The sequence below is a fragment of the Danio rerio genome, chromosome 18 (assembly GCF_052040795.2).
Source record: "Danio rerio strain M-AB ecotype USA chromosome 18, GRCz13ab, whole genome shotgun sequence".
NCBI classification, from domain to species: domain Eukaryota; kingdom Metazoa; phylum Chordata; class Actinopteri; order Cypriniformes; family Danionidae; genus Danio; species Danio rerio.
In genome coordinates this window covers 23295372-23583729 of record NC_141038.1, presented here as the reverse complement: position 1 = coordinate 23583729, position 288358 = coordinate 23295372, and the positions used below count along the sequence as shown (strand labels likewise).

Genomic DNA, 288358 nt, shown 5'->3' with positions numbered 1-288358 from the left:
ATATGTAAAAATGCTTCACAAAGCAATAAGATTTTAGGGGGCATTATAGTTGCGCAGTGGGTAGCATGACCGCCTCACAGCAACAAGGTCAGTGGTTAGAGCCTCGAATGGGTCAGTTAGCATTTCTGTTTGGAGTTTGCATGTTCTACCCGTGTTTGTGTGGACTTCCCCGGGGGCTCTGGTTTCCCCCACAAGACATGCACTATAGGTGAATTGGGTAAGCTAAATTGTTCGTAGTTTATGTGTGAATGAGTGTGTGTGGATGTTTCCCCTGTGATGTGTTGCAGCCAGAAGGTCATCGACTGCATAAAACATATGATGGATAAGTTGGCGGTTCATTCCGCTGTGGCAACCCCAGATTAATAAAGAGACTAAGCGGAAAATGAATGAATGAATAAGATTGTAAATGTTCTCAAACTAGCATGTTGAACAAATTAAATCCTACTGATATTAGACACACTGTCTCTTGATTGAGGCCAATATCACATCAGCACCTACTGAAACACTCAGCAGCCACTTCTCTGCTGGCGAGAGACACAGACTCCACAGTCAGCATGATATATGACTCTGCTAATAACCTACCAATGTCCTGTGTAGAGTCGCAGTCAATAAGCTATCCAGCCTTGCCATAACACCACATTATTAGGTGTTAACGCTGGGTAAATAAGCTACCCTATACTAGCATAACACCATGGCCGGAGGTGGAATCAGCGAGTCAATAAGCCATTCTGTTCTACAATAATATACTTCACCAAAGCAACCGGAGAGGAAATAATGAATCTCATATTGGGTTGAGAAGAATTCAGGTTTTGTTGAACACTCATGGTACCTCAGTGTTGTTTTCTCTATAAGAAATGAATGAGGTATTGATGCCGTACAGTATTTAGTCGCACACTCCTAAAGGGTCGTACTTTTATTTTAATCAAAGCATGAAGAATAACTTTGACACATGTATATTAGCCATTGAATGATTTTCCTGTGTTAGTAAGTGTGAACACAAGGAATTATTTGCTGCCTGCAGTTAACTTAATGACCACAGGTGTCGCTAAAAACAATGATTTCTTATATTCATAAAACCCTTTTTGTGCATTCACACAGGGCTTCAGCGTCAACGCTTGCCCGAGGTTGTGTCTGAAGTTGGGGCTGATACGATCATCATAGCAGCATCAGCCAATGAAATTAGTCATCGGCTACTGTGTGAGCTGGTGTATTTGCATAAAGCAATCTGATTGGCTGACACTTCTGTTGGTGATTGAAAAGTTGAGATATCCTCAACTTATGCAGCAAACACTGCCGCTGAAGTAGCACCGATGGACCCACAATTCAGTTCGGCAATGCTTGACATCACCCATTTAAAGTGAATAAGAAGCATTGACGTTGACACCCTGTGTGAATGTGGCGTTTCTGTCTAAAAGCGTTTGTCTAAAACACTTTGTGCTCATGCTCCTGTAGCGTTTGTTGTTTCGAGGAGACCATCAAACGTTTCCTCAGAGGATGACATACTGACAAACCACTGCAGCAGCTCTGATACAAGTTTTATTTACGGAGAAAATTAAAAAGCAGTGCAGCGTTTGGGTGCTCTGTTTGTCTGCGGTAAATATAACTGAATTGTATATATTCCATAATAAGTATGAAGGTGTGTGGTTAGTTCTAGTCGCATAAATCGCACATGACTCGCAGTATTCTGAAAAGTTGAGATGTTTTCATCCATAGATATATACACTAGATATTGCGTACAGACCCTGAGCATGCGTCAATTGCGCGCCATGTTTGTACAGTGCTCCCAGGACAAAAGTCGTTTAACCACACTAGTCAAGACTAAAGCTAATCTGAAGATGCTGGACTCTTGCACTGTTTATGGCTGTAGTAACGAGTAAAAAAAGAAAGCCAAGCATAAAAGCCAAACATTTTAAAGGTAACATTTAATTTTTTTTATGTTTTTGTATGTTACGAATTAATGTGCTAAACAAGTCATGTTATTGATCATAATACACTAATACAAGTCACTTACTGCACTGACCATAAGGCAAAGGAGCACCAACTCGCACTAAATTCTAGATTTATGCTAGTTTTGTTGAAGAAAATCAGCAAACAATGTAAATGAAATATGAAAACCAGATGCTGCTGTGCCAGAAACTTGTATTAGTGTCGGTTAAGTGAAGTAATAGCTAGTTTAGTAAGTAACTTATAAGGTCTGATAACATAACAGTGCCCGCACCTCAATGTACATACTGTCCACGGGCTGTAACACAGGCTCTTTTGCAGTGCACAAATGCATACAAAATGCTTAAATTAATATTTCATTGATGTAAATACACATCCCTTTAATGACAAGAAAGCTGATGTGGATTAAATATGATGATCACAGCAGCAATCTTTCTCCCCTTAACCATATTTAAAGTTAATAACACTTATAACTCAGAATTGGATCTAAATATGTCATTGGGAAAATATGAGTTTCCCAATATAAAATGCAACTTCACACATGCCAATTGTGTCCAATTTTCAACTAGGAAACTCATGCTTACTATAATACAAATGGTACACGAAGGCAGCATAAATGCTCTTTTAAACTTGATTCTGACTGGCTGCCAATGTTTAAATCATTCATCAGCGGGAAAATGATCCCGCGATATCATTCTCCATCCCATTATTGTCATAGTATTGTACTCTAGTTGACACGCATTGTTGTGTTGTGGATGCTGTTATTTTCAGTTAAAATGATTTTTTAAGGCGTTGTAGTTATTATCATCATTGGTGTGAAAGGGTCTTTAATCAGCATCATTTAGGAATCTCATTGTAGGAAAACATTGCCAAGAACATACCTTATAACTACAGCTGTAAGCAGATTAATCAGTTCCAAAATAAAATTTTAAATAATATTTGTGATAATATATATATATATATTATTTATTTATTTTTTTAAACCTTTAAAAAATTAATTTAAAACCTTTACCAGCCAAGCTAAAATAAATAAGAGATTCTTCAGAGGAAAAATAATAAAAATAATAATAAATATTGAGAATTTCAGCAAGACAATGATCCAAAACAAAGACAAGGAAACTCTCTAATGCTTTCAGAGAAAGAAAATCAAGTTTTGCCCAGCCAAACACCTGACTTAAATCCAAAAGAAAAAATTAAAGTTAAGATTTAAGAGACGAGACGCATAGAACCATCAAGATTTAAAAACTTCATTCTTCCATATGAGAGGCGTCTTTAAGCTGCCATTACCAAATAGCCTTTTATATAAAGTGTTAAATGTGTTTCAGTAGTTCAGAACTTTATTTTTGTGTCATTCCATTGTTATTATACATTTACTCATTTTTCAGATTTATTTATTTATTTATTTTTTACATTTTTGTTTTTTACATGTTTGAGTTTTTATCAAAATCTGGTTCAATTCCATGTCAACAGCTCCTTTAGAATTATTATTCCAAGGAAAAAAACATGACGTGTTCCATACTTATTGCTGTACATGTAGATAGTTTAGTAAAAGTATCAGTTTTGTAAATGTTTCTGTTTTCTTTGTTTTTATACATACATAACAAGTACACACAGTACATATACATATATTATATAAATACAAACATTTATTTGAGATCTGATTAATCACTTGACTTCACTGCAATATGCTTAGTATACCTGTGTGAACTTGACCATGGAGAGTGAGACATGAAGTGTATTTAGACAATAAGTAAGTGTCTCGTCCACATCACCAGATGTCCCTGTGTGGAGAAAGGCGCAGTTCTTCCCCATTGCTCTGTCTGAGGAAGTCTCTAAAGTCTCTCTGTATCTTTGTAATCCAGAGAGCAATGTTCACAAAGCTCCGCTCAGTCTGTGCCTGCAGGCCTCAGACACCTGGCAGGAGTTCTGATGTTTTTATTGTATTTTTCAGGTGAGCCGGTGCTTGTGAAGAACTTGCGCTGGAGTCTGCTGTTTGGGCTCTGGTTTATGTTTGCCTTGCTATGGTTTGGACGTGAGGTTTATTTTAAATAAGACCTAATACATATTCTATTTTTTTATTTTGAAGCATTCTATAAAAGAGAAACGTCTCTGTCTGTTTGGTTCTAAACTGTGTGCGTGGTTATACTAGGAAATATTAGCTGCTTTCCTCCTCAGACTAGCAATGACTCAATAATGCTGTTATTTTTATCTGATTGATAGCTGAAAATCCATCACAATCTGAACCCAGCTAAAAGTATGCATAGAGTATAAAAGAGATGTGAAACTGCAGTTGATAATGAGCGAGGTTATGTTGTGTTTCTGTTACTTTTAGGATACAATATAGCTTGAGATGGTAACTAAAGGGAAGAAGTCTTTTTTCAGTATTGATATAATGACATCATAACTTTAGACCATGAAAACAGCAGACGGCCACAAATTAAAAATGTATGATATACGATGGCAAAGTAACAGATGGTTGTTCATAAGGGGTTTATTTCCTATTTGCATCTATTGATTCCAATTGTATTTGTGTCATAAACACATGCATATAGATGTTCAAATACATGCATACTAATAGGTCAAATTAGAAAATGGATTTTCCAAAAAATAAAAAATTAAACAATTCATGACCTTGTAGATACATTATATATATATATATATATATATATATATATATATATATATATATATATATATATATATATATATATATATATATATATATATATAAATAAATACACATAAATGTTTTTTTGTTTTTTTTACCATGAGCTACAGTATGCAAACTGTATACATATTCTGTGTCCTGTGGTTATTTCAAATGAAAGTAAGGAAGCAATGAAGGAAGGAAGGAAAGGGTAAGGATGGAACGGAAAAAAAAAATGAAGAAAAAGGAAAAGAAGAAAAAAATTAAAAGAAAGGGTGAGGAAGGATGGAAAAAGAAAGGAAGGAAGGAAAAGAAAAGAAGGAATGAAAATTAATTACAGGAAAGGAAAATAAGGAAGAGGATATAAAAAGGAATGAGGAAATGATGGGAAGGAAAAGGAAAGAAGTAAAAAGGGAAGAAAGAAAAGAAAAAAGGAAGGAAAGGGGAAATGGGAGGAATGAAGGAAAAATGGAAAGGAAAGGAAATAAACAAAGGAAGGAATAAAAGAATGGAAGGGAAAGAATGAAAAGGAAATAAAAGAAAACAAATTAAAGAAAAGAAGGTAGAGAAAGGGCAAGGAAAGATGGAAAAGGAAAGGAAGGAAAATGAATTGAAGGAAAGGAAAAGGAAGGAAAGATTATAAAAAAAGAATGAAGAAAGAGAAGGGGAGAAAAAAGGAAATGTAAATTAGGGGAAGGAAGGAAAAGGAAAAAATGAAAAGGGAAGGGAGAAAGGAAAGAGGCAGATAAAGAAGATGGAAAGATGGGAAAGGGGAGGAATGAAGAAATAAAAGGAAAGGAAGTAAATGGAATTAAAGAAAGAAAGGAATGGAAGGAAGAGAAAGCAATTAAATGAAAGGAAAAGGAAGGAAGAGGATTTAAAGGAAGGAATAAAGGAAGAAAATGGGAGAAATAAAGGAAAAGGGAATGATGGGGAAGGAAGAAAGGAAAGGGGGAAATAAAAAAGGAAGGAAGGAAAGAAGGGAAATGGGAGGAATGAGGGAAATAAATGGAAAGGAAGGAAATGGAAATAAAGAAAGGAATGGAAGGAAGGGAAAGGAATTGAATGAAAGGAAAAGGAAGAAAGATCATATAAAGAAAGGAATAAAGGAAGAGAAGGGGAGAATTAAAGAAAAAGAAAATGATGGGGAAGGAAGGAAAATGGAAGGAAGAAAAGAACAAAGGAAGAAAGAAAGGAATTGAAGGAAAGGAAAATGAAGGAAGAGGATATAAAGAAAGGAATGAAGGAAGAGAAGGGGAGAAAGAAAGGAAAAGTAAATGATGTTGAAGGAAGGAAGGTAGAAAAGAAAAGGTGGAGGAAGAAAGGAAAGAAATGTAAAGGAAGGAAAAGGAAAGTAAGGAAAAATAAATAAAAGAAAGGTGAAAGGAAGCAAAAGGAAAAGAAAGAAATGAACTTAGTGTGGATTTTGTTTATTTAAAGACGTAGTATAAATAGGCTAGATTATTGGACGTAAACAAACAATATGTAATACTTTCATTCTGTATTAAATTCTATATTTAACTTTTTTTTATAAAACTTTTATATAGAATGATATATTCATATATGCAAATTACACAACCGTTCATAACGCTGACCCCAGCTCACAAGATGAGAACAAACAGACTCGCACAAAGCCAACACCAGTTGTCTAGAATATAAATCACTCCTATTTATTTGTCACATTTGTGACCATTTTCCATTTAGTGAGGGGCCTTGGACATCTCGTCACTGTGACTGCGTGTGTGTACATGTATATACATGTGTGTGTGGGAGAGCACTTGCTGAAGAGATGCTGTCTCTTAATCATCCTGGAGAGCGCAATGCATTAGCTTCTGATCTCCAAGCAATACATCACGTCATTTCACTAATTAGTAATGTTTACAAGATATAAAAGGCCTGAACCCACTGCACACACCCACACACAAATGATCAGTTTAGCTCTACTACTTAACATCGCGAGCGTGGTCTGGAGGCCAGGCGACATCCGCCTCCACGTGTCAACCAGGAGGACCTGCTGCAGCCCCTCGGGCCTGCCCTTTATCCCCGTCTCTGACCCTTCTGTCTGGCAGGATCCCTCTCCGCCTCCGCAGGTTCCCCCGTCTGCCCCGAGCAGCTTTAATAACAGAGACTGTCCTGATCACAGCAGGGGGCCAGACTCCAGACTAATGCAGTCAGACAGGAGGGTGTGTGTGTGAGAGAGTGTGTGTTGCATACTATATAGGCTATATTCAGTCTTCATAAACACACTCACACACATGCAGCGGACAATACTGTCTGCATTTACACATTTAATATCCTGAGGTCAGTCAAGCGCAGGTTATGGGTTGTGGAACTCTAAACATGTTTACAATATGTTTATTATTTATAATATTCCACACACGCCTCAGTTTACAATGTAAACCAACAACCCGGCAATGCAACTAAACAGTGTTTGCAAGACTTTATTAATAAATCAGTTTGTTTACTTCTAGTGATGTCAAATGCAATCATGTATGTATCTAACTTCAGTTTTGTTTACGACATTGTCATGTTAAACACATAATTAAAAACTGAGTCTTGCAACATATCTGTGGCTCATATATTATCCACTTAAAATGTGTCATTTTGATTGTAACTCTTCTACACATTTTTTAAAAATAATTCTTTAGGTGATGAAAGCATGTGAACTTGGGTTTTATTTCCTCTCTTTCCTCTTCCAAATTGTTTGCTCAGTCTGGCTGTGCTTAAATCTACACTGAAGTCGTGTTTCTACCACACGTCCCATATGTGCAACTCATTAAAGGGCCATGAAACCCCTCTCTTTCAGTTACCTTAGAATTTTTTCAAAAACGCTTCATAATGGATAGGCATGGATAGGCGATGTGTCTGAATGGTAACAAACTTAACTGATAAAAGACAAAGTGCCATTCTAAAATTCTCGTACAGCTCTCACAAGAAAAATGCTTGCTGCAAGCCAACAGGTTTGCTGTATCAGCCCTGACAGCATCGCGGGGAAAAACAAGCAAAAAACCATGTGGATCATGGAAACAAACACATACCACACTTCATGATCGGCTAAATACTGCGTGCCGTGTGTGGATGTGGTCTCACAGCTTGGCAGGTCTGCCTTGCCTTCGGAAAGCATGTGCTGTCATGAATAATTAAGAAGCAGGGTCTTCTCATAGGATAAGAACACTCCGCTATGAATAATAACGAGAAACTGACGCGTCATCACTGGACAGCAGATGAGCAATATGTCAAAGATTTTGATCCCGCCCCAAAAATTATTTTAAACCTGGAAGATGAAATTATCTGACAAAAGCTCAAAAGGATCCAGTTCTTCCCACAATTAAAGCTGACAGGCTAAATTTGTCTTAATTGATGCTCAGCACACACAAATATGTTAAAATTAAAAAAAAAAAAAAAAAAAAAGTATTCAAGGGTTTCTTGAACCTTTAATTAAACGAAAAGCTTGGTGAAATCGGACAATGGGGCAAAAATGTAGTTGTGTCGATTGGGTTATGCTTACACCATTTATCTTAAAATTTATTCATTTTATATTTAATATTTAAATACTTATATTTATATACTTAAATACTTATATTATATACTTATATTTAATAATCGCATTTACGTGACCAGGTGCATTGTCAGCTTAGTAAGCACAGCCGGGTTAGGAACGTGCATTATTTTTGTCTTCTGCATATGAGCACAGGGGTCAGAGTTCAGCACCATCCACATGTGGGACCCTGAGGCCTGATGGTAATTAATTTGATGTGAGCTGGTAATCTACTGTTTGAGGCTCTTAAGACAAACTGCGCCTGCAGTCAAACTGACTAATTAATATAATCCCCTATCATGTGATCTTGGTGTAGTGGTGCATGCTGGGCTGCTTCTTTCAGATGGGACAGATGGTTTGAAGTTGTCAAAATGTTTTTAATAATGTTTACTTCATACATGTATTTTGAGGTGATTTCTTTTCTTAGGAATTAGATTATGTTATTTTTGTTTAGCAAATGATAGGTCATTATTTTATGTGTTTTATTTATTGACAATTTATTATAAAAATAGTTTAGTTCCATTTCTATTTTGTGTCAGTTTTCCTAGAATGTTTAAAGGTCCCTTGAAGTGCTTTGAAGTGTGCATTTTTTTCATTTAATGTTTGATGTAATCTCAATCAAAACATGAATAGAGGGTGGGACGCAGTGTAGCTTCCCCTTTTTTAATAATAAACAGCCGATAGCATTTTGAGAGTGGTTGAGCTCAAGCGCAATAAATGTGAAGCATCTTGAAGGGATCGTGGCATGTCAGATACTAGAGAGGATTTGATAAGAAACTGAAGTATGAGGTGACGTGAGTAAAACTGTAGATCCATTTAGGGATATAACGATTAACCGATTTCACTATTAACTGTGCTTTAACTCGTTAGGGTTAATTAATCATAAAGGCTTCTCAACGCCGCTTTTTTACACGGAACAAAACTGCTGCAACTAAACAAAGTCATGCTAACTGTGTTTAACTAGTTTAAAGTGCCGAGCTTGTACACCAAGGCTAATACCCACAACCACTGGATTAACTATGGCTATTAACTATATGACTAAGGGCGTTCACATATCGTGTCTGTGCACGTACAAGTTTGTTGTTTCCAATAGAAGCGTACAGTTTGCGTGTGCATATTGGGAGCGATGCGCACCCGGCACGACACGGTCATGTTTTCTAGGCGCACTCAGTTGAAAAAGAATGCCTTGAGCGCACCGCGAGTCATGTGACAAGTAATGGACTGATCAGTTTCATACTTTGTATGAAATATAGACATTTCTACTCAAACAAGAGAAAAAAGATACAAAATGATTGTGAAAATGACGATTTTGTAATATAGTTGATCAAAGGTGCCTTTCAGACAGCCTTTGACTACATTTATTCTCTTTAAAAAGGAAATACATGTATGTAGCTAAAATTGATATTTGACATAGATTTTTTTATTTGTTTATATTTATTTATTTTCATTTATTTATTCATTGTTCTGTCGTTTATTTTCAATGTAAAGTTATTACTTATGTTTAAATGCCAAAACTTTTTTTCTTATTAATATTCTTTCTTATTATAACTTTTTTTTTTTATTTAAGTCAAAGATAGAAATGGACTATTGTTTTTTATTACTTGTTCTGTGTATTATTTGGTTACTGAGCAGCAATAAATAACACTGTAAAATATAAGGAGATTTCATGTGATTTTCTACACTATTAATGTTTTGAAATGAACAAAAGCATAATAATAGTGAAACCGTGATTATTCCTCAGACTATAATCGTACAACTAAAATCTATAATCCTTCCATCCCTAGATCCATTTAGGTGACAAACTACAATCTTTATGTTTATATCTTCTAATCATGAATTTGGTCACCGTTTTCTTAAAGATTTCCTTAAAAACTAACAATACTGATACTAGCATCTAAAAAAAAGTTTGTTTCATGGGACCTTTAAGTAGAAAGTTTTAACGAGGACAAAATATTAATTTCCCTGGATATTGTTCTTGCATAATTAAAATTGAACAGAAACATACTGTACAGACATGCTGCTAAGCACTTCAGGCTCGACCATTACACCACCTCCATAGCAACCACATAACAATGCCCTGGCAACCACTCTAAAATCCCTAAAATCTTCAGAAAAATCCAAAATACGCCATGTCCATTATAAGGCTGTAGGACTAAATGTGCTCACAGCAGAAATCATGCACACAGTTTAATGTAAGTCAGCAGTCTGTTGATGACTTCCTGCCATTTCAACTCCCAGCAGGCTGTGCTCTCATAATCACAAAAAAAAGGACCTCTGCGTGAAGACCCACGCTTAAAAACCCCTGCTGCAGGTTAAAAATAACCAAAAACCCTCTCCCTGCTGACGCATGTTACCCTCCCACTAGACTCCAGTTCTCTGTTTTCTCTGTTACCTGCTCATAGGCTAAAACCAGCCTCACTTTTTCATTTTCTGCTCAGACGGATCAGCTGTGATTGTTTGGATCTTCTGAATAGTGAATGTAATGTGTTTTGAGAGGGGCTTTGATTAATCTGCTGTTTAATCTGATGCTGTTTCATGACCCTTGACCTATTGCAAGATTTATCACAATCCTTGTTTGTTCATCCATCAGCTCTTTTTGTTTTTTGCATAATATAAAGAGTCAGGAATCAATTTCGTATTGAATTCTTCGAGAGAGCACGGAAAATAATAAATCTAAAATTGATTTATGGGGATCGATGTAATAAATGAGGTCACAGTGATGTGAGACTGGTAGGGCAGATGGTGAATCTCATGGCGAGGCACTTTGTGTATCATTTTTAGTAGCAGGGAACGCTGTTATATGCTAGTGATAAAGCTGCACTGCGGTTTGTACAGTAGATCATTCTAAATTTAGTGAGCAAATGGAAGGTTTTTGTGGAGCTGCGAGAAGGGGAGTCTTTTTCTTTATGAAGGCAGCTGACATGAGGAATTGGATGGAAGGAGATGAAAGCAGAGTGTCACAGTTTTGTTGAGCTGAATCTTTAGCAGGTCTTAAATAAATATTGACTGAGGAGAAAAATGAGGTGTGTTAATAATCAGTTTCGGTAGGGCACTTTTTTATATAATATATATCATTCTCTATTTTTAGAGCTGAAATATAATAATAATAATAATAATAATAATAATAATAATAATAATAATAATAATAATAGGGTTCTACTAATTACCATTTATTTTGATTAATCTATTGATTAATTATTTTATTGATTAATTATCTAATTTATTGATTAATTATCTAATTTATTGATTATTTGACTAATCCATATAACTAATTTTATACCAAATATCAATAATTTGGCTTAAGATCATTTTATTTAACTTGTAACTTTTGCATAGTGTACCATTAAATAGAGTCAATTAAAGAAGCCTTTTACAAAATGAACAAGTAAAACTGCAAAAAATTAATGATTAAAATGTCTTAACAAAAAATAATAATAATAATGCAAGCAAACCTAATAAAATAAACAAATAAAAGAGAAAGCATGTTCTTAATCTGAATGGCAGTACTATACATCACAAGTCATTTATGCCACTAACCATGCAATAAAATGACGTTAAAATGAGCAGAAGTACATTAATTATTTAATTGAAGTAGGCTAAATCAAGCCTGCACAATAACAAAATAAGGCACAGATTAAACTGTTACAATGATTCTCAATAGGGTCTATGCAGAGCTAGTGTTTCTTCCCATACTGATAAACTTCCAGTGAACGGTTATTGTGACTTTTCCATTTTATATGGTTCCTTTTACAGCATTGATGTTGTAAGGCAATTAACATATAATCAGTTAAACAGACTTCAGCATTAATTTAGTTGCACAAGCAAAAAACGAGATGAAAAGCCGTTTACACACAGGATTAGCAGGCTAGCGCAAAAGCTCTATTGAAAATACTGAAGTAAAATAAATGTTCATATTCTAAAGACATGGCGGGGGAAAGTGTAATTTAATGCAGTGCTTCTTGTTCAATCTAAGACCCACTTTATATCCGATATCACTCAGCCCATGGAAGTTGCTGATATTTAAAGAACACAGATCTTAAACGCTCCCATTTGGCACAGGTCACCAGAAACGCTTGACCTATGACAAATTAAGAGTCCTTCCGCATATACCCTATTACAATTATTGCACTCCAGATCTTTGAATATTTAGCCTATTTCTCTTATTTATCCTGATTGAGATAAGCAGCTCTTTAGATGAGAGCTGCTTATTTTTCTTGTTTTCGTTAATGCAGAATAGCTCAGCAAACAGAAACACAAGCACAACAGTAATCTGGTAAAGTTTGCGTTGCTTTGGCTTTTTCGGGGATAATTATTGTATTCTCCCGCCTGCAACAGAGAAATACAGAGAATCGTCTCTAGACTGATGCCATTTCATGCTGTTTAGCCTTATAATCTCTTAAAATATAAAAATGTGAGCAAAATCAGCTGTTTTGTCATCAATTTAGACATTACGCTAGAGAATGAATGGTGGAAGAAAGTAGTTCCTCATACAAAAGGATTTTGAGACTCAACGTGTTTGATTTTCTTTTTTATAAACATGATTATGCAGTCAAACTGTTGTATAAACGCAATATCACAATATACCTGCAATATACAGCCACATCGCACTGCTACGAGTGTGATATTGCTCATATATATACTTATATACTGTATTAGTTCTCTCATTTTGGTCAGTGGAATCCAGGGAGCTCCCAAAACACAGCTCAAGTTACTTCCATGTTTCTTCCATATATTTGTTTTTAAATGTCAGTGGTTTTGTAGACAGCAAATGTAACTAATTACAATTTAACCAGCACATCATGATATAGAACCAATTTCTCCATCTCTCTTTCTCTCCTCAGATGTAGACGACACTGTGCCGTTCCCGACCGGCTCTCTTCAGAGAAGAAAAAAGGGCCTAGGTGGTCTGCGTCAAGCACAGCCGAAGAGCAGACCACCACTCATCGGCCTTCCTCAAGATTTCCGACAAATCTCCTCTATCATAGATGTGGACATCCTACCCGAGACGCATCTGCGTGTCCGTCTGCACAAGCACGGCACCCACAAACCGCTTGGATTCTACATTCGTGATGGCGTCAGCGTCCGTGTCACTTCTCACGGTGTAGAGAAATTCCCCGGCATCTTTATCTCTCGCCTAGTGAAAGGCGGTTTAGCCGACACCACTGGGTTGCTAGGAGTAAACGACGAGATTCTTGAAGTGAATGGCATTGATGTGTCAGGAAAATCACTGGACCAGGTCACTGATATGATGGTGGCCAACAGCCACAACCTCATTGTTACGGTAAAACCTGCAATTTACCGCAGCTTAGACGACACATACCGTACATTTAAAACATCAGCTGGAAACAGTTCTGCTGGCTCAAGAGGCTCCGCCCTCTCACATGACTCCGCCCACAGCCCCGCCTCTCAGAACACCAGTCAATACAGCAACAGTAACAGTGTGGCAGAAGGTGACAGTGATGATGATACTGACCTGATCATTGAGAACGACAACCTGTCCACGTACGCGCAAAACCGGCTGACTAATGGCAACGGCAGCCATGGAAATGCCCAGTCGTCAGGCGCATTTGCACACAGGCCCCTCCCACAAAGTGTTTCCTTGCCCAGTAGCAGCTCTTTGAGCTCCCTGACCACACCCACACACAACGGCAGCCCGACCAAGACAAGCAGTAGCCAAGAAAGCATGAGGGAAGACGGCAATTTTATCACGTTGTAGGCTTCACACTACATTTGGAGCTTTTTATGCACATTTATGAGGAAACGAATGAAGGTTTATGTTACTTTTTCAGCCATTACTATCATGAACAACAACCTATTCAACAATCTTCCCCGTGAATGAGGACCCTCAGCCGGATCACACGGGTTGCACAATCTAACCAGTGTGTGAGGACACTGCGGTTGTCACTGTATGGAAGTGCCTCTCCTTTCGCCTTAGTTGTTTTATTGGGACAAAATCGATCATATTCATCTCTATAGACTTCAGAAGTGTGTTCACTACTTTATTGGGATGCCTGACGTTAAACTCAGAGTATGTGATGAAGTACAGATGAATGATTTGCTTCTGTGGAAATGATGCGTGTCTTTTTGTGGGCTCATCCCAGTTTTTATGATGCCTCTTGCATTGATGATAATGATAATGATGGTGGAAGATGATAACGAGGAGGAGGAGGTGGAGAAAATATAAGAGTGTTAAACTGGATCATGCTCACCTCATTCTGATGCTGATCATAGTTTCTGTTATGCAATGTCCACCAAAATGCTGATTCTGAAGTGGTGTTCATTCCCTTATAGAAAACCCACATGAGCTAAAATCATGTTATAATCACACATGGAACACATATTAAACTAAAGTTCACAAAACACAAATTCAAGTGGAAAATGTGTTTAAATATGAAGCTCATGTGGTTTTTCTGTAAGATTTACTTTCATCTCTAAACTAATTAGTGTTTATTATATTATTAACATTTAAAAACTTTAATACTCCCAGGTACTCTTAGGTTTGACGTACGTTATCAATGTTAAGAAAGGCTTTTAATTTATTGCTATTTTCATACATAGAAACGAAAGCCTCTTTGGGTTGCTCCTATGTCTAATGTTATTAGTTCTTCCTCAAATACTTCAAGATGTACTTGTTCCAAACCCATGTATCATTTTTTCTATGGAACACAAAAGAAGATTTTTGAAGAATCTTGGGTATCAAAACCAGTTTGTTTACCACTGAATTCCAATGTAAGGACTTAACAAAAACACTAAGACCTTTCTTAAGATATCATCTTTTATGTTTCACAGATCAGCTTTGCAACAACTTTGATTATTAACATTCGGATGAATTTTTAAAAACTATTTATTGACGGATTATAAAAAAATCTTCCATTTTGAAGGACGTCCGCCCATTTTCTGACTTTGTTTTTAGCTTTTCTCCCCTCCAGAAACATTTAAATCCATACACTTAACTGGCAAGAGTGCGGCGTGAATTCAGAAAGACTCGACCTCTCATTGACACAGCCGGTCCGTTCTCCTGTGTGCTCTGTTTTTTTGTAAGCAGAAAAAAACGAAATTCCTTTTATGTTTGGAAAGGCCCGAATTCTGCACATTGGGACCTTTTTCACACAGACCAATCCTGATGGCCAAAGCTGTGAGGCTTTCTTAGCCACGTTGAGAGTGTGTTCGGTCATATTTTTGAAGTGTAATCTTACAGAAACGGCACTGAGGTGGACATTGTCAGACTCTGGGCCAAATATTGGTTTCTTTAATGTTCAACAGGCTCGGGCGGCATTTTTCAGGCAATGAGTTCCCAGATGAATGCTTGAGAAATACCTGCCTCGGGACGTCCAGCACTTCAAAGGCTGTATATCAAACCATAAGGCGTTAATGGAGGGTAAAAAATGCATAAAACATCCTAGTGACACTTTTTACCAGCTAAAATAATGATAATAGGGATATATATTTGGGGATGCTCCTATATTTTTTTCAGCCATTCTGAATGTTTTAAAGGACATATTTGAGTTTTTTTTTTTTTCGTGCCAGTGAAAATAATCACAAATTCTGTGTTTCTGTCATATCTGATGGCTGTGATTCATGAAGCTAAAGCCTCATCTGCTGAGCATTATCTAGTTCTACTCAATCAGCAAAACAAATGAGGTGTTATTTCGCCGCAAAACCGACATTTATCAAGGTAGCCTTGAGTGTGAAAGAGAATTTAGTTTATTTGATCTGGACTAGACGTAACATCTGCGCATCTGACACTCAGTGTGACTCATTGCCTCAGGTTGAGAGCAACTGAAACTAAAGGGTGATTTGAAACTGATAGCAGGAGACATCTGAAGAAGCGTGAACTGTCTTTTTGTTTTGTTATATTATACTTAATTTAATATATTTTATTGGCGTTCTTGGGTTAGAGAGAGTAAAAGCTGATGTGCTGATTTTAAGAGAAAGTGAATGGCATATGAGTTTCATACGGACACAAATCGGAGCACGATTAATACCACATGAGCATTATTTTTTGTGTGTATGTTAGTGTATATGTATAAATAGAAATATGAAATGATGGACACTTTTGTACACTAAGAGCCCTTTTTATAAAAAAGAGCATTTTATATATGTGTAAAATATGGAAAGTATTTTTCTTATTCTTGTACTTTTGTATGTATATTAGAATTCTGGAGAGGAGGTTTCTATTTCTTTTGAGTATCGCAAACAAAGCTAAAATCTTTAGATGCTCGTGTTTTTATTATAATCAGATGGGTCAAGGTGTACAATACTGTGAATGTTACAAGCTGATTATAAAATGTTCTATCAAGATAATAAAAGTATTTAATAAATAATCATTTTTGGTCATTTTTTTCTCTTCACAAAATAATTGTCAAATCTATATTTTGCATTTTGCTGTATTGGAGTTTGTTGAATGTTTAAACGTAGTTCATATAATTACTCAAAAGGATTTATGATGCATAGAACTAAGGGAACTGTGTTTGGATATAATGTCAGAGAAAATTAGGCTAGCATGTCATAACAATGAAAATAATTGTGTTAGAAGTGTGTGAAACTATGATATAAACATGCCAGCAATACACCTAAACCTAAATCATGGTAGAAAGATGCTAGCAAGGAGTTAAACATGTTAGCAATGTGCAATATCATGATAGGAACATGTTAATAGCCAATTAAAACACAAGGAATCTAAAAAAAAATAATAATAATTTCCTTTTTTAAATATTTAATTTTCACAGTATGTCTGATAATAGTTTTTCTTCTGGAAAAAAATCTTATTTGTTTCATTTCGGCTAGAATAAAGGCAGTTTTTATTTTTTTTAAAGCCATTTTAAGGTCAATATTATTAGCTCCTTTAAGCTATATTTTTTTCCAATAGTATACAGAACAAATCATCATTATACAATAACTTGCCTAATTACCCTAACCTGCCGAGTAAACCTAATTACCCTAGTTAAGCCTTTAATTGTCACTTTGAGCTGTATTGAAGTGTCTTGAAAATATATCTAGTGAAATATTTTTTACTGTCATCATGGCAAAGATCAGTTATTAGAAATGAGTTATTAAAATTATTATGTTTAGAAATGTGTTGAAAAAATTTCTCAGTTAAACAGAAATTGGGGGGGGGGGAAAATAAATAAACGGGTCTAAAAATTCTGATTTCAACTGTATTTTTGGAGGGAATCTCCTAATTCACCACTAGTGTGCAGCATCCACCTGGATGACACGACGGCAGCCATATTGTGCCAGACTGCACACCACACACCAGCTGATTGGTGGAAAGAAGACGGAGTGATGAAGCCAATTAAGATATGTGGATGATTAGGAGGCCATGATGGACAGAGGCCAGTGGGTAAATTTGGGCTAGGATGCCAGGGTTAAACACCTACTCGTTTTCAACAGACATGCTGGGATTTTTACTGACCACTGAAAGTCAGGACCTCAGTTTAATGTCTCATCGGAAACTCACTGACTCACTGAGCAGTACAGAGTCCCCTTCACTATACTGGAGCATTAGGACTCACACAGACCACAGCTTGAGTGTCCCCTGCTGGTTTTACTACCAACTCTTCTGGCAGCAACATAGCTTTCCCATGTGATCTCCTATCCAGGTACTGAATAGGTGCAGCCCTGCTTAGCTTCAGTGAGCGACCATGTGAGAGTTACAAAGAGCTAGCTGCAACTGATAGATCTATTCTTATTGATACTACCAGTAATAGATCACATTAACAATAAGCTAGCAATGTTTTTAAACATGCTACAGTAAATCATGTTAACATATGTTAGCAGTGTTAAAATACTAGCAACATGCTACCGAAGTGATAATCTGTTTGCAGTGTGATAAAGATACGGCTAGATGTTACCTATATCATAAACCGCTGTCAGTGTTAAAATGTATGCTATAAACGTGTTACATGTGATCAACTGCTACCGTTGTGTTAGAAACATTGCATGTGCTATGCTAGATGCATTTACCAGAGCGATAAATTGCTATTAGTGTATTGAATCATAGAACCATGTTGACTGTGATATAAGCGGTAGAAATGTGTTAAATTATGCTATAAACATGTTCATTGAGATAAAGACAATTTAACATTTTAAACTTTCTCAGGCAAACATCAAAGTTTGTTTACAAACTTTACAACCAGTCATACTATTATTAAGGTATTCAAAATGTTCTCAAATGTAGTTTCTATATTTAGCCCTGCACCTAAAATGATACATAGTGATACTTAGAACTGAGCGCACTGTGGTTCATGTTCCTCATAATTCCAGAGAAATGAGAGACAACCTGGTTATTTCCATTTTGAGCGAATTTATTTGCTGGAAGCACTTCAACTACAGTTCAAAGAAACTGTGCATAATTGCATTACAAATGAAGGACACATTAGATTTGCAATGCCTTATCTCAGGTTACATCACTGTCAGGAAATCAATGTGTTGAAAGTGCCTGATCTAGAGTAGTGCTTATCTACTTTTGTGATTCCCAATGCTCTAATCAATATTAGAAGACCCTCCTGCAAAAAAAATAAAATAAAAATAAAAAAACTCTGATTTGTGTCTCTTGTACTTAAATTTTGCTTTGGAAATGGAGACTAGGACTTTCAGTTTCGTTAAAATAATCACAATCACAAGATTTAACACATCCGTTTGGGCCTTTTTAAAGGAAAGCAAACAAAATGGAGGTGTAACAGCTGTTCTCACGGCTCCACAAATGATCCCATATGCAACAACTGCATTATTTCTTCATAATTAGCTCAGCAAGCCTACTTTAAAGTGGCGCCTAAATAAATATCACCCTAGAGTATATCAAATCAATAGTCAACACAAATGTTTGGGATCACTGGCAGAGTCGAATTATTATTTTTTGCAAAGTTTTTAAAATGCTATAATGAAATATGATCTGTGTATATTTGACATGTTGGATAATTTTTTTCCATTTAAATTATTATTACTATATTTACTCACCCTCAAGTGATTCCAAACCTGTTGAATTGTATTTATTTCTTGGACACAAAAAAAAAAGATATTTTGAAGAAAGCTGAAAATCTGTAACCATTGACTTTCATAAACAAATTCTATGGAAGTTAATAGCTACAGGTTCCCAGCTTCCTTAAAAATATCCCCTTTTATGTTCAACAGAAGAAAGTAAAACAGGTTTAAAACAAGTGTGAATTATGACAGAAATGGCATTTTGGTGTGAACTATCCCTTTTAGAGACGTCGTGAGGCCCTCTGGTGGACGCCGCCATCATTTGGGAACAAGTGTGAATAAAGAACGTTTGAAACTGAGGCCCTCTGCTGTCTATATCTGGGAAAGAACGATTCAAATGTGTTTATAGTAACCAAATGGCTCTCACCTGTATGATTTTTACCTGCATAATTTACATTGCAGATCATTTGTAAACTGATACAGCATGATAAAACAAACGAAGAAAGCCGCGCCAATTAAAGTGCTGAATGATGGTGATGATCCAGAAAACGAATCCTTTCAGGTGTGAAATTAATGATTTTACTCGTGCATTCAGCTGAATTTTTATAGTTCACTCATATTTAAGACTAGGTCTCATCTACGCCCTACATGAAAGTACAAAAATATTGTATTAAAACCATGTTAAAACGCAAATTCACGTCAGTATTACCTGTAAAGGGCGTCAAAGAGCAAGTTCCCGCCGACAATGACGTCAAAACCCTGAAAAAAAACCCTGGATTATATTAACGTCCGCTATAATAATATAACTCAACAATACTTTAATCATATTATTATCATCAATTTCAAATAAATATAAATTAAGATTTTTTTTCCCAATATACTATTTTAGATATTAATATTTTTCGTATGAATTTTTTTACATTTATTTTATTTGTCAAAGTTTCTCGCTTTTCTCTATGTAATTGTATATTTGTATAATATTGAATTATTGTGTATATCTGCTAATTTATTATAATAAAGAGATTAACAGGCATGACTAGACTTGAAAAGGATTGAAAACTTAAATTCATATAGATTAACCTGAACGCATGTCTCTCTTCCCCAACTTCCTCCTGCACAGAGAATAAATAACCAGAGACCATCTCTAACATCCCTACTCAGACTCATTATTCTTCCTCAACCTCAGACAGAGACTGGTAACAGCAGCACAACAATCAGAATGCATTTTTACAATACACATAAAATTCAAATGCATTCTTATACTCTATCTATAGGCAGAGCATTAAAATACACTTGTACAGCTATACAAGTTTAAGCTATATAGCTAAGTGTAATCACTGCCTATAGACTAAATAGTTTTATATACTTTATAAACTGTATTATATCCCCTTACCCACACTGTAAAAAAAGCATAAAGATAACGGATGTTAAGTTACAGAAATTGACCATAAAATAACGGACATTAAATTACAGAAATTTCTTTAAATTTAAATTTTTGTAATTCAACCTCTGTTATTTTACAGTAAATTTCTGTAATAAAAGCCATTATTTTAAGTTTTTTTCAGCACCCCAGCTGCAGAAAATAAATAATATAATAATATATAGATTATTTATTTTTTTTACAGTGCAACCTCACAGTAAAATGAACACCATGTAGGCAATTCCATGCAAACACACACTCACACTTAAAGAGCACCTATTTTACCCCTTTTCATGATTTAAGATGAGTATTTTGTGTCTTTAGAATGTGTCTGTAAAGTTTCAGCTTATCAGATTATTTATTATACCTTTAGGATGTAGGAATTTTCATCTTTGAACACAATGTAGCCTACGCGCACAATTGTTGCCTGTGCCTTCAATGCTAGTTCTGCCTGCCCACCGTTCCCACGTGCCTGTCAGAGTGTGCCTTAGGGTGCTTTCACATCTGTAGTTCGCTTCATTTGGTCCGAACCAAGGGTAATAAATGATACATTGTTGCATCTTCTGCCGTCTTTGGGTCGTTTTCACACCACACTGCTGGCTTTGGTCCGAACCAGTTGAAACGAACCAAAATGTAGTCATCTGAGAAAATCCACATCTCTCATTGGCCAGATGTTGTTGAACATATTTGCTTAACTGCTTATTGATTGGTCAGAGTACAGGTGCGGGAAAATGCCAGTGAACTCCCGCAGGTAAACAAAACATTTTACTCTGGAGGGACGACTGCGCTGGCTGATTGTATCCCTGCTTTAGACAAACTATACATTATGAAAATGAAGCGCGGCTGTGGCTGGAAAACAATGTTTAATGCATCGCTCGTCACTTCAGAAGGAGACGTGAATTAATTTAGCTAAACTGCGACATGGTCATCTTGCGGAAATATTACCAACGATCCATCAGGTAATGTTTTCCCCTCTCTCTGTTGGTAAAGCGCTGTCAACAAATATTTTTCCTCCATATCCCATAATGCACAGCGCATCGGCCTACGGCAGCTGAACAAGTCCGAAACGCGCAGTACTTTTTGCGGTTGGACCTGTTTTAGTACGGATCATATTCTCACCACAAACAAACCGCTCCAGGGTTCGTTTGAAAGCGTACCGAGACCTGCTTACTAGGTCCGCTTTTGGTGCGCACTCGAGTACGATTGCTGCATTCTCACCTGCCCAAACGAACCGCACCAAAAGGGGAAACGAACTCTAGTGCGATTCAATCGAACTAAATAAGGCAGCTGTGAAAGCACCCTTAGTCTTCAACTCGGCTGCATCAGATAAACAGTGCAGTGACAGACATGAAGGAAGCTGATCTCACGTAATGATTGTGAGAAAAACTAGAGTAAGAACTGTCCAAATGATTATCTGATGTATTTGTTGTGGAGTTAATTCAAGCCTTTCTGCAACGATGAGTCACACACAATGTCGTTACAAAACACACAGTGCACGCGTTTAACTTTGCACTGTTTTTTTGCACGGCAAATGTGACAGGATACACGTTAATATTCCCTGCTGTATGGATATCTGTTATGTTAATCTACAAAATAAACCTGATTTAAAGTAAACCAGGATTAAAGTGTCTTCTTTAAAGCTGAAAAGTAAAGCTGAAGTAAATCGCTGTAATTCATTACAAACATGCACTGTTATAAAAATGTTTGAAACTCATTCTTGATCACATTTGATGATGATTGATGATCAGAAAGCTGAACAGATCTTTAAGCCCCAGTTGCTTTGTGCACATCCTGTCTTGTTGATATGATTATACGCATTACTACGGAGAAATGTTAATACACGGCTGTCAGTTGATTCGGTGGATGGTGGATGATTACGTTATGTTGCGTTGATTTGGATTCTATTTTAACGCCAGGCTATATATATATATATATATATATATATATATATATATATATATATAAAAGATTTATTGTCTTTATATCACTCCAACATGACAGTGACACTATACCTACGAACAGTTCTTTCCAAACAGTTTACAAATGATAATTTTTATCAAAGGTGCCCTTTAATGCAAAGAAAAACTAAATAAGTATATATTTTTTAATCAGATAAAATAAACTTGTTGAACATAATCTGCTTCTTTCAACATCAGATCTCGGACTGTTGTATATCTAAATTTATGTTAATCTAACAATCATTCATTTCAACACACACACACACACACACAAAAAAAAACACACAAGACGCCATTTGCTCATGGATGTGTATTTTAATAAAAATAATTCTGTCAAAATTAAATGAGTACAATATTTCTTTATCATGTTTCCAGTACATAGGTATGTCTCTTTTTTATTTTTATGTATTTTTTTTAAATCGTTTTTCTTTTTTATGTTGTTTTAAAGGTTTTTAAAGGTTCATGCTAAGTAGAGGGTAACTCATTTCACAATTGCTAAAAGAAAACTCAAATAAAATTAAACTCATAATAGAAGTAAATTGTGCACAGCTTGCTGTACTCCACATTCCATCCGTCCTGCTCCGTTGTTGTCGATTTGTTTTGTTTTTTAAAGCAGGAACATCATCACATGACTAATAAGTTCTTGACAATGATTTTGGCGACTTCCTTCCCTCCCCTATTTGTACGTAAGTCCCTACTCAAGCCAAAATGGAGTCCTATGATGAATTCTTTTAAAATGACAATATTCATTTTATGTGGTTAGATTATGATGAGTTCCAAAACATATCTGGCATTAAAAAGCCGCCTCGCGATAAAAGATCTACAACGTATACAGTTCAGTAGAAATACGAGCGCTTCTCTATAAACTGCCATTTTGTAACTCAAACATAAGTAAAATGTTACACAAGATGTCCCCATGCAACAATATACCACCATTAAACAACCAAATCGACCCATTTAGTAGAATAAAATGGTGGATCAGGGTGTGTAAAACTTGCCCCGCAGAATCAGACACATTAACACTGCTAAAAAACAAATGACGGGGCTCCAAATAGTTAGCATCTCTATTCATTAAGTAACTCGAAATTTGGAAAGGCCACTTCTTTTTTCTAAGTTCTCAAGGAGCATGTGCAACTTTCCAGACTTCCGACTTAAACGATCAGCAGGTCAACCAAAATGGTTCCCGCTCTACACATACCTTCAGTTAATACGCCTGACATGATACAACAAGCTAGACAGCACTGTGTCCTAAGAGTAAATGAGGTATAGCTGAACAAAAAGCAGGTGTAAATATGGGAATGTAACAATCTCATGATGGCCAGCAGCTAAAACAAGTTGGGAAATCAAATCGGCTAAGCTACATTCAACACCACGGCGGCCTGCTGGCTTAGTGAAATGCTGGGTTGACGTGGGAATCGCTTGATAAATCTTCCTTCATGAATGATAATAGGAAATTAAAAGTTAAGTGCCTGAGCCTGATAACATCACACTCACAAAAATGACAAGAAATGGACATTTGGGAGGGGAAAAAAACTAAACAAAAAAACAATTGCACTAATAATAATGAGGTTGAGGTGAAGTTATGGAGCAACAAAGATGATTGCAGATCAAGTTCTAGTAGTTGCTAAATAAATACATCATTTGTTTGCAAGTTTTCTGTTCATTTGTAGGAACGCTGGGTCAGTCAATTGTCTTGCGTGCTGCAAGTTCATACTCTGTCCCTCCATTTCTGAACAGGAGAGGTAGACAGATACAGTAATGCATCTAAGTGTGCATTAAGTGAAGTACAGTGCATCCAATGGTAACAAAACTCTAACAAACAGTACTTAACAGCCAATGAAACGACCAATAACAAAAGTTGAAACAGTGTCAGTTTGGAGTTATTCATCTAACAGGAGAACTATCAACACAGTGACACTATTCACATGGGTGTGAAACGTACTAGTTAGTTCATCTCCAAGCTCTTCTCAGTAATCAAACTGCTGACCTTCAATTTTCTGTCAAAAATGTTGTGTTTTTATTTGGTAGAGCCACAAAAGTCTGAAAACCGATTTAAATTGAGTTTGCCTAACTTAAAAAAAACATGATGGCTGTCACTCTACTCACAAAGATGATAAAATAAATCTGTTTAGGGTGAAGGTTGAAAATAGAATTGATATACATTGGACCCGAAGGCAAGTCTGCGTCATCAGTGTGATTGTGTTTAATGAAATTCGTGCTGGTGCCTGAGATACTAAAGTAGCTTAAAAAGGCGAGACGCTAAGAGCCATGCAATTTCTCACCTTCTCTCGCACAATTAACATCGTTAGGTCACAACAAACTCACATATGCGCAACATCCATCAAACTCCAAAAGGGGCAGCTAAGGTTGACCGAAAAACTCATTTGTTTATACGTAGAAAAGGACCTGCTTTAAAATCCACAGTATGGTTTGGTGAAGCGACACCTGTTTCCGCTAATTTCCCGCTCCGACGACTTGTCTAAATACCTGAGCTCTGACTAAGTGCTTTGCTCGAATTTTTCAGTAGGAACTTACCATTATGCGTATAGTTGATATGGTAATCTCGAAATACTATGCAGTCAATTCACCCATGAAAAAAAAAATAGGTTGGGAAGTTGATTTGTTTCAAGATGAGCACAACAAACGGACAAAATATAAACTGAAATAAAAATGACTAGATAAAACAGAATAATTAATTATCTTTAAATAGTGTCACACAATTTGTATTTGATAATACTAAATTAAAAAGAAGCCTCTCTTCTCGTGTTTTCTATTCGTTCTGCTCGGCTGCTTCTGGCAAGCGGCACACCAATTCAAACGCGTGTTCTCGTCATGGCAATCAGCTGGAAAGTCCTCTTAGCTGTCCTGAACGTTGCCTGAAGGAAAAACAGAAATGGGTTATTTTTAATATGGACAGAAAAATAAGGGATATGTGATGTTAATCTGAAATTTAAAGACTTGACTAGATTAATTAGGTTAACTAGGCAGGTTAGGGTAATTAAGCAGGTTGTTGTATAGGATGGTTTGTTCTGTAGACTAAATATATAGCTTAAAGAGGCTAATAATTTAATGACCATAAAATGGTTAAAAATGTAAAAAATAAAACGTATATAGTTTTAATAAAAAAAAAAAAAACTTTAATTAAGCCAAATTAAAACAAATAAGACTTTTTCCAGAAAAAAACAAATATATATATATATATATCAGACATACTGGTCCTTGCTCTGTTAAACATAATTTGGGAAATATTTAAAAAAGGAAAAAAAAAAATAAATAAATAAAAATAATATATATATATATATATATATATATATATATATATATGAAAATGTGAATATATTCAAAGAAAATTGTTGTTAATGTACAATGGTTTAAATACATAACCTCTCTAAGCTTTAATATCAAGAGAAGACAACTGATTACAAGCTAATCAAAACATGTAAATTTTGAAAAATGCACTCATGAAATTGGCGAACTTACAAATAAACAAACATATATATATATATATATATATATATATATATATATATATATATATATATATATATATATATATATATATTTATATATAAAGGATGGTGCATCCTATTTCGGTATTGAATTTACTGTCATGTTAAATACATCAAAAGCCTACTGTATGCAAGTGTTTAGATTACTGTTGTAAATACCTGCAACAATGTCGTAAACAATAATCTGTGAAAATAAATGTCAGAAAATAAAGGATGATATTTAGGTTTTAAATGCCCAACAAGACGCTTTGGAATCTAAATATTAGTTGCACTGAATGACATTTGTGTTGGTGTTTTATGAATATCATAGTAAAAATGAAAAGTACCAGGGCTCTTTTTCCTGCTATTGTCAATGGAAGTGCAGCATTTTTAAATGGCAGCAGTGTGGCAACTTGCTGAGCTTGCGTTTTACTTGAAGCCCTCAGCGATCTGTGTTTTTAAAAGCTCCGACAGCTGAAGAAGCGCTCTCAGCTGAGCATTTTTAGAAAAGCACTGGCATTTTTAGCTGTGCAAAAACACTTCCATAGACATGCACCCTTATAGTCATTATTTTTCTGTCAACTATACAGGACGCAATATAAAAAAAAATGAAAAATAAACTTTTGTTGTTTTGATGACTCTTCGCATCTTTAACCCATATACAACCATGGTCAGAATTATTGGCATTCACACAAACGTGGTGTGGGTTATGACAACCACTGTCTGAGATTACCTGCACTGTTTTGGTGCACTGTCCCCTAGTGGTTCAGAGATTTAAAAAACTAAGTCTTTTTTTTCTGCTCATAACTTCTCAATCTTTTGTCCAAAACTCATAAAACTGGTCTCTTTACATCCGGCAGAGCATACAGAGTCAATAGATGTCTGACTTTCCTTGGTCACAGTATCACAGTTGTAAAAGTGCTGACATAGTTGAGTCTTGATGTCAGAAAGCCTTAAAAAAGAAAAATCCTCTGCTCTCATCAAAAAACAAGGTGAACTTGGTGCAAACAGTAATAATGCACTTGGTTAAAAATACCATTGTAGAGACATTTTTCTGCCAGAGGGCATGGACAAATTGTTTAGACACATGGTGTCATGGATTGCTTCTAAAACCAACAGATAATAAAAATAATAATGTACTGAAAATGTAAGGCTGTACTGACTGAAGATCTGATCCTGAGTAAAGATGCTAGCAGAGGCACTAATCCAAAACAAACATGAAAATGGTTTGGACAAAAGTAAGTTCAGCTATAGCCGTCCTAGTCCCCTGATATGAACTCCACGGAAAATGTGTGAGTGAACTGAAGAGGAAAGCCCACCAATATGGAGCAGAGAGTTGAGGGATCTGGAAAGACTTTGTATGCAAGAACGGCCTCAGATCTCTTTCCAGGTTTTCTCCAATGTTCTCAGAAATTATAGGAGAAGACTTAAAGTTTTTATTTTGGAGGATGGAGGTTGCAAGAAGTATTGAAGAAAAGAAAGCTAATAGATGTGGCCAATGTGTTCTGTAGGAAAAACCTTCAAAATGAAAATCATGAAATTGTTTTCAATTTACTTATATTAATGAAAGGTTTGTTTTTTTCAGTGAGAATAGTTTTAACTAAATATCAAAGTGACAAAAAAAGTTAACTTGATAACATGAATGTTTTATAGAATAGGTAACACTTAAGTAAAGGATCCCATTTGTTACAATATTTTGTAACACTTTATAATACCTACACACTATGAATCATCAATTAAGCATTAGCAAGTAGTTAATTCATTATGTTAAGTATTAACAGATATAAATGCTCTATTCTTGCCTTATAAGCATATTTAAATGTTTAAAACATTAAAAAACTTGTTAATTACAAAATTTAGTACTGCATTATTTACAAACCATTTGTTTTTAAGAGTAGTTGGTGGCTTTTAGAATCATCCAGAATGAGTTAGTAAATCATTAATACACATTTAAAAAAATTATTATATTTTATTAACTTTTTCACGAACAACGATTAATAAACGTTTATATTTTTTAATTATTAAGGCATATAGTAATTACTATGGTTACCATGTATGTTAATAAATGCTTTATTAACTCAACTTCATGCAGTTTAGTGACTTAATCTAAAGTAAGGCCTATCTATGCTTTTTTTCCCCAAATAAATGACAATTAAAGGCTCAGAATGCAATCTTATTTAAAAAATAAAATTACTTTAAACTTTAAACACTGCCGAATGACGGGAGTGTCAAATAACAATTAGAAATACAACTAAAAAAAGTTGTATAAAACAATATAATAATTTAACAATATATTATGAAAGATTATGAAACAGTACAGTATTTTTATTTTAGTTAAGATTGCAAAGCTTTATTTTTCATTTGATGCCGTTTCAGTTGTGTGTCTTCAAATGAATAGAAATGAATAAAGTTGTTTATTTTCTTTGTTTTTCCTGTTTAGAATATAACTGAGCTTTTAAGTGTCATTTATAAGGCATTTATAAAGCATAAATTGCCCTCAATTTAAATTAAGACACAGAACTGGAAAAAAGTTAATGAAGCATACTTACAAATTAACTATTAGTATATGCCTGAGTATCAATATATAAATGTTAATTTGAATAGTTTATAAATCATTTACTCACACATTCTGAATAATCTTAATGTCACCGACTCGGTCCCAGTCATTCCCCTCGCTGACCAGCAGAGGTCACCATCTCCGGACTTCTACCCATTACGTCATCCATCTCACTCTGATCCCAGCACACCTGTTCTCCATCTCACTAATGACCCACGTACCATATATAAGCAGCTCACACACACACTTCATTGCGAAGTCTTGTTTAGCCCCGGCCAGCATTTCTGAGCGTTCTATCCTGCCTGATCTCCCGTTTACCACTTCAGCCCGTTTCTCGACTCTGCTCTGTCTTCTGCCTGCCCTTGACCAAAGCCTGCTTACACGGACTCTGATTCTCGCTGCCTGCCCCTGACTAAAGCCTGTAACACGGACTCTGAATTACGCTGCCTGCCCTTGACACAAGCCTGGTAATCACTCTGCCTCTGTTATCTGCTAATCATCGTTGAGTTGTATGTTGTATGTTCGCACAGCCGTGCGAGGTGTTGATGTTTAAGTGTGACTTAATAAATACTGCAAAATGGATCCCTCCGTGTCAGTCTCCCCGTTACAGAAGACTTCGCCCAACACGGATCCCGCAGCCATCCAGGTTTTGTCTCACGAAGTCACAACACAAGCTCAGGTATTGTCAACACACCAACAACAACTAACACATCTAACTCAGTTAACAGACGAACTGGTGAAATCCCTACAAAACCTGCAAGCTGCTGCCACTGCGCAACCCACCGCCAACTACTCTCCAAGTCCACTTGTTGTTGCACAACCCCCGATGACTTCCGGAGTTCGATTGGCTTTTCCTGACAAGTTCTCAGGTAACCCAGCAAAATGTAAAGGCTTCCTACTGCAATGTAAACTGTTTATCGCCCAACAGCCCCATCTGTTTAAGGACGAGAATGGGAAAATTGCTTTTGTGTGCTCCCTGCTCACTGGGAAGGCGCTAGACTGGGCTACTGCAATTTGGCCAGACAGTACCCCGATATTTCCCTCGTTTAATGACTTTCTCAAACGTTTCTGCACTGTGTTCGATAGGGATGTAACGGTATCAGAATTTCACGGTACGGTAATACCTCGGTATGAATGTCACGGTACGGTATTTATTGAATCATTTACAGGAAAAAAAAAAACTTTTGAAAATACTCCAAAAAAGTGCCAAAAGTGTCAATGACATACAAATTAGTCATCTATCTGTAAGCTTTGAAACAGGAACTTCAATTTTAATAACAAAAAATTATTAAACCATGTAAAAAAATAAAGTTTCAATTTAGTATTGTTGAAAACTCATCACATTCAACATTTAATCACTCACTTAGATAGAGATGGGTTTTAAGGAAAATTATCATATAATTATAATCTGGTAAAAGCTGGTATCTCTGGGTATTTACAATGTCCCCTGCAACAGAAAAAACCCCTCTCATTTGGGACTGAGGTTTCTGGGACAAGAGAGATATGACTTGGTCCATGTTGACAGCAGTGGGATAACGTTGTGCATTGTCTTTCCCCCACTTGAGAAGACAAACCATGAGTGAGATAGAGATCTCTTTGCGGTACAAGTCAATGTCTGCATCAATATGAACAGTGTGCTGTGTTTCTGCAGTCCCCATGACTGTTATTAGTCGTATTCCCCAACTTGCAGGCACGTGCACACATAGGGCTCAACCTGTGCACTGCACATGCCCTTTTTAGTCTTGGATAGAAAATGCCCTTCCAAAACGATCAAAAGTGCCCCCGCGACGCGACACAACCTCCGTCCAGTCCAGCCCTTCAGTAGGCGCGCGATAACACCTCTCTTGAGTATGCGCGCTCAACCCCCCCTCGGCGCTTTTTCAATACGCGCGCCACAACACAGCTGATCAGAACGCGCGCGGCGACAACACCCGCTTTAGGTTCGATCATTTCCATCTTTTTTTCATCTCCGCTACTAGCAGCACACTCCATTTCCGCATTACTGGATCTGTAGCGACAACAGACCGCAAAGGATTATGGCCACGCCGGGGCTGATGGGAAATGAAGTTTCAGCTACCTCCCGTTTGCTTCATTCGCCTGAGCAAATTTTCTCAGAAGACCTATAGTTTTACCGAGTCATGCGACTTCGGTAATATCGAAAAAATTTAATATTGCGGTATGACGGTATTTACAATACCGTTACATCCCTAGTGTTCGATCATCCGGAGGGTGGTCGTAACGCTGGCGAGGAGCTATTGTGCATCCAACAGGGAGATCGCTCCGCAGCTGAGTTCGCCCTGCAGTTCCGCACTTTGGCAGCGCAAACTGGCTGGGCTGATGATCCGCTTGCCACGCTCTACAGAAAGGCTCTAAGACCAGAATTGCAGCGAGAGATGGCATGTCGTGACGAGGGAAAAACACTGGATCAACTAATCGAACTTTCCATAAGGTTAGACACTCTCCTCCGCACTCGCAATCCGCTATGCTCAATTGCTTCCAGTCCTGTATCCCCTGAAACCTCCGCTGAACCCATGCAATTGGGTAGAACCCGCCTGAACCCAGAAGAGCGAGAACGACGGAGAAGAAATCACCTGTGCATTTACTGCGGACTTCCAGGTCATACGAAGGTTTTATGTCCCAACAAGCCTCTCCCTAAAACCCTCTCGGTGAGTGCAACCACTATGTTCACTACCACTAATAATGTTGTGAATCTGCCTGTCACTTTGAGAAGCAATGGAGATGAGATTGAGACTATGGCCATGATCGATTCAGGAGCCGCTGGTAACTTTATTGATTACACGTTTGCCACCACTCACTCCATTCCTTTAACCTCCTGTGATTCCTCCATAGCCATCACTGCTGTAGACGGGCGCCCTTTGGGAGAAGGACGTATAAAATTCCAGACCCTGCCAATCTTACTTCAAACAGGCTCTCTCCATGAAGAGGAAATCTCCCTTCTTGCCATCAACTCCCCTAAACACTCTGTAATTCTTGGGTTACCATGGCTACAACAGCATGACCCTCAAGTCTCTTGGAGAACTGGTGAGATCACAAAATGGAGCAATCAATGCTTTACCCAATGTCTGCATTCTGTTTCCCCTGTCCAGATCAACACAATTAACAAGATCGAAGACTCCGAACTCCGTCATGTTCCTGATGCTTATCATGATTTAATTGAGGCATTTAATAAACAGAAGGCTACCAAGCTCCCTCCACATCGTGAAAATGACTGTGCCATCGAGCTGCTACCCGGCACCACGCCCCCTCGTGGTCGCATTTTCCCTCTCTCACAACCTGAAACTGAAGCTATGAAGAGTTACATTTCTGAGGAGCTAGAGAAGGGCTTTATTCGACCATCTACTTCACCCACTTCAGCAGGGTTTTTCTTCGTCAAGAAGAAGGATGGCAGCTTGCGCCCATGCATTGATTACCGAGGCTTAAATGAGATCACAGTTAAATACCGCTACCCACTGCCATTGGTTCCAGCCGCCCTTGAGCAACTCCGATCCGCCCAGTATTTCACTAAGTTGGACCTCCGTAGTGCATATAACCTCATCCGCATACGACAGGGAGACGAGTGGAAAACCGGGTTCTCTACAATCGACGGCCACTACGAATACCTCGTTAAGCCCTTCGGCCTAGCAAACAGTCCTTCCGTGTTCCAGGCATTTGTAAATGAGGTATTTAGAGACATGCTCAACAAGTGGGTCATAGTGTATATTGACGACATCCTGGTCTACTCCAATTCGCTATCTGAGCATATCCAGCACGTCCGGGCAGTGCTCAAACGCCTCATTCAAAACCAGCTGTATGCAAAGAGCTCCAAGTGCGAATTCCACCAGACCTGCATCTCATTCCTTGGTTACATCATCAGTCCAGAAGGCGTGGCCATGGACCAGCAAAAGGTCGACTCCGTGACACAATGGCCACAACCCGAGACCATCAGACAACTACAACGATTTCTGGGCTTTGCTAACTTCTACAGGCGCTTCATAAGAAACTTCATTTCAGTCGCTGCTCCACTGACCGCCATGGTAAAAGCCAACAATGCTCGCCTTAAATGGAACCCAGACGCTGTCCGAGCATTTACTCAGCTAAAAATTCGCTTCTCCAGTGCACCCATTCTGCGTCATCCTGATCCCGAGCAACCCTTTGTAGTCGAAATTGACGCGTCCAACACTGGAATTGGAGCCATCCTGTCCCAAAGATCCCTAGTTACTAAGAAGCTCCATCCCTGTGCCTTCTATTCTCGCAAGCTCAACTCCGCTGAACGGAACTACAATGTGGGAAACCGAGAACTCCTCGCCATGAAAGCCGCGCTAGAAGAATGGAGACACTGGCTTGAGGGCGCAAAACATCCTTTCATCGTCATCACCGATCATAAAAACCTAGAATATATCCGTTCCTGTAAACGTCTGAACCCTAGACAGGCAAGATGGGCGCTGTTTTTCACCCGATTTGACTTCCAAGTCACCTATATCCCTGGCTCAAAAAACATCAAAGCAGATGCTCTGTCCCGCCTCTCAGACGATGAGACCTCTGAATACCATGATGAACCCATAATCAAAGATCCTCTTATTGTCGCTCCTATCCAGTGGGATATAGAACAGGAGATCCTTCAAGCCGCCGAAACCAATCCATCTCCACAGCCCTGTCCAGAGAATAAAATCTTCGTTCCCCCATCACTGCGAGAAAGGCTCATCTCCGAGGTACATGACCACCCCAGTTCCGGTCACCCAGGCAGCACAGCCACCGTACAACTGATTCAATCCCGCTATTGGTGGTCATCCATACACCAAGATGTCATTAACTTCATCAATAAATGCTCACCCTGTCAGATGTCCAAACACTCCCGTCACCGTCCAGCTGGATTACTCCAACCCCTGGAGGTGCCACATCGTCCCTGGTCACACATCGCAATAGACTTCATTACCGATTTACCCATATCTCATGGCAAAACCACCATCCTCACAGTAGTGGATCGATTCTCAAAATCCTGCCACCTTATCCCCATCTCTAAACTGCCTACAGCCATGGAGACGGCCGAATTACTCTGCGAGTGTGTGTTCCGGTACTACGGTCTCCCCGAAGACATCGTGTCGGATCGAGGTCCCCAGTTTACATCCCGACTCTGGTCAGCATTCTTTAAAAATCTCCAAATTAATGTTAGCCTAACATCCGGCTATCATCCCCAATCCAACGGGCAGACAGAGCGCTTGAACCAGGAAATCGGCAGATTTCTCCGCACGTACTGCCATTCGAACCAGAATGAATGGGCCAAATTTCTGATGTGGGCAGAATATACTCAGAACTCCCTCAGAAAAGCATCTACTGGATTAACCCCATTTCAATGCGTGCTGGGCTTCCAACCTCCTCTCTTTCCCTGGTCCGGCGAGACCTCTGAACTCCCTGCGGTGGATACCTGGTTTAAAACCTGCGAAGAGGTCTGGAACGCAGCTCACACTCACCTCTCTCACGCCGTACGGCGTTTCAAGGAACAAGCCGATCGACACCGACGTCCTGGTCCCATGTATTCCCCAGGACAATGGGTATGGCTTTCCACCCGCGACCTACGCCTCAAGCTGCCCTGCAAGAAGCTCAGTCCCAGGTACGTGGGTCCTTTCCAGATTGAAAGACAAATATCTCCTGTTTCGTTCAGACTGACACTCCCTAATCATTTTCGTATTTCCCCCACTTTCCATGTCTCTCTGCTCAAGCCTGCTGCTGGTCCAGCCGAGACGGATAGGGAGGTGGCAGCTGGTGAACAGGGTCCCCCGCCCCTCATGATCGATGGTGAGGAGGCCTACCAGATCCACGAGATCCTGAGATCCAGACGCCGGGGTGGACAACTCCAATATCTCGTTGATTGGGAGGGGTACGGCCCGGAGGAGAGATCGTGGATTAACTGCAAGGACATCCTCGACACCACACTACTGGAAGAGTTCCACTCACAACATCCGGAGATGCCGGCCCCTCGCCCCCGTGGAAGACCCCGGCGTCGAGAATTGCCTCACTTCAGGAGCCGTTCGTTGGGGGGGGGGCTCTGTCACCGACTCGGTCCCAGTCATTCCCCTCGCTGACCAGCAGAGGTCACCATCTCCGGACTTCTAACCATTACGTCATCCATCTCACTCTGATCCCAGCACACCTGTTCTCCATCTCACTAATGACCCACGTACCATATATAAGCAGCTCACACACACACTTCATTGCGAAGTCTTGTTTAGCCCCGGCCAGCATTTCTGAGCGTTCTATCCTGCCTGATCTCCCGTTTACCACTTCAGCCCGTTTCTCGACTCTGCTCTGTCTTCTGCCTGCCCTTGACCAAAGCCTGCTTACACGGACTCTGATTCTCGCTGCCTGCCCCTGACTAAAGCCTGTAACACGGACTCTGAATTACGCTGCCTGCCCTTGACACAAGCCTGGTAATCACTCTGCCTCTGTTATCTGCTAATCATCGTTGAGTTGTATGTTGTATGTTCGCACAGCCGTGCGAGGTGTTGATGTTTAAGTGTGACTTAATAAATACTGCAAAATGGATCCCTCCGTGTCAGTCTCCCCGTTACACTTAAAATAGCACCCACTATTCTTTAATAACTAGTTTGTAAATGATGCAATACTTAAGTTATAAAAAATAATCTTTAACAAAGCATGAAAATACAACCATTGAGCACATTTTAAATGTGCTTAAAAGTCAAGAATAGAGCATTTGTATCTGTAATTATAAACTGTTTAATAACGTTTATTAATGTAGAGTTAACGCTTATCAGATAATGAATGAACTATTTGCTAATGCTTAATAAATAATCCTTAGTGTGTAGATATAAAGTGTTACCCTCTTGGTTTTAATAATGCACTCGTAAATGATGAAGTAAACATTCACTTAGATTAACTAGGATATATTTTGGAGATATTTTATTTGTAATAATTTGAAAAAAATCAGATTTAAAAAAAAATCTGAATTCTAAGATGTAAAGTAAGAACTTGAAATCATTTTGAGGTAGATGCAGATTTGTAGATGTAAGCTAAGAATTTAAAGAACAAATTACAAGAAATGAGCATTGGAAAAATTTAATTGTGAGAAAAACATTTTGTTTCTTGCAAGTTCTTCTAATTTGTTTGTTGACTTATTTAACCCTTACTGTAAAGGGTTGCATATAATAAAATAAAATAAATAAATAAATAAATAAATAAAATAAAAAATAATATCATATAATATAATATAATATAATATAATATAATATAATATAATAATATTTTATAAAACACTTTTGATGATGTATTTTCTTTCATAATGTTTTTTTATATTATATCATAATACAAATTACAAGAAATGAGCATTGGAAAAATTTAATTGTGAGAAAAACATTTTGTTTCTTGCAAGTTCTTCTAATTTGTTTGTTGACTTATTTAACCCTTACTGTAAAGGGTTGCATATAATAAAATAAAATAAATAAATAAATAAATAAAATAAAAAATAATATAATATAATATAATATAATATAATATAATAATATTTTATAAAACACTTTTGATGATGTATTTTCTTTCATAATGTTTTTTTATATTATATCATAATACAAATAGTATGAATTGGATTAAAACAGAATAATACCTGCAGCCAAGTAATGATAATATTGAAAATAACAACAATAGAATTAATTTCTCTAATCACCTCTAGTGTTCTCACCTGTACTGGTGCTAGTGCAAAAAGTTGTCGACTCTGGCGAAGGAGCAAGACCCAGAGCGAACCCTGGCCATCAGCTGCACGCACTCAGTGGCCTGACCCAGAGCCAGCATAAGAGGCGGCTGTTTAGGCAGATTCTGAGATTCTGAATGAGGGAACACATCACACTTATGAATTCATTACAACTATTAAATATGTATGAATGACCGTAACAACCTGTGGCCACATTACCAGGCCCTTACAGGCTCATTTATCTGCGGCCACATTTAAATTGTGAAGCCTATTAAAGCGATCATGTTCACAGAGCTTATTTCTTACCCAGAATAGCACTGTTGAGAGCAGAGCAGATCGCCTCTCTTTGCATGGGGTCCAACTGCTGGCCCACGGGGCAGTTCCAGGGGTCTGAATATGCCAGCAGACTGAATGCATCCTAAAACACAAACATAGATAATGGCAAGTGGGTACAAAAGATGCAAGAGTGCTGCTACCAACTGGGCTACTCAGTATTTGCACTTTGAGTGTGTATTTGCATCAAACATGAGGCTGAGAAGCTGAACAGATTAATTTACAAGTCTCAAAACAAAAGACCATTTTACTGATATTTAATATAAAATACGACAATCAAACTTAATTGCACAATATCAGCATAACACAACTAAATGAGTTCATTTGTGACTAGAAATAGATCTGTGCAAAGAATTTAACGTATTTGGGTGCCAAAACTGTGCCTTATAGAAATAGAAATGCATCAAAGGTTTAACTGCATGTTAAAATCACACATAAAACACACACTAAAATGTGTGGTTTTGTAATGTGCAAAAACAAAAGACATGAACATTTTGCATTTACATGAAAACTAAACACCAGAACAGGTATTCATTTTGTTTTGCCTGGCATTTTATAAAGCAACCACACATTCAGCTAAAAATGCTAGTTTGAGGGATAATTCACCCCAAAATTTCGGGGCTGAACATGCTTTTCCTTTATGAGAATGTGAGGTATGCCACAAAAAAATAGTACGCTGCGCTTTTTATGTCACCACTAGGCAACCACTGAATCAGCTGCATATTGTGCACGAGCGCTGCTGTTGATATACAATAGTTAGAATTGTAATATTTTATAATATTAAGATACAGTATCTGTACAATACACCTATTTACAATGACAAAGGGGCAGGGGGTTGTTGAATAACTACTAAGAGATTTCAGCTGCTGTCTGGGCTTTCACTGCCTTTCTACACCTCCCTTTCTTCATGTGTTCAATACTTTTTTTCTGTGTCATTTTATTTTATTACACATGATTTCATTTGTAAATTAATTAGATTATATTTTTTGCATTTATAGATTTCTTTGGTTGCTACCAACATCTGGTGAAAAGTCAGCAGCATCTTTAGAAATATGTTTTCTGGAAAAAATGGTGACGTGTTCAATACTTATTTTCCCGGCTGTAACTAAGCAACATAATGGTCTGGTAATGTGGAAGTAGTATTTCCCCAATTTTGCATACTCTTCTGTTGCACACTTAAAAGTATGTATTTTTCTTAAAGCAATCATGCAAATTGGGATGCAGCATTAGTCTCTCCATTTTTGAAAGTTTCTATAGTCATCTTGACAACACAAACACTGCTGTCACCTCAACTGAAACCCCGCATCTGCTTTCATTTGATTGGAACGCGACTGACATATCGTGCTTTTTCTGTTTAGAGTCGACTTGTAGACACAATGGCAAAAATGTGAAGTGCAACAGGAGGTTAAAACGCGAGGTGCGCAGGGTGCATAAACAACGCTGAAAACACCCATTGCCATTAGAAAACCATTTTAAAAAGGCACTTCTTATCGCAGAGATTGTGTTTGGTGTAATGAAGGCCTTACTCATACTACACTTGTTCCAAGCCTGGACTTGAGATATACCAAAGCTTCTAAATCTTTCAAATTAGAAACAAATGTTCAGATGCAAAAAACTCTAAATGCCATGAATTTGTTCTCTTGTCTTAATTTAGTAATTTCACATTTATGGCAAAGAATTGGTTATTTTTTATTGCTTTTAACATAAAAAAAAACTGAATATAAACATAAGGGGCTAAGAAAAATGCTATTTTTTACAAGAAAATTACAGATACCACATAGAGATTTTAGCATTTAAAGTCTTCGAATGTACACCACAGGCAAAAACGTCTGTGTCAAGCCCTGTCATCATTTCAAGCCTCCAGCTATTCATCTCTTTCTCAAGCTTATCCTCCTTTTCCCCTTCTATTCCTCCTACCTGCAGCATCTTCTTGTGAGTGGCATTCTTGCCATACTGGCGGCAGAGCTGTTCGCTGAGGGTCTGAAGCTCTCTGCCGAACTGGATCATTCTCTCCGTGGCCGCCTGGTTTCCTCCACACAGCTGTCTGGAGCTGCAGGTGTCATCTAGAGGAGCAGAGATGGCACAATCACACCTCAAAAACAGGCAAGTTTACAATAATAAGGCCCCGTTTACACTAATCTGTTTTAGATTTAAAATGGCATTTTAGAATGAAAATGATCCTTAACCACACTGTTGTTTCACCTAGCATTTTTGAAAAGTTCTCAGTCCACACTACACAGCTGAAAACACACATCACGTGACCATAAACACACTCTGTCATGCGCTGCAGTGTATGCGGACAACTGAGTCCCAGGCAGTCAGGTAAGAGCAGTGCAAGTCAGACAGTTCGATCATTCGTCGCTAGATTTCATCACACTATAGCTGTTAAACGAGATATTCAATACCTCTCGTCTCTTAACGACTCTTTTGAATCGATTACTTGTTCTCAGGTAACATATTTTAGCTGAGCGCAAAGATAAGTTAATATATTAATTTATGTAACCAAGTACACTGATTTTGCACATCTGACTGCTTGCCTTTATTTCCTATAATATATAAACTTATTGTATGTTATACTTTTATAATTTCTATTACTGATTATTAAAACTGATTTTTAGCATAGGAGGCAGTCATGTTATAGGCTCAGTTTTGGTATAAATATGCATTCAGTGAAGATGACAGTCATATAAATATCTAACTACACAACACCTCAACATTTTTGGTGTCTGTTAAGCTGTTTATATCAAAATGAAAATAGGCAATTCCTTATATCATGTTTTCATTTTATTGTTAAGATAGTGAATCAACGTAGTCATAGTGATGCGAACGTTTTTAAAGTAGCCCACACTGTTCTCTTTAAAGATTTATGCACTTAATATTGAGGAAAAGGTCCCAATCAGAAAGGTGAATGTCTGCAGCCCTGTCTCCTTTTCTAGATGTCTCTGTATTATGAGTGACGAAAATAGTGCTGACTATACTGTGAAAACTGGGTTCTTTGATGAACAACTGTTTTATTATATACAGGAAATCACTGACCCCATACTTTTCATTGATATTATATTATATTATATTATATTATATTATATTATATTATATTATATTATATTATATTATATTATATTATATAAGTTTTTTATCAAATAAAATGTAAAAAGAAATCTAATAAAAGAAAAAAAGTCTAAAATGAAAATGAAAAAGAAAATAAATCACTGGGTGCTTTTAAAAACTACACACTCTACCTAGACTTACAAAAGTTTCCAGTCTCTGTCTCCTTGCAACCTTGGATAAAAACATTTACTGGCTGAATAATAGAGGAGCTCAATTAAGTGTCTCTCAAGGGAGAAGGACAGAGAATCAGACGAAGAGCAAGTCACAGCTCAATCAAGAATGAACAGGGGCTAAAAACAATAAAAATAATAAAGTTAGTTAAATATGTCCTGTACCGGCTACTCCATTGCCGACACTGTTGTCATCCGCCTGCAGGATTTCCTGGTGTTTGTATGTGCCGTTCATAATGCGAGTTGAGCTTTCTGTCACACCATTGCTGTAATGTTCTGCCTCAATCTCCATCTCACTATCACTGTCAATGCACAAAACAAACACAAGTCAAGACAAGATTCCGAATTTATATTTTGGCATCCAAATCCATATTCAGTTTTTCTGTCTCAAAGTCAAAACCACAACCACCAACACAAATCAGTAGAAGCACAGATCTAGTCTCCTGGTTGCTGGGGGCCATTATATAACATGTGCCTAAAGGTAAGGCAAAGGTGCCAAACTCAAATGAAGTTGGGGGATGGGTCTGTGAAAATATTGGAATTTGTTTAGTTAATTCTTAATGACATTAACCATTTTTTTGGTTTATTCCTGGCCTCTTCCACCTTGCGGTGTAGAGGCTGATCAAAGTTTTCGCCACCTTTTCCTGTCTGTGGCCACTGTTCTGGCGCAGTTTGGGTCTACTTCTCTTTTTTGGAATGCTGGGGTAAGCGAGTCCATCCAATTCATTCAAGGCCTACCTCTTGGACGATTTCCTTGGGTTCTTGCCTCTAGCGTCTGCTTTGGAACCCTGTGGTTTTCATCCTGACAACATGACCAAACCACCTCATCTTATGCCTGTCAATTATTTCAATCAGTGCTTCGACTTGTAGGTTTGTCCTAATGGTCTGGTTCCTTACCTGGTCTCTACGAGTTTTGGCAGAGACTTGTCTAAGGTACCGCATCTTCATCGCCTGCAATCTGTTGTTCCTGCAGCTAGTAAGTGGCCAAGACTCACACCCGTAGGAAAGAGTAGGCACATAGGTGGAGTTATAAACAGCTAGCTTTGTTCTGGTGGAGATTTCTCATTCCCAGAAAGGCTCTGTTTAAAGCGTGATATAGTCTGCCAGATGCGGCAACCCTCACTTTGAGATCCTTATGAAGTCTCTCATTCTCACTTAACACTGTTTCAATGTATCTGAATTCTTCTAGGGCTGTGCAATTAATCCAAATTCAGTTTGGATTTTGATTTTGGCATCTAACAATTAAGAAAAAACATTCATTCATAAAGAGTTTGTGTTGTTGTGGGTGTGCGCTCAGAGACGAGCAGAGCACACACATCTAACGTCATCTTTAATGTCAAATACATGCAAATTTGTGTCAAAACGTGGTGTGATTACTCATATTAACCCTCATTTATGTAATAAACAAACAAGTTGAGAATTAAAAGACATGTGAAAGTAAAACAGTAGATCAATAGAGCGTAGTCCTCTTAAAGTGACAGCACGCAATATTCCTGCTGCTGACTGTTTTTATCATTAATCAAACAACAAAATAACAAACTCACTCACTGCTCATGACTGAAGGACTTACGTAGCTTTAATTAAAGTTTTTTTTTTACATTAAAGAACGATGCATAAAGAACAGCTTGTTTCATTTTTTTTCCTATTGTATTTATTTCCCTTACTTGCGTCAGAATTATAAGCGGCCCTTTACATTTTCCCCTAATTTCTGTCTAACAGAAAGAAGATTATTTTCAACACATTTCTAAACATAATAGTTTTAATAACTCATTTCTAATAACTGATTTCTTTTATCTTTGCTATGATGACAGTAAATAATATTTTACTACATATTTTTCAAGATACAAGCATTGAACGTAAAATGCATCTCAAAGGCCTAACTAGGTTAATTAGGCAAGTCATTGTATAACAGTAGTTTCTTCTGCAGATAATCAAAAAATGCTTAAGGGGGTTAATAATATTGATCTTAAAATAGTTTTACAAATAGTTATCCCTGCTTTTCTTCTAGCCAAAATAAAACAATTAAGACTTTCTCCAGAAGAAAAAATATAATAGGAAATACTGCGAAAACCTTCCTCTGTTAAACATCATTTGGGAAATATGTATTTATTTAAAAAAAATTCACAGGAGGGGAAATAATTTTGACTTCAACTGTATATCGTTTTGAATAATTGGGATTACAATTACGACCAAAATAATCGTGATTATGATTTTTCCCATAATCAAGCATTATTAAAGCAGACATTATGTTGTATACTTGTAGCTCCTCAAAATTTTCCATCCTAGAATTCCATCTTAAATTGTATTTAACTTTCTAACCAATGTTTTTTAATTATTATTTTATATCAGTTTGTATAACCCCCTGGGGTGAATTAGTTTTTATAGAAAATCATTATTCTTTTAGGACTTGCTCAAGAATGTGCAAATCCCGGACGAGCCCCCACATTTTTGTTAAGGCCCAGTCTAGTGGCAACATGGAGAAAAATAAACTATGAAAATCACATTAGAAAAATGCATAGTGTTCTTTTCTTTACTGTCAATGACAAACACAACGAAAAAAAAAAACATCCACACACAGACCTTGTCTCCTGGTTGCTGGTGGCACTGTGAGGCTGGGACTTGGTTGAGTCGGTGGAGTTGGACTCAGAGTAGTTGACGGAGGAGGGAGAGGAGGATGGAGAGGAGGATGCAGAGCTTATGCCTGTGTATTTGTTGTGGCTCTTATTTTTGTTTGGAGGAGTGACCCCGTTACTGCATGTGGGACTGTCTGCGCCTGAGTCACGAGAAGAGATACACACATTGGAAAGTATCATAAGGAAAAGTGTGAATGAAAGTACATTCATTTTAATCAATATAAATCACCCAAAGTGCAGCACAGGTGGAACAAACGACAGGATGAATTATCTGTTTTGCATCTTTTATAAATGTTACTCATGATCAGATCCACACAGAATCTACACCCACAGAATTATGAATCATCTATGAAACATCTGTTCTTTACTATGTTCTACACAAATATCTAGGATCTTTTGAGTAACGCTTTTAGCTGTTGATTTAAAAGGTTAGCAAGTTAAAAAGTGTGAATCTCATGAAGACATTATTGAAGCGTGATAGAAGGAAATTCGAAAACTGTTTGTGGAAATAGAATGAAATTAATGAGCCTAAGAAGCCTATTTTTAGGAACAATACAAGTATTTGCATTTTTACTATATTGTCTAATAAATGTAATGCATCTCATTCACGTTATTTAATGGGATAAAGTATTAATAAATAATTATTAAATTATATATGCAATTATGTACAGTATTTCTTGAACTGATATCAAACTTAATAAAACGTCTAAAGTGTATAAGGTATGTAAGGTTTAATATAATATTTTAATAATAATAATGACTAAAACTGATTTATCATTAATTGTTTGTAATTGCATACAATTCATTTTAAATTTGCTCTATTTGTTATATATATATATATATATTTATCTATAAATCTATTTGTTATTCGGTAATGATAAGGGCAATTTGTTTTGGCCCTCTAAATACTGCAACCAAGACTTCAAAAATAAATTTAGTTCAGTCGGCCGCTATAGTTATGAAGTGGTGTGCGTCTGTTCAATACAGCACAAGCTGCAGTTAAAGGCTGCGCAGAGAGTGAGTCACTGGACATGTTTGGATATGCTTGCAGAAAATGCCGTATGATACCATTAATAGGGATGCAATGATTAGCAGATTTCACTATTAACCCTCCTTTTGTTCATTAATGGTTTGCCAATACGCACACACATTAGATTAACTATAGCAGCAAGCCATTGACATAGGGCCTATGGCGTCTTTTCCGCACACAAGTACATTATTTCCAATGGAGACATGCACATATTGGGAGTAGTGCGCACATGGCTCGCAAGCGGACCAACGCACTCGCGCCCCGCAGGCAAGAAATTATCACAGTAGAAAATATTTCATGCTTGAGAGAGTTGAGCGTGGCTTTTTGAGCAATGTAAACAAAAGATATGCTAGACGAATTATTACAAATTAATAAAATGATAATGTATGTATAAACGCAGAAAATAACAACAGTTCATTTAAATTCTTAGCTAATATATAGCTTAAATTAACATTAGACAAATACGACAAATTAGACAAATTTTTTTATTTATTCTTATTTTTATTTATTTATTCATTGTTCTATCATTTATTTTCACTGTAAAATTATCACTCATGTTTAAATCAAAAACTTTTTCATTTACTTTAAGTCCAAAGAGAGAATTGGACTATTGTTTATTTTGTATTAATATTGTTTGTTTTTTGTTAATATTTTGTGCTGTACTTGGTTACTGAGCAGCAATAAACTCTCCGGCCGGCTTTTCATGAACTGGCCCCCATGACAAACTGATTGAATAGCCCTGTCTTAGACTATCTTACATCACAAAACAGTTTAACATAGGACTGCTGTTTAGAGGTATTCATGCTGATTATCTGTCATGTTTAAGGGCTCAAAATAGCCCAATACCGTACAACGTACACACCTACTTTAAAGTAAAACTGAAAGATTGTTATTGTGTCTGCATTACCTGTGCTGTGCAAATGAGGATTGGTGGCTCCATGTCGGGGGCTCATGCTTGGGGAGCCGGGATAGCTGTCCTGTGATTTAGGAGAGCGGACACTAAAGCAGCGTACCTCACTATCTGTACCATTCACCATCTCCACAAACTGCCGACACCTGAAGGTGAAGAGCAACAGAAATCACTGTTACAAGATCTGGCAAGCGCACACACTTCAGACCACCCTATCAATTCAAATGCCTGTCAACCAGGTTTCTGTTCTCCATTATGTCTACTGACTGACAGTGTCAGCTCAGCAATCCATTAAACTTCCTTCTTGTCATTCAACTGTTATCCATCACAGAGAGAGAAAGGAGTGAGCTCTGACTGCTTCCTTCCCACAATTCCAAGTGAGCCTGACCTCTTATGGCATCCAATAGTGCAGTTAAATAATAAATGTACAAGCACCTCCATGTAAAGTGCACATTTGTAGTTTGTTAGCTATTTTTTTTAATCAGCATGTATGTTGGTATGTATGGAAGTCCATTCCTGCCACTGAATAAAAAAAGAAGCTTATTGTGACTTAAAGGTGCTGCATGTAAATTTTTTACTCTTCTAAAGCATACAAATAGCAGAATATGTTTGTGGATATTTAAAAAAACATTCTAAGTGAAAATTCTTGTTTATCTGAAAAACAATGCTGAAGTCAGACATTCTGCTTTGAAAATGTGAGTTACGTGCCCGGAACGCCTGTCCTTGTTTTGGTTCTTTAAAACCCACCCAATGCCACTTTAGCCTATTCTATTTCAGCACACCAGGCTCTCAAAGCACGCGCCCGTGACCAAAATGTGACCTCTGGTAGACAGTAGCAGACTCCGAAATGAGATGCAGATTTAGAGCTTCACATGAGGTGGTAATTAATTAGCAAACAATATAAGTATTAAAAACTTAAACATTAGGTGAGCAGGTTACATTGTAACCCCATGTCCCAACAAGAAGAGTGACAAGATTTGCAGTGATTTGCAATTTGGCTTTCTGCACCAGACGAAACAAATCCAGCCATTCAGAAGCACAGAATAGGGCACTTACTGCAGTCCAACAAAAGATTTACAATCTAATTACTACATATTAAACCTCTTTAACATTATTAGAAGTTATATACAGCATGTGCTGTATGATTGATATTTGTTAACTTGGCTTGAGCTAAGTCATTGCTTTAAAGTTTAATTTCAAACGGTTTATTTTATTTTCAAAACCTGAGGTAAACTCTCTGCTGCTGCTCTCAGTAATATGACAATAAGTGTCATGTAAAATGACATTCAAACTCACATTTTTAGCATTTAACACTGAATAAAGCACATGAGGTGTACCTGAGGTGAACATTGTCATTTATCCTGTCGTTCACCTGTAAGAAACAAAGGCTGTTTCTAATATATAAGTTTCAGGTGTTGGTTAGGACAAAAACTCCTTTTAGTATATATTATTTAGTAAAATATTCCTTCTATCACGTGTTGTTGCATGTAGTTAAGAAAAAAAGAGGTTAAAATCAGCTATAAATCAGCCATTAAGCTAGATATTCAGTTACACTCACATCAATTTGGCAACCTGGGCTTGTATCAGAGGAGGAGCAAAGTGAAAATTAGTTTTGATCCAGGAGTGCAATACCTAGTACAAGCACTGAGTGTCAAACTTACATACTGCACCTTTAAGTGATAATTCTGAGTTATAAAGTCACAATTCTGAGATTAAAAGAACTCTGACTTTGTTTCGCAATTCTGAGTTATAAAGTCGCAATTTTGTGATATAAAGTCAGAATTGCGAGTTATAATATATATTGTGAGTTTCCTGTTATGGCGACTGACCAATTGACTCAAAATTCACACTTTTTTATGAGAATTTAGATTTTTATCTCAGAATCTTTACTTAAAATGTCAAAATAACTTCTTTTTTTTTAATCAGTGGCAGGTTAAGGCTTTCATACGTATGAGCACATTTACATGCTCTCCAATACTCTGACAACTCACAAAAATCAGCTTATTGAAAAAAAAAAAAAAAAAAAAACTGTCCCAGTTTACATGCAAACCAAAAAAAGAATCTTTGAAAGAGCTTATTAATAGTTTTGTTTCCCTGTGGTGATATCAAAATGTAATCATTTGCATATCTGGCTCTAAATATTTAAATAATTTTTTCCTCCTCACTATACATTTAAACTCAAGTGTTAACTTTTATGAACGTCTTTCCTCTGTTGAACACAAAACAAGATATTCTGAAGAATGCTGGTAGAAGAATGTTATTGTATAAGCTGATTGTCATGAAGAAGAAGATGAGTATTGGAACAATGTAAAACTTACAGCTCATATTTCCTGTTATCAGCATATTTTTATACTGCATGTTATTCAGCCGTTTGACTGAACCAGTTCTAATCAGACTGCACTGAAAATGCAGATTTATAAAGAGACAGCATCTATACATCACAAGAGTTTGTGTTATATTTTCTTAATATTTTGTTGGTTTTTAAACCCTCAGATTACAGATTTACAGATCAAAGTATACAAAGTAAACAAATGGAAAGATTATTTATTCAGATTTCAGATTATGTATAAATCTCAATTAAAAAAATATGACACTTATAACTTGTTTTGTGGTCATATTTTTAAAGGTAGTTCAACTGAATATTTGTTCAATTTTTTTACAGATGTTCAGTATACTGTATTGTTATAAACTGCAATTTTTCTAAAGCACAGGTGTCTGGGTCTCTAGTCCCAAGGAACACACAACGCAGAGCGCCTCATGTATACTCTTGAATAACACTGTATAACTAATAGGACATATCTGTGAGACCCAGAGTCCTAATCGAATTATCCATTTGTACTTAATACTAATACTTTTGACATTTGTCTCCACCTCCTGAGTGTGTATTGAACACGCGTGGAATTATATTTTAACTGTTCAAGTTCAACTGGATATTTTTTTCCATTTTTTACAGATGTATACTGTATTGTTCTAAACGGCAATTCTTCTAAAGCACAGTTCCTGGAGGGCCGCAGCTCTGCAAAGTTGAATTCCAACCCTAATTAAACAGACCTGATGGAACTAATTGAGTGCTTTAGGCTAGTTTGACACCCACAGATAGCTGTGTTTAAGCAGGGCTGGAACTAAACTCTGCAGGGTTATATAGCTAATATAAAATTGTTTTTTTCTGTTATTTGTAGTAATACATTTATTTTTTTTATCACATTGAACCATTCTTCAAATGTCTCAAAAAAAAAAAATTATATTCTGTCATTTCTTTCAGCAAAACCTTTGCTTGGTTTGTGTCAAGTCACTGGGTATCAGATATGATGTGGGACTACTGTGCAGCGTATCCTGTGAAACAATTATGTTAAAGCACTTAAGTCAGCCGTTAGTACACTTTCCTTTTAGATATCACACATGTGCACTTTAACAAGCTGACTAAACACAGGTCTTTATATTTAGATGGAATTGTGGTATACAAGCGAAAATTTAGCAGTTTGGGCAGAGGAGAAACGGTTGTGTTCAACTGAGCTTGTTTTCTCTCAAGTTTTTATTCCTTTACTTTCGAAAATTGGTGAAGTTTGTTCCTTGCCACTGTCACCACTGGCTTGTTTGATTTGGGACTTGTAGAGCTGCGCATCGATGGATTTGCTCTCCAGTGTTTGGACTTCCAGCAGTGAAATTAAACCACACTGAACTGAACTAAACTGAACTTCAACTCTGAAAACTGGACTCAAAACTGTTTCATTTTACTAGAACTTCTATGTTAAGCTTCTGTGTATATTGTAAGAGCACTATAGAAATAAACATGAATTGAATTGGTTTATAGAAAATTGGTTCAAACACACGCGGTTTATATTCGGGAATTAGAAAACTGGTTTCACTGTCAGTTTAATAATCATAATGTAAACCCACTCTCTTTAATGGTCTGATCTACATTTCAATGCAAATTCCAAAAGCAGATGATGATTATAATTGATACATATTTAAGCATTTGAATACTTACTTTGTGCTTGTATCTATTGCAAATTACTCAATACAAGCAATAATTCATATTGCTTGACAAGCTTGTTTAAAAACAATTATTCTGAGCATTTAAGAGTCAGTAAGATTTTTAAAATCCCTTAAAATATGCTGATCCAGATTCCAAAATAAAGCTGAATTAATACTGCAAAATATACTTAAATTTAGAACGGATGTAATTAATGTAGGAAAATTTGATGTAATTAATTCCTATGATAATTTATTCCTCTGACATGTATAATATTCCTATTCCTATGCAAAGTTGAATTATCATTAGGTATTACTCTTCATTATCTCACAATCCAGCTGCTTATGATTTTTTTTTTTGAGTATTGCGTGTACTCAGGAACAAATTATATATAATGATATGTATTTTTATTGTCACATTATAAATGTCTTTACAGTGACTCTAATGCTCTAGCTTACACATGTGGCAGCTGAATGCAAAACCAACCACTTTCATGTCCACTTACTCTCATTGATTCATTCATTCATTCATTCATTTTCTTGTCGGCTTAGTCCCTCAATAACTTAAAAAATCCAAGTAGATTTCCATTTCTATTTCTTCAATGTCATCCATTACTTGCAGAGCCACTGTTTTTGTAGGTGGGGTTTCTTACAGTATGCCATTTAAGATATATTGTTCTCCTTAAGACCTCTTATGAATATACATTTTCAGAAGTGTGGAAGACAGTGGAAAAAAAACATATTACTCGCACGACTAAAAAACCAACAAAAGCTCAGCTCATTTTCAACCTTATGCAACAGCATGACTAATCACATCAGAAGCCGCTCAGACTAAAGCAACCATGACCCTATTTTATTTTATTTATTTTATTTTACGTTTTTGCTGTGAGGACGCACAAGAATAAGTGCCTAATTCCTCAGAATGACCACATTTTAGAATCCTTCATTCTGAGGAATTGGCAAACTCCTGTAATGTATGTATTGTGTATAATACAATGTATTGTGGTCCCAGTTAAATTCATGCTACTCACATTCATACTGTATAGATTGTACTTTTCCTATATATATATATATATATATATATATATATATATATATATATATATATATATATATATATATATATATATATATATATATATATATGGTAAACAAATTTCCATCACTTTTTGTTTTTCCAAAACTTTTCCAGACCTGGAAAATGCCTTGTCAAAATTCCATGACTGCATGAACCATATTTGAACCCTCTAGTGCAGTGGTTCCCAAAGTGAGAGTTGCTTGCCAATTTCCAAAAATCTAATTCCTTTTATTAAATTATTAGAATGACCTTATTTTATCTATAACATGCTGATGAACAAAATAGTAGTTAATAGTAACACTGTTAACATGTTAATAATAAGCATAAAAAAACAACAAGCAAATAAAAAGTCATCAGACTTATATATTTTTTTGCAAAAAATATATAAGTATATATATTTATATAAAATATATAGGGGGGGGGGGGGTTACGTTATATTAAAGACACAGCAATAGTGTCAGAAGCAGCACACTGATTTCAAGGAATCAGGTTAAACTTTCTGGCATCAGGTTAAACCTTTACAGCACTTACATAGATTAAAACTAAATACAGGCCACAACTGAACATGGAGGATGGTCTTTGAGTGGCGTTGTCCAATACTAAATGATGAATAGACTTGGGCCTTTTGGTATATGTGCACCATTGTGTGCAAGGTTTATATACTTATAAACACCTCAGATTATATTACGAGTCACTGGCATTGTTATTTCGGGGGTCACAGGCTGAAAAGTTTGGGAACCCCTGCTCTGCTGAGTCCAATAGGAACTAATTGTTGACCTTAAGCAATTCCTCTTAATCCATTCCACACAAAGCAGCACACACTACCAGACATACTCACTTCAACATGAAGAGTAAATTGGGGTTGTGTTCTAGGAGTCCCGGGTATAACTGCTGTGTTGCGTCAATGGCTTCTCCAACACGGCCTGCCAACACCAGCTTCTGTATTCCTGCAAGCGCAAAGAAGTGTGTTTTGCTTCTGGTTTGTTTAAACGATCACATCATGCATTTTTTATCACTCAAATGCTCTCCCAGCGGTCTACTTACAATGTTAGTAAAGTGTTTGGAGCATTCATAATTTAGTTTTATTACCATTTTCCTTTTTTTCCGGCCCCCTTTAAACAGGTGTTTTATTACTGATGTGCCTTTAAGACTTGAACGTCAATGCTCCATTTATCTATAATAGCCTCTTTGTAAAGCCTGAATCACATTCTGAGAGGTTCACCAATAATGTACAATGAAATATGTGTCTCAAGTGTCCCTTTTTTGGGTATATTACTATTTGTATTATGTAATTTAAACTGATCAAAGAACTTTCAAAGTTTCAAAGATATTATCTTTTTTTTAAAAAAAAGAACAGATTCTGAACTGCCATCAGTAATTCCAGGCCTAATTCATGTCAAATCTACACAGGTTTGTAATGAATTAGGGCTGCAGGATATTAGAAAAAAACTGACATTGCAATGTTTTCATTTAGTGCGATTTATATTGCAAGATAAATGCAATTTCACCAGACGACTTAAACAGCTTGTAAAGAACTTTAGATCGATTTCAATATGTAAAATATAATTAAATATGATAAAAATTAAAATCTAATAAAAAAAAAACGACAAGCAAAGTTAAATTCAACAGATACAAATAAACAAAGATTCAAGATTTTCTGGGGAGCCAAACAGTATTTACCAACAAAAAATAAACAACCACCATATAATAATAATAGTAATAATGTCTGGTCAACTAGAATCCCAACTACATTGCAGATCCATGCGATGTGACTACTGCGGACTCGCACGTTGCATTATAGATGATGAAACGATGTATAATGCAGCCCACACCATAATACATTTTTTTTTTATTGGTTGCTCATGAAAAACATCCACTTTGACGCACCATTCAAACTAAGTAGTAGCAACTAATGCCCGGAAGTGGTTATTGGTTAATGTTTTAATGATAAACCAATATTAACTGTAAAAACCGACCAACATCATTTACTCTATGAAAAAAAAAAGTTTGTTTAAACTGCTTATTTTAATTTAGCGGAAATAACACAATTATTGAGTATTTTTTTTAGCAGCTTAATTGTTTTATGTTCAATCCACTTAAATTTGTAAAAACTAATAAGTTAACTTAATTCCTTCATGTTGTTCCAACAAAAATTGGTTGTGTGGAACCAAGCATATTTTCCACAGTGTATAGAAACACGGAGGAAGCTTCTTAACAGATACACTATAAAATGAAGGTCCTTCATCCATTTGTTTTGAACTCTAGGATCTTTCAGTAGAATATGCAGAGTGGTAGGTGCTTAACTCAAAAAACATCAACACGGTTTGGAGAACTGTATACACTATCTTGTTCAGATATTTAATATCAACTATTAAAATGGTCATAAACTGCTTTTTTATTACATTGTGCTAAACTTTAATGTCCACTTATAACGCTATTAAGATTTATGCATCAAAAATATACCATTAAAAACGCGCCCACTGGTACTAAAAGTTAGTTTATTGAAGCATTTTCAATGCTTTGCTTTCACATAATGTTAAGGACAGTTGTGTTCCCACTGAAGTAAACTTTTAAAGCTGATTTTAGACTAACAAGGCTGAAATTAACAAGATACCTTTATAGAACAAATAAGCTCTTATTTGTCGAAAGATCAAAAGGGAATTTTGATTTCACAGTTTGTAAGCCTTTAAATCCAACAGTGCAGTAGAGGGTTCTGAAAGCTACATCATGTGTTTTGAACTCTTAAAAGAAATCCAGGGAGAATTTAATTTGATAATTTAACAACATCATTGTACTTCTATAGATTCTGCTTTTCTATCTGTGTAAATGTATACTTAAAATTTGATGGCTTATACTTGGGTCAAATACAAGGCGTCCTATTTTGGTGTCTACATCAAATTAAATTGACAAAAGTGAGTTTATAATCTTAGAAAGCAGATTAAATGCTATCAAAGTGTCTGCTTTAATGTTTTGAGTAACTTTTGTGAAAAATAAAATACCAAAATATAAAAAAATAATAATGTTCCAGCATCATTCAAAGTGACAGATATTTATGTAAAAACCAAACTATATACTTACTCTAATCTGCACACATCAAAAAATGAATAGGAATACATGATTATGCTAAATTTGATTATTTTTAAATTATTAAAATGTCATCCTGACAAATTGGTTAAAACCTACACCCAGCACAATAAGGCGCAGAAGTGTTTGTGTGCTATTTTCAGACCAGTACATCGGTAATATTTTAAGAAGTTTAAATAGCAAATCATTTGCACCACTTTGTTGACTAATGGGCGTGCTGGTCTAGAAAGTAGGTGTGTTAAGGCGCATTGCTGGCATGTTGCTATTTTGAAGAACTGAAATAGATTGCACCATTGATTAAACTAAAAGCTAGTCTAAAGTCCAGCGCAAAGTGTGTTAGTTATGCGTCTATGGATGTACAGCAATACACAAGTATCTTTACATATGAAAAAAATTAAAGGATTAAAATGTTACAAAATTTTTTCTTTTTCTACATAAATATGAAAACCACTCCCTCCATGCCTTATCTCTGGGGAGGATTTTTCTGTTTATTCATGACAATTTGAATTTGTATAATGTCATTATTATTATTATTATTAGCAGTATCATTTATTATATGCATATTTATATTTTTTTTAACAAAAATAAGTTAGGATTTGTCCACCTGTTGGGTTTTGGAGACATCTGCATCAGCATATGGGGCATACGAATAGGATGTATGTTTGGATATAAACACTTCGCTATTGTTGTTCAAGAATTCCTTTGCTGGAAATTAGAACTGAATTTAGAAATAGTTTTGAAACAAATCTTTGCACTTAAACAAAATTAAATAAGTAGACTCATGTATGTCTTCAGTTGAGAATGTACAACAGTTTCCTTACTCCACAAAATTAAAGGAGTAAAGAGTAAAAGTAGAAAAAAATAAAGACACGCCCCTAATGCTTTTGTGCCATGTGCTTTAGACTTTGCCCCTAGATCATTAAAACAGAGACCCTAGAGTCCTGAAGACATTTTAATAACGTCAAAAATATTAATTATTAAAAATAATGAATTATCATTTTGTGGTTGGACTGTGCTCCTTAAAAAGAGTCTTTCAATTGGTTATCAAATGATTCTTATTCTTAATAATACCCGAGAAGAATTTATTTTTATTAATCAACACTTGTTTTGCTGAACAACATGTTAGAGAAATTCTTCTGTTAATTATGAAATTAAAATGTAGGAATGTCATTACGTTTGGCTCTAAAACAAATGATACATTTTATAGTATGGGTCAAAACAGAATAATGTTTTCTGTCTTTGAAATAAACAAAACCGCTTTCAACATGATTTATGAAACTGTGGCCAGTGCTAGAAAACCGGTTATAATTGAAACAATTCTAAAACACTACAGTGATCATAAAATATTCATTATTTTCATTACATCTTAAATTAAAGGGGCTTTGCTGTTTATTTTAAATGAGAAATGTATAAATTATTCATTCCCCATTTTCCTTAGCTCAATCAGCAAAATTGTAACTTCCTCTTAAAAGTTATATTTTTCTACAAAAACCACAAACATCTGATTAAGGTATTAGCATGCGAATACACAAATTCATATATTCAAATCACATATATTCAAATTTAAATTAGACTCAAAACTAAACTAGTTCATAAGCACTCACTCTGTCTGTTTTTTATTGAGGTTTGGTCCTCTTGGATCATGGTCTCTGTGGCTCTGGCAAACGCCATTGCTGTGGCACAATAGCCATGATGCACCAGGTAGCTGGACACCATACTGCAGATATAAACATAGAAACGTCAACATGCTGAATAGAATCATTATGCATCAAAGATTATCCACACAACAGGGTTCACCAGCAGCAGAATAATTAGCATGCATTACAAAGCGCCAATGTTTCCCGTCATCAATATTTTGATCATTGGTTGACTGGCTGCTCACTTCTGCAGAACCGCCTGCCAGTCTCCCAGCCTTTCTCCGATGGGAAAGCGGGCGATCATGCTGTGGATCTTGGCCCTCCATTCGCTCATGTAGTCCTCAATGTCGAACACAAAAGGCTGCTGGCCAAAATTAGCATCTACGATCTCCCCTGGAGTCTGCAGGCCTACTGTGGGGTACAGGTTAGGCTGAAATAAGACACAGAAGAAGAGAAAGACAAAAAGAGAAAGCGCTTTAGAAGGTCTCAACGGGTATTTCTCAGTCACACCTTAAAGGGATACAACTCCTGGCAAAAAGTATGGAATCACCACTCATGGAAGATGTTCATTCAAATGTTTCATTGTGTAGAAAAACAAAACTATTTTCATTCAGTGATCCAACCTTCTCGCTGTCTGAAACATTTCAAAGAAAAAAAGAACACTGTAGTCAGTTACAACTGTTTGTACAGATAAACGGAGGACAAAATAAAGAAACACACAAATTTGAGGAAAATGATATGGAATCACCAAATAAAAACACTACTGGTACTTTGTTGCACCACCTCTGGCTTTAAATTTGAACAGTTTGAAATATCTAAGACATGGATTAAAAGTATTTTTCATCAATCTGTCTCCAACTTTGTCTTATTGCAGTTGCCAGATGAGCTTTGCAGGTTGGAGCCTTGTCTCGGACTACGTTCTTTAATTTTCACCACAGATTTTCAATTGGATTGAGGTCTGGACTAGTTGCAGGCCATTCCATTGACGTTAAATGTCTTTTTGGTAGGAACGTTTTCACAGATTTTGCCCTATGGCACGATGAATTATCATCCTAAAAATTGTTATCGTCACCAAACATCCTTTCAATTGATGGATTAAGAAAAAATTGTCCAAAAACTCAATATAAACCTGTGCATTTATAAAGGATGTAATGACTGTCAAATTTACTTTATTTACTCATCCTTAAGTGGCTCCAAAAAATTTATGAGTTTATTGAACACAAAAGAAGATATTTGAGAAAAGCTGAAAACAACGACTTCTATAGTAGGAAAACTAATTCTATAGAAGTCAATGATTATAGGTTTCCAGCTTTCTTCAGACTATATTCTTTTGTGTTTAACAGAAGATAGAAACTCATAAATGTTTAAAACAACTAAAATGATGACAGAATTTTCATCTTTGGGTGGACTATATCTTTAACACTAGAAATGCCACAAGGTTAATTTACCCGTAACTGCTTTTCGAAAGTATTTAAGTTTATTAAAAAATATTAAAGTCTCCCAATCATTGAATTTGACTAAAATTGAGTTTGTTGTTAAAACGCATAGCATGTAAGATTTTATAATCAAAATATCTAGAAGGCGTGTTATATATTTTGCTGACTTGTGTACTCAGATTATCCCAAATATTCTGAAAAATGTTCAAATACAGAGAAATGAACCATTTTAACTAGAGATAACATTGTGTCGGCATGCTAATGATATTATCCACAATCAATTTCATGTTTTGATTTTTATAAGACATGGAAACACCAAAGATGTTTTGATAGGTTGTGTGTTTTATTAGAATGCACAAAGAAGCATCATAAAAGAACCATAAAATATGTTTGGTATGATAAAACAGCACTGCTTCTTCCACGTGATCACAACCCAAAAAACTGAAAGAAGTCGACTGTTGCATGATTAAAGCTCCAATTTTTCATGCCACATCACACGTCTCCAGTGGTGTAAAGTAAGAAACTACAAACACTCAAATTGAGTAGTTTTTCACAGGAATGGTAATTTACTAAGTAGTTTTTAAGAATGTATACTTTTACTTTACATTGAGTAAATTTTTAGTGCTGTATTGGTACTTTTACTCCACTATTTTCCTTCAACCTGCAGTCACTATTGTTTTTCTTGTCTCTGGGGATTGGCTAAAGTAGAATAATCAGCCCTGTGATTCTTGTCCCATCAAACGCACATAGAAAGTAGGGCTGGGCAATATGGGCAAAAAATCAAATCTCTGTATTTTTAAGAGGAATGACGTTATATGATAAAAATATGATAAAATTCTGAAAAAAACACAGAATATATATCTGAATATATAAAACTGATTAATTTTATCTTTGCCATGATGATAGTAAATAATATTTGATTAGATATTTTTCTTAAAGTATTTGATTAGATATGTTTCTTAAAGTGACATTTAAAGGCTTAACTAGGCAGGTTTGGTTAATTGGGCAAGTTATTGTATAACGATGGTTTGTTCTGTAGACAATTGGAAAAAAACTGCTTAAAGGGGCTAGTAATGGGCAAAAAAATCATATCCTGGTATTTTTAGGAGGAATGGTTACTTGAGACTTAAAGCCTTTAATAAAACTTTATTAAACATTTTTTGAGCAAAATATAATTCAAACACAGAGGTTTCCCTCCTAAACAGCTGACAAATAAACAGAAATCTTTGATGAATAAAATACAGTACAGTTTTTTTTTCCTGCTTAACACTTTACACAGCATTACTGTGCTGTTGTGCAAATAACAAAGTAAATAGAACCATAGAAAGCATGGAACACACTTAAATAGTAACACAACAAAAAGTATTTTAGGATAGAAAAGAACCACATTAAATGTAAATATGAAACAAACAGTATTTCACGTCACAATTACAGTGTTGTTGTAAATAATCCTGTATAGCACAGTTGTGTGATTTATAAACAACAACTAAATCAGCTGTATGTTTTTTTAGTTACACATTTACATGTATGTATTGTGCACAATTATTAAACAGTGCACATATCCAAGATATCTAAAAACAAGTCTTTCACTCCATGTAAAAAATCCTACACTTTTTCATTTGTTTTGACTTAACTTGTTTTACTAAATATTAAATAAGGAGATGAAATTGAATAGACTATAGGTATGAGAAGTAACGAAATTGTTCCAGAGTGCTGTGATGAAATGCTGGTTAAGCATATAAATGCAAACAGTCATTATAACAGAGCAGAAGGCAGAGCTAAAAGTGTTATAATATAAATGTAAAGAAGATTCCATTATGTAATAAATACTGAACTTATAATCAGTGAATATGTGGTGGTTTTTACTTTCGAAATGCAGTATAAATTCATCACATTTTGCCGTTTTTAATTCTTTTGAACACATTCTGGTGCTGCTTGTCAATTTGACAAGGCTTCTATGTTCGTTCTTGTTGTCAATTGCGGAAGAAATGATCAATAAAAGGATTCTGATAACCCGCTGTGACAGCTGCAGATGCTGTGTGACACCAGCACTGCATGTTCCTCAATGTCGTGCCAGTGACGGGTCATTCTTAAACGATTTGTTTATTTTGAACAAATCTTTTGTATGACTCATGTAGTGAATCGTTCACTTGTGCATGCGCACATTTGTGCAAGTGGAGCTCGCATGCTACCTTGGAACGGTCTGTTTCACGCAGAACGCGGATGTGTGGCCTCAAACCTCATCGGTATGAACGATATTGGATAATACTGAATCGCGTTGGGGAACCATATCGATATATCCCAAAACTCGATATACGGCCCAGCCCTTGAAAGTAAATTGCAAAACAATCGCAAGACATTAGCACTTCATAAATGTAACAAACCATTTGGAAGCATTAAAAGTGTGCAAGAAGATGTTTAAAATCTTTACACACAATGATCTAGAGATGTTATAGACTGCATGTCCCTGATGACAAGATGGATGTTTACTGTATGAGGACTGAAATCAACAAATGCCCTTAGACAATTACTAATGCACAACAGAATGTTAAGTTTACACACATCCACAAATTATATGCAACAGCTTTTTGAGACTTTTTGTGAAAGGTCTACTTTTTTAGTCATACTTTGAGTAATATTTAAAACAGATACTTTTACTCTACTTGCACAACATTTTTGGCCAAGTAATGGTACTTTTACTTGAGTATGATTTTTTCAGTACTCCTTCCACCACTGCTCATCCAGCCTGATCTTATGAAAAAAACGCAAGTATTTTACGTTTTGCTAATTAGTGGCTAATTCATACGAATTCGTACGAGTTCAGTCGTACGAAATTGTACGATTTTAAAAAGGAGGCGTGGCACCTAACACCACCCCTAAACCCAACCGTCATTGAGGGAAGAGCAAATCATACTAAATTGTACGAATTAGATCACACGAATTAGCCACTAAATCAAAAAGTTACGAATTGTCGTGAGATTCTGTTGGCTTATCTCTGACAATAACTGCTTCAGCACTCTCATTTAACTTCAATAGCATTTAGCATTACTCGTCTTCATAATACCATGATAATAAGTTTTAAATATTTTAGCTCAATGAAGATTTCTGCAGGAGTCCCGTAGGATGTAGTGAAGACTACAACTCCCATGATTTCACACTCAGTCACAGCCTCATCAAACTACGCATTTGTTGTAAATGTGCATCCTCTAATGGGACAAATCACATATTGTGCCTTTAAAAAATCCTTCTATAAAACCAGGGGTATTTAATATGGTGTATTGTTGACCTATTATGTTTGCACCACTTAAGTTTAAGAGTTCTATGCTAAGTCTTCTCCTACTAAAATAAAAGTAATCATTTTGCCACAATGGACAGAAGATCATTTATAGATGCTTAAAAAGGAATTAAATACACTACATCCCTTTAAACCCTGAGTGTTGTGTCCTGGATCAGCTCAGCATCATAGATAAAGACTATAAATAACAATTTCATGCCTCTAGACAATACATTGTGGATATAATACAGTAACATAATACCTTTTGTAGCCATTTTAGTTTTCGGTAAGAAAAAACTTCTTATATAGTGTTAAAAAGCGGCAAAATTGGTGATTTTCTATCTTCTGTTGAGAACAAGCAAAGATATTTATTAAATATTGACGACGGGTAGCCATTGATATCCATATTAGGAAAAGTAAATAATATGGTTACCAGATTCCAGCTTTCTTCAAAATGTCTTACTTTGTGGTGAACAGAAGAAAGAAACTTAAGCAGGTTTGTGAAAAAGTGAAAGATGTATAAATTAAGACAGATTTTCAAATGTGGACAAAGTATTCCTTTTAAGTGCATGGCCTCAGCTAAATCTCTATGCATATCTCATGACTAGCACTCACCATGCTGTCAATCTACTGTTACAGGTATACATTTAGCAGAGGCAGAGTGACTTACAAATGAGGACTGCTACATTACTAGCAATTTATGCTAGGGGGAAAGTAACAAGAGAAGTGCTGTGACACGAAGATTGGAAGTTGGGCAGAGAAATACAAGCTAGCACACAGATATACAGTTGAGTTTAGAATTATTAGTCCCCCTGTTTATTTTTTCCCCCAATTTCTGTTTCTGTTTTATTTTTTCAACACATTTGACTGATTTCTTAACATAATAGTTTTATTAACTTGTTTCGAATAACTAATTTAATTTATCTTTGCCATAATGACAGTAAATAATATTTGACTAGATATTTTTCAAGATACTTCTTTACAGCTTAAAGTGACATTTAAAGACTTAACTAGGTTTATTAGGCTAACTAGGCAAGATAGGGTAATTAGGTAAGTCAATGTATAACGATGGTACAGCTCAAACGGGCTAATAATTTTGACCTTAACAAGACTTAAATAAAAACTGCTATTATTCTAGTCGAAAAAAATAAAACAAATAAGACTTTCTTTTTCCAGAAGATAAAATGTTATCAAAAACACTGTGAAAAATTCCTTGCTTTGTTAAACATCATTTGGGAAAAATTTAAAAAAGAAAAAAAAATTTAAACGGGGGCTAATAATTCTGACTTCAACTGTATTTGTGACAGAGGTCTTGGTGTGGAAAATAAAAACACAAAGCAACATCCAAAAACATGCCATCTAAAATATATACATATGTTTTCAAAAATTGTGTATATTGTACTTACTGGCAGATCTGTAAAAGCCACACCTGAAAAAAAACATAAAACAAAACAGAACTGTTCAGTATCGTAGCTTAATGGACTACATTTTTCAAAAACTATAATCTGAGCTACTGAAATAAATTTCTAATGATTTACGCATTCATAAGATGCCTAAATAATCTTGAATCAAGTATCAATACCTAAACTATGTCCGTTCTTGGTGTAAAAGCATGTGTTGTTGATGAGGTTGACGCAGCAGCCAATAACGTCGCCCGTAGTGAAGGTTGGGCCATATGGTTGGCCAGTCCCTGAGGAGCAAAAGGAGTGTCCGTCGTCACCATGGTAACCATAGGAGTGCTTGTCCCAACCTGAGAAGAGAGAAATGCCACAATTAAAACTGATTTTTAATTTCCCGGATCAGGCCCATTTCCCGGATCGTTTAAGAAGTGTGAGTGCGCTGAATCGGGCTCAGGCACGGTTCACTTGGCCGGCCCTGGACCGGTTGGAAGAGGTGGGCTTGAGCGCGGTTCACTTGGGCTGTACGTTTGTAGTGTGAGTGCAAAACGCGCCAAAGCCTGAAACTGAAAGCGAGACGTGACTTTAAGGGACTGTTTCATATGGATTTATTAATCATTCTTACTGTTCAGTGAACGCAAACTGCCGTAGTTTATTAAATATGCAAACCCCTCACTGCACCACAGCTGCGCGGCTTCAGCAGACCTCCTCATTCCTGCAGCACGAGGGCTTTATGATTGTTTATGAGCGCAAAAAGTGGCGGATCTGTTCGGCGAAATATCTGACTGCATGTCACCACATCCCTAAGGACTGTTTGGCGAAATATTTGACTGCATGTCGCTGCATATCAAACGACTAAAACGATATAACTAGAGAAATCTCCACTGTGCTGAGTGAGAGCGCTTCTCACTGAACAGCGCAGCATCGATGACGTAAGCGTGCCCAGGCCCGATTTTGGTGTGAGTGTGGGCCGTCGGGGGAGACGGGAGGGGGGACAAGCGTGCTTTGGCCCGGTTCGAGGCAATTGTACCTAGTGTGAATACGGCCTAAAAACCACTACAACAATGGTACATATTTAGATTTTTTAAAGAAACAGTGGGAAGATGACTTAGGAAATAGAGTTCCAGATGCAGTCTGGTAATCAACAACAAAGCAAATTCACTCAATGTTTATCTGCGTCAAATACAGCGTACTACAATTTAAGAAAATTCATAGGCTGCACTTTTCTAAAAGCAAATTGTCAAAAATATTCTCAGAAATTGTTCCAACATGTTCTAGGTGCATTTCTGTGTAGAGTTTGCATGTTTTCCACGTGGGTTTCCTCCAGGTGCTCTGGTTTCGCCCACAAGTCCAAAGACATTTAGTAAAGGTGAATTGGATAAGCCAAATTGTCCATAGTGTATGAGTGTGTATGGGTTTTCCAGTAATGGGTTGCGGCTGGAAGGGCATCCGGTGCGTAGAACATATGCGGGATAAGTTGGCGGTTCATTCCACTGTGGCACCCCGGATTAATAAAGGGACTAAGCCGAAAAAAAAATTAATGAATGAATGAATGACTTGTCTACTACATCAATGTTATATATTTTGTTCATGCGTGTAGTTACATTGCCCCAAATGATACTGTTAAAATTCTAACAATGGCATCAAATCTCATATGCTGTTTTTAATACCATAAACCCAACTTAACTCATCAGTTGCTGTGGGTTTCCTTTGCAGGAAAAAAATCATAATACTAAAAATATTTGTATTCAGAAATATATGGGTAATTCAAATAACAATTAACACAACCATTTAAAAGACAGAGAAAATGCTTATGTGTTATTATGTATTATTAGACCAAGTATGGCCAAACTTATTCAAATGAAGGGCCAAAATCCAAGCTTGATTGAGAACTGTGGGCCGAAAGTAAATATAGCAAACTGTAGGAAGTTGACATGGGTAGTTTCCTAATTTATTTCCTAATTTCTATAAATAAAAAGTCAAATTTAATTTAACAAAATTTACTACTGCATTTAATTATTTTTTAAAATGAATATTATTTTAATGAACTTACTATACAACATTTAATTGAAATCTTAAATTTCAATTAGTTTTTTTTCTTGTTTTTGTAGCTCAATAATAAAACAAACAAAGCAAAGGTTGCATTAAAAGAGAAATCAGAATCTTTGTTAAAGGCATTCCCCAATCCTTTACAATAATTTGGCCACTGGCAGGCCAAATCAAAGAATAAAAAAGGGCCAACTTTGGCCCGCGGGCCCTAGTTTGGGCATATCTGTATTAGACATTACACATGAGAGGTATTGCTGTTTTGTTGATTTTGATCGATTCTTTTCATTTATTAATAACAACACCTTGCTTTTACTTTCTACCTTCTGCCTACATCAGAGACATCTTTGTTATTGTTGTGAACAAGCGACCTCTAGCAGTGACTGTTATTGTGTTATTGACATCCTAAAAGGTGATGACAATGACAGTGTTTATTGCTTTTATTGGAAGCTGGATGCATGAAATCTGTCAATAATGGTGTTGCACTATTCTTCAGTGTAAGGAGGACACAGATTTCGCCTGCTAATAAGGAGTCTTGTTTTTGCCTCTGTCAGAGGATGAGTGGAAGCCAATCTTAAGCCTGCAGCGTTTGATATGCCATCTGGTGTACAGCATCATGAAATGCTGCTTCTTACATAAATTATGAGCAACATTGATATAATGCTGTAAAAGATATGGTGGACCTTCACTGGTTGAGCAGCAGATCAGTATTGGTGCTTTTGGATTGTTTTTGGTCTACTTAGTTTGTCCACAAGTTGTGAACACCGAAATCGAGGAGATGAGACAACAACAAACTAGGCATGGGCCGGTACAAGATTCTGACGCAATGATAACAGTCACAGTTTCTTTTTAAATGTCTGGGTAAAAAACAAAAACTTTTTCCCCTTTGAACGCAATATAAATCATTTTGAGATATGAATATAATATTTTGGAACAGAAACATGTCAAGTTAAATAATTCAAATGAATCACTGCCTTCTTCATTAGTTTCAAAAACACAGATTTCTTTACTATCTAAAATGCCAACTTTGGATACCTTTTTTGCTGGGGATATTGTTGTCCTAAAAAAAGAAACAAAAAATCTTACACATACCTTAGTAAAGGTATAGCAGAAAATATTGGAGGTTTTTACCTTGAAAACCATTATCGTCCCATGCCTACAACAAACTACTGAAGCCAACAACACTCCAGACACACATGCTGATGATGACTGCATTTGAGAGGAAACCTCAAGAAGCTCCCAACTCGGAAGTTACTCAAGAGATTATTAATATGCAAGTCACAGGCAAAGTTTATTGGACAAAATGATCTCTAGTGAGATTACAACAATTATCATTTTCCTATACTTGTTTTCTAAGTTTACCCCAGCTTATTATATTTCCTATGTGTGCAGGACTCTTATTTTGAAAAGAGGCATTAGATCTGGAATAAGTCAATGCAACAGAATCTCATCTGCTTACAGCTCGTCAGAATGCAAAATTCAAGAAAACAGACTAAATGTTTATTAAACACCTCCTTGAAGATGCATAATGTCTGTTTAACTATTAAACTTTTGTCAGTTTAATGTATATATTGTGAAACTTTCCATATATATTTGTAATAAGCTAACAGACAAATGTACACAGTTTAACAGAGTGTTTAACAGAAGTTATGCATTGTATCAAATCACTTAACTCTTAGGGCCATTCACACAGCATTTGAACTTTCCCAACACGCTGCTTTTTCAATTTAAAATTGTGCTAGACGGATGTGTTTGGTCGTTACACCTGTTGTTTTGAAGCGCTGCATTCTTTAGACACCGTGTCAAGTTAAAAGATTTTGGTCACACTTTACAATAAGGTTCATTAAGTAATGTTAATTAATTCATTTACTAACATGAACAAACAATAAACAATACATTTACTGCTGTATTCGTTCATGTTAGTTAACGTTAATGAAAATTATGAAAATACAGTTGTTCATTGTTAGTTCAAGTTAACTCATGGTGCATTAACTAATGTTAACAAGCATGGACTTGGATGTTAATGATGCATTAGTAAACGTTCAAATATGATTAATAAATGCTGTACATGTGTTGTTCATGATTAGTTCATGTTAGTAAATGCATTAACTAATGAACCTAATTGTAAAGTGTTACCAAGATCTTTAACTTTCACACACAGCACAGCTCATCACTGTCAGGTCGAACATTAGTGGACCAATTAGAAGAGCTTGGAGGTGGAGTAACAGTTGCAAGCTTCTGGTTATAGTACAAAGTTGGCATGACAACTGTTTTATTTACTGTTATATCATGGCAGATGAGGAGCTCTTTGTTGCTTTGTCCAGAATACCCTGAGCTATATGATGTATCTTCGTGTGCTTATCATAACATATTGTTTTCCTATTGTTTCTAATGGATCCTTTATTGTCGTTATTACATAAAGTTTATAATATCGCAACACGGGGACCTTGCGCTGCGTTTTTTTTGAAAACCTATTCCTGAGCACCACATCAAGTGTTTTTAGAAGCAAAGACACATTAAGTGTGAATGAGTGCTTACTGTGATTTTACTAGGGTGAAAGGACAGCAATAGACCCCATAAAACTCATGAAAACATGTTGACACAGATGTTGGTATTAATTTTGCCATTGTTTTCATACACGTTAAACCCACAGAACACAGACATTTCTTTTGGCTCTTTTGTCGAATTATAATTTAGCTTGTATTTCACCCTCAACACATAACTCAGGTCAAAAAAACTCACTCTTAAAATTAAATCTTTTCATCTTTCATGAAAACATCTTTTCCACTTCAGTTTTTTTTTTAACAACTGAAGTATGATTATTTTGCACATGTGTACTTTACAGTGAAACATGAGTCCATTTATCATAGAATCATGAGCTGTGGGAGCTAGAGCCTCTCTGATCTCTGAGCTAGATCTCTGAGAGCATGAAAGAGTAGCTCATTAATATTCACAACCCTTCCAAATAAGGTCAAAACAGAGCTTTCCATGTTAGGGGTATATCATAGGGTTCTAAATGGGCTTATGAAATCATTTCTAAAGATTTTTTTGTACTTATAAAAGACACATACCTTTTATGTAGACATCATAGAACAATTTGCACTTATAGACAACAAGGACATTGTCACTGAAATTTGGAGAGAAAAACCACTAGACATTTATGATACATGTATCGAATGCCTGTATTTGTGCAAAACTTTTGTATAATTTAAAATCTTATACACTCCACTGCATGAAGAAACAAAGTCTACATATGACATTGTGTCTCAGTTGTCCACCTGATGACAGTCTTATTGGTCAGAATTTGTCCTTCTGGCTGTTTTGAAACTAGTATTGCATTTATGTCAGGTACAGTTAGAGTTTTTCATATAGTGCTTTAAAGGTTACATTCACCCTAAATGTGACAAGCCTGCAAGCCTACTGTGGGATCTAGAGCCATTTAGACATCTCTGAAAGCATAAAAGCAGAGCTCATTATTATTCACAACCCTTCCAAATAAGGTCAAAACAGATCTTTTTATTTTAGGGGTATATCATAAGGTTCAAAATGGGTGTATGTAATTATTTCTAAGTTTTTTTTTTGGTACTTCTCTAAGCCACATACCTTCTATGCAGACATCAAAGAACAATTTGCAATTTTAGACAACAAGGACATTATCACTGAAATTTGGAGAGTAAAACCACTAGACAATTAAGGTGCATATATCGAGCATTTGTATTTGTGCATGCTAAAAATGGAGTATAATTTAAAACCTTTTACACTCATGCATGAAGAAACAAAGTCTATATATGACATTGTGTCTCAGTTTTTCTCCTGTTGACAGTCTTATTGGTCAGAATTTGTCCTTCTGACTGTTTTGAAACTAGTACTGCATTTGTCAGGTACATTTTTTTATAGTCCTTTAAAGGTTACATTCACCCTAAAGCTCAGCTGGACAAGCCTGAGCACATTTTACAAGACCATTTGAACAATTGAGTAAGCCTTGCATTGCCTCAAACCACCAAAAGGAGTCGTCCGTCTGCATCTCTGGCTCGTCCAATCTGACTCAAAAAGTAGTATGTTAGAACTGGCAGACCATCATGATTAATGCAGGATAAAAATGGTATTACGCAAGCAATTATATTTATAGTCACTATTTGAAATGGAGTAAACAAGTGCATTCTGTGAATGACAGACTGGACAGACGCGAAAAAAAAAAAAAAAACAAATGGAAAAATGAAAGCGAGTAAATCGGTGGCTGATGGGGGCTTGTTGTGCGGTATTAGATTAATCTGCAGAGCAGTGCGGGCAGGGATATTACTGCTAAAGCAGAGCTCAGTGTTCTCTTCATGCTAATGAAATGGGCAGAGCTCCAGTGTGGGATAAGAGACACAGAGGTCAGCGGGGCGCATAAAACCATTACACTCCAACTGCACACATACCAAAATAAGCAAACATACACAGTGACAATGCACTATTTATTTTCACACGATGAATTATATGAGGGATTTGATTAAGCAATAAAGCAAATGTCTTAAGAAGTTAACCTCAATTCTATTTTTTTAATAAACAGCTATATAGAATATTGTTTTTAACACAACACATTTAATCACAATCTAAAATTTCATTAAAAGTGTTCCTGTGGAATACATTTATTATAGATTCAAGTTTGATATATGGGACATTCTACCAGAAACATACATTTTCACTTATAAAACATGTGACAGGGCCTGACCTTCTCAAAAAAAAAAAAAAAAAAAGTGTCATACAAAAACAAGCATACAATTCAATAATAAAATACATCTTTGATCACTGTCAGCTTCTCCTCCATCAAATGATGTCATCCTCGGAGTCAGGACTGACAGAAACATGGGGACAATTGAAAAATAGTATTTATTTTATAGAATTTATTCATAATTTTATGTTTTTAAATCAACTGACGTGAATGATAACAAGTTAAACTTGCTATTTCCCAAGTTTTTTATTTTTTTTTAGCATAAAACAATTATAGCAGAATTAGGACAACGACAATGACAGGGTTTGGACATTTGTAAAGTGTTTTTAATTTAAAAAAAATGAACCAAATAAAAGACATACTCCTTTACAGAACAACTCACGGAAATTAACCACAGTCCATTTTAGTATTTTAAATACTTTTTATTCACTGTATTTATGTTTTTTTTTTTTCAGGGACAGATAGTGTACTTTTCTGGTAGAATGTAACATATTTAATATTATTTATTTATGCATTATACAGCCTTCTCAATAAACACGTAATCGGAATAACAAATGTTTTCATTAGTTGGGACTAAATATCAGGGTTATTGCACCAAATTTATATTTCTTATCTCTTCTGAGGTTAAGTTTTCGCATTGACTAAAAATATCATCTTTGTAACTGTATTCGAAACTTTTAATTTAGGAAGAAATGCCGTCCATAGCTTACAAAATATAACAAATGCTCTATTTTATTTTATTTTAGTGACTTTAAAAAAATAATTATTTTGTTTTATTTATGCACTGCAAAAATTATTTTCTTTCTTGGATGGATTGTCTTGTTTCAAGTCTAAATATCTAAAAATCCTTAAGTCAAGAAGCATTTTCTAGACAAGAAAGAAATATTGCCTTGTTTTAAGAAATAATATCCCAAAATAATTGACTTTTTCCTTAAAACAAGCAAAATAATCTTGTGTTTCCTTTTTGACATGCTATTTTTTGCTTATCTCAATGGCACATTATTTAGCTTGTTTAAAGGAAAAACTCACTTAATTTTGACATTATTTCTTAAAACAAGACAATATGTTTTGCTTCTTTAGAAAATGCTTCATGATTTAAGAATTTTTAGATATTTGAACCAGAAACAAGCCAAAAGTCTAAATAAGAAAATCTATTTTTGCAGTGTGTTTACTAAAATTTTATTCTTGCAGTAAAATCTAAAGCTAAATCATAAAGCTTTTTATTAAATAAGCAATTATCAAATTTAAAAAAAAAAAAAGCATAGAACATCAGACCTTAAAGAAGCATTAACTTGCCAACATAAACTGTGGAATAACCCAAACTGAATATATTTAATAACAGCTAACCCAGAGAAAGAATTTCATGCTACTTGCATCAAACAAACTAGAAAATACATTGTCCACCCTACATGCGCTGATCTACATTTCCACTATATTCCAAAGCGCTCTGAGACAAAGAGCGGTTTAAGCGGAGAGCACAGGGGTCAATGAACACACACTAGTTTTAGTCAGCACGCACATGCCGAATTGGCTAGTTGGCTCCAAAGCATTTCAAAGGCCTCAGGCACAGTGGAGAAGCTAACAAGCAATTGACAAAGTCACTTCATTGGTCAGAAAGGTCACAGGACAGTGACATGAACCCAACTTTACCCAGATCATTACATGCAGTGGGGGAAATAAGTATTGAACACGTCACGCTTTTTTCCCCCTGGTAATATTTTTAAAGGAGCTGTTGAAGTGGAATTAGAGCTGGGCTATATGGCAAAAAAAAATGATCAGGATATTTTTTTCATATCGGTCTATGTCAATAATTATCACGATAAATGTAAAATCTTTATATCTATCAATTTTACTATCAACGCCAATCCCTTTGTGCATCTGATTTATCACAGTTTGTGAGATGTTTCTGCTGTCTGACAATATAAATAAAATAATAAACAAAAGAACAATCTTAATTCAGCATTTACTGTTCAAGTTTTCAACAACCAAAGACATTACAAGCTATTGGATATTATTGTTCAACATCAGAAAAAAAAACAAGTTCTGAACAAGCAAAATGTTAGTTAACGGTGACAGAATTTTCAGTGATTGTGAACTATGGTGAATTTAGGTTGAGATATTCTTTAATATAGCCTATTTTAGTTAGGTACGCTAACGATTACTTGATCTATTGATTGTCGATAGCGCTTTAATCGATAGACTTTATCAATGACTGATGAAGCATGGCAATTTAAATGTTTAGTTTGCACTGAGAGACGCGTCTACACATTACATCATTAAGTGTTGCAGTTTACCTTATGGAATCACCTTCTTGACATTGCATACTGCGGGACGCATAAAAATCTGTTATGCGCAGATCTCCGTTATATTCGCAGGTGTTTTAACCAATTTTATCTGACAGACTGGCACGAATATGGGCCTATGCAGACTCTTATTTTATCAATCGCGCATCATGGCGAGATATGCGGGGAGACTCTCCATTCACACAACAAACTTCTAAGCTCTATCATCCTTCAGACCGAGTTTATTCTTCCGAGGTAATCTAACAATACAATAATTGCTGCGAATAGCCTGTAAAGACTGTCCAGCTCATGCTGCTCAAATCGTGCTTCATCGATTAGTTAAAATGAAACCGTGAAAATAGTTTGATGGATTGTTTTGGCACGAAAGCATATAGCGGGCTTGTGTTAAAGCACTTCACCTCAGATGATATTCGTTCCTCTTGTTTATGCTGTAGATAACTAACCAACAAAATATACATCAAAATTAGGTTACATTTTATACAAAATGAAATTTGTTGCAAAAAGATACATTTTCAAAGAAATGTATATATTTTAGTTTGTGCCGGTCTTAAACAACAGCTGGTGGATGATTCTTCGCTCCGTGGAAAATAAGGATTTAATTAATGATCCACTGCTGTTGTAATCGTCTGTCATATCTTTGCTGCATTTTTAATATGCCATTATATTAAAGATTATGTCTTGAGCATCTGATTTCTCCGCAGTGATTATGTTTATTAAATATATAAAGGCTGGCAATTTACTTTAAATATCTTAATATTAAAAAGGAAACATAAGCTTGACAACAAAAGATCCTATTAATGTTGTTACAAATACCCTTAAATAATGCAGCCTGTAGTTTACAGCAAGCATCAAGTGTTCATTGGGATGTGTTTGAGACTGTGTTGTCCGTCATATCTTTCATCTGTCTTTTCAGGGGGTTTTTCTCATAAGGCACGGCTTTCGAAAATAATGACATGTGAGTCTGCTGGGTAGTTGCGGTAGTTTACCAACACTTGTTTATAATTTCGTTGCATCATCATAAGGGTGGCATTGTTTTAAATGATGAAACAGGTTTGTGGTGTTGCCTGCTTTTGATGGCACGAGTCATCTGCGCAGTTTGCAGTGCATGTTGCTCTGTTTTGTGTCGGATTGCAAAAAGTAGCTCAAGACTACTGAAGTCTAGTGACGTTTCTTGTCAACAATGTCTGTGACTCTGACCTTTTTTTACCTTATTTTTTTCTTACTCCTTTAAGTGCAACAAACACTGTATGGCTGCGTGCGGCATCCGGAAGGGCAGGCTTCAAAATATTATCGAGCAATTATTGAACTGTCATTATCGCTTTATCGAAATATAATTTGTGATAATCATCGATATCGAATTTTCGCCCAGCCCTAAGTGAAATTGAAACAGATTTTGCTAAAAATGCAAATAATACAAACAAAAAAACAAAACAAAAAAAATCTGAAAAAAGAGTTGTGTGTAAAAACAATGAAATGACACAAGGAGAAAGTCCTAAACTACTGAAATGTACTTAATACTTTATAAAAGGCTTTTTTTCAGTGATGGCAGCTTAAAGACGCCTTTCATATGGAGAATGAAATCACATTCTTTGCACAGGTTTGATTTTTTTCAAAGATTTCAACAGAGTGTCAAAATCTTAATGGTTCTGTGGGACTCGTCTATCAAATCTGATTTTTAATTTCTATTCTATATTGGATTCAAGTCAGGTAATTGGCTGGGCCATTCTACAGGTTGATTTTCTTTCTCTGAAAGCATTTGAGCGTTTTCTGGGCTGTGTTTTGGATCATTGTCTTGCTGAAATGTCCACCCTGGTTTCATCTTCATCATCCTGCTAATGCAGATGTTGGACTGAAGCAGCTAGTGTTAATTTCCAATGACGAAGGGCAGAGGGTTGCTGAATAACTCTCCCTTACTTCATTATTTCAATACTGTTTTTCTGTGTCACTTAATTTCATTACACATTACTTATTTTGTAAACGAATTAGTTTTGTTTTCTTTCAAACATCTGAGGAAATTTTTAAATCAACAGCACCTTTAGAAATACGTATTTAATGATTTAAGATCATGTGACAATGAAGACAAATAAATCTTGAAATATTATAAAATGGAAAAATATTTGCAATATTATTTCACAGTATTTCAGTTCTTTCTGTATTTTGGTTCATATCAAAGTGCTGTTGAATGATATTTCTATAGGAAAAGCATCTAACTAAGTAAACACTGATTTATAGGTCAATCAAAGAGAGAATTCATTGAGTCGGATGTGCTTCATGTCCATAAATTAATTTCGATACTTTAATTAGTGTCTGCTTAGACATCATATCTTCATTAGCATCAGCTTAACTAAGGCTAAAACTAATTCAAACAATCAGCTCAATTCAGTGCTTAAATGACTAGAAAGATTTGATTCAATTTTAAATAGCCTCTTACTACTAAATGACCTTTACTTTAATCAGCTTGATGATCATACAAGTGGCCAAAATAAAAGGACAACTGAATTAAAATTGTGTATATAAGCATGTTCCACATAATACAAGTCAGACTTTTCAGTCACATTTTCTTTTTAACATATTTCGTTATAGCGCAAGCACATTTAATTTAATATATATGGTTATTTTGCCGATTTTCATTCCGGTCAGTCATTTAAATGAACTGGTCCAATTGACGTCCTCGAGCGTGTGAATGGATGCTCTGTGAGAGTGAAAAGATTTTCTCTGATTAATTTTAGCTTTTAGCTATGAATAATTTGTAGGCTTTGTGATCTTAGAAAATTCTGGATGCCAGGTAAAATCCATTGAGGGAAACCGTTAATGAGATCTAGGTCTCCTCTCCTTCCTCTCCTTCCCTTTGAGGACTCAGGAGAAAGAAAAAAAAAACACATCACAAAGTTATTTCCTGAGATTGAGGTGCACTGAAAGAAAAACCCTGAGATATCTCTGCATTTGCAAGGTCATTCTCACAGCTAGTGTTTTTCAGGACATGTTGAGGCATGTTCCTTGTCTGAATTACAGTCCGAGTGTGATGGAAAGATATTAAAAAGTGTAAGAAGCGGGAAAAAAAAGAAAATAAATGGTCTTAGGCTACAAAATCTACAGCCAAAGTGAATCACAAAGTTGGCTTTTCATGAAGGGATTCATCAGTGTGTAATCAAAAAGTAATAACTTCTCCTTTAATCTTCAAAGCTCTTCCCCCTAAAAAAAAAACTTTACATATTGGCTTCACAAATCCCTCCCATCCAATCAAAAGCCTCCATTCTGGTATGTAACAAATGACCACTTTTCACAACACAGATAAAATCAAGTTCCTCCCTACTTTTTACTTCTCCAACAACATGAAGATACTTCTAATAAGGGAATTTAATTTGTTTTGGTGGGGTACAGAAATGCTTTGACCTATCTGTTCATCTACAACTTACACTTCACCATAAGTTATGCTGACCACTCAATAACTTCTTTTAACTTGGTATTAGCATGTGTTATCAGTTACTCACCCACAAAAATATAATTAATTATAATATAATAGTAACTAAATTAAGTATTTTGCGATTACAGTGGTCCCTCGTAATTCACAGTGGTTTAAAAACAACTTGCAATATGCAAAATCTGCAAAGTAGTCAGCTTTACTTTTTACAAATATTATAGATGTTTTAAGGCTGTAAAACCCCCACTTTACACTTTTCTCAGACGGCATTAACATTTTTTCACATTTTTTCTCTCGTCGTAGAAAACTAAGTCTAGTATTATAGAATAAAACCAAAGATCAAAACCAGTTAATCTTTATTTATTTATTCCTTAATGGTGCCCTACAGCCGAGTAACTTCTACCTTCCTTTAGCATGTAGCTTCTCTACCAGAAGTTCAACTTTCTGTGCAATAGTTAGCATCTTCCTCTGCCTTTTGGGTGCTACCACAGGTGCCTTTGACGGTGCAGAATGTTTCGTCGACATTGTGGGGAGAAAACGGCAATTTCGTCAACATTGTGGGAAGGCTGCAAAAAGTGAACCGCGCTATAGCAAGGGACCACAGTTCCTTTAAATAAATTATTTTGTGCAAGAGATTAGGTGACTGAAGTAAACTGAAGTGTTCCTCTATGCGACTTTGCATAAAATAAAGTGATAAACAGCATACACTTTTCTTTCCTTACAGTAGAAACCAGTTAAAGAAGACTTGCTATTAACACTTATATTTATTTTAAATGTTTTGTTTTTGTGTCTATGAAATGTTTAAATGTGAAAACTGTATAAGGCACTGTACTAATTTGTTACAAAGGAAGTTATATGTAAGGCATAATCAATTTTAAATGCACAACAGGGATGTAAAGAACTACCCGACGCAAAGCATAGCTGCCTCCATGAAGTGATTACAGTGTTAATGATTATATTGATTATTATTTGTGCTCATTAGCCAAGCTATTGATAAGTTAAAACTTGTTTTGCCCTTTGCATCACATCACTATAGTCAGAGGCAGACAGAGAGGAAGCATGCATGATAGAGATTGTGTGTGTTCGTATAAATGACACAGGTATATCTAATGGCTCATAGTAACATGTGTTAGCTACCTAATAATCATTCATTTTCTTTTCGGCTTAGTCCCTTTATTAAGGGGTCGCCACAGCGAAAAGAACCACCAAATTATCCAGCATATGTTTTTTATGCAGCGGATACCCTTTCAGCTGCAACCCATAACTGGGAAACATCCATACACACTCATTCACACTCATACACCACAGACAATTTTTAGCTTACCCAATTCACCTGTAACGCATGTCTTTGGACTTGTGGGGGGTAAACCGGAGCACCCGGAGAAAACTCAAACCAACACTGGGAGAAAATGCAAACTCCACACAGAAATACCAACTGACCCAGCTTAGGCTCGAACCAGCGACCTTCTTGCTGTGAGGCAATCGTGCTACCCACTGCGCTACCGTGCAGTCGCTACCTAATATTTTTTAACATATAAGTGAGTTGGTTGATCCCCATCAGCTGCTGGTGCAGCACACGCCAGTATCCTCAAGATTACACCAAAGAAATGAAGGCTCTGGCAACTCACTGAGTATCTATGATTACTAATAATGTTTAAAGGAAGTGCATTTATTTTAATTGTAATCAAAACTGACTGGACTACCTGTGTAGTAAGGCTGCACAATATATAATTTCACCATCGATATCACAATGTGTGTCTGCAATAATCACATCGCAGGATCTGCAATCTTGAGTTGATAAACAATTGAGAATACATGAGATTTATGGAGTCATTGCAAAGTATAACCACAACAGAGTGAAACTCTAGCATTTGTATGCATTTTAAAGGCATTTCATGAAAGTTTGAAGCATTCAGGCACAAGAAAGTACAACATCTGTAACTTTAATGGAGAACAATTTTACTGAATTATTAATACAATAAAGAATATGGATTGTATACAGTTGTTTTACATTTCATTTTTCAATTTCTGTAACTGAATACTGTTTGACTCTCCGTAAACCATAAAGCACTGTAAATTTAGCATTTTTTTTTTTTACTTTGCTCTGTTGTAATCATACTTGCTTGCAATTTGAATATAATTTTTATACATGATTCACACAAGGCTTGGGGCGGTAATACAGTAATATGGTATACTGCGGCATCTAAAAATAGCAATAGTATCAGTTTCAACACAGTTATACCATCATAAAAACAATGCACTTATATAGCAGACAAGGATCAAATATTAAATATAGTTTATTTAATGGCTACAAATGCTTATGCATGGTTGTCATCACAGGACAGCATGGTGGAGAAAGAGAGAGATGGGGATATATGGCGAGTTGCGCACCAAATTACCTGGTTGAGAAAGAACAACTTCTGCAGTTTGGTAGTATTTCGGGTTTCGACTAAACAAAAAGGGAGAGGCGGTAAATACGGACAAGGCCATCTGCAAATTGCGCAACCAAAAGGTGAATGCAAGAGATGGAAATACCTCGAACCTAAGGTCGCATTTATGATATTTAGTCTCTGAATGGTTTAGGCACAAGCCAGTTTGGTGAGGCTATCTCAGCCTTTCGCCATAGTTTTTAAACTATGCACAGCAATACCTTATACTGTGTAGTTTATTTTATGTACACCTTGCAACCAATCAGAACCAAGAATTTCAACATACAGTAGAATAAAAGTGTTTGTGAGGAGTATTTTATAAAGATTTAGAGAAATCTTACTTGCATTGTCTTGATATTTGATTTCACTACTTTAAAATGTACTCCATATATTTAAGTGTAGAAATATTTCCCCACTACTGTCAAAACCATTTTTGAGTAATCAGCGGCTAAATACACATGTTTTCAGTCATTCGTTTGTGATCATATCAATAAAAATACATCCAAACATGCATAAAGAGGAACTTTAGCCCAAAGTATACTTATATGGCATCCACTATAGTCCATGTACTGTTCATGACACAAATGTTGTCATCAAGAGAGTCCACAGATATCCATACACATATAGCCTATTTTTCTGTGTGCAAAGAAAGTGTGCAAACAACAGTGCAGGTCTAAGTTGAATGCTAAAACAGAACAAGCCTACTAGATGGTTCTATGCATGTGTTGAACTCACTCACCCGTGCTCATCTACGGCTTGAGTATACTGTTACCGGAAAAAAGACTTAAAACCTAGCCTTCAGTGAACATAGAAGCACAAACGCACACTAACTCACCAGGCAGTCTGTTCATGTTGACCCCCTGGGCTGACAGTCCAATTCCCATGTACCTGCAAACACCAATGGTAGAGGACAAATGTTCACTTTACTAAAAAATAACAACACTGCAAAACTTTGAAAACACACTTGAACTATACATTATGCTGCTGATAGAGCCACCATGTAACTAAATTCAGCTAAAGATCATTTTTAATAGTTAAGTTTGAACATAAAATGTGTTAATTGTTAACTCTGCATACATAAAAATTATACAATTATAAAATGATTAAACATAACATGAAGTGTGCATTTATGTATTGGAAAGATTCTTATATACATAACAACATGAGGTGAGGACAATGAAATTTCAGGGACATTTTAAGTATAAAGCGATACACCGAAGTTTTGGGAAAATTTGCTGTACTTTTTGTCTGAAAGAGAAAAACACCCCCAAATGTGTTGCAGCAGTGTTCAGCACACTAGTTTACCTTTCTCTAGCCATAGTCATTGTGCGATATGAAGTGACTTCCACACATGACGCAGAAAAAGTGATGTACAGTGCTATAAAAAAAACATTCATTTCAATGGCTTGTGCTGTGCAAGAGCAGTTTGTTGCCTCTCAGACAACTGATTGACTGATTTATACTTCTGCATCAAGCGCACGCGTATGGTCCGGCGCAGCCTTCGCATAGCCCTTGCAGAAGCTGACGTCGACATGCCCATCTAAAAAAAATGTAACTACTCATCACAACGACGCACAGCGCAAGCTCTGCGATTGGTCGACTAGGTAGCTGTGACCAGTGCTGGCGGGACTGAGAGTTGAGCGAACCCATTGGAGCGACTGTTTTCATGTGTTGAGTCCCGTAAAGGAGCTCTAGATGGAAACTGTTGTTTTGTGTTTACCTTATGATCAATATTGTTACACAACAGCCAATTCCCGCCTCTGAATGAGCGAGTTTTAGCTACTTGTATGTTAAGGTAGCGTTCAGAATAAAACTAAACACCCATGAAGAAACTTGACACAGAGGAACATAAAAACCTACAGCCTGCTAGTGTTTTGAAAGTGTTATTGCAGAGCAACACAAAGAGAATGTAGAAGTATATATGATGCCATGGGTCACACCGATCACTCGATGCAGAAGTATAAATCAGCCTTAAAGTGCAAGAGCAGCAGAATTTTGAATTAAAGCTTAAAATAGCTTAATATTCCACATTATGTACATCTATTTATTTATATTTGTATGAACTGCATATACACCAGAAAAGCAAAGTTTGCTCAAAGAACACACTGTCAGCACATTTGAATTTTCTATGTAGTATACTTGCTCTTGCTGCTTGCAATAGCGCTACTGTTGTGACAACGCTAGTATAATGACACCTCTCAACTTGATCTAATTTTACTGTCAATAAAAAGTGGGTCTTTTATTTTGTTGTGTTTTTTAATCAGTATCATTTTAGTTACAGTTTAAGTTTGAATTAAATTAAAAAAGTCCTACAAAATTACTTTATTACTTTTTTTTGTTTGTTTTAATTTTCAGCAAAGTATATTCAGAATTTACATCTCTATATTTCATCTCTAGCTACAAGGTCAATAGTGCTGAGAGGTTTAAACCAAAAGCAAGAGAATCAAGCAGTTTTTCTGCTGATCAGTGTGAGAAAATTCACATGACCAACATGAACACAAATTGGAAATTTATATGATCAACGTTTTTGAAACTTCTGATCATGGGATAACCCATATTTTGCACTAAATTTCGCATTAAAATCAGAGCAGTGGTAAATGTGATTGCTCATTTTTATTTTATTTTATTTTTATTCAACATAACTGACATTGTAAAGGTGTACATACAACTGACGGGGAAAAATGCAGAGATCCTTTTCGATTTATCTTTACAGATGAAAGTATCAATAGATTACCAGTGCTCTGGGTCACTCTGGGTACTGTGAACAGCAAAAGGATCACATAAAGTTAGCTTTTAGACTTCTTTAATCAAATTTGTGGAAATACATGGCCTGTTAACGATTGGCTACTAGACCTAAAAAAAATTTCAAACTAAAGAGCTTTCTGTCAGTCAGTGCAGCATAGGTGTGACCCACGGAAATGCAGCAAATAACAGTTTACTGCACAATTTGAAATGAAATTGATGGTGACTGAATTGACTAAAAAAGTTTTTGTCTGAGAGAGAGTTTTCCAGAGTATTGGACTACAGTGACTAAAGGATGACTCAACACTTTTTAACAGTTTTAGGCACAACCTGTAAGTTGCAGTTAGATGACCCAGCAGAACATGAGTGATCCAGTCAGATATATTTAGTAATCGTATTGCGAAGTGGTTACAGGACAGGGTGGGGACAATTTGTAATTTATTTTTTGACAATAATATCCTTAAACCAAAGGCATTTAATACTTGGCAACAACTGACTCATGCATGACACAGGGAAAAAAGTTTCAGTGCAATTATTATTCAGAGACTGTGAAAATGCCTTTTGAATATCTCTTAGCCTTTGTCAGTTCGATTTAATGACAGCTGTGCTCAAGCTGCGTAAACTTCACATTTGTGAGAAATGCTATGATGTTTTCTCCATCGTGATTTGAGAATTATCTAAAAACATCTTGTATCATTCATTTTCATCCACTTTTCCGGGGCTAGGTTGCAGGGGCAGCAGTCTTCGGAGAGAACCACAGTTTTCACTCTCCCCAGACACTTCCTTCCACTCCTCCGGCGGGATCGCAAGGTGTTCCCATGCCAGCAGAGAGACATAGTCCCTCCAGCATGTCCTGGGTCTTCCCCAAGGCCTCCCCCCAGTGGGGCATCCCTGGAACAACTCCCTAGGTAGGCGTCTAGGAGGCATCTGAAACAGATGCCTGAGCCACCTCAGCTGGGTTCTCTCGATGTGGAGGAGCATCAGCTCTACTCCAAGCTCCTCCTGGGTGACATCTATAAGGGTACATCTATAAGCCCAGGAAATAAGACCTCTATAAGCGTAAGGCTTATAAATCTATAAAGGTACGCCCTTCCACCTTGCGAAGGAAACTCATTTTGACCACTTGTATCTGAGATCTTGTCCTTTCAGTCATGACCCAAAGATCATGACCATTAGTGAGAGTTGGAACATAGATTGACCGGTAAATTGAGAGCTTTGCCTTTCGGCTCAGCTGCTTCTTTATCAAAAAGGTCCGGTACTTCAACCGCATTACTGCTGCCGCTGCAGCGATCCTTCTGTCAATCTCACGTTCCATCAATCCCTCGCTCGTGAACAAAACCCAAGATACTTGAACTCCCCCACCTGGGATAAGGGCTTTCCTTTTTTTACCTATAGATAAATCAAGGCCTCGGACTTGAAGGTGCTGATTCTCCAAATTACAATATCAATTTCTCAAATTTAGAACATCATATTGAAATAGTGCGTAAAATTATCTTTATTTATGCTTCCTTTGAAATGTCTTTGTTTTAAAGTTCCAAGATTATGCATTTTCTCAAATTATAGACAGATCTCAGAAAAAGACTGTATACAAATGCCTCAAACAGAAGCTGATTGCACTTACCCATCCCTTCCTTTGCTTACGATCTTCACCTCAAAGTAGTAGATGCCACAAGCGGCAGGGATGGGATGGGTGGCCCGAACAGACGCTGCATCCTTGTGGTTTTTTCCGTGGCCTAAAACAAGACGGAAACATTGAGGAAAATGAGTCACTGACCAAAAAACACACCCTCTGGTATAGACGACTGTCCACATAAATAACAACAAGGTTCAGAGAAGTATTTAAGGGCACAGGCTTTTCAACTAGGAACAGGTCATGATGGTTGACAACAACAGGCTCCATCTAGCTGTTGTTGATTTTTTGTTTTTAAAAACAGCCCACAAGAAGCACGTCCAACAGGGGTCAAGTGCACCCAAAACCAACCACACGGGCTTCCTTCCAGTTCTCATTCACATAGTTGTTCAGACAATAACAAGCATGAGACTCTGTGCTAAGTACTACTGGTCCTGTTAGGCCAGAGGTTTAAATTTGTACTTGCCTTGCCAATATTTTTTACTGCCCCCACGACAACAACAACAACAAAAAGTATTTAAGTTGTTTTGGAATCAAGTTATCGTGTAATTTAATATGTTTATTATGACCCTAATATTTTTTACAATTTCACAATTCCGATACCACAACAAAAACTACTAGCCTAACAAATATAAAGTTAAAACATGGAAAATGGCAAGAAACAAAGAGAAACAGCAAAAATAAATACAATGAAACTTCTCTGATAAACGGTAAACATAGACAGTAGACATACCAGCTGATGAATTAGGCTTCAGTCACTGATACATATGTATTCATCATCAGCTGTTATATTCATTTAAGACATAAGCAATCATGTTAGAGGGTACTCACTTAAGCCTGATTTATACTTCTGCGTCAAGTGACCGGCGTAAAGCCTGATTTATACTTCTGCGTCAAGTGACCGGCGTAACCCACGGCGCATGCAATGCGCGTGGCTGTGCATTTATACTTCTGCGCGCTGTCTCTGTCTGTCTGCATTAACACTTCCGAAACGCTAGTTGGCAGTGAGGTGTAAATCTTCCTCAGTGTCGAGTTTCTTCGCTGCTTTTTTGCGTTTCCTGAACACTTCCGGGATGTACAAGTGGCTCAAACTCGCTCATTTTGAGGCAGGAACCGGCGGACGTGCAACAACTTTAACTATGAGGTAAACACAAAACAAAACTTTCCATCCGGAGCTCCTTCATGGGACTCCACACTTGTAAACAATCGCTACATTGGGTTCGCGCCATTCGCGCGGCTCTCGGTCCCGACCAGACTCATCAGCGCTACCAAGCCGACCAATCACAGAGCTTGCGCTATGCGTTGTTGCGACCTGTTGTTACATTTTTTGAGAGGTGCACGTCAGTGACGCCGATAGCCACGGCGAAGGGCTATGCGTCAGCGCCGTAGCATACGCCGGCGTTTGACGCAGAAGTATAAATCAGCCTTAGGAATGCCACATATTAAACATCTACTCTCCTGGGCAGTTATAACCATCTAGCAGTGCTTACTGTCAAGCTCTGGACAGTTGCGCTTGCTTTTAAAACAGTAAAAACAAAACAATGGGAGTCAATTATTAAACGTACTTAACTTGATGACATCCCCGACACATATATATTTATTTCTTCCATGAAACATATAAAAGATATCTTAAGATATGCCCCAACGTTTTTAGTCCATACACTCTTTTTTTAAGGACAACCTAATTGTTTTATATTTAATCCACTTGTAAAAAACACATAATAGGTTAACTTAATTTCTTCATGTTATCCCAACACAAATCGATTGTGTGGAACCCAGTATTTTTACAGTATACAATAGATGGCCCTATACAATGATGGCCTTTTGTATAGATGGCCCTATCTTATTGGATCCATAGGACTGTGAATCAAACCCATAATAAGCCTTCACAGGCCCAACAATGAAATCTTGGATGGAGAATAATACAAGAATAATAATGAATTGTCATTTTTGGATGAACTAAGCATTTAAGTAATTCTTTTTTTATGTTAAAACTCTCCCCATCCCAATATAATCAGATGAGTAATCTATAATTAAACTGAATTCCCAAAAAGCACAGTGTGTCAATAAAGCATTGCTCTGTTTGTTTGAGTGGGCTGACATGTCAAATTCTGGCTTAACCAACAGCACGACTTTGTGGTGGGACTACCTGTTTTAGAGCAAACTCTCCATCAAAAATATCTGCAGATGTGGAGTGTTTGGGAAACTTATTTAGAAGCAATAATTATTTCAGTTGGTTTCAAGTATAGTACTAAAATCATACACTACACCTTTAAAAATTCCCATTAGGTCAACATAAATATAAAATGACTCTATTTGCTGTATTGCAGTATTCCATATGTGACCACTTCACAAGTGGATAGGCTATAAAAGTCATTTAGGCCCAATCCCAATTCTACTCCTTAATTCTTGCCCTTAACCCTACCCCTCATTTTGTGCTTTCACGTAAAGGGGTAGGGGTGTCCCAATTCTCTTTAGCTTGAAGATGTAGGGCTAAGGGGAAGGGCTAAATACCCTTCGAAACTGAGATTTTTCAGGACCACACCCACAATTTCCCAGAATACACCATCTACAATGGAAAAATGGCTGCACACGGAAGTCAGGAATTCTACAAATTAGTATTATTTGTCATTATTACGAATTTTTACAACAAAAACGCATATGTTTTAATACATTCATAACAGAGTTCATGTTTTACCATCATGCTTTAAAAAAATCGCTATCTATAATCCATAATAATAACAACAACTCCTGTATAGCAGTCCTCTAACATTCTGACACTCGAATACACTGTAAATGCACAGTACAGTCGAGCTTATTGGCACATTATATCGTTATGATAACATGATATCGTTGCCTTCAGTGATTTCCTAAAGATAAATAGCAAAAAAATAACACAACTGGAATAATTACTGCGGTCACAATCGTCAATCTCATATGAACCAAAAGATTGCAATGACATATGACGACGTGTGCAGGTGTTCTAATGGTGTCCTATTTCTTAGGGGTAAAATTTTTAGCCCTTCCCCTTCACACTCTGTTTCAAGGGCCAAGGGGAAGGGTTAAAAAATAGAATTGAGATTCATTGAGCCTTAACATCTTAAAGAGAATATCTAATATTCTCTTACTGTAACTCAATTTCTGTTCATTTTAAAGTGAGAAATAAGGTCAATAGCTATGTTTCCATCCAAAAATGCAGTTTCCATCCTCACACAGTGAACACGCAATGGCGTTTGAAGGCGTGAGATGCAGAGCACAGACACTCTTGATTCTGGAGGTCCATAATAATATAATAACACTAATACTGAAATGTCTAAGGCATTTTTAAAGACCAAAATAACATTTAAGATGTTTTACAGTGTGCTTATTCTGCTGGTTTGTCCTTTCACACACATATTTATCATCACATGATCTCCTATAACAAAATCACATGACTTTTTTTCATGCGCATACTGGAATTTGTTCGATAAAAGTGTTTCCATTGTAGTTTATGCACATCTTTTATCTTTTCTATTCTTAACGAATAAAAAGTTTATCCTACTTAGTTATGCACATTTTCAAATTTTAAATGCATCTTGATGTTTCCATAAACCGTTTTTATGTGCAATAAATAGGTGGATGGAAAAGTAGCTATTGAGTGTCACCCCAGTCTAAGCCTTCATGTACCATAGCAATGTGCTCCAATCTCCTAATCCAGTTTTCTTCAGGTTGCTAACACCTGCCAGCTTTAATAGACACCCATATTAGAATCTACTAGGCCAGGCCTTCCTCCTGAGCCAATCATTTACTCAAAATTCACTTCAAGACTCATGTTTAACTTTTCTGTGCACACACATTTTTTCATATCATTGTGTTAGTGTGTCCTCTAACTTAACCCCAACTGCAGTTTGACTGCAGGGTCCCCACGTTAGTGCAACTGTATATGTTAAAACACAAACATGCATTCATCATCATCATCATCATCATCTGATTATGGTAATAATATTAAATCACTCTTATCTTTACCATCCCAAGTACTTCCACCAAGCCACAATAGGTTTGTCTGCCAAACCCAGACAAGAATTCAGAATAATCAAGTACACACACACAATGTCTATTTATATCCAAAGATCACACGACCAGAGTAAAGGCAGACGACCCTGTATGTGCAAATCCCTGACTCTCAACACACACACACACACCACAAACGCTCATACATGTGCACGCTCCTCCCCTGCTCACACGCTCAGTCTATTTATACATCATGCCATGACCACACCATTCTGGGAGCACAGAAGAGCCAGAGAAGAACACCCTGGGTGATTTTCTCCTTCTTTAGATGCTTGTCTTTCTGTCTGTCCCTCCCTCTGTTGCTTTGTCAAACATGTTTAATGCAAAAAATAAATAAACACACTCACAAAAATGCCTTTTATAGAGATTCCTCCTCTGCAGCGCATAATCATTGGTCTGCTGCATCTCGTAGCGCTGCTTTAATCCAATGTAGGGCATGTAATTTTATGGTATGTTCTGCATTAGCGGCGCTTTATTTACATGCCTCATTTTCTCTTGTTTTGTAATAGGGTGAGCCAATACTCTGTTAATCCTTTAGGATCAACTCATTTGCGGTGTTGATACAAGGGTGAACGCTCACATAAACACAGAATGCTTGTATGCGCAATCTTTTAATTATTCTACTTGACTACAATGGCATGTTAGGTCACACAAGAACCTAAACAGCTAGTTTATTTGTTTATTATAGATTTAACCTTTTAGATTTATTAACAAATAAAAAAAGATATGAAATTATTTTGATAGTTTTGTGTATTGTCCAAGTAAATACACTCAGTTTTGTCATGATATTTGCCTTATATTTCAACAATAGCATATAATGCATTTAAAACATTAAGACACCCTATGCCAGGGGTGTCCAAAGTCGGTCCTGGAGGGCCGCTGTCTTGCTGACTTTAGCTCCAAACTGCTTCAACACACTTGCCTGGAAGTTTCTAGCATACCAAGAGAGATTGATTAGCTGGTACAGGTGTGTTTAATTAGGGCCGGAGCAAAACTCTCCAGGACACCAGCCCTTCAGGACTGAGTGTGGACACCCCTGCCCTATGCAATGACAAAAATACTTATATAAATAACCTATATTTACTTCTACCTAAATTTTTAGGTACCTTACACACATTTCAGGAAAGAAGAGAAATTTAAGTTGTCCAAAACATTAACAGTAAAATATTATGCATGACTTTTGGTACCATTATGGGCAGCATTGCAAAAAATAAACAATTAAAGACACTATAACTGAAGTTGTTCTATTCAACTTTTGGAAATAAAGTAAATTATGAAAATTAAGTAAATACTGCATTAAAATGTTGAAGTTTTAAACTTAGCTAAAGAAAACAACAACAAATAAATATACTATAGGTAACAGAACAAGTAGACTACAAAAAAACTACAACAATTACACATTAAGTGAGATTTAAGTGCTCCTTTTTTAATTAAAAACCAGCAATCTTCACTGCCTATTGGATACACGATATGAAGTGGGTCTCAGATCGGACAAGAAGCACTGCATTAAATTCCATTTCCCCCCCACCATGTCTTTAAAATATGACAGTTTATTTTACCCCCGTATTTTCAATGGAATTTCTGCGCTAGCCTGTAGCTACTGACGAGCGCTAGTGGTTACAACGGTCTTTCATCTTGTTTTACGCTTGAACAACTAAATGAATGCTTAAGTCGATTTTACTGAATGTTTTGTAATTGCACAACATTGATGCTGTAAAAACAACCTTGTGAAATAGAAAATAGTCACATTAATGGGCTGTTTCCACTGACTGGTACAGTAAGGTACGGGTCGGTACGGGTCATCTTTATCAGGCTTGCATTTCCACTAACAAGGGTACCCTTTTGGTGGGTGTGGTGTACAACAGAAAGTTTAAGTCGACGTCATTCTCACTCGAATAAATGTCTACAGTAAAGCTGTACAGGTCGTTCAAATATCATATGAGAAGCATTTCTTAAAAACAGATGCTTTATACACATAAATACTTGTGTATAAATGTTTCTAACTTTTCTATGAACATAATTTGCTTTTAACTGCAGACCAATGACAGTGCAAAATAGCTGTAACCTCTGCAATTAAATAAAATAAATAATTGCAACAAATATGGGCACATACAGACCCTTACAGTCTCCGATATGTTACCAATTACAAAAAAACTACACACAGCGTACATTTAGTCCTTATTTGGGTTAAAAAAAAAAGCACGCAACATAGCCTACAGTCCTCTCATCTGAGTCTGTAATCTTCAACAGGACATGTAACCTCTGTTGGACAATAATTCTGTTATTCCGAGTTCATAATAGTCCAAAAGGCGATGATAAAACATGGCAGTGTGTTCGTGATTCAGGTTGCTGAAACAACTTGCTCCTGTGTTTTGTCTGGGTTCTCCTTTGTTTGTTCGCGATTCACTCTCGCGTTTGTCCTTTTCTTTCTGAAAGGATCAGATAACGGAGACACTTCAATCACGTGCACGTTATTATCATCAGCTCAAAATGTTTGATGTATCAAATATATAGACGCAATTGCAAGCTCCCGGAAGAAAGCGAAAACCACTTGCACTTTTAGATGGCCTCGTAAAACAACAACAGGGCACGGCAGACTTTGTTCTTCTTGGCTTTGTCTCTGTACATTAAGGCGACGACAAGGTTTGTTTGAGCTTGGCTTGGGTCATCCATGGCTCATTATTATATGTTATTACAGTGTAATGTCTCGGCTGTGTATTTAAAACATGGCGGTTCCTTAATTTTATTCTGGCTAGTTCCACACAAGCTCGTGACGCATCTCTGTAACCAAACAGCATTCAGCTGTGCGTGTAGCTCCATCTTTTATGACCCTTTCTCGTGTTTGGTACCCTTTTGAAAGGGTGCCGAAAAAGTGGTACGTTACAGTACGCCTTTTGACAGTGGAAACAGCCGTAAAAGCGTACTGAACCATAACATACTGTACCGTACCACTCAGTGGAAACGGGCCATAAGCTTTCACTTGAAGTTTACCGTTGGATTTAAAACTCTAGCTGTGCATAGAGCCCATTTTAACTGAAACATAAAAACAGGGCGGGATAGAGAGTAGCTCCTGCTCCTTTAAAAACAGCCAATAGCATTTTGTTTTTTCTCGCAACTCAAGTGTATAGACCAATAGTGTGTTGATGGGGGGTCGTACAGGTCAGATGCTAGAGAGCATTTGATTGGTCAGAAAATTTGATGAGAAACAAAGTTAAACTATTAGGGCGGCAAAAAATCTGACATTACGATATTTTGTTTTGCTGTGATATATATTGGGATTTGAATAGAATTTCACTTGATGGTTTGAATAGCTCTTTTCGGAAAGTCTTTCATTCATTTAGATCGATTGGGATGATCAAATTACTTTCTATGCAGTACACCTGGCTAAAATATAATAAATTACAAACATATATAAATACAAAAGAGAAAAAAAAAACTGTGGGGAGTGTAACAATTCAAGGACAGAAATCCGACATAAAATACCATGGTCACCATCATTATATAAATAATTTATTTTAAAATAATATTTCATATCTTTATCTTTTAATCTGTAATAAACAATCTAATCCTTCAATGTGACTATTGCCAATACACACATTGTGATATCAATGCTCAAACAATATGTTGTATATTGAAAAGGACCCTCGGCATCAAAAGCTACTGGTCAGCACATGATTTAGCAAACATTTGAGAAACAAATGCTTTTAAACCAACACCCAATGCTGCTATGCATCTAAATAGTGCAGTGGCTTACTTACTTTATATCCAAAGAAAAGAAAGATCTCCAAAGATGCCTTTTCAAGTTGCAAAGAAATCTGTTTTTTTAAGCTAATTAAGAAACCAGAAGTCAATGATTCATTTGAATGATTAAGCCTGACACGTTAACTGTTCTAAAATATTTAAAATGTTTCTTAATATAAAATCTATATTGTGTTCAATAGGAAAAAAGTTGTTGTTTTTTTTTAACCAGAACACATTTAAAAGCAGAATTCACAATACCATCATACCATGAAACAATGATAATTTTATCTAAGGTTTTTACAAGGTGCATCCCAAATCGCATATTTATATACTATTCTACATCATTTTATAGTATAGTTTACATAGTATGTTCACACTGAAAACTCTAAAAATAACAAGTGCACTTTAAATACCTGGATGATGCACGTTAAAATGAAGTGTAGAGTTTTGGACACCACACACTTAACAGCCACTGCTTTGTTCATCAAGCTATGAAGCACTCATGTAGGATTACTTCATTAATTTTGAATTATGAAAGCAAAATTCTCCTATGAGAGTGATTATGCTGCCTCCCGATTGTCAATGGGGTTGCACTCATGGCACATATTATTTGGTAGTTTGGTCATATTTTATTTTATTTTATTATTTTTAAGGTTATTTTGAGGTTCTGCAGGTTGCAATGTCCCGCATTTTGATTGCATATCTTAAGCCAATTGTATGATTTGTTTTACTTCACTAATTTGGCAACCGTGAACCATCCTCAGGGAAACAGTTTGAATTTCCGCTTACTAAAATAACCATTAGTGTTTCATTTGGAACACTATACTATGTTGTTGAGTGTGTAAGTGCATTAGTACATAGTGTGTCATTGGGATGCAGCTATGCTGTCAGAATCTTTTACCAGTTCATGTCACTACCTAGCCCTAACAGAAATTTAAATGTATTATTATATTAAAACCTTTTAACATTCTAAAAGTATTTGTAAGCTAATTTGAGGGAAAATGTGCCTTAAACTTGAAATACAATGCAACTTTCTCTATCCATCTTAAAATGATCTTCAGTCAATCTATATAATTAATTAAAATCCATTTACTCTGATTTTCTTGAAACAAAATACAACAGATCAATACATTTTTTGTGATTCTGAGAAGTGTTATTTTACTAACATGCATGTGTATGTTTGGCTATTTTTAACAAGACAATTGTGTTTTGGGAGCCTGAAAAAAGAAATGTTTGAAATCCCTCTTTTTTAAGTTTGTGTTTTATTGTTGTGTAAAATTACTTTTAAACAACATTGAAAGGTATTAAAAAAACATTAGGCTCATTCTAATTTTCTATATTTATAATCTTTTAAAAAAAAACATCATAATGGGAAAACATAGTTTGAAAAAAATGCAGAAAACGCAAAAAATAAAGTAAAATGTATGTTAATGTTTTGTTTTTTCTCTTGTTTCGTTTATGGGCTAAAGTTCTGGTCAGAATACACTGGTAAATTAAAGAGAAATCAAATAAAGGAAAATAAAAGGGGAGCAAATGGATGGGGCAATGCAGATTTTCTTCATTCTTCATACACTCTCACACACACAAAATAATCAACATCACAGAATTCCACTGCTATCTGGTAAAACTGCTTTTCGTACTTTTAAGTGTCTCTCTGTCAAAACATCTAAGGAGAAATTGCAGAAGCTGAGGAGCCTACAGCTGGCACCCATAATAACATCAGCTAAGCAGGCATACAAAAAAAATATGAGAGAACAAAGACACGGGGAGGGAAGATTGGGAGTGCAGTGCTAGTGTTAGCAAACAGGCTTTCACAGCTTCACATAGACACCACAGGGAAACGAACACAATCTGATGATGTCACCGCAGCGACTCAACATGCATGATTGGCTCCTCAGACAGGCAAAAGCCCTCTATAGGCAAACAGTACAATGAGCTTAAAGGAAACACTGAGTCCAACAGCCTGCGCACAGAGAACAGACAGTAGCCCATCAGTATGCGCAAGCTTATTCTATATTTACATCCATTTATCTAGCTTTAATCTTCTCACAAGAGGTGGTGTAAAACAATCTGTACGTGTGTACAACTGCAAAAGTCACATTTTCACCTCCGTTTATAAAAGAGCTCACGTCCTTGTCAGCGTGATGAGTAAAATGAGGTCCTTATTGCAAACAATGACAGAGAAGGAGCCTCCGCTGTCTTTCCTCCTCGTTTCATCATGCAAAAGAGTATTACTTTTTACATGCTGCCTAAATAAAGGCCGAGAGCCACATAAGCTAATGTAATGCACCATAACCATCATGGCTAATATCTATTTTTACTTGACAGACTCCAATTCGGTCTTCAGAAACCAAATCTGGCACACTTGCCAGAATAGCACTGAAGGTTAACAGACAGCGGGTTAAATCATTTATTAAGCAGAGCTGCTTTAAATATATTTGCTACAAGATGTCTGTGATAGCAGATTATAGTAACAAGCCTTTGTTTTTTATCCTAATCTAATCACTGCAATCCTGCTTTGAGGATAAACGGAGCAAAACAGTCAGGCTGACTGCACAAAAAAAGACACAGATCCTTAACAACAAGAAAAAGGAATCAATAGCGGTATATCAATATCATCTGACTTCTAAAAAGCAAAAACTTGGCCAACATCGGCAGGCATATGAAGTGGTAAACATAGCCATAGCCTGAAAGAAGATAGTTAGCAATGGGGTACGAATTTCCACAGACACAAAGCAGTGTAGATTACAGAAATAATGCAGCTGTTTGTTCATTGTTTTGTCAAAGAGGGTGGACTGGACACACTGGGCCTGAGCTTTGACACACAAACGTACTGTCTATCTGACAGCTGTCAAATACAATGTATATCATGTAAGACAGCAAACAGCTATGATCTACACACAAGGCACCATCAAACTGTAGAGTATTGTACACATGGAAACGCAACCTCATTGAAAAATCTAAAAATAGCCATATAATATGTAATGTTTCACTAATCTGTCAGGCAAAACAATAAAGCCTTTTTATAAAACTAATAATTCACACACATGCTACAACAAAAGAGCTCATTGTCATTAAGATACAGCATATCACCAGACTAAAGTGATAGTCTTTAATGACTAGTCAGGAGAGCTTCATTTTAACTCAATTAAAAATGATTTGACACACTTTATTAGGTCTTACTTGGTTTAGGGATAATGCGCATGTATGCAAAATTAACAGATAATATCTTGGCAGAAAATCAGGTACAGGTTTAACACACACTAGTGTTTCGTAAAAGCATATACTGTGTATTCAATTTTAAACTGGAATTAATAGTAGACATTTTGTAGTAAAAACTAAGTAAAGAATAGGTAACAGTACTAAGTATTAAGAAATAAGTATTTAACTATTGCTAAAAACAAGGAATACACAATGACAATTATATATTACATTTAATACTAGTTGGAAATTAATAGTTGGTATCTGAACCACATACTATTTTTATCATATAATTCAGTGCAAAAAAAAGCAATAAGTTACCAGCAACAGAGAATGTTACTTGGCACTACTGGGACAGTGACTAGTGACAAAGGAATAAATACTAGTAAATAATAAATAAGTACTAGAGGCTAATTAAACAGATACTGGTCACTCCTGGAATGACCGACAGTCTAATGTCTAACTACTGAAATTAAAATGACTCAATTGTAATCAAACCTAAAGTACTATGATTAAGAAATTAGTAATGGTTTTACAAAAAAAGAAAAACAGCACTTTTGTATTCAAACCGAAGTAAATTAACAATGATTTTTATATGCTAACAATAGTTTACCCATTGTATTTGTGGTAAAAACTATATAAAAGGTAATCAATCTGATTAAAAAAAACAGTGTTACAACAGTTGTGCTGTAATAAATCCATGCTTATCTTTTGTTAGAGTAGGACAATAAAATAGTTTATCTGATATTTGCCATACTCAATAAACGCCTATAGATAGATGCTTGGTGGTAGTTCTTAAAATAGCTTATTCGTGATTTATTATCCAGAAACTTGTACAAAAATGTTATACATTAAAAGTACATCTGCAGTGGGTAAATTCACAGACCCCCTGAGGGAGACTCTCTGGGTCATTCGAAACGCCACAACTGTTTAAACAAGACAGTCTTGTGGAATTCGACTTAACCATTGTCGCGAATTTGGCGATTCAAACGATTCGCCAAGATTCGAAACAACTCGATTATGTTCGTCAACACAAATAAAAACATGTCCGTGTCTCAACATCGCACAATAACATTCGTTTCGTTGTCACGCGAAGCGCGTCTTTATGTAAAACGTCGGATAGCGGTTAACAAATAGACTTATGCAATGCGGTGTAAACTAAACAAGCAATATGCGATTCATTGCGATGGTGTAGAAGCTTAGCTGCCCTTATTGCCCTGCCGTGGCTAGCTAGCCCGAGCCTAGACTAATTCACCGAAACAGAGTTCAAACCATAAGCTTAGTAAACCAATAACACTTGATGTTCTTGACATGGCAATAGGCGTCCAAAAGTCAGACTCCCCAGCCACAAGCTACCCTAGCTAGCCGAATTCTGACATGATGGTTTGCTAAATGTCAACCCATTTGGACATTCCTCTTTCCTTCTATGCAACAAAGCATAAGGGGACGGAAAAAGCAGCTCAAACTAGATCGGGGAGATTGCACATACACAACCAGCAGGGATTGTCAAGGCCTACGGGTTGACAGTTCAGCGTGTGTCACATCTGTATACCTTTGTAATGCACCCGCAGATTATTCTGTGAGAGCCCGATGTAGCTGTACTTATCCTTGGGGCTCCAAGATCGGGGTAAGGGGGTCTCTTCCTCATTCACGGCCGGGTACAGCCGCTTCAAACGCTCGTTTAGCTCATGCTCTTGGTAATTAAAAGCAGGATCTCCTGTTAGCAGGCTCCCCGCTCCAAGCTCTGCCATTTTTTTGCCTATGTTTTTGTATTCCTTTTAGTAATCCTACCCTGTTGTGCCAATCCGCTAAAAAGGAGAGAGCGCTAGACTAGGAGAAACACAACAGCAGCAGCAGCAGCGAGAGATATCCCCGGATAACAGCCGCTCGACAGTGACGTGTGGGTACTGTAGTTGAACACAAAGCCCTGCGCAGTGTACACCGCTCACATGAGGGAAGTGCCATCAACTACATGACCCATACCTAATTCAACCGGGGCTGCACAGCGCAGTGTAGGATTTGTAGTTTTTAGCACAACTCGTAATTTTAGCGCTTGAGCACATATGGTTGATTTGTACGATGTAAAAACATCTGTTTTCGAACAAGTGACCCAGTACAGTACCGTTTATTCACACGTTTGATGCAGATAACAGTTTAAATACACATCTGTCGTTTAATTTGGACACTCTCGGATATTTATGTAACGGTCTTCATCTAATCCCCATACCTAAACAAGTCAGTGAAGCAGTACTTTTCCTTTACTCATTTAAGCAATATTGCTTGTTTTCGAGTCAAAACAAGAATTTTAAATATTTTATGCAAACACTATATCTATATGTAGATAGTTACTAAATATGGATATAAACAACATATACCCCTTCGATCACTCGTTAAGACATTTTGTTCAACAAGTTAAGCACTCTTGAGTCTAAAAAACAAAAAAAACAAGACATGCTGTGCTGTAATCCAATAGTCTTAGCGTGCACCGCCGTAAGAAAAACATATAAATATTGGTCATATCATACCAGTTCGTTTAAAAAGTATAAATATGTAAAAAATGTTACATTTATATATTAACACATGTAAACGAATTCCTTCACACATATGGCGTTTTAGACGACAGGTTATGTTATTGTTTATTACAGGCACGCCAAAGGCATCTATAAGTAAGAGGTCTTTCCTAGGGTCCTTCAGTATCATAGCAACCGCCCCTCAAACAACAACAATGCCACGCCGCTGAAGCTTCGGTTGGACGTATGATATTATGTTTGCTGCGAAATATTCAAAAGTTATTTATTCGTCCAGATGGCAGTAAAAGATCTACAGCTGCCCCCGCTGCTACACTCAAGGTTAGACGTATACACAACTAAAGTACGCTAAACTAAAATCTAAGGACTGTTGTCCGAAAAAGGCTGCAGACGTCAGTAGAGGAATAGCAAATAACATATCAAGCATAAAAAAACACAAATATTTGATGATACAAGTTAAAAAGTTTATGATTAATGATCACAGTGCAGCCTCAAAGCAGTAAATATTTGTCATTTTAATTATTTTATTCGCCAATCGCCGTTACCCTTTAAACCACCATTCAAACCACTGTTAATTAGCAGAAATTAACTAGTCCTTAGTCAAGGGTTGAAACCTCTGTTCCTTGAGGGATATGAAATAGAGACAGTTATATGTTTTAAATATTTAGGAACATTTATTGATAGTGGATTAACATTTGCTGCAAATGCAGAGAGCATTAAAAAAAAAGCAATGCAGAGATTATGTCTTATTAGGAGGTCACAACAATTTAGTGTGAGTCAAGATGTTCTGGAGATGGTATACAAGAACTTGGTTCAAAGTGTTGTGAGTTTTAACATGACTGCATGGTATGGACTGTTGCCAATTAAGGAAAAGCAAAAACTGTGTTGTAAAGTAAAAATTGCCAGTGCAATTGTAGGTAAAGCACAAAGACAACCAAATGAAATTTATTCAATGAGAGTTCAACAGAAAGCACACGTCATTACTGAATATTGTTCCCATCCCTTAAATATAAAATTTTAGCTCTTGCCATCAAAAAGACGTTTAGGCAACCTCAAGTAAAGAAAAATGTGAATCAAATGTCCTTTGTGCCGACTGCCATTAGAATTTTAAATACTGGGGTTTAAGTATGTATAGGGCTTTAAATTGCGTTTTAATGTGATTTATGTGATGACATTGAATGTATTTGTGCTGCCTGTGTGTAATATGAACGCTGATGTGGTTGTGTGGTGAAGCCAAAGATAAATTTCCACTTGTGGACAATAAAGAAAGTAAACTTACTCATCTGTCAACCAAAAGCATTAAAGTAACGCCAATTATTTATAATGTAACATAAATAAGCAGGACGACTTATCATTTTTATACATTTAAATAAGTACAGGTGAGAAACAGAATAAGTTTATTTTTTTGCACAAATACGTTATCATGAATGAAAGTAGAACACCGTTTTAACTATATTTTATTTTATTTTATTACGAAAGTTATTTGGAATAATAAAGTAGACATGAGACAAATTTTACCATCTATAAAAGCCATAGAAATTATGTGTTATCGAAAGTCACAGCATCTCAAATACACAAGTTGTCTGTCTTCTGTTCTAGGTCATCGTCTCAATTTGAGTCTAATGATGACAACAATAGAGGATTACAGCGACACATTGCAAACAAGATGTCTAGAGCAAAATTGATAAAAGTAAGTTATGAATTTGCAAGTTAAATTATCCCAGTTGTAATATATATACAGGGATGGGCAGTATTTAAGGTTCAAGTATTTCAAATACATATTTTAAATACCAAATAGCATTTTATAACTTGTATTTTATTGGGTATATGAAAATGGGTTCATTTTCTTTATCAAAATACTTTAGTGTCTTGTATTTTTAAAATACTGTAAAATACTTTGTAAGAAGTATATGATCACATCATAAAAATGTGGCCTGGTCTTGAAATCAGAACAGAAAATTGATTAAGAAGGTGGTCAATGCTTGGAGTAGGGATGAAAATTATGCAACACACACAAAAAAAACAAGAGACAAATGGCATTGGGTATATTTCAAAGCAAGTCAACAATCATTGAAAATAGTATACTGCACAATTCTTAGACCAGTAATATATAATGGCAGTATAGTGTACATTTTGTCATCAGCATCTTTGCTTAAGAAATGAGATGGCATAAAATATCAGTCATTAAAAACAGAATGTGGAGCCTACAGCACATAATCATTCTCAATCTCAGTGCTGCAGGTTGAAATGCAGAGGTTGATTAGAAATATAAAACACCTAAAGACGATGTAATGGTATTCACTAAGGGGGCAATCTGGGACTCTTCCAGTTAAAGAGGAACTGAGAAACCTTTGGGAGAATGAGTATACTGTACAGATAATAGTAGTTTTGAATGGTTTGCTGATTCGATGCCAAGAAAGTAGGACAAACAACATACAAATAACTCCTACAGTGGCAAGTCCTACAATACTTCATTGGCTGTTTTAAATGCCAGTAGATGATCTGCAGATGCAGTGTACAGTAAATGAAGAAATGTCAAAGTGGCACAATGCAGTATATCAGACACCAATAATTAATAATACTCCAATCTAGTTTATTTGCAAAAAGAGATAACTCAATTTTTTTAGAGATATCATGTTTTATGTTGTGCATTGAAGAGTACAAATGCAATAAACATGATTTATGGAAATGACTAAAACTGGAGATTTCAATAGTTTTCGTAAATCATGTTTTTACATTATGTATTGAAGATTTCAATTGCTAAAAAACTACATTTATTGAACAGAAAATTAAAACAATCTCTACACATATATCCCTTTAAAAATATAAGACTGTTAAGAGATTGTTGGAAGAGATATAGTAGTATATACTCATCTCATCTGCATTACATGTTTTTTACAGCGATTAAAGCGAACATCTTCAAGACAGGAACACTAATAATTATACAAAATTTATGCTAAAATGAAAAAGAAAATCAGTTTAATGGTGAAGGCATTGATCAAATATGCCTATTGATTAACGGTTTGCGACGAAATTTCATGGAAAAATATTTTGTAGTATTTTCAGAATACAAAGTACAGTATTTTGTTTTGATGCATTTGTGGCTGCTGTATTTGTAGTTTATTAAAATTAAGGTATTTTGTATTTTATTTCAAAATACATTTCAATGTATTTTTGCCCATCCCTGATAACACGTTTACATATATGCCAAAAAACATATATGTATTCTACATTTATAACACATATACGTCCCATATATGTCAGAAACATATATGTTCACTTATATGCCATAAACATTTATGTCCCATATAGCTATTTACATTTACAAGCAAGATTAACAGGTGTACCTAATATATTGGCTGGTGAATGTATATTGTATTAATGCAAATCACTCCATTTCCAGCAGACCAAAGAGAAGGAAAAGAGTTATTTTTCATCTGAGCCTGCTGAAGTTACATTTCAAAAGCCCAGACAAATAAGAAATTATGGGTATGGCAAGAATTCCACATAGAGCATATGTGTTCATGTTAACAATAGTTTCATAATTTTACAATGTTTAGTCATATTCTTTTGTTTTCAGTCAGTTCTGAATATCAGTGCCTTGGTCCTGATGGTATCTTCATGTCCTGCAGGTCTCTTGCCAAGCCTCGTTTCTTAGAGCAACTGGAGTGTCTTCTCAAGAGAGAACTAGAAGCTTTAGACAACACACAGGACTCTAAAGTCCAAGAGCTCAGACTGCAGGTAAACTTCTCACATCAAACTGGTTTTCTTAACAAAACTACACAGTTCATGGCTTTGGGGTGAAAGCAAATGTTCAGTGTCACATGATTCTTTAGAAATCATTCTTATACTGTATGCGGAATGATTGTTGTAGTTGAAAAATAAATATGGAAACAAAAATACATTGATTATTTTTCTCCCCAAGATTATGTGGTTCATAGTTAAAAGAACATTGTCTATTTTGAAGTTGAACATTTTAGAAGCTAACTTTCATGTATACTGCAAAAAAATGCTTTTTTACTGAATTTTTTTACTTGTTTCCAGTACAAAAATCTATATGTTTTTTTAACAAGCAATTACACTGTTTTCTTTTGTTTTAAGAAATAACATGTCAAAATGAAGTGAGTTTTTTTTTAAACAAGCAAAATAATTTGTCAATGGTGTAAGCAAAATAAACTTGTTGGTTCTTTTGACATAAGATTATTTTACTTACCCCATTTGCAGATTATTTTGCTTGTTTTAAGGAAAAACTCACTTCATTTAGACATATTATTTCTCAAAACAAGAAAATATGTTTGACTTGTCTAGAAAATGCTTCTTGATATAAGAATTTTTAGAGATTTTGACTAGAAATAAGATTCAAATTCAAGAAGGTATCGCTGCAGCCCGGAGACTTCCTAGTGGTAGGAATTACGCCACAAGTAGGATGGGTGACCTCCAAGTAGGAGAGAAATTTGCCATGGTGGGCTGGGTTTAAGTTGTATAGGTGGAGTAGACATTAATAAACCACATCAGGATACTTTGAGGTTGGGTTTAGGGTAGGGGAGGTGTAGACGTTAATAAAACATAATTTATTGTAAAGTTGGGTTTAGGGTAGAGGGAGGTGTAGACATTTATAAAGCACAACATTGGACTCTGTGTCATGTACAACACAATAAATACATAAGAACTCCACCGCACCCATTTGGAATTGGCTCAGTTTTAACCCCTTGGAGAGATACCTCTGTTTAAATCCCTCTTAAACATTTAAGAAAAGCATTTTTTTGCAGTGTAAAATAGATTTTTATTTTTTTTTTTGGAAGAAATTAAATAATTTATAAAACAAATCAAACTGACCCCAAACTTTTCAAGAGTTATACATTGAAGAAAACACTAAATCCCCTTATTTTTCTGCTATTTTACCCTTTTTGCTTTATAAAGGTTTACCAAGAAGTCTTTGGCCATTTAATTGAAGAATTTAAAACCTATAAGCCTATTTTGTCTGCCATCAAAAAGGAGTATGACATCACATTAGGTATGTACATTCGGAATGTTCAATCAAATATTTGAGTAAGCAGGCTATCTCCATTTCCATTGGTATTATTATTTTAAAATCAATTTAACAAAAAGAAATAGTTTCACAAAATGTTGCAGCAAAATAAAGAAATCTAATTCCACAAATAAATAAAATACCAATGAAACTCAGTTAACTATTTCATTTTAGACACTAATCGAAGTGCTAATGTCTCTCTCAGCACATCTGCGAGATCAGATCAGGGATCTGCTACCGCTACGGCCGAAGCTGGTGCTCGTGTCAGAACAATGTGACAAGAAGATTCTGGAAATGAGAGTACAGGAAAGAGAGGAGGTTCGAGCTCTGAAGCAAGAGTGCAGGCATTTGCAGAGCGTCATTGAAAGCATGAGGTCACAACAGAGTGCTCTGCAGATTCAGGTGGAGCTCAGTTTACTTTAAATTATTTTACTCTGTTCTTCTGTAGAGATCTGGTTACTTTGGATTATTCAGATTTAGATGCCTGCTTTGAATTTGTATGGTTAATCAGATGTTTGGCTTTAATTAGGTAATTTTGTGATGGATAGTTGATGTTTTTCTTTTAAATACTTTTTGTTTTCAGATTTAGTAACTTTATAAATTCAATTTACAGGGTTAGGTCACCCCAAATAATTATATAATTTATAATAATAATTATTATATTATATTGTCATATTGTTCCAAACAGATGTCTGTCCCGCCATTGAAAGTCTTTTCACCGACACTGCAAAAAAAAAATATTTACTTAGAGTTGTTTTCTTATTTATAGTCCAAATATTTAAAAGTTTCTAAGTCAAGAAGCTCTACACCAGTAAACATATTTTATTGTTTTCAGAAATAATGTCAAGCTAAATAATTTTTGCAACATTTTTCTTAGCCCATTGGCTCATTATTTTTCTTGTTCTTAAAATTAAATTAAAATTCTAAAAATAATTTTGATATTATTTCTGAAAACAAGACAATATTTTTTTAACTTGTCAAGAAAATGCTTCTTGATTTAAGATTTTATTTGTACTAGAATTTGGATTACGAGACAAAAAAACTAAGTATGAAATGTTTTTTATTTACATTGTAAAACTCAAAACTGATGCTTCAAATATTCATAAAGATAATTGAAGCCAAAATGAAATCTGCTCATCATACAAAGCAAAGACTTGAATTAAACTGCTTAATGTCTTTACAAATGCTCTGAACAAATTCCATATGGGTTTGGAGCAACATTATGGTAAGTAAATGTAGAATTTTTAAATTTGGGAAGAAATAACTCTTTAACCTTAATTTTTTTTTAATCCAATACTTATTTTATAATATTCAAAGCGCTGCTGCTTTATTAAAGCAAACAGAAGACATGATAAAACACTACATCATGATTATCTCATCTCTCCCCAAAGGTTGATCATCTAAAAGAGGATCTAGCCACCCAGTATCAGCTCTACAGGGACGAACGTGATGCACGAAAGCTGCTCATCACCAGAATCAGCACAATGCAATCTACCCAAGATGCCGAACATGATGATAATAATGAAGGTTACGTTAATAGTGGAGTCTGAAAAAAAAAAATAAACATGAAAACAAAATACTATTTGAATTTAATGTATCAATATAAGGACTTGAGCAGAGGTGTGACGGTAGGCAAAGTTTTACATGTTATGCCACATTTTCTACATTTATAGATAAGTTTATTATATTTATATATTTATAGCTTAATTTTTTTGATACATTTACAGTTAACAATTACATTTATTCATTTAGCAGACTCTTTTATCCAAAGGGACTTGCATGCAAGTAGAAAAGAAGCTATATATAAATGCTTTCACATGTCTAAGTTATTAGCTAGACTAGTTAGTAGCTCTAGCTTGACTCCCGTCTTGCACCCCTAAACTTCTATAAATGATCCAGAACACTGCAGCTCATCTGGACTTCAATGAGCCCAAGAGAGCCTCGCATAGGTGGGTGGGCTTGACAAACCACCTGTAGAAAACAAATTGTTTCATCTCCCTGACACTTTAACGGGCACTTGCACCTGTTTTACACATTTGCACCAGACATGTTCTTACAAAAAAAGTGCGTCACACAGGTAAGTTGGCTTGACAAACCACCTGTAGAAACACTTCTCTTTCTATATATATATATATATATATATATATATATAAAAACCTTACTCTAACACCTAATTCTCTGATCACTAACAGTTCTTTTTTATAATTAGCACTTCTTGTGTGTATTGCCTCTTCTTGTTAAATTGCTGAATGCCTTCTCAATTGGAAGTCACTTTGGACAAAAGTGTCTGCTAAATGTAAATGTACTTACAATATTAACAGTGACTGGCAGACTGTACAAAAAGTGGAATAAAAGCCAGCTTTTCCTGATCTGATTCTGCCAATGGGCGTGAAGTCAGATTACTAGATTATATTGAATATTAGCTATGCTGGAGTTTCTGTAGAGGTAGCAGGTAGTCAAGATGAAAGCACATTACAGCCTGTACTTGAAGCTAGAGTAGCTTGTCTGGTAAGACTTGAGAGTGTTTTATTGGAATGTTTGTGTTAATGAGGTTGAAGGTTTAGTAGTGAGGAGCAGGAGTTTTGACAGAAACTTGTTCTTCTCAGAGGATGAGTCTGAGGATCCTGTGGTGGTGAAAATGGCTTTACAGGTGTGTCGAGAAGATCTTACCAAAGCCCAGATTGAACTCAACCGCCTGCAAGCTGAATACAGTGATGTGGTCCCTCGACGAGATTGGGACAACTTGAATCACTTGCATGAGGAGACGCTAATGAAGGTATGGGAACAATTGATATGAAACATATTATAGAAATGTACACTTATTGGCAACCTTCTTGGTACATCTTCCTTATGCCAAATTGGACCCCTTTTGCTTTCAGAACTGAATGGCATAGGTTCTGAAGGGGCTTTAATCATTCCTTATAGGTCATGTGAAATTAAAATATTTTTTTTTATGTTAGAATCACATGTTATCCCCACGTTCGTGTGGGTGCTCCGGTTTCCCCACAAGTCTAAAGACATGTGATACAGGTGAATTGGATGAACTGAATTGTCCGTAGTGTGTGTGTGTGTGTGTGAATGGATGTTTCCCAGTGATGGGTTGTGGCTGGAAGGGTATCTGCTGCGTGAAAATGTGCTGTATAAGTTGGCGGTTCATTCCGCTGTGGCGACCCCAGATTAATAACTATAATAATTCGGGACTGATTAATGAATGTTAGAATCAGGATATCTATAAGGTAGTGTGCACTTAAATATTTTTCTAAAAGTTGCATTTAGAAAATATAAAGCTAATATTAACATTCAAAGCTTGCTATTTGTGACGTCTGCCTAAATGGATGAATGTTTTTTTTTCACATCACCTCATACTTTAGTTTCTTATCAAATCTTGACCAATCAAATGCTTTCTAGTATCTGACATTCCCTTCAAAATGCTTTACATTTGCTTTTCATTTGATGCGCTTAAACTCAAAACATTCACTGGCAGAGCTGTGATAAAAACAAAATGCTATTGGCTGTTTTTTAAAGGGAAGGAGCTAGTCTATGTCCCACCTATCTACATTTTTAGTTGAAATTACGTCAAACATTGAATAAAAATGCACATTTCAAAGCACTTCAGATGATGATAGCATCACACACATGCTGCAGATTTGTCAGCTGCATATCCATCATACATGACAGCTTTTTTGCATAAAAGATAACATACAGTTAATTAAGTGTAACAGTAAACACAGTTGTTACAAAATATTTTATTTAAAATTAAAACGTTGTTCAAAATCTATTTTAATTAAAGATTCTTGAAAGATATAAATGTATTCAAATGTGTACTTTGCTTTCTATAAACCTGTTTACCCATAGCATGACTTAAACATCAATAATAATCAGCCTATTGTACAATTTCTGAAACATTTTGATTTTATGTTTGCAAAAATAAATGCAGTTTTGTGATCATAAAATGTTTTCAAAATCACACCAAATGTTTGAATTGTAACCTATCATTTAATCTATAAACAAATCAAAAAGAATGACTCTTAAACATCTTTTCTAAAGAGGCAGATGTAAACTGAAGATCATAATAATGACTGCAATATGTGTTTGTTTTACAATAATATTTCATGATTTCTTATTTCAGCTGGAAACCCTACAAACAGACTTCAACCAGGTGAAGTCTGAATATGACACACTGCTGGAGGTTCATCAAAAGGTATTGTCATACAGAGAATGAGCTGGAAGGCTTTAAAGAGGTCTAATAATGACAAAAAAACGATCATTAACTCATACATTATTCCAATCAACAGTCAGCACCGACTACACAGCAACATGGCTCAGATAGCCAACACATTGCCACAACTCCCAGGCCAAACTGGGAACAGTGTTCAGGTATCAATTTCTGAACTTACCATACAGATTTTCTGTAGTCATAAGCCAGATGTTGCCTTCTTTATATAGCACATCTGAGCATATGTTCAAGATGGTAATTATGCAATATGGGCTATAGATATACTCGGAGGGACTGAGCGATGTAAAGAGCTTTTTGAAGGTCAGTCCAGCCAAAAGAGGCTGGAGATCTTGCTGAAGGAGATTAATAGCCAAAATCAGTTCTTCACTGGACTTGTAAGTGTTTTTAACCTCACATATTTAGCATTGGAGACAATTGTACCATCTTTGCTTGGTTTAATTAAAGTTTTTTTGACAGGGAACATCCAGTGACGTGCCCATTTATCTGCGATATGAGGGGAAACTTAAAAATCTTAAGCTCAAGAAAGCAGATGTTATTAAGGTTATAAAAGAAATATGGAGAAACAAAACGGCGGAGAATGAAAAGGTATGGTATACAAATGTTCTTTCTTGATTTGATTTATGGTTCGATAGATATGAGTGTTTGATTCTCCACACATTTCTCTTTATCAAAGAATGATGACCCCAGAGATCTGCAGACGTTTCTTCACAGCTATCTTGTGGAACAGTATAAAGATAAAGCAGGAGAATGGGCTTACAGCCTCATGGAAGGCGTACAAAACAATCTTAAAGATGATCTCATTTGCCTTTTCAATGATGTCTTGACTGGAAAGGTTTGTACTTAAGCTAAAAAACTTCTTCTAAGTGTTCTTAATATCAAAAACATGTAGCATGCCTCCAAATGTTTATTTGGATAGTTATATATTAAAATTAGTGCTGGGCAAAGATTAACAGTGATTAATCGCATCCAATTTTTTTTTGACATAATTATAGTGTATATGGGATTCACACATACATAGAAACAAAACTGTACAAAACAAATTTGTTAAATAGATATTTAAATTTATATATAATTTGTATCATATACATTTAAATTTTATCACTAAATTTAAATATTTTCACAAATATTTGCATGCGGGCGAAGCAGTGGCGCAGTAGGTAGTGCTGTCGCCTCACAGCAAGAAGGTCGCTGGTTCAAGCCTCGGCTCAGTTGGCGTTTCTGTGTGGAGTTTGCATGTTCTCCCTGCGTTCGCATGGGTTTCCTCCGGGTGCTCCGGTTTCCCCCACAGTCCAAAGACATGCGGTACAGGTGAATTCGGTAGGCTAAATTGACCGTATTGTATGTGTGTGTGTATGTTTCCCAGAGATGGGTTACGGCTGGAAGGACATCCGCTGCGTAAAAACTTGCTGGATAAGTTAGCGGTTCATTCTGCTGTGGCGACCCCGGATTAATAAAAGGACTTACCCGACAAGAAAATGAATGAATGAATATTTGCATGCATGTGTGTGTATATATATACTTATAATAAATATACACAGTACACATGCTTACATTTTCAAAATAAACTTTTATTTTTTTAATCAATGGTTATTTATTTTTGCCCAGCACTATTCAAAATATTATGCTAATTGAAAAGTTTGTAATATAATTTTGGATCTCTGCTATAGGTTCACATCCATGTTTTTTTGGGCAAAAAGATTAATTAAGGTGCAATATGAGATCTTGGAAAATGCTATGTAAAGGCTTTTTGACGACTTAAGGTGTACTCACACTATAGGCTATCCAAACCGTACCTGGGTGTGAGTGCTCCAAATCGCACACAGGCATGGTTAGGTTGGCTGGCCCTGTTGGAAGAGGTTTGCCACAGTGTGGTTCAGTTGGGCTTTGATCCGGTATGCTTGTAGTGTAAGTGCACATGCCTGAGTGCGAAACTAAAGACGCCACTTTTTTCATGAGGATTTATTAATCATTCTTACACAAAATGTCATAGTTTATTAAAGAAACAAACCTCCCCTCATCCTCCACTCTGCTGAGGTAGACAAACAGTGTGTCAGCTCTTCTGTTATTTCGCGACCGCGAATGCATCATTACATTAAGACAGAAATGAAATTTTTGGGTGAATTATACCTTATAAATGCAGTATGTGACGCTTTTAACACCGTTTGGAGGTGTCCACGTTGCTGAGCAAAGTATTTACAACCATGTGAAGACTTGTGCCACCATTTTTATGCTTCTCTCCTGACCTTGAAAATATAAATGGCAGAATTGTAGTAAACTACAATTAAGATTGTGTGTAGGGTCAAATCGAAATTGTGATCTTTTTTCGATTAATTGTGCAGCCCTATGTATAAGTCATTTCTCAATTCCGCTCCTCAAGCTCCACAACTTATTCAGTCATGAGTGCCCTGCAAAGTGTACTCCTCAAGATACTCCCCAGTAAATCACATATGACAACATGTAGTGCCAATTATATAATGGTATATTAAATATCACAATGCAAATAACATAAACATACAAATTTAACAGGGCTGCCAATGTTAGCCTTCTGAATGCCTTAAAATAGAATTGCCCAAAGTAGGGCCTGGAGGCTGAAGTTGGCCCTTGGTAACCTTTGAATTGGCCCACAATCCCATCTGAAAGGAGAGTGAGAATGATGGAGTGGGTGGAAGAGCATGCCTTTGACAGACATTGTCATTTCAAATTTAAGATAAACTCTTGTTTCTTTGTTTTATTGCTGGGCTAAAAAACTGAAATTAAATGATCCAATTCAATGTTGTTAATGAATAAGGCTTTTAAAATGTAAATACGGTCACTAGACAGATAGGACAACGCACAAGTCAAGGCAGGAGCAGCTCGACTAGTGTATTCAGCATTGAACTCAATTGTGTTATAAATGGAATTGTTTATGTTTTTAAAGAAATAAGTTCATTATAAAATGTTTACAATGATACTGGATTAGTTCATATGTTTTAAAGCAACATTTTCTAGTTTTTTTATATATATATCCAATAAATTAGCATATTTCCCTTAGCAAATTTATTGTACGGTTTGCTATTTATTCGGCCCAAAGCCCTCAATTGGCCCTTAATAAGAAAACTTTGGGCAAACCTTGCCTTAAAAACACTGTAATTCGTATTTGTTGTCCCTATTGTGCTGGATTAGACCCTGCTCTGAGGTAGGAGCTAATTTAGTTCCCCCAATGGTATTCCTAGAACTAAAATAAGTAAAATGACAAAAAGCAGGTACATAGTAGGAAATGTGAAAAAGTTCCTCTGGTGCAAAAGCCCCTTATTTGATCCACTACATCAAAGGAAATACTGAATGTGAAAGAGCATAGCAGGAGCACTTTAACTGAAGTTTTCTATGTAAAGATTCTAAGTGTAATTGTGTTGACTGTAATGTTGTGGCAGGTTGATGAGAGTATCTACCATGGACAGACACAGCTGCTGTCTCACTTGCTTAAGGTTTTAATTCAAAGTGACATAACGCAATGCGGATCACTGACTGTCTCAGAATTTAGGTGAGGATAAAAAAAGTCACATTTTCTTATCAGTAAATGTATGATTGTCATTTTATTTTTTCACTATATATGTGTGGTGGTTTTCAGCGAGGCATTGAGGAAGGCTTTCCCTCTGAAGTCGGATCAGGGCATTGAGGAGCTGTTGGCGGCGGCTCAGACAGAGCTGGAGAGCAGTGGAGTGCGCATTTCTTATCAGACACTTTATACAGAGGTCAGTTCCAAAGTTTTCGCTAAGAATATGTAATTCTTTGATTGTTAAAAAGGAGTAGATTTTGTGGCTTTAAGCTCATCATGATAGGGATTGGTGTGACCAAAATATCATGCAAATATTAGGTACTGCATGGATTGTCATGTGTTTGAATTTTTAAAAATATTTATAATCTACAAATGTCGGAAATAATAAGATACAACTTCAAAGTAATTATTAGTTCTCTTGATTTGCCATTTAACAGTCACATATTTTGGTTATTTGTTTTGTTTATTTTATAAACTGCTGATAATGTATAATATTTTTTGTCAAATAAGTTTTATTTTAGACACAGATTCAGAAAGAAAATAATTCTCTGTTTTACATATTTTGTCCATATATAACAATGGCAGAGCAAAGAAAAAGAAATAAAAGGAAAGAAAAGGAAAAACAATAGGAAAATCAAAATAATAAATAAAAAACCCACCCACATAACAAGCCAACTTGTTTACAAAGACCTGTTTGAACAACAGAGCATAATGACAAAGCATATTAAAACATTACAGAAGTGATGCATTATTCCATAAGGTTTTTTCAAGGTAACAGATAAAAGGATGCCAAATTATGTCAGATTGTTTGATTTTTCTTTTCAAATAGTATCTAATTCACTCCAAATGTAACATAGAGGCCATTTCTCCAAGCCACATGATTCCTTTTTATCCCAAAACAGTAGCAGTAACTTCTTGGCAGTAGTTAAACAGTATAAAATCAATTTGTGTTATGTATTTGGTACACGATTTGGTTACGATCTGGTCGTAATTTTACGTCAAACTTGACCATCTCAGAAAGCACTTCAAAAATTTCATTCTAATAATTCTGTATCTTAAAAAAATAAAATAAAATTGTGAGATAGAGCCACATTTGATGAATTGCATTTGTCGCAAAAGAGGTGAAATATTTTGCAAGAATTAATTTTTTCTTTGAATAATGTAAGTTATGAATTATTCTAATCTGATTAAGACTAATGTATATTATTTAACTTAATATGATACATTTGTTTCCAGAAATGTATACATTTGAAAGTATGGATTTTTCTGAAAACATTTAATAATGCATTTTTGTCATATATCCTTATTTATAAATGATCTAATGATAATATTATTTGAAATTCTGAAGACACATTTTCAGCAGTTTAGTTTAAAAGAAAAACCTTTTTTATTAAACAAACTTACCTTTACTGCAAATACAAAAAACAAACAAAAACAATTATACATTTTATTTTTATTTTGTTTCCAAAGCTGTATTTATACATGTATTAGACTTTTACATGTTCATGTAGGGCTGCATGATATTGGAAAATCTAACATTTCAATATTTTGCTTTGTTCAACAAGTCAGAATTATTAGCCCCGCTTTTAAATATTTCCCAAACGATGTTTAACAGAGCAAGAAATTTTCACATTATGTTTGATAATATTTTTTCTTCTGGAGAAAGTCTTATTTGTTTTGTTTTTTTGGCTAAAATAAAAGCAGTTTTTAATTTTAACACCATATTAAGTTCAAAATTATTTGTAATTTTAAGCTATTTTTTTTTGATAGTCTACAGAACAAACCATCATTATACAATAACTTGCCTAATTACTCTAACCTGCCCAGTTAACCTAATTAACCTAGTTAAGTTTTTAAATGTCACTTTAAGCTGTACAGAAGTGTATTGAAATATATCTAGTAAAATATTATTTACTGTCATCATGACAAAGATAAAATAAATCAGTTATTAGAAATGAGTTATTAAAACCATTATGTTTAGAAATGTGTTGAAAAAAAAATTCTTCCCATTAAACAGAAATTGGGTTAAAAAATAAACAGGTGGGCTAATAATTTTGACTTCAACTGTATATTGCGATAGGAATACAATTTCACCAGGTGACTTGATTTTCTTTATTTGGAAATTTTAGATTGATTTTGATGATTCTGTAGCAGGAGTGCATCTGTATAAAATCTAGTAAACTATCTATAAATATAATAAAGAATAGTCACAAACAGTGTTTTGTTGTTTTCCGAGTCTAACAGTATACAGTAATTGAATAATAAAAATAAATCAATAAAATCAATCGTTATTAAAGTTAAAAATGCTACAATTTCTAATGCCTGAATGCTTTCAAAGGTGCCCTATAATGTAAATCTGGGTAAACCAATGTATAATAGAAAAATAAAAAATCAGTATATGGAAATGGGCATATTTTGAGCCTCAGACACCACTGTTTCCTCGTTTTCATGTAAATTTACAACCATGGAATTAACATGAAAATGGGAAAACAGTGGTGTCTGAGGCTCACAATATGGACAACGGGCCAATCAGAAGACAAAACAAACTGTGACGAGACTCACGGGCCATGCCCTCCTCATTTGCAAGTAAACTAATTTTAGGTCATTCATCCAGACCTGATGAGCACTTTAAAGAGGCACAAAGTATGTTTAGTTTCATCTTTTGTTAATTTATCATGTTTAAAGTGAAATGTAATGCGTGTGTTTCAACAGTTGTGTAGACTGCTGAATCATGTCAAATCACTGCTCAACTGTCATATGCTCATGCAGAGTTTGACACCAAAGACTATAAAAATTGCTACTAAGTCCTGGCTGTTTTCTTACATCGCGATACATTGCTATCACTCACTTTTGTGAAGTTTAATTATAATTGAGCCTTTATCCACAACAGATCTGGTGAGCAAAAAAGGTTAACAATACTCCGATTGGGTTTGTATTTGTCCGTGTTCAGTGTACATCATGCTCTCTGTGTGTGTGTCTGTGCCTGCAAGAGCGGCATGTCAGAGCGGAGCTCATTAATATTCACAACACAAACCATATATGCTCAATCATAGACCTTCTGATTCTAGGAGTATTTTATGGAGCAACAAATGAGCTTATTATACCATTTCTGGAGATTTTATTAAACTTACCGAAGCCAAAAACCTACTGTGCAGACATCAGAGAACATTTTAACTTAATAAACCAATGCAGTATATGGCACCTTTAAAATCATTATACAGTCGCGAGCCTCAAAAAAACACATGAAAATGATCAATTATAATACAACATCAACATCGCATATCCTGCAATGTGACTATTGCAACTGATCACATTGCGAAATCAATACTGAAACAATATATATTATTGAATGTGATATATATATATATATATTATATGAACATGTACATGAACTCATAAAGAGTTTTGTGAAAACATGCCTCCTTGTATCCAGCACAATATCTATGTTATCACAGCATAATCTTCTGTGTGCATGTTGTTTCTACTTCAGGACACAGATGGACAACACAAAGAATTCCTGAGTCTAGTCAAAAAACAAGCTACCGCTGAGAGGCTCCAGTACATCAGTGAGCTTAGAGCTCAGTTGGAAGGCAAAGGGTGAGAAACCATCATGTGTGCTTCGTTGGAGATCTAACAGTAAAGCCACGTTTACCTAATCCTGTTTAGATTGCAGTATATATGTTCTCATACTTCTGCCATGTTCTGCATATCATAGGGAAGTGGATGCAGAGCAGCTCTGGGTTGCCTTCAAAACTATTGATCCCTCACTGGAACCTGAAAATCTGGAATGGAATCTCAGTGTAGCTTTTCAAACAAAGGAGAGTGAATTACAAGCTCAAGCTTTGGAAAAGGAGGTTGTGCTACAGCGTCTCTCTGTGGCTCATGTCAAAAGGGCAGGGCCAAAGGGATGACCGTTGTTACTCCAAGCACATTCATGGGCTATTTATAACACACTACATATAGTAACCAAGCATAGCACTTAGGCATAGAAATGCCTCTGTGGTGGTAGTGTTTTGAAAAATCCCATATCAAAGATTAGACAATGATAAGTAATGGAATGCTTTTGTTCAATAGCCTAATGTTTTAAAGAGAAAGAAAACTTGTTTGTCTTATAACCTTTTACATTTACAAATATTTATATTAACATTTTAAATCAACAGAGATTTATTCATTTGTATTTTTGCATAAATTACTTGAGAATTGTCAATAGATCATACATTTATATCGATTTGTTATATTTATTATTTGTTCTGCTGCTTAGTTACAATTGAATGTCATTTATTAACAAGAGCCATGCTTTCTGACAAAATGACGAAAAGGAATGTTACTTTTTTCCAACAATTTATTATTTAACACTGTTCAGTCATCTTTTAAATAAACTTTTAACCTTTTTTTTTTTACACAAAACTGAGTAAAGGCTTTGGATCTTGCCATGTGAACACACACACAAACACACACACACACACACACACACACACAAATGGGTTTGACTCCAAAGCATTCAAGTTAAAAATGACTGATAATTATTTCATTTTATGTTTAGTAACGCATGTTTTGTTCTGCATCCAAACAAAATCTGAAGTCTCATATTTGAAACATCTTTTTTAGATTTATTCATTATTGATTAATATGTTTTTGAAAAAATACACTACTGGTCAAAAGTTTGGGTTCAGTGTTTTTCTTTCATGTTTTTTTTCTGTTCATCAAGGCGGCATTTATTACATGTACAACTAGTTTTTTAATTGTTAAATATTTATTCAAATTTATTCTTATTGTATGCAGTTTCAAATGAAATAATTACTCCAGTCATTATTGCTTTTATAACTATTACCATTACTACTAATAATAATAATATTAATAACAATAATTAATATCAGCGTGATTTCTGAAAGATCATGTGACTGAAGAATGGAGTAATGAACCTGAAAATTCATCATTAAAATCACTGGAAAAAATTATTAAATTAAATTATAAACTACATTTGAACATATATTTTATAGTGCAATAACATTTCACAATTTTACAATTTGTACTGTATTTTTTATTAAATAAATGCAGCCTTGGTGAGCAGGAGAAGCTTATTTTAAAACATTTAAAAATCATACTGACCCCAAATTTTTGACCGGTTGCCTTTATTTCATATTATGGCATTTTTATAACAATATCCTTAACTTTTTTTTATTGTACTTTTTTCACCTCAGCAATAATCTGCCAAGTGTCTTAAAAATAAATTGAAATTATCTGCCAGTTTTTTTATGTAACACTAAAACTAGTTAATAAAAATGAACTATTAATACACAATATTTCTACAGTATTTGCCAATCTCACTTCTTGTCAATTTTAGTTTGCTGCAGCAACATTTTTCAATGTCATATCTGAGACATGAAATACAAGGAACACATCAAATGTCATACAGATAGTACAGTACAAATAGCAAAATTCTGAAAGTTGCAAATACAACTATTATTTTATGTATCATCTCTGCTTTACTGCAGTAGACAAGAGTGCCATTCTCTGTTAAAATCATTCACATGGTTTTAACTGATCTTCTTTAATTTTGTATAAATTATGTTAATAATAATAAATATAAATATCATGGACGCAGTGTGATGACCAGGAAGATTTGAAACATGTTCATTAACTGTATTTCTCAAAATGACAAAAAAAAAAAAAACACACAAAAAACATTGTTTCCCCTATTAAAATGGGTAACGTGTTATGCATTACCACAACAGAAAACTGGTCTAAAATGTTGAAAATTAAATAAGATAAGAGTGAGACCAGCTCTGCTTCTTTTGGACAATGTCTCTCCATAATTGTGAGAATTCTTGAGAATCATGTGACTAGAGAAGCAATCTGGGGGGATTTTTATGGGGAATACAATTAAAGTAACAGGGGGGGGGGCACATTTATTTAAAAATGTTATTAAAATATTGGAATTTTTTTTATTAAATATAGTATTTGGTGAGATGTATTACATATATTACAATACAAAATCAATAAAAAAGTATAGTATTTATTAGACTTTTTATCATTTTTGGGTTATACTTGAACATGAGCATACATGAAGGGACATTGCAATTCAGCTACACTGAAATTAGAGTAAATATTTTACATTTCATTTCATTTTGAGCACTGATCATTGTAGAAATGGGATAATACTATCAGACAAGCTTAAAGGATTTTAAACTGCATTTTTAAATATTCTGTACCATATAATGCCTTGGGGATACAAATGACACTGAATAGTAGGAATGACCCTCTTGCATTAACTAATGGAACACATGGGATTGGGAATTCTCACAGAATTGACCAAATTAGATGTAAATTACAATAAAATTAAAAAATTATGTGGGACTATTTAACTTAAGTTAACAAATAATACCCTATTGTTAGCGTAACTCTTTTATCTCACAAAATTGACCATTTCAGATGTATATAGCAGTGAAAATATACAAATTCTTTCGAGTATTAAAAGTATACTATTCTTGGATTCACCTGCTGCTGCTCGAAGCTTCGCTTCTACATTTGGAAAGCAATATATCAACATCTCTGTTTACACCGAAGATCTGTTGACTAACTGTCAAGAGGCAAAATTCAAAGCAGTGTGTAAGAGCAGTGCGCATGCTCACACTGAAGAGGCCGCTCAACTTCTGTTCTCCGCGCGCTGGATTCGCCATAACTGGAACCGGGGATTCGGTTTAGGGCTCACGGAGGTAAGATACTGGCCATATATCACTTGTAGCAGGCAACGCTGTATTTGCGCTGCACATAACTACTTTATAACCACTTTATGCGAAGTATGACTGGGGCTTTTTGCCAAGAATGATCTGAAGCGCTAGCTAATAGGACACGCCTATAGGACAGGAGCGTGTACGGGCCGCGCGAGGGTCTCCGCTCATATGGCGCTGGGGTATTTTTAGATCGGAACGAGATCGCGTTTGCTCCAAGTTCGCCGGTGGTGGTTGCTATCCACCTCCGAGTCGATATTCAGAAAACCACAGCCACTTCACCGTAAAACACAACTTTTCTTCATGAGCGTTTAGCCGGCGAGCTCGTTGTAGACAGACAGCCTAGTGTTAGCACGTCTGCGGCTAAAGCTACAATGAATCAGTCCACAGAGAGGCCAGTCAAAGCTAGCTGGTAGTCATAGCACTGTGATTTTTAATGGCTGGGAATTGTCCAGATCAAACAATGGGTGTAGTTTGACTGGTGTGATTTTTTACAGATAATTCAGAAGCCTATAACGTTACATATTCACAGTGATTGATTTGTATATGCAGTTATTAGCTTACATCCAGCTAGAGCTAAAATCATCTTTATAATGACGATCCAAATGCCTTTCTTTATTAGTCATTGATGGAAGAATCATTTTAATTGACTTCTTTGACTTGTCGATTTGACAGGAATCAAAGCAGTTTGATTAGTTAATGTTAGCTATGGTGACCTACTACTGTCAGCTGCTCCAACTATCGTTAACTAAAGGAGCGTTGTGGCCCACAACCACGAAAGTGACTATTCAGTTGTTTTTCAACTAAAAGAGTTCAGAGAAATTGATGTTTTTTGAGTTTGAATGATTAAGTGAGTCATAGTCCAAGCACGTGATATGTAGCCAGTCAAAACTGCTGACAAATCCGTATGGGTGGAGCAGGAGCTGAGTTGAAAGAGTTCAGAAATACCAAAACAATTAAGTCATCTGTTTAAGCTATAAAGTTTTAAAGTTACCATAAAATTAAAATGGATGATTAAGGATTTTATGGAATATTGCAGTTTTTGTTATGAGTTATTTGTCCATACCATCATTTTAAAGTGAAAGTGCCCTCTTAAAGAAATAGTTCTTTTAAAAATGAAACTTTGTATTGAATTAACCTTGGCTTAAATCATCTAAGACAGGGATGCCCAAACTTTTCGTATAAAGGGCCTAAAAACTATCATTGAGAGCTGAGGACTAAAGTTAAATACACTAAATTATATTACTATTAAGTTGCCAAGGGTAATTTCCTATTTCTTTTAGAAAACATTACTTTAAATGGTATTAACTAATGCAGTAGAACATTTAAAATGATATGTCATGCAATAAAAACATAAACAATCACAATTGTAACACATTGGAGTTCACAATGCTGAATAGTTTGCCTTGATTTGTCCTCTATATGTCGGGTGACAGTATGTACATTTAAACTAAATCTGATTAATTCTCACCATTTAATTGAAACATTTAATTTAGCTTTTAACAATAAACAAACAAAAGGCTACATTAGATTAGAAACGACATTATCTAAAACAGGGGTGTGCAAACTTGGTCCTGGAGGGTTGATGTCCTGCACAGTTTAGCTCTAACTTCCTTTACACGCCTACCTGGAAGATTCTAGTACACCTAGGCTGTTTCTCAATATGGGTTCTTCAGCGGTCTTGCTGTTCTGCAGCGGTCGTGTTCTCGTGCAACGTCATCATCAGCTGCCTAAGTTCAGTTCCAATACTCAAGACCGCAAGTACGGAGGATGTGTGAAACTTCCCGGATGTGATCTTGATATGGAGGATGCAACGATGCAGACTTGAGCACCAAACTCGCTCTGGAAGTCCCAGAAGTCATTGCGGCTGGAGGTGGAAAGCGCTGCATTTTATTTAGATTTATTATTAAAGTTCAGAGATATCACTTATTTACCTCAGGAGTTTCCCTAAATGAAACGGTGAAAGTAAACATTACCATGGACATCTTAATAAAGGAATAAACACATTAAGGGTGTTTGTTTGCTAAAATTCGTATTAAAATCAGTTTTATTTATATTGTGCAACATATATTTATAATGTTTTTATGCAAAGTATATATTTTGAAAAGGGGAAAAACAATAAATCGTTGTATGAAGGCTGAAATGTTTAAATAATTTACCATTTAAAACACGTGAAGGTCATGTGACCATCAGGAAGAACGCAGCATCTCAATTCTCAAAGGACGCGTTCTCTGCCCTGGTGGTCTCCTGAGTTCGTTCTTCCGAGGACATCTGGCAAGACCGGTCTCTGCGTTCTTGGAATTGAGAAACAGCCCTAGAAAGAGCTTAATTAGCTGGTTCAGGTTTGTTTCTTTTGGGTTGGAACTAAAATATGCAGGATACCGGCCCTCCAGGACTGAGTTTGGGCACCAAACTCCAATCCTTGTTGATTCATTAAGTAACTACTGTGGGTGCTTTTTAAAGTATAATAATGCAAAAAAAAAAAAAACTCATAGAGGCAAAATAAATACCAACAGCTCCTGTTGATGCATTGATGTATGAATCAAAATGCTCAGGTAACCTTAAGGCCCGTGCACAGAGATGTTTTTGCTCACATTTTCCAACGTCTTTTAACGCCTTATGACTAAATAAAGGGCGTCAATGTGATCGTGCACACCAACGTACAAAACGCTAGGCGTAAAAGCATAATTTTTAAAGAAATGCCTCATGCTCAATTTTTAGTTTTGACACGCCGAGTCAAAACCTTCTCCACCAATCAGATTTTCACTTTTGTTCATGTGCACGGAACTGCTGAAGTTACAGTAAACAGCACTTGGAGGTGCTCAGGCACAAAACTGTCATTGTGAGCACATATTGAAGAAGATGCACAGATGCGATATGAACGTGGAGCTGCTTATTGGCCTAGTGAACAATAATCATTTCTTTATTACTGGAGCTGCTACTTTAACTATGCATAACAACAAGCGTGTCAACTTTGTCTTCTTATTCTGTGTTACAAGTGGGTGTTAGAAGCTTAAAGTTGAGTAGCGCCATCTAACGTCAAGGAGTGATTTTGCATACTCTTCTGCTTGACGCCAGTGGAAATCACTTGGGTTTGAACCCAGAATAACGTCTTGAAAAATGCTGACAATAAACGCAAATGAAAAGCGTCCCGGTGTGTATGAGCCTTTACATTAGGTCCTGAGTGTGTTCATGAAAGTGTACATTTTGTCACATAATTGCACTGTTACTGTTTTCACAGTGCATACTCATCCATGAGCAGTCAATGTTGTAATTGATGTTTAGTTTCGTGCTTAGACTGATTATTTTGATTGAACACATGTAAGTTGTCGGTGTAAACTGTCTGGATTATTCATTTTGTGATTTTGTTGTTTAAATTTTGTTCTTATACAATATCTGGCATATTGTCAGGAAATGAATAAGGTGAATACATTATTTTGCTAGCATGTTTAGCCTGTGTTTCTTACACAAATAAACTACAATTTTGAATATTCAGATATTTTGATTATTCAGATTCCACTTGAGATGACTGCTGTCTGTCTTTTTACATCTGTAGAGGGATGTAACGGTATTGTAAATACCGTCATACCGCAATTTTAATTTTTTTTGATATTACCGAAGTTGCATGACTCAGTAAAACTATAGGTCTTCTGAGAAAATTTGCTCAGGCGAATGAAGCGAACGGGAGGTAGCGAAAACTACAATTCCCACCAGCCCATGCTTGACCATCATCCCTTGCGGTCTGTTGTCGCTACAGATCCAGTAATGCGGAAATGGAGTGTGCTGCTAGAAGCGGGGATGAAAAAGAGCTGAAAAACTCTAAAGCGGGTGTTGTCGACGCGCGCGTACTGAATAGCGGTGTTGTCGCGCGCGTACTGAATAGCAATCTGAACAGCACACTGGTCAGGTTGATGCAGACATGAGACCTCTATCTCACTCATGGTTTGTCCTCTCAAGTGGGGGAAAGACAATGCACAACGTTACCCACTGCTGTCAACCTGGGCCAAGTCATATCTCTCTTGTCCCGGAAACCTCAGTCCCAAATGAGAGGGTTTTTTTCTGTTGCAGGGGACATTGTAAATGCCCAGAGATACCAGCTTTTACCAGATTATATTTATATGATAATTTTCCTTTAAACCCATCTCTATCTAAGTGAGTGAGTAATTAAATGTTGAATGTGATGAGTTTTCAACAATACTAAATTGAAACTTTATTTTTTTTACATGGTTTAATATTTTTTTGTTATTAAAATTGAAGTTCCTGTTTCAAAGCTTACAGATAGATGGCTAATTTGTATGTCATTGACACTTTTGGCACTTTTTTGGAGTATTTTCATAAGTTTTGTTTTTCCTGTAAATGATTCAATAAATACCATACCGTGACATTCATACCGAGGTATTACCGAACCGTGAAATTCTGATACCGTTACATCCCTAGTAGATATGTGTGAAATCAATTTGAGCTTAAAACTGTTACAGCATTGCATCATGATCTTGGTTTGATTCATTTCTGAATGTTCCTTTCATGATCTAGTTTAACATGTTATAACACACAATTCGATTCACGTCATTACATCACTGCGCTATCCACATTTCCCCTGGAGTTTCATGTTGTGTGGGCAAACTTGATCCTGGAGGGCCAGTGTCCTGCATAGTTTAGCTCCAACCCTATTCAAACATACCTCCTAGAGAGTTCAAGTGATCTTGAAGACACTGATTAGTTTGTTCAGGTGTGTTTGACTAGTGTTGGAACAAAACTCTGCAGGGACATTGGCCCTCGAGGATCAAGTTTGCCCATCCCTGGTATAGACTGTCCTGTTGCACAATGCGACGAAAATCTTACATGACAGCAATAGTTTGATTGTGGTGTTCACATGTCTGTACTGCACTTCAATAATGCAATTAAAATTGCCATACTCCACGTGTTAATCCAATTTCTGTTTAGTTTGATAATGACATTAGTCGGATTAAGGTAATCAAAAATCGCTGTTTACGAGGTAGACTTTTGATGAGAATATTGTAATTGTATTAAAATCTGATTGTTGGTATCCATGTAAACGTACTCATTGATCACAAGTCAGATCGCACCTGTTGAACAATCAGGGTTCTGCTCATATCAGTCATCCATCAGAATGCAGCAGCTCTGTGTGGTTTCAACAGTATGTCGCTGTTATATTATTTTCTAATTTTGAGCAAGAACCAGTGGTATTTTGTTCTTTTAACCAAATTTAATTAGACATTTCTTCTCTCCAGTATAACTCGCGATTTATTCTGAAAGATATTTAAAAAAAAGCATTGCTATTTTCCTGCAGTGTGTGTAATAATGATAATAATCTCATACTGTGATAAAGCCTGGATTGCCTTCACACCAAAAGTGAAATATGAAAGAAAACTCTTCATTTAGCCAATCTTGTACTGATTGATTGGGCATGAATTCCTACCCATAAACCCAACTATAACTGCAAATTATTCCCAAAATCAAAGGGGAAAAATAGTTGGACAATCATGTAAAAGTGCAGAAACCAAACAGTAAGATTAAACCGAACATCAACTGTAAACATATTTCTTTATTCTGATTGGCTAATTGGAATGTTGTTCCAGGATCAACATAGATGTTAATCCAGGAACATGTTTTTGTTGGTAAAAGCAGGTTGGCAGTTCAGCTATGCCCAAATAAACCAAACTAGTGGAGAAAAACACTTTAAATATTACTTATAGTCATCATAAATCCCTGTATGAACCATAAATAAAAAGCAAATCTAAACAAATGAACGTGATTAAAAACACAACACACATACATTTGTTTGGCCTGTACAAAAAACAGAAGGTAAATCGCCTTAAGTATCAGCAATCAACATAGAAACTTTACCTTAAGAATCGTATTGATAAGACTAACACCGTCAGATGAGAACAAAACCTGAATTAAATTAACTGTCTTCTGTAAAACTGTTGAATTGCATCTTTGACACTTTATTGAACTGAGTTGAGCTTAATAAAGTTATTGCTGTCTTTTGAAAACTGCTTATAGCTGGACATCTTTTAAAATAATGAACTGCAATTACTGATTTGAACTGAACCAATGAAAACAATGGAAATAGGCCTCAATAAGCCATCTAGATTGTTAACTTTGAGTATCAAGTCTGAAATTGCTGGTCCTTCTTGCTATAAGCTGAAGCATTGCATCTTAAAAATATATGTGAACTGTACTGCCTGTACTCAGTCTGTCTTAATGCATTGAGTCATTTCTTCTGTCTCCACCAGTGCCTGTAGCAGGGTGAATCAGAATGGGAGACAAGCCGATTTGGGAACAAATAGGATCCAGCTTTGTGCAACATTACTATCAACTGTTTGACACAGACAGGACTCAACTTGGATCAATATATGTAAGTGTTTTTTGCTGTTGTTGTTCAGGAGGATTCTTCTTTGACTAGTCCTTTAGCAGAGAGAGAGAGAGAGATTTGCCAACTTGTTTTTGTATAGCTATCATGAGGGTTTTTAAAGGTTCACTTGGTTTATGTCTTGGAGGGTAGCAAGCAAGTTTTTCAGTGTCTTTTCAGCCCAGAAATGTGTGGCTCTGGATCACAAAACCTCTTAATCTTATGTTGCACAGGTATATTATTGTGAATAGGAATTAGAGCTGCACGATTCTGGCTAAAATGAGAATCACGATTTTTTTTTTGGGTTAAAATAAAGATCACGATTCCTCACAATTCTGTAGATGTAAAATAAAGGTTAATATGAGTCGGCAATTATTATTGTTTTTTTCTCAAACATATGGTTAGACAACAATAATAATATTATGTGTAGGTCTACTGGTTTCTATAAGTAATTCTATTCTACTTATGATAATTCTGATGTTGAATTATGTTGAGAAATATGCTTGCAATCATTGACAACAATATTAGACCTTTAAATTCTCTGGTAAAATCAACATTATATAGGCTAGAGTAGTTATACTGCCACTGTAAACATTTATTTTTATGCACAACTGTGAGTTCGCTATGAAAGAAAAAAATATATCAAATGCTTGTCATGATCATAACTCTAAAATGCGATATGATTATTTTAATGATGTGCACGCTTTCTGTTTCATTTTCACTGCTAAATGCGGTTCATACTTCACACGCAACTCTCAAACTATCACTCTGTCCCACAAACTCAATACTATTTACAACTTTATTACCTGTTACTCACAGCAGTTTCTGTTCACTAAAGGAGACGCGTGTGCGTCTATCATTAAGTAGGGCGCGTGCCCGCACTACAGCTCACATCACGTGTGATTTCCCGGCCACGAATACAGCATTATATGAAGACAAAAATGACATATTTAGGTGAATTATACCTTATAAATACAGTATGTGACTCTTTCAACATCATTTGGAGGTGTCCATGTCGCAGTGCAATGTATGTGAAAGAATGAAAAGACTCGTGCAGCCCGCTTTGCTTATTCCTTGAACTTGAAAATATGATTGGCAGAAATGCTGGATTAAGATCGTCTGACTCTAGGGGGTCAAATCGAGATGGCGATCTTTTTACGATAAATTGTGCAGCCCTAATAGGAATGCAACAATTATAGATTTTGGTTGTACGGTTATAGTCTGTGGATTAATCACGGTTATCACAATTATTTTGCATTCATTAATTTCAAAACACTACTAGTTCAAAACAAAAAAATAACATAAAATCTCCATATTTTAAAGTGTTATTTATTGTTGCTCAGTAATTAATTAATACAGCACAGAATAGTAATAAAAACAAATAATAGTCCATTCATCTTTTTTTTTTACTTAAAATGAGTGAAAAAATGTTTTTGCCATTTAAATATAAGTAATATTTTACACTGAAAATAAATAACAGAACAATGAATGAATAAAAATTTTAATAAAAAATGTATTTGTCTAAGCTATTAGCTAAGTATTTCCCTTTTAAAGAGGACAAATGTAGTCAAAGGCTGCTGAATCTAAAAGAGTATCTGCGATACCGGCTCAGCATCGTGTTGTCTATTGGCCATCGGCATCGTCTATCGGCCCAACCCTAGGAACAACACGATATGTTAACGGCCGCCATAATTTGTGATCACCAGCAGTTTATCTTCTTGCAGTACAGATATGCTGAATTGACCTTATTTGTTGTCATGGGTTGCTGATATATTCCTTGCCAGTTTGTGGATCCTTCATTTGGGCCTTTTCTCCTATGCAAAGAAATTTTCCAAGATGTCTGCTTCTTAATTATTTTGCTGCTTGTGGGTTAAATTTTGGTGCTCAAGTGATTGAGATGTAAGCGAGAGAATACGTTCATTTTGCAAAATAAAATATTTTTTAAAAATAAAAGATCATTCTACTCGGATAATAAATAAAATGAAAATAATTAATGATTTCTTGTGCGGTCCGGTACCAATTGATCCACGGGTGGGTGCCAGTCCGCGGCCCGGGGGTTGAGGAGTATTTTTTAATTTAGTATTTTTTTACTCTCTTTGGAGTAGATATGTGTATATTCCATACAAAGCATGAAGCTGATCAGTCCAGTTTGTCACGTGACTCGTGGTGCGCTCAACTAGGCCACCTGGAAAGCTCTCCACACTCAAAAAAAAAAGGTTTGCTGTTTGTTCAAAATACTTACAGTTAAAGTCAGAATTATTAGATAATATTTTTTTCTTCTGAAGAAAGTCTTATCTGTTTTTAAGTTTAAGTTTTTAAAATCCATTTTAAGGTCAAAATTATTAGCTCCTTTCAGCAATTTTTTTCCTATAGTCTACAGAACAAACCATCATCATACAATAACTTGCCCAATTACCCTAACGTGCCTAGGTAACCTAATTAACCTAGTTAAGTTTTTAAATGTCACTTTAAGCTGTATGGAAGTGTCTTGAAAAATATCTAGTCAAATATTATTTACTGTCATTATGACAAAGATAAAATAAATCAGTTATTAGAAATTAGTTATTAAAGCTATTATGTTTAGAAATGTGTTGAAAAATCTTCTCTCCATTAAATAGAAATTGGGAAAAAAAAAATAAACGGGGGCTAATAATTCTGACTACAACTGTATTTAAAATACTATCTTGATTTTTTAAGTGGCAATCTAATTGTTTTACGTTCAATCCACTTAAATTTGTAAAAACTAATAAGTTAACTTAATTTCCTCATGTTGTCCTAACACAAATCTATTGTTTACCTTTGCGATTCATTATCCATGAGGAATTAAAGAGCGGTTAATAGTGAAACCAGTAAATCATTGCATTTCCTATTTTTGAATATTTTCTTTTTTATTATCAGAATTGTCTTTTTTATAGCAAAAATTATTAGAAATGTAAGATTCATGAAGTTTCATGAAGACACTTTCAAAATTGTGATAAGCTGCAGCATTTTATTTTAACAATCTTTTCAATATGAACTATATTTTTGTAATTTTTTAAAAACTTAATTTTCGATTACTTGCTTAAAAAAAGATTTTACTCAGATTTTTCTCAGATTCCAGGTTTACAAATTGTTGTATCTTAACCACATATAACCCTGTCCTAACAATATGTGAATGGAAAGCGTGTTTCTTCAACTATTGTGCAATATATAAATCTCAATTTCCAAAAATTTACTCTCATGGTTTGTACTTGAACTGGAAAAGAGCTTAAAGTGCTCTTACTATTTGAGCTGCATAAAAAAAAAATCCTTGATAAAGATATTTGTATTACAACCCAACAAACAGAGATATAACTGTAATGTTTTGTGCATTGTCTATAGGGCTGCACGATATTGGAAAAAATTGACATTGCGATATTTTTTCCCCTGCGATATATATTGCGATATTATATATATATATATATATATATATATATATATATATATATATATATATATATATATATATATACTTAAAACTAGGGCTGTGACGGTCACCATGACAACCGCGTCACCGCGGTGGTCATTGCCACCTCGGTTGTCCATTGCCACCGGCCGTAGTACGTGACGTCACGCACTTTAAAACAAAAATTACTGTTATGTTGCCAAGTATTACATATCTATTTATATTATTATTACACTGATTAGTAAAGAGCCATTTAGACTATTTGTTAAGTTCTTAAAAATGTAACGTTTAATTGTTATTATTATACAGTTTCAAGCAGTTAAAGTAATTTAATATTTAACTACAATATTTATAAACAGTTTTGTGTTGTTTTATTAACGAAAGTTCAAAAATAAACATGTACGTTTATACGGATGTTTTATTTATTAATATTTAATTAAGTTATTCCTTAATTTTTACATAAAAGGTAAATTAACTTAGGTAGGCTACATTATTTGTTAATGTACCAGATCGAGGAACATGTTTGCCAGTAAATAATGTTCGCACCACTTAAAAAACAAAACAAATGAATAACTTGCGAAAAGGATGCAATAAAAATGCAAGCGCTTAATCATTCTTCACAATCGGATTCGTACGTGCAATAAGCCTAGGCTATATTGCGCCGACAAGAACAAGCCCAAGTCTAGAGAGAGAATTAATGCTAGTTAATATTAATGATTATAAACACGAACTGCGTTGTATGATAAACGCATCACAATGATGTCGTGATCGTTGCTGAAGAACTGATATGTTATCGCCGTCTCCCCAGCCAGGTTTTCATCTGCTTTTTTCCCCCTTCTTCTGGATACATACAATAAAGTATCAGTGCCAGACCAGTGGTTTAAATTATATTTTACTCTCCTGATTTCTTTTCTTTTCATAAAAAAAATAAATAAATGTTTAAAGTTTTGTATTGCATAGCCTATATATTTTTAAAGATTATCATTCAGCCTACCTGCAGCGCATGAGGTTGTGTGCTGGGCAAATCCCCTTTACTCATGCTACCCATTTCATTTATGACACTGTAAACTTGACTTGGCAGGCTGATCATCTTTAAACTCAAAAGGTGTTTTTAACTTGAGACTGCTTCTGCATAATGTGATGTTTCTTATTACAACTGTTAGCGGTGTCAAAATGAAAGCAAACATTAAAAAGGGCTTTGTTTTATCAATTGTATAGTTTAGTTTTAATAATAGCTAATGTATATAATAAATATACATTATATATATATATTATTGATTATTGTGTAGACTACAGTGTTCAACAAAACAATTTTATTAGGTTACTCTAATAGACCAAATCCCTAACTGAAAAACGAATGTGAAAATGACAGGCAGTTGAGTCTTTGCTAAAATTATTTTAACAACAAATTTCTTTTGCTTTTTTTCCCCTTTAGAGATCAAAAGAGCTGTATTTAAAGAATTATTTCACTAAAACATGAATTGAATGCCCAGTTCTTTCCCGTGTGAGTTTAGTGCGCCTCCGCCGCGTCCGCGTTTTTAAGGTTACAGGTGCACCCTGACCTAACGCGGGGACCAGATCTCTGTATTGCTTTAATTTCTCAATTTTCATAACTGCATTGCATTTTCTTATGGTAAAATATCAAAATTTCTGTTCTGAAAGTAGTAGGAATGACGGGAGTGTTAGTAATTAATAACAGAAAGAACTTTCACTTTTGAGTGAACTTCTGTCACGTGTTATTTTAGTATGATAAAATAAACAAAAATAGTAATGCAGAAAAGTATTTTTCGCTCTGCCAAGCCTTCTCTGTTGCTATATAGAGAAGCAGCCTGCTCAGTCTCCTTACCCCGGCCCCACCCCGCCCACCGACTCCTGAACGTCTCACTCACTCACGCGGGCATGCACTGCGGTCTCATGAGGAAACGCAGCTTTTTGATATAATGTTTTTCTTGTTCCCAAATACAAATAATTCATCAAGTATTGTTTGAAATAAGTATTCGTAAAAACACGCTATTCCTGCTTTTCTGAATACCGTATTCCGGTTCGGCTCCACCCATAATATATATATAAATTTTTTATTTATTTTTTATTTTTTTGCTTTGCATCGCACCCTCCTGCGATCTGACTATCGCGGATGCGCACATCGCGATTCCGATGCTGAAACGATATATCGTGCAGCCCTAATTGTCTACTACTGCGAGTGCCCCTGTTCAGTTATTGTCATTTTTCCATAATAGATAATATAGCATAGTAGGTGTATAATTGTATTTAACTGACCACAGCATTGCTTCACTTTCTACATAATGATCTCTTAAGCTACAAACTCTTTTTCTGTCATCTTAGATTGATGCATCATGCCTTACGTGGGAGGGTCAGCAATTCCAGGGAAAAGCGGCAATTGTCGAAAAGCTTTCCGTAAGTATTTTGATCTATATTGTTAAAATTTAGAGGTTGATATAAAGTTCTTTCTTGTTTCCTTTTTGTTCTTGGTTAAATTTATTTATTTTTTTAAGTAGAAGGGGCAATTTTCCAACTAAAATGCACCAATGTTAAAATTCTAGCTATTAGTTGGGAAATGTTTTCATGTCATCATGTTTTGTTTATCATTCTGATTCCAATCCAAATTAATTTTTTGTCAAAAATGTACTATTCAAATGGACTATTCTTATGGGAAAAAGTTATCTAACAATACTGCTTTTAAATATTAAGTTTAAATGTGTGTGAAAATTTCACCTTAATGTTGTAATAATTTAATTGAGCATGTATGGTTATATAGCAGTGGCATGGTGGTTTAGTGGTTAGCACTGTCACCTCACAGCAAGAAGGTCACTGGCTCGAGTCCCAGCTGGGCCAGTTAGCATTTCTGTGTGGAGTTTCCATGTTCTCCCCATGCTGGTGCGAGTTTCCTCCGGGTGCTCCAGTTGCCCTACAGTCCAAAGACATGCGCCATATGAATTAAATAATCTAAATTGCCCATTGTGTGTGTGTGTGTGTGTGTGTGTAAATGTGAAAGTGTATGGGTGTTTCCCTGTACAGTAGTTGCAGCTGGAAGGGCATCCACTGCGTAAAACATATGCTAGAATTTTTTTTTTGTTTTTTCTCTGTTTCAGAGCCTGCCCTTCACAAAAATAGCTCACAGCATAACAGCACAAGACCACCAGCCCACCCCTGATAGCTGCATATTGAGTATGGTAGTAGGCCAACTAAAAGTAAGTATTTTATTAACATTCTATCATAGCAGCGCTTGAGATGAACACTTTTGCCAAATATATACGTGATTGAGAGAGCATTTTCCCCATATGAAACGCATAAAATCACCTTAGTCCCATTATGAACGACAGCAGCCGCGGATGTTTTAAGCCTCTTTTGATTGCCCTCTCGCACCACATTACGTCACTTGGTTGTGCGTAAATTTCACTGCCAATTTCAGAGTTGTGTGTTTGTCTATCAGGCGGATGATGACCAGGTGCTGGGCTTCCACCAGACCTTTCTGTTGAAATGCATCAACACTGCCTGGGTTTGCAGCAATGAAGTCTTCAGGCTTGCCCTGCACAACCTTTGAGCTCAAAGACTCTCGGTGGTCACATGGCCTTTCCTTCTTCTCTTAAAGTCTGTAAGGACTAGTGAGCGCTTGGGTTTACGTGCACTGTACAAGCCGCTTTGCTAATGGCTTCAAACTGTCTTCAGATCAAGCGTCTGTGTGGTTTTATTATGGTGGAAATGCATTGCCATAATGAGTTTGTCGATGCTGGTTTGCCTGCTGTGTGTTTACTTTCACATTGGCAGCAACAAACACGCCCGAAATTCGTTCATTTGCAGTAAGAGTTGGACAATTTTTTGTGATTATGAATGTGTTTAATGTGACAAAATAGAAATGTGTAGTGACTAACAATCATCTTTTGCTTTAAAGAGATAGTTCACACAAAAATATCAATTCTGAAATCATATACTATTTCTAAACCTGATTGGGTTTTGTTGAACTCAAAGGAAGGTATACTGAAGAATGTTGGAAAAAGTTACCATTTACTTCCATAGTAACTTTTGTTTCTACTATGGATATAATGGCTGCTATTTTCCAAAATTGTTCCAGAATATATTGTTTTGTGTGCAACAAACACTCCACATCCAGACTGACGTGTTTATTAAGTTTCAGAAAAATGGTCCCTGTCCACACTATTCAACCTAAAACACATGCTCCATGAACATTCACACTCACTGGGAACGTGCATATTTTGCCAGCATCTGTACTTGCTGATTGTATAATGGTTAAATGAAAGTGTCTTGACGAATTAGGGAATGATGCACAATTGTCCAGAAGACCAGTCAGAGAGGATAGACACGTCCCTGTTTTCAAAAGTTTGTGTGTTTTAAGGCTGATTTATACTTCTGCGTCAAACGCCAACATATGCTACGGCGCTGACGCATAGCCCTTCGCCGTGGCCGTCGGCGTCGCTGACGTGCACCTCTCAAAAATTGTAACTACACGTCGCAACGACGCGTAGCGCAAGCTCTGTGATTGGTTGGCTTGGTAGCGCTGACGAGTCTGGGCGGGACCGAGAGCCGCGTGAATGGCGCGAGCTGGACACGAGTCCAATGGAGCGATTGTTTACAAGTGTGGAGTCCTGTAAAGGAGCTCCGGATGGAAAGTTTTGTTTTGTGTTTACCTCATAGTTAAAAATCTTGCACGTCAGCCAGTTCCTGCCTCAAAATGAGCGAGTTTGAGCCACTAGTACATCCCGGAAGTGTTCAGGCAGGCCCGGCGCTACGGGGGGGCAAAGGGGGGCATTGCCCCCTCAGAAAGAATTTGTGCCCCCCCATTTTGATTGTTCACTCAAAACAAAAGTTTTAAAATATATGATATAGCAATTAAATTATGAAAATGGTGAGATTAAAGCTCCTATATAGTCCAGAGATCCAACACGTTTTCTTGTGAGATCAGGCTGAGAGATCCGGTCCGCGCGTCAGGTCAGGTGCGCCCGTAAATAACGGCCTTTAAAACGCGCACACGACGATGGAGGCGCACTCAACTCACAAAGGAGAAAAGTGGGTGACATGAGACAAGCAGCTTAATTCATTACATGCTTTGGTTAACTAATTCTTTAAAGACAACTCTCTTGAGCTCTAAAAGGAAGAAACGCAGAAGAAATTTGCTGTTAAAGAGACGCAACTGCCAGTCATTTTCACATTAGTTATTCGGGAAGATGTAGCCTAATAAAAATGTTTTATTAAAAATAAATAGTTCACCGCACAGTCACACAGTAGGCTACACTATAAATAATATTTTAATTTATTCATTTACATTATTATTATTATTATTATTATTATTATTATTATTACTATTATTACAATTAAGCTAAAATTGACAAAACGCAGAACCCTTTGAATGTTTGCTTTCATTTTGCTAAAAAGCTCACTTTTACCGTTGTGTAGAGAAACATCCCATTATGCAGCAGCAGTCAAGGTATAACACATAATAAATGCCTTTTGCGTTCAAAGATGATCGGCCTGCGAAGTTAAGTTTGTAGTGTTATAAATAGAATATATTGCTTAAGTGGATTTACCGCAGATCAACCGAGAAACCTCTCACATGCTGCAGGTAGGCTGGATGATAATCTTTTAAAATATGTAATTTAGGCTATACTGCTATTTGCTCATGCAAAATTAAACAACATAAAATATATTGTAGATCTATTTTAAGAGCTAAAATACAGTCAGCATATCGTGTTTGTTTTGACTTGTAGCTCATGGCCCTAAAATGAAAATAACCTGAAAACAAGTTATTAAAATAGGCTTAATAAATAAATAAAATGACGGGTAGGCCTAGCCTAATGGTTTATGATGGTTTACAAATGACAACCGGACAATATCACGAAAAAAATAAACACTTATGATAGCCTAAAATCTTTATTTTTTAAATTTAAAATGATGAAAAAAGTTATATAGCCTGAGTTGCGTGTTATTCGTGACAAACTTTAACCAATTTTCACGGTAATAACTGTGAATTTAGGTATCTTTTTTAGGTAGGCTATTTTTCTGGCCACACTTATGCCTTAAAATGTAACTAAGTAGTTGTTTTAAATGACATTAGATTGTAACATTTAGCTTTTCCCTAACACTGATGTTGCTGGGTAATAGGCCACGTAAAGTTTGATGACTCGGTTAAGCTGATTTCACTATAATTATTTACCGGTTATACGAATCATGTGTGGGCATAATTTGACGTCTTTTCCTAAAACTTTAAACATTCATAGGCCTGTAATTTGAAATAAAATGGAAATAAATAAAAAGAATAACATATGATTTAAAGCACTATTTTGGCATCGAAGCAATGATCCGTCTGCATTATTAAGCGGTATCGTTGCGTTACCGGCATTAATAAAATCAGTAATAGCGAAACTGTGCATATTATTGGTGGAGTTGGTGGAGTACACTACCTGACAAAAGTCGCCTCCTATCCAAGTTTTAGAAACAACAAATAATAACTTGACTTTTAGTTGATAATTTGGTATCAGAAGTGGCTTAAATGGAAAGCAAAGACCTCTAGATTACACTTATTTTACCAAAATAAAATATGATCATGCCTTGATTTTTAATTATTTAATTAGGACAGTAAGGTCTGACTTTGCTTAGACAAAAGTCATCACTTAACAGAAATTATGTACAGTATAAAATATAAAGTCATGGTGCAGTGAGAAAAGAATGAATATTGTGTTTGACTCCCCATGATCTTGGAGGACTGCATCCATACATCTCTGCAAACACTCAAATAACTTATTAATAAAGTCATCTGGAATGGCAAAGAAAGCTTTCTAGCAGGTCTCTCAGAGTTCATCAAAAGTCTTTCGATTCATCTTCAATGCCTCCTTCATTTTACCCCAGACATGCTCAATAATGTTCTTGTCTGGTGACTGGGCTGGCCATCCTAGTGCAGCTTGACCCTCTTTGCTTTCAGCTACTTGAATGTGGATGCTGAAGTATGAGGAGAAGCGCTATCCTGCTGAAGAATTTAATGAACTCTCCTGTGGTTTGTAATGTAATGGGCAGCACAAATGTCTTGATACCTCAGGTTGTTGATGTTGCCATCCACTCTGCTGATCTCTCACACGTCCCCATACTAGAAGTCAAGTTAATATATTTTTTTTTTTTACAACTGGGATCAGCAACAAGACTTTTGTTAGGTAGTGTAGTGTGAACGCCAGGCATAACAATAAAAAAGCCTTTTAAAATGAAAACACACTAGTGGTAACAGCACCTGAGTGTTTACATTTGCTTTTTTAACATTTAAATTTAAATTTTTATGTTCTGTTGACGTTGCTGGTTCTCATATGTTTAATCAGTATGCAAGCACAACCTTTTCAGACCCACACTGAATCTACTTAAACGTATCAACATTTTAAACATCTGAGTATTCTTGTCTGTTATTTTGGTATTTTTTAAATATGCAAAACCAAAGACTAGAATACACAAGAAGTGTCACTCGTATGGTTTTGAATGGGGAAAAGTGTAACGGTCAATATGGTGATTAAAGCCCCGCCTTCTAGTACAGTAGCCAATCATCAATCGCTATAGACTGATGATTCTCTGGGAAAGAGCTCGGACCAGACGTCAGTTTCTGCAGACTTTGTGATTTGAATGTTTAAAAATGAAACTAAATAGACAGTTGTTTAATTGTATTGGTTATTCCTAATGTGTAATTTAATTGTAAGCTTGAATTGCAAGCAGAAAACCTGGAAAAGTTATGGAATATTGACATGGCATTTTCCAGGCCTGGAAAATTTTTGGAAAATTATAAAAACGCACAAAGTTTTGGAAACATCATGGAAAACAGATATCTGTATACTTGAATATAGATTAGTTGTCTTTACTACTTTTCTGTCCTCGGCCAATCACTTACTCTCACATTATTAGTGCTGTGTAAGCATTATCTAAATCAATTTTACATAGATATAAATTAACCTAAAACTAAATAGATTGTTGTGTGTTTTACGATATGCTGTAATAGATTTTAACATGTATTGTTTTTTTACCACGCATATGAAGACATTACATAAAACATTAGGTTATGAAAATTTACTTGAAAGTCATGAAAAAATTATGGAAAAATCATGAAATTTTAATAGTAAAAATGTGTATAAACCCTGAAACTTAAAGTCTCCACCTGGTTCAACATTTTCACTCATTTTATTTTAGCTACTCGGCTGTTTCCGTGTCATCAAATCAAGCTGTTTGTAGTGTTGTTTCATCCTGTGAAGTTATGTTTTGTGTTAGGTTTGTGTTGAGGTTTGGTTTGTGTAGATGTATTTGTCTGTGTTGTCTTCAAATTTCAGTTGAACTACATCGAGTTTGTTGGCTTGTCTTGCACCAGGATTGTGATGGGAATGTTTACAGTGTTTTAATCAAACCAAACCTGCCGAGTGACAACAACACATCCTGAGTATTAGTGCTTCCAATTTAACTTAAGTGTTATTTAGAAGATTGATAAATAGTTGAGAGTACTGTAGCAAACTTTTAGCCTTCATTATCTTCCTATTCGCTTGATGCAACTTGTATCTTTCTGTTACTGTATAAAATGGATAGTTCCATCTAAAAATGTTCTGTAATTAATTTGCCATCAAGTTATACAGAAAATATGTGCGTTGTATTTTTTATTTTTTTTTACTGATTATTAATTTTTTTTTTGTTTAAACAGGTTTTTGGTGATTCATAAAATGCAAGCTTTTAGCCAAAATCTTTAATGTACTTCTAAAGAAAAAAACTTCCTACATTTTTGTCACCTAATTTTTTGGTGAACTATCCTGATAATATGCCTTGAAACCTGCTAAACACATCTTGAAAATGTGCATGTTTCAGTAAATTATTGGTGTCAAGATCGTTCTTCTTGCTAATAAAGTGTTTCACTGTAAACGATTGCCTCCCCTAAAGTCTCCTCTGTTTCTGCTTGGTCTAGGCAGACGATGACCCCATTATGGGATTCCATCAGAGCTTCATCCTGAAGAACATTAACGAGGCGTGGGTTTGCACCAATGACATGTTCCGCCTGGCGCTGCACAATTTCGGTTAAAACGCTCCATGGCTATCAGGAGGGAAGGTGGAGGATGGGGGTTCTGCCCTGATGACGCCCGAACCTGTCAATCGGCCCTTCATTCATCACACTCAAGAGAAACAGCACCGGATTACAGCAGTCAATCACAGAAAACATGCAGGCATATACAGTACTGCCTCTACTCCAGAAAAAGACATGTTTCTTTGCTGAAAGCCCACACAGCCATCAAACGGACCCCCTTTTCCTTCGCCCACCTGCATGATGATGGAGAGCTTAAGTACCAGAGGACGCCCTGACCAGGACAGAAACCTATTAACCTAACCTCGGCTGTTTGATATTTACATTTTAGTTGCAGATTTTGACTTTTTTGAAATAACAACCGTCTTACTGTCTCTCTTTGCTTTAGTACAGAGTGTGTTATCAGCTTGTTTTAAGAATATCCTCCTGGAAAGTTTCTCTGTTTTTGTTTTCGCCCCACATGAAAAATTGGAGTCTCCATACAATGTGATGTCAGGTTGCTCTAGCTATCCAAAGAACAGCATCCTAATTTCCCCTTTCCCCTCAGACCAGTGTGCTTCCCACTTTCTGCTCACTGCTCTCTGTGACAATAATTACCAAGCCACGATACACAATAAAACCTTTGACTTTTTCTTAACAACGTCATCATCTTGTTCATCCCCCTGTCTGCCTTTTTTCCCTCCACTGTGCTTGCCTGTTCATGTTTTTGATACTGCTTCACAGATTATTCTATTGTGAAGTTTATAGATCTGCTTGAGCAGAGCAGAAAATCCTGTTGCTCTTTTGTTTTCTTAATTTAGATGGCCAGTGTTTCCTGAAATAGTTGTCTAGAGTAAAATAAGTGTGTTGGCTTATCTGACAGAACAGATCAAATGCTGATTAGCAAAGGAGTACATGTAATAATTAGTTTTTTTAATGATTTAACCTTAAATCTAAACATGGTAGCATCAATAATTGATGCACATGTTAGAAAAAGGAAAAATTGTAAGTATTTTCTAATGATCGGTCAGTCTAAACATCAGTCAGTTGAATCATGGTTGAAAATGAGTCCTTATGAATCTTCCCTGTGATTTAAAGGGATAGTTCACCCAAAAATTAAAATTCTTTCATTATAGTGCATCCGGAAAGTATTCATAGCTCCATATTTTTTATGTTACAGCCTTATTCCAAAATGGATTAAATTCATTTATTTCCTCCCAATTCTACACACAATACTACATAATGACAATGTGAAAAAAGATTTTTTGAAATGGTTGCAAATTTATAAAAAAAAAAACTGAAAACTCACATGTACAGAAGTATTCACAGTCTTTGCTTAATACTTTGTTGATGCACCCTTGGCAGCAATTACAGCCTCAAGTCTTTTTGAATTTGCTGCCACAAGCTTGGCACTCCTGTCTTTGTGAATTTTTGCCTATTCCTCTTTGCAGTACCTCTCAAGCTCTATCAGGTTGGATGGGAAGCAACGGTGTTCAGCCATTTTCAGATCTCTCCAGAGGTGTTTAATAGGATTTAGGTCTGGGCTCTTTTTGGGCCACTCAAGGACATTGACTGAGTTGTTATGAATCCACTCCATTGAAGTTTTGGCGATGTGCTTTGGGTCATTGTCCTGGAAGATGAATAGCCGCCCCAGTCTGATGTCAGAATGAAGCAGGTTTTCATTCAGAATTTCTCACATTGCTGCATTCATCTTTCCCTCTATCCTGACTAGTCTTCCAGTTCCTGCTGCTGAAAAACATCAAAAACAGCATGATGCTGCCACCACCATGCTTCACTGTAGGGATAGTATTAGCCTGGTGATAAGCGGTGCCTGGTTTTCTTCAACCGTAACGCCTGGCATTCACTCCAAAGAGTTCAAGTTTAGTCTCATCAGACCAGAGAATTTTGTTTCTTATGGTCTGTGAGTCCTTCAGATGCCTTTTGGCAAATTCCAGGTGGGGAGTGGCTTCCGTCTGGCCACTCTACCATACAGGCCTGATTGGTGGATTGCTGCACAGATGGTTGTCCTTATGTAAGGTTCTCTCTCTCTCTCTCTCTCTTAGCTTTTTTATTTTTAATAAATTTGTAACAATTACAAAAATCTATTTTCACATTATCATTATGGGGTATTATGCGCAGAATTTTGAGAAAATACATTAATCCATTTTGGAATAAGGCTGTGACACAAAAAATGTGGAATAAGTGAAGCATTGTGAATACTTGCCGCACACACTGTATTTACTTTTTCTTGTTTCAAACCTGTACAGCTTTCTTCACAATATCCTCTTTTGTGTTCATCAAAAAATAAACTCGTAAACAACTTGAGGGTGAGTAAATAGCGAGTCAATGTTAATTTTTGGGTAAACTATGCCTTTAATTCTTTAATTTACACTCTGTTTAGCTGAGGTTTCAATTTCCTGTATTTCCCTTCATAGAAATGTTCAAAATGTAATGGATGCTGACTTCATAAGTTTGTATGAATGTAAATGTCATTGGGTTTGTAGTGTGGCCAAAGCTGTTATTACCTTCAGTACTGAGGCTTTTATTCTGACGTTCAAGAAGGATCACAAACACATTAGCCTAAAACATAACAGAAATACTAGTTTTCGAGATCACAATCTCTTCATTTTCAAGATGTTTACACTAAAGGAGCTTTGTTCATTGCTTGGGACTAGAAAATCATAGTCCTAAAACTATGAAGGCCTTTGTGCCAAGCGATGGTACAGATATTTTAAAAAGATGTCCTCTGCGTCGTAGCTTTTTGCACTGAAATATCACATCTAGAACATCAGTCACTTTCTCGCAGTATATTTTTGCTGGACAAATTCATGTGTTGTAAACATGTTTGCTGGACCCTGGATAAAGCCGCTCTCAAATGAGGTTTTAGGGGAACAGCAAAATACTTGATTTTCCCAAAAATACAACAGTAATACGATGTGAATAAAGAAACAGACTACTTCAGTTGCCTACATTTATGTGGAAATAAAGGAGATCAAAGTAAAGTGTGATGTTATTGTTATTTCTTTAGGGTTCTTATCATTTTCTTGATAACCATTACAATTATATTGTTTATAACAATAATACGTAAGTACAAATGTATAAATATCAGTAATATTTAAATCATATAGTCTTAAAAATGCAATTTAGTAGTGATGTGGTGCCTTTGAGGTGATTCTCTCCGGAACTGAAGGAAGGCTGCTTGCGGAGGCGGGGGAATGAAATGCAGGGAGCGCTCGGCGGAAGTAGAGGCACGGTTGCAGGCTTTTATGAGGGGCGAGCTCAGACACAGAATTAAACTATTGAGCATTTGACAGTTTCCAACGATTTACTCCCCCCTTCCCTACTTTATGGCTTCCAGTTCCAGCATGGACATAGAGGGTGCGACCCAGCACCTTCGGGACATCCTAAAACTGGATCGTCCGGGAAATTCGGCCGGTAAGTTGCCGGGGAGGGAAGCAGCTTTAGGCCGCGGCGCGATGATGCTGCGCAGCGCCTGATTTCAGCGCGAGCCACCTGACTGAACTCGCTCCAAACCGCGGGACAACGACAATAAGAGTCCATAACTGAAAAATACATTATGTTTTGTGTAACATTGTTAACAAATGGAAGAGGGTAATGTAGCACATAAGGGCTAAAGTCGTTTTGGCGCAGCTGCAGCTTTGCTCAGACAGAAAGTCTGGGATATTAATTGCGACACGAATATAATTATTATGAAAGAGTTGAGAGTATTTCATTTTTGTCACTTTATTATGTCTGTGACGGCAACAGATATTTAATGTATGTTTTTAAACGAAGATGTGCCCAAAAGACTGACTGAAAAAAACCTGAAACTTAATGTGTGCATTTCTGCTAGGGTTTTGTAAGCATTGTGTAACGTTATGCAATATAATGTATGTACACACTTATAGATAGATAGATAGATAGATAGATAGATAGATAGATAGATAGATAGATAACGTTAGATAGATACATAGATAGATACATAAATAAGTTACTGTATTCGTGTACACTTAACATCTACAAGTAAAATATTGAGGTAAAGTTGGTGTACAAGTAAAATATTGAGGTAAAGTTGGTTTTATATTTGCACATTTCGACTATTTCTTTATTAATATAATTTTAGTAAAATATTCTTTGCAAACTCTAAATAGCGAAATCATATTAGCAGCCAAGTGACTATTAAAGTACAACATTGTTCACAGTCATATAAAGAGGGCTAATGTTGTTTTAAAAGCATACTTGCATGTGATTTCAAGCCGAATATTCAATGTACCATTGTAAACAATATAGGGAGAATGTCACAAGCTGTCACTGAATGAATGTGCAAATATAAAAACCAGCTTTACCCCTATAAGTAAAATAGTGTGTTAGTATGTAGAAAGTCTTCGAGTTAAATTAAAGATTAGATGTATTTACTAAAATTATTACTCATTTACAGTTTTCAAAAGTACTTGAATTTGTATGTATGTATTAAAACTACTTGTTCCTTGACGAACCTTAATATATTTTGCTAGAGAATTTTGTTACTTTGATTCATTAGTATGCACTAAGAACTTATTACTATGCACAATAATTACTGATAATTAATTGTAATTTAATAGCATTAACAAGTAAAATAATCTATATATGAGCAATTCCAACATTATGGATGTGACATTTGCAGTAAAAAAACAAATTTACATAAATAGTGTATGTTAACATTATAGTGAATTATCGGTTTATATTTTTCAGAACAACTGACCACAGAGTTGTGTGATCAGAAAAATATCAATCTGTAAACATGTTTTGAGGGAAATAAACGTGCGTTATGGATGTGACCAAAAATGTCTGCGAATTTACAGCCTACAACATACTTTGTAGAAATTCTGTGAATTCAGTTGGACTACCCAAAAGAAATAATGATAATTAATAAGATAAAATGTGTCTCTCTATAGAACAAACATGATTGACTTTATTTTATTTGACATTTTTGCATTTATGAGGAAAAAGTGTCTTGTGGATGTGACATCTCTCCGTTTTGGATGTGACAGATGTGAAATTGGCACTTGTGTGACTTTAGTAAATCAAATATATTTGTTTGAAAACATTGACAGATACATTTTTGAGTATGTCTAAAGTACTGTAAAATACATGCCTTTACAAAAAACGTAGAAAGAATTTGCATGTTTTGGTGAACTTAATTGTTTTTCATAGAAAGGTTGACATTTGCATAGAATTGCTTATATACAATATAGCTTAGAATACAAATTGAGTAAAGACAAAAGTATGCTGACAAATAGAAATAAAGAATCATCAAGGCAGGATGTGTTCTCACTGTTTTTATATGTTTTTATACTAGCTGTTATTTTTTGGCATGTTGAATGACTTTGGGTGGATAGATGGATAGATACTGCATTCCTACACGCATAAAGTCTTCAAGTAAAACATTGTATATGTATTAAAACTACTTGTTCCTTGACTAACCTTAATATATTTTGCTAGAGAATTTTATTACCTTAATTAAATTTTTTACTAAGAACTTCTTATAATTTCTTGTAATTTTAATAACCTAAACAAGTAAAAAATATATTAAAATATATCATATCTTAGTATAAAATTTGAGTAAAAACTAAAGTATACCGACAAATAGAAATATAAAGTCATTGAGGCAGGATGTGTCCTCACTGTTTTTATATGTTCGTCTACTTGCTGTTCTTGCTATTTTTTTGGCATTTAGAATGAGTTATGATAGAATGATAGATTAAACAGCTTAAACGGTTTGACTATTTACAGCAGATTTAGTTAAACGACTGACAGATGTGACCTACATGTACATATGATTTTCATCTTATTTGTGAACTCCCTGAATCATTAGCTTCAGATTCACTCTGACTGAATGATTGGAATGAGTGAGCCGTTGACTGAGGGGCAGGTGCAGTCTTATCAGTCAAATTCACAAATTGATGATTTAATAACGGATTTAACAGATTATCTAAAATAGGCATGGGCCGGTATAAGATTCTGTCGGGGTGATAACCTTGGATAAAAATATTATGGTAAAAAAAAAATCTCCTTTGAACACAATATATCTAATTTTGAGAAACATTTAAAATATTTTGGAACAGTAAAGATGTCAGGCTGAATAATGAAAATAAGTCATTGACTTCTGCTGTCTTCATTAGTTTCAAAAACACAGATTTCCCTAGCAGCAGTTTAAAAACCTTGACTTTTTCCAAACCGCCGAATACCCTGAAAATGGTTATCGTGTCCTGCCTAATCTGAAATCAGTCATTTACAAGTGTGGCACAGCTAATTTATTGTGGTTCGAAGCAGGTAGCTTTTTCTACAATTCCTAATAATAACACTCACAGAAAAACAATGGAAAATCTACAATTTTTTAAAGCACAGATTGTGATGCACATTTTTTAGAAACTCATCATAGTAGGAGTCTGGTCAGGAGTTTTTAGTCTGTCGTTTAATTTTACAGAAGCCTCTTTGGTCGAGAGCCAGAGAAAACCATCTTTCAATGGAGAGCTGAACGGAGTTCTCGGATCTGATCTCATGGGAGCAGCAATGGTAGAGCCAACGGTGCACAACTCAGACAAACTTAATGGACAGGACACACAGACCATGTAGGTTTTTGCTCAGAGTCATTAACTCTGTACATGTACATTAAACGTATTTACTAAACCATTGTTTTCATTTGATGTTTAATTAGTTTAATCCTCAGCAAGGCATTTCTGTGGTTTAAAAAGTACATTAAAAGTAATATTTTGAAATATTTTTACAGTTTAAAAAGACCTCTTTCTGTTTTAATTAAAATTTATTTATTTTTTTTTTGCCATAGCTGTCTTTCAGGAGATGACGGGTCCATTTGTGTCCCAATCAGAGCGAATATTGTGGAAATTGTGTCCAGCCGTGACTCTAGTATTGACAGTAAGGCTCGTGGAAGCAACAAGGTATGTAAATTAAACCATATGTTTTTTTACGGGAATGAATAACTTGCCAACATCAAGTAGTTTTTATATTGCTTTTTTTCTCATTTGAAATTATTTGAATCAAGGGAAGTGACAAATTAGCTGTGAAATATTGAATATTTTTTCTGTAAAAAGACTTAAACAAACACTCGGCAAAGTCTTAGTAATTAATAGTAGAAAATATGTAACAACACTGGATATTGATTTATTCTTAACCTTGTTCTCATGATCTTCTTACAGGTTAAAATTCAGCCAGTGGCCAAATATGACTGGGAGCACAAGTACTACTATGGCAATTTAATAGCCGTGTCCAACACGTACTTGGCTTATGCTATCAGAGGTCAGTTCGCACACTTTATTACAGTCTACCGTTGTCTTTGTTTGTGGCTCATTGAACTCACTTGTTTGAATATAAGGTTGATGGGATTTGAATGACTGGTTTTTGGTTCCCACAGGTGCAAACAATCATTCAATGATTCGTGTGCTGCACCTGAGCTCTACAGAGCGCTCTCTGCTGAAGGGCTTCACCGGGGCTGTCACAGACCTTGCCTTTGCCCATCTGGACTCCACCCTGTTGGGATGTGTGGACGAAGCCGGAAACATGTTCATTTGGCAGCTTACAAGCCACAGCAGCAAAATACAGTATCCTCTGTAGATTGAACAGGAATTATTATAGACGGATAGATTAAGATTTGAGGATTAAAGTGAAAAAAAAGGCTAATTATAACATGTTACATTTGTGCTAAAATGTGCTTATTGAAAGGCACATTTCAAGATTACCATTTAAATATAAAATTTAATTATATATAAAATAAATAAATGAAAATGAATGAATATTAATTTATTTATAGGTTGACATGAATACATGAATAAAAAACTGTGGTTAAATATGATACATTTTTATTCTACATTGTTCTTTTTTTGTAAAATAAAAGTTATTAAAATTGTAAAAAAATATATATATTTTAAATTTTTTAAATTTTTTTTCCAAGTATATTTTTGTTGAACATTTTTTAGTGCAAAAACATGTCGGGAAATTACATTGATGTCACATTGATGACCACCACAAGAAAAATTATGATAATAATTAATAAAATTAATAATAAGTACAATGTAATTGTAATTAAATAAATAAACTATTAATTAAAAATGACATAAAATACAAAATTATTTTACCAAAGGCAAATTACATTTCTTTTGTCCAAGCTGAGTTTAACAGACAAGCTTTTAGTTTTAGAGACTTAGAGATTCCTAGGTAATCAAAGAAATGGTCCCAGGTCTGATAAAATAGAGAAGGCTTGTTCTTCATAGCTGTGGAGAAAGATTTTGTGGGGTTATGTTTCAGACTGCAAGCAGCCTATGTTTTAAACTGAAGGGTTTGTAAAGTTTTTAAGAAAGAGTAGTCATACAATTTTTATTCTACAAAACAATATTATAGTTTCTTTTTTATTATAAAATGGTTTCAGTTTTTAAGATTAAAAAGAAAAATTAAGATGGCAGTGTCCAAACTCTGTCATGGTTAGCTCCAACTTGCCTTAACATGCCTGTCTAGAAGCTTCTAGTATGTCTAGTAAGACCTTGATTAGCTGATTCAGGTGTGTTTTATTAGGGTAGGAGCTAAACTATTGGACAAAACTGATCTAGAGCTATATGTTTTGTAGCTTTTATTTTTATTTAAATGAAAGCTTTTTAGAAGTGAAGTATGTGTAAGTTTTCTTAAAAACATTAAAAGCTTTAATAAAGTACTTGAATACATACATTTTACCATTGGTCAGCATAGCCAACAAGCTATGATTTTTCTTTGACACCAATGTTTCCCAGAGACGAAGTGATCGTTCACATCCGCAGACCTGAGGACACTCCACTAAACTCTAACCGCAGACTCATCTGGTGTCCCTTCATCCCGGAGGACAATGACGAGAGCCCAGAGGATGCATGTCAGACATTAGCATTGCTTCATGAAGACAGAGTATGTTTTTTATTTTCTCTGGAATTTGACACTTTCAACACTTTCCTAGATGTTTTCTTACTATTAGATTTAAAGTGTTTGTAACCATGTTACTCTCATAACTTGATTTTTCCTTGAAATTGTAGGCTGAGGTTTGGGACCTCGACATCCTCCGATCAAATAACAGCTCATGGCCTGTGGACGCCACTGAATTGAAAGAGGGTTTCATCACCATTAGAGGGCATGCAGCTGTAAGACCTGCTGGGTTTTAACTTAATGCTGTGTCTGTGGTGTTTTATTAAGTCATTAAAACTGAGATTTAATGTGATTACAATGGGGAATTAGTTATTAGGTGTTTAACATTTGTTTCTATTTTCAACAGCGTATTAGTGAGGGAGCTCTGTCCCCTGATGGTACGGTTTTGGCCACAGCTAGTCATGATGGATATGTCAAATTTTGGCAAATTTACATTGAAGGACAGGACCAACCCCGGTACGTGTTGAAATGTAACATATAAGACGTTTCTTGGCTCTAGTTTTCAAGGAAAAGCATGTCTAATAAAGTTTGCTTATGTAAGGCTATTTAATATGCATATTCTATATGTGACAGTAATTGTAACAAATGATTTGACCTATTTATAACAAAATGTAATAGCTGTTTAGTAATAGCCAATGTCTAAAAATGTAGTAACATAAGTAATACATTTAATATTTAGATGTCAGAAATGAATCAATAAATAAAGCTTTACTATTTACAAGCTTACATCGGTTTATTGTTGTTATAATTGTTTTTAGTTATTTGTCTTGTAAGTATAAACATGGATAAAGTTTGATAGGGGTAAAAATAAATGAGATTATTGGTTAATTAGTAGTAAATATATAATCCTGCATTCAGTATTTTATTATTATTGTTTATTCAAAGGGATAATTCACCCAAAAATGGAAATTTTCTGTTAATTTGCTCATCCACAGGTCATTCAAGACTTTGTCGCAAGAAATTGCAAGGTCTGGTAATTCAATCATCAATATATATCAACAAACTGCATGACCTGACCTTCTGTCAGTATGCATTCATGTGCTTTCATCATCTTTGGGTCAACTATCCCTTTAAAAAGTCACATTGGTTGTACTTGTTTCCTTTATGCAAAACTGACAAAATATTTAAATTAAAGGTCATTAGTTAAAACTGTAAACCAAATTATTAGAATTTTTGTGTAAGCACCAAAAAGCCTTGAATTTAAGTGATATATATATATATATATATATATATATATATATATATATATATATATATATATATATATATATATATATATTTATTTATTTATTTATTTATTTTATTTTTTTTTTTTTGGAGAATAGCACACTCATATATTTCTTTCTAGAGCAATCATAAAATAACTTGTGAAAAAAAAATCCCCCAAATCAATGAATACCCGTGCTCTTTTTCTAGATGCCTGCATGAATGGCAGCCGCATAATGGACAGCCTCTGTCTTGCCTGCTGTTTTGTGACAACCACAAGAAGCAAGATCCAGAGTGAGTATCACGTTCACTTAATCTTCTGTGATCACAATTAAAAGGTTATGTCAGCATCTCAAGTTATCATGTAATCCGACACGGAGTTTTGATCTGTCTTTGAGTTGTCTTGACTTGTACAGTTGTCTTTGAATTTGAAGATCTCAGACAAATGCTTAAAACCATTTTTGTTTTTTCTAAAGCGTTCCATTCTGGCGCTTCCTGATTACTGGAGCTGATCAGAACCAGGAGCTGAAGATGTGGTGCACAGTATCATGGACCTGCCTACAAACCATCAGGTCTGTTCATAATTTTATGAAAACATGCAGAGTTCAGGATAAGAGGAATCTGTATTAATCAGTTAGATATGCCAACATCAGTGTTATTTTGGGGTCGTTGAAGCCCAGTCGTTCTTTCCAACAGGTTATTGAAATAGAATAGATCTAATATTAATATTATAAGAGTATTCATTTGTTTGCTCTAGGTTTTCTCCAGATCCATTTAACTGCGGTGTGCTACCCAGCCTGAAGGCCAGTTTGGACCTTTCTGCAGAATTTCTCATTCTTAGTGATGTTCAAAGGAAGGTCAGACTCATTATGTTTTTCTTACTTACTGCTATGACATTCCAAATGTGTTAGATTTTTCTTTCTTCAATAGAAACCATTTTTGTTAATGCTTTAACTTAAAGATCTGAATAAATGCTAGCATATAAGACATTTACAGACTGGAATGCATATTCATATAATGTTTCGCTCTTAATTAGTTCTCAATCTTAGTGATGTTCAAAGGAAGGTCAGACCGTTTTTTTAGGTTTCCGAATGCATGTTTACTTACTCAGTGCTATGACATTCCAAACATGTTGGATTTTCTTTCTTCAATAGAAACTGTTTGCATTTTTGATAATGCTTTAAAGGGCCATGAAACCCCGCTGTCTAAGCAGGGTGTTTTCACACTTCTAGTTTGAAAAAAGTCAGGAAAGTGGGTGAGTCCAGCTTTGTTTAGGTAAGAGTGTCAAGTGGTGAAAGAGGGAAGAGTTCGCATGAAAAGGGGAGTTTCATTACGTGCACAACAGCTGATTTTCACAGGGGCAACACAAACACGGATGCAGAGATAGACAGTGATTTGAAAAGCAACATTTACCGTGTATCTGAGAGCTGTATGGAAGTGGAGGATTTTCAGTTCATAATATTGTAGTGATAGTACCGTAAGCTTAGTAACTAAATCATGTGTCTAAGGTATATCTTTAGAAACTGAAAGACTACTGCTAACCATACTAACTACCTTTGCCATCTGAATAAACATGAACAAAGGACATTGATCGCACTTGCCAAATTCTTAGTGACAGGACAAACAACACCCACTGGAACTGCATCTTTTTTTAAAAAGAAGACAAGTGGCAAATCCGGATTTCAACATTTCACGCTGATTGGTTTGAACCAAGTCTTTCTCATGAATTAACGAACAGATGTGCTAAAAGTCAATAACGTCACTTTTTACCGGCCAGTACAGACAGCCAATATTCATGCTGGAATTTACCCAAAGATCTCATTATCGTGACATAGCTTCAAAATCTCTTTTTATGCCAGATTAACGAATTTGCTCTAAACAATGCAAAAACAACCAATTTTCACTTGTTGGCCAAATATATGAGACCTAATAGTGTTTTTAGCAATGTGGCACATGCATATGACTGCCAACATCTCAAAAAATGTGTTTTGGTGTTTCGTGACCCTTTAAATTAGTGATCAGAATTCAAATACATGTTAATGACTAATAACTGCAATTGTATGGCCTTCTTCATTGGTTTCTTTTTTGTTGTTTTTTGTTGAGTTAATTTAAATGAACTAATAGTAATTTTTGTGCAGATTACATTCTCTGTATATAGTCTTTACTCTGTTAATGTGTTATAGGTTATGTGTTATAATGTAAAAAGGTTACGAAAACAGGCCTTCAAAAAAGAAAATGCATAATTTTTTTAGACAAACGGACTACATCAAAATGACAAAGCAGTGAATTGTAGGTTTTCTTAATTAGATTTCTACAGCAGGTCTGCCTTATGTTTTGGGAATTTCAGAAATGTTGCTAGTATTTTGATAGAAAGTCATGCATGCAGTATAACAGCAAATTAAAGGCATGGACAGTTTGCCAGATGCAGCGTTTGGCTTTTTAAATAGGATTTTTGAGTTTAGGCCAAGGTTGTTTTTAAAGTAAGCACTGGTGGTTTCTTAGCAGTTAATTCAGGTGTGTGTGTTTGTGTTTGATATGAAGGTATTGTATGTCATGGAGCTGCTGCAGGATCAAGAGAAAGGCCGTGCCAGTTTCACTGCAGTCTCAGAGTTTCTGCTCACACACCCTGTGCTCAGCTTCGGTGTTCAGGATGTTTCTCGCGCTCGCCTGCGCCATACTGAGGTCCTTCCTCCTGAAGAAGAAAGCGAAAGCATGACAGCAGGTCGGTTTTTCTCTTTGTTTTCATGTTAGCTTCATGTTCAAGTGAGTCATTCAAATGATTCTTGTGTGGTTTAATATCTTCTCACAGAAGGAAACCAGGGAACCTCTGAGTCCAGATCAGGAATTCAGATTAAACTCTACTGTGTGCATACAAAGTGAGAATTTCTGATCTAACAACAACTCTACTGACATGAAGTTTGAATTTTAAATGTGTAGCGTTTAATATGTTGTTATAACCTTCTTATGACACAGATCACTACAGGATGTGCAGATCTGGTTTCAGCCCAATCAGGGGGACTCCTCTTCACTCTTCATGCCTCAGTCTGGATCACAGGATGGGTTCAGTGAGTATGAAGTTATATATGTTTATATTTATGTTCCCTAGATTGCCAATGCAGAATCTAAAGGTATATGACGAAAAATATTTTTACCAGCGGTTGTGGTTTGAATTTTTGTAAAAGCAATATTCTGAAATTGAATTTCAAGTTAGTTGTTTAAAGGCACACTAAAATAATTTAATTAATAAATACTTTTAATGTTAAACTTTAATATTTTGCACATATTAAAACAGCAAAAAAGTATTTAGGAGTATTTTCATGTTATTGGTTATGTATGTATTTATATATTTGTTTTGTTTTTAAATTTTTCAGGTTTTTCTGACCCGCTGGCTGATCTGAATGTGGAGGCAATGAGCTCTGACAAGGAGTCTGGCGATAGTGGTTCACAAAATGACCTGAGTAAGATTCTGCCTCTTCCAAGTCCCGCTGACTTCATGAGTCCAGCCCCATCAGCCTTGCCCAAACTCATGACCCCGGATGCCTTCATGACACCCAGCGCCTCTGTAAGCTTTTACTATCTTAGCGTCATCCTTTAGGTTCCTTCAGTGATGAATACATTCATCATGGTTCTTGTTTTTTCAGATGCCCGCTTCTCCTGGCAGCAGTGCTAGCAGTCTGACCATTGTCACGGCCATGAGCAGCTCAGACAGCGGTGCAAGGTGGTGTATTTAACTAAATGTTTTCATAGTAAAACTTGATTAAATCTTTTAAATCTCATATTAACTTCACAATGTGCAAAAATGTCATACCGTTTGCCCAAAATGTATTACAGTCCGAGTAGGAGCTACATTTTAATTTGAACCTTTACTGTTAGAAAAGTGTGTATGGGTATAGTAAAGTGTCCATTGGATGCACACTTCAGAAAGTTGGAAGAAAGTAGTCGGTCATCTGGCAACTGTTTATTGAATATTATGAATTTGGACATTACTTGACTTGCATATTTCATCAGTTATAGTAGGGAAGTATGCAATTTTGGATGTACTGAAATAAATCAGTGTAGTGTAAAATCTCCTGCACTCAAAATGCAATATTTTTTTTTTCTTTTAGAGGTGGAGATGATCTGACTCAGAGCCCTAAAATGTCTGTTGAATGTGTCAACAGCAGTTTCGCCAATGCAGGCAGTCCAAGATCCAACTCCATCCTCATCTCAGGCCTTGGGGAAAACATCCAGGTACCAATGGAAATGTCATTCTCAATGTTGCAATATAGCGCGCCTCAGTAGGTCTTATCTTTGTTTCAGTGTAAGAAAGATGTTGCTTTACACCAGGTGGTGAGATCTACTTTTCTGCAGAGTTCCGCTTCAAGCCTGGTCACACAACTAAGTTAACTAAGTAGGATCTGAAGGAGCACTTGGTGAATAAAGAGAGGTGCATTTAATCAGGGTTGCAGCTAAACTCTGCAGAAAGGTAGATCTCCAGGAACAGGGTTAAGAACCACTACTTTACACACTCCCTGTAGTACCAACACAGTACTTTATAAAAGTTTGGGTATGGTTTTTGAAATGTATGTCGTTATTAATCAAGGATGCATTCGATTTATAGTTCACTCAAAAGGAAAAGGTGGCTCACCATTTACCAAAACCTTTGGGTTTGATTTCCAGCTTTCTTTAAAATATTTTTTGTTGTGTTTCACAGGAAAAAAAATCTTAATCTGCATTTAGTGCCAGTAGAGGCTGAGTAAACTTAAATACAAAAGATTGCTTGAATTATCCCTTTAATTCAGTTAGTGATAATAGAGTTTATTGTTGTTACAAAAAAGTGGCATGTTTAGTAATTTTTTTTACTTTTAAATAAGAGCTTTGTTATTTCATAAGCAAGTGTTATCCAAGTGTACCATTGAATAATAATATTATATTTACTGAACATTTACTAAAAGGAGCAACAGAAATCTAACTGTTAAACACATTTTTATTATGCCCTATTTTTTTACAATTTTTATCTGTAAAGATTTTAAAGAAATATTTTTAAATGTGAATCCTTCAGAAAGGCTAACATTTTTTTACCAAAAGTAAACCTAAACTGTTTTAGATTTTTAGCTTATGTATTATTTATTGCTGATGATGTCTTTTTGTTGTTGTAATTAAATTAATAATAATATACATATATAATCGCTGAATATATGTGACATTTAATGAATGTTGTAAATTTGATCTGGTCTTGCCATGAAATAATCAGAGAAGCTGATCAGACTTCCTCACTCACAATATAAACTGTCAATCCTTCAAATTTGATTCCAAATCATTTACCAATTCTTCTGTTATCTGGCATCCCTCTATCTCCACTTTTCCATTTAAAATCCCAATCTGGTTAGGCTTTCGCTCCCCCACTGGTTCTTTCTTCATCCCTCCTTCAAGAAGCCTCTCTGCTCTGCGAAGCTGCTCCTTATTCTCACCGACTCCCCCTCCCTTATTTCCCATCTCCTCCTCCGCAGGTTTCCCCTCCAAACCCTCCTCTCTCTCTGGATCTCCAGGCAATAGATCCCATGGTTGTCCCACAGGCGTCTCCGACAAGAGCTCGCTCACCGGATGTCATCTCATCTGCCTCTACTGCAATGTCCCAGGACATACCTGAGATTGCCTCCGAGACGCTGCAGAGGGGACTGTCCGGTGCCAATGCTGATTCGGGCCCCATCCTGCACTCTGACAGCATGGCATCAGCCGCATCAATTCTCCACCTGCTATCTCCAAGGGCCCGGAGCAGCGCTGAGCACAGTTTGTTGCCTCTTGAATTGGGTGCAGCGTCTGTGGATGGAGAGCAGAGACTCAGTAACACACCGTCCCTGCTGGAGACTGCTCTCTCACAGGAAAACGCCGGAGCAGCCGGAGGATCCTGTTCTGACAGCAGTGTGAACCACGCATGGCCTGCTGCTCCTGATATCACGCGAGAGACGCGCAACAGCCTGCGAGACAACGGTTTAGGAGACTGGTGAGTATCTGTGCTTTACTATAATATATGTAATTTTATTTTTGTATGGGTATATTACAGTATATTTTGTCTTATTTATGCTTATGCATTTAACAACTGATGACATTTTTCATATTTAATACAATTTTAGTCATTTTAGCAGTTTTTCTAAAGTATTTTTTAGTACTTTTCAAAAGAGATGCCAATTTTTTTAGACATATGTTCATTTTTAGACCACACAATACCACCGTTTAAACTTAACTGTAATAACAAACAGATGTTAGCATGGTTTTCACTACATTGGTTCTTCCATGGCGGGGCGCCACACCAAAATTCATCCTTTACATTCATACATTACAGCTTCTCATTCAAAACATTCAGTCGTTTTTTTATAGCGGGTAATAATCACACGAAAACATATTAAAAGGTAAGTGAATTATAACAGCGCAAACTTTTCTCTAACCATAGTAGTGCTGTGCGTAATTTGTTTACCCCTTTTAAGTGACAAACTGACTGACACGACATAGCTTTCAGTTAAGATGAACACAGTTTCCATGATTATATTTATAGATAAAGGTCTATGGCTCTGCATACAATGACTTTATCTTGCTGGAGTTTATAGCCGCTTCACTTTACTTCAGGATGCTTCAGTGCCGCTCTGCAGGTTCTAATAAATGTTGAAGACCTAATAAATGTTACTAAATAATAATTAATGTTAAATAATATTAAATGACCTAATAAATGTTATATAAACATGTTACATGAACGCACTAAATTGCACTTCAGCAGCGTTTATTTGAGAGTTCACAATAAAAACTGCTGTTCAGCGGCGTATATTCGAGGGGGCGTGCAAGAAGTGTGCACGGATGCAAGTAAAGTAAGTAAAGTAAAGCGTGCAAGTAAAGAGATTTGCATGTTTGTATTACATAAATGCGATCTCAACTTGTAATACCGCACTCACAACATTTGTCATTGAAATAACGCCACAGGTAGATCTGTGCAAAAGGCCTGCCGCCACAGTTGGAAAAAATCCTAGAGGAAACACTGGTTAGGGTTTACTTTCTTTGTTTTTCATTTATTAAACCGTTTAGATTCCACCCATTTACGACAGAGATCCACCACCAAAAAAGTAGTATGACAAATGACAGAACTGTAGATTATAATTACTAAAAACAATAATCATGGAACAATAGGTACAAAGTCAAGATTGAAACGGGTCTAAAAAATTGTGTTTCTTACCAGAGGGCTGTTTCACAAAAGTCATTTAGAAAATTGGGGGTTAAAGTCAAAAGCCTGACTTCATTGAGCTTAAATAAATGCAGATGGTTAAATTTGTTCCATAACAGCAAGTTGAAGATCATTTTATCTAACTAATCGGAGTTCAGCTTAAATAATCTAGATAACTGCTCATGCACGTTGCTGTCGTGTAACATGGTCGAGCATGGATCATTGGGATTTTTAATTTGCTCTGAAAACTCTGCAAATTGCTGCTTTACCTTTGACACTTGTGTTTCCCATGTCCCGCTGGAAAGTATCTTATTATTTATGTAACCTACTTTATATCTGTCATTGTTTTTTTTTTTTTGTATAATTTTGATTTTATATAGCTAAGTACACCCCTCACAGATCTCTGGTTTAAATTAATATTTTCTACAGGATGCTTTATAATAATATGTTTGTCCATATACATTATATTATTCAGTACCAAAGCAAAATTTGTAACTAATCTAACAAAAATATACTGAAGATCAGTCCAATTTATTTTGTATTTGATTCATTTGGAATAACTTGTTTGAATTTATATGTACATGTTGTTCTATTCTTAAAGATATTTGATGTAGGTGTGCGTGCGTGCGTGCGTGTATGCGTGTGTGTAGATAGATGGGTAGATATTTACTATTAAGTGACTATAAAGTTTTTTATTATTATTATTTGTTTTATTATTAATATCATTATTAGGCGCTTAAGTAGAATAAAATGGCATTAAATTACCACAGGTGAATGTTAACATTACTTCGATTAAGCATGAAATAAAGACTTGCGCCCCGTTCATGAGGGGCTTCAGCATGAACGTTTGACAGAGGGCATGTCTGAAGTCAGCCAATAAAATTAGTCAGCAATAGGCCACTGTCTAAGCTGGTGTATTTGCATACAGCGATCTGATTTGCTGACGCTTCTTTTGGCGCTTAAAGTTGAGCAAATTCCAAAGTGAATGAGAAGAGTTGAAGCTGACGCCTCGTGTGAATAGGGCGTTAGCCTGAGAGTTAACCTGCCCCAGGCCAGGCTAGTTTCCCAGCATAATTTGCCAGAGGAACTGAGTCTGAACTATCATGAATTTGATTTATGAAACGGAATCCACCATTAATAAAACTGACTTAACAAAACAAGGCTGGCTTTTTCTCTAAGCTTGGTTTATGGAACAGCCCCCACTAATCATTTTTAACAACATAATGTTCCCAATGCTAATATTTATTTGAAATTAAAAAATATTGACATTTTACTTCAACATATTCCTAATAATTTCAAAGAAACTGAGAATCTTTAAGTAGTTTCTTAATTGTTTTTATAGCTGTATATGCACACAAAGTATAATTGTATCTAACTTATGACTTTATACTTATCTGTAAATAATATTAATAATAATAATTATTATTTATTTATTAATAATGTAATATTATTTTGCATTTATTAATGATCATTCGAGGTTTTATGATCTGTTTGTTATGTATAATACATTTTAAACAGTTGTAATACTTGAAAGTGGAAAACTATAATGCTTGTTTTCTTCCAGCTCTAGGGAGGAAATAAAAGACAGGCACATTTCCTCCCCCTACCATAGACGCACATATCACCTGACTCAGAACGACAGTCAAGATGCAAGTGCAGAGCAGAGGTAAACCTTTACATTCTGGAGTCTACAAATTTTCTGTAGCTCAGATCTAAACATTTTCTTGACATGTCCACAACACAAGCCAAACTCTTCCAGGCTTTAGCTGCAGCATTGGAGAGCTAGTCAAAGTCTGGCATTATGTACATTTTATTGTAGAACTACAATAAACTTTGAATTACTGACTACTCAATTCAGGCAGTTTAGAATTTGACAACTCAAATTTTTATTTATTTTATATATATATTATTTATAATTATAAATTTTTGACTACTTGACAACCCTTTAACATTACAATCAGCTTTATGACGCACTGCATGAAGGGCAACATCTGAAAAACTTAACTTTGAGGCACTTAACCTTTTATATTTTTTTGTTTTGTCATGTTATACAAGCACTTTAGGAAGCTTTGCAGTCCTTGAATTTCAATTTAGGAGCTTTAATAGAAGATCTGGTGTGTGGACTAAAATCAGGGTCAAGATTTAAATTAACATTAGTGGCAACTGTGAAATAAATGTCTCAGTGGTTGACTGGTCATTAATTAGGAGCTGTAACATTACATGATTTCAGTCAAATTGACCGAATGATAGTGTAACCTTTGCTGTATGTCAGCAATGTTATTTAAGCAATTTAAATCAAGGACATGGAGGCTGTCTTCAAAAGGAAACCTGTCACAACTTTTACTTTTTTTCCCTGCAGGAGCAGTTTTACAAAAGCTTCCTGTCCATTGTTCTAAATTAAATTCTTAACTGAAAACAAAATGGATGGAACTACTTTCTTATAGAAAGTTATAATGTTTCTTTATTATGATTCTTATAATGTGTATATGATATGTAGTATATCATAACATGAATATACTATCTATGGAGACATGCTTTATTGCAGAGAACAATGGTGTTCTGTAGGAAAATTCAATAGCATTTAAAATAGTATCATTTTAAATGTGAAGTCAACCTCTGTGCATACTTTAGACTTAACATAATATGTTTGATCATATTTAAAAATAACAAATAAAATAAACTTTTTTGGTTAATTGATCATTAATTTTGCATTAATTACATGGAACAGGTCAGAATGCATAACTAATGACATTCAAAGTTCAATTTTCATTTCAACCATTCAATAGTTTGCTGTTGCTACCATTTTTATGAAATCAGCCTCTAAAACTGCATTTTTATTTGTTTAAAAAAACGGTTAAATGTTGTTGAAGATTATCACAGTTTTCTTTTTTGTAAGAAAATTTTAAAAAATCAAATAAAATGGTCACTGTCCCTTTTGATCAAATTTCATGCATCTACGTGGAATACTTTAGAAGAAAACTCTTACTTAATGCTGTGTTCACACCAGACAAGGAACGCGTTAATAAACCATGCTATTCACACGTTAATAGACTCGTGAACATTTTGAGTTTATTCGCTATCGGTTTATTGGCGCGTCAAATTCACTTCAGAGCAGACACAGATTCGCATCATGGGCAGGGCTTCTGTTTGCCCGGTAACTGTAGCTTCGTTGCTAAATGGCTAACATGGATTTTATTGAGAAAAAAAATGTGTTTATGTACTTTATGAAGGCCGAAAAACAGCGTACATTTATTTGAAGCAGTGTCTGAAATTTAACCTAGATGATGGAAGCGTTCACCGGTGCTTCTGACTGAGCCAAGCCCAGTTTGATCAAATGTTGTCGGTGTAGGCAGGAGGATTTTCCCCCGGAACGTCAACAATAGGTGCTATGTCATAATCATGCCCCCACAAGAGCAAGTTCCTGATTGGTTAACGCAGCGCGAATGTCTGCTGAAGTTCAGATTTTTGAACTCGAGCATTTCACGCGAAACATGCGATACACACGTTAAGCGGATCAATCGCGCAAAACACTCAACTCGCACCGCTTCATTGGCTTGAATCTTGTCATTGCGGTGCCTCATTCGCGCATATCGTATCGCAGGATGTCTATTCACATCTTTGCATTAACTTAATATGTAAATCACTCACGATTGATATTTCTTACACTTCTGGTGTGTATATTATACAATATACTATATTGTTGTGTGTATCTACTGAGAACTTGTTTCATTTTCCCTATGGCTGCATTTACACTGCAGACCTTGTGGTCAAATCAGATTTTGTGACTCCAACTTTTTGATGACCTGTTTACACAATCTTTTATAAGTGACTCTTATCCGATTGACTGCATTTACAATGCACACGGCGAAGCTGCAATGACCAGAAAAAAAATAGCGGATACTGACTGACAGCTAATAGTAAGAGTGCTCTTTTCTCCATTCCTGTATTTAATCTGTTCACAGGGTTTTATTTATTTTTTATCCTTTTTAACATGTTGTTTTACAGTAGTTTATGACAGAAAAGTTATTTTTTGGCCACATTCTTTTAGTTTAGTTTTTTTTTTTTAAACCAATAGCCATCTTAATGTAATTTCCATGGTGTGATTTATGCTCGTGATCAGTGTTGGGTAAGTTACTTAAAATTTACACCCAATTCTGCTCGTGAAATTTGCAATAGGTTTGTAGTTTATATTGTTTACGTCAGGGGTCACCAACCCTGTTCCTGGAGAGCTACCTTCCTGCAGATATTAGTTGCAACCCTGACCAAACACACCTGTATGTAATTTTTAAGTGCTGCTTTAGGTACTATTAATTGGTTCAGGTGTGTTTGATCAGGGTTGGGACTGAATTCTGCAGGAAGGTAGCTCTCCAGGAACAGGGTTGGTTACCCATGGTTTACGTGGTGGATGTTACGCTCTTCTCTTTCCCGATAACATGCTTGTGCTGCATGACAATATAACAGTTTTTTTGTTTTAGTATATAAGATTTGTGTGTCTGCTGAAGTGTGTTCTGAAAAGCGTCAGAATTGACGTTATTTGCTACACTTTTTAATGACGTGCGGTTCGAATTGATTGGTGAAAGTCTTATCTGCTTACACTGCAGACATGAGGGCACAGATCCTATTAAAATCAGATGAATTTCCATAAATTATATATATATATATATATATATATATATATATATATATATATATATATATATATATATATATATATTACATTTTTTTTAACATTTTGTTTTACATAGGCAATATCCAATCTGTGTCACATAGGAGAAAAAAAAATCAGAATTGGGTCACTTGAATCATGCAGTGTAAATGAAGGCTTAGTTTCTCTACATTATGTGTGCATATCTGAACTTGTCCAAACCTGTCTGAGAAAGTCTGACTCATCAAATTGTGACAAAATGAATCTGAATATTCAAATAAGGAGGCATGTCTTGTTAATAAGACTTTTGTGGTGCCTTGATTAATACATTTGCTGCTGTTTAGCCTTTTTTTTTAATTATTTATTGTCTCTACCTGTTGTGATTGACAGTGATCATGACGATGAGGTTGCCAGTCTGGCCTCGTCCTCAGGGAACTGCGGCCCTCGCTCCTCTCACAGACTTCCTGTAAAGGACTGGAAAACATCACCCCGTAGCTCCCCTAAGCTCAAGCGGAAGAGCAAGAAAGATGAAGGGTGAGTGAGCTCTCCTATTTACTATGGAAATCTTCTTTATATTAATGTTTATATTCTTTAATGTGGGATCGGTGGAGTCCGTTCTGTCATATAATCTTATTAATCATCTTTGCTTTTCTTCCTTCCCAGAGAGTCCTCGCAATCTAGACAGATTGAAAGCCAGGTAAGTTCGTTGATCCTCTGCATCGCCATCTGAATGCATTTGTATGGCTATAAACCAATCAAAATGCATGAATGCTTGTTTTCTGTCTAGTCAGTGTGACTCATCATATAAATAAAACATTAATGCAGCGGCGACAGAAAACATGAGTAACATGACCAGCTCAGCAGTATGAGTGTTTATACTACTTGAACTGTTTTGCCGTCACTCAAGCATTCCTAGGAGTCCGGTGAGAACTGAATGTGCTATTGTGTCTTCAGATGAGCACAGAGGTGCAGGACGAGCTCCTGCAGATGCTGCGGAGCCAGCAGAGGGAGATCGCAGAGCTCCGACAGAATCAGCTTGATCTTCTGCAGAGAGTCACTAGCCACATGGACGCAGTGCAGAGCTCCATCATGGCTCACATCGAGCATGCCATGTTAGCTCAGCAAGAACAAGAACGTATCCTTCCACTAGAGGGAGACTCTGGCTGGCTTGAACACTATAGCAAATTCAATATGAGCATGAGAAAGATTCAAAGGTGCTAGTCAGAGATAGTATGTATATACATAGACTGTTTCTATGGCCTGCTGTATTTACATTTAGTCATTTAGCAGATACTTTTATCCAAAGCGACTTACAAATGAGGACAAGGAAGCAATTTACACAACTATAAGAGCAACAATGAATAAGTGCTATAGGCAAGTTTCAGGTCTGTAAAGTCTAAGAAGGAAAGTATTAGTAGTATTAGTATTTTATTTTTATTTATTTTTTTGCTGTACATACAGCATTTTTTTTATGCTGTATGTAAGCAAGCCGTCCACTTTCAGGACCGGTGAACATGCTGGTGTAAGTAGTGAACAGACTGATGTATATAACTAGTTATGTATGTGTATGAATAAATATGATATATATTCGATATATAGAGTTATAGATATTTAACGCTTTTATGACCCATCTTGTCTCCGTCAACTATTAATAAATAGTTATAACAAGAACAATTGAAATTAATTTAAAATATAAATTCTATTATTACTCTCCAATGATGTTAATAATAAAAGAATTTAACAAGTACATTGTTATTTTTACAAAAGCCATTTAACTTTTAATTTATCTGACAATAATATTAAGGATTTTTGTGAATACATGTAGTTTTGAGTGTAAGCTAAATTAAAGGGTTAGTTCACCCATAAATAATTCTGTTATAAATTACTCACCCTCAAGTTTTTACAAGTCCCTAAGACCTTTGTTTGTTAGTTTTTTTGTACACACATTTAGATATTTTAGATTAAATCTTAGAGCTTATAGACCGCAATGCTGTCAAATCGATCAAAGTGCAGAAAAAAAAAACATCCTCAAAACACCATATGCCTTCAGTCGGAGTATTATCAAGATATGAGAACTTTTGTATGACAACGTTATTTAACAGTTTCTTTTCTTCTCTCAGTAATGGGGGCTCATTTATAAAATGTAATTAAGTTTTTTTTTTTTGTTTTGTTTTTTTTTAGAAAACTAGCCCTTTAAAATTTCAATCGGTGGTAATTTTTACAGAATATACAGGCTAAATTACAAGTTAAATTCAGTATTAATGGCAGCATAAACTTATTCCCGGCATAAACATTATACTGTGCATTATACTGCATTAGCTCTATACTATTATACTTTACAACAATATCAGTTTAATTAAACGCTAATTGGAAAAATATTTTTTGTGTATCTATAAAACTCAGCACACAATTGCATGCGAGCTGAATATATCCTCATGGGTTTGTTCATCAATATATTTATACACTAATGAATGAGAACTGGTGTCACAGTAGCGCAGTGGGTAGCACGATCGCCTAACAGCAAGAAGGTCGCTGGTTCGAGCCTCGGCTGGGTCAGTTGGCATTTCTGCGAGGAGTTTACATGTTCTCCCAATGTTCGTGTGGGTTTCCTCCAGGTGCTCCGGTTTCCCTCACAAGTCGAAAGACATGCGCTATAGGTGAATTGGGTAAGCTAAAATTGTGTATATAGTGTGTGTTTAAATGACTTTGTATGGATGTTTCCGTTTCCCAGTGATGGGTTGCAGCTAGAAGGGCATCCGCTGCGTAAAACATAAGCTGAATAAGTTGGCGGTTCATTCTGCTGTCTGTGGCGACCCCAGGTTAATAAAGGCACTAGTCTGAAAAGAAAATGAATGAAGGATAACTTTGGATTGGTTAGGCTCATGCAATTTAGTGTTAACTTAACAAGCTGGTGATGCAGAGAGAAGAATGGAGCGAATTTTGGTCGAGGGTCAAAGTCGAAACCAACAGCTCCAGGACCAGCTAGTTCAGCAGCTCGTCCAAACTCTGAACAACAGTCTCTGCAACCGGCTTGAGAAAGTTTTGCGTGAAGAAATGAAGAAAACCGTCCCGCAGAGTAAGTGCTGATGTGATGAACTTTTTTAAGAGCTCAACTTAGCTTTTTTTTCTCACACAGTTCAATACAGCAAAGAACATTCTGTTCTTATTTTGTCTGTGAAATGGTTTAAATGAAGACTTTTATTGATTTGAGGCTTATGCAGAGCTTTGTGACATTATTTCTGTTTTTTGCAGCCATATCGAAGAGTCTCGAACCTGTGACCGGCCAGATGAACAGCACCATTGCTGCCAAGTTAACTGCAGTAGAAGGAGCACTCAAAGAAAACGTCACCAAAGTTGTTAAGTCCAAGGTCAGCGGCTTGTACGAAAATCAACAATTAAGTAGCGCTTTTTTATTGTTATCCAAACCTGATATTAATGCTACTATTTTCCACAAAAAAAAAAAACATTTCTAACTGGAAAGAATGTTTCTGTTAAAGAAATTTTAAAAACCTGGGCAGTCCAAAGAAGTGCAGCAACTTCTGTGCACCAGTGTAGCAGTAAATAATTCATCGCATAGTCTGGAACAAGCACAAACTGAGGAAAACTCTTGTAAGTTTTTGTCCTGTTTTTCTGTTCACAGAACACTACAGATGCCATTGGTCGAGCTGCTGCAGAGGCCATGCAGGGTCCTATTCAGGCAGCCTACAAAGAGACCTTCCAGAGCATTGTCCTGCCTGTGTTTGAGAGAGGCTGTCAGTCCATGTTTCAGCAGATCAATGACAGCTTCAAACAGGGAACCAACGAATGTAAGAACCTTTTCAAGTGAATCAGGGGGCATAAATTCTTAGTATTTTTTAACAAGTTAACATAAAGGTATAACTGCATGATTTGAGTTGCTTTCCATTTATTAAAAATAGGGTTGCATGATATGTAAAAAATCTGACATTGTATTTATATCGCAGAAAAAAACAAAACAATGCAATTTCATCAGATGACTTATAGTATTAATAATAGCTCTATTCTGTAAGAATTAATGTACAGAAATTGAATAATCAAACATAAAATAGCTCTACTTTGCATCTTCATTGTATAAATTAAATATTTTTTCTAAAAGTTTCAACTAGTGCAATTCTAGGTGCCTGAATGCTTTAAACTCTCTTGAAATCCTCATACAGTCACAGGCCTTATTCATTCATTCATTTTCGGCTTAGTCCATTTATTAATCTGGGGTCGCCACAGTGGAATGAACCGCCAACTTATCCAGCATGTTTTTATGCAGCAGATGGCCTTCCAGCCGCAACGCATCTCTGGGAAACATCCACACACACTCATTCACACTCCTACACTGGACAATTTAGCCTACCCAATTCGCCTGTTCCGCATGTCTTTGGACTGTGGGGGTAACCGGAGCACCAGGAGGAAACCCACGCGAACGCAAGGAGAACATGCAAACTCCACACAGAAATGCCAACTGACCCAGCCGAGGCTTAAACCAGCGACCTTATTGCTGTGAGGCGACAGCACTACCTACTGCGCCATTGCATCACTGTCACAGGCCTTAAAAACATGTAAATGATAAACATATGCTCCTTTGTTTATGGTAAAAAATCTCCAATGACTCCTTTCTCTGAACTATAGCTCCTGGTCAAATATAATCCCAATTCAACATTGCAGATTCTGCGATGTGACTTGCGGATGCACACATTGCCCATGATCAATTCCAAGATCAATTCCCGGCTCGAGGTCCTATGCCAATTCGTCCCCTCTTTCTGCTCCTCACACTTTTTATGTCAATTCTCTCTACGGTCCTATTCATAAAAGACAAAAACCCTGAAAAATAATTATCAAAAATAATAATAATATCACACATACAGTAGTAGTTAGTAACTGCACTTTTGTCTGTAGTTTTTTTTTGTCATGTAAGCTAGTGATTTGATGACCTCTTTAACCACCGTGTCCGCAAATTCAAGTTTTTTTGCATTTCATAAAATAACAAAAAAGATGCCATGAGGAACACAATATATTTCACAAAACATTCACTTCAGTTAAGAAATCATTATTTGCTGGAATAACTGTTTTTATTTTCCAACACATCACATGAAAGTATCTGTATATACTAGGGCTGCACAATATATTTTTTTAGCATTGATATAGCAATATTATAATCCGCAATGGTCACATTGCGAGTATATGCAGTGTTGAGTCTGGATTGTAAATTATCATTGTATAAGTGTTTTTTGAGGCCTGTTACTTTTTTGAGGGTTTTAAAAGCATTTAGGCGTAAGAAATTGTACTGTTATTAACTTTGACAAATTAATAACGATAAATTCTATCGAATTGTTTATAAAACAAAGACTTTGCATCATTATTTTACATCTGATTATTCAATTACTCTGTTTAAATAAAACTCTGTTTATTAAATTAGTATCTTTTACTCTTTATTTTTTTAATTTATGTACGCTTGTAGATTTTTATTCTATTTTATGCGCTCACCTACATAATCATCCCAATCAATCTAAAATAAAAAATACTTTCCAAATAGTTATTCAACACATTTAGTTAAAATTTTATTTAAATTGCACAATAAAAATAGCGCAATGTTAGATTTTTTCAATGGACCCTTTTCACAAAACCGTAATGATGCGGTCATAATCTTAAATCCTTGAAAGTTTTTAATATTTAATAAAAATAAAAAATGAACCGCTTGTTCAACAGAATTCCCGCTTATGCGAGGTGTTTCAAATTTACTTTCAGCCCCATTGACGCTGCATTAGATGTTATTCTTTCCTCTGGCTGCCTTTATCAGTCTCACACAATTTTTTTTTTTCCTAAAAGTCTTGATAACACCATCGTAGAGTTTTTCTTACTATTTCAGCAAATAAGATTGTAAAGTTATTTGTTGTACTCTCCCATTCACTGTGCTCCTAGTTCACCCAACCATGATGCCTTTCACTAGTGAGAAACTAGGAAATGTGAAAACAATCTACATCGTGCAGCTCAACTATATGCACAAACATTTGTTTATTTGTTATGACTGTTCTTTATGAATCACGCTTGCTTGAGTGGTTAATCAGGTGATCTGTTTTTTTTATGTATTTGTGATGCATTGTCTAATTATAAAATTTCTAATGTTTTTATTTAAAACAAAAAATATATATATATTTAATCAAAGCTTTTCATTATAATTTATCAGTGGAATCTGGAAAAATCACCCATCTCTAACAATGGACTTCACTACCAATCTGACTTTTTATTGATGTTTGTGCTTGTTTACAGTTATGGAAAAAAGCTGCAGAGCGTATTAATGTATCTGGCAGATTGTTATATGCTCTCAGGCCGGTTGTGCACATCTGTAATGCCAGCTAATTAACAAAACTTCTTTGCGTTAAGTATTTACATTACATTGCTTTACATTCCCCTACAGACATCCAGCAGTTGGAGACGCACATCAAAAACAGGAAACAAAGAGACCAGGATACACGGGATCCTGTCATTGGCCAGTTACAGCAGATGATTGACAGTCTTCAGAGTTCACAAGACCAGCTGGCGTCTACTGTGACGGCCAGCGTTAGCTCTGACGTCCAGCATCAGCTCCACATGATTGTCGGAAAGTAAGGCTTACCACCACCACACACACACACACACACATCACTAATCCTGCTCCATATTTGCCAGAAATCAATGCAAGGAAGGAATGCAGCAATCATACTCTTCCCCCTTGTATGCCTTCCCTTATGGAAAACTTTATAGCATTAATGAAGGAAGCGATTGATTTGGGAGTTCATGCAGAGAAAGCATTTTTTGGTGCTCCGCATTGAGTCGCTTGCAAATGGATTGGCATGTGTGGCACGTTGCCTAATCCCAGGTTTAATTTCTGTCAATAAAGCTTGTTTGTTTTCCACTCACACAATTTCAATATAAAGTTTGTTATATAAAACTCTAAAAGTAGAGAATTTATCACTGTGGTTTTCAAATCAAAACAGATATATTTATACTTTATTTGATTAATATTTTAAGGTTTACCTTGCATTTTTCAAGTCATAATTCTTCAATTTCAGGGGTCAAAACTTGTAAATTAAAAAAATTCTGTATAATGTTCAAAGTAATAAGTTTTATCTGCTATATTTATTAAACGCAGATTTCATCTTAAAACTGATATTTAATTTCAAGAATGTCGTTTCCAAAGCAAAAAGTAGCTGTCTGTAATAAGAGTAGCTGTAAACTATTTCGAGTTCCCAACAGTCTTAAGTACTTGAGTACTTAAGTACTTGAATTTCAGACATGGATTCAAGGCATGTGTTACGACCACAGTCACAACATTAAATGAGGGGAAAACACAAGTGGATCAGTCTAGGGGTTTTATTAATTAAACAATCAAATATAAATAAAGTGTAGGGAGAAAACACAATAAACATAGGCTGAGAACAAAAGGAGCACAACTCCGCGTCTGGACGGCCGCTCAAATCCCTGTCTCTGAATCACTGCAGCGCGAGCTCTTAAATTGCCGACAGTGAATTGTCTGCAGGTGCGGAGAAAATCAACTCTAAATGAAAACACAACCAGCAACAAAACACAAGAGGGCGACAAAGGAACAAATAAATAAATAATAAATACATGGACTTGTAACAGCATGTAAAGTGCTTAAAGGTGCAGTATGTAAGTTTGACACCCAGTGGTGGAACTAGGTATTGTTGTTTAAAACGCACAAGCACAGTTTGCTAGATTGACGACATCAAACGGAGCTTGACTGACTATCGAGCCTAAAGGCTGATTTAAGTTTTGCTAAATAAGAGCAACAGCACACGATAGAAGGAATATTGTTTATACTAAAGGAATTTTTTTGTCCTAACCAATACCTGAAATTTATATTTTAGAAACCTCAGGTACACCTCATGTGCTTTTTCAGAGTTAAATGCTAAAAATGTGAGGTTGAATACCATTTTACATAGAATTTATTGCCATACTACCGAAACCAGCAGCAGACCTTGAATGGAGCTTGAAAATGGAAAAAAACTTTAGAACTGTGACTCAATGTGTGCAAACACATGTCATTGATTTAGCAATTAATAATGTTAAAGTGGTTTAATGTGTATTAATTAGATTGTAAACCTTACCGTTTCATTGAACTGCAGTAAGTGCACTATTCTGTGCTTCTGAATGGCTGTATTTCAATTTCTGTCGTGTTTCGTCTTGTGCAAACAGCCAAATTGCTTATCACTGCAAATCTCCTTACGTAGGGTGTTGTTAAGACAACAGATTACAATGTAACCTGCTCACCTAATGTTTATCTTTGTAATATTTATATTATTTGCTAATTAATAACCTCATGTGGAACTCATTTCGGAGTCTGCTACTGTCCACCAGAGGTTGCATGTTTGGTCGCGGATGCATACTTCAAGAGCCTTTTTGAATGAACGAATAGAATACGCAATTTTTACCAATGGCCACTTTCCACTGAGTGGTTGAGTATGGTACGGGTCACCTTTATCAGGCTTGCATTTCCACTGCTAAAAGGGTACCAATGGTACTCTTTTGGTTGGCTTGGTGTACAACAGAAAGTTTTAGTCAATGTCATTTTTGATCGGAAAATGTCTACAGTAAAGCTGAGCGGGTCTTTCACATATAGGAGAAGCACTTCACACAAAACAGGTGCTTTATAAACAAATACTTCTGTGTAAATGTTTATGACTAACTTTTCTATGAATATAATTTGATTTAACTGCAGATCAATGACAGTGTGAAATCGCCTAGTTTAATGTCTGCAATTATATAAAATAAATACAACATGTATGAACACATAAACGCCCTTGCAGTCTTTGATATGTTACCAACTACACACAACATACATTTAGTCCTTATAATATGCTCCTTTTTTTCCGTCATTTCAAATATAGACGTGAGCGCAAGCAAGAAAGCAAAACTGCTTGCGCTTTAGACTGGCTAGTAAAAAACTTCGGGGCACAGGGTAGAATCTGCTGCTCTTGGCTTTGTGGCTGTTCATCAAAGCAACAACAAGGTTTGTTTAAGCTCGGGTTGACCATGGCTCGTTATTATATGTATATTTATTTTAAACATATGTATATGTATTTAAAACATGGCGCTTCCTTTGTTTTCATTCTGGCTTGTTGTGTGAGCAAATAACTTATCTCTGTAAACCAATAGTGTTCAGCTGCGCGTCTAGTTTCACCTTTTGGTACCCTTTGCAAAGGGTGACCAAAAAGTGGTACGGTTTGCTCTTAGGTACCCTTTGACAGTGGAAACGGCCATAAAAGCGTACCAACCAAACCACTTAGTGGAAACGGGCCACAAGGCAATCCAAGGCGCTGAAATATAATTGTCTAAACTGGCATTGGGCGGGTTAAAGGGACCAAAACAAAGACAGCCATTCTGGCACGGAAAGCACATTTTCAAGTCAGAATATCTGACTTCAGCATTGTTTTACAGATACTTAATGTTCACTTGTCATGTTTCTTGAATTTCTGCCAACATATTGGGGTATTTTTATGCTTTAGATGAGTCAAAAACATACATGCAGCAACTTTAAAAACAAACATCAGTCATTAAAGTGCTTTATTTAAATTTGTTTATGGTGTCATTCCAACAATTATACTGGGCTGCTGTTAAAAACAGAATTAACTTCTTAATAAAAAAATAAATAAATAAATACTAAATTTAAATCTTGTACAAGAAATATGGCAAATGTTACCAATATTGATGACTTATGATGACATGACTTTTTAAAATGGTATAAATTTTTGAAAAATACACATTCAAAACATCATCATTACACTGATATTTTAATGTAAATATTAAGTGTGAAACGTTAAGTACAGTAAGGACTTTTAAGGCACTACATATGGTGGCGATGTGAATTACAAAGCTGATTGATTTGAAATCAATAGTGCTTTAAAACGTCCTTGAGTCTGCAGTTCATCAAAGATTGGAAACCCCATTTAATGCTTGTTTTGAAATTAATAAACCTTTTATTCTGCTTTGGAATTATTTTTTCAGCATAATCATCATTGGCCATCTAAAACACAATCTCTAACAGTCTACCACTACCTAGTGCCTCTGCAGATTCAGAAGTGACAAATATCATTGACAGTTCTTTAAATTATTAAATATTTCATGTAAAAAAGGACTCTTGCCACATGTGTTTAGGCTTTAACTCTGTTTTGTGTCTGCAGTCTGCAGGACTCAATCCTGACGCAGGTGCAGCGTATAGTGAAGGGAGAGGTGAGTTTGGCTATGAAGGAGCAGCAGGCCGCCGTCACCTCCAGTATCATGCAGGCCATGCGCTCGGCCGCAGGAACACCCGTCCCATCCGCACATCTGGACTACCAGGCCCAGCAGGCCAGCATATTACAGCTACTACAGCAGGGCCAGCTTAACGAGGCCTTCCAGCAGGTTAGTTACTCATTTCTAAACATGCAAGTGTGCAATGTTTTTCTTTCAGTTTGTACTTTCACAATTCTGTGATCTAGGGGTGTGCGGTGGTGTTCATTTATAGCAGGGATGTCCGAACTTTGTCCTGGAGGGCTGGTGTCCTAGAGAGTTTAGCTCCAACCCTAATAAAACACACCTGAAGCAGCTAATCAAGCTCTTACTAGATATAAGCTGCGTCCCGAATCGCATACTTATGCACTATTCTATGCCATTTTGTAGTATAAATAATGTAAGTAGTGCGTTCAAACTGAAGACTTTAATAATAATAAGTGCACTTTAATAACCCGGATGATGCACTCATTTAGCCGGTAAAATGAATTATGGAATGATGGACACTTCACGCACTCAACGACCGCAGGTTTGCTCACATAGCGGAAGGGGCGGAGCTATAAGGCAGATATGTTGGATAACTTTTTATTTATTTTGGATGGTAAAAGCAAAATTCTCCCACGAGAGTGATTATAGCGCCTCCTGATGGTTAATGCAGTTATAATCATGGCAGGTATTATTTGATAGTTTGGTCAGTTATTTCACTGATTTGGCAACCATCAAACGTCATCAGGGAAACAGGTTGAATTTCCGCTTAGTAAAAAAACATTAGTGTGCCATTTAGGACAACACTACATACATATACTATCCTGTTGAGTGTAAGTGCATAAGTACATAGTGCATAGTTTATTGTGTGCCATTTGAGACGCAGCTATACTAATCTTCCTGGCAGGTGTGTTGAAGCAAGTTGTAGCTAAACTATGCAGGACACCGGCCCTCCAGGACCGAGTTTGGACAACCCTGGTCATAGCCATGTTTACATCTGCTTATTTTTATGCACATTTTGGATTACCATAAAAATAAAGAAAAAAATAGAGAAAAGTTCTCTATAATGAGTGACTGAATAAATTCCTAGATGCACATCAAAGTCATGAGATTTTTATTTTTCTTAAACTAGACTAACCAATTAACCAGTCTCACTCTATTACCGTTCTATTATGATTCAACGTATTTACTATGGTAGAAAAACGAGACAGTTTGTAGAATTAATTAACTCCTAGCAATTAATGTTTTTTTTATACTCTTTGACAAGGAATAGAAACTGTGTTGTATTAGCAAATGTTTTATATGATAGTGATCCAGGCCATATTCTCCATAAAGAGCTGATGCCCTCTGGCAGGACATATAGGGCACCAGGGTATCAGGTTAAATGGGTATAAATTCTCAATAATGGCACTCTCTAGGGCATTATTAACTCTAATAGGTTTTAAAAAGACACATCATTATTAAATTTAATATGACAAACATTCTTAACAAGAGTTAGAGAGGGTGGGGGGTAGGTGGGAGTATGTACAAAAAAAATCAGCCTAGAGACACCAATGCCACTATCAGTTTTTTTTTTTGGGAAACGTGGGAATTGTGTACTGTATATATGCATTTGTTCATAATATTAGTCATTTGTGTGTTACTATACTTTGTTTTACTTCTAAACTTTTTTATCTCAGGGAGACAATGGAATTAATGATTTTGGAATTTTTGCACTTAATTGTTCTTTGAATAGTCTCATAACTCTAAAAGTATTCACTCACAGCATGATGGGATGTGTTTAGAATTGCCTTATGATTCAAGTTATAAATGCATAAAGCTTTTGTTATACCTTTATAAGATAAACAAGATATGATTTGGTTCTTTATTACAGCACATGATCAATAGCTGTTTTGCTGACTGTAGCGTTAATGTCAGAGTGTGAATATGATGTATTTTTAATGCAAAAGTTCAGCAAGCAAGAAGTTAATATTAAATACAATCTGTTTAAGACCCAATGCAGTTTTACCAATGAAAAGCTGAAGCAGAACATAGCAAATTATTGCTCCTGGATAATTCTGTTTGATTGATTATTTGATTGAGTATTTAATGATCCGTTTAATAGCCAAGTAGTTATCAGCACAAAAATATTTAGTATTGTCATTGGAAACAAGCACGCAAAAAAGTGAGTTATCGTATATTATAAATGTAGCATGCCATGATTGTGATCATGTTGTGGGCTTTTTACCATCATTAAAGGTGATTTAGTTGAATAAACTACTTTTGTGTCACTAACCATTTTCAATACACAATATGATAAAATCATCACAACAATAATATTGATTTCCTCTTTATAACTATTATTTTACTAGCAGTCTGCATTGTTTACATTAACATATATTAAATGTCTATAAAAAATATTAAGTACTGGTTTCTGGAAACATACTGGGTGGTAAATACTGCATAAATACCAGAGGAAATAACTTGGCAAAAAGATTAAAACCACTGCATTAAAGCTGTATGTTGCTGCAAACAGTTTACTTTTTGTGAAATGTCAGCATTTATAAAAACATCCACAAAACTTTCTTTGGAGAGAACTTTTTCGAAAACAAAGACTTTTGGCTCTCTGAGGAATCAGTAATATCTATGGTTTATCTTCAGACGAGTTTTGTTTAAGCAGTATGAATCACTAAGCCTGCAATTGTAGTGTTTGAGAGGAAACATCTTAAAGGGATAGTTCTCCAAAATATAAAAATTATTCACACTCCAGTGGATTCAAATATATGAAAGAAATTTGAATAAACAATATTTTGAAGAATGTTGAAAATGATTAGCATGTAAAAAGGATGAAATTAAGTAGCTACTGGTTTCCAGCATTCTTCAAAATATCATTTGTGTTCAACAGAAGCAGCTCAAACAGGTTTGTAACAAGTGGAGGATGAGTAAATGACATTTTTCATTTTTGGATAAACTCCCTTTAAGTGAAGTGCTGACAGTCAGACTGCAGTAACTGTTATTGGATATACACTTGATTTGCATTCATAATCTGAAAAATTATTACACCAGTTTGCAGTCTTTGTCATTGTGGGATTTAGCAGTGAATCATTCTAATTAGTCTTAAAAAATGACCCTTACTGTTAATGCATTCAAGCCTTTATAGGAATATAATTCCGTTAAGGCAAATGCTGGTGTTTGGATAATTGCTATGGATGATGTGAATTTCATCATCAGTTCATTAAGAACTTAATCTTTTTATGCTGCCCAAATATTATTACACAATGTCACATCAGGTATTCTGTATAAAACTGTGCATTTGCACATACACTTACTGGCCACTTTATTAGGTACACTGCTTCAACTGTCCAACTGCTCGTTATGCAAATTTCTGATCAGCCAATCACATGACATCATCTCAATGCATTTAGGCATGTAGACATGGTCAAGACGATCTGCTGCAGTTCGAACCGAGCATCAGAATGGGGAAGAAAGGTGATTTAAGTGACTATGAACGTGACATGGCTGTTGGTGCTAGACTATCTGGTCTGAGTATTTCCGAAACTGCTTATCTACTGGGATTTTCACGCACAACTAGGGCTGCTCGAATTTGGGAAAAATCATAGTCACAATTATTTTGGTCGTAATTGTAATCACGATTATTCAAAACGATTACTGTTAAAGTCAAAATTATTAGCGCTCCTGAGAATTTTTAAAAAATAAATATTTCCCAAATGATGTTTAACAGAGCAAGGAATTTAACAGTATTTCCTCCAACATTTTTTCTTCTGGAGAAAGGCTCTTTTTATTTTTATTTTGGCTGGAATAAAAGCAGGTTTAAATATTTTGAAACCCATTTTAAAGTCTATATTATTAGCCCCCTTAATCAATATATTTTTTGATTGTCTTCAGAAGAAACTACTGCTATATAATGACCTGCCTAATTACACTAATTAAGCCTTTAAATCACACTTTGAATCAGAATGCATGCATTTTGAAAAATATCTAGTCAAATATTATGTGATGTCATCGACAAAGTTAAAATAAATCAGTTATTAGAAATGAGTTAAAACTATTATGTTCAGAAATCTTCTTTCCATTAAACAGAAATTGGGGGTAAAAGGGTTGCTAATATTCAGGAGGGCTAATAATTCTGACTTGAACTGTACATATACAGTTATTTTCCACCCTGCAAAGGAAAGAGAAATAAATACAATAGAATAAAAATATAAAACAAACTGCTTTAAGCATATTCACTGTAAGAAAAACATTTTAGCTACAAAAGTACTTTAGTCAAGAGCAGAGTGTTCTCCATTTGCTGTATGATTAATAATCATAAAAACAGGCGGCAGCAGGATTATCGCGCACTGTCTCTTTAATAGTTTCTCTTTCGCGGGTCCTTTGATTCTCAACTAGTTTGTTTATTACACAAATGAGGGTTAATATGAATAATCACTAAACACCGCGTTTTGACACCTATTTGACCATTAAAGCGATCACGTTAAGATGACTTAAGATGTGTGCGCACTCCTTGTCTCAGTGTGCGAGTGAGACCGAATGCTGACTGCATGCTTCTGTACTGTGTGTGCGTGGCACACAGAATCATGCGGTCTTTCGCGCTTTTAAGAGCAACACGTGTACAACTGGAAAGAAGGCGGTAAATTATGCAATAATCGATAATCTCGATTAATGATTTTTCATAATCGTTAGAAGCCAAAATCGAAATTGGATTTTCGATTAATTGCTCAGCCCTACGCACAACCATTTCTAGGGTTTACAGAGAATGGTCAGAAAAAGAGAAAATGTCCAGTGAGTGGCCGTTCTGTGGGCGTAAATGCCTTGTTGATGTCAGAGGAGAATGGCCAGACTGGTTCCAGCTGATAGAAAGGCAACAGTAACTTAAATAACCACTTGTTACAACCAAGGTAGAAGAGCATCTAAACGCACAACACGTCAAACCTTGAGGCAGATGGACTACAGCAGCAGAACAGTGCCTAATCTGATAAGTCTCTATTTTGTGAGTCTCTAGCTGTGACATTTAGATGGTAGGGTCAGAATTTGGCATCAGCAACATGAAAGCATGGATCCTTCCTGCCTTGTATCAATGGTTCAGGCTGGTGGTGGTGGTGTAATAGTGTGGAGAGGATATTTTCTTGGCACACTTTGGGCTCATTAGTACCAATTGAGCATCATGTCTACGCTACAATCTACTTGAGTATAGTTCCTGACCATGTCCTCCATCCCTTTATGACCACAGCGTGGCCATCTACTGATGGCTACTTCCAGTTGGATAATGCGCCATGACATAAAGTGCAAATCATCTCAGACTTCTTTCTTGAACATGACATTGAGTTTGCTGTACTTAAATGGCCTTCACAGTCACCAGATCCTCAATCCATTAGAGCTCCTTCAAGATGTGGTGAAACAGGAGATTCGTATCATGGAAGTGCAGCTGACAAATCTGCAGCAACTGCGTGATGCTTTCATGTCAACATGGACCTAAATCTCTGAGGATAATTTCCAGTGCCTTGTTGAATTTAAACCACAAAGGTTTAAGGTAGTTCTGAAGGCAAAAGTGGGCCCAACACAGTACTAGGAAGGTGTACCTAATAAAGTGGCCGGTGAGTGTAATTTGTAGCATGCTATTAAGATGCGTTGTCTATCCAGTCACAACACTAAGTGTATAAGTATGAATTGTTTTGAGCTTGTTCACTTTTGACCACATTCAGACTTCAATGCATTTGAGCATATTACTCTGGTAGTGCGAACGCACATGTCGTTGTGTTCGAACAGCCGCTTAATAAAAAGTTTTCAGAAACAGTTTTGTGAATGTTTTATTTCATAGGTATAGTCTTTAAACGTTGTGTATGTTGCATGTGTTGGATGATCTGTCTTTCACATGTACAATTCCTAATTCTTTGCACAATGATTTAAAGATATTCTAAAATATTTGTTAAGAGGATTTCATTAAAAACAAACATGTATATAAACCTCAAACCTGTAAAATAAAAGGAAGTGTGTAGTTCTAATAGGAAATAAAATAAATGATCTGTAATTTCATTAGTCAATACGTAAAGTAGCTCATTCATAAAGTGTCATTCATTGATCTGTTACGTTTTCACATTATTAGAAATATAATATAATGCTCTCATAAAAAGTCAAAAGTGGCCAAAAAAAAGACCCATTTAAACACTAGGTGTGATCTGTAATGTGTCTCCTTTGTCCACTTGTTATTGGATCGATGAAAACACATCCAGGTGCGAACAGGACCCAAGACATAACTGATATGTGTTTTTTCTAACTGCTGTTGTTTTATTCTCGACAGGCTTTATCCGCAGCAGACCTGAATCTGGTCCTATACGTGTGCGAGACCATCGACTCCCAACAAGTGTTCGGCCAGCAGCCCTGTCCACTCCACCAGGCCGTCCTTCTGTCCCTCATCCAGCAGCTCTCCACCAACCTGAGCACGCGCACAGAACTCAAGATCAGGTTTGTTCAGCTCTTTCGGTCACACTGCATTTGTCCTTTATTCAGGAGTTAGCTTCAATGAGTATGCAGAAACATGCATGGCACTGCTTTCAATCATTTAAACGCTTAAGTATTTATTTATAGTCTTCTGTATGTCGTACGCGATCAAGGTCAAAGTGCGGTTTGATATCACACAGCATTAATGCATTAAGACTCAAAACGTCATCCCGTTCTCCTCTCAAATTCCTCTGTGGATGACCTTGCGTTGAAGGGGACGCGGCAGTGCTGCATTGGGCTGCGGTTATTAAAGCGCTGGGCTGCATTAGAGTCCTCTGCTGGGGAAAAGGGACCAACTCCTGTGAATCACAGAGTAATGCGCTGCCAAGTCCCTTTACTGCTATAAACCGCTCTGTGTCTGCCAGTGCTGTCTCTGAGCTCAAATACTAGTGTTTCATACTGGCCATATGCGCACGGACATCACCATCTGTATGGCTGTCATACTGTAGTTCTGCCAGAACATAAGGATGCTATTTTATATTAGGGAAACAAATGGTGGAGCTTTGGTCTCTCTCTCTCTCTCTATATATATAGTGGCTGAAGTGATGTTTATGGCAGACTAAACTTTTTTTTGTGACTAAGAATATCTAATTAATTCATATTAGGAGGATTATTAATAAATGAAAAGTTTGAATTTGTTTTTGTTTTCATCTACATTCAATTATGAGTCTTTCTTTTAGAAAAATATTTGCAAGAAATGTTTTTTAGCAGTAAATTGGCTCTGAAAATGAGTAATGATATGAGAAATTCTGCTTCGGTATGACAGGACTTCATATTAATATAAAAACGATTATTTTAAAATTGTAATGTTGAATAATTTGAGCTTATATCTGTGTTTTTATGAGCTTTCCAAAAACAAATAATAAATAATTCAAATCTTTTGATGAGTAGTGTATAAAAACTTAAATTATAAATAAATTAAATTAAATTAGTTTTTCATTTGTTTTTAATTTAGCATAGTAACTATTTTCAAGTTTGATGATAATCACAATGCATTTACATGAGCAGCATATCAGTGTACTAGTGATAAATCAATTCTTACGTGATATGAAAAGAGTATAAATGCTGGAAATTCAGCTTTGCCACTACAGGAAGAAATTAATAAAAATATTTTTAATTAGTTTTTCATTGTTACTTTATATGGCCGCAACTAACGATTATTTTAAAGCTTTCTAATATTTTTTTTAATTAATCAATGAATTGGATTTAAAAACAAAAAAACAAGAAAAGTATTAATTTCCAACCCTTTATTCAAAAACAGAACTATAATCTTTAGAAATTGCACAAACATGTTGCTCCTTAAACATCCCTGAGGTGTTATAAATATATATATATATATATATATATATATATATATATATATATATATATATATATATATATATATATATATATATATATATATATATATATATATATATATATATATAAAAAACTAAGTAGTGTTGTCCTGTTTTTAATCCAAATATATATATATAAAAAATCTTAAATGAAGATGCATACTAGACAAATTAAGTAGCATAAGAAATTGTCTTGTTTTCTGAAAATACAGCACAATTAAGTGATTGGCTTAAAACAAGCAAAAATGCTGGTGGTATATGGGGTTAATTTGGGGTAAGAAAAATCATCTTAATGATATATAATCACAAACAGAAGTTTTAAGCGTCACTTAATTTTCTCAAACCTTTTTTCTTGTCTAGTAATCTTGATTTAAGAGTTTTATATATTTGGACTGGAAATGAGACAAAATGACTAAGAAAGAACTTTTCTGCAGTGTAGCTATACATGATAACCGATGGAAAAATGAATGATCCAAAAAAGACAAAGAAGACACATGTGAAAATAGACAAAAAAGACTGAGTAAAAACATGTCTTTGGTCTTGCAATGCAAAGTAACTATACCACCGCTGCTTTACTACTGTTAACAAATTTCAGAAATATTCCATCTGCCCCCTGGGAGTGATTTTTATTAAATTTTTTTATTTTAATATTATTATTATTATTTTTGACTACCATTATTTTAGAACGTTCAGCCTAAATATTTCAATGATGACTAGTTACATTTGTCACATGACACACCACAGCCACAAGAGCACTGAATGACAGATGTATCGCTTTTATTTATTTTTTTCCTTTTTATTCAACATTCACACGCTTGCTCATCGTGTCATCAACTACCTGATATTCCAATTCACATAATCGTGCAAGTAAGGGTTTTGTGTTGTTTAAAAGATGGTATAAATAACCTTGATCGTGATCTATAACGTTAAATAAGCTTCGCCATGTTTACTTGTAGCCGTGCGTAAGCCTCATTCATAAAAGCAGAACAAGCAGTATTCAGCACGTAAATTTACCAATTACTCCCAAAATGCCTGCAAGTGGCTGGTGAACTTGGAAAAGAGTAGATTGACTTTTATAGTTACTTTAACTACGTGTATCTGAAATGAATAAAACACATCAGCAAATTGTATTTGAATGGATTGTTAGACTTCCCATAGACTTTCTTGTGTGTTTTAAAAACTTGAAACGTGGTGTTTTACTAGTACTTGTGTGTATTTACTCTCTAAAACAAAATATAAGCATTAGGTGGTTAAAAAAAACTGCATAATTGTGATATGGCAAGTCTTTCTCTGGCTCAGCGCCATCCAACATGCCAAAGCTCAGTTTGAATTTTTCAGTAGCCGTTCTAAGGGTTACTCCACCGCTCTAAGTGTTAAGGAGCTAACACTCCACTAACACTGTCAGACTTGTCAAGCTGGATAACGAAACACCAGAACCAGGGACAATACATTCCTCACTTCAAAACTGAACAAAAGTAGGATTCTGCAGCGATTTACCCTGCTGTTGAACTCCCTTCCTACTCAACCCTGTCTATGTGACACCAAACACTGCTAGCATCAGTGTTTAAGAGAGACAGAGTGCGTTCACTCTGCTACACGCTCAACTTAAGTTTTTTTTTAATAATCAAACATCCCCGCGTTACGTGACGCATCAAATCGATTATGAAATTCGTTGCCAACAGTTTCAGTAATCGATTTTTATCAATTTAGTCGATTTGTAGTTGCAGCCTTATTACTTTATATTTATAAAAATAACCATAATAATTATTTTAAAAAATTGTGTATGAAAGAATAAATGGCAATTATACATTATCTAAAACATTTGACATTGTGTATATAAAGTTTTTTTTAGTTATTAAAATCTGACTTTGTGTGTGCATGTATTACATACTATAACTCTTTTGCACACACACACACACACACACACACACACACACACACACACACACACACACACACACACACACACACACATTGTGGCGTTTGCTTAGTAGCTAAGAATTTTTACCTTAAAGAAGCATGTTAGCTTGTCCAGGCCTGGTTCATGCATATTCATTAATGAATCCTCAAATAGATACTCTCTGTATTTTACCAGACAACACTTTCATGACCCAATTAGTATTCACACACTACAGCATAATCCCGTATTGGGAGGACAGTAGATAAGACATGTTTAAATTCAATAACACCTAGTCAAGTGCAATGAAATGGAACAAACACAAATCTCAAAGCACATTGTAAAATGTTTTTGTCTTAACCGTCTGTGCAATGTGGCTCGTGACACTGATATGCAAGTCTGGCCTCAGCACAACAGCTGCTTCACATTATGTAACACTCCAGTCATAAACAAGAAGACTCAGTAAATGGTAAAAGTAATATTAAAATGGCTCTGGCTTGGAATTCTTTTCAGTTTCTGTTCCTGTCTTGGACATATCATGTGCCAGTACAGTAAATAAACTCAACGGTCCAAAATGTTTTGAAGCATCTTATGCAAGGTGCAAATTACAGGTGGGTTTGAGCCCCCCCCAATCAACGCCTGATCTGACCCTTTGGGCCCTATCATACACCCGGCGCAATAAGGCATGAGACGTGTGTGGTTTGATTTGTTGCTATTTTGAGACCAGCGCAACCCTAATTTTCCTTTTTCACCCCGTTGTTTAAATTTCAAATCCATTTGTACCACTTTGTGGACTCATGAGTGTGCCGGTCTAAAATAGAGGTGTGTTAAGGCGCATTTTTAGGGCATTGCTATTTTGAAGCACTGAAGTATACTGCGCCATTGCCCCAATAAAAGCATGTTTAAGGTCCAGCACAGAACGTGTTAGTTATGCACCTATATGGGTTCAGACGCGTACACATTTCTCGATTTATGTAGTTTATGTATTTTGGTTTTATGTATATTTTACATGCTTTTTTTATTTGATTTTATGTACAGCACTTTGGTAATCCATTGTGATTTGTGAAAGTGCTATAGAAATAAAGTGAGTTGAGTTGAGATATACACAGGATGGACAGCAATACACAAATATCTTTACAAATATACATATGGCGGCGCAGTAGGTAGTGCTGTCGCTCACAGCAAGAAGGTCATTGGTTCGACCCTCGGCTGGGTCAGTTGGCGTTTCACTGTGGAGTTTGCATGTTCTCCCTGAGTTCACGTGGGTTTCCTCCAGGTGCTCCGGTTTCCCCCACAGTCCAAAGACATGCAGTACAGGTGAATTGGGTAGGCTAAATTGTCTGTAGTGTATGAGTGTGTATGGATGTTTCCCAGAGGTGGGTTGCAGCTGGAAGGGCATCCGCTGCATAAAACAAATGCTGGATAAGTTGGCGGTTCATTCGGCTGTGGCACCCCCAGATTCATAAAGGGACTAATACGAAAAGAAAATGAATCAATGAATAAATATACATTTGACCATTGAATATTATAATGGTTCATACCATTGAGAATGCATGCTCGTGCCTTGATATCTATGTAGAAAAAATTTTAATCAGCAGTCTGAAACCAGCAGAGAACACAGAGAGGAACTTTTTTTGTAAAATACACAAAAAAAGGTTTTTGCTGCTTGTTCAAACTATAGATTTAAAATTAACTGAAACAACGCAATTCTTCAATTTTTTGGGGTGATAACCTATTTTTTTTATGTTCAATGCACTTGAATATGTAAATACAATTTGGTTAACTTTATCGACTTTATCAGAACATCATGACGGAATTGTGTGAAACCCAGCATTGTTTTTACAGTGTAGATGTTTGTATCTACATATAGTTTACAAGGAAACAATAGTTTGTATTGTAATAGACACCTATGCTCGTACGTAAAAGATAAACAGCAAAATAAGTATAAGTTTGGTGTAAATTATGAATTTTGGTTTACTGAAGCATGCACATGTATTACATAAACTAACATTACAGAAAAAATATATATTTTGCCTCTGATAGTCCATGTATAATTCACAGGGTTAATAAATCACAGGGCTTTGTTCTGTCATGATAATTCGTGTGAGTGTAACCTCAGTAAAGGTTGGCAGAAATCAAGATTTGAACAGTGATTCCTCTGCATTAGGAATGTAATATCTGTCAGGGCCAGTAGATTATAGTTGAGATAACAGCACTGTGGGCTTAAACGCATTGAAACAGGAACTACACATGTGAAAATAGAGCAAACTGATATGAAGCATGAAAGCTTAGCCATCTGGACAGAACTCTACCGCAAAGTCCTGGGGATATTAAGGTCATTGTATTACAGTTCCTTTCTTTTTTTATCGAAAGCTTTAGCTTAATGATCGCTTGTAAGGTAATTAAGATGACCTCTGTGCAGCATACAGCTCAAGGGTGGTATCGTACACCAGTGTCTATTAATTTTAAAAGGCAGATGGAGAGATTTCCCATATAGTTTTTCCAGACAGGTGGCGTTTTACTAATCCTTGATGGACTTGTTTTTTTTTAATTCTTTTAATATAAAACAAGCAGACCAAAAAAAGCTTTTCCCTAAAATAGATTAAAGAAATAACATGGTCTGTTAGTACATCTGTCAACAAAACTCACCAGACTTGAGTTTGAGAATTGTAGTGAATGAATTGTCACATTCACTATCATTGAAATTTTGTTTTGCTTTAAAGTAATCTATATTTAAAAACTGGACGCTTTACAATTAGGTTAGCTGACATATTTAATGACATAAACAATACATTTATTACATTATTTTTTTCAATTTTGTTAACATTAATGATAATTAAAGTGCATTAAAGTTAAAAAAGCAAAAATGTTTATTTTAATAATGCGGTAGTACATAATGAACTATGATTAATGATGCTGTACAAGTATCATTTATTCTTCATGTTATTAAATGCATAAACTAGTGCAAACTTATTGTAAAGTGACCAATTATAAATTGATTAAAGTTACAACTGACTTCTGTCTGTTCTTTTGGGCTTTAATCTTAGAATCCTGAGGTATATTGGTGGGTTCTGAGGTATATGGTTTTAACATATTCAGCTTTCTGTAGTGCGTACGTAGGTAAATTTGTCACATATAACTAACTTAGAGTTGGCACAAAAATATGGTGGTCAGACATGCTGTTTTTCTTGGGAAAGTCCTGTATTTCAGTGTCCCAACTCGATATGGGAAAATCTCAAATAGGCCTGGTGATTCAGCAAAAAAAATGATCACGATATAATGTTTCATATCATTCGGTATCAGTAATTATTGAATATTTTTTTACCATCCATTTAGGAATATTAGTTTTTTTTTACCACTTTGTTTTAATTAACCAACATTACGAAGACAAATATTTTTAATTGTCAAGAACAAAAAAAACAATCAAAAATATAATCTCTTATGTCTAATAATAAAATAAACAAAAGTGTTAAATAGACTCTTAAAATAGTCTAAAATAAACTTAAGATAAAATGTTACAAAGTGTGCAATGGTAAATTGTAAATGCTGAACAATCAAAGCAAACTTTAAGGTAGATCAACATCTCCAAGGTGTCAATTAATATAATACAGTAAACCTCAAACTCTGTAATCCAAACAAATTATGACTGCTGCCAGTCACGGCACTCATTTTCTTGTGTGTTGTTTTTCTTACCTGAGGTGAGATGAAGTGTGAGCGCGTAGATTCATCAACAAAGCACTGCAGTGTTTGGGTGCGTTGTGTTTTTCCTGAGTTAATTAGTCAGCCATTGTTACCAAAATGTGTATTCCATACAAAGTGTGAAGTAGAGATCTGCGTGGGACTATATTTTTAGTCCCGCTCATACCAGGTTTTATTCCGCACCCGCCTGCTCCCGCTGTATATTCAGCCTTTGGTCACCTGCAGGCCTCCGCTCCCTTTTTTTTTTTTTAATCCGACTGTTCCTGCTAAATTTAGATCTGGTTTTCAAAAGCTTGCGTTGAAATTGGGCACTACCAAAAAAGAGAGATAACAGATAAAAGTTTTGGTTTTGCAAGGATTGTAGTCTAAATGTCAGTTTTGTTTGCCCCTTTGTGATGAGAAATGAGTGCCGCCTTAAATAGTTTGTGCAGTGAGGTTTCTTTCAAAGTCAGATTTACAAAAATTTTAACTCGATATATTTGCCAACTACCAAGTTTATAAATCATATCAGCAATATTTCTATACACTTAGCAGGTACAAACTGCCTGCCTGCTCTCGTTCAAATTACAACTGAGTTACCGACCACTACCGCGTTATATTCAGGAATTTATTCCTGCACCGCAAGAAATCTGGTTGGGTCCTGTGGCTTTCATGGGAATGCAGACCTCTACTGTGAAGCAGATTGGTTAGTTCTAGTTACATGAATCGCTATGCGCCAACAGCATTAGGTGCACCTGGAAAATGCGAGTACTCCGGGTGGACACCACTTGCACACCATGTGTGCATCGCTTCCTGTTTAATTGGAAATAACCCTAAGCTTATTGGCATTCTATCGTAACTTTATACCAAACTAACCAATGTTTTCCAGTCATGTCACAGTATATTTCGAAGAACAAGTTTGCCATCCAGTTACTGTGGCGTCCGACAGCCTGCTTTGTGTGTTTATATGAGCACTCTGAAAACCTTTTAACCAGAGTTTAAACTGACAAGACTTGATTGCTCTAAAATCTTGTCAGGTTGAACTCTTGATATACAGTTTTTAGTGAACATGTTTTGTTTGTCACTGGGGCACGAGATATAAAGGAACCACCCTCCTCAGAAAACGGACAGCGAACATCATCTCATTTGCATAATAGAAACACAAAAATAGCATATTTTTTGTTTCCGCGCAACTATAATATGGTGTAATAAACGACCCATCAGGTTTTTGTGAGCTGAGTACTTCTATTACATCTTTTAAAATAGCACAATATGACTGATAATTATATTTTTAACACCAAATCAGCATATTAGAATCATTTCTGAACAATCGTGTGACACTCAAGTGTCAGCTGCTAAAAATTCAACTATGGAAAAAGCTCAGACCTCTTGCACTTTCTGAGTTTAATATTAATACATTGTTAAAGGTCTGGCCCAGTGCAAAGTGCCTCCAATATTAATGAGATTTGGCTTCAAAGCAAACGGGTGATCGTAACAGGAGAGATTAAAGGAACTTAGCCTTCCTGCAAGAAACACTTTGATAAAATAAATGATGTAAACGGCGCTTCCAGTTGAGTCCAAGCCAAATGGGCAAGAAAACATTGGCTCCTTCAAGATGCGGGCGATTGCATGATGGTTGCGATTGAAAATAGCAGGTATTTTACAGTTGTAATAAGTCAGGGAGCTGTTAAAATGCCTGAAGAAAGCAATTTTTGGGTTTTCATTCATCTAACATCATAGAAGTATCCCTGTTTTATTACTTTTTTTTTTATCCTCCATAAAATCTTGTTTTGTGGCAACCAGCTGGAACTGAGGCAGGAACCTAAAATTGCTGACAACAACTCATTATATTGATTGTAAAAAGCTGTATAAATGTTCTTTTTTTTTAAGATTCATAATAAAACATCTGCGATTAGTATGAAATTTATTTCATCACAATATGGAGTAACTTTTGAATAGTCACCATGTTTTTTTTTTCCTCTACGCTTTTCTCCATTCTACCACCAACATGCAACCACTATCAAGTTCTCTGCACCATAAAACATATTTTATATATCGTGAAATTAAAAGACTACTAGACAAGATTTCTATACTGACAGGACTTGTTTTGGATAGATGTTTTTCAAAATGTATCTTCAGGAAAAATTTCCTAAGTTATTAATCATAAATCGGACTGAAATATCATATTTAATGTTCTAATGCAAGATCTTTTATTTATTTATTGTATTTTATCTTTTATTGGACTAAAATGTCATACCCAATGTTTTAATGTAAAATATTTATTCATCTATTTATTGTTTCTTATCGTTTAATGGACTAAAATATCATATGTAATGTTTTCATGTTAAATACTTATTCATCTATTTATTGTTTCTTATTATTATTTATTACATTTGAAATATCATATCTAATTTTTTAATGTAAAGTATTTATTAATTTATTTATTGTATATTATTCATTGGACTGAAATATCTTAAATAATTTACATTAAAATATTAGATATTATTTTAATGTAAAGTATTCATTCATTTATTTATTGTTTCCTATTATTTATTGGACTAAAATATTATATCTAATGTTTTAATGTAAAATATTTATTTATTTACTGTTTCTTATCATTTATTGGACTGAAATATCATACCTAATGTTTTCATGTAAAATATGTATTTATTTTATATAATTTATTGGACTGAAATATTTTATCTAATGTTTAAATATAAAATATAATTATTTTTGTTTCTTATCATTTATTGCATTTCAAATATTATGTCTATTGTTTTTAAATGTAATGTAAAATATTTAATTTTTATTAATTCATTTGTTGTACTTTTTTTATTGGACTAAAATATCGTCTAATGTTTTAATGTAAAATATTTATTTGATGCATCTTATTTATTGGACTGAAATGTCCTATTTAACATTAACATTATTTTAACAGTAATAATGACATATGTATAATAATGCATAATAATAACAAAAAGAAAAAACACATTTATTATTATTATGTAATGTTTTTTCCTATAGTAATTTTGCCATGACAAAGCCATACCAACAACAAAAAACTTTCTTCTTTCTCCCATTTACGTGCAGCTATCTCGAAGATGCCGTGATGAACCTTGACCACGGAGATCCCGTCACCCGAGACCACATGTCCGCAGTGCTGACCCAGGTACGACAGAAGCTCTTCCTGTTCCTGCAGCAGGACGCCCACAGCCCTATGAGCAAGCGTGCACGGCGCCTCATGATGATGCTGCAGGGCCTGGTCAACCACTAGAGCTCTTCACAACCTCTCAGTCTCACTGATGGATATCATGACCTCATGCCATCCTGCTTTGCTTTTTCTGTGCTCTGCAGCTTATTTGCTCTCCTAAGAAGTTCTGTTGGGAGTTGTAGTCCAGACTTGAACTACAGATATATTGACGTGTTTGGACTACATCTCGCCATTCTTCCCTCTTTCCTTTTCTTAGCTTATGGTTTCATGTGGAATAAATCCTCAGTTTGTATGCATCAGCGCATAAAATGGGACATGGGCTACTTCAGTTATTTTCATTATGCATCGAATGCCGGGAGACCATGAAGACTGTTGTTGGCTTTCATCCTTGAAACATCACGAACAAGACTGGAAAGCTTGAAAGAACAAAACACTTGTGAATGGGATGGTTTCCTGGTGCTGCTTTATTCTCTTCTATTTCTTGTGGTGAAAAGCTGCAGACACCGAGAACTGATCATCACCTCATGAACATTAGCACTGTTGGTTATTCATTAAGGTTGTATGTAGACCACTAATCCGTATTTGACTCCTTTGATTCGCTGAAAACATTTTGGCCAACCTGCTGCTTTCTCGTGTCAGTGGAACATCATTGGAACAGAAGGTTCCAGGATTTTTTTTGTTTCTTTTTTTTTGTGAACGTTATCAGGCTACGAAAAGGTCAAAGTTTGATTTCTACTCCTACAGTTACACATCTGGACTACTGAAAAAATTCATCCCTCCTTTTTTTCTTCAATCAAGAAAGCCCTGTAAAATATGTAAGAAGGCTTATTATATTACCCGGGAATGCTAACAATATAGTTATGTAGAATTTCTTCAAAAGGAGTTTGGTAACTTGCAGTACACCTGTAAGTCTCTAGAGGGCAGGCATTTGTGTATCTTCTTTCTAATTTTATATGCAGCTTCTGTGATTTTTCAGTTCTGCGAAATTACACTACCGTGAATGCAGCTAGGCTTCTCGTAAAAAAAGTTTTTTCTGTAAAACTGTTTCTTCTCTGTGGTAACCCTGAAATAGTTTGGAAAGTGTTGGAGAAAGTGGCTGGAATGTCTTTTTTCTGCTTCGTTCTGCTCAGTTGATTGTATTTGATTTAGACTGAGATTGCCAACACTTGTTATTCATTAAAGAGGGACTATTTGGTCATGCCCTCTGATAGAGGAAGAACAAAAAAAGTGCCTTATCAGACTATATATTGCGTATCAGATACTGGTAATCGTGTCCTAAGACACTGCAGTGATCTACGAAAATTTTCTTTTTCACTAAAACACAGAATTGAAATAAGGAAGGGACAGGTTTGTTACCGAAACATTTTCTTTAAAAGTGCTGTATTCTGTGATCCGAGTTATTTTTTTTCGGCCATTTATTCCTTAAAAGTTTCATGTTAATGTGATGAGGAAGTGCCGGCCCCAGTGATTGTGTTTGTGTTAACACATTATTCGTTCCCTTGCCATCTTTATTTTTAGAGCTGTGCATATTATATCCATTGCCATATGCAGCAGTCAGTGTGGCTCATTAGGACATTTATACAGGGTGCGGGCAATGTGTCCTCTTTTGCTTTATTCTTGTATGTTTAAAAATGCTCTGTAACAGACATGAGCCTGCTGTGCAGTTGAGGGCAAATTTGAGGCGCTAATTAGGATATATTAAACTCAGCATGCTTGCATGCTACTGGTGAGAGCCGTGTATTCAAATATGGAGGTACCTGTTTTTATCAATTTAACACCCCATTTTTCTTTAAGCTCTGTAAACCTGGGTTAATCCTGTTTTCATTTTTCTTTCTTAAATAGTATAGTGTCCAGCCGAGATGACCCGTGATCGGATAGATTGTCTGATTCATTTTTATGTTTTCAGGTTGAAACGTTTCAGAAAAAAAGCGTCTTGTCAGTTTTAAGGTTTCATTGCAGTGCAAGATAAATTGGTTTCGATGCTGTTTTAGACACGTCTGATGATGTTGGGGTTACTATACTAATACGCAATGCCTTCAGTGTTTGAGGCTTAAATACGAACCTTTTTTTCCCCCTTCTCTTCAAGAGATTTACATTGCAGGTTGTGTATGAACGTTTAATTGTTTGTTTGTTTTTTCATTTGTGTTTTGATTTTTGTTCCTTGTGTTTGCAATTCTGTTGTACATTTTACACTTGTTTCTTTCATCCTAGACATTTTGGAATAAAAAAAGGAAAACATTGTTCAATGTTCAGTTAAGACTGTGTGGATGTTTTCTTTTCTGCAGAATGCTTTTTGTAATAACCTGTTTTTTATAACTTGTCATCAATATGGAGAATTTTGAAATCTGTGACCTCTTAAAGATATAGTTTACCTTAAGATGAACATTCTTTTGTCTTTCACTCACCCTTGATGCAAACCTGTTTGTGTTTCTTCTGTTAAACAAAAGACTATATTTTGAAGAAAGTTATAATCCAGCAACCATTGACTTCCATAGTAAAAGCTAATACTATGGAAGTCAGTGGTTGCATGTTTCCATTTTTTCCAAATATATTTCTCTGCTGTGAACAAAAGAATGAAAAGGTTTATAAGCACTAAAGGCTGAGTATAGTGAGTAGATTAGCATTTTTGGTGAACGGCCCCTTTAATATTTTATGTGACTAAAATTAGGTTGCACTTAATCATATCCCCTGGTGAATTAAATCAGGGTGAATTGAATAAGCTAAATTGGCCGTAGTGTATGTGTGAATGCAGGAGTGTATGGGTGTTTCCCACTACTGGGTTGCGGATGGAAGGGCATCCGCCGTGTAAAACATATGCTGGATAAGTTGGCGGTTCATTCCGCTGTGGCAACCCCTGATAAATAAAGGGACTATAAGCTGAAAAAGAAAATGAATTAATTAATTAAATCATGCGTTCTGCATATCAGTCATTGCAGTAATGTAATATTTTATGGTGTAACAAGAATTGTATATTCTATTATAGATCATAATTTCCTAAGGAGGTTAATTTGCAAAAACACTACCTCAAATGCCTTGATTAAATTATGATTAGTGTAGCAAAAACCATGAATAATGGGCTATAAAAAAGTCAAATGTCAAAGTATTTACACTAAACATAAAAGCACATTTACTTACTAACATAAAATATTCATGTCTCATATATTTACAGTTAATGTCAAAATTATTTGCCCTTCTGGGAATTTCTTTTATTTTCCCAATATTTTGCAAATGATGTCAGAGCAAGAAAATTTTCAGTATTTCCTGTAATATGTTTTTCTTCTGGAGAAAGTCTTATTTGTTTTATTTCGGTTAGAATAAAAGCAGCTTTTGATTTAAAAAAATAATAATTTTATGCTCAGTATTACTAGCAATATTTCTTTTCCGACTGTCTACAGAACAAACCACTCTTAGACTATGCAATGACTTGTCTAATTACCGTAACCTAGTTAAGCACTTTCAGCTGAAAACTAGTATACTGAAAAATGCCTAGTAAAATATTATGCCCTGTCATCATGGCAATGATGAAAACTAGTAAAAAAACTATTGTTTAGAAATGTGTTCTCTAAACAGAAATTTGGGGAAAGAAATATACTGGAGGGGGGGCTAAAAATTATGACTTCAACTGTATATATAAATATATAATATATACACACACTACGTGAGCTCCTGACGTTACTCTAGTGTTATGTAATATTTGCTTATGGTTTATTAATGAAAGTGTATGTAGACCAGCAGCGTGTAGTAGTGCGCGAGTGCAATGAAAAAGTTGTGGTTGAAACAAAGCTCTGCAAAACGCGCAGTCGTGCTCCCGCATGCAGCCTCAGCCTCCTCCCCTTTACTACAGGATACGCGCGCTAGTGAATCATTCATCAGTCCAGCGCAATGCGAGCTGATGCTCCGAGTTTCTCTTAAATGAACAGCCGCATCTGTGACTTCACTGCCTTCAGTTTCTGTTCGCCGGGATCTCTTCAGGATGACACCTCTCCTCTGCAACGCCTGCCTCATCCTGCCTGTTGCTTTACATCTGCGTAAGTTGATGCTGATACGTTTGCTGAAGTGTTTGTCTTTTCAGCTGGACTTCTGATTAAGGCTGCAAACACCTGAGGAAAAATCGCTGCGTTTCTGTCTTTATTTGGGCTGCGATGAATCAGCGTCAGAGTGTAGGCTAACATAGATGGAGAGAGATTACCTTATTGGACTCTGCGGTTATTTATGAGCTCTTTTACCCTTTTAAACATGATAAACGAGTTGTTAAACTGATGATAACACGTAGTGGTGAGTGTTTGTGCGGAGTTGCTCGCTGGAGGAGTTGAGTCGAGCATCTCTCGGACGTTGCCGGGAGCGCTGCTGACGTCTCGCTGTTTCTTTGGAGTCGTGTTGATGTGACTTATTTCCCCAGAGGATTTAGTCCGTGTGTGTGGTGGGGGGAAACATCATGACTGGGAGAATTATGCATAAAAGCAGCTGTTCGCTAAATCTGAGGTCTTGTCTCCGGAGAGTAGGCTCCCTTTCTGCCCGTTTACCGAGCAAAATGTTGTCAGTCATAGTGAGTGTGGAGGAGGAAAGCGCGTTTGAGCAGCGTGTTGGACTTCAGGTGATGCCGGAGAATGGGAGAGTCGTGTGGAGTTGTGATTCTGATTCCTTGACGGTTCTGTTGGTGATTCTTTTTTATAATTTTGAGGAAAGAATTGTTTATAGAAAGCTATAAAAGGAAAAGTGCTTGTTCCATTTACAGCTCGAGACCAAGATTTCAGAAGAACAGAATTAACAAGCAAACGAATCATTGGCATAGATGAGCTCAAATACTTTTTAGAGACTTTTTAAACGCCAGAAATGGATCCAAAACAGTTTTAATCATGAAAACAAAACAATACTAAAACTGATTTATTTATTTAAGCCAAATTATTTAATAAAAAAATGACTGATAGACTAATAACTTTAGTAATAACAAAAAGGTACTCAGCATAACTGTACACTCCATTTTGAAAATTAATATTTTTATTCATTTCTCAGTGAATATGGGTAATGTATTTTGGTGCATTTAAACAAAACAGATTTATTAAACATATTTTTTTAAATAATATTTTAGTCACCAAATATATTTAGAAAATTAAAAATAATAATACAATTGTGTTAAAGCAAAATATTGCAAAAAAATAAAAACTACAAAATTTCAACAAATTTTTTAAAATTTATTTCTTTATGTATCTTCTCTTGATTTTACTTCTTTTTTATATTTTATATATGTATTTAATATTGTTCGATAACATAAATTTGACTGTATTGGTTTTTGGGACTGTTATCGTAAGTTATTTTGTTAGATAAGTTCCAGATCAGGCACTGACTAATCTAATGTGTGTGCACAATAATATAATATATATAATATTGCTAAGCATCCTAGGAGTTTAAAAAATAGATTTGTGAGGGGTGTACTTGTATAAGCTGAGCACTAAGTACCTTTGCAGTCACAACAACCAGTCAGTAGTGCTGGTTTCACTGTATCTTGTTGATTCACTAAATAATACACTCATAGCTTTAAACGATGCTTGACTGAAGGTCACACAAGCTTTAAAAACATAGCACAGCCCCCCCAAAATACATTTCTTCAGCATTTACTCTTACTCAAGTGGTCCTAAACTTTTATTAAAATATTTCTTCTGTTGAGCACAAAATGAGATCTTCTGAAGAATGTCGGAAAAAAGCAGCCATTGACATCCATTGTCGGAACAAACTACTTACCTAGAACTGTTATGCTGCAGGCTACTTAAAGGGATAGTTCACCTAAAAATGATGGTTAAAAAAGTAATTGATATCCATAGTAGGAACAAAAATGGATGTCAATTACTTGTTTTTTAACCATCATGTTTTGGTGAACTATCCATTTAAGTAGCCTGCAGCATAACAGTTCTTGGTTCAGGCATAAAGAAAGCAAGCAATAACCTTTGGCTGACAGCTAAACAGTTCACATTTACACCACCAGCTTCTTCGAATGATGTTTTGATTCCTTATATGAAAAGAACTGAACTACAATAGTCATCCATTCATTCTGGAATCAAACTACCCTTTTAGCACAGTTATTGAATCACTGAAAAGAACCGGTTCAAAAGAGTCATTTCACTGGTTTTGCTCTATAATTTTTAATTGTCATTTCTTTGGACTATGTACAGTATGAATCACCCGATCAGTCATGGGATTATGCATGTTATTTAACAGCCTGTCTTTCTTAAAAATATAATTTATTTATTTATAGTGGCTCTGTTTCACTACATGCCACCACAATAGTTTATTCATGAGATTTTGTGTGATTAAACGGGACAGTAGAGAGACTGAGAAATAGAGGAACTTGACTGGACCTTTTTTGTCATTCTTTTCAGAATAGCATGGGGAAAAAACTGAGAATAATATAATGCTGCATCAGTGCTGCTTTAATGCTTTATGTTACTTGTGCACTACTGCAGCAGCACCCCATTTATCATTCAATTATAATGCCATAAAATATGAGCAAACTATTATTATATGACATATCCAACTTATTCAGCAGGACTGTCCGCTCGATCATGCCATATCATTAGTCTGCGATACACCTATTCTTCAGGGTTTTGGGGGAAATCTGCCACATTTTCACAAAATTTACATACATTTACATAAGCTGATGCATTTCCTTTTTATAATTTACAATAACTCAGAAACAAATAGTTTAATGGGGAGATTATGTATATGGCAAGCCATTTTAACATTTAATACAAAAAATATGTAGTATATTCTACCTGACAAGAGTCTATCCAAGTTTTAGCAACGACAAATAATAACTTGACTTCTAGTTGATCATTTGGTATCAGAAGTGGCTTATATAAAAGCATCTAGATTACGCTTATTTTACCAAAACGAAATATAATCATGATTTTTAATAATTTAATTAGGACAGTAAGGTCTGACTTTGCTAAGACAAACGTCTTCTCACCTAACAGAAATAATGTATAGTATAGAATATAAAGTCATGGTGCAGTGGGAAAAGAATTAATATTCTTACGGGTATAACTCCCATGAGCTTGGAGGACTGCATCCATACATCTCTGCAATGACTCAAATAACTTATTAATAAAGTCATCTGGAATGGCGGAGAAAGCGTTCTTGCAGGACTCCCAGAGTTCATCAAGATTCTTTGAATTCATCTTCAATGCCTTTTCCTTCATCTTATCACAGACACGCTCAATATTGTTTATGTTTGGTGACTGGGCTGGCCAATCTTGGAGCACCTTGACCTTCTTTGCTTTCAGGAACTTTGATGTGGAGGTTGAAGTATGAGAAGGAGTGCTATCCTGCTGAAGAACTTGCCCTCTCCTGTGGTTTTTAATGTAATGGGCAATGTTGCCATCCACTCTGCTGATTTTTCACACGCCCCTATACTGAATGTACCCCCAAACCATGATTTTTTCCTTCACCAAACTTGACTGATTTCTGTGAGAATCTTGGGTCCATGCAGGTTGCAGTAGGTCTTCTGCAGTATTTGTGATGATTGGGACGCAGTTCAACAGATGATTCATCTGAAAGATCTAACTTCTGACACTTTTCCAAATGATCAACTAGACGTCATTATTTGTTGCTTTTACAACTGGGATCAACAACAAGACTTTTGTCAGGTAGTGTATGTCCTTGCTACTAATATTCATTACTAGCTAGTATCTTTTCCATTCCATGGGTCTTTCAGATTTGAATTTAACTGCTGATCACGTGGGTAGCACCTATTAAATAGACACCAATAACTTGCTTATTTCAGAAGTGATTATTAGTAATTAGCCTATTCTATTGTATCACATTTTGAAAAAATTGCGATTCAAGGGCGCGTAGAACTTTGAAGATTTCCACAGATTTTTTGCCCATCATTGAGTCTATGGATTTACTTGTGTAAATGTGTGTAAATTTATATTTATTCAGTTTTTAAATGAATTTCACTTATATTAATGTGATATAATAATAGTAATATGAAAATGTTCACATGATTTATTTACCATAGTTTGTAAAGTAATATTTTCTGCCTTTTAGTAGATTTATTATGAGACACTTGCGATGTTTACCAAATAAGTGGATCTAATTAGATTTGCACTGTAAACATTAAATAAAAGTTAAAATGTTTAATTTTTTATTTCATATATTAAGTTTATAGTTAAAAAACTCCTAAAATGATTCCGCATAATGCTGCAGATTTTTTACAAAATACTCAGCAGAAATGGCAAAAGAAAAGTCAGCAGATTCTGTCTGGCCCTACTAATTGCTTTTAAAATAATTACTATTAATGAATTAGCTTATTAATAAATACTAGTATCTTTAAAATAATAACAACAACAACAACAATAATAATATTAATAATAATAATAAATGCTAGTAACTAATGAACCAGTACAGCTTAAGAAGAATCATTACTTAATAGCAAAAATTATTATAGCTAAAAAAAGAAAAAGAAACGAAACGAAAAGAAGCATGACAGTTGACACTTGCACATTTAATAGAATAAATATTAAAGCAGCTTCACCTAACGTATTTAAAAACAGACACAAACATGATGAGACAAACTCTTATGATTGCTACAATAAAGTTATTTTTAGCTGGTCTATCACATTGCTTTATTGTGGAAGGACAAATGTTATCACCACAGAAGAAACCGTGAACACAAGGGACTTTTAGAGCAAGTGTGGAAGTGATTATTTATATAGTAATCTTTCCCATGATGACAGTAAATAATATTTTACTAGTGATTTTTCAAGATACTTTTTAGCTAAAAGTGACATTTAAAGGCTTAACTAGGTTAATTAGGCAAGTCAATGTAAAACGAAGGTTCGTTCTGTAGTCTATCAAAACAATACATCTTCCTAAAGGGGGCTAAAAATATTGACTTTAAAATGTTTTTTTTTTTTTTTAGTTAGAAACTGCTTCAGCTCTTGCCAAAATAAATCAAATAAAACTTTTTTTTTTTAATTCACAGGAGGGCAGATCATTTTGACTTCAACTGTATGTATGTGAATCTTTGTTTATTGTGAGATTTAGAATTGATTGAATAATTAAGCAGAGCATTTGATTGTGACTGCAGTGTCTGCTTTATTGACAGTTCACTTCCCCACTGAAGATGGACAAGGTCATGGTCGATTTGATTAAAAACTTCTCTCTTTTATAGCTGCTTCCTACACTGTAAAAAAATCCTGGTTGCATTAAAAATTTAAGCTGAATCAAATTAACCTTATGAGTCCATTGAACTTATATTATGTTAAACTGACTTAAAACAGCTTGCATAGCTTATAAAACTAAGTAAGAACATGATTAACTGAAAGTTACAATGAGCTAAAAACATGTGCTGTCAGGACTAATTGATCATACAATTTTTACAGTGTATTAGTGATGTGAAAAAAGTCAAAAATAAGAAAATAGTGAATAAATTGACCTTTTAAATACATTTGATCTGTCTTGAAAAATCTGGAATGTGAGAATATACTGAGCCACACAATATAATCAGTCCCAATGTGCTATTTACTGAATGTATTTTATGAAAAAGGTATCTTTTTTTCATATGTTGACGTCATAAGCAGCCCCTGAACTGTTTTTTAAAGGCATCACGCTGGGTGGTGAGGTTTCCTGATTTAGTTTAAATAGAATAATTTATATTTTGGTTGATTTTAGGGGTAGAGAAGAAAATCTTCTCAATCTTTTTTTGCGCTCTCGTTCTCCCCACATCACTTTCATATTCATATGCTTTTGGTTTGAAATTTTAAAGCGTGCTCTGTAGACAGTTTGCCGCATTGAAAGGAGACACGACTTCTGAGTAAAGATAGTTTTAAGACTGCTTGAAAACTAGGACACTAATGTTTACCGCCAAGGATATCGTTCCATCTAATGTTCATTTCTGCACCAGTAATTACTCGGTAAATAGGAAGTGGTGTGATTCGCAGAACAGACTAAAAGAATAATGTTGATGAACTCTATCAAGGTGCCAAGGTCTTTTTTTATAGCAACTTATAAAGTGCTTGAGTGCAATAGCCCACATTTGAAAAACACAGAGGGAAGTAATTTGTACATTTACACGTGCAGCTCGGCATTAAAAAATCCAAAAATATTTCAAAACCAGACTCAGCCCTGCTTAGCTTCAATGAGTAACTGGTCTTGAGGTGCAGGGTGATATTCATTCATTCATTCATTCATTCATTTTCTTGTCAGCTTAATCCCTTTATTAATCCGGGGTCGCCACAGCGGAATGAACCGCCAACTTATCCAGCAAGTTTCTACGCAGTGGATGCCCTTCCAGCCGCAACCCATCTCTGGGAAACATCCACATACACATTCACACACACACACTCATACACTACGGACAATTTAGACTACCCAATTCACCTGTACCGCATGTCTTTGGACTGTGGGGAAAACCGGAGCACCCGGAGGAAACCCACGCGAAGGCAGGAAGAACATGAAAACTCCACACAGAAATGCCAACTGAGCCGAGGTTCGACCCAGCGACCTACCTACTGCGCCACTGCCTCGCCGCAGGGTGATATGGCTGTGGCTAATATAAATTTAATTAATTTATTAATTCTGTTTTTAATCAAATAAAAAAATATATTATAAAACATCACTAATTAAACCCTGCCAGTAAACAACAAGATTTGCACACACTTCTTGAATAGGTACACCTTACTAGTACCGGGTTGAACCCCCTTTTGTCTTTAGAACTGCCGTAATCCTTTGTGGCAGAGATTCAACAAGGTACTGGAAATATTTATGAGAGATTTTGGTTCATATTAATATGATAGCATCATGCAGTTGCTGCAGATATGTCAGCTGCACATCCATGATGCGAATCTCTGGTTCCACCACATTCCAATGGTGCTCTATTGGATTGAGATCTGGTGACTGTGGATAGGGTAGGGAACTCATTGTCATGTTGAAGAAACCAGTCTGAGATTATTCCCACTTTATGACATGATGCGTTCTCCATCAGAAGATGGGTACACTGTGGTCATAAAGGGATGGACATGGTCAGCAACAATATTTAGGCAGGCTGTGGCATTGACACAATGCTCAATTGGTACTAATGGGCCCAAAGTGTGCCAAGAAAACATCCCCCACACCATTACACCACCACCACCAGTCTGAACCGTTGATGCAAGGCAGGTTGGATTCATACTTTTATGTTGCTGATGCCAAATTCTAATTACACCATCAGTATGTTGCAGCAGAAATGGAGACCCATCAGACCAGTCAATGTTTTTCCAATCTTCTATTGACCAATTGTGGTGACCCTAGCCTCAGTTTCCTGTTCTTAGCTGACAGGAGTGGGACCCGGTGTGGTCTTCCGCTGCTGTAGCTCCGCCTTTAGGTTGGATGTGTTGTGCATTCAGAGATGCTCAGAGATTCATTCATCAGTTGTAACGAGTGGGTATATGAGTTACTGTTACCTTTCTATCAGCTGGAGCCAGTCTGGCCATTCTCCTTTGACCTCTGGCGTCAACAAGGCATTTGCACCCACAGAACTGCCGCTCACTGGATATTTTCTCTTTTTCAGACCATTCTCTGTAAACCCTAGATATGGTTGTTTTTGAAAATCTCAGTAGACCAGCAGTTTCTGAAATACTCAGACCAGCCTGTCTGGCACCAACAACCCATATTCAAAGTCGCTTAAATCACCTTTCTTCCCCATTCTGATGCTCGATTTGAACTGCAGCAGATCATCTTGATCATGTCTACATGTCTAAATGCATTGCTGCAATGTGATTGGCTGATTAGAAATTTGCATTAATAATAGTATGCCCCACAAAAAGTTTTTTCAGTTACTTCAGAACACAGAATTGCACTCTTTTTCCTCCAGTCCAATTAACATTAAATCAGAAAAAAATTATGTACAATAGAATGATTTTCACTTATTATTTCGTTCCATTTTTAGCCACATTTGCAAATCCACCGTCTCCAAGCAAGTGTCTGGTCTGGTCTTTCGTTATGGACTCTGTATATAGCTTAGTCTCCAAATAAGCACTGTGAAATGAACCAGCAGCTGAGGCATGACATCCCCTCGACTCCCCACCCCTGTGACACTGCCAATGAATATTCATGAGAAAAAGTGACTTACTTCTATTGAAGTTACAGGAACTTGTGTCCTCTAGAACTAATGAATCCTGAGTGATTCAGTGATGTGCATGTGGTTAATATGTGTGTGTGTATGTGTGTGTGAGAAAGAGAGAGAGAGATGGAGGGAAAGACAATGACACAAATTGCAGGGGTAATTAAAGGTAGCTGAATTGGACGCAGACTCTGCAGTGCATAGGGAACATGATGTTTTTAAGTGAATATCCAAGGTCACTGCAGTCCATCTCCCAGGTGGTAAATTTTGTGTGGGTTGCATATCTGCATCAGAGGTAAAGAAATTCACTCAAGAAGAGTCCCTCGGGGCAAACAAAGGCTAAATGTGCAGCCAAATACGGGCATCGCCCTTTATAAAGCACTTTTTAATAAAAAGACTCTGGGAGAAGAGTCTTTATTAAAGTCAATTTGAACTTTTCAGTTATATGATACTTGGTAATGGTTTCTTTTTCCTTTAGTGTGCAATGTGTCTGTTTGGGCATTAAGTCTGCTATGCTATCTAAGAGCTGTCTAAAACACATCAATTGAGATACTATACTGTAAAAAACTTATTCATGTTGTCGCAACACAAATCGATTAAGTTAACATAACAAATTTAAGTCGATTGAACGTAAAAAAGTTTCCCCAAAAAACCTCCAGAAGTGTGTCGTTAAATAAGTAACTTGAACAAGCAGTTTGAGTGTAGGTCCACTAATGTGTATGTGACACTTTTACTTACAAGTAGGTGACCACAAAACCAGCCATATGCCAATTTTTGTAATATCTCAAATCTGAGGGTTTAAAAAAATCTGAATATTGAGCAAATCACCTTTAAAGTTTCTGAATGAAGAGCTTTGCAGTGCACATTAGTTCTCAAAAATGAGGTTTGGCTATGGATCATTCTGATTATGTACCCCTACATACATTTCTGAAGAGAGTAAAATATCTCCCAGGAGCTACTTTTTTTTTTTGGTAGTTTTTGTTTTCACGTATCTACCAGAGGTCGCTGTGTATGCTTTTTCAGATCTCAATATTCTGTTGCGAGTGGCATTCGCGCTTGCTGTTCTTACGTAAATCAACCAGAGGCTGCTGTTGACTGACTTACTGACCAACCGGCAACCCCCTCACCCTCCCCCTCCTTAAACCCAACCAATATTGTTTTAAAAAGCACTGATTGACCCGCCCACCCACTTCCCTAAATTCAACTGCAATGTTTTAAAAAGCAATTCAGATAAAGAAAAGCCCCTTGATTTTTTTATCATGTTTTCAGATTGTACCACATTCTCACCCTGTTATTAACTAATTACCCTTAAATTAGTTGTCGTGCTCCGCTCTGCATCTCAAATCTGACTCGACGTACATGTCGAGTACATGTCGAGCTACTGGACAAACTGGTAACAGCAGAAAAGCTGTCCATACGGAGGTAAGCGGTCAGCTGGTAAGTGGTAAGACGTCATACGGCCCTGTAGCATTCGTTTTAAAGATAAAATACAGCCATACGTACCTCTGGCTACATAATTCGCAATCTCTAGAAATGTATATTTTCTACATTTTTAGAAGGTGTCTATGTTAAATATCTTTATCAAACAAAATCTTTTAATGGCTGTAAACTTTGTATCTTTACGATAATGGTGCAGGATAGGTGAAATACGGTAATTTCCAGTCATACGCTGCCTGTATGAAAGGAGTGGCAGTTGTGAGGAGGAAATGTAGCATGCATGCCAAGCAGATAACACAGAGCAGACAATGCAGACAAATTAATGAAAGTTAAGCAGAGTCAATGTTTTTTTTATGTAAAGTTAAGTTTGAATAATCATGTATATGATGCTTTAAGTGGGGTGTTACAGTATATGACGTTTTAAGTGGGGTGATGCATGTAATCAAGTGTATTGGGATACCTGAAGGTGCTAATGCTGAGTAGCAGTTATTGTAGCTGTGTCCAGGTATGTGATTAATTACTAAAATACATGTTTGTTACATGCTGTTTATTTGTTATAGTATTGTGTATGGATATTGTGTGGGGTTGTCTTTGATGTATAAAAGGCAAGGCAAGGCAAGGCAAGGCAAGTTTATTTATATAGCACATTTCATACACAATGGCAATTCAAAGTGCTTTACATAAACAAGAATTAAAGAAACAAGTAAAATAAAAATAAAAACAAATAATAAAAATGCGTAAAAACAAAACAAAACATAAAAACAGGTAAAATGTGATATAAAAGAATGAAGAAGAAGAGAAAAACATGATAGTGCAATCTGTCGGACGCAGCACAGTGCTCATTCAGTAAAGGCACAGCTAAACAGATGTGTTTTCAGTCTTGATTTGAATGTGCCTAATGTTGGAGCACATCTGAGGTTTGTGATGAATGTTGTATTTGAAATGTTTTATGCTTAAATATTGATGGTAGTGTAATAAGGGTGTCTTTTCTGGCTCAGTTTCAAGAGTTGGCTTATGTCACTGTTTTGAGTCACTATATAAGAAATGAGGAGTTGTAATGTATTGCATATTTGCACATTATCTAAGAGTAGGGTATAACCCAAATTGCCTTAAGAGTATTACACGTTTGCACCTGACCTGATATGAAAGCTTTGTGATTATTGTGCTCACCTGCTACCAACGTGGTTTTCTATATGTTAATTGTTGGAAATCCCTTTTTGCGTAATTAATAAAGGTTATTTATATGAAAGTCCATTTTCCTTATTGTCTAACGAACTAGGGGTTACAATATTCTCTTTAATAAGCTCTAATTTAATATTTTATTGATATTTTATCTTAAAAATAAAACTGATCATTCTGACAATGTGTTTTTTGGTAATTGCCAAATACAAACCTGTGCAACATACAACTTGTTTTGTGGTTCAGGGTCACATACACCATGGTCAAAGGCATATGCAAAAAAAGAAGGCAATGCTTGGTAGAACAATGGCATTATTGACTTACTACTTAATGGCACAATAGGTTGACCATCCAGAGGTGATGAACTCTTACACTTTAATGTCATTTATAGCTCCTAACAGGCTGTTACTTTAAGGAATTCATTAATTTGTTTTTCTTCAGCTTAGTCCCTAAATTCATTAGGGGTTGCCACAGTGGAATGAACCACCAAATTTTCTAGCATATGTGTTACACACAGGATGCCCTTCCACCTGCAACCCAGTAAACATCCATACATACATCATTCACACACATACACTACTGCTCAATTCACCTATACAGCATGTCTTTGGACTGTAGGGGAAACCTACTCGAACATGGGGAGAACATGCAAACTTCACACAGAAATGTCAACTGACCCAGCCAGGACTCAAACCAGTTACCTTCTTGATGTGAGGTGACAGTGCTAACCAGTGAGCCACCCTGTCACCTCATTTTTGGGAATGATCAATATTAAAATAAAAAGATGTCTGTGTGCAGGTTCAGTTGATTTAATTTATAATACACCTCTTTCTCTGTTGCTTGTGTGCTAGTGATTATATTAGCATGCAAACCCTTGGCAGATCACCTGATCAGCTCCTCACAAAATATGTTCACAGAAATAATTCATAAGTGGAATTGAAATGTGCATGAAATGGACAATGGAACCAGTGCTCGATCAATTTTTCTATAGTGCAATAACTAGTCCTAATTAAAAGTAGTGAAATTTAATTGAATAAAATTGTTTTCTAAATCAAATTTTAGAAAATGTTTGGTCCCCGACATTGAAAGATTGTGTCTTAAATTGTATTAAGCTTTTAAAAACTTGAATAACTACATTTTCAAAACACACTGATGCTGCGTTTAAAATTGCACACTTCCATTCTGTAAAGTACACTAAAAACAGTATGTGAGCCAAGTAGTATGTCTGAATTCATAGAAATAAAAAAAAAAAACAATATTTGAAAAATGCAACATGGGCTCATTCTAAAAACATAGCATTATATACGATGAGTTTCTGGAGATCAGTAATTATGTAGCTAGTGCTACACATGGCTGCATTTCGTCTTTAAAATGAATGCTACGGGGCGGTATGATGCCGTTTTTTCGTGCTCATTAGGCTGACCGTTTACCAGCATATAGATGACTTTTCTCTCTTAATAGTTTGTCTAGTTAGCTTGCCATGTATGTTGGTGGACTTGAAACACGGAGAGGAGTTGACCACAACAACAGAGTTCAAGTATAGAGAAGAGCGGTTCCAGAAAGAGCGTAAGACAAAAAACGAAAGCCAAAAAAAAGGTAAAAAATAGGGTGAGAATGTGGTAAAACCTGAAAACATGTTAAAAAATCAGGCGAGAGCTTTTGTTTTTCTAGATTGCTTTTTAAAACTGTTGGTTGTGTTTAGGGAAGTGGGTGGGTGGGTCAATCAGTGCTTTTGAAAACCCTATTGGTTGGGTTTAGAAATAGTAGAAAAGGGGTCAGTTGATCGGTCAATCAGTCAGTCATTCAGTCAATCAGTCAGTCAGTCTACAGTGGCCTCTGGTGGATATACGCGAGAACAGCAGGCGCGAATGGCACTCGCGAGAGAAATTTGAGATCTCAAAAAGTGTACACAGCAGCCTCTGATGCATTCACAAAATCCTAAACTGCATAACATAGCTCCAGGGACGTATTTGGCTATCTCTAGAAATGTATATAAGGGTATGTTTTCAGAATGAGCCTGGGTTTGGAAATTCCCCAGATGGCCTACTACTTCCAGCGAGATTCTGAAGTGCACATCTGATGGATGCTGATACCACATTGAGGTAATTCGTGAATGGGAGTGAAGCGATGCCACTGAGGCAGGTAGAGGTAACGAGATAATGACAAATGGCAAATGTAACACATCCCAGTTCCCTTCATATTATATTGAAAATACTTTTCTAACAGTCATGTAGTAAATTCAAATTCATATGTTATACCTAGTGAGTAGTAGGCGAAGTGGTAAGGCCAATCAGAGCACTATAAGTCAGCTGATCATGACTAATCACAGTGCTCTTTTTGGAAGAGGAGCTTTGGGAAAACCAGAAAATCATTCAGGAGTTTCCAAAAGCATTGTTGGCTTTTCAAATTGGACCATATGGCTTTCTTAAAATATTGTTTTCAAATGGGTTCAATTTATGTATCACAGTGATTGTGTCATCCTATGGGAACATCTTAAAGTTACAATATAGATTTTTCTTGTCATGCATCGTTGGTTTAGACTCCCTGTGCGGTAACTGTAACAGATAAAGTGCACTGGCCAAACTAAGCCAGTTGAATTGTTTCTGTTTACTACAGAGAGAAATAGAGATATCTGAGAGAAAAACAAACAAACAGCCCTTTAATTTTTTTTTTTACTTTTAGTAGCACTTTGGAGGTGGACATAAGGAAAGATTAATATGGCTGTCAGGTTTGTTTGATCACGGTTGACTGACTGCTTCCTCAATGGCTAACCCTTTGAGCTGAGACACGGACACTCAGTGTGGTTTTCTGTAATTTCAGCCATTATGTGACAAGCATGGATAGTCTGACAGAGATGATCTAAAGGAGGGGGAACACTGTAAAATAGGTATCACAGGACAGGGAAAACAACTCGCTGGAAGATAGAGTAAGAAGTGTTTATTTGTGAACAGAATACCAAAAAAAAAAAAAAGAAAGAATACAAAATATGAAATGCAATGCAAGAAGACAAGATTAAAAGATGAAAGGACAGAAAAGAGAGAGGATGAGAAAAATAAAGAGAAGAGGAGACATGAAATGAGCAGACAAAATTACAAGAGGGGAGACGAGATGAGATGAGAGAAAAAAAATAAATTAGAGTCATGGCTGGGATAAACTAATGGAGAAAGAAACAAGAACAAATCAGACAAGTCAGCACCAATAGCCTAGTGGTTAAGTGCGTGGACACATAGCACTAAAGCTTAGTTTATAAATTTGCGTCGATAGATTGACGAACCGGCATGCTGCTAGACCGACTGCATGCAGGCTGCGTCAGAGTATACGCGTTCGATTGATGCAGAAGTATAAATCAGCCTTAAGATGTTTACAGAGACCAGAGTTCGATTCCCAGCTCCTTTGCAGACCCTTCCCCTCTCTTTCTGCTCTCAATGCTTTCCTGCCTGTAATCTCCACTGTCCTAAAAACTAAAACTAAAAATTATAAGAAGTGATGAGACAAGATTTATCAAGGCAAAATGAAAAATGTGAGATATGAAAAGCAATGTCTATGAGATAAGACATTCAATTCCTCTTTATTTCTATTGCGCTTTTACAATGTTGATTGTGTCAAAGCTTAACATAGAAGATTATTGTAAACTGAAACAGTGTCAGTCCAGTTTTCAGAGTTTAAGTTCAAGTTTAGTTCAGTTCAGTGTGGTTCAAATTTCACAGCTGAAAGTCCAAACACAGAGCAAATCCCTCGATGCGCACCTTCACAAGTCCCAAACAAAGCAAACCAATGACAAGAAACAAATTTTACCAATTGAGGAAAGTGAAGTAAAAAAATACTAGAGAGAAACTAGGCTCAGTTGGGCACGACCATTTCTCCAACTTTCTTTGGAGAGCTGGGGCCTCATGTATGAAGACTTGCCTTGAAATCATACTAAAACATTGTGTATGCACAAAGCTGTAAATGTGCGCACGCAGTAAAAAATTCTGAAGTATGAAACACTGCGTACGCGGAATCCTACGCATATTCTCTTTGTACATCTAAATTAACGTGAAACTGTGTGCACGCACACGAGCGCAAAACCCCAATATGGTAATGACTCTACTTTGGCAAAACCAAAGGAAAAAGCAATGGCAAAAGCAAGCAAAGAGAAACTTTGAACAGAATGTGAATTGGAGGTGCTGCTTTCTGAGTTAGAGCTGAGAAAAACGGTGTTGTTTGCAAGCTTGTACTCTAGAATTAATAACAAAAGAAAAAAAATTGAGTGGTAGAGTTTAGCTGACGCAGTTAGGTCTGAACATCACACTGTGAGTAAATTGAAAAAGAAATGGTCCGATGTAAAGGTAAAAAATTTAGCTGTGTCTACAGAAGTGTGAGTGGCATAACTTGTAAAGCATGTGGCAACAAGTTTTTTGACACGTTCGATCATAAACTCGATTCGAATCAGGCCCGGATTGGCCAATTGGTGGGACTGGGAGAGTTCCCGGTGGGCCGGTCCATTTTTTTGGCCGTGAGGGCCGATGTTTCTAGCTTTTTGCACTCTCACTAGTCGCACTTTTTAAAATTTATTTATTTATTTGACCATAGCCTCACTCTTTTTATTTATTATTTTGCCACAGCTTCGCTCTTATTTATTGTCTCGCAGCACCATGAGCACAATGCAGCCTGCAGGGTGATGATGTAACTATCATTCCGGCCACACAAACATAACAGTGTCATTGTGGTCCATTGGTCAGCACGTTGCGTTATGACGTCGTTGGTCCGTGTTTGATCTTCACCTAAGTAATTTTTTTTTTTTCATTTTAATTGTTAAGACATATAAAACTGTAAGGTTGTTGAACATTTGAAGTTCTAAAGCAGCTGTTTTCTTTAAAAAGACGTGATAGTGTAATTAGAAACTGAATTGAAAATGACCTTATTTTAATATAGTCAGTCATGAACTGAGGTGGGCCGGTCTAATGCTTGAAACTCCAGAGCTGAAAAGGAGTCCCACTCCGGCCCTGGTTCGAACCCAGGGTCTGATGAGCTCATTCTTCTTTCCCCCACTGCATATCAGATTTTGCCTACTCTTCATCACGAGGAATACAAGTAAGAATCATTAATAAGTGTGCATATTATGTTAAACGCATTTGAGCATCACATTATTTGCACAATTATTGAATGGAAATATTTCTGATTCACGTATGCATATGCGTCTTCAGATGGAGCCTTTATAGCAAAGTCCGTGCAGTCGATCGCTCCAATTACATTGGGAAAACCGGCGATTGCTGCAAATTGCGCTTTAATGTTTGGCTTGTCAACTGCATGGTATGGAAACCTTTTACATCTGCTAGACATGTGGATGATCCCTTCCCATACAGCTGCCATTGCACAGCTCAAAGATATTTTGTAGTGTGCAATTTAACATAATTGCCTCTAGGAGTCGCCAATGGAAATAAAACAAACACACACAAGAAATGAACGTACGGCAGGCATGAAGTTGGCTTGGTCCAACGCACATTTTCACTTTCATTTCATCGTTAGTTAATCCATATGTGAGCGTGAAACCTGGCGTACGCATTGCTTTTGTGACTATGCAGCATTGATACATGAGACCCCTGGAGTCTAGGCACCGGAGGCTGGGGAACGCTGGACGTCCATTGTGGAGAAAATGCATGTGTGTGTGAGTAGGTCACCGGCGGGTGTACAGGCTGCCCCTTCAGGATCAATACAGAGACTCGTCTGTCACTGAGGTCTCTCAGCTATCAGTCTCACACTCTGCACCCCTCCATGACCGCCACAGCATCTGCTCAGGATACGGCCTGGTCTAAGATTATGGAGACCTCGGGATAATGAAAAACAGACTAACATAAGCGTAGATGCTGTTCAAATGATAAAGTCTTTTGGGAAGTGTTTCCCGGAACATAATAAAGTCAAAAGGAGTCAAAAGGAATCACTTTGAGTAATGATGAGACAAAACAAGACAAATGGTAGAACAAGATAAAAGATCTGAAGAGATGAGACAAGACTATAGGCAAAATGAGAGGAGATAAGACATGGAGACAAAGGGAGAGGTTAAAAGAGAGAAGAAAAGATCAGTCAAGATGAGAAAATGATAAGAGATTACATGAAATGAGTTGATTCAGGGCAAAACAAATGATGAGACAAGACAAGAGAGGTGAAGACATTACCCAACAAAATCAGAATAGAAATAAGACAGAATGAGATGAAGCAAGAAAGTAAATAAATGATGCGAAAAGAAATGAGAAAAGATACAAGTAGAGATGAGAAAAAAAGTAGATTGGAAGACAGGATGAGAGAAGAGATGGAAAAAAATGATGAGAAATGACATAAGTCAGAGCAAAACAAATTAGGAGACAAGAGAAGTGAAGAGAAGACACGACAAAAGAAATAAAGTAAATCAAGATCAATGATGTGAAATGATGAGAAAAGAAGACACAAAAATAAGATGTGATGAGTGAGGACATGGAAAATGATGAGACAAGGAGAAAGCATAGGAAGAAAGAAGAAATAGATATGAATAGACAACGAGACAACATGAGAGATGAGACAAGGAGAAAAGAAGAGATTAGAAGACAGGATGAGAGAAGAGATGAGAAAATAATGAAAGATGACATGAAATGAGTTGAGTCAGGGCAAGACAAATGAGGAGACAAGACAAGAATGGTGAAGAAGAGATGACATGACAAAACAAGGAAAGAGCTGTGACAGGATGAGATTGAATAAATCAAGATGGATGATGAGTAATGTTGAGGAAAGAAGATGAGGCAACATCAAAAAATATAAACAAGATGAAATGAGTGAGGATGAGGAGAATGATGAGACATGATGAGACAAGGAGACAAAACGAATGAAAAGATGTGAAGAAACAGAGAGACAAATGGAGAGAAATCAGATGAGCCAAGACTATGCAAATGATAAGTAGTGATGAGAAAAGGAGGTGTAAAGGTTTGAGAGATGAGATGAGCAGAGACAGAGTGAGGTGAGACAAGAATGAGCCAAGGCGAGATGATGAGTAATGAGGAGACAAGAAGACAAGAGGTCAGAAAGAAATGACAAGCCAAGACAAAAAATACGAAATGACAAGAGAAGAAAAGAGATTAAACAAGAAATGGCGAGATAAAGTAAGATACAATAAAGCAAGACAAGAACTGGCCCTACTTTTTATTAGGTGGCCTTAACTACTATGTACTTGCTGTAGAAAATAAATGCAATGTACTTACTGTGTTCATAATGTATTAAAGAACACTGCTTGTGTTCTTGAGGTGGGACGGGGGTAGGATTAAGCAGGGTTAGGTTTGGTGGTATGGGTAGGTTTAAGACTAGGTTAAGGTGTAAGTGATGGTAAACAGTGTTGTTAAATGTAATTACAGAAACAAATTAATTAACTAATTAATTTTAGTGTAAGTACATGCAACCCAGGCTCATTATAGATACATACCCCTGTATATATTTCTGAAATTCTATTGAGCGAAATACATCCCAGGAGGTACATTTTTGCTGTTTTTGTTTTCACGAATACACCTGAGAAAGCTGTGTATGCTTTTTAAGATCTCAAATTTCTCTCGCGTCTGCTCTTCTCGTGTATCATACCACCATGTAGCATTAATTTTAAAGACAAAATGCAGCTCTAATTTGATCTAAATAATTTGCACTCTTTAGAAATGTATACATGGCATATTCACAACAAAGGGGGCCGCACACTGGATGCGCCACTCGGCACCACACAGTGCCACGCAGTGCCATGCATTTTAGAAATCTACACATAGATTTTATATCAGGGTACACTCACTAGGGCAGCAAGTCGGAGTCTGGCTGCATCGCCCAGCTACACCTTAGGACACGGTTCATATTTCTAACGCACTACAGAGTTCCATCTGAATAGTTTCATATCGGTGCATCTAGTGTGCAATCCACTTGAGCCTGTGTTGCATGTGCCGGAACAAGCCAGATCTGGGAGAAAAGGGAGAATCTGAAATCTGATCCTGCACCTTACACCCCCCCCCCCACCCCACCCCTCCCAGTTCTTCAATTTTTTCCGCGACTCTCCAACCCTTTTTATTTTCAACCGCGACACCCCCAAGGTCTTCAATTTCGTCCGACAATCCATCCCACGGCATAGCCCCCTCCCCCGGTCTTCACTTTCATCAGTGACCCCTGTGACCTTGGATCTGTTATCCTGGAACCTTGCAACTTACAATTTAAGCACTGGTTACGAGACAATAAGAAAACACAAGAAGATTGAAGAGCCAAGATGAAAGAAATGAAGAGATGAGAGACAAAATAAGAAATGACATGAATTAAGAAAAGAAATGAGACTGAAGGAGAGAAGTGATGAGATGAGACAAGTGAAAAGATGAAGAAATAACATGAGATAAAGAGAGAAAAGACAAGAAGAGAAATTAAATAAGATGAATAGAGTCGAGACACAGTGATTGACGTGTAGTGATGAGACAAAGAGACAGAGTGAAGAAAGAAATACTGCAAAATGAGAAAGTGAAGAGAACAGATGAGAAGACAAAAAAGAGAACAAACAGAAAAAAATGCATAGCAGTCTTGCAGAAGAAAGGAGAAGAATGCCGCAGCCTTTGGAGACATGATTGCTGCAATTGGAAGCGGCCCAGCCCTTATGCCTGGAAGCATGCACTAACCCTGATAAGTTACAGCTGGGAACTTCAATGTTGCAGTCGATAAAAACTCATTAGAGCAGGACTGGGTCACTGTGTTAGTGTCCAGTGCAATGAACCTCGCATTTACTCTCCATCAGAGAGGATGAGAAGAGCGTCTATTGATCTTAGAAGTAAGCTCATTTATTTGGCGGATGGAAAATGGTTTCAACATGTCCTCAACGCTCACCTCAGGTAGGGTCTTGGCCATGCACATCAGGGAACAAGAAATACGGAGAAAGGGTAGAGAAGAGGACATTCGTGCTAACAGTGAGTTTACATTTAGAAACTCTCCCGTGTAAACTCTGAATTCTGATCTGAGGTATGAGTGCTACTTTTGCTTAGCACAGGCCCTTTGCCAGATTATACAGTCTTACAGCTCCAATTCTGTCATCATTGTAGAACACAATCTACTTCCAGGAAATTTGCTTCTGCTCCTTTGACACTGCTTACGAGGAGCGAACTATCCACAGCCCAGAATAGCAACTCTACCTGTTTGAGTTCCCACGAAAACCTTTCCATGTTGTAAAAAGCTGACCTAAACAGCTTGTTGAGCTTTTAAAACACATTTAAGAAAGGGAACGGTTTCCTGCTCTGCAAGCAGGAGACCACTTTGGTTTTTCAACACTGTAACCCCTCAGTTTGTCAACATTGCAAGTCGATAAAAGCTATTTTTTTCATATAAATCAAAGTTTTTGATTTTGAACCATGTGTGACAGTAATAGGCAAAGCTTCTTTTTGTAAATGGTTTCTATTTCTGTGGCTGATCAACAGCGTAAACTACTACGATCACCTCAAATGCTTAATTCTGATTGGTCAATCATGACGTTCTAAGGCAGGGGTTCTCAAACTTGGTCCTGGAAGGCTGGTGTCCTGCAGATTTCAGCTTCAACTTGCCTCAACACACCTGCAAGGTTCACTCAAAAAAAAAAAAAAAGTTTTTGCATGTTTAAACAGCATAATTAAAAAGAGCTGAAACAACACAATTCTTGAGATTTCATTGGGACAACTTAACTTTTTATGTTCAATCCACATAAGTTTGTTAATAGTGTTAAGTTGATCTATTTGTGTTGGGTCAACATGAACAAATTATGTGGAACCCTGCATTTTTAACAGCATTTTTTCTAGAAAGCCTAGTAAGAGCTTGATTAGCTATAACCCAGGTGTGTCTGGTTAGTGTTGGAGCTAAACTTTGCAGGACACCGGCCCTTCAGGTCTGAGATTGAGAGCCCCTGTTCTAATATTCCCAGATAACAAACGCTGAAACTAATAACATGGGTTTATTTGGGTACATCTTGATCGTTTACATCCATATTTACAGTATATACTTGTCTTAATATTAATAACTCTGACTCATTTTGAAAATGTACCGCTATATACATTTCTTGAGAGTGCCAAATATGTCGCAGGAAGTACATTTTTTTACTGTTTTTGTTTTCGCGAATCTACCAGAGGCCGCTGTGTACACTTTTTTTAGATCTCAATTTTTTTTGTGAGTGCCATTTGCACCCGCTGTAAATCCACCAGAGGCCACTGTCGACTGAATGACTGACTGACAGATCGACTGACCCACCTTACTCCTTCCCAAATCTACCAATAGTGTTTTCAAAAGCACCGATTGACCCGCCACATTTGTCCACATTATCACCCTGTTATTTACTTGTTTATTTTATTTTTCACCATTTCACTTGAACCCTTTCATCGTGGTCAACTCCTCTCTGTGTCCACCGACATACATGGCGAGTTAACTAGACAAGTAACAGTGAGAAAGCCGTTCATACAGAGATAAGCGGTCAGCTGGTAAGCGCAAATAGGAATGCTGTCATACCTACCCTGTAGTATTTAAAAACAAAATGCAGCCATACGTACTTCTGGCTACATAATTCTCAAGAAATGTAAATAGGACTACATTTTCAGAATGAGCCTTGGTTGAATATTAGCCATGTAACAAATGGAGTAAAGTGCATCCAGGTGGTTGCTTTGTAAAATAAAGCCCTTCAGTCTTAAACAGCAGCTAAAAAGCCTTTCTGGCTTTATTCTGCAATAACAATTGCCTGGATGAACTTTATCCTTTAATTAAATGCCACCAATGTGAGTTTGAATACAATTTTGTATGGCATTTATTGCCATACTAAAAGCAGCAGCAGATAGTTCACCTCTGATCTTGAAAATAAAATAACACTAAACAGTTTAAACATGAACGTTAGAACCCACAACATCAGTCACTTAGCATGTATCTTTTTAAATGAATATGTTGATAATGTTTAATACTCAATAATTAGATTATAAACTGGTCTTTTTTTGATGGGAGTGCAGTGCACTTTTCCGCACTGAATGCAGACAGCTAAATTGCTTGTTACTGGAATCTTGCATGTTGTTAGGTGTGTATGGTGTTAGGCAGTTTTCACATTAGCAGATTGTTTGCTTTCTTCTGAAATGAATTAAAACAGTAAAAGGTTGCCATTTCATCTTGGTTCGCTTTGCTTTTACAGGGCAATATTTCAAAACAAGGAAGATTTTGTGGGCCAAAACATTCAAGTAAACTTTCATTTGAAGTGTACGTAATAACTCACCTTATTCTGTGATAAAGCCTGGTTTATTGGTCCATTGGGTCAGACTGTTTTCACACAAAAAGGGAAGGACTCCAGAGTTCATTTCTGATCGTTTTTGAGTGGATTGCCAGGTTCTGAAACAACAAGCACCCTTATTTTTTCATATTTTGTTGATTTAAGTCAGCATGAAAAGACTTATATAAGTTATAAGTATGAGAAAAGTATGAGAAAGTTATAAGTAGGCCCACACGGAATCTGTGCACACAGAATTCCACAGAATTCCGCAGATTTTTAGCCCATCATTGATTCTGTTTATTTGCTTGTGTAAATGTATGTAAATTTATATTTATTCAGTTTTTAAATTAATTTCAGTAAAATCATTGACTAATATGAAAATATTTATATGATTTATTTACAATACAGTTTGTAATGTAATATTTTCTGTCATTTAGTAGAGATAATAAATGAGAGACTTGCTTTGTTCACCAAATAAAGTGGATCTCATTGGATTTGCATTGTAAATATTAACAACAAGTTAAAAAGAATTACTTTTTTATTTCATATATTAAGGTATTAGTTATGATACTCCCAATATCATTCCGCAAAATCCACAGATCTTAAACAAACTTCTGCGTAGAATAGCAAAAACATGTCAGCAGATTCCGTCTTGCCCTAGTTTTAAGTTATTATGATATAGATCTTATTTTGAGATGGATCTGAGAGAAACATCTTACTGTACAAGAGAAAAAGTCAATCAGGAATTGATTGGGTCATTGCATTCTTGGCTAAATTTGCACCGTCAGTATTTGGGACTCAACGCTGCCTTTACTTACAGGTATTAGGTCAGATACTGGTTTTCAGGCCAAATTTTTTAATGATCTGATCACAAGAGGTTAGCCAAAAGCACGTGTTCAGGGGTTCAAATGAATCTCTTGTGTATAGAGGCATTTACAGTTAAACCCCTAGGACTCAGTATGATAACTAAAGACCAGGGGCCTCATGTATTAACGCCTCGTACGCACAAAAACTTTGCGTACGCCAGGTTTCACGCTCAGAATCGTTCACGTTTGGATTTACTAACAATGAACTGAACGTGGGAATGTGTGGCTGGCGTACGCACATATTTTAAGCGTGTCTGTTTTATTTCCATTGGCGACTCCTAGAGGCAGTTGTGTCAAATTGCACTCTACAAAGTGTCTGAGCCCTGCAATGGCAGCTGTATGAGACGGGTTCATCTAGCAGGTATATAAGGTTTCCATACCACAGTTGACCAGCTAAACATTAAAGCGCAATTTGCAGCTGTCGCCTGTTTTCCCAATGTAATGGGAGCGATCTACTGAACGCACATTGCTATAATGACACTATCTGAAGATGAATTTGCATGCATGAATCAGAAACATTTCCATTCAATAAATGTGTTAAAAAAATATGATGCACAGACTTATTAATGATTCCTACTTGTCTTTCTCGTGATAAATAGTTGGCAAAATCTGATATGTAGCTGGGAAAAAAAGAAGAACGAGTTCATCATCCGCTGGATTCGAACCGAGTTCATGCTCGAACGTGTCAAAACATGTTAACATGGGTTTTACGAGCTGCGCCACTGAGACTATTAAGGGTGCTGCAACATTTTACACTTATAAATCCCACTATTTATTTTTTAAATCCACAGTGCGATGTTCAGACCCAACTGTGATAACCGCATCAGCTAAACTCTCTCACTCTATTTTTTTCTTTTGTTGTTAATTCCGGAGTACAAACTTGCAAATAGCACAGTTTTTCTCCAGTCTACCTCCTAAAGCTCACCTTCAATTCACATTCTGTTCAAAGTTTCTCTTTTTGCTTGCTTTTGCTATTTCTTTTTCGTTGGGTTTTGCCAAAGTAGAGTCATTAGCATATTCATACGGGGGAGGAGGCAGGGAGGGGTTTTGCGCTCGTGCATGTTGCGCTCAGTTTCACGTTTATTCGGATGTACAAAAGAATATGGGTGAGATTTGGCGTACGCACTGTTTCATACATCTGAATTTTTTTTATCTGAACATCTGAACATTTACAGCTTTGTGCGTACGCAATGTTTTAGTGTGATTTCCACGCAAGTCTTCGTACATGAGGCCCCAGGAGTTAGAGATACAATTAATTAAAGACATTTTTACTGAAGAATAGTTTGCAGTTAGACAGCAGAAATTGGCTTCAACACTCTGCCGCTCTATATCAACAGTAATTATACTCCAACAGAAGGTCACTTCCTAGATCATGCCTTTAAGTAGAAAGATGCACATGTTTTTTTGGAAACATTTAGGCAACAAGTAAACTAACATCAGGTGAAAAAGGTCTTCTAGAAGGCTATTTTGGTGGTCAAAAATATAACTTAGCTGAGATTCCTCTTCAGACTTATAGTATCCCTCTGAGAAAGAACCAACATAGGCTCATTCTGAAAATGTAGCCCTATATAAGTTTCTTGAGATTGTGGATTATGTAGCCAGAGCTTCGCATGACTGCATTTTGTCTTTAAAACGAATGCTATGGGGTCAGGCCCGGCGCCAGGATGTCAGAACTGAGGGGGCACTTTAAATCCATAGGGGGGCACTAGACCTGGTGACTGATTTTGGTCTCCTGTTTCTTTCATTTAGGCTATTTATTCACATTTATTATTACTTTGCATTACTGCTTAAGTTACTGACCTAAGGCAGTAATATAGTAATATAGTATAGTAACATATATTATGTTTTAATAGTAATAACAATATAGTTTCGCTATTACGAATTTTATTAACGATGGTAATGCATACCGCTTATTAATGCAGACGGATCATGGCTTCAGTGTCAAACGAGTGCTTTAAATCATATGTTATTCTCCTTATTTCCGTTTTATTTCAAATTACAGGCCTACGAATGTTTAAAGTTTTAGGTAAAGACGTCAAATTATGCCCACACATGCAAGCTCAGATTATGATTATGCCCCACGATCAGACTATTCGTAACCGGCAAATAAATATGGTGAAATCAGCTTAACCGAGTCATCACACTTCACGTAGCCTATTATCCAACCAACATAATTTTTAGGGAAAAGCTAAATGTTACAATTTAATGTCATTTAAAACAATTACTTAGTTACATTTTAAGCCATTAGTGTAGCCAGAAAAATACCTAAGAAAGATACCTAAATTCACAGTTATTACCGTGAAAATTGGTTAAATTTTGGCACGGGTAACACGCAACTCAATATGCTATATAACTTTTTTTTTTTAATCATTTTAAATGTAAAAACAAAGATTTATCTTAGGCTATCATAAGTGTGCTTTTTTCGTGATATTGTAAACCATCATAAACCATTAGGTAACTGGGCCTACCCGTCATTTTATTTATTAATTATTTTATTTATTAAGCCTTTTTATTAGCTTGTTTTCAGGTTATTTTCATTTTAGGGTCATGAGTTACAAGTCAAAACAAACTCGATATGTTGTATTTTAGCTCTTAAAATAGATCTACAATATATTTTATGTTGTTTAATTTTGCATGAGCAAATAGCAGTATAGCCTAAATTACATATTTTTAAAAGATTATCATTCTGCCTCCCTGCAGCGCACGAGGTTTCTCGGTTGATCCGCGGTAAATCCACTAAAGCACTATACCTATTCCATTTATAACACTGCAAACTTGACTTCGCAGACCGTTCATCTTTAAACACAAAAGGCATTTATAATGTGTTATACCTTGACTGCTGCTGCATAATGGGATGTTTCTCTACACAACTGTAAAAGTGGCTTTTTAGCAAAATGAAAGCAAACTTTCAAAGGGTTCTGCGTTTTGTCAATTTTAGCTTAATTGTAATAATATTAATAATAATATTAATAAATAAATTAAAATATTATTTATAGTGTAGCCTAATGTGGGACTGTGCAGTAAACTATTTATTTTTATTAAAACATTTTTATTAGGCTACATCTTCCCGAATAACTAATAAATGACTGGCAGTTGCGTCTCTGCTAAAATTAATTTAACAGCAAATTTCTTATGTGTTTTTTTTCCTTTTAGAGCTCAAGAGAGTTGTGTTTAAATAATTAGTTAACCAAAACATGTAATGAATTAAGCTGCTCCTATCATGTCACCCACTTTTCTCCCTTGTGAGTTGAGTGCGCCTCCATCGCCGTGTGCGCGTTTTAAAGACTATTTACGGGCGCACCAGACCTGACGCGGGGACTGGATCTCTGGACTATAGGACTAGCTTTAATCTCACCATTTTCATAATTCAATTGCTATGTCATGTATTTTAAAATATTTAAGTGTGTGTTCTGAAGGTTGGAAGGACGGGAGTGTTAATAATTAATGACAGAAAGAATTTTCAGTTTGAGTGAACAATCCCTTATGAAAACTGGGGGGGCACAAACTCTTTCTGAGGGGGCAATGCCACCCTTTGCCCCCCCGTAGCGCCGGGCCTGTATGGGGTGATATGACGCCATTCCTTTTTCGTATGGCCAGCTTTTCCACTGTTACCAGTTTGTCCAGTAGCTCAACATGTACGTCAGTGGACTTTGAGATGCAGAGCGGAGTTGACTGCGACAAAGGGGTTTCAGTACGGTAAACATCGGTTTCAGAAAGCAGGTAGGACAATAACAAAAGCCTTGTAACTTGTAAAATTAACAAGTAAATAACAGGGTGAGAATGTGGTAAAATCTGAAAATGTGGTAAAAATCAGGGGGCTTTTCTTTTTCTGGATTGCTTTTTAAAACACTGCGATTGGGTTTAGGGAAGGAGTTTGGTCAATCTGTGCTTTTTTAAAACACTATTGGTTGTGTTTAGGAAAGGCGGAGGGTGGAGTGATCGGTCAGTTGGTCAGTCAGACAGTCAGTTGACAGTGGCCTCTGGTGGATTTACGTGAGAACAGCAGATGCCGAATGGCACTCGCGAGAGAAATTTGAGATCTGAAAAACATACACACCAACCTCTGGTGGATTCCCAAAAACAAAAACCGCAATAACCGTACCTCCAGGGATGTATTTTGCTCTCTCCAGAAATGTGTATATGGGTATGTAATCAGAATGAGCCTGGGTTGGAAAGAACACAAACAGACAGACACACACACACGCTCACGCACACGTACACGCAAACACACACACACACACACACACACACACACACACACACACACACACACACACACACACACACACACACACACACACACACACACACACACACACACACACACACACAAACACACACACACACACACACACACACACACACACACACACACACACACACACACACACACACACACACACACACAAAGAACCCTTATTTACTTCAAGGCTGTTTAGTTTAAGTATGTGTGGTATCAGTACAGCACAATATACACACTATGGGAGTGGCATCTTAGAGCCAGAATACAAAGAAATACAAACTACAACAGAAGTAAATCAATTTCTTTCATGCAGTAACGCCAGTTTTGCAGTAGTCACTCATCTGCAGTCCACCTCTCGACCTGGCCTGTTAACCCTGAGAAAAGAAAGAGCAAACAGAAAAAGCAACAACACACTTTCAATTTCAGTCACTCGGCAGTTAAACACTGATTCCAAAGAAAGGACATATGCAAATGTATCCTTTATCAGCCATTTATCCTGATACCACTCCTTCACTGTACATCATTTTTGCGGGAGCGCTAAATGCAACGCTTGAGTACTAATGAAGGAAGTGTCTTCATGTTCTTCAGAAAAATTAAAAAGATTTGGGTGACAGCTATTGAAATCAATCTGTGTGCTTTAACAGAGTGCAGTTTTTTTACACCTCTCAGAACAGTTGTGTATTAGGTCAGTAAGCAAATGTGTAGCTGGCCTTTTGTGGCCATTTGAATGGATTCAACTACCTGAGGGTTTTACACTATGAAAGCGATCTAATTAAATGCATTTTTGACTACCTCTAAGAATGGATGAGGTGGACAAAATAAAAACCTTTTAGACCTCCTTTACAATTTTACAGAGAGGAAAATAAGTATTGAACATGTCATGTTTTTTCCTGGGAATAATATTTCTAAAGGAGCTGTTGACATGGAAATGAACCAGATTTTGGTAAAACAACAACAACAACAACAACAACAACAACAAAAAAGAAAATACAAACATAAAAACATAACAAACAAAATGTATGTGTAATAACAATGAAAGACACAAGGAGAAAGCTCTAAACTAATGAAACGTATTTAATACTTTAAATAAAAGGCTCTTTTGGTAATGCCAGCTTAAAGACGTCTCTCATATGGAGAATGAAACCACATTCTTTGCTCAGGTATGAGTTTTTCCACAGACTTCAACAGAGTTAAAAATCTTGATGCTTCCGTGGGTCTCATCTATCAAATCTGATTTTTAATTTCTATTCTATATTGGATTCAAGTCAAGTGATTGGCTGGGCCATTCTACAGCTTGATTTTCTTTCTCTGAAAGCATTTGAGAGTTTACTTGGCTCTTTTGGATCATTGTCTTGCTGAATTGTCCACCCTGATTTCATCTTTATCATCCTGATAATGGAGATATTATGCTGAAGCAGCTGATATTCATTTACAATGACGAAGGGCAAAGGGTTGCTAAATAACTACTGAGAAATTTCAGCTGCTGTCTGGTCTTTCACTTCCTTTCTGCACCTCCCTTTCTTCATGTGTTCAACATTTTTTCCCTGCATCATTTAATTTTATTACACGACTTGATTTGTAAACAAATTAGTTTTGTTTTCTTTGCATATTTAGATTTCTTTGGTTGTTACCAACATTCGGTGAAAATTTCAAGTTAACGGCACCTTTAGAAAGATGTTTTCTGACAGCAATGGTAACATTTTTAATACTTATTTTCCCTGCTGTATACAGCTTTGTCTTTGTAACTTTTAACCACAGTGACGGTGACTTAAACATTAAATTAAAGTAAATATTAAAGATGACAATGTCTTATTACATTTAACTCAACGTAAGTACAACTGACAACCAATTTCATCTATTGAATACAGGCTTATTTGATTCCTATCTGCATCTCTGTAGGTTCTTGAAATCACAGAGCTATGGTTGTATGTCCTAAAAATATGTATTATCCTAAACATGTGAACATGTCTGCTATTACTGTGATTTCACATGAATAGGACAAGATATATTGATAAATCATTTATAATGAAAACCTCAACTTTTTGTAAAAGAAAAATAAGAATGGTCAGTTTTGATTTCATGCAGACTTAAAATGAATGTTCACACTTGGGTATTGCCTTACATAAGATCTGTATATAAACCATATACCATGCCATGAATCTTTAATGGTCTAGCAAGGTGGATTCCCCTGTCAAGTTTCAATTGTAAATAATGTAAAGCTGCATCCGTCTAGGTCATTCAAAGTCCTTGACTTAATCTATTCTCAAGTGTTTTCTCCGTATAGATTGCGCAATGAAAATCCCATTTTGTGTTAACAGGCTTTCAGACGGTTTGCAGAAACTTAAATGGTTATTCAGATGTGTGTCAAAAGTCATCTTTAATAGCTTAGCTGTTTAATATATAGTTGGAAAGTTTCATTTTAACAGTGAATCCATGGTTTGCCGCAATAAAACTTTAACTTTCAGATTTGACTTTTATATTATTGATTAGGTAATAGTTGCTGCCTTGCAACAACAACAAAAAAAGTACTGAACTATATTTATAGGATGTTTTAACAATTACCAAGGCAAATTCCTATTATTAGGAATTATAGGACATTGTGCCCATTTTTCACAATGTTGACCTAAAATAAAAAATGGTTTACCAGCAGTTCAAAGGCCAAAGCAATCTGATTTGACAATTTTTATGAAATCAAAGCACACAGACTCTCATATTTAGCACTAAATCGTCTCTTTTCCCTCAGTGTTTTACAATACATTGCATATAGTGCTCAGATATTTCAGATATATTGCTGTAAATCAGACTGGTCACATGAAACTTATGAAGTAATTTGTATTATAAATGTCCTTCAGTATTAGTTTTATTGCCCTGCCATGCAGCTAAAGGGCTGGAGACTTGTTTTGTAGTGGGCTACAATTTACTAAGAGCTAATCATGCTATTCATGTCCACACATATTTGTATTTATTATGTGAATAGCCATAAAATTAACCCTGCATCAAGGTTGCCATATACAGTCTTGCATAGGTCGATAATATCTGGCTTAAGGACATATTTCCTTCATTTAACCAACATCCAGTTTTGAAAGGTGTGCCATTTACACAATCACCCTTTCAAATAGTCATGCTTATCAGTTTTAAATGTTTATCATTGCTTCCTTTGATCATCCTAGAGCAAAGCATTCTGCTGATTAGATTTTGTACCGTCCCTGCTATGAACGTGTTCAATAACATAATTGCTTTTTTTTCTGCCATTGTTCAAATTGTATGCCAATGCCAAGTGGTCACCAAAAGAGCTTCGATTATTTTGTAGCCTACTTCAGAGAACAGCGTCACAGAGTTCTATGAAAAATAAAAATATGTTCTGTCTCTTTCCTGGTAAATAGCATTGAAAAATAGTATGACTCACTGGCATGTATAATATGAAGCTTTTAGTATTCAGTATTGATGCGCTTTTCACTGGCTGAATAACTATTCAGAATTTTTTATTTTCTAATTTTAAACCCACTGTTCGTAGTTTTTGAACCTTCAGTCTCAACAATCTCCCAACATGAGGATTAAAAGGGGATATCTGAAAGGTGCAATTATGTCACAGTTTTAAGATCATAGGTTCAGTTAATATGAATGAAGATTAAGTTAACATATAAGACGAATAGAGCGCAAGTCATTTGCTCAGTGGCCTTGGTTCCTGAAGTACACTGTCTTTCCTTTTTTTTAAGTTGGGATTAAATTTTCTTTAAAAAAGATTTCTAAACCTTGAACCATGCAGCAAGGTCTAAATCACATCATTTGATTCCAAGCAACTATATAAGCATTTGAAAATTGGTGCAAGGGTGTACATTCAGGAGGCAAGTCAATGCAAATAGCATAATCAGAGAGAGCAGAGAAGTTCATATATAACCAGATGAATACAGATATGGATCGCAGAATGGTGGAAGACAGAGTCAATTTTGTCACTGGCTTTTTAAACACTTTTATGGATTATGGGCAGTGGTGTTCCTTTCATGCTGTCCTGGGAGAGGAATTTAGGTGGACAACTAAAGTCAGTATAAGAACAAATAAAACTGCAAGTGCCAGATGGTGCCATATACTGTATGATAGTCAATACTACAACACAATAGAGAATGAAGATATAAAAAGGGATAAAAAGATATACCAATTTTAGGAAGTAAAACTAAGGATTTTAAATATTAGTTATTTTTTAAATAACTAAGGAATAGTTCATACAAAAATTTAATTAGAGTCAGCATTTATTCCCCTGGTGTTGTTATAATCAGAGATGGGATGTATTTATGTAACTGATTAAAATAAGAATGTAATTACTTTTGCTGAGGGGGAAAAATCAGATGCAAGTTGAAAATGAATACTTAAAGAGATTTTGTAGTTGAGATGCAAAATTAAAGGTAATTAAAATACGTTAATATATACGTAATTTATTCTCAAATACTATAACCTTTTAGACTATTTTAATAGGTCAATCATGAGTTAACCAGTTAACCATGTGACACATCCAGTTGGATCCACAGGTGGTTTTACCATAGTATTAAAGATCCTTTGAAGTGCTTTGAAATGTGCATTTTTTTATTGGCTGTTTGGCAAAATCTTAATTGAAGAACGTAGAAAGGGGGGAACATAGTATAGCTCCTCACTATTTAAAAAATGAGCCAATAGAGTTTTATTTTATCATTGCACTGCCAATGAGAGTGGTTAAGCTTAAGCATATCAAATAAAAAGTTTCTCAAAGGGGGTGGGACATGTCAGATGTTAAAAAGTATGTGATTGGTCAAGGTTTGATAAGAAAATGTAGTATAAGGTGTTGTGAAAAAAACAAAACATTGATCGATTTAGGTGAAAGTGACAAAGCTTTACATGTTGAGATCAGTTTAAATCTTCTAAATGCGAATTTTGCCACTATTTTAGAGCACCATAGCTTATAGATATCTTAAAAGTAAAAGATTAAAACTAACATAAAAAATATATTTAAATTTTTACAGGACCCTCAATCCTGCACAGTCAAAACATCCTGGTTGGCTTAAATTTAAAAGCTAAATCAAATTAACCTTATGGGCTCTATTTTAACGGTGCAAAAGCATTAAGGGCATATCCAAATACACTTTTGCTATTTTAAGAATGGTAAAATATGCTTTGTGCCCTGGCACATGGTCTAAAAGAGTTGTGCTTATTCTCTTAGTCTCATCTCCCATTCTCTTTAAGAGTCAGTTGCATCGTGTCATAGCACATTTGCTATTTACATGGTGGACTTTGTAAGTGGAAAAACCGAATGCTTCACTAGCGAGAAGCCGGTTAAACAGACCATCTGCAGCGAGAATAAAGAACGAGCCTCCTCCATTATACCTCTTTACTTTATCTTTACGTTTACTCCTTACTTTACTCCTTTACTTTTGTGGATAAGGACTTACACGCACTCCACTGATGACATTTATTAGCCTACATATTTAATTTAATCTGTTAAGCGCAAAGATTTGTTTCAAAACTATTTCTGAATTCAGTTTTAATATCCAGCAAACAAATAAATGAACAATAATAAGTCAAAAGTGTGGTCAAAAAAACAACCACATGTCCTATTCTTATGCCCTATGTGGTCCAAAACCGGACAGGTGGATAAATCTAAGCCTGTTTTTATTCAAACAAATATAAATATGCATATAATAAATAATACTGCTAATAATAATAACATTATACAAATGCAAATTGTCATGAATAAACTGAAAAAAGCCCTCCGAGATGAGATGGAGATGGAGGCAGTGGTTTTTATATTTATGTACAAAATAGAAAATTTTGTAACATTTTAATCCTTCAATTCTTTTTCATATGTAAAGATATTTGTGTATTGCTGTACATTGTCTATTTTAAGCAATGTGTACATGTTTAAGGTGCACAACTAACATGCTCTGTGCTGGACTTTAGACCTGCTTTCAACTGGTCAATTGGGCCTTGACACACCTCTTTTATAGACCAGCACACCCATGAGTCCACAAAGGGATGGATTTGATGAATTTGATATTTAAACAACGTGTCGCAAAACTGAAATAGCAAAAAATATTGCCAAACACACAGTCTTGTGCCTTATTGTGCCAGGTGTATGAAAAGGCCCTATGAGTCCATTGAACTTATATTATGTTAAACTTACCTAAAACTTCTTGCATAACTTATAAAACTTAAGTTAGAGCATGATTAACTTAATTTAATAAGTTCCAATGAACTAAAAACATATGCTTTCAGGACTAATTGATCATATTATTTTTTAGTCTATATCCATAGTGAATCCATCTGGAAAGAAGACAGTAAAACAAATCTGCTCGTGCTCAATGCTAACTGCCTAGAGTTAAGTAGTAAGATTTACTGTCAGAAGTGTACTGAAGACAAATAAATGGACTTTTTAGTCAATTGCTGTGCAGAATATTTTGTAGCATATGAGTGACAATAGCTCAGTAGATAACATTTTTGATTTCAGTCATATAGAAAGATTTGCTCATCTCCCAATGACAGTAGGGTTTAGAGGTGCAGTTTACCTCTTTTTAAAAATAATATTGTCACCTTAGAATTATAAGGTTCTATCTGACATTTTGGTCAAAATTGACTTATTGACGTATCCTAATAGGGTATATGCCAAGCTAGTGCTGTTCCCATGCTGATAAACTTCCGGTTACCTGTTATTGTTAGTTTTTTTCCATTTTAAACGATACCTTTTACAGAAATTATGTTGTAATGTAGTTAAAATGCAATCAGTTAAATAGACTCTGGCATTCATTTAGTTGCACAAGCGTAAAACGAGACAAAAAGAATTTACACGCACTCGGCCATCAGAATCGGCAGGCTAGCGCAGAAGCTCCATTGAATATACTGGGGTAAAATAAATGCTTATATTTTAAAGACATGGCGGGGGAAAATGTAATTTAATGCAGTGCTTCTTGTACAATCTGAGACCTACTTTATGTCGGATATCACTCAGACAGTGGAGATCGCTGGTTTTTAAAGAAAACAGACCTCAAACACACCGTTTTTGTAATGGCAAACAGTTCACCGGAAGCGCTTTGCCCAGGTTGCTGGCAAATTAAAAGTCCTATTAGCATGCTTCGGCATGTACCCCATTAAATGACAACTTATTTACATTATGAGTGTTTTTTTATAAGTTGTTTACATTTTTAAGACTTTTTATTAAAAAAACAAATATTGCACACATACTGTTTGCTATATGGAATGCAAAAACTTTAAAGCTTAATATCTCAAAATCATTCAGAACGCAGAAAGAAGCTTATTATTCCAAGGTGACGATATGTTTGTATTTAAATAAAACCTACTGTATATGTACAATTCATCATATAGTTATGTTTCCCTCGTGAGATCAAGCTGTTTTTTTTATAACTAGAGCTTGAGTCCAGAGATATGCAATTCAGTAAAGAAACTCCATAAATGCTAGATTTCTAGGCTTTGTGTCTCATGTTATAATCATTTTTATTTCATCAAAACAGCGCACGCTTTGTGTTTTTCCTGGCTGAGTGGAAATGCACTGCATTGCTTGTGGAGTTTCATGAACATGAAGTCATGCACAGGGACAGACAGTCAAGGTTAGCAATTTTGTTAAATAATACATTTCATTTCAGTGTTTTGAACCAATGCCACTCATATATGCCCAGAATACTCTCAATACACGACATATGACATTCCTTGATACTTTTTCAGCATTTTAATCTAGTTTTCTACTGACTACCTTTACATGTATGGCTCTGAAAACAAAGAATCTAGACCATTGGAACTGAATTGTATATTCTTGTATTCTTAAGTGAACTATCCCTTTAAGCATGTCCCCACCCCTGTAAATTAAGTTGAAAACACTGACTTGTACCTAAGCATATATCATCAATTACCATTACCATTACCACAGAGCTCATGCTAGGTCTGTGCAGAAAGGTTTATGACTTAACATTAAAAATCAATTTCTCTATAGAGAAAATAAATGGGATCTTACTTCCTGGACCCTACTGTTGCGCTCTATTGTAATGTAATTGAGAACCACTTATCCCAGCTCACGGATCATCCCTAATCCCTGGCCTGTTTATTTAATTTCTTCCCATACACCACTGCAAAAAAGTGCTCTCATCAGCATCATGCAATGCGTGGCTGGAAATCTCTCTGATTATTTTTGGAGGGAAGATCTTTGCTGCGTGTTTACTTCAGCATTCCAGACTCTTCCTTAATGAATTAAACAAGGTTTTCATGTTCGCTGTAAAGAAAGCTGACTTCACACCATGGCCAGATGAAAGAATATTTAAAAAACAAAATTTGCATATGATCAAAAAGGCTCTTGGGACTCTTCCCCCCTCTGTGGATTGGGAGAACATGGGGAGACGGATATTAAGGCCTAATATCAGTGCTTTAATGCAGTCATAATTTTTCACCGTCTGCCTGAAATGTATGTGAGAGCATCAAACGTTCAGTAAAACATGACGGATGCATTGAAGAGTCGCATCCTAATTGTGTTTTGCTTCTGTACTCCACCCCGAAGCCCCTGCAGATGCTCCTTTTGATTGTTGGAATATTGTCTTGTTTAATCACTACCCTATTTCTTGTTCTACCAGGAAGATTAGATGCTGGAAATATTACATACTGGTTTGTTTATTCACGGCTTTTGAAGGATTTCTGAGTGTAGTTATTAGATTCGGGTGAAGCAGAGACCAGGGAAATCGCACCAACCTGTCAAAGGCTTTTTTGATTTAGCATAAAAACTATTATTCTTTGTTCTCTATTCTTCTGTCACCCCTTAAAGACAGCTCGCGTTAGCTTCTTACGGAGACCACATTTAAAATAGCCCAGAATCAAAGGAAAGTTTCTGTCTTGAAGACACTTCTAAGGCCTTCGTATGGACGCATGATCCGTTCATGTAAATGGAGATGAGGAAAAAAGACTGCACAGTTTGAGTTCTTTCATGCCAGATATTAGCCATTTATTGTTTTTCTTTATATAAACTGGACTTTATTTAGGTTTTTAGTACAAATAAAATGTGATTTCGTCATTAATAAAATAAAATTTGTCTTACCGAGTGCTTACTAATATGGTTGTTCACCATTCACAACACGAGCAAAAATATATAAGTATTATTTGCCATTTAATCACTAACGTAATGAAATGCATAATTTAATGATGGTTGCAACATAGGCTCGTTCTGAAAACGTATACATTTCTGGAGATTGCAAATTATGTAGCCAGAGGTACGTATAGCTGCATTTCGTCTTTAAAATGAACGCTACGGGGCTTTAGGACACCGTCCCTTTTCACGCTTACCAGCTGACAGCTTACCTCCATGTTTTTAAAAAACAGTATCGGTTGGGTTTAGGGAAGGAGGAGGGTGGGTCAGTCGATCGATCGGTCAGTTGGTCAGTCAGTCGACAGCGGCCTCTGGTGGATTTATGCAAGAAAAGCAGGTGCGAATGGCACTCGCAAGAGAAATTTGAGATCTGAAAAAGCGCACACATCGGCCTCTGGTGGATTCGCAAAAAAAAACAAAAAAAAAAAAACAAACTTAGTTCCTGGAACGTATTTGGCGCTCTACAGAAATGTATATAAGGGTACATTTTCAGAATGAACCTGGGTTTTGATCATCTGGAAAAAAAGAATGAAAAAACTGATTCCAATGATATCAATCCCAATGTTGTTATTGCTGTATGGAGCAATAAATATAATGTTATATTTATTGTCATATTAATTATTGTGCTTGATGCGAGCATCCCTTTACAGGTATCATTAAAGGCTTGTGTGAGAAGAAAAATTGACATGCTATGTTTATACTGCCGTTAAAACAAGAAATAATTTTGATACCTGATCAATTTGATCATAGCCTTTCATTCATTCATTCATTCATTCATTCATTTTCGGCTTAATCCTTTTATTAATCTGGGGTCCCCACAGCAGAATGAACCCCCAACTTATCCAGCATGTGTTTTATGCTGCGGATGCCCTTTCAGCTGCAACCCATCACTGGAAAACATCCATACACACTCATTCACACTCATACACTACGGTTAATTTAGTTTACCCAATTTTCCTATACCACATGTTTTTGGGCTTGTGGTGGAAACCGGAGAACCTGGAGGAAACCAGTGCAAACATGGGGAGAGCATGCAAACTTCACACAGAAATGCCAACTGACCCAGCCGGGGCTGGAACCAGCGACCTTCTTGCTGTGAGCCGATTGTGCTACCCACTGCTCCATCGTGCTGCTATATTTTCATATAACAATTTGATGCATATTTGTTTTATACATAACATGAATTTGACCAAAATTTGGTGGAAGTACACAGTAGCCAAAATCTTGTACAGTTGACAACAGACACAGTTCTTCATATTAGTCTTCATGTTGATCTTGTATACCAAAAAAAAAAGTAAACGGGTACAGTAATAATGAACCTGGTATCCTTCATGAATTATTTATGACAGCAAAGCAAAACAAACCCACAAAGACAGCTTCAGTAGAGGGAAGTGGGGAAATTTTGTTTGCCACTTTCTGAATGTGCACATATCAACTTGAGGGCTGGATTGCTAAATCTCTGAGCCCAACTGCCAATAAAAATAGCCCAAAAAACTAAGCCCTTAAAGTCGCCATGAAACAGAAGTCATTATTGTCATTTTTTTAGTTATCATGTTGTACATCAACTTGTAACTATTACTGCGAAAGCATAAGGCTCTGAGACAGTGCAGATCTGAGTGAAGTTCATTAGGGGCCGTTGTACAGGCAAAAGGTCATCAACATAAGTATAACAGAAACATGAGGGTCATCCAATAATCTAAGTCAGGGTACAGGCAAAGGTCATAATAAACACAGATAGGAAACTAAACATAAACAAGGCTAGAAACAAAACATGGGAATCAGGACATATGGAAATGCAATGTAACAGTTCCTAGCAGGAAACCAAGACTAAGCAATGTGTATGTGTGTGTGGGATGCATAAATAGTCCAGGAATCAGTCCATGATGCGACACCAGTGCAATCAGTGTGAGATAAGGAACTATGTGTGTGCACAGTGCATGCTGGCAATAGTAGTCTGTTAATATGACGTACCTGTAATTCTCCAGCGCTCTGCAGTCTTTATCACTGGTGATTGTTACAGAAACAGTCCTGAAATTAGACGAAAATTCTTTGGGAACCAATTTGGTAGTTGCTAATATAATGAAGGAAGATTGACGAATGAACAAATTCAAAGCAGAAACAAGACACCCACTGATAGGCATGTCCTAAAGGAATTCCATGTGACCAGAAAATAAAAAAAGGTTATAGTATTTGATTAAATTTTATGAGGGCAACAGATATTTTTTTTTAACATTAACTACTCTGTAAATAAGCAAATTTAAATTTTATGGTGACTTTAATCTCAAATATCAGAAGTTAAAATATGTCACTCCCATACCTTAAAAAATAACTTATTTCACAAGCACCATCATGTGTTATTTAATTTTGAGTTATTATTTATTTATTCATTTATATGTTTTGTAGTTTTAATTAGTTGATATTGTTTGTAATCATCAGTTATGTGATCATTCTCTTGTGTGTCTTTCTCTTAAAGAGTCACAAGCATGTACTGCATATCACTGGCAGTGGAAGAAATGCTGTAGAAAGTAGTAAAATGCTAGTGATTTCACTGATAGTGGGAAGGAGGCGCTCAAGAGTACTTCTGCACCAAAAGGCAGTCACGTTGACTTTAATCGATTACTGAACTGATAGCAGATCAAAACATGATGGAGAAGTTTTGCACGTTACAAATCATCTAGTTCAAGTTCAGACTGCAAGTCGACTTGTTAGGTGAAAAATACAACATAGCTACTGTGAGTAAAACACTGTGTCAGGCATGAAAAATCATATAATAATGTGCCTTTTAAATAACAAATAAATGTAACACAAGCGGGAGACGTAGTGGCACAGTAGGTAGTGCTGTTGCCTCACAACAAACAGGTCACTGGTTCGAGCCTCGGCTGGATCAGTTGGCATTTCTGTGTGGAGTTTGCATGTTCTCCCTGCATTCGCGTTGGTTTCCTCCGGGTGCTCTGGTTTCCCCCACAGTCCAAAGAGATGCAGAACAGGTGAATTGGATAGGCTAATTTGTCTAAGTGTATGAGTGTGAATGAGTGTGTATGGATGTTTCCCAGAAATGGGTTGCAGCTGGAAGGGCATCCACTACGTAAAACAAATGCTGGAATAGTTGCTGGTTCGTTCCACTGGGGCGACTTCTGATAAATAATCCGAAGGAAAATGAATGAATGAATGGACAAATGAATGCAGGCGTGCAGTGCATATCACTTTATTATGAATAATGAGCTGAAGTAATTACCAGCACGCAACATATTTTTAAATAACGGTGGCAGCTTATGCCATTTTACCAATATTATTGTATCAGCAAAACTAATTAGGGACTGCTATTGAATGTTTATTCATTAGTATTAGTTAGGTATTCTTTATTTGTGTGTATGTTAAGTGAAGTAGGGTGTTTATATGTCCATGGGATACTAATAATGTGACCATGGTCAAACTAGTTTAGAACTACTGCTCTAGCCTCTGTGGTGAATTCTTTTAATGTGTGTCCTATTGATGAACTCACTGCCTTTAGATCCAGCTCTCTGTTGTTTTTGAGTTCACTTGTTAAAACTATATGGTATTGATCATAAACACAGGCAGTTGCACACACACACACACACACACACAATCTTACCAGTCCCAGTCCCTTACTAAAACACAGCAGTTTTATCCTCTGTACAATATAAAGTGGGTGAAATGTTTCAAAAGAAGTTTCTCTGTCAAAAACTATTTAATAAATATGGAAAACTTGTAACCACTAGGGGTAAAATCAACTTTTGGCAACAGTTTAAATGTATTTTGTTAGAGGACAGTGTATATGTGTTATATTTTAGTTGCTTGCATTAAATAGAATGTTGGACACAAAACTTCATATATTTTTAATGTTTAAAACAATATATGCTTTCATTTGTGTTTGATGTTATGGAATGCTAATTGTCAGCAATGTGATTATTTTACAATGTGACACTTCTGTCTGTTACCCTTTTTAAAATAAACAAAAATGAGATATTACTTTATTTCTATAATACAACATTTCAAATTAGGTTTGAATATATATTCAAGTAAACTTTTTGTTGCATCTGTAGATTTTTATATTAAAATATATATCTTAAAGACAAATAAAGGGCACCTATGATGAAATCTTTTTTGAGCTGTTTGGACAGAACTATGTGTAGGTGTAGTGTGTCCACAGCCAAACTGAGGTGATATAAAGACAATAAGTCTCTTTTTTATATAATTTTCTGACGTTAAAATAGGACCGACATCCCTCCCATTTTGAGGTTTACCGCAACATGACAAAGAGTGCTGTTTCCCACTCCAACTAATTGATTGACATCCGCATATTAACATTTCTCCATAGTAATGCATATAATTATATTAACAATACAGGACATGCGCAAAACAACTGGGATTAAAAGATCTGTTGACCTCTCTGTGGTCATCAATCATCATCAACTGGGATCAAGAATGAGTTTCACAAGTTTAAAACGTTTTTAAAACATGGCGTGTTTGTAATAAATTTGATACATTTTTCTGTCTTTATTACCACAACCACGTCAATACTATTATAAAAGAAGACCCTTCAATCACAGTTTGTAGACTTTAAGTCAGATTTATTTTTAAACATTAATATAACGGATAACCATACAGCAGTGGATATTAACATGTATCCTGTCACATTTGCCCTGCAAAGTTAAACGCGCGCTGTGTGCGTGAACTTTGTATTGACATTTTGTGTTAGCAGAAAGGCTTGAATTAACTCCAAAAGGAAATACATCAAATAGTCATTGGGAAAGTTATTACTATTTCTCACATACGTTACGTGAGATCTGCTTCCTTCATGTCTGTCACTGTGCTTTTTATCTCACGCAGCCGGAGATTGAGACACACTCTGATGCTGCATTCACACCAGATGCGGAAGAAGCGCCAAGTGCGAGTGATTTACATGTTAAGTCAATGCAAGGATGCGATTAGACATCCTGCGGCCCGATTTGCGCGAATGAGGCACCGCGAATGATGCGATTCACGCTAATGAATCATAGTGTGTGTTTCGCTTGAATTACTCGAGTTCGAAAATTTTAACTTCACTGGACATTCGCACCACATTAAAAAATCAGGAGCTTGCTCTTGTGGGGGCGTGATTATGACGTAGTGCCTGTTGTTGGTGTCCTGGGGAAAAATCCACCTGCCGACAATAGACGACAGTTGATCAAACTGGGCTTGGCTCAATCAGAAGCACCGCTGAAAGCTTCCATCATCCATGTTAAGTTTCTAGTGGAATTTCTGAGCTCAGAGAGCAGGGTGCACCTGAAAGGATCTAGTGGACTCAGACACAGCTCCAAACAAATTCACACTATTTTTTAGTCTTCCTAAAGCACAATAACACAGCTATTATCTCATTAAAATCCATGAAGACAGAATCCACGAATGTTGTGAAGTGAATTTGACGCGCGAATGAAGTGGATTTGACTCGCGAATGAAACGAGTAAACTCAGTGTTCACGCATCTATTTACTGTACGTGCAAATAGTAAGATTTATCCATGCCTACCGCGTCTAGTGTAAACATAGCATGACAGACACATGGGAACGGTGGGTGGAGCATTAAAGCCTTAAAAAAGCCAGCATTAAAGGCACAGGCAACAAAAATAGCTACATTGTGTTCATAGCAGAAAATTCCAACATTCAAAAAAGTGTAATAAATGATCTGATCAGTGTTTTGAGCTGAAACTTCACTCACACATTCTGGAGACTCAAAAGACTGAAATCTCGAAAATGAGGTATAATAGATGCCCTGTAACGTAAACTGTATGTCTATAATCTTAAAAAAATACAAAATGTAATTATACAAATTTTTTGAGTGTAATTGTAAGTGTGTGTGTGTGTGTGTGTATATATTTATAAATATATATACTCAATTATTTTAAATGTCAATTTACCTTATAATAAAATACACCTTAAAATAAAAGCAATGGCATGGAAGCAGCAATTATTTTGTTCTCCAAAATACATTTCAGAGAATAGTTCTTACAAGAACATTTTATTAATTTGACATTTTTCCCCATTCCAAATGTTACTCAGCCTCTCAAATGCACTGGATTCCATTCGTCCCTATACCCAATTACACTCCAGAGTAGCTTCTTCAGAGGGACAAAGAAAACAACATTCTATGGATGACATTTCTGCATCTCTTCAACACTTCATTATGATGTCCATGATTGTTCTCACTCTGAAGTGCCTTTTGTAGGTAGAAAAAAAATTCCACTCAGTTCAGCTGCACTGCTTCATTCTTGTATCAAACTTATGTCTTGCCCTGTTGCCAAAAAAAAAAAAAAAATGCAACATTACAGAAGTAAAATGAATTTGCATACTTAACAGCATTACACCTTAAGTCAAATCCAGATTTTCATAAGATTTCCCTTTTTTGGGGCAGATTAATTGAAACGCTGCTATGCTGGTTTAACAGATTAAAGTTGTATTTGATGTGGAAGTTATTTTAATTGGGTCTTTACTGCTAAGCTCATCCTGTACGCCCAAATCTGAATCTAATTTAAACTCCATTTAAGAGGCAGTCTCGTGAAGGAGCGCCTCCATCTGTGTAGGTTTATCTGTGACCTTGTTCTGGACAGATAGCAGCTGTCAAATTAATGCCAATGGAAGTATGATATCTCTTTTCCAGAGCATCTGAGAGTCTCCTGCTCTTATCACGCAGAATCACTGAACCCTTGTAACTTCTCCATTCTGAGAGAGATAATGAAGAGCTGCGTTTGAAAGCAGGTCTCGTCTCATTCGGTCTGTTGCTCTTCTCTCTTCCACTTTTTAGATGAGTGTGATTGTGTTTTTGTTGTTGTCTCATCGACTCCTTGTGATCAAAGCCAGCGCACATTAGCGGAGGGGAAAAAACATCGCCGCTTACCTTTCTCTCATCCCTCACAAACTCTCTCCCGTCTCCGAATGCAACCACATTCCCACGAGGCCTGCAAATTTTTGTAAACTCTTTAGGGACTTGCAGATGTTTATACACGTTGCATCTTTCGAAGTATTTGAGGGCATGTGCATGAGAAAAACATCGGTTAGAGCACAACAGAAAGCTTTCTTTCAAGATGCGTCGGCTTTTTAAAATAAACGAGCAAAGATTTTTATTTCTTTCAGGTCATGCTGCTTCTCAACACAATAAGAAGAAAAAAAAATCCATACTAACAAGCAGAAAACTTGTCTACCACCTATGTTTGAGCTCCATTTTGTTCCAATTAGTCTTTCTCACCTGGAGGTTGACCTGGGCCTTCATAGTGTGGATTATGCCACTAGTTTAAACTAGATTTTTTCCGTCCTCATTAAAGGAGATTAAGTTTACACTCCCTTTCCATCTCAGTTGCATTATTAACGTCAAAAAAAAAAAAACACGACACAGAAATCTTCATGCTTTAATTTGCAGTGCGTTTCTCTGTATTCTCCGCCTTGGTTTCTTGAAAGAAATTAACAGCTGGGCGAACGCACTTCTGCTTAGCCCCCGCAGTCTCCCTCCATTCACTGCTCTGGGAGTGAAGGTGTGAATGGAAAACCGGAGAGGTTAACCAATCACTTGGAAAGGGGCCTTTGCCGGCATGAGCTAATTATCAGAATTTGTTTGTGCTATTGCAGGCGGCTTCGCTGGAAGTCCTGTTTTAGAGTTAGCTCAGGGAATAGAGGCTCTCCTCGCTTTTTCGCACGCTATGCTGTCACTGCTAGGCTTATTAGCCTGTCGCCCCTAACGATGCTACGCAAGAGAGGGCCTCGGTTACCATAGGAAAAGTTGCCATAGTGCTGCAGTAAAACTTTGCAGCAATGCCCCCACTCACTGTCTCTTTACAAACAAAATAACAGTTCATTCATGCTGCATTCTGCACATAACTAAAACTTTGTAAGAGGTTGTGTAAGATATGTAAGTTTTCTTTTAGATGCTTTTTGATAGGTCCCTAGGTTTTTTTGATTTCAGATTTGGTTTATTAGTGTGATATACAATACATTTCATTACGTTGTTTTTTATAGTTCAGATTGTCAGCAATGTGTAACTAACTAGTTTCATTATTATTATGTAACTAACTAGTTTAATTATTTTGATAATTATTTGACTGCTATTGGCAGTGTGGTGGTGCAGTGGGTAGCGATGTTCCCTCACAGCAAGAAGGTTGGTGGTTCGAGCCTTGGCTGGACCAGTTGGCATTTCATGTGTGGAGATTGCATGTTCTCCCTGTGTTGGCGTGGGTTTCCTCCAGGTGCTCCGATTTACCCCACAGTCCAAAGACATGTGGTATAGGTGTTGTCCATGGTGTATGAGTGTGAATGAGTGTGTATGCGTGTTTCCCAGTGATGGGTTGCGGCTAGAAGGGCATCTGCTGCGTAAAACATATGCTGGATAAGTTGTTGGTTCATTCTGCTGTGGCTCCCCGGATTAAGAAAGGGACCAAACTGAAAATAAAATAAATGAATGCAATTACCCATTTTTAAAGTAAAAATGTTCTTAATTTCTTAATTATGTGACAAATAAATTGCTTTAAGTCTTTTATTGTTGGGACCCTTTAAAATAAGCATTTTTTTGGCTCTGGTCAATTTGAAGATTTTTTTTACTTTTTTTTTTTTTTTTTTTACTTCATTTTACTTCTGTACCTGGTCTCTTTTCATACTAATTAAAAAGAAACATCCAAAATGTTTTTCTTTTCTTTTTTTTCCTGCATTGAGCAAGGAATCTCTATTTCGATACGATGAAAAAAGTGTTTGTGTGGTGTAAAGATTTCGTTAAGAAATTTATTATATTTTAAGTGTGTAACACATATCTCACTGTTGTAGTCCTACATTCTAAGAAATCTTTAAATCTTTAACATAATAGTTAAGGTACTAGCAACTCATAACTCAGTATTTGTATTGTAATTCTGTTACCAACACAGACAATATGTAATTTAAAAATTTTAAAATGTCAACAAATTTACACTAATGGCCAGGATGTGATGTTGCACATCCGTTGACGTTGAGCACCTGGCATCAACAGAAAATCTAAAGATTTTTAATGAAAATTTAATTATTAAAATTGGAGAAATTTCACTAAAGTCACAGAGCATGCTTTCAGGGCACAAACTCAACACAATTATTACAACTCAAAAGTCATAAATAAATAAATAGAACTACCTTTAAGTATTGAACAATTTGTGATAAAATACGCAGTCATACAACTGTCAATTAACAGATTTTGTTTACAGTGTAATTATATTCTGGCACCTTTTACAGTGGGGTTTTACCTGATTTTTACCTGAAATGTATCCAAATTCCTCTCTTTGTTAAATCTTTCTTTTGAAAATTTCTTTTGACAGAATAAAACAAGAATTATTGTTTTTTAATTGTCTTTCTAAAAACATCTGCACATTAGAAAGCATTTAATTCGATTATATCTGATCTCCATTTATTCATACAGTTGTAATAATAAAATGTACTGAGATTAATCAACTTTTTAGGTTCTCTAATTAATTTAACTTAATTCACCTCTTGTATCTTGCCTTTAATTGCACAATCCTTTAAAAAATACACACAGCTATGTTACACACATACAGAAGTGTCTGTCTGTCTGTCTAGAGTTGTGTTTTAGGTGCTTTTGATTTACTGTAGCTCTGCTCCCAGCATGCACTGAGGTAAAGTCTTAATGAGTTCTGGCCAGTGCAATCTCTTACATCACACAAAGGTATCGATGTTACCTGTCTTCCAGAGCTTTGTTCTGATCCCTCTAAAATGACACATTGTCTGGGTTCTTCAAATATCTTTATTATTTTTTTACATTCTAAATAATAATATATAAGCATACTTAGCAGCCACATATTGGACTGTTTGTTAATGCATGCATTTGATCAGACAATCACATGCCAGTTATTACATTTAGGCATGGAAATGTGGTAGAGACAGTCTACTGGGTTTCAAACTGGGCTTCAAAATGGGGGAAAAGAAAGATTTATGTGACCTTGAATGTGACATCCATGGTTGTTGGTGATCTGTTTGTGTATTTCAGAAACTGCCAGAATGTTATTGCATAAACGTCTCTAATAAATAGAGGAAACATTATTTAAGACGAAAATTGTTCTTCATTTTTTGGCCACACTTTATTTTAAGGTACAATTTCGAACTTTTAACAAACACTAACTAGAATAAGATCATGCAGCATAATGTACTTTTAATAATAAACAAGCAATACCTTAATAATAAGATGTTAATGACAACAAGCCATAGTGAAAATGGTTCCCTACTCTAAAGTGTTACTATTTTTGATGTATTTGTTTGTGTTGAATATACAGCATTTGTATGAGAAAGAATTTGGAACTGTTTTACCTTAGAATGACTTATAATCATTAACATCTGAGCTATTCAAAGCCTGTTTTTGATGTTTGAGTGTTGTTTTTTCCCCAAGGATTTAATCTTCTATAGAATTCGCACATCCACCCTTTTCACTTCCTTCTTGAACTGTTGTGCTACGAGTATAAAGTACAGAAATTGTTGAAAAAAACCCTGGCATCTTGCCTGCATGTCTACTGACACCATTGAACCTTATTTACATGCACTGCTGTGTTTGTAAATGCAAATATTCAGAAACCGACAAATAAAAATGGTTTTCATTTATTTTGATGTGCTCCCTGTGGGACGTCTGCGAGAGGCACATGTAGCAAAGCTCAGCAGCAAATGTGTCAGCTCAGCACTGGTCTGGCTAAAGTTTGCATATTCACCCTCATGAATAGGAGATGGGCAAGTACTGTATGTGGCCTACACTTCCATCAACACACACGCCAGAGGTCATCTCAATTCAGCATCTGAAGTCTCATATCAGTTTAGGCTTTTACTGTAGACTGTAGATAGACATAGATGGAAGGATGGATGGATGGATGGATGGATGGAAAGATGGATGGATAGTTGGGCGAAGCCTCTTTTCACTCTTTGTTATATTGCAGTCATTTGCTAAAATCATTTAAGCTCATTTCCCCCCTCTTTAATGTAAAGACAGCACCCTATATTGACAGAAAAACACAGAATTGTTCTCATTTTTGCAGACTTATTAAAAAGAAAAACTGAAATATCACATGGTCCTAAGTATTCAGACCCTTTGCTGTGACACTTATATATTTAACTCAGGTGCTGTCCATTTCTGACCATCCTTGAGATTGTTCTACACCATCATTTGAGCCCAGCTGTGTTTGATTGAGCTCAGAGACAAAAAATTCTACTGCACGTAAGGTTCCTAAGAGCACAGTGGCCTCCATAGTCCTTGACTGGAATATGTTTGGGATGACCAGAACCCTTCCTAGAGCTGGCCGTTGGGGGAGAAGAGCCTTGATGAGAGAGGTAAGGAAGAACCCGAAGATCACTATGGCCGAGCTCCAGACATGCAGGAGAAAGTTCATCATTACTGCAGCCCTCCAACAATCAGAGCTTTATGGGAGAGTGGTCCAACGGAAGCCTATCCTCAGTGCAAGACACATGAAAGCCCGCATGGAGTTTGCTAAGATGGTTAGAAATAAGAGTCTCTGCTCTGATGAGACCAAGATAGAACTTTTTGGTCCCAATTCTAAGTGATATGTGTGTAGAAAACAATATAGGTTCATCCTGAAAATGTAGCTCTATATACATTTCTGGAGATCACAAATTATACAGCCAGAAGTACGTATGGCTGCATTTAGTTTTTAAAACGTTTTTTTTTTTTTAAGTTAGCTATGTATGTATGTTGCATGTATGTTGGCGGATTTGAGATGCAGAGAGGAGCTGACCATGACGATGGGGTTTGACTCTTGTGAAGAACGGTTCTAGAAAGCAGGTGAGATAAAAGCTGAATCTAAACAATAAAACAAGTACATAATAGGGTGAGAATGTGGTAAAATCTGAAAACGTGGAAAAAATCAGGCAAGGGCTTTTCTGGATTGATTTTAAAACTGTTGGATGGGTTTAGGGAAGTGAGTGGGTGGGTCAATTGGTGGTTTTGAAAACACTATTGGTTGGGTTTAGTGAAGGAGGAGTGTGGGTCAGTCATTTGGTCAGTTATTCAGTCGGTCAACAGCGGCCTCTGGTGGATTTACGTGAGAACAGCAGGTGCGAATGACAATCGCGAGAGACATTTGAGATCTCAAAAGGTGTACACAGAAACCTCTGGTGGATTTAAAAAAACTACATTTTCTAATAGAATAGAATGTAGCTCCTGGGATGTATTTGTTACTCTCCAGCAGTTTACAGAATAAGCTTGGGTTGGGCCAACAGTGAAGCATAGTGGTGGTAGAATCAGGCTGTGGGCATGATTTTCAGCTGCAGGGACTGGACGGGGGGTTGCAATCGGGGGAACAATGAATGCGGCCAAGTACAGAGATATTCTGGACGAAAACCTTCTCCAGAGTTCTCAGGACTTTAGGGCTGAAGGTTCACCTTCCAAGACAATTACCTTAAGCAAATAGCTTAAGTAAGGAAGGAGTGGCTTTTCAACAACTCCGTGATTGTTCTTGATTGGCCCAGCCAGACCCCCGACTTAAACTCAATTGAGCATCTCTGGAGAGACCTAAAATGGCTGTCCAACCAATGTTTACCATCCAACCTGACAGAACTGGAGAGGACCTGCAAGTAGGAAATGGCAGATGATCCCCTAATGTAGCTGTAAAAAATGTGTTGCGTCTTTCCCCAAAAGACTCATGGCTGTATTAGTTTCTACTAAAGAATGAGCAGAGGGTCTGAATACTTAGGACCATGTGATATTTCAGTTTTTCTTTCGTAATATATCTACAAAAATGTCAACAATTCTGTTTTTCTGTTAATAAGGGGTGCTGTGTGTTCATTAATGAGGAAAAAAAGAACTTTAGTGATTTTAACAAGTCGCTACAATATAACAGAGTGAAACAATTAAGGGGGTCTGAATACTTTCTGTATAGATAGATAGATAGATAGATAGATAGATAGATAGATAGATAGATAGATAGATAGATAGATAGATAGATAGATAGATAGATAGATAGATAGATAGATAGATAGATAGATAGATAGATAGATAGATAGATAGATAGATAGATGAACAGCTACTTGTCATACGAAAGTTCTAAAAAGTGTAAAAAATATAACTTTTAAATAATCAAGAGAATGTATTTAAAAATTTCAATGGTTAAGCCCAACCCTGAACAAATTCATTGTAAGGATAGATGGATAGCTAGATGATGCACAGTGCTGTTTTTCTAACTCATCGTGTCTGAGTCTCAATAGGGACAGGGAATTATGCAACTGTTTTGCTCTCAGCATTTCATGATGCTTCACGCAGTGTGTTATTTATCATGACGTTTTTGTTTCAAGGTTTCATAACATGCTTCTTAGAAGGATGACGTTAAACTGCTCTATCATGTATTGTGTAATGGCCTGAGCACCTGTGATTTCCACAACTCTGCAGAGCCATTCATATTGCATGAAGTGTGTTGCGCGCTATATTCAATTAATTTAGCAGCTTTAGAGAGACCTTATAAATGCATATTTGCAAGACTAGTGTATTTATACGATACATTATTATAGCAGTCATTTATTTTATATGGTTGATTTATTTTTCAATATATTTTTCATATGTGTATAATGAATATACCATGTTCTTTTTAAATAATCATTATTGTTCTATGATTAATGCTAGCATTTTTAATCTTTAAATCTGATTATCTAAACATTACAGATATCTTCAAGTCTCTGGTCACAGTGTTGCATCCAGTTGTGCATCAAATGCTGCCTATTTGTCTTCCATTTAAGTTCCACCCCCCCAAACATCACATCTTTCTCAGTTTCTCCTTTTTTTCCATTGACTCTCAGCAGTCCCCTCTCATGCATGTGCCATGTTTTATATAATTGATTTATTTAAGAACCCCATGGACTCCCCGTGGATCTTTGGCACCACAGATTAAAAATGAATGCAGTGGTTGAAATAAGCCGTGTGTCTGCCGCCTGGGTCAGAGCGGCTCACAGGCCAGATCAGGCTGTGTGTATGTGTATGTGTGTGTGTGTGTGTGTGTGTGTGTGTGGGTGGGTGGACAGCACTCACATATATCAGAGCTTGGATTACACAACATCAGTAATAACATTACTAATGCAGGCAGCGGCACACACTACTCTTCAAACCAGCTTGTGCGTCGGCCAGAGATACAAATTCAGAGATATGTAATTGGACGCAGTAAGTTCTTGCCTCAGTTTTGATCCGATGAGACTTTCTCAGATCCACTTGTAAGATGATTTCTTTTTCCTCAGGCTTCTCGCTTTAGTTGTTTGTACGTATGTGGTGGTGTGGGCTTTACTGCACGTCAGTGTTTTTCTTTTTCTTTTTTTTTTTTACATGGTTCATTGATAGGTCTTTACTGTAAGGTCCTGTTATTTTTAGAATTGCATTACAGGGCTTTGCTGATGTCATTATTCAATTTAATTCAATTCATTTTTATTTCTATAGCGCTTTTACAATGTAGATTGAAATTGAAGTTGTGTCAGTCCAATTTTTAGAGTTGAAGTTCAGTTTAGATCAGTTTAGCGTGGTTTAATTTTCACAGCTGATAGTCCAAACACTAAAAAGCAAGTGTATATATAACAAATTTTGTTACAGATTTTGACCTGGATTGATAAATGTTGAAATTATCATTTTTTAATAGAATTTCTTTAGCATTTCTGTTTACATGTTTACACACACACACACACACACACACACACACACACACACACACACACACACACACACACACACACACACACACACACACACACACACACCAGGCCTGTAGCCAGCCTATTGAAAGGGGTGGTTCTTTTTTTTTCGCAAAAAGTGTAACTTTTTGCAGTTATATGCATCATTTTCTTATAAACTATTAATTTAAACACATTTTTGCCGGATTAGCTTGGTAGATGGTGATCACAACCACACTTCTTGATCCAACAAAAATATTTCATACATTTTTGTCTAAGTGCTACTATTTTACCACAAAAGGGTCCTATCATACACCTGGTGCAATGTGGCGCAATTGTTGTTTGCTAGTTTCAGCTTGTCGGAACAGTTGTTTTGACGTTTTACGCCACGCTGTTTAAATAGCAAATGCATTTGCGCTCATATGTGCGCCCATAGGCGTTATGGTCTAAAAAGGAAGACATGTTGAGATGCATTGCTGGCGCGTTGCTATTTTGAGAAACTATAATAAATTTTTTAATAGACCAGAACAAAGCCGGTCTATTGTCCAGCACAGATCGCGTTAGTTGTGCGCCTCGCTTACACACTTCTTAATACACACAAGATGTAGAGCAATACGTAAATATCTTTACATATGAAAAAGAATTAAAATATTAAGGATATATATAGGATATAATAAGGAAATATATATAGGATATAAATATAAAGGATTAAAATATTACAAAACATATTATTTTCTAGCCTACATAAATATAAAAACCATACTTTCATGCCTTTCAAGGGACGTTTTCATTTGCCATTCACTGACAGGCTCATCCAATTCATCAAACTCCATCTTTTAAAATCTTAATCGAAAGTGGAATAAAACAGTCTCCTCATAAAAGCCGGAGTATCAACTTCCTGTTAAATTGAAAACATATGATTGAATTTGCGCCTTCTGATTGGTTTATCGGGATATAGCGGCTTTTGCTGTCAAAGGCAAGTGGTGTTTAGTAGCTTTTGCCAACAAACTGTTATTTATGAATGGGCTGACGCTGCGATTTAGATTATTTGTATCTATAATCGTATACTACATGCCTAAGGCATTTACTCAATCACATTATCTAATTTTTGGCGAAAGTGGCGTTTAGCGGCTTTTGCATCTGAACTCTTCATCTATTATCTTCCATCATTTTAAAACCCCTAAAAACAATTAGGAATTAAAGTCTCCATGAACCAATTAATTAAGTTAGCCACACCTAATTCCAAATATATATGTAATCTGACAATTTAACTGAAAAAAAAAACAGGAAGTACATTTTCAGATTTCAATTACAGATTAAAAGGGCAAGCAATTTCTTTTTTCTTAATGACATGCACAGATGAATTGTTCACCAAAAAACTAGCAATGAGAGCTAACGAAATCATATGGGGTCATATGGGGACTTAAAAAAACTTGTTTTAAATAAAGAACTGTAGCCTATTGGTAAATAAACTGGCAGGTCATTTCCTCAGTCAGAATTTGTCCATTTGAATAATTTAAAATTAAATTTTACTAAAAGGCTTCTTCTACTGGTTATTTTTTCAATTTATGAAGGAATATTGTAAAAAAAAAAAAGCACAAATTAGCTCTTACAGGGGCCAAATACTGGACTGGGGTGGGTCTTTTGAACACCCCTTCCACCCCCCTCACCAACCCTTGGCTACGGGCCTGCACATGCACAAACATATACACATACACTGTTTTTATGGGGTCTTCCCATAGCTGTAATGATTTTTATACTAAAGACTATATCTATCCCACAACCACAAATTGTTCCCATAAACGAGGCTCTGACAAAAAAATCAGCAATTTTACATTTTCAAGTTATTGAATTCTGTGCGTTTACCTTCAATGAGGACCAAAAAAAGTCACAATTTAGTGGTATCGCTATATTTGTGCTATAATTACAGTACTATACCCCTACAACATGAGGGAACACACACATGCACACGCTCGCACACTGTGACACAAACGTGTCTCTCTTAATTTGTAGTTCAGCTGTCTGGTTAAGATACATTCAAGTTAGCATTTGCAAACATTTATCAGTGCTTTAGATTTTTTTCATATTCATAAAATCTCATTAACATACTACAATATAAGCCAATACAGAAGTCTGATATATGGGCATACAGTATATGAACATAAATAACATTAAAGCTTATGTGTACATGTTTGTCATTTTAACAGTTACAGTATATGTACACAACCTGACAAAAGTCTTGTCGACTATCCAAGTTTTAAGAACAACAAATAATAAGTCTTCAATGCCTCCTCTTTCATCTTACCCCAGACATGATCAATAATGTTCATGTCTGTTGACTGGGCTGGCCAATCCTGAAGCTCCTTGACCTTCTTTGCTTTCAAGAACTTTGATGTGAAGGCTAATGTCTGAATATTAGTGCTATCCTGTTGAAGAATTTGCCTTCTCCTGTAGTTTGTAATGTAATGGGCAGCACGTCTTGATACCTCAGACTGTTGATGTTGCCATAATGAATGTAACCCCAAACCATGATTTTTCCTTACCATACTTGACGGATTTCAGTGAGAATCTTGGGTTCCACTAGGTCTTCTGCATTATTTGTGATGATTGGTATGTACTTCAACAGATGATTCATCTGAAAAATCAACCTTCTGATACTTTTTCAAATGATCAATTAGAAGTCAAGTTATTATTTGCTCTTACAACTGGGATCGATGACTATATATATATTTGTGAAATCCAAACATGAACTTGTCATGTCATATAATGCCATATATCAGATTTTGTATATGAGAGGTGTTTCCAGTTAATAGAAAATCTTCCCAATTTCAGTCTGTAGCTTATTATAAATATCATCAATGTACAACTTAAATCATTGTAACAATGCAAAAATATTATATTGAAATATTATATCATATTTTTTATTAGTATGAATAATAATGATAATTTATAATTTTGTATTGTTTATTATTAATATCAATACAATGTATACAACTTGATAAAACAATATATAATGTTCAGCTTGAGAAAAGTTTTTGAAGCGTAAAATAAGTACAAAAAAGTAATAAAACTGAATAACAATAACTTCTACATATAATATACTACACTTCTGTATAAACCTTTGTTCATGTTTTAGTGAAACCCTTACAGTATAGGAAAGATTTTAAATAATTTAAACTTTGATCATTGCATCATGTCCAAATATTTATTTATTTAGTGAATAACAGCAAGCGGGTTGAACCATAATATAAATTTCATAAACTAAAATATTTGATTTCATCATCATTATAATTTTAGTATTGATACGAGTCTGGTATTGACAGACAGTCCGAATTTCCCATTGGCATCATCAAAGTACTTCAGTCCATTTACGTGCAGAGCCGCAATGATTGCGAAAGACTTCTTTTGTCTTCTCCTGTAATGTACGACTTGGTTTTCTCTCCTTCTCCAGATCTTCATTAAAAGTTGATGGGGATGAGTGAAACCAATAATCCTCAGACCTCACTGCAAAAACATAGCTGGAAATCAATAGGTTTGCAGCAGAGTGGGAATAAAGCTAGCAGGGGGGGAAGAGAGAGAGAAAACTCGCTCCTATCAAATATTAATCATGCATTTCCTCCGGGGAATTAGGAGAGTGCTGGTGATTTGCTGTCTGACCCAATTAAGATCCTCCTGCATATCTCACTTAGGTTCAGTGGCGCTTCTGTTTGTGGTTTTACGTGTCAATATAGGTGTTGGTTATAGAGATGGAGAGACAACTGGACTTTTCACACTTCACACTTTTAACACCAGCTCATTCTAAACCTCAGTTTATCTTGCTAAATGTTTCACACTGCTCATAATTTGCTCAAGGTTTATTATTGTATTCATACTCTATGAATTCATGTTATGATGTTATGACACTATATTTCTAAACTTTAAGCTTCGGCTATTAGTTACTAAAACATTTCAAAAGACAAAAAAGACTAAAAAAAAATATTTTCTGTTTTTTAATGATAGCATTTGACTTATTTTGATCACACCAAGTCGTGTTCTGGCAGACACACAGAAAGGCTTTAATGTTTACACTAACAATACATTGTTGAGACTTAATTTGAAATATTTTTGTTTATTTTCTTTTGTTTGTTTGTTTGTTTGTTTGTTTGTTTGTGTCTTTCTTTTTTTATATATTTATTTTTTGGGAGGTATTTTAATGTTATTGTATTTAATTATGTTGTTTTAACACACGGTTAAACTTAAATTAAGTTAACCTAAATTAACTTAACTTAACTCATCTTATCTTATCTTATCTTATCTTATCTTATCTTATCTTATCTTATCTTATCTTATCTTATCTTAACGTAAGGTAACTTATTATCTTAACTTACTTAACTTATCTTATATTATCTTAACCTAACTTAACGTATCTTAACTTTCTTAACAACTGAACTTATGTTAACTTATCTTATCGTACCTTATTTTAACCTAACGTACTTATCTTATCTTATCTTAACTTAACTTTTTAATTCTTCTTAAAAAAAAAACAGAAAATGAAAATGTACTCATCATTTACACAGGCTCAAGTATTTTAAGACCTTTATGAATTTATTTTTGTTGTTGTTGTTTTGAACACCAAAGAAGATATCTTGAAAAATGTTGGTAACCGGTCGCTATTTAATTGGAAAAATACCATGCATGTCAGTGCTACTGGTTTCCAACATCCTTCAAAATATTTGAAGACAGGATTTTTCTTTTAGAGTAAACTATCCAATTAGAAACGTTTTTTAATATACATGTTTTTAAAATATAGTTGCTTTTAAATGTTGTGTCAGTTTAACAAAAAAAACTGCTGAAGTCTATTGCAGATTTAGACATTCATGAATGAGAATGAGCTGTAAATGTAGTTTGACCCAGCATTGAGTTTCATCAACCCAGCATTCTTAGAGCGCTCAATTACTTGAAAAATGTCCATTACTGATTACAAATATAGTGTCCAACATAGTGAACACAATCTAGATTACAATTTGCTTGTATGTTGTGTTTTTTATCGTAATGATCTAAAACACAAAGTGAAAAAAATGCTTTTCTTTTTTTTGCTATTAACACCATGACTTTTATTCAATTACATTACATGGCATTTCCTTACATTACCTTTCAAAAGGGTTTGTGAGATGCTAAATAATCAAATCACAACAATGTAACATTAAAATAAATTATTTGAACCGAAATTAAAGAATTGATTTACCTGAATGTAATTTCATTATCACAGAACTTTCAACAAGCAAATGTTTTATTGTCAACATACTGTAAGAAAATTAAGTAATGGTAATCTGATTGCAACTTTTTTATATGATGTTATCTAATTACAAGTACTTCGTTTTTGGAATCTGTTTACATAATCCAGATTACATGTACTTACTTACTACCCAGGACTCAGGACCCAGCACTGACTACTGTTTTGATTGTACATTTTCGTGTTATAATATGGTGAATGGTGTATATATATATAGCAGTCCAAGAAACAGACACTAATGATGCATCTTTGTGTTTGTGTATCTGAAGCAAACTTCCAAACAAAAAAAAGTGTGGTGTTTTCATGATGACGCAGTAGCTGAAACTGCATGGACACTTGAAAGCTCAGAGCATTTCTATTGAATGTTTCTCTCTTATCCTCAAGGTTGGAGGTCTGTGTTCTGTTCTAACAATGAGTCATAGAACTATAGGCTTTATAAACAATTTATGAATAACCAAGAAGCCAGCAGTGGTGACACTGACCTAATATGAAAAAAAGCTTTTACTTTAAATTCATGATGTACTATGCTCAGATTCTCTGCTGCAAACAGGGATGCATCAGATTTTTTGTCTGATAACAATGCTGATTTAAAAAAAAAACTTTAGAATTGGGATTCCGTTGCAGATATTGGTCAATTGCACACAGTGCTATAAAGTACAAGTACAATTAATTTTACTCAATATACAGTAGATCGGATAAAATTAACATTCAACTGCACTCAGCTGCACTCCTTTCTTGAAAGAAATCACATCTGTTTTTTGATCACGTCACAGCACTGAATCTGCCCTGTTAAAAGTTCAAAATGATATTCTCCTGTCCCTTGATGCTAAAAAAACCTGTGTTGTTAGTCAGGCTGTTCCTTACTGCTGCATTTGGCACTGTGGATCACTCAGTCCTCCTTTCACGGTTGGGCCAGCAGGTTGGGTTTCAAGGACTAGTTTAACTCATATTTAACTGGTCCCAGTTTTTCAGTTATGGTTGGTGACTTCTCTTTATCTTTTGCCCCTTTGACCTGTGGTATGCCTCAGGGATCCATTTTGGGCCCTGTTTTGTTCTCTTTGTACATGCTGCCTTTAGGTTCATTTATTTTAAACCACAATGTCTCTTTTCATTTGTATGCTGACTATGTTCAGCTTTATAGTCCTGTTACAGCAAACTTTTTAGATTCACTTGATTATTTTAGCAAATGTTTTAATGACATTAGAGAAAATGGCTGTCACAACATTTTCTCTGCCTTAATGTAGACAAAACCGAGTGTATTCTGTTTGACAATACTAAGAGGTCAACCATTTCATCTTCAGCGCATGGCTCAGTTTCCTTGCTTCAGCCATGTGCTCAAACTTGGGTGTGAGACTAGACAGTAGTCTAAAATTTGATAAGCAGATTGATTCTGTGATTAAAGCAAGCTTTTTTCAACTTCACCTTCTCTCTAAAGTCAAGCCCTTCCTGAGCAAGGCTGATCTTGAGAAAGCCTTCCATGCTTTTGTTAGTTCGCATTTGGACTACTGTAATGCACTTCATGTTGGAGATAGTCATGTCCTTATCGTTTGCAGCTTGGGCAAAATGCTGCTGCTCGCATGTTAACTAACAGTCGGAAAAGTGAACACATTACACTAATTCTCTACACCCTCCACTGGCTCCCTGTTAAGTTTAGAATTGATTTTAAACTTTTGATGTTTGTTTTTAATGCCATCCATCAGTGGCTTTGCTCCTATTTAACCCAGCAGAGCTCTGCTTACCAACTTCTGCTTGAAGTCCCTCGTTCAAGATACAAGCAGTGGGGTGATGATCGCTCTTTTGCAGTGGCAGGTCCTAAACTCTGGAATACCCTTCTTACTGAGCTTCGTATAATCACTGACCTGCCACCTTTTAATTTTTGATTGATTGATTGATTGATTGAACTGTTCAACATTCCAAGAGTTCACACTTAGCTCATGATTTATACCTAGCTTGTTTGGCACACTGTCCCAGGAGAGAGCCCTGAGCTCAAAGGATCCTTGGGCCCAGGACTCCCCCCTTTTGCAGGGTGAGGAAAAATTGCTGAGGCTAATGCGAACTTCCTAAGAGTAAGACATTATAAAAAAGATTTAGGCTTATTTTATCTATAATATTGAGCATATTTGGATGGCGGGAGAAAAACCGGGAAGCCCGGGGGAAACCCAGGAATAAACGGTGAGAACATGTAAACCCGATGCCATTGGTATTCTTGCTGTGAGGCAACAGTGCTAGTCACTGGGCCACCGTGCCACCCATTCTAGATAAAGTTGGAAGAAGGGGAGCAGGGGGTTTCTTCCAGATAAAGATAGTTGTAGAAAGGAAATGAGGATATATATATAGAGACTTGGGATCCTTTGACTGGAGGATCATGATAAGCTAATGTGGGCCAGCTGGTCAATCATGAGAACGCGCTCCTCTCGAAATTAGTTTAAAATTAAACCCCTTTAAGAGAGGCAAAATGTTACAGATAGACTGAAAATTATTTTTCTCTTATAAAAATATTAAATTATTTAAAAGAAGTGAAATGCGGTAGCCCCTTTGACACATACAGACCTGAGCAACTTTCCTGAAATGGATCATGTGTGAACAGGCTCTTTGTGAAAATACCTGTAAATTTGTTCTGGCAACTTTCCAAAAAGTTGTAACATTTCCGGAAATTTCAGGGAATGATGCGCTGTGTGAACCTAGACAGAATATTGCTGGAAAGAGCGTTTTACGATTAGCCTTTGAGCTCAGCTCCAGCCAATCAGAAGACTCAGAAGTATCTACATCCGTGCTGTTTATGAAAAAAAAAAACATGTAGCTGCTAGATGTTAGTCAGGCATTTTCATGTTCCTTCTTAATGCCAGCTATGTAAAAATTAATTGACAAATTGCTTATGATAAACCACTGTTTGTTTACCTTCAAGCTCTGCTTTAGTCGCTTGACGCATGTGCACGTGAAGAAGCCGGTAAACGCCAGGACACACACATATTGTGTACACCTCGACATGCAAAAGTGTTCCTCCATAAGTTTTCATCGAAATTGTTCACAATACTTATCCATCCACAGAATTTGTAATGTAGTCAAATCTGTAAACATTAAGCTCTGGTTAGCGCTTCTGCTGTTGGATATCTCTGTGACAAAAGCAGCTGTATGTATGTAAAAAATCAAAAGTAAAAAATCAACAAAAGCCAGACCCCTTCTGTGTTTACAAACACAAGCGCAGGCGTTTCAAGCTCATTTTTGGGTAATGATGCCAGAATTTACCTGTATTTTGGAATGGATGTGTAAATAGTATTTTCCGGAAAAATTCTGGAACGCCCTTGCCTGTGTGAACATTGCTTTTTTTCATTTACCAGTAAAGTCGATCCGGTATTTTTCCAGATATTTACCGGTATGGTGAAAGGGGCATTGTCTCCACATGATTATTTTTTTTCTTATCTTTTTTCAAATTATTGCTGATAGTTTTAAAGGGGAAGTATAATGCCCCTTTTTACGAGATATAAAACAAGACTGACGTCCCTAGAGTGTGGATGTTAAGTTTCAGCTCACAAATAATGTTTTAAATAATGTTATCTCTTTGAAACTGCCTTTAGGCTTTGATACTAATTGTGTCATTTTAGTGACTGTCGCTTTAAAATCTAATGAGATTGTGCTCATTAAAAAAAAAAAAAAATGGGAGGTGGGGGGGTCTGGAGCTGCAAATGGCTATGTGCATTATCACTAATAGGCAAGGCTTTCCCTTTCTGATGACATGTACATACGGAGAATGTCTATCAAAGTGTTTCTGCAGACAGATGTGATTATAAAAGTATCAAATGTGATTCTAAAAAAATCCTTTAGGGTTTACCCTTATAAAAGTGATTTTTGAATAATAGGTCCGCTTTAAACGAACCCAGTATCGGTTAATATATATATTGACAGTTTATACATTTGTATCAGTAGATATATCTCTACTACAAATAATATTAAACACAGCCAAGCTCGAACTTATTCATATCCATGTTCTATGAATAATTTTTATTTTAACTTTATGTATTTGTGCATTTTTTGATGATTTTAAAATGAAAAATAACTCTGGGTTATTAACACATTTCTAGGTGTTTCCCTACAATCTCATCTTCGTCCCATATGTGACATATTATTGTGTTTCTTTATTTTTTTCTAGTGATTGTCCCCAGTCCATGTTCTGCTGCTGCCACAAATAAGTGCAGCTCCATCTATAAAGGGTTTGCCCACTGTTTGCTGGCCCTGGGAGACAGCCTCTCTGTCAGCGCCCAAAAAGATGAGGACACGCAGGAGATCGACTCTATCTGCAAGTAAGAAAATAACCTGCACCAGCAAAGCATACACAAGCATAGGTGTAAAAACTACACACACACAATCATTCACAAGTACTGTTTTTAGAAAGAAATGTATACTGCAATTGTGCAAGCCAATAAGTAGAAGTTCCCAAGTTTTAATGTGACCTTTGTATAACAAAAAGAGTATGAAATAATAAAACAAAATCTGTTAGTTTTGGTAAAAACGTTGAGTTTCTTCTACCAGACTAAAAAGAAGATATTTTGAGGATGTTGGTAATCAAACTATTGTTTATTAACTTTGATTAACTTTTGATTAACTTTGATTGTAGGGAATAAAGTGAAAGTAAACAAGAACACTCAATTTCTTGGTACAAATGTGTGTAAATGGTGCACTGTAAAACTGTGTTAACTGCATCAATTTTTTAGTTGAAGCAATTTAACTTAACAAGTCATTTCATATGTTTGGTATGGTGTTGGCTAAAAGGGTGATCTTGATGGATTGGAAGTCCACTTTACCACCTACTTTTCATAAGTGGCTGACTGAAATGGTTGCTGCTCTTAAGCTTGAAAGAATTTGTTTAGCTATAGGGCAGATGCTTCTAAAAAATCTGGGGCCTCTTTCTTGCGTATCTTTTTAAGAGTTTAAAGCAGGGCACTTATGATTCATGGACAGTTTTACTCTTACTTTTCTACTCCATTATCAATGTTTTGAATTTAATCAAGTAAAACTTAATGGTGTATATTATTTACTCTATATGGTGCATGTTTTAAATGGACTGGTGCTTGTTTTTGAATTTTTTTTATTATTATTATTATTATTATAAATTTTTTTAGTTTAATTTTTCAATTTCTATCTTATAATTTATGTAAAAAGTATTAGAGATTGTATAAATGTTTTAGTTCTGTTTTGTACTAAAAGCTGTTTTTTATATTTAAAAAAACTTAAATTTTAACTTTCAGCAATTAATCTGACTTAAATATCAAGTTAAATATATATTTAATTTAAACAATTAAGCTACCTAGAAGTTATCTGAAACCTGAATAACTTACTAATATAAATGAAAATAATGAAAAAAAAACATACATTGCCGTGAGTTATTTCTGGGATTAATTAAACATTTCCCTTTAATTTGAACAAAAGTGACAGTGAAGTCTGTTCAACTGTCTATTCATCAAAAAATGTATGTCTCAATATATTCTACAAAATATCAGTCTCAAGATTATTTATTCATTCATTTTCCTTCAGCTTAGTCCCTTTATTTATCAGGGGTCTCCACAGTGGAATGAACCACAAACTTATCCAGCATATGTTTTACACAGCGGATGCCCTTCCGTCCATCCACTCTCACATTACACTATGGCTAATTTAGTTTATTCAATTAACCTATAACGCATGTCTTTGGACTGAGGGGGAAACTGGAGCACCCAGAGGACCAACCATGCAAACTTCACACAAAAATGTCAACTGACCCAGCCGGGACTCAAACCAGCAACGTTGTTGCTGTGAGACAACAGTGCTAACCACTGAGCCACTGTGCCACCTGTCTTAAGTTCTGTAGTTCCTACAGTATGATGACAGGATTGTAGTCCTGGTAAATGGTTTCCAACAATCTATAAGAGTTAGATCGCTGGTGATCGTGACAACATCATAGTTGCTGGTAAAACAACAGCATGTGCGTCTAATTAGTTGTGTTACAAATTTTTAAAACAATTATCCAACACTGCTTATGAGCTGATACATCGATGAATTCCTAAACAAAAATAAATTCACTATTAATAACCAATTATTCAACACAAGCTCATTCTAAAAACGTAGCCCTATATACATTTCTGCATTTTGTCTTTAAAACATATGCTATGGGTGGGTGGCTTTCCGCTGTTACCAGTTTTTCTTGTAGCTTAATGAGTACACTGGTGGACTTGAGATGCAGAGTGGAGTTAACTGGGACGACAGGGTTCGAGTCCAGTGAAGAATGGTTCTTAGAAAGTAGGTAAATAATCAGTCAGTTGGTTAGGTCAGTAAGTCAATCAGTTGACAGCTTCCTCTGGTGTATTTACACAAGAAGAGCAGGCACGAATGGCACTAAATGGCATGAAAAAGCGACCACTGGTGGATTTGTGAAAACAAAAACTGCAAAAAAAGCTCCTGGGATGTATTTTGCTCTCTCCAGAAATGTATATCGTAATCGGAATGAGCCTGAGTTGTAATTATTACACCAACTTTTAAATTCCATCTGGTTTGCTTTCTTCCCAGTGCTAAATTGCAAAGTCATACTGAGTGCCTGAGCTTCACCAGAGGATGTTTCTAAAAAATCTACCTTTTAAAAAAATAATCAATAATATAAAGAGCAGCATAGTCATACTTTGAAATGTTACAAACCTCAAAGGGTCCTGCATATCACAAATGACCCACCACACATTTACTTTTCTTTACAGCCCCATAAAACACCTCATTCTCACCACAGGATCATTTGCAGTATACACTGTTCATTGTGTTGTCGCAGACAGAGAATGTGATATAGAGTATCACAGTTCACTGATATGACACCTCATTCATTCTCCATCTCCCTACATTGCCTTTCATCTCATTTTCTGTTGCTCCCTTCTACTCCTTTCCCCTATTTCTTCCTCTGCTCACTCATCTTTCTCTTCCTCCCAAAGCGCTGGATATTGTAATTAAAGACTGGACTCTCACTATTTCCCTGTCTGTCTCTTCCCATCTGCCCTTTCATAGATCATGCATCTATGATATGACTTTATATTATGTCACACCCTGTAGCTGCAGGAAGTCTTTAAGTATTCATTGTGTAGCAGCATGTTGTTCAAAACAGCCTCCTGTTTATCCTCCAGTCAGACTCAATCCGTTACACATCACCCGTTTATGCCACTTACTGAATGAAGAACAGCAATAAATGGTGCTGACGTAATGCGTTCTATAACTCATTACATTTTTAGAGCCTGTTTAGGACTCTTAGCAAAATTCCAGGCTTCATTTTAGCTGCATTTAGACTGCAGATATTGTTGCCCAATTGACTGCCCTTCAGAAAAAGAAGTATACTTTAAGTTTGTTTTATGAAGTAAACTTAATTAATATATTCAAAGGGACTGTTTACCCAAAAATGAAAGATTTTTTTTCTGTTGAATAGTAATATGCTGGTGTTTAACTGCATTGCTTTAGTGCATTCCTACATTGGGCTCTTACATAGTCTCTGCTATTCATAGCTGTGGTCGGTATTTCTCTCTGTCTTGTGCTGAACGAAGTTGACCAATCACAACCCAGCAAACAATTTTGTGTTTAATAAATGTCTAATGTACATCTAAACAAAGACAGCTTTGCTAAAACAAGGCTAAACTTGAGCTGTCAGTGAAAATCTTATAGATGTCTAAGAATAGCCCAAACACTAGACCAGTGGTTCTCAAACTGTGGTACGTGTACCACTAGTGGTACGCAGGCTTCCTTTAGTGGTACGCGGAAGAATGAAATGTCATGTACATGCTACACACATTTAAAAATTTATCAAAAATGATGGATATAATATGCCAGATATGACATATAGCCTATATTTCTGAGGTACTCTGCCATGTTTTTTTTTTAACTGTGCAGAGTTGTAGCTGCTTTATTGGGCCTACTACGCTACTGTGTTTCAATACTGCTCCTTTTGGTGGTACTTGGAGAGACAATTTTTTTCTGAGGTGGTACTTGATGAAACAAGATTGAGAACCACTGCACTAGACTAATCATCAAATAGACTGATTCAAGAGTTCACACTTAGCTGATGATTTATAAAAGCTTGTTTGGCATGCTGTCCCGGTAGAGAGCCCCGAGCTCAAGGGCTCCTCAAGCCCGGGGCTTCCTCCCATTGGCAGAGCAAGAGGGGAGCCTGAGCTCGGTGGATCTCAGAACTCCCCTGCTGCGGTAGCTAAGGGAACACAAGGCATTAGACAAGCTTGATTGTTATGCATGTTGAATGTCTTTGGATGGTGGGAGGAAACAGGAGAACCCGGGGAAAACCCACGCGGACACGGGGAGGACAAACAAACTCCTCACAGAAACACCAGTGTTCTTGCTGTGGGGCTCACAGTGCTAACCACTGGACCGCCGTGCCGCCCAATCACAGGTAAAGGAGGAGAATAGGGGAGGAGGGGCGTTTCGTCCAAACGAAGATAAAGTGAACTGAAAACTGTGGCTATTTATAGTAGCTTAGGGCTCATATAATTGGAAGATAGTGATTAGCAAATGCGAGACCGGCCGTGATAAATCATAAGCACGTGATCCTCTCGAAATTAGTTTATGAATAAACTTCACTTAGACTTTATATGTGTAGTCATTAATTTCTGTTTATTTAATGACCAGTCTAGTTTTGGCCTATTCATAGATGTCTATTAGATTTTTACTGACAGCCCAAATTTAGCCTTGTTTTAGCTAAGGCGACTATGTTTAGAGGTCTATTAGACATCTATTAGACATCTATTAGACATCTTTTAAACACAAAAAATGCTTGCTAGGAACAGACTGGGTCATCAGACCAATCACCGCTGATTAGCATTATGCAAAAGAAAGGTTTGGGAACAAATTAATTGGTGAACAAATCATACGGGAGCCGTTGGGATTTTTGGGTAAAAAAAAAAAAAAGCGTATTATTACATAATAAAAGTGTTTTTTGACCTTGCATGCATATCAGCCTGTTGTTGGAAACCCTAAAACCAAAAAGTGAAATTTTTTTAAATGCATAATAGGGGCTCTTTAATACTTAATAATCAAACCCAGAATTAGGGATTTGAGTACACACACAGTGGTGAACACAGTGGTGAACACACAATACAATAATCTGAAGACAAAATGTGCAATTTGTAGTAGCCAATTTTGGAATAAAGTTCTTTGAACCCTTTATCTTTCTGTAATATTATTTAAAATATATATTTAATAGGACACTCAATCAAAAAAGTAAAAACAACCACAAATTAAGTTTAATTAATTTGTAATATTTTTAAATAAGTATAAGCCAAATATACTAAGAGTTTTCTGTAATCGAGTAAACTTAAGGCCAATTATAAGTGTATTTCTGGGATGTATTTTAAGTACATTTCAGAAAAGTCGCAACTAGAAGAAGTATACTGTTCATTTTTGTTATAGTTCATAAGTGTACCAATAGCACACCTGAATAAACCTTGTTTTCTTAATGGTATGTGCAATTAATTTAATGATCAGCTTGCATCTTACTTTAAAAATTGACCCATATTATAATTTTGGCAATTTACCATAGACACATTTTGTTACACTGAGTCGGAATTATTTGACACATTCATTTTCATGGATGTATTGTCCTTCAACAGAGAAATCCCATCTGTCCACTTACACTGGAGGACTCAAGTGCACATATCGATGCATATCACATATATAGATCCATATATGAATGAGGCCTGAAACCAATCTGAGAATCTCTGAATCCTTGTGCTTCTTTTCTGCTTGCACATTCATGGGTCATATTTGACCTGTGCCACATGGGAGGAAAAACTCAGAATTGGATGTCTTGAACCATGTAATGTAAAGGGAGTATTTTTGACAGACTGGGTGCCCATTTTGTGTCATTTTTTTAACAGGCAGTGGACACCATCACTTTCAGTAACAAACCTTTGGTAATCAATATTTAATTCTAACATGTAGTCAAATACATAATGTGTAGCTTTGAAGATATGCAATTCTTTGATTTCTCCTCCTTAGTCAAAATACATAAACTTGGAGTGCTTTTGTTCATACACTTTTACTACTATTGGCTCCAAAAAGTCTCTGTGGCATCTTATCTACCAGGATGCTGGGGAAGCCAACCTGTCACAGTCTTTAAAGATAGACAAGAGTGGAAAACCCTGCCTCCATCTTGGGAATTCACACATATGCACAAACATTCATATTCAAATGGACATTTAGCACAAAACTCACTCCAAAATGTATATAATGTGTTTGTTTCCAACCTATATGGACCGTTTATGGCGTTACATAATGTAGAAATGCATAGATCCTGCTTAATGTGTGTTGAAGCTATCATGTTTGATATCATTCTGCTCTGTACATAATTGTTTAGTGTTATTTCAAACCATGAGGTAAAGTTTGCCGGCATACCTCGGTACAGCCCAAAACCAGCAAAAGGAACAGAGAAAAATTCCTGCGCAACTTTTCCTTTATTGCCCTCGGTCAGTCCCTAGAAAATGGGTGTTACCAAAGCAACACTTTAAATTTTAAACTGTGCAACCAATCTGTTCAGAAGGTCTTTGACAGGAATAACACCAAGGGAGACCCTGTTTCTGCACCCGCGTGACTCGCCTGAGTCCACATTTCATATTAGTCAGCAAATTATAGCTTTGTTTAAAGTTTGCGCCTTGTGTGCGCTCGGTGGCCATCTTTGAAACGCCTCTCGGGCAGTATGCTCCGGCATTCTGTCTGAATGGGAAATATCAAATTCTCCAAAACTGTTTGGCAAGCTTACGATTAAATTACATATTTGAAATCACCAATAAAGTTAAACAATAACTGTCTCATATGTTATTATCGCCAAGCTAATGCGCATGCACACTCTAAAGGAAGGAGATAACAACACCAATCTCATTTATGGCCGCTCTTTACATCATCATGCTCTGGATAATGCTTAGCCTCATTGCACTGCTCCTCTGTAGTAATCCACAACTTGGTCTTGATGGCGAATCTCCTCCAGAAATGACAGCGACTCTTTACAAGGTTGTGGGCATTTAAGTAGTTTCTGTCATATAACGTGCATTTGACAGGACAGACTGTACCTCACGTTTATTTCATACAAATTACAAAACCAAAAAAACTTTTGTTTTCAAGTGCACTTGATTCGTTTAAAGTACAGATTTCAATCTTTATGTGGATATATATCTTATGTCTGTGAAGCAAGTATTGGCTGAGATTCCAGTGTGTTTGTTGACCACCAAATTATCGCAAAAGCACACGTCTGATCTGAGCTTCTCCCTGGAGAAACTTCAGTCTATAGCGATCGATTATTGGCTCCTGTACTAGTAGGCGGGGCTTCATTTGCCATACTGACTGTTACACTTTCTCCCATTCAAAACTATATGAGTGACATGTCTTGAGTTTTCTATAGTTTTTGCTAAGATGCAGGTATTAGTCTTGCGTTTTAAGCTGTGCCTCTTTTATAGTGTTTATCAATGTCTTGGTGGTTCTTATTAGTCGTGTTGAACTGAGTGAGATTTGCCTTTCTATTATCTAAATGCTCTATTTCCTTGCAGTTCTTTTGTTTGTGTATAGTATGTTTGTTTGTTATGTGTTAAGACGAGTCATTAAATCACTTTATAACCACATTGGATTGTCTTTGTTTTGCCTTGCAGAAACGGTAAAAGATCCTTGTTACCAGCTTTGTTAAGTTTAACAAAACTTCTAAACTATTAATTTACTTCAAAAGAAGTATAATTCCCTTTCTAAATAAATAATTGATTTAAAAAAGTCTGCTCAGACAAGCGGGCAAAGTCATTGTTATATTTATTTTGTTAGATTAAGTTAATTCTGAATATTCATAATTAATAATAACTTGTTATTAATAATCAGTAATATTCATAAATCAAGCTAATTTGGCTACAACCGTCATTATAACACATCATTTTATATTTAAAGAAGTGCATAAAATTGATTTGCATTAGAGCATTTTTGTAAATATACAGTACTAAACTTTGTCATTTTAAAACACAGCAATTACTAGGTATATCAGACCTGCAGCCAGTGGGGGTTCGGGTGGTTCAGAAGAATTGACTGACCAATTCGTCCCATACATGAGCTCATTTGTCTTATTTTGACTGTTATTTCATTAAAAATAGTAAAAATAACCCATTAAAAAAGATTTTAAGAGCAAGCGGAATCCTGGTGTGACTTCAGTTAATCAGTTTTGTTCAATGCAAACAATTATTTTTCATGAGTCTGAGTGGTGTGAAGTGACAAATAACAAATACTTAAATTACTGTAATTGAGTAGTTTTCTCAGGACTTGTAATTTATTAAGTAGTTTTATAAATGTGTACTTTTACTTTCTCCTGAGTACATTTTTAGTGCAGTATCATTACTTTTACTCCACTACTATAATAATATCATAATCAATTACCTCAAGACATGGGCAATTAAAAGTTGCAGCAAACTGTTTGGAAACATTAAAAGTGTCCAAAAGATGTTTAAAATCTTTACACACATTGAACCAGAGACTGTTTAAAAGCATGTCACCAATGAGAAGTTGACAGATGTTTACTGTACACTCTCAGGAATAAAGGTACGCGTATTTGATGTCTATATGACATTGGTTTAAGATGTTGGCTTGACGTTGGATTTTGGTCACTTTCTAACAAAACCTAAAATCAACCAAATATCAACGTCATTTGACGTCGTTATTGGACATCAAAATAATGTTGTCTTTAGACGCTGGCTAGAACTTGAATTTTGATCACCTGACATCACAACCTAAATCTAACCAAACATTAACGCCGTACAGTATGTCGTTGTGTGCCTGCTGCATAATAACTAAATACACTATAGAATGTTACGTTTACCCTCATCCACAAATTACATGTAAATGCATCAGCTTTTTACAGCGTAATACTCACTACACACTACTCTTGACTACTTTTGAAAGGTCTACTTTTTACTCATACTTTGAGTAATATAGAGTAAGATACTTTTATTCTACTTGCACTGCATTTTAGGCTTGTAATAGTACCTTTACTTAATTAAGATTTTTCAGAACTCTTTCCACAACTGAGTCCAGCATCCAGCTGTAAATTTTATATTTATAAAGTAATGTGACGAAGAACTGCAAAAAGGTCTATCTTTTGAGAAAAAAGGACCACCCCTTTCACCAGGCTTGCCTGTATATAGAACTTGTTCATTTATTGAAAAGCTATAGCATTCAAGTAGACTGGTGAGTAAACAATGACAGAACTTTTATTTTTGGGATGTACCTCAGTCAGTGTTTTATATTTGTTAAGAACTTAGGTTATTTTGTTAAGTGCTTAGGTTCTGACTAGGGTAGAGTTAGATGCTCAAAAAAGTTATTTTATAATTAAATACATTTATTAATTAAATCATTGGTCTAATTAATTAAATTCATCTGGAATTGAGGCAGAACATAAAAAAAAACTTGTTGAAAAAACAATGTCAACTTGTTTTACATGAGTCTTTATTGAACATTAAAAATATTGTGAGTTAAAATGTCCTACGTTTAGCATGTTAGCATTCAAGGCATACACAAGCCTGCAATAAGGATGGCTCCTGACTGTAACACAGCTATTTAAGCGCTATTCCTCCAGGTGCTAATTAATCTTGGCACTGAGCTCAGTGATCGCGTGCGCACATTAATAAACACAGGTATGCACACACATGTACACTTTCACACACTATTTCACAGCAGGTCTGATCATCTGTCAGGGGATCTTCTGCAACAGTAACAGTCTCCCTCCAGACTGCACAGAGTCAGGCTCAAGCCGAGACTGCTCCTCAATCACAGATCTGAGAGGAACATTTTAGAAGAGAAACGGCTCTTGAAGGACATTTGTGCTGCTGAAGGACAGACTTGCGCTCAGTACATCTCTCTTTAATAGGTAACAGTCTCGCTGCGCTTCGGTCTATTTAAGAACTGTGGTTTTAACATAAAAGGGTGTTTCTTTACTAGGAACTTGTATATCCCTGGGGTTGAGTTTTATCAAAACTAACAATTTTTAAAATCATTTTATTCTCGTTTTGTTATACGAAGGTCACATTAAAACTTGGGAAACTCTTGGGAACTTTTACTTTTTGGTTTTATGATTTGTTTCTTCTACTTTTCAAATGTTTTTGTGTGTGTGTGTGTGTGTGTGTGTGTGTGTGTGTGTGTGTGTGTGTGTGTGTGTGTGTGTGTGTGTGTGTGTGTGTGTGTGTGTATGTAGGTTTATATTTTAGCAGTTGACTTTTTGGCTTTAAATATGCAAATGGATAATAAAAGTATTACTGATACAGTATTTATTACAAAACCACTGTTTAAAAAAGCTGCGGTCCTTTAATGAAGAGTAAAATAATAAAAAGCATTTTAACATTTATTTAGGGGATAACGATTTACTGTCCATCAATTGCTCTGCTATTTCCACCAAGATCAATAATATTTCCATTACGTTAGGTCAGAAATTAGTGTACTTAGTTACCATGGAAACAACAAGTGAGCAAGTTTGCAGAATACTTAATGAGGAAAATGAGATGAAATTTGTGGAGGAACAAAATAAAAGCAAAGTAACCATTCCTAACAGATTATAGGACATACAGTTGAAGTAAGAATTATTAGCCCCCTGTTTATTTTTTATTTTTTCCCCAAATTTCTGTTTATTGGAGGGAAGATTTTCTCAACACATTTCTAAACATAATAGTTTTAAAAACTCATTTCTAATAACTGATTTATTTGATCTTCGCCATGATGACAGTAAATAATATTTGACTAGATATTTTCCAAGACACTACAGCTTAAAGTGACATTTAAAGGCTTAACTAGATTAATTAGGTTAACTAGGCAGGTTAGGGTAATTAGGAAAATTATTGTATGATGAAGGTTTGTTCTGTAGATTGTCAAAAAATATATAGCTTAAATGGGCTAATATTAATGACCTTAAAATTATTTTTCAAAAATTAAAAACTGCTTTTATTCTAGCCGAAATAAAACAAATAAGACTTTCTCCAGAAGAAAGAATATTATCAGATACACTATGAAAATTTCCTTGCTCTGTTAAATATCATTTGTGAAATATTTACAAACAAAAAAAAAATTATAAAAATTCAAAGGGGGGCTAATAATTCTGACTTCATCTGTATGGTGTAATTTTGCATAATTGTGAAAGAAAAAAATGGTCACGTTAGTTAAGTTTAAACTTTACTGTCTGTTCTGCTTGGCACAGAAAATAAATTCTTTAACACTGGTAATATACAACCATACAGCAGTCACATAATATTAACATGTCTCATCAAGACAAACACATGAATTAAAAACAAATTAGCCCCATGCATATTACTGCAGACAATTCTTAACAATTGCACGACTCACATTAAACTGTAATCTGATTTAATACAACAACTGGATAAATAACTTTTTATAAGCATTTCTTCTAAATTTTAAACCTGCGTCCTGATGGTAACGTTTCAAAAGCTGAGCGAATGGGGATTTGTATTATCTTTAAAAATCACAATTGCTGTTTTTCCATAAAGGAGTCCATAAATAAAATCTGCAGCAAATGTTGTTTAATCACTCATCTTATTTGCCTGATTGATCATTTGTTATGATTTCTTCTTCTGTTTAAATGTTGTGTTACCAAACCATGAAACAATATTATATGTGAGAACACTCTCTATTAATGATCTATATGTCATGTTTAAAGTCTAAAACTTCTCAAGTTGCGGAGGAGACTGCAGTGCTGGCTTGCTTTCTTATAAACAGTCTCTATTACTGTCAAAATTCAGTTTATTGTCAATGATTGTGCCTAAATACTTACAATTTGAGACCTGCTCTACTATTTTTTTTATTTATGATGACTGGTTTATAAAATCTAGTATCTGCTACTCTTGTTTGACTTCCCAGACATAGCTCTTTTGTTTTTCCAATATTAAGATGTAATGAACTTTTGCCAAACATTCTGTGATACTTTTAATATATTCAAAATATAAGGAGCTATTTATTTCTTCCTGACAGGAAACTAATGCCAGATCAACTGAATATTTTATAAGATCGTTTTTATGGTTTAAAAAAATGCAAATAATCGTTCCCCATAAAAAAAGATAAAAATCAAACATACAGTAGGGCTTATTAACTTTCTGTATTTATATTTACATCAACCAGAATTCAGTGATATACTTGCTAGTGACTGTCATCTTTGTGATTTTCATCTCATTATTATTAATGTGGTTAAAAGCCATGTAATAAGTGGTATGATTTACTAACAACTGCTTGCCTCATGGAAGCTTTGCATTCAGAGAGGTAATAAAATATTTAGACTCAATCAATATTTTGCGTCTAGTTATTTACTTATATAGAAAGAAGCCTTCAGGGTGATCAAGACCCATCCACTTCATGTTGTGTCCTCCTGATCACCCTTTTGGGATTAATTCCAAGATAACAACCAGCTGAATTCTCTGTAGATCATCCCTTTGATAGAAATTATGAAATGTCTATTAAATAATATAATTTTGACTAATTAAAAACCCTTTATTTTACAGTAGTACTACCTTATCCTTTATTTTAAACTATGAGAGATGTCTCAGAAGTGATTCCAGCTCATTAGCTTGTAGGTTAGGTATTAAATAATCACCCCATTAAACCTTAAGCTTGTGTCTGTTGCAGATCCTGGGATGATTTCCATGACTGTGCGAATGTGGCCATGGCCGGCTGTCCTGAGGAGGCTGCAAAAGTGTGGGATTCTCTGAGACAAGAGTCCAAAAAGATGCAGTTTTCTGGTAACCTGTATGAGATGTGCTCCAGCCGTAGCCAATCAGCAGCCGCCTCTGATTCCCAAAGCCCCGATGAGACCAATCAGGAGTCGCTAAAGGGTCGCGCTAGTCATAAAAGCCTGACCTTTCTGACCTTATGTTTGCCTGCGCTATTGCTGTATTCATGGATATAACCACATCTCAGGACTCAAAGATTCAGCACATAGACAACAGACTGGTTTTGTTCTGACATTTTCATAAAGATCTCATGCATTAGGACTAATTTTATGTATTTATTTATAATATTTATTCATTTTATGGCATAAATTTGATTGTTGGAACAAAAAGATTGTCATTTTCATAAGGACACGTTTATTTTCAGGGTTATGTTTTCTTCTTCAGGGTCTTGTTCTGTTAAGTATGAGAAAAAAAAAATCTTTTTAAAAATCGAAAGATTTAAATGTCAAAACAGAAATGTCATCCACAGGAGGACCAAAATGCACCTGATGAGGACAAATCGAAGTTGGCGAAAGACATTTGCAATCATTTGAAAGCCTTCATCTGAGAGAAAATGAAGGTATATTGCAATACATTATCACATTTTGTGAGCTACGAGTATCTAAGCAATGCGAAGAGCCTTCAAAAATGTTATTATTTCACTCTGTAGTGTAATCTTCTTTTGTAGGATCCTGAGAGGATTAAGTTTAAGGATTACAACAAATAAAAGTAAATCTGAGCATCACGGCTCACCTACAGGCTTTGCCTGGGAACAGACTTGTCAGACTTTGTAGTCTGTAGTCTGAATGCCTTTGGGTGACGGGTAAAGCCCAATTTATTAATGATGGGTTCCTTGTTTGAGTTTAACTAATAGCACAGCATTACGCTTCAATGTGTTTTTGTACTATAGTCTGTGTCAGTATGGAGCTGCTGTTCATTTGATGTTGGCCAGAATACTGTGTATATATATTGTACAGTCTTACATTATACATTCCTCATAGCTATTTTTTTTTCAGTGATGTGTATTTGTATTGATGTAAGACATGATGGATTAGCTTAAAAATGATTACTTTATGATGGTAATATATAGAAAATATGACCGATATGCTGTAAAGAAGAGCTTATTTGAATGAGTATATTATCTTGGAGTGCATAATGAACAGATGAGGCAAATCAGTGAAGGTGAACACATTAACATCAATAAGAGTAAATTGTGAATGATTATCACCATATACATGATATATACAAGGGCTTTTCACACTGGTGGTTATCATCGTTCACTAATTTTAACCCTGGGCGTAGTTGGATTTCACACTTTTAATTTAGAAGTGGTTTTGTGAAATCCAAATTAAATGTTTGGTCTTTTATTTGAACGTGTTAGCCTTATGAATACCTATGTTTTGGAGCTTATATACTCTTAATCAGTGACAGGTTATATTGAGAGAAAAAACCTTCAAAACTGTTACTTCAACCGTTTTCATGACATCCCTCACCATGTCAGCTTCTCGTCAGCTTTCTTCTAGAGTCTGAAGCGCACAGCCTCCTAAAATTAGGCTTAGATTCAATTGTTCGCAATCCCTTGCTGCTCAAAATGCGCTTCTGTTTTCCAGTTAAAGTGAAATGACATCACTTCTGGGGACATTTAAGCCTTCATTTTAGTGCCAAACTTGTGCAGTGTGAAACATTTCATTGTAATCTTACAATGCATTATCTCATGCCTCAATTTCACATGCTTTGTATAGTCAAGGAACACTGTGCAGGGTAAATAAACAGTATAAACGATTTTATAGTATATAGCTACTATCACGTTAAAACAATTTGTGCAGCAAAACAAACACAACTTGTAGCTCTACACTGTGCTTGTTGGTCACCACCATGATGGAAATTACTTCAAATGTCTTGCAAATTTAGGATTCAGTTTTTCAATTTGGAGTATCATTTTTTTTTAAAGTCATTTGGAATAATTTAACGCAATGCCTCACGGAAGTTTATAACTTTTTGATTTGCTGGATAAATTGGCAGTTCATTCCACTGTGGCGACCCCAGATTAATAAAGGGACTTAGCCGAAAAAGAAATGATGAATGAACTCTCAGAAGCAATTTTTTCTGATAATATAGTTATGGTTCCTCGTGAGATAAGGCTGGAAAAATCCTACCTCCAAGATGGACTGCAGAATAAAAATGTACAACGCAAATCATCCAGGATTAATTGTTAACCCTGTCCTTGGGTTATTTGTGAAGCAAGCCCAGCAGGTACAGGACGTCAACATTATGTTAGATTGACGTTGTACCCCAACATTGTTGGAACGTTGCAATTTGGGTGGAAATAAAAATCTGGTTGATGTCACAACTCAATTTCAGACCTATGTCAATGTCCAATGTTGGACAGACTTTGGATTTTGGTCACTTTCTAATGCAACCTAAAAACAACCAAACATCTAACGAGGTTACAGCTTGACGTTGTGAAGATGATAGCACTATGACGTCTATCAGATGTTGGATTTTGGTTGCCATACCTGATGAATAAATGTCAGTATTTGACGTCAATATGATGTTGGTTTATGATGTTGGATTTTGTTCACTTTACGACACAACCTAAAATCAACCAAATATTAACGTCATTGGACGTCGTTATTGGACATTAAAAAAAACGTTGTTCCTGGACACTGGCTAGACATTGAATTTCGGTCACCTGACGTCACAACCAAAATCTAAACTTATATTGACGTCTTATGACATTTTGTGCCAGCTGGGAGAGAACATTTACCTGGTGTTTAGAAGGACCTGGTGGTAGCCATTTCAAGTGTGAAAAGCCCTATCTGTGTTTTTTTCTGTGGCTACATGACTTTATGTGTAAAGAAGTGGCAGAGGTTTCCCCGGGATCAGCTTTCATTACCTCCACTCAACACTGCGCTCTGCTCCGCTCAGTGGATTCCTCAGTCTGTGTGATTTATGTTTAATTTTTAAGCTTAATTGGCAATCAATCATGTTTGCCAATGCAGTGAACTTATTAAGGAGGGCAAAAGCCATTTATTTAGCCTGAAAAAAAAAAAAAAACATGGGGTGGATTGCCACTTATGTCTCAAATGACTATTAACACATGCTTTTCTTTGCTTGTAATCCAATTCATCAAAGCCGTTGAATGTAGTACAATCTAAATGAAAATATGTCTAAATAATATAGTAAGGGCTAACATGTACAGATTTGAAGTGTACATGACTCCTTGCTACACAGTACTTATTAATACCTCCTTTATTTATAATTTGTGATAACATACGAGGCAGTTATAATTTGCTTGATAGATGTATTTTATGAATTGCATGTAATTAAGTGTTTTCCTCCTTTATTTAGAAATTTGACGATATATTGAAAATGGAAGAACCATCTTAAAAATGATCTTGAAGGCGTCCGTGAGAAAACTTGAATTGCTTCTTGCTTTCTGTCTGTCTGCACAATGATTTGCTACATACAAGTTATATTCTATACATTATATAAATAAAATTATTGCTATTACAAAAATAAAAGGTGCTGTTCATCTGATTCAGAGTCACTGGGATTTTCCCTGCATCAAATTGTAAAATCACAGCTTCAGCCGAATGTGTGTAAATCCTTCATTCTCACTTTGGATGTCATTTTTTATTCCTCTGCCTCTTCCAGATTTTAATATTTCATGCGTCACAGATGTCTCTGTAAACACAGACACACCTTCAGTTAGCAAGACGGAGATTACCTCCCAACACAGCATACGTACATAAACAGCGCTCTATGAGAATCATCAATTTTATGGGTCTTGCTGTGGAACATTTCTCTTGTTCAGTCAGAAGCTTAATAACAATTGCACAGAAACAATACAGGCCCAGGGTTAAAAAATTAAAGAAAGAAATACAGGAACATAAACCAGGGAACATATAGCACCTCCACTTTCAACAACCGACAAATAGAGAAACAGAGGACATAAATACACTGAGCAAACCAAGGACTAACAACCCAAAGAAGAAACTAGGGGGCGGACACAATTATTAAAGGTGCTGTACTCGTTTTTGACTCTTCTAAAGCATAAAAATACCATAATATGTTTGCAGAAATTTAAGAAACATGTCAAGTGAACATTCTTGTTTATTTGAAAAACAAATGGTGAAAGAATATTCTGCTTTGAAAATGCATTTTTCATGCTGGAACACTGTCTTTGTTGTGGTTCTTTTAACCTGTCCAATGCATGTTAAACCAATTTTATTTCAGCACCAGGGTTGCCTTGATGGAAACAGCCTATTTCATTCATTCAGACAGAAAGGCTCTCAAAGGATGTGCTGGTGACCGAAATGCAACCTCCGGTGGACAGTTGCAAACTCTGAAATCAGACACAGATTCAGAGCTTCAAATGAGGTTTGCTTTATTTTATTTAGCTGCTTTCAGTAAATGGCAATAAATGTCATGTAAAATGGCATTCAAACTCACACTGTTAGCATTTAACACTGAATAAAGCATGAGGTGTACCTGAGGTGATCAATGTCAAAGTTTTCTGTTTTTCAGCAGCAAACTTATCAATTCGAGGTGTTGGTTAGAACAAAAACTCTTTTTAAGATGGAGAATGTTGCTTCTATTGCGTGCCGTTGCTTTTTATATAGAACACGATTTAAATCAGCATTTAGGCTCGATGAGAATCGCTCCTTTTGGTGAAGAACAGAGGTCTAGAACCTTTTTTCAGCAAAGAGTCATTTCAGATTTTTTTTGCAAATGCATTTTTTTAAAGAGCCATTGGGGATATATATGATAATTTCTATAAATACGATAATTTATAGAATTTTTTCCTTTCTCCATCAACACTCATGAATGTTGTTTGAATGTACATGCGCAAGGTTACCATTGAAATGTCAGTTACATGCCCTTTTTTTGGTGTCGCAATTCAAGTTAAACCACAGTGCAGCACACGTGCATTTTTTAAAAGTCCTTTTATTCCTATTCTTATTCATTTTGCTGTAAAGATAAACAATAAAAATTCTTTTTAATTGTATTTTTAATAGGAAACTGATTTTTAGTGTCAATTTTAGTTTTTTATTTAAGGGAGACTGCTGAAGAGCCACATATTTTTGGTCAAAGAGCCACATGTGGCTCCCGAGGCCATAGGTTTCCTACCCCTGGTCTACAATCCGGCAACCTGCGCTCGCGTTTGTTTTGATCCAGGAATGCAATACCTAGTTCATCCACTAGATGCCAAACTTACATACTTCACCTTTAACTAAGGCAACATACTAAGGTACATGAGGCTGACAATGGGATGTAGCTCTGAAAACAAAGTGAAGTGAACCAGTGTACATTTGAAAATAAAACAAAGGTACTGAAATCAACTGTAATGGAAATCTGCACCCTTTTAACTGATGTATTAAAAAGGAAAAAAAAAAAAAAAAAAATATATATATATATATATATATATATATATATATATATATATATATATATATATATATATATATATATATATATATATTATAATATATTTCCTCACTATTCACTCTCACTCAAGTGGTTCTAAACTTTAAGAATTTCTATCTTCTACTGTTGAACACAAAACAAGATATTCTGAAAAATGTTGGGAAAAAAGCAGCTGTTAACCTCCAAAAAAGCTTTTGGCTTGAAAAGGCTGTTTCAGAGTAAGAACAGCTCAATGCTGAAATGCAGAATGACAGGTTTTATCAACTCTCTCAGATCCATTGTTTTTTACTTGAAACATGTTAAAATATGCTTAAAACTGCATATATTGTTGTTTCAAGAGTTCACACTTAGCTGATAATCAATAAAGCGTATTTGGCATGCTGTCCCGGGAGAGAGCCCTGAGCTCGTAATACCCTCAAGCCCGGGGCTCCCTCCCGTTAGAAGGGCGAGAGGGGAATTCGAGGTCAGGTAGGTCTCGAGAACTCCCCTGCTTGTCACCGTGAGAAGTGTAAACTCAGGTTGTATTGGGTGATAATTTGTTTTAGTCGATTGGCTATGGTTTATGTTTTTGGACGGTGGGAGGAAACCGGGGAACCCGGGGAAAACCCACGCAAACACGGGGAGAACATGCAAACTCCACACAGAAACACCAACCAGCCCGATGGGTTGGACTAGCGGTGTTCTTGCTGTGAGACAACAGTGCTAGCCACTGGGCCACCGTGTCGCCCGATCAGAAAGAGTGGGAGGATGTAGGGGTGGAAAGGGGGGAGCTTCAAGACGAAGATAACTGGAGTGGAAAACTCAGGTTATTTATAATGCTTCCGTAATCATCTAATAGGGCTGATTACGGAGCTAACAAGGAGCCAGCCGTGTTGATTATAAGCACGTGATCCTCTCGAAATTAGTTTATGAATAAACCACACTTAAAAAAAAACGAGGGATCATTTTTATTGTTTTAGGAATTGACATTCACATTAGTTTTTACCTTTGTTATCACCTTGAATTATTGGTTATCACCTTAAACCATGCATTCCAGAGCACTTACAGTAGATGTACTACTAGATGTTTGCATATAAGCCACGAAGAGAATCAGAGGATGCCACATTTACTAAGGCGGAGGTGCTATAGTCATCTTTAAAGAGCAAAGGCTTGTGTACATGTTCTTTTTATTGATTATACATCTGCATTCAATACAATGCTGATTCATCTACTTTTAGAACATCTTTTAGCCTTAGGAGGGAACGGAGAACATGTCAATTGGATTAAATATTTTCTAATAGATAGACCACAACAAGTATGCATTAGGGGAGTTAAGTCAGACATGATGATTATAAATATAGGGTTACCCTAAGGATGTGTTTCGTCCCCTCGATTATTTTCCATTCACACCAATGAGATGAGAATGCAGAGTACAAGTCTTAGGGCCTACTCACACTATGCTATCCGAACCGTGCCCAGGCCCGTTTCCCAGATCGATTGAGAAGTGTGAGTGCGCTGAATCGGGCTCAAGCACGGTTCACTTGGCTGGCCCTGGCCTGGTTGGAAGAGGTGGGCCTGAGCGCGGTTCACTTGGCGTGGTACGTTTGTAGTTTGAGTGCAAAACGTGCCAAAGCTCGAAACTGAAAGCGTGACGTGACTTTAAGGGAATGTTTCATATGGATTTATTAATAATTTTTACTGTTCAATGAACGCAAACGGCCGTAGTTTATTAAAGACGAAAACCCCTCACTGCAACACAGCTGTTCACCTTCAGCAGACCTCCTCATTCCTGCAGCACGAGGGCTTTATGATTTTTTATGAGTGCCAAAAGTGGAGGATCTGGTCGGCGAAAAATCTGACTGCGTGTCACCACATCCCTAAGGACTGTTTGGCGAAATATTTGACTGCATGTGACTGAGTGAGAGCGCTCACTGAACAGCACAGTATCGATGACGTAAGCGTGCCCAGGCCCGATTGTGGTGTGAGTGTGGGCCGTCGGGGGAGACGGGAGGGGGGACAAGCGTGCTTTAGCCCGATTCGAGGCAACTGTACCTAGTGTGAGTACGGCCTTAAACTATGATGATGATGTGGCACTTGTTGCACTTCTATTAAAAGATGATAGCATCCAGGAATATAGAAAATGTGTTGGAATAGTGTAAAGAGGGTTCCTCGCTGATAAATATACTAAAAACTAAAAAAATTATTTTAAATCATCTAGAACCTGAATTTGTTGATTAATGACTATTATTGTATGTGGTCATCCTGTGGCAATGGTGGAGGTTTTTAAATTTTAGGGAACTATGATTGATTGTAAATGACATTTTTTGCTGTAAAGGTGGAGGCTGTAAGTAAAACGGCAAACCAAAAGTTTTATATTTTTTTTAGGAAACTTTAATTTAATGTCTGTTCAGGCATTTTACAGGTGGTGTATGCCAGCTTGATTAAAAGCATTTTGGGGTGCAACATAATGGTTTATTTTGGGAGAGTCACTTTAGTTAACAAAGAAAAATGTCATAGGGTCATTAGGATGCAAGTAAAAATCATAGGATTTAAGCAAAAATCAGTGGATGAATTGTATAACATAACAGTTCAGAGGAAGACCATGGCCATATGTTATGATGTAACTTACCTTCTAAAACAGGCCTTCATTTTGTTGCCATCTGAATGCTGTTATAGGTCAGTGAAGGTAATTAACGCAACCTACAAACAAACTTTTGTGCCATATGCAGTTAATCTTTTGAATAAAGTAGAAATGTAATGTTCTTATTAACCTTATTCTTTGCCGATGAGCGGGCGCAGCCATTTGAATCTTTTTAGGTCGAGACTTCCGGTCTCATTTACTTCCATTCATTTTTAGACGTTAAAAACTGCTCGTTACGCTGCTTGATGTTGCAAACTGATATTTTCTTATCGTATTATTCTACTTGGTCTGTATAGTAATGCAATCATTTGATTGTAGAGCAAGTAGTTTGACCGTTTTCTGCTGTTTATTATTCTTAGTCATTTCTCCCATAGGCGGCTGAATCGGAAGTTCCAAAACAATATCGAAAACAGGCACACTTCCGCATTTTAGAATAAGGTCAATAGGTGAGGTAAAGACTTTTAAGTATGTTTTGTAATTGTGTTATGTGAATGTTTCTTTGTTGTATATGTGAAGCGAGACAAAGACCAATTTCAGCCTTGGCTGAACAATAAAGTAAAAATAACAATAAAATGTAAGGGAAAAAAGGAAATCAATGGATGATTTCTTCCCCCAACATCCTTCTGTATATTCCTTTGTGTTCAACAGAAGAAATAAACTCAAACAGGTTTGGAGCAAGTGGAAGATTAGTAAATGATGGCAGAATTTTCATGTTTTAGATGTTGTCTGTGTTCTTGCTGGTGTTGTTTTGATGAATATTAATCCAGTAATAGTTTAATGTGGTCGTGCCATTTTTTTAATAGCTTGTAATGTGTCGTGTTTACATGGGTGTTTAATTGGAAGGAAGCTTCCTATTTTTCTTCTTCTGTTAGGTATGTTTTAATCCCCTCTCTTTGACAGCATACTTACAACAAGAACATTCTGTGACTGTAAGAAACTGAGTGAGTGACATAATCTTTTAAAACTGCCCTGTTATAAAATCCAGCTTAAAGTGACATGCAGTTCACCTTAAATTGAAAATTCTATCATTCCTTGCTCATCATCATGTCATTCCAAACCTGTATGCATTTCTTTCATTGCTGAGCACAAAAGATGTTTTTTGAAATGCAATTTTGATTAATTTGGGTTTTTCATTCAGTGTAAGTTATTTAATGAAACAAAAACTGTTTGATTATCAATAAACCAAAGTATCTTTATAGTTTACAGAAGAGGAAATAAAGACATTCGTTCATAAATGATGACAAAATGTTCAGATAAAATATCACTTTAAGATATAAAGATAGTATAGTTTAAAGCTCACAGAATCTGCAGGAAAGCAGTATGCACACTTAAAAACATATGGGGGGGGGGGGATTTTTAGTAAGATTTCGATTTCGAGTAAGTGATTCGATTTTTATTATTCAATTTGTGTAACTATATCTTTAAAGTGTTAGTTCACCAAAAAATAATTATGTTATTAATTAATCACCCTAAGTTTGTTCCTAATTTTGATTTGTAAAATCAGACAGCTCCCTCATCCTCCATAGATAGCAGTGCTTCCCTCTCAATCAAAGTCCAGAAAATTTCCAAAAAAACAAGCTCAAAACAGTCCATCTGTCTACAGTGGTTCAATTGACCCTCTGCTAAGCCACGCCCAAAAACAGCCAACCACCAATCGTGGCTTAGCAACTGTAGCTAAACGCAGGGGCTCTGTCAAGCTTTCTAGCGAGTGCATATGGATAATGCAAATCTGATACCCGATATCCTTAAAGTTTGGACGGGATGGTGGAATTTTTTCCCTTTCCAAAACCTAAAACCCAAGAGGAGAAATGCTAGCGTGGATCAAGCTGTGTTAGGGCGCTAAAGGAGCGGAGCTAAATTTGTTTTGTTTTGATATTCCTGACACATTCAATGATAGACAGACGATAATAACTCACACACCTCTTACCCTAAACAGATCTAAACTGTGTTTCCTACAAAAACACAAAGCTGGTTATGTTTCACAGCTGTCTTATTCCTTTTTTTCGCTTGATATTGTGAGTAACGTTAATGCTCCGTTTAGGCCTTCGCCATAACATTAGTAACTTAGTCATATACTTATAGCGAATAGGTCATAATGACATGAGTTATTGATCCGGAAAATACGAATCTGTAGCTAACTTTACTAAACTTCATATTTCCATCTTATTTCAAGCTACGAATATTTGAAAGTACAAATCAACAGAACAGAGATATGATCACAATCTGAGCACTTGCGATCAATATACTTTACCAGCACTGTTTTTCAGTCATTTATAAAGAGCACACAAACATACTGACAGTAATAGGTAACTTACTGTACATTGTTATGGGTCAATGATGGTAATATTCGGCACAAATCCATCAGTTTCCCCTTTCTGGCGGTTCTTACTATGAATGAACTATGTAAAAGCACTGTCATGCGTGTTTCCTCGTCGGTTAGTAAGGCTATATTTCATTGCACACCAATTAATCTATCAGGCTTTTTGGCTAAAAACAGAGAAATCCCGGTTTTATTTGTTATTATTAGATTATTTTTAAATTTCACCTCTCCTGCAAGAGCTTAGAATCACCAAGAGGCGACACTCAATAGAACGTTCCATTGCAACAGCAGCGCCCAGCAACAGCCCCGGATTCCACCATTTTGGAGTGAAAGTGATCGGCCGTCCATTGGGTCTCATTACTGTCGCGATGGCAAGCAGCTGCTTTGTTATTTATTTATTTATTTAAAAAGTGCATTAAAGCTGAGATACAACCTGAAAGACGACAATACAACACTTACTATCACAATCATCAGCACTTTTAATAGTTTATTTAACAGACTTTTAATATGCTGTTGTTCTATTGGAGTTTTCATTCCAATATGGCCGCCGCGCCCTCTAGTGGCTGTTTCCCAAATTACACTAGAGTGTCGCCTCTTGGTCATTCTAAGCTCTTTGGCATGAGCTAAGCTGTTGAATGGTTAGCGTATGAGGCGGCTAAACTAAGTAAGCTTCAATTTTGATTGATTTATTCTCTAATCGGTTGCCTATTATATGGTGAATATACCCCTGTAACGCATACAGCAGTCCTTTTTTGTCTGGCTTTCTCGGATATCTCACCTTTTCGCCAAAAATGACATTATATACCTGGCAATGTCTGACACTGGCACACTCACATTAAAAAAGCCGTGCCAGGTACGAAAGCTTGACAGGCCTAGCAACAGTAACTAAGGAGGGTGGGGCTTTTTGAATAATATGAAAGGGTCCATTGGAATAATATGAAACTACAAGAATATGTTTGTGTGCACATAAAAACGACTTTATTCACAGCAACTTCTCCTCAGTGTCAGTATAATGTGCATGTGATGCATGAAGATGGATGTGCTCCTTAGTCGTGTTGTGCTTGCTTGGTCGTGTCTCTGACACATACTTCAGATGTACCTGTGCTATTTTCAAACAGAGGAAGTCGAGCACGGTGATCCGGGGTATAGAACAGTGCACAGTGCTTATGAAAGTGCACCCTATACTGACACTGTGAAAAAATAATCAGATTGAACCACTTAAGACATTTGATCTGTTCTTAAAATGTTTTGGGGTATTTTTCTTTGAAAGAGTCAGGATTATTGGTTTCTATAGAAGATCAGAGAGCTCTCAGATTTCATCCAAAAAATCTTCATTTGTTTTCTGAAGATAAACGAAGATCTCTGTGATTTGGAACGATACGAGGATGTTTACTGACTGACTTTTTTTTCGGGTAAACATTTCAAGCTCTAATTTCTACAAAAAATTTAAATAAAGCTCCTCGCTTCGCGCAACCCCGTCCCAACCCCCCATCAGTGTTTTTTGTTATCTAATGTTTATTAGTCATGTTTATTGCATTATTTTAGTTTTATTTGTGTTACAATGATGGTGTTAAGAAGTTGTGTGAATGACACTGAGCAGCTTCTGTATACTAACATAATATTAGTATGCTAAATATTAGTTATTTATAGTTTATAATATACATCAAAGCTTTATTTTTTATTTTTCCCCAGAATAAAGCCCTTCAGACTTACACACCATCTGATAAGCCTGTCAGGCTTTATTTTGCATTTAATCTTTATTGAATGCAAGATTTTGTGACTGAAAACCAAAGCATTCACATCTCATCAGCGATGTCATGGCCATTCATCAACTCCGACAGTTTGTGCTTGATTTAGGTAAGAGATCTTCTGGGCCACTCACCCTCTGTGCAGATGTTACACGGTCACACACACACACACACACACACACACACACACACACTATAAGTCTGCTTGCATTAATCAGAGGCTTCCTGATTGATCGGGGGAGGATGAGCTGTTTGATCACATCCCGCCCTTCACTTCACCCGCTCTCCTTCCTCTTCCAGTGCTTCTGGCAGCTGTTCAGATCTGACACAGTAGCACTTTAGGGAGGACCAGGTGATGTTTTATGAATCTTCAGAAGAGTACAGGGGGAAAGAGGCATAAAGTTCACTCGGATCAGGCCCTGACTATCCTAATCTTTTGTTTCAAAGCTAATATTGTCTTTTTATACAACAATCCATTTAGATTTTCTTTCAATTTAGATTCTAAGTAATCTGATCATATAAATAAAATAAAAAACTGACGAAATAAAATCAAAAGGTTACAAATAGTTCATGATAAACTGTGACTCTTTTGCCACAGGGATTTCCAGCGTAATTTCAAACTGTGATCTCGAATTGTCCAGCGACTCTCCATGTATGTCTACAATGATATGTAAAATGGTGAATTCTTTCAGTCCAGATATTGTTACATCAGCAGCTCTTTCCTCACTCAGCAACAAATGTGCCATGATAGATAATAGCCCTTAAAATCCTTCTCCGCATTCACTCATTAAACTCAGGAAGACAAAAGGTAATTTATCACTCAGGAAATCCTGATATTGCCCATTCCAGCTCCAAGCAAAACTAGCACACGCTCCCTTATTAAAACTCTGCCCAAGGGGCTGAATCTAGTTTACTTTCTGGAATTCTCCTTCTCTTCACACAGATTGCTAGAGAGAAGAAATGCATATGAGCATTTCTGTCCGGCTCTCTGTCTGTGATACATTCATCACAAGCGAATCAAGGGTGAATCTGATGTGTTGGGGAAGATACAATGAAATGTGGGAAAACATGGATGAGGCGACTGATAGAAACGGAAATAGTTTAAACAAGAGATATAGAGGGATTTATATGGAAAGAGGCTGGATATTAGATTGAAACTGTTGTAAAATTACAAATAGGGGATTTAACAAAAAATAGGCTTGCATATTAAAAATTCTGAGCAACTTCGAAAAAAGATATACACTTTCATAGCATTCCAGCTTGTGAAATGTGTATTTTTGCAGCAAATATGACCTTTATCAGAGGCAAATGGCTAGTAATTTTTTGTACAAAACTTGCTTACCGTGCAAAAGTTTAGGTTTTCATTAAATGATTTTGTAAACAGACCAACCCACAGACTACTTGAATCTGTTTTGTCATAGATAAACTTTACAGAAAATGTACAAATAAAAAGCATTACTAAATTCATGAGCCATTGATATATTTTATAGGAATGTTATGTTCATAAAATGTACTCTTTGGCGTGCTACATTATACATATTGGCATTGGTTTTGAGTTAGTTACACATGTTTTATCTGTTGGATAGTTATTTATTTGTTTGCTTGTTGCATTCTGCCCCCAGAATCTTAAGCTTAGATATAAATATTAGTGGGCGACGCGGTGGCGCAGTAGGTAGTACTGTTGTCTCAGAGCAAGAAGGACACTGGTTTGAGCCTCAGCTGGGTCAGTTTGCGTTTCTGTGTGGAGTTTGCATGTTCTCCCTGCGTTCACGTGGGTTTCCTCCGGATGTTCAGGTTTCCCCCACAGTCCTAAAGACATGTGGTACAGGTGAATTTGGTAGGCTAAATTGTTCATAGTGCATTAATGTGAATGAGTGGATGTGTGGATGTTTCCCAGAGATGGGTTGCAACTGGAAGGGCATCCGCTGCGTAAAAACATGCTGAATAAGTTAGCGGTTCATTCTGCTGTGGTGACCCCGGATTAATAAAGGGACTAAGCCGAAAAGAAAATGGATGAACGAATAAATATTAGTATGTTTATATCATCGTTGTCACATTTTTTAATGAATAAAAACATCACAACCAGTAAACAACAAGCCATAAAAATAGTGTTGAATCATGTTGAAATGGACATTATGAAAGCATTCAATTAAAAATATATATTCATTTTATAAAAGTATTTTTTAAAAATACTGTATACATGTAACATTACATTTTTACCAGAGCAAATAGCCACTATTTGTTATACATTCATAGTATCATACTATATGTAGGGCTGCTACATATACTATAGTATTTTATATATATACAATGCTCACATATGCCATTTTTAAAATTAATATTTTTCTTCAGTATTCTCTTGATTTAAGCTCTTTTTTATTGTTATATAATATTTTTCCCTATATTATGGGGCGACGCAGTGGCGCAGTAGGTAGTGCTGTCGCCTCACAGGAAAAGGGTCGCTGGTTTCTGTGTGGAGTTTGCATGTTCTCCCTGCGTTCGCGTGGGTTTCCTCTGGGTGCTCTGGTTTCCCCAACAGTCCAAAGACATGCGGTACAGGTGAATTGGGTAAGCTAAATTGTCCGTAATTTATGAGTGTGAAAGATTGAGTATGGATGTTTCCCAGGGATGGGTTGCAGCTGGAAGGGTATTGAAAGTCACCATTGATTAGACAAAAGCAGCTTCAGCTGTGTGTCTAATCAATTGTGACTTGGAGGAGGTGAAAAGCAAGACAAGACAAGGCAAAGCAAGACAAAGGAAACGTGTTGTAATGTCACTATACAGCTAACAAGACTCAGCAACATTGTATGTGTTTGTGCTGCTTATGTAGTGCGGTGATTAGTCCAAAAGCAGCTTCAGTTGTGAGTGTCTAATCAATGGTGACTTGGAGCAGGTGAGTGTGTGTTGCATGACTGGGATCTGTAGTCCATAAACCGGCAGATTTGTGGTTCATGTGAATGGGAATGTTTTCCAACGATCTATGGTGTTTAGATCACTGGTGATTGTGACAGCAACAAGTTGAGTTTACTTGAGTAAAGTGAGAAAACCTATTATAATCTAAAACTGATAAGATGACAGAATTATTAGCCCCCCTTTGATTTTTTTTTCTTTTTAAAATATTTCCCAAATGATAATTAACAGAGCAAGGAAATTTTCACAGCATGTCTAATCATATTTTTTCTTCTGGAGAAAGTCTTATTTGATTTATTTTGGCTAGAATAAAAGCAGTTTTTAATTGTTTTAAAGCCATTTTAGGGTCAATATTATAAGCCCCTTTAAGCTATATATTTTTTTCGATAGTCTACAGAACAAACCATCGTTAAACAATAACTTGCCTAATTACCCTAACCTGCATAGTTAACATAATAAACATAGTTAAGCCTTTAAATGTCACTTTAAGTTGTGTAAAAGTGTCTTGAAAAAATCTAGTAAAATATTATTTACTATAATAGTGGCAAAGATAAAATAAATTAGTTATTAGAAATGAGTTATTAAAACTATTATGTTTAGAAATGTGTTGAAAAAATCTTCTCTCCATTAAACAGAAATTGGGTAAAAAAATAAACAGGGGGTCTAATAATTCAGGTGGGCTTACAATTCAAACTATATATGGTTTTGATTTTTGTCATTATAATAGTATACTTAAATTCACTTGATCAAATTCATCAAATTCATTTGATGAGTGTGTTCATTAAATTTTTTTTTAAATAAAGTACGCAACAATTTAAGATGTTTTATCTGTTTTATAAAAAATAAAACCTTCCCTACTCATATTTACGAGCACAACTATCTAGCTGGAGTCATATGAAACAACCCATATACAGTAGAATTTGTTTAATTTCTATCTCCTTTTTAGGGCAATTAAATTTGTGTCCATTCAAACACCACAAGTTTTAGGTTTCTGTAAAAAAAATAATAATAATAAAAATAAATAAATAAATAAATAAAAAACATGTCTAAAGACAAAACAGAGGCAAAGGAGCTGTAAAAAGTAGGTTAACACCAGTGGGATCAAATGTGTGTGTGTGTCTCTGCAAACCAGGTAATTATAAATCAATGCCACTGATAACTACTATGTGTAAAATGTGTAAGAATGGCATTTTAATGTGTGGTTATCATTGCCAGGTTCTCCCCCCTAACCAATATCCGTTTAACCCAGCACTCCTGTAGTGCCAATAGATTATTCATTACTCTTTTCCTGAGTGCAAAGCAATTGCAAGCCCACCACTGCCTCCTGTGATTTCCACAGGGACTCTTTCAGGGACCATTCTTATCTCAGCGGGGAATTAAAATATGGCAGCGGTGAAAAATGAATCACAGCTTTGTAAGTGCAAACACACACACACACATGCATGCACGCACACACACACACACACACACACACACACACACACACACACGCATGCACGCACACACACACACACACACACACACACACACACACACACACACACACACACACACACACACACACACACATACACACAAACAGCGGGCAACCCCCATCATCCTGAAATGAGAGCTCTGCTGTATAATCTGTCCAAGTGTTGAATTTTATGAGATCCATAAAAGCAAATACATATACTATATGTATTTGAATATTAATATCAAAGATTCCATTTTGATATTCAGCCTTATTAAAATACTATTTTTTTCAATATACATTTAGGCAAATATACAAATAAAAAAATAATACCAGTCTAATAAACAAACTAAATTAAAAGACAATTTATCGACAGTATAAATGTAAATATGTGTGTGGGAGAGAGACTTCTGAGTTGATTACCATAGAGCTCTCTTGGCTATTTCATGGCAAAAATAGATCAAATTTAAAAACATTTTTATAAATAACATTATTGTTAAATAATAAATAGGTAACAATAAAAAGTAACCATTAACAACAAATAATACATACAATTCTTTACCTCTTCTATATTAGAATAATCTATTGAGTCGAAACTGGAAACTTCACCTTTTAGAAAAGGCTTTTAATACTGGAGTTAGCTGAGCTTACTGATTTTTTGTTTGTTTGTTTTTGTTTCATGTTGTATGCATTGTATGTTGCTTTATTCCTTTGATCTCATTTGATAATTTTTACCACAATTTGTGTGCAGCACAATGATCAACAGCTGTTGTTGTATTGCACTTTATAAATAAATTAAATCTACAATAAGATGCAGTTCTAAAAAAGACATAAAAATCTTTTTTTTTTTTTTGAAGGATTCATAGATTTATTTCTGTGATAAGATGCTGACAACAGCGTGCCGATCCAAATGCAGGTTTTACAAGAGAGCGGTCAGGCAAGCAACAAATGTTTACAGGAAATCCAGAGTTGTGGTCAGTAAACAGGCGAATGGTCAAAAGGCATGCAGCACACAGGAATAAACAATAAAACAAAGCAAGGGTCTAACAAGGCAAGGCAAGGCTCCTCTGGCTGTATGTGTGTGTAATCAATGTAACCTGGAACAGGTGCGTGTGAGCAGTGCATGAATGGACATGTAGTTCTTTTGCTGTGGATGGGCTAGATTGCTGGTGACTGTGACAATAACAATAAAAAGACATCAACAACAATAAATAATACATCAAATTAAATATAAACCTAAAAAAAGACACAAAAAATCATCTAAGAACTCATTTTTAATTTTTAACATTTTTTAAATTTAAAAAATAAATTTTTTAGGGATTCACTCGGGTTTATAACAATAAAAATACATCAACAACAATAAATAATACAGAAAATAAAATATAAATCTTTTAAAAATACATACTTATCTTAGAACTAATTAAAATTTTTACCCTCTTTCTAATTTAAAAAAAATTAAGATTCATATAGATTTATACCAATAAAGGGACATCAACAACAATAAACAATACATAAAATAACACACAAATATTTTAAAAAGACATAAAAAAACTAATCCAAAAACTAATTTTGAATTTTTAAATTGATTTTAATTTTAATAATCTACATTTTTTTGAAGGATTCATATTTTAAAAATAATTTCTTTAAAGTCTGTGAGATTTCCATAATCCCATCTGGAAACATTTGAGTCGAATGTGTCAATAAAATAAAATTAAAAAAGAGAGAAAAAGCAAGATACTCACTCTTAAACGGACTATATGAATCAAAGAGTTGTTGACTCATAAACACAATACAGTCCAAATCAGTGCTAACAGGGTATCTATTAAAATACAGCCTGTTTATGAATTAAACACCACTGTCTGTACAAACTTTGCTTGTTTAAACTGAAGTAATTATGGAAGGTGATTGGGGAAAAAGCTATTAATTTATTTTAATAATAATTTTATTGTGTTACAATGTTTTCTATTCAGAATGAAAATGTAATGGAGTAAAAAGTGCACTGTATTGTTTTAGAAAGTAGATAATTACAGTAAAAGTTTCCTCGAATACACTGATAAAGTTCAGATACTTAAAAATAAGTACTTGGATACAGTAAAAATACTATGTTGCTATCCACCACTGGCTTTAATGAGGAGGAATGAAATAACGAATAAAAGCAGCAGGCTCTCCTCTGGCCTGGAGAATGGGCCCATGGGGAGACACTGAGCCATGTGTGTAAGCAAGTATTGATTTAGGATATAGTGGCCCATCGGCAAGTCAATCATTGTAGACAGAAAGCAGTCTTCACTTTTGAAATAAACCTTTTAGGACGATGCACAGATGCTGAAATGAGACAGGAATGGAGGTCATTGACAGATGACAGATCATTTAAAAAAATTTATATAAAGATGTAACAGTTTGCGCTGTACACTTGTACACAAATGACAATTGTTTAAACTTCCTATTTAAATTAAGCTGAAACAACACAATTATTGTTTTTTTGTGTGTGTGTGTGTTTTGTGTGTGTGTGTGTGTGTGTGTGTGTGTGTGTGTGTGTGTGTGTGTGTGTGTGTGTGTGTGTGTGTGTGTGTGTGTGTGTGTGTGTGTGTGTGTGTGTGTGTGTGGATAACTTCACTGTTAATGTTCAATCCACTTCAATTTGTAAAAACTAAAAGGTTAACTTAATTCCTTGTTGTCCCAACACAAATCGATTGAGTGGATTGTGTCGTTAGTTTACATTATTATTATTTTAGGTTTTTGATAGTTAATAATGTTCTTCGACCAATGTCGAACACCCTACACCCTACAAGTGTTAGAGCAAGAGGCTTGTTGTCTAATTGAAAACTAATTATATAATTACAAAGGTTTAAAAACATTCCTTTAAAAACATAAAAAGGCCACATATTAAGTAAAAAAACATTAAATTACATTATATATATTTTTGCACAAAGTGAAGTTTATTCATAAACTAATTTCGAGAGGATCACGTGCTTATGATTTATCACGGCCAGTCTCGCATTTGCTAATCACTATCTTCCAATCATATGAGCCCTAAGCCACTATAAATAGCCTCAGTTTTCAGTTCACTTTATCTTCGTTTGGAAGAAACGCCCCTTCTCCCCTATTCTCCTCCTTTACCTGTGATTGGGCGGCACGGCGGTCCAGTGGTTAGCACTGCGAGCCACACAGCAAGAATACTGCCGGCCCTAGTTCCATAGGACCGGTGGGTGTTTCTGTGGGGAGTTTGTATGTCCTCCCCGTGTCCGCGTGGGTTTTCCCCGGGTTCTCCGGTTTCCTCCCACCATCCAAAGACATTCAACATACATAACAATCAAGCTTGTCTAATCCCTTACGTTACCTTAGCTACAGCAGCAGGGGAGTTCTGAGATCCACCGAGCTCGGGCTCCCTTCTTGCTCTGCCAACGGGAGGAAGCCCCGGGCTCGAGGAGCCCTTGAGCTCGGGGCTCTCTCCCGGGACAGCATGCCAAATAAGCTTTGTAAATCATCAGCTAAGTGTGATCTCTTGAAATATATTTGGGGGGGTTCTGTGGTGTTTGACAGGGTGCGCACGGCATGAGGAGGGATGCGGTGGGGAGGGGTGAGAAGGGTGCATGATGTATTTAAGGACCGGGAGGGAGATGCGCAATTTCCGGGAGATTATCACTCTTAATTTGCGGGAGACTCCCGGAACTTCCAGGAGACTAGGGATGTCTGGAATGACCTGCCGCCCTACTCATAATTCTCTCTTCATATAGCTGTATGCCTTTTGCATGTCCGTAAAACACTGTGATATGCAGGGTTTGGATCGTATCGCTTTCTCACTACAATCCGCTACGATCTGCTCCAGAGTTCGTTTCAATCGAGCCGAGACCACCTCAATCAGCCAGTCTTGGACCAATTGTTTTGGTGTGGATCCGAGCACGATTGCTGGATTCACATATGCCAAATGAACCAGACTAACTGGGCAAACGAGACAGGTTTTGAAAAAAAAGTCTAGGAGTGAAAGCTCCCTTAGTGTCACAATAATTAACAATAATCACAATAGATCACAATAATTAACCCTGAAAAAGCTTAAGCAGTGCCAACACTACCAGATTACTGTTGTGTTTGCGATATAAAACGCTAAACACATGCAGGCATTTAGTGTATTTTTTCTTTCTTTTTACTAAACTAGTCTGCATTAATGAAAACAGGAGACTCATTAGTAAAAACAGATGGCCAACCAAAAAGTAACACAGGGGTATACAAAGATCCAACAAAAAATACATGCAATTCCTGATATGTGAGTCCCATCTCTCACTCAATGCACTGCAACTATATGGTACAAATACAGCACTACAACATACAAAAGAGATACCGACTTGCAATGTCACTTACTAGTTTAATGATTTGATCAGCTGTAGTTAGAAATCATGCCGTTTTCCACCTCTAAGGGCTTATTATGCGGTCTCTGTCGCCATCTTGTAGATGGTCAACATCAACCATCTTTTCTCTGCTTAATGACAGGCTAATGTCTGTCGACAAGCTGTCTCTCAGCAATAATAAATATTTAAAATAGGCACTCTACTTATAAATAAGCTGCATAGTTGCAATCTAAACAACGACATTGTGTAAAATAAGCCTCAAAAGTACGTTAAGTTGTCCAACAGCAGCAATATTTTTCAAACTGTAGAGTGTCCTCTGTTTGTCGCTGTATTTGGGCAGAGTAATACACAAGGGTGAAGGGTAAAGAGGCTGTACAAGTGCTGTTATTTGCAGAATATTGCACAACTTTCAGCCAATCAGATTCAAGAACTAGACAGAACCGGTGTATAAGTCCTATAAACAGTATTACATTTATGTCTAGACAGACAGACAGACAGACAGACAGACAGACAGACAGAAAGACAGACAGAGCAATTGTTATTTCCCCATCTGACATCTGAACCCACTCCCCCATTAATCCACAGAAGAATAGAATCAGCTGAAAATAATTATATTCTAAAAATAGAGGTGGAATGTTGAAAGCTTTTGAATAGTTATAGCTTCCTCATGTTTAATAGCCTGTCCTTTGAGGAATCCATTCACCTTTAATAGGGCCGGAAATAGTGTGTGGTTGGCATGATAGGAACTTCTCAGAAAAGATTCTCTGCACTTGTGAGGAAAATTTTCGAAAGTGGACAATGACAGCAGATATTACAATTTATAAATAAAAGACTTTTTTAAAAGTTATAATTATAACATTTATTATTATTTAAGTCATTAAGAAAATAAGGGCTTCATGGTGGCTCAGTGGTTAGCACTGGCACCTCACTGCAAGAAGGTCGCTGGTTCGAGTTCTGGCTGGCGTCAGTTGGCATTTCTGTGTGAAGTTTGAGTGCAAGTTTCCCCCCATGTTCCCGTGGGTTTCTTCTGGATGCTCCGGTTTCCACCACAAGTCCAAAGACATGCGGTATAGGTGAATTAAATAAACTAAATTTGCCGTAGTGTGTGAGTGTGCATGTGAGAGTGTATGCGTGTTTTATGCATTACGCATTATGCATCCACTGCGTAAAACATACGCTGGAATAGTTGCCGGTTCATTTTGCTGTGCAGGTCACCCATGATGAATAAAGGAATTAGGCCGAAGGAAAATTAATGATTAAGAAAACATTTCTATCAAGTCTGAATTGATACAAAGTCTGCACAGAATCATGTTCCTGAGAGTACATCTTTTGAGTCTTTTTTCCCCATTGAACTCAAAAGAAGATACTTTGAAGAATGTTGGACACTGGTACACACTGACATCCAAAATTAGAAGTAAATACAACTACAGTTTCCAGATTTTAAAATATACATCTTCTTTCCTTCTCATCAGAAGAAAGAAAGTCAAATATATTTAGAAAAAGTACAGTATGAGTTAACAATTACAGAACATTGTTTTTGGGTGAACTATCCCTGATTCAAATGGTTCACTGGTGGGATTCAGCATCCATGGAACCTCATAAAACTTTACAGTGACTCTTTGAAGAACTTTTCACTAAAAGGTACTTTGAACAACACAAAAAGGGTTTTCTGTGGCATCCTTCACTTTAAACAAATGTTAAATACTTGTTGTCCCAACACAATTTGATTAACTTAATGGTTTTTACATATTTTAGTGGATTGAACCAAAGACTATAGAATACACAAGACATGTCATTTGTATAGTTTTGAATGTGGCGAATAAAGCTCCGTCTACTAGTAAAGGAGCCAATCATTGATCGAGACTGACGTTTCTCCAGGCGGAAAGCTCGGACCAGACGTGTGCTTTTATGACAGCTTGGTGATCTACAAATGCAGTTGATCTCAGCGAATACTTCCTTTACAGACATAAGAAATATATCCACATACAGCTTGAAATTTCTACTTTTAAATGAACCAAGTGACCTTGAAAACAAAAGATTGTGTTGGTTTTATAATCTATATGAAACGAACATAAGGTACAGTCCATCCTGTCAAAAGCACATCACAGTATGAACTAGTCAAACGCCCACAAACTTGTATACAAAGAGTAACTTCCATTTCTGGAGGAGATTCACTATCAAGACCAACATGTGGATTACTACATAGGACCAGCGCAATCTGATCATTATCCAGAGGATGATAATGTGTAGAACAACTATAAATGAGGTTGGTGATGTGATCTCATTCCTTTCAAGTGTATGCGCATTAGCTCGGGCAACCTGTAAATATCAAGATTTAGTTTGATTTGAACGTTTAGAAACAAAACTTATGAGTAGGGCCAAAGAGAATGTGTGGACATTTTTTGCTATTTCTGCAGAGATTTATATAAAAAAAAAAAGTAGATTTTTGTGGAATGATATAAGGAGTATCATAACTAAAAATTTAATTTATGAAATTAAAAACAATACAAAAAAGGCAGAAAGTATTACTTTACAAACAGTATTGTAAATAGATCACATGAACATTTTCATATTACTATTATTATATCACAATAATATTAGTGAAATGAATTTAAAAAACTGAATAAATATAAATGTACACACATTTACACAAGTAAATACATAGACTCAATGATGATGGTGAACATTCCCTATTGGTTGTAAAGATAGCGTTCTTTAACAATTTAAAGAACCCCTTTCCTCAATAAAAAAACTTTTATAGAATTAAAAGTTTCCATACAGGAATAAAAGCTAGGTTCTTCGTGGAACCACCGATGCCAGTGAAGAACCTTTACCTCTAAGAGCGGATCATGTCCACATTAATCAGTCAAAACCTTGACATAATATTTAATCTGGAGAAATAAACCTGTTTCACGTTGACTCTTAATACTGACTATACAGAATGTTCTCTAAACTCAGAGTCATTGAACTTGACTTGGTTTTCGGTGCCAGATTCTGAAATTAGATTTTACTTTGCTCCCATCAGATACTTATTGAATCACTTCAACTTCTTCGCTGTATTACATTAGTGTCTGAAAGCAAAAGCAGGGCAGAGAGCTTTCCGTCCCAAAGAATCTTTTCTTCCGAAAGTTTCACTGTTTCTCAGTCTGACTCTCATATGATCTGGGGAGCCACTTTAGAAGCTGAGGAATATGAGTGTAAAACAAAAATAGCACATCTACAGGAAAATGTGTCTAGGGTTGTATCTTTCAAGCAAACGATTATCTAGGATTCCTCTGCTACAGAGCTTCAGACAGGTTGTAATGGAAACCCAATTCCAGCATTTGGAAAAGACATTCATTTTCAGTCCTCCAAATATTTGGCCATGTTCAATCTAATCTCCATGCATAATGACCAAAGGGAGTTAAAGAATCAAGGTTGTGATCTGTTATAAAAGACCAAAAGGAGGCATGGTGTTCTTGGAAAAAGCTCAAATTGAAGCAAATTTAGTGGCCATATTGCCTGTTCCGCCGGCCCGGACCTGACAGCCCCACGGGGTAAGACTGATTATCATGAGAATAATTGAGAGAGAGGAAGAGTCAGTGCTGCTTTTAATAGAGCTGTTTCTATCTTCATACTGATAAATAATGCACAGCAGTCAGCATATTTGGATTTAACGGATGATATTGACCTTTTTGGGCAGATAGTGAGAGTGGTGTGAGATGAGAAGAGAGGGAGAGAAAGAGAGACTGGGAGAATGAGAATGAATTAAGAGTAAGAGAGGGATCGAGAGAGACAGCCTTGAAGGCCAAACAATCAATCATGCTGATATTGTTGATTTGCTTTGCATATTGTTATGAAAATCACAAACAAACATAGATTATGGTGTGACAAAGTCAATTTAACATTGAAGAAATAAGTCATTGTTTTCTTGGAAGCCTTTAGCCATTTTCATTGCTACATTGCATGTGTTATCAAGTGAAATTCACATTTGATGTTTTAGGTGAACCAAGATTATTATGTCACTTATGATGTCATTTGTGAACTGTTAACAAAATCCCGCAAAGCTGATTGGTCAAGTGGTGGTACAAGAGTGTATAAGCAAACAGTTTTAAAGCTTTTCCTTTTAATTGACTCTTTAGGCTACATTGTTATGCCACAGTGAAGTAAAGCTGTAGTCATGTATGGAAGGTCATCAGGACCAAAACTCAAAACTCTGATCATGTAAAAAGTGTATATGTGGACTGTGTTTAGGCATCAACAAGCACAACATCCCATGAAAGTGCGTTTTGTTTTTTAAACTGTATTAGCATATATGTACAAATATTTATAAGATATTGTCATGGTAAAAAAATGCCTCATTAGTGTGTAAAACAAGGCAATTTAAATATTTATTCATTTTTTTTCCTTATTTATCACTGGTTGCTATAGAGGAATGAATCGGCAACTATTAAGGCATATCTTTTACACAGCGGATGCTCTTCCAGCAACAAGCCTTTACTGGAAAACACCCATACACTCTTTCAGTCACACAAGCTTTTCAGGCACTGGTCAGACATATTTTGTTGATATGGACTGTTCTAATAAAAATGATAAAGCATATTTAGTACCATATTGTATTTCATATTGTATTTTATATTTCATTTATTCATTCATTCATTCATTCATTCATTCATTTATTTTCTGTTGCTTTTCCGGGGTCGGGTAGCAGTCCTAGGAGAGAACCCCAGACCTCCCTCTCCCCAGACACATCCTCCAGCTCCTTCGGGGGGATCCCGAAGTGTTCCCAGGCCAGCCAAGAGACATAGTCCCTCCTGCATGTCCTATATCTTACCCGAGGCCTCCTTCCGGTTAGACATGCCTGGAACAGCTCCCTAGGTAGGTGTTCAATAGGCATCCAAAAACAGATGCCCAAACCACCTCAGCTGACTTCTCTCGATGTGGAGGAGCAGCAGCTCTACTCCGAGCTCCACCCGAGTGTCAGAGCTCCTCACCCTATCCATAAGAGTGCGCCCTGAAACACCCTTTGAAGGAAACACATTTCAGCTGCTTGTATCCGAGATCTTGTCCTTTCGGTCATGAGAGTAGGAACGTAGATTGACCGGCAAATCAGAAGCTTTCCCTTTCGGGTCAGCTCCTTCTTTACCACAATGGACCGTTCCATCTCACGTTCCATTCTTCACTCACTCGTTAAAAAAACCCCGAGATACTTAAACTCTTCCACCTGGTGTAAGGACTTTCCTCCAACGTAGAGATGGCAAACTTACTACCTTTTTCCGGTAGAGCACCATGACACTTTTACTTTTCAAATTAAATCATTTTAGCTTTACCATACATTCAGTAGAGTTGAATATAATAACAATATATTGTAGTAAAACAATTACAGCAAACATCAACATATATTTTATTTACACCAAATGGAGTTAAATATAGTTACATTTTAACTCTATCCAAAGTTGAAATAACCCTAATGTAAGTGTCAATGTGCCAACATTTTTGAAAGTGTTGAATTAACTCTGGCGGGATTGGACCCCATGAGACTTTCAAAGTGTTGATATTAACTCATATTGCTGTGCACAATCATACACTACGGCTAATTTAGTCCATCCAATTCACCTATAACGCATGTCTTTGAATTGTCAGGGAAACCGAAGCACATGGAGGAAACCCATGCCAACACTGAGGCTGCGTCCGAAACTGCCTATTACTCAGTAGGTAATGCATTAGAACTTAAACATACTACTTGGCTTTTAGAAAAGTATGTTCTATACAGTATGAATGTGAAAAGTATGTATAGAATTTGAATGTACTACATCCGCCATTTTGTCATGATCAACTTAACCTACCTGTGTAAGTTGCGTCACTTCACTTCCATTCATGAATTCGCTCACTAGGCATCATAGAATAGCGCAGCGTGCATGGGATGCGCACTCCAGAATCTCGCCGGAAGTAGTAAGTCATCCAGGTACTTCTCACATACTGACTTTCGAATTCTATGAATTAGGACATGCTACTTGGCTCACATAGCGTACTATATAGTAAGGAAGTACTGTATGCAATTTCAGATGCAGCACAAAAGAACATGCAAACTACACACAGAAATAGCAACTGGCCCAGTTGGTACTCAAACCTTTGACTTTCTTGCTGTGGGGCGACAGTACTAACCACTGAGCCGCCCCAATTTAAACATGTAAAAGAAGTTGCTCAGACATAGGAATGGCATAAGGTATAATATGACATCACATTATATATGCATCATTGGCTTACTATATTTTGTTTACTCCAGACCTGTAAATGTAAAGTTTACTTCAGAAAAGAGGTAACATTGTGTTGTTTTGATTAAAGTACACTTTATTTCACAACATACAAAACTTAATAAATATAAGTAAAAAACTTTTGGAGTTTGGTTTTTCTTAAATTAAATAATTTGAATCATTTCATAAAATTTTGAATCATAGAATAATTTAACCAATTCATTTGATCCACTTGATTCCTTTATGAGGGAAACAAGTGGATACACGGACCAAGTGGCCGTCCTCATTCAATCAACGGATTTGTTTAAAAAAACTAATTGCATACTTCTTTTTGCTGACTAACCAATCAGATTTGAGGATTTGATTGACTTTTGAATATTTGAATTTGAACATTTGAATTTACCAAATGGAATGTGGCGATAAACAATGCTATGCTTCCAAATAAACTGACTGATTAAATGACTGATTTCTTCAGTTTTAAATTGACCATGTTTGTGATTTTCATACTGTACTCCTTAGTTCTTAGTAGATGAAAAACAAGGCCTATATCCGTATAAATATTATTCATTACAAAGTAGGCCAAAAGTACCACTGCAGGGAATATGCAAGTTTGGAATCAGTCATGGCAGCCTGCATATAAAATCACATAGGCCGTGTCCAAAATGCTCACTCACTCAATAGTCTTTGGCTTAGTCCCTGATTTATCAGAGGTCACTACAGAGGAATGAACCGGCAATTACTCTGGCATACTTTTCTGTGGGGAAAACCTGAGCACTGAGCACAGGAAATCCACACACAAACATGGCGAGAACATGCTAACTTCACACAGAAATGCCACCTGGCCCAGCTGGAACTTGAACCAGCGACCTTCTAACTGTGAGGCTACAGTGCTAAAAAATACTGCATCCAGTATTACTTTGAGACTGTTAAAAAACTATATGTTTTAAATATGTATGTGTAGGCTGGAAATAATATGCCAGTGTTGAGAATGATGTGACAACCGAGTGGATTAGATTAGTGAGAAAGTTGGAAAATGGAGATGGACACATCCATTGTTAGCAATGCTATTGTTAGCAATACCAGTCAATAAAAACATATAAAAAAGTGCCATTTTGCAAAAAAAGTGCTGACGTTTCATGCCCACAGGCTTGGATGAAACTTTGTGCATCATTGTGTATATTGAGACACACAGACAAACACAAGTGATATAATAAACAATATATTATGCATGTTTTTGTTCTGTTGCGACCAAATTGGATTATAAAGTTGTAGTTGTTGTGACTGTGACCTGAGGGTGTGTTTTTTAACTTACAAGTGGAATGTCCCATGTTTGTTTTATTTGCTTGTTAGACAAAACTCCATTAAACAGTTGTATCAGTTTGCAGCCATTCGGACAGCATGTATGAATCAAACACACATAGAACTGGATTAACTTCTAAATAAGCTGAGTCTCCCCTCAGGGCTTGGAGAAAAGTTCTGAAGGAGACCTGATAGTAATCAACTCTCCCCGTCAAGGGTGTGAAGATGATATTCCAGTGGGTTACTATTTTTATTATTATTATTAGTAGTAGTAGTCGTAGTTGTAGTAGTAGTAGTAGTAGCGATATTGTACATTTCGCTGTCATTGCACATATTGCTGTCAATTTTACAATGTCCGTTTTTTTTGTTTGAGGAGTGTGCTATTGTATTTTGCACTGTGTATTTTATTGTGTATTACTGTAATGTAAGAGTATCGAAAAAGTTTTTAAAAAGTATTAAACATGTCACAATTTTTCTCAGAAAACCTATATCTAAAGGTTCTGTTGACTTGTCAGTAACAACCAAAGCAATCCATAAATTCAAAGACAAAAAACTAATTTGTTTAGAAGTTAAGTTATGTGTAATGAAATGAAATGACATTGGTAAAAAGTTAATGAACACATGAAGAAAGGGGGTGTAAAAAGACACGGAAAGCCCAGACAGCAGCTAAAATCTCTCTGGAGTTTGAAAACAACCCTCTGCCCCTCAACAGATTAAATGAATACCCCCAGTGTTTGGGGTAATGCATTACAAGTAACATGAGTTACGTACAGTAATAATACTACTTTTCTAACTAACGAGTAAAGCAACGTTACTTTTCATTCAAAATTAAGAAATAATATTTGAGTTACTTTGTAAAAAATGTAATGTGAGTTGCTTTTTAGTTTAGTTAATTTGCTTTAAAAAAATAAATTGCTAAATTATTATGATCGTAGTCACATTGAATCCAGCACACAATGAAAGAATGCAGGAACAGACAGAAAGGATGATGGCAGAGCCTTACATTTCTGCGATGAAAATATTCTCATTATTTGGAACACATGGAAGAAAAGGAAAAGAGGATTATCTGAATGGACAATGATTTTACATTTTAATAAGACAAAAAGTACAAACACATTGCTTTAAACTGTCATTAATCTGTATATATGGCATGTATAGCTTTCTGGTCATGAAGTTCTCCAAAGATAACATCATGCTACATTCATTTTTATATGCTTTTCTTTAAAGGTAAATGAAGCTCCGCTATCTAAAAAAAAAAAAAAAAAAAAAAAAGATGAATTAAAACCCCTGCAAGTTATGAAAAAGATCAAGCCTCAGTCAGGTCAGTACTGCAGTACTGCAAAAGTACCGTAATGTATTACTTACCGTAAAAAGTAACTAAGTAATGCAAGTAGTTACTTTTTTGGGGTGTTACTCAATATTGTAATGCATTACTTTCTAATGCAACTTTCACCAACTCTGCTGGATCAGTGCCACATTATCAGTATGATGAAGATAAAACCAGGGTGCACATGACACAAAAAACCAAGAAGGAAACTCGACTTGATTCAGTAAATGAAAATAAAGCTGCTAGATTGACCCAGTCAATCACCTGATTTGAATGCCATAGAAAATAAGAACTAAAGATCAAAGTTAATAGAAGAGAAGACACAACCGTCAAGATTTGAAGACTGTTGAGTTATGGGAAAAATCCAACACAACCTCACGGCAATTCGTAACTTTTTCATTTAGTGGCTAATTCGTATGAATTCGTACGATCTAATTCGTACAATTTAGTACGATTTGCTTATCCCCCAATGACGGTTGGGGTTAGGGGTAGGGTCAGGTACCACGCCTCCTTTTTAAAATCGTACCAATTCGTACGACTGAACTCGTACGAATTCGTACGAATTAGCCACTAAACTGGCAAAACGTAAAATACTTACGTTTTCTCGTGAGATCAGGCTGGAAAAATCACAAATGAGCAATTCATGCAATCCATGTTTTGAAGCGATGCATTTGTCTCCATTCTATTGTCTTGCATATTACAGGTCTGCAAAGTAAGGCTGCGGTCACATTAACGTTTGAGCATGCAAAATTCTGTCATACTTCACTGCGAAGTGGAATTAAACAAAGCGAGGAGTGGAATTAAACAAAATAATTAGAGATTGAAAAAGCAAGCCAGAGAGGTCATGTTTTGATCTTTGATTGGTCTCAAGCAATCACATGATGTGATTTCGCATGTCAGCGTTCTCCAAGCTTGAACTTTCCAATGCTGCGAATTATGAAATTTGTCACATGAGCTATCATTCCAGGTCTGCAGTACTCACATGCGTATGAATGGAAGTCTATAGGGAGAAAAGTGCAGTGTGACCGGTACTTTAAGCTGTTACTCTAATTAAACACACCTGATCAAACTAATTAAGGCTTGTTAGAAATCTACAGGTAATGTTGAAGCAGGGTGGGTACTAAACTCTGCTGCTGCAGTTCTCCAGGAACTTGGAGTTTGACCACCATGGTATATAGCAGGGGTGCTCAATCCTGTTCCTGTATATCTACCTTCCTCCAGATTTCAGTTGCTACCCATATCAAACACACCTGCCTGTAATTATCAAGTGGTGTTCAGGTCCTAATTAATTGGTTTAGGTGTGTTTGATATGGATAGCAACTGAAATCTGCAGGAAGGTAGATCAGCAAATGAACAGCAAAAAACACAACAAAATTATTTAAAATTTTAAAGTTTTTAATAATTAAAAACTGTGTTAAATCTCAATAAAAAGTTAAAAAATAATTATAAAAAATAAAAATAAAGTTGGCAACATCGAAAAACCAAAGGATCCAATCTTTTATTGTTATAATTATCTCATGACAACAAACTTTTCTATTGTTTCTAATATAAATTCATAGGTGGAAACACTGCTCTGAAAAATACCTGGCAACAA

General features: G+C 35.9%; 6 protein-coding genes across 33 annotated transcripts in view; 5 read left to right on the top strand and 1 right to left on the bottom strand.

Moving 5' to 3' along the window:
* pard6a (par-6 family cell polarity regulator alpha) overlaps positions 1–13845 on the top strand; it is a 57074-nt gene extending 43229 nt beyond the window's left edge. Inside the window, 1 exon segment of the mRNA NM_001100051.2 lies at positions 12971–13845. Coding sequence (NP_001093521.2) covers positions 12971–13845 — 875 coding nt within the window.
* An 8880-nt stretch (positions 13846–22725) lies between these two features.
* Positions 22726–92507, bottom strand: ranbp10 (RAN binding protein 10). Of its 3 annotated transcripts, none has more exons than XM_087292694.1 (15): positions 92066–92507; positions 79513–79624; positions 75985–76037; positions 60422–60589; positions 60246–60268; positions 54375–54559; positions 54097–54209; positions 50247–50355; positions 44356–44504; positions 42366–42558; positions 39951–40087; positions 38425–38570; positions 36481–36592; positions 36166–36307; positions 22726–25306 (listed from the first exon to the last, which is right to left on the bottom strand). In XM_087292694.1, exons 1-14 carry the CDS (start codon positions 92262–92264, stop codon positions 36177–36179), a joined length of 1830 nt encoding a protein of 609 aa, XP_087148820.1. In that variant the 5' UTR covers positions 92265–92507; the 3' UTR covers positions 22726–25306; positions 36166–36176.
* A 698-nt stretch (positions 92508–93205) lies between these two features.
* Positions 93206–110249, top strand: tsnaxip1 (translin-associated factor X interacting protein 1). 16 transcript variants are annotated; one of them, XM_087292333.1, is made up of 17 exons: positions 93206–93362; positions 94641–94731; positions 96448–96530; positions 96674–96782; positions 97962–98055; positions 98276–98472; positions 99462–99597; positions 100677–100846; positions 102200–102271; positions 102366–102447; positions 102566–102681; positions 102764–102892; positions 102981–103139; positions 105718–105827; positions 105915–106038; positions 109333–109439; positions 109558–110249. In XM_087292333.1, exons 1-17 carry the CDS (start codon positions 93319–93321, stop codon positions 109751–109753), a joined length of 2019 nt encoding a protein of 672 aa, XP_087148459.1. In that variant the 5' UTR covers positions 93206–93318; the 3' UTR covers positions 109754–110249.
* A 2195-nt stretch (positions 110250–112444) lies between these two features.
* Positions 112445–134415, top strand: nutf2 (nuclear transport factor 2). Of its 6 annotated transcripts, none has more exons than XR_015514258.1 (7): positions 112521–112558; positions 118834–118955; positions 124717–124788; positions 125484–125582; positions 125825–125986; positions 131321–132645; positions 133526–134415. XR_015514258.1 is itself a non-coding variant. In XM_087291903.1 (7 exons), exons 4-7 carry the CDS (start codon positions 118857–118859, stop codon positions 131432–131434), a joined length of 384 nt encoding a protein of 127 aa, XP_087148029.1. In that variant the 5' UTR covers positions 112521–114223; positions 114892–116125; positions 117011–117185; positions 117362–118856; the 3' UTR covers positions 131435–134415.
* Positions 133523–182534, top strand: edc4 (enhancer of mRNA decapping 4). Of its 6 annotated transcripts, none has more exons than XM_087292330.1 (30): positions 134659–134848; positions 137880–138024; positions 138240–138351; positions 138610–138709; positions 138825–139011; positions 140191–140338; positions 140464–140568; positions 140700–140809; positions 141289–141321; positions 141770–141853; positions 142036–142131; positions 142317–142416; positions 144101–144281; positions 144369–144435; positions 144533–144624; positions 144931–145121; positions 145201–145277; positions 145666–145789; positions 147049–147542; positions 150313–150414; positions 153784–153927; positions 154057–154090; positions 154348–154528; positions 156314–156469; positions 156646–156761; positions 157034–157199; positions 159818–160004; positions 163581–163800; positions 169952–170115; positions 180157–182534. In XM_087292330.1, the coding sequence occupies exons 1-30, from the start codon at positions 134761–134763 to the stop codon at positions 180338–180340; spliced, it is 4188 nt and encodes a 1395-aa protein (XP_087148456.1). In that variant the 5' UTR covers positions 134659–134760; the 3' UTR covers positions 180341–182534.
* Positions 182535–184029: 1495 nt separating this feature from the next.
* Positions 184030–259551, top strand: nrn1la (neuritin 1-like a). The gene is given in 3 exon segments (NM_001324501.1): positions 184030–184305; positions 244499–244649; positions 256999–259551. Coding segments are annotated over 3 exon segments (486 nt in total). The 5' UTR covers positions 184030–184250; the 3' UTR covers positions 257279–259551.
* Positions 259552–288358: the final 28807 nt, after the last annotated feature.

Bases quoted from the DNA above. Each gene is read 5' to 3' on its own strand.
- ranbp10 (XM_087292694.1), bottom strand. From the start codon at position 92,264: ATGGCAGAGCTTGGAGCGGGGAGCCTGCTAACAGGAGATCCTGCTTTT. The intron at 60,269-60,421 runs GTATTGATACTT...GTTTTTTTTCAG, and splicing joins CAAGAACGGACATAGTTTAG to GTGTGGCTTTTACAGATCTG. The intron at 50,356-54,096 runs GTGAGTGCTTAT...TTGCGCTTGCAG, and splicing joins CTCAATAAAAAACAGACAGA to GAATACAGAAGCTGGTGTTG.
- tsnaxip1 (XM_087292333.1), top strand. From the start codon at position 93,319: ATGGCAGTAAAAGATCTACAGCTGCCCCCGCTGCTACACTCAAG. The intron at 102,448-102,565 runs GTATCAATTTCT...TATGGGCTATAG, and splicing joins AAACTGGGAACAGTGTTCAG to ATATACTCGGAGGGACTGAG. The intron at 102,682-102,763 runs GTAAGTGTTTTT...TTTTTTTGACAG, and splicing joins ATCAGTTCTTCACTGGACTT to GGAACATCCAGTGACGTGCC.
- nutf2 (XM_087291903.1), top strand. From the start codon at position 118,857: ATGGGAGACAAGCCGATTTGGGAACAAATAGGATCCAGCTTTGTGCAA. The intron at 124,789-125,483 runs GTAAGTATTTTG...TCTCTGTTTCAG, and splicing joins CAATTGTCGAAAAGCTTTCC to AGCCTGCCCTTCACAAAAAT. The intron at 125,583-131,320 runs GTAAGTATTTTA...TGCTTGGTCTAG, and splicing joins TGGTAGTAGGCCAACTAAAA to GCAGACGATGACCCCATTAT.
- edc4 (XM_087292328.1), top strand. From the start codon at position 134,761: ATGGCTTCCAGTTCCAGCATGGACATAGAGGGTGCGACCCAGCACCTT. The intron at 139,012-140,190 runs GTATCCTCTGTA...AATGTTTCCCAG, and splicing joins AGCCACAGCAGCAAAATACA to AGACGAAGTGATCGTTCACA. The intron at 142,417-144,100 runs GTCAGACTCATT...TTTGATATGAAG, and splicing joins TTAGTGATGTTCAAAGGAAG to GTATTGTATGTCATGGAGCT.